General features: G+C 45.7%; 1 protein-coding gene across 3 annotated transcripts; it reads right to left on the reverse strand.

Annotated features, from left to right (window-relative positions):
* Nucleotides 1–23,520: 23,520 nt before the first annotated feature.
* On the reverse strand, nucleotides 23,521–227,638 carry ALPK3 (alpha kinase 3). Of its 3 annotated transcripts, XR_010179291.1 has the most exons (16): nucleotides 227,528–227,638; nucleotides 159,708–159,948; nucleotides 149,449–149,570; nucleotides 125,271–125,388; nucleotides 123,718–125,188; nucleotides 105,051–105,176; nucleotides 101,962–104,032; nucleotides 69,192–69,339; nucleotides 67,150–67,277; nucleotides 44,360–44,395; nucleotides 42,361–42,635; nucleotides 33,059–33,147; nucleotides 29,641–29,858; nucleotides 29,475–29,523; nucleotides 25,997–26,514; nucleotides 23,521–25,211 (listed from the first exon to the last, which is right to left on the reverse strand). XR_010179291.1 is itself a non-coding variant. In XM_063926567.1 (15 exons), the coding sequence occupies exons 2-15, from the start codon at nucleotides 159,875–159,877 to the stop codon at nucleotides 26,166–26,168; spliced, it is 5,370 nt and encodes a 1,789-aa protein (XP_063782637.1). In that variant the 5' UTR covers nucleotides 159,878–159,948; nucleotides 227,528–227,638; the 3' UTR covers nucleotides 23,521–26,165. The 3 variants fall into 3 exon arrangements, 2 of the variants coding, with proteins under 2 accessions (XP_063782637.1, XP_063782638.1); XM_063926567.1 differs by having other exon boundaries at nucleotides 23,521–26,514; XM_063926568.1 differs by lacking the exons at nucleotides 159,708–159,948; nucleotides 227,528–227,638 and adding an exon at nucleotides 150,994–151,027 and having other exon boundaries at nucleotides 23,521–26,514.
* Nucleotides 227,639–288,358: the final 60,720 nt, after the last annotated feature.

The raw sequence follows: 288,358 nt of genomic DNA on the forward strand, positions 1-288,358 counted from the left end.
CTTCTGCCAATAACTTCCTGTTCCCTTAGAGCTGTATGCGCTCACCAGTACTTGAGATGCTGCCTGGACTTAAACCTCTAGCAGTAGGGGCTCACACAATAGACTGGAGACTACAAGGTAATTAACCTGGAGAGTAGCAGCTGGCAAGGTAAAAGTTAATTACAGGCAGACTAGACAATGCAATGGTAGCTGCACACAGATTTGGCAAGGTATGTTGACTGAAGACTGCTGGACTAGACGTGCACGGGATTCGCATCAGGACAAAGTTTTCTGGAGTAATAAGGTGTTAGTTGCAGGTGAACACAGCCAGGCGATGGTTAACTGCTGGAAACAATCAAGAGCTAGGTGTGTACTGGAATCTGAGGGAGAGTGCTGACAGCGTGGACCTAGCCTTGCTGAAAGAACTGTGTGACTAGGCCGCAGTCTGCAATAACAGACAGGATGCAAACAAAATGACTCAGTTGCGACTGGAGTACAGGTTTAGGTGTACTGGAGATACTGTAGTTAGCTGCTGACTTGCGACTACAGGCACGGCTGGAGTAAATGTTCTTTGCTGTTGGCAACCACGGACACACAGGCTGGCTGTACACAGAACCAGAGCTGGCAGGGTATATTCAGAGATTTGACAGGAGCTTGGATATGGATCAGGGCCAGACAAAAGAGTAACTGGAGGGCTATGGCAAAACAAGGACATGGAGCAGGAACGGATACAGGATAACAGAGACTGAGCAGAATCCAGAAGGGCACGAGTGCAGGACCAGCAGGGACAGCACACTGAGGACTGAGGCAGGATACAAAGATATGGGAACACAATGGCAGGGCACCACAAGGAACAGACTGGGAGACAGGGAACTGTACAGAGTACAGCAACCGCGTGACAAGCTCACTAGAATCAGGAATTTGGGAATGTCACCTGCAGACAGGAACTGACCAGAATCCCTAATGAAAGAGAGCCAGACCAATCACAAGAGACATCAGGCTGAGGTAAGGTAACAAGGTATTCCAAACAGGGAGCTTCTGCATGTAGCAGCCAGCATCGTAGTTGCTAGGAGACAGCCGGAATACAGACAGGAAAGAGTCGCAGTGGCGACTCATAACACAGTGAAGGTATGTGGTATTAGCAGGGTTAAAACATATTTTTTACAATATCAAAACTATACAAAATCAATGCTACACCAAATGCTGAATGACAGGAACACTGATTGGCCACATGTAACAAACTGTCCATTTAATTTGCATTTGCTACCTCTGGGAATACAATAAATGAGTCCTTTATGAACCGGAAACAATGTAAAGGCGCACCGTTTCATTTTTGCAGTCATGCACCGCTCTGTCCACCTTGTAATAACAGAATGCACAAACCCAAGACACTTTTTTAATTTACATTTTTATTGAACAAAAGTCCGATTGAGTTAGTAAGAGATATGAAAGCAGATGAAAACAATCCAAAACATTTGAAACTTTAAAAATATATCAAATAGAATGTAACAGGTGGTGCATACATAAAAGGAAAACACGCTGTTATGAGGTGGGAAGGATGGTAAAGGGGTGACACTGGACATGGGGAGCTTTAAGACAATATGATATAGCTAGATGGGAATAAGGCATGATATAGCTAGATGGGAATAAGGCACATTAGAGTTCCTGGGGGAGTAAAATAAGCCATGGGGGGGGGGGGGGGTGTGTGCTGTGAGTGGTGTTTGGTCAGAACCTAAAGAAATTAACCATGAGGATCAAACCTGGTCAGAGATGGCATGTTTAATTTGGAGATTGTAAGTGATTTTGTTTCCATGCGGGCCAGGTGAAAAGTATGGGCTGGATCCGGACATTTCAAACTTTGGCAGTGAGACATTTGGTGGACGCAAAAATGTGTGAGGCCAGAGAGGATAAAATATCTTGAATTCCATTCTAGAAGGCAGAGTTCACTGGTAAAGGCCACAGTTTTCCAATAGTAGTAGAATCATGCATCTTTGCTAGCCTCTCAGGTTATAGTACTGCCTGAAATATACTTTATATCCCTAATTGTTTCCCAGTGATACTCTTCCGGAGGTGATAAAAAACAGTGACGTGCGGTGAGGTCAATGGCTGGGGAGGCACTGGCTAGTATCCACCGGATTTACTTCATATACAGTACCACAACTTACCTGTGATATTTTGGAATATGGCGCACTGTGCGGTGCCATCGTCCCAAAGTTGTAACTGGGAAGATGGCGCTGCGGAGGAGGAGAGACCTACTTTTCCATACCACGGTAAGTATACTCATACTGAGGTAGGGAACCGGCCAAATTATGCCCCTTGTCCATGCTTGTCATACTCTACCCAGGCTGTGCTCTGATGGAGCTCTCCAGCATATCATCCTCTGCCTCTAGGGACATGCAGCACAAACAGTCCTCAATGCAGCGCCACCCAGGGGCGTATTTAGACTTTTATTTATTTTTATTTTATTTTTTGGGGGGGAGGGGCAGAAATCCTTCACAACAGAAAATAATATAATGTATAATGTCTTATAGACATAAACTATATTTTAATAATCAATTCAGAATAAAAAAAATGCATACCCTTGCAAAGAATCAAACTTATGGCCACTGCATTGTAAGGCAGCACACCTAACCATTAGGCAACCAAACTACTTGCAGTAAGTATGTTTTGTTTGGAATATTAAAAGTTATCGAAAACAACATTCTGTTAAATAAATAGAAACATTTCACCCTAGTTGGGAATCAAAACCATGTCCTCCAGCATTCAACCTAACTGATGCCTATAGCAGATTGTTATTGTTAAAATAAAATAATAAAAATCAACATGTTAAATAAATACAGTTTCAGCCCATAGTGGGGATTGAACCTAGTACATCTGGATTAGTAGCCAGCATGCCTAACCACTACACTACTGGCTCAGCCACACAAATGCACTAACTAATCCATATATTACATCTAAATTGCATTTACCTGCCAGAGTTTCTGTGTGCAAGGTCCGCCCCCAACAGACTGAGTGCCGGACAGGAAAGGAGCTGTGATGAGAGGGGTAGGGGGTGTCACCAGCCCCTGCTCTGGCAGGTTGGGTGCCTCTGCCTCGGGCTGGGCTGATGTTATGTGGCCAGCTGATTGGAGCTCATCACACTGGCCGGAGGATAAGCTGCACTGCTGCAGCTTCAACACAAAACTGTATGTACTGTGGCTGTGTTAAAATTACAGGTGAGGGGAGCCTCGGGGAACATGCTAGTCACCCACATTCAAAGCCAGATCCTCACAGACCTCCTCTGCGTGTGTGGGAGAGGTGATTGGAGGAAAGGGGCATTGTCAGAAGGATAGACAGAGGGGAGAGCCAGAGAGGGGCAGGGGCGTGCTCTGTATATGGGCTGAGGGGACAGCCCTGTCATTGAGGCAGAGTTAGAGCTGCCTCTTCTCCTCATTTTTTTGAATGGGCTTTTTCTGCAGGTGGCTTGACCCCCCCCCCCCCCCTCCGCCACTTTATTATTGACAGCCAGAGGCACTGCTCCCGCTGCCTCCCATCCACAGCTGCCTGCATTTTCACAGCCTAAATGATCAGAATAATACAAAGAAGATTTATATGACACAGAATATGTGTTATAATATCTTCTTTGTATTATTTTAATCAGTATGACAGGGGAGGCATTGCCTCCCCTGCCTCCCCTGACTGCACGTCCCTGATAAAAAATCCCTCTCACCTTCTCATGCCTAAACTGAGATCCAGAACAACAAAAGAAACTACTTGTTCAGCGCCTCAAACAAATCAATCATTTAAATAAAACCAACAAATTAAGGTACAACAGGCTCCTGAGACACTGCGCTTGCCACACCACTATGTGAGATGGATTGGAAGACTATAGAGCAAGAAAAGTGGCTGCGCTGTGTGTCAGCAGCTATATAAAATAGAGAGCACAACGTATAAAATGTAAAGAATTTATTCTCTTAATCAATATAGTTATAAAACATGTAGGTTAATAATACACCTATATCTGTCTCAGGTGATATAAAGGTTCAGCCGTGTGATAAAAATGGCTATCCAATATATTAAATCCTAATTGTGCAATGGGGAGGGAACAGGAGAATTTGTAGATGTAGTTCCAGATAAATGTAAACATATACTACCTCTCCGGCAAGGGCTGGTATAAACTTGGCCGGGCGTCCCCGGCTAGTGAGTCCTGCGTTGTCCGATGTTCTGCACAGAGGAGAGGAGTATTGCGGTGCCCAGTGCCGAGCACCTCCCAATAGAAATAGATGTATAATCGTCTCCTGTATTCCTGATCGCCAGCCGGCGATGATGCAAGCTGCTGAAATGCACAATGTGATTGCACAGCGGAGCGGAAAGGTGGGTAACCCAATGCTGAGTACCTGCCGCCAGGAGGAAATGTGCGGTCGTCTCCTGTTCTCGTGATCGCTGGCCGGCGGTGATAGCAAGCTGCTGTCGGAGAGTCAAAGGCGGTTTCTTGCCGCGGTCAGCCGGTCAGCTGGATGGAAGAGAAGCTGTGTGGATTGCACAGGATTAATTCACCTGGACCAGGTGTATGGAAGGCGGGGTCCTGACGCGTTTCGTCACGATCTAACTTAGAAGTAAGTCTCTCACCTACTCACAGGGTGTTTTTGGATATAGCAAATCCATAGCAACAGAGGGTGAGACTTCATTCAAACACCTCTATTTGCAGGGTAGAACATTTGCCCACTTACCTCTCACACAGGTAGCAGGTTACACAGAATCCAAAGTCTGGTAGCAGGTATCCTATATAATAAAAGGCTAAAGCTGCTCCTCACCTCTAAAGGGGGAATTCATGTGTTTTGCGCACCGGCAGCCACTAGGTGGTACCCGACGGAACAATTGAATTGTTTATCCATTCAGGCTTGCACAGCTACCGGCGCTGGCATTATTGTTACGTTGTACTGTCATTTTAATGGGCTGGTAACTAGTCAAGTAATAAAGGACAAGACAGAGGCAGGTCAGGTTCATTACAGAGTCTGGTAATGGTTTTTCAAGTACAAATGGACAAAGACAGGTGCCCAGAGCCGGCCCTAACCAATATGATGCCCTAGGCAAGATTTTGTCTGGTGTCCCTTGGCACCGCCGCTAGTTCCACCTCTGACCCTGCACCCCTTTCCCAGCACCATCACCCCTCACCTCATTTTGGTGTTCCTGCCCGCTATATTTTAAATAGGAACAGTACGCACATTCAGCGCACAGCCCAAAAAGGGGTGTGTTAATGCTGGGTAGGGGCATGTCCACACAATAGTGCGCCCAATTCAAATAACGTCACACAGTAGTTCAACTTTATTCAAATTTTATCATGCGATAGTGTCCCTATTTCACGTTACATCACACAGTAGTACCACTTTACCTTATAAACGTTACTCCTCACAATAAGTGCCTCTTATTCACATTACATCACACTGAATTGCTCCTTATTCACATTACACCACACCATATTGCTCTTTATTCACATTAGACCACACAGTATTGCCCTTTTTATACAGTATGTTACACCACACTTATACACATAATGCCACACATTAGTAATGCATTTATACACATAATACCACACAGTAATGCCCCTTGCAATACTTTGTTAGTAACTATAGTAATAGTGCTGAACTGTGTGTAAGGGTGATCACTACCACTGATCCAGGTAAACTGTCAGTATATCCGGACAAAGAACAATATAACACACAGATTTCCGGTGAACTGAAACGGTTCTTTGTTTTTGTTGGATAATTCATTGTGAAAATTTCAATTGTGCATTTGTTTTAATTGTTAAATGCTTGCATCCATCCATTTCACACAAGTATTCTGAAGAAAAAGCCTCTTTGAATACACACATTCTCAACTGAGAAGTTACTAATAAAACTCTTTAGGGGGGATTCAAATCTTATCGCACCCCCAATGTCATGTCTAAAGTGCCGGGGCGATATTCAAATGCCCCCACTTATCACGCTGATCGCGCCCATTACAGTCGGGTTCAGGCACACAAAGCACCTAAACCCCACTGAGGTAATGGTCGCGATCGTGCAAAGACCCGTTTGGGGGCCCAAACGGGTCTGTTTACGCACATTTCAGCTCGCTACCCCCGGGGGTAGAAAGCTGAAATTAACTAGTCACGCCAGTCTGCAGCAACATTAGAATAGCTGCGGGCGAGTGTGAACGCGGTAGGGAGTGGGAGGAACATTTGAATTCAGCCCTTTGTTTCAAATCATCCTCCTTTGCCTCTCTGTGGAAGATCGAAGAGACCTGTACATTGAAAGCGAATCTAGCCACCTTAAATTAAAATCTTACCTGGGTATTACATACTCTCATAACCTGCTCCGTTATCAGACATTCCTGTAAACCTGCTCCAGTCATGAAACTCTGCATTCAGGTAACTCTTAAATACATTTGCATCTTGATGTTGGGCTCTCAAATCCTGCTGGACTGTATATCTCATTATCACCTGCTTCTACCTCTGATAATATTAGGGTCATAAGGAGGGGTCTGTGACCAGTGCGGTCGCACAGGGAAGTCTATTGCGCCAAGTGGAGCACTTATACACATTGCACCAGGTAAAGCCCCTTAGGAACTTTGCGCCAGGTAGAGCCCCTTAGACACTCTGTGTTAGGTAGAGGCCCTTAGACACACTGCGCCAGGTAGATCCCTTTAGACACACTGCGCCATGTAGATCCCTTTAGACACACTGCGCCAGGTAGAGAGAGAGGGAGCGGGGTGATGTCTGTGTGTGTCTAATTACCTTGAAGACTGAGTAAGTGAGATAGAGAGGCACCGAGGGAGCACACTGAAGAGGCTGCAGTCAGGCACCAGGGGAGCACACTGAAGAGGCTCAGGCACCAGGGGAGCCCATTGAAGAGGCAGCAGTGAGGCGCCGGTGGAGCATACTGAAAAGGCTGCAGTCAGGGGCCAGGGAAGGACACTGAATAGGCTGCACTCAGGCGCCGGGGGAGCAAACTGAAAAGGCTGCAGTCAGGGGCGGGGAAGGACACTGAATAGGCTGCACTCAGGCGCCGGGGGAGCACACTGAAGAGGCTGCACTCAGGCGCCGGGGGAGCACACTGAAGAGGCTACATCAGGAGCTGGGGGAGCACATTGAAGAGACAGCAGTCAGGCACTGGGGGAGCCCACTGAAGGAACAGCTGCCCAGCGCCTCTGCTGAGGGAACCAGCTAACACTGCACTTGCAGCCAACAAGGTTGCGGCGCTGCCCTATAGCACATGTGTGGGCCAGCAGATGCGCCCACAGTACAGGTGCGCTGTGTCTTCTCCCCTAGTGCCGTGGGAGCTGTGCTGCCACTTGGAGCATTTGTAAGATGCTCAGAGCAGCAAGCTAGTGAGCCAAACCAAAGTGACCCACCCTCTGGTGCGATTAGTTATGACAGCTTGAATGACAACAGCAGGTGGGTGCACCACAGGGCGCAGCAGCACCTTGTTAAGGGGCTGGCTAATATACATCACTTTGTGTGTCAACCTGAATAAATATTACCTTTCTTCAACTACAGCAGGTTTATAATAGCATTATTTACCAGAACATGCAGTAAACTTATTGGAAAACGTGACACATCAAGGAATCCTCTAACCCTACATCTAGAGGATTTTTTTTAAATAATAGTCTTATTTGGGACTGTGTCCAGGGAAGCACACTGTTTACTGAAATTTCTTTTCTAAGAGTCTCTGCAGATTGGAGAGTCACAGATGTTGCAACACACTTACGCACGGGCATACACATCACGGCAAGCTGCAGTGTACGCCATTTTGTCACAGGCAGCATTCGCTTCAAAGAAGTCTATGGCGTGCAGAAGTCTATACGCGGGTACACAAGTCGCTCCACCTGTACGCATCGTGGGATGGATGAGCGCAGCTACATCTGTAGTTTAGGAAGGGTTAGTTCATCCTAACATTTGTCAGTTAATAGTATTTGCCTGGTTGGCTAAATCAGCTTTAGGTTGAAGGGAGGTTATATAACGATAAAAACTGTAATTCAGACCTTTCCTTTTAAAATTAGAGATGAGCGGGTTCGGTTTCTCTGAATCCGAACCCGCACGAACTTCATGTTTTTTTTCACGGGTCCGAGCGACTCGGATCTTCCCGCCTTGCTCGGTTAACCCGAGCGCGCCCGAACGTCATCATGACGCTGTCGGATTCTCGCGAGGCTCGGATTCTATCGCGAGACTCGGATTCTATATAAGTAGCCGCGCGTCGCCGCCATTTTCACACGTGCATTGAGATTGATAGGGAGAGGACGTGGCTGGCGTCCTCTCCATTTAGATTAGAAGAGAGAGAGAGAGAGATTGACCTGATTTACTGGAGATTAGGAGTACTGTAGAACTGTGTAGAGAGTGCAGAGTTTACTAGTGACTGACCACAGTGACCACCAGACAGTGCAGTTTTATTTAATATATCCGTTCTCTGCCTGAAAAAAACGATACACAGTGACTCAGTCACATACCATATCTGTGTGCACTGCTCAGCCCAGTGTGCTGCATCATCTATGTATATATCTGACTGTGCTCAGCTCACACATCTTATAATTGTGGGGGAGACTGGGGAGCACTGCAGTGCCAGTTATAGGTTATAGCAGGAGCCAGGAGTACATATTATTATTAAAATTAAACAGTGCACACTTTTGCTGCAGGAGTGCCACTGCCAGTGTGACTGACCAGTGACCTGACCACACTGACCACCAGTATAGTTAGTAGTATAGTATACTATATTGTGATTGCCTGAAAAAGTTAAACACTCGTATCTGACTGTGCTCAGCTCACACATCTTATAATTGTGGGGGAGACTGGGGAGCACTGCAGTGCCAGTTATAGGTTATAGCAGGAGCCAGGAGTACATATTATTATTAAAATTAAACAGTGCACACTTTTGCTGCAGGAGTGCCACTGCCAGTGTGACTGACCAGTGACCTGACCACACTGACCACCAGTATAGTTAGTAGTATAGTATACTATATTGTGATTGCCTGAAAAAGTTAAACACTCGTCGTGTGACTTCACTTGTGTGGTGTTTTTTTTTTTATTCTATAAAAAACTCATTCTGCTGACAGACAGTGTCCAGCAGGTCCGTCATTATATAATATATACCTGTCCGGCTGCAGTAGTGATATATATATATTTTTTATATCATTATTTATCATCCAGTCGCAGCAGACACAGTACGGTAGTTCACGGCTGTAGCTACCTCTGTGTCGGCACTGGGCAGTCCGTCCATAATTGTATACCACCTACCCGTGGTTTTTTTTCTTTCTTCTTTATACATACATACTACTACTACTACATCTCTTTATCAACCAGTCTATATTAGCAGCAGACACAGTACAGTACGGTAGTCCACGGCTGTAGCTACCTCTGTGTCGGCACTGGGCAGTCCGTCCATAATTGTATACCACCTACCCGTGGTTTTTTTTTCTTTCTTCTTTATACATACATACTACTACTACTACATCTCTTTATCAACCAGTCTATATTAGCAGCAGACACAGTACAGTACGGTAGTCCACGGCTGTAGCTACCTCTGTGTCGGCACTGGGCAGTCCGTCCATAATTGTATACCACCTACCCGTGGTTTTTTTTTCTTTCTTCTTTATACATACATACTACTACTACTACATCTCTTTATCAACCAGTCTATATTAGCAGCAGACACCGTACAGTACGGTAGTCCACGGCTGTAGCTACCTCTGTGTCGGCACTGGGCAGTCCGTCCATAATTGTATACCACCTACCCGTGGTTTTTTTTTCTTTCTTCTTTATACATACATACTACTATTACTACATCTCTTTATCAACCAGTCTATATTAGCAGCAGACACAGTACAGTACGGTAGTCCACGGCTGTAGCTACCTCTGTGTCGGCACTGGGCAGTCCGTCCATAATTGTATACCACCTACCCGTGGTTTTTTTTTCTTTCTTCTTTATACATACATACTACTACTACTACATCTCTTTATCAACCAGTCTATATTAGCAGCAGACACAGTACAGTACGGTAGTCCACGGCTGTAGCTACCTCTGTGTCGGCACTCAGCAGTCCATCCATAATTGTATACTAGTATCCATCCATCTCCATTGTTTACCTGAGGTGCCTTTTAGTTGTGCCTATTAAAATATGGAGAACAAAAATGTTGAGGTTCCAAAATTAGGGAAAGATCAAGATCCACTTCCACCTCGTGCTGAAGCTGCTGCCACTAGTCATGGCCGAGACGATGAAATGCCAGCAACGTCGTCTGCCAAGGCCGATGCCCAATGTCATAGTACAGAGCATGTCAAATCCAAAACACCAAATATCAGTAAAAAAAGGACTCCAAAACCTAAAATAAAATTGTCGGAGGAGAAGCGTAAACTTGCCAATATGCCATTTACCACACGGAGTGGCAAGGAACGGCTGAGGCCCTGGCCTATGTTCATGGCTAGTGGTTCAGCTTCACATGAGGATGGAGGCACTCAGCCTCTCGCTAGAAAAATGAAAAGACTCAAGCTGGCAAAAGCAGTAGCACCGCAAAGAACTGTGCGTTCTTCGAAATCCCAAATCCACAAGGAGAGTCCAATTGTGTCGGTTGCGATGCCTGACCTTCCCAACACTGGGCGTGAAGAGCATGCGCCTTCCACCATTTGCACGCCCCCTGCAAGTGCTGGAAGGAGCACCCGCAGTCCAGTTCCTGATAGTCAGATTGAAGATGTCAGTGTTGAAGTACACCAGGATGAGGAGGATATGGGTGTTGCTGGCGCTGGGGAGGAAATTGACCAGGAGGATTCTGATGGTGAGGTGGTTTGTTTAAGTCAGGCACCCGGGGAGACACCTGTTGTCCGTGGGAGGAATAGGGCCGTTGACATGCCTGGTGAAAATACCAAAAAAATCAGCTCTTCTGTGTGGAAGTATTTCACCAGAAATGCGGACAACAGGTGTCAAGCCGTGTGTTCCCTTTGTCAAGCTGTAATAAGTAGGGGTAAGGACGTTAACCACCTCGGAACATCCTCCCTTATACGTCACCTGCAGCGCATTCATAATAAGTCAGTGACAAGTTCAAAAACTTGGGCCGACAGCGGAAGCAGTCCACTGACCAGTAAATCCCTTCCTCTTGTAACCAAGCTCACGCAAACCACCCCACCAACTCCCTCAGTGTCAATTTCCTCCTTCCCCAGGAATGCCAATAGTCCTGCAGGCCATGTCACTGGCAATTCTGACGAGTCCTCTCCTGCCTGGGATTCCTCCGATGCATCCTTGCGTGTAACGCCTACTGCTGCTGGCGCTGCTGTTGTTGCTGCTGGGAGTCGATGGTCATCCCAGAGGGGAAGTCGTAAGCCCACTTGTACTACTTCCAGTAAGCAATTGACTGTCCAACAGTCCTTTGCGAGGAAGATGAAATATCACAGCAGTCATCCTGTTGCAAAGCGGATAACTGAGTCCTTGACAACTATGTTGGTGTTAGACGTGCGTCCGGTATCCGCCGTTAGTTCACAGGGAACTAGACAATTTATTGAGGCAGTGTGCCCCCGTTACCAAATACCATCTAGGTTCCACTTCTGTAGGCAGGCGATACCGAGAATGTACACGGACGTCAGAAAAAGACTCACCAGTGTCCTAAAAAATGCAGTTGTACCCAATGTCCACTTAACCACGGACATGTGGACAAGTGGAGCAGGGCAGGGTCAGGACTATATGACTGGGACAGCCCACTGGGTAGATGTATGGACTCCCGCCGCAAGAACAGCAGCGGCGGCACCAGTAGCAGAATCTCGCAAACGCCAACTCTTTCCTAGGCAGGCTACGCTTTGTATCACCGCTTTCCAGAATACGCACACAGCTGAAAACCTCTTACGGCAACTGAGGAAGATCATCGCAGAATGGCTTACCCCAATTGGACTCTCCTGTGGATTTGTGGCATCGGACAACGCCAGCAATATTGTGTGTGCATTAAATATGGGCAAATTCCAGCACGTCCCATGTTTTGCACATACCTTGAATTTGGTGGTGCAGAATTTTTTAAAAAACGACAGGGGCGTGCAAGAGATGCTGTCGGTGGCCAGAAGAATTGCGGGACACTTTCGGCGTACAGGCACCACGTACAGAAGACTGGAGCACCACCAAAAACTACTGAACCTGCCCTGCCATCATCTGAAGCAAGAAGTGGTAACGAGGTGGAATTCAACCCTCTATATGCTTCAGAGGTTGGAGGAGCAGCAAAAGGCCATTCAAGCCTATACAATTGAGCACGATATAGGAGGTGGAATGCACCTGTCTCAAGTGCAGTGGAGAATGATTTCAACGTTGTGCAAGGTTCTGATGCCCTTTGAACTTGCCACACGTGAAGTCAGTTCAGACACTGCCAGCCTGAGTCAGGTCATTCCCCTCATCAGGCTTTTGCAGAAGAAGCTGGAGACATTGAAGGAGGAGCTAACACGGAGCGATTCCGCTAGGCATGTGGGACTTGTGGATGGAGCCCTTAATTCGCTTAACAAGGATTCACGGGTGGTCAATCTGTTGAAATCAGAGCACTACATTTTGGCCACCGTGCTCGATCCTAGATTTAAAACCTACCTTGGATCTCTCTTTCCGGCAGACACAAGTCTGCTGGGGTTGAAAGACCTGCTGGTGAGAAAATTGTCAAGTCAAGCGGAACGCGACCTGTCAACATCTCCTCCTTCACATTCTCCCGCAACTGGGGATGCGAGGAAAAGGCTCAGAATTCCGAGCCCACCCGCTGGCGGTGATGCAGGGCAGTCTGGAGCGACTGCTGATGCTGACATCTGGTCCGGACTGAAGGACCTGACAACGATTACGGACATGTCGTCTACTGTCACTGCATATGATTCTCTCAACATTGAAAGAATGGTGGAGGATTATATGAGTGACCGCATCCAAGTAGGCACGTCACACAGTCCGTACTTATACTGGCAGGAAAAAGAGGCAATTTGGAGGCCCTTGCACAAACTGGCTTTATTCTACCTAAGTTGCCCTCCCACAAGTGTGTACTCTGAAAGAGTGTTTAGTGCCGCCGCTCACCTTGTCAGCAATCGGCGTACGAGGTTACATCCAGAAAATGTGGAGAAGATGATGTTCATTAAAATGAATTATAATCAATTCCTCCGCGGAGACATTGACCAGCAGCAATTGCCTCCACAAAGTACACAGGGAGCTGAGATGGTGGATTCCAGTGGGGACGAATTGATAATCTGTGAGGAGGGGGATGTACACGGTGATATATCGGAGGATGATGATGAGGTGGACATCTTGCCTCTGTAGAGCCAGTTTGTGCAAGGAGAGATTAATTGCTTCTTTTTTGGGGGGGGTCCAAACCAACCCGTCATATCAGTCACAGTCGTGTGGCAGACCCTGTCACTGAAATGATGGGTTGGTTAAAGTGTGCATGTCCTGTTTTGTTTATACAACATAAGGGTGGGTGGGAGGGCCCAAGGACAATTCCATCTTGCACCTCTTTTTTCTTTTATTTTTCTTTGCGTCATGTGCTGTTTGGGGAGGGTTTTTTGGAAGGGACATCCTGCGTGACACTGCAGTGCCACTCCTAAATGGGCCCGGTGTTTGTGTCGGCCACTACGGTCGCTAATCTTACTCACACAGCTACCTCATTGCGCCTCTTTTTTTCTTTGCGTCATGTGCTGTTTGGGGAGGGTTTTTTGGAAGGGACATCCTGCGTGACACTGCAGTGCCACTCCTAAATGGGCCCGGTGTTTGTGTCGGCCACTAGGGTCGCTTATCTTACTCACACAGTCAGCTACCTCATTGCGCCTCTTTTTTTCTTTGCGTCATGTGCTGTTTGGGGAGTGTTTTTTGGAAGGGCCATCCTGCGTGACACTGCAGTGCCACTCCTAGATGGGCCCGGTGTTTGTGTCGGCCACTAGGGTCGCTAATCTTACTCACACAGCTACCTCATTGCGCCTCTTTTTTTCTTTGCGTCATGTGCTGTTTGGGGAGGGTTTTTTGGAAGGGACATCCTGCGTGACACTGCAGTGCCACTCGTAAATGGGCCCGGTGTTTGTGTCGGCCACTAGGGTCGCTAATCTTACTCACACAGCTACCTCATTGCGCCTCTTTTTTCTTTGCGTCATGTGCTGTTTGGGGAGGGTTTTTTGGAAGGGACATCCTGCGTGACACTGCAGTGCCACTCCTAAATGGGCCCGGTGTTTGTGTCGGCCACTAGGGTCGCTTATCTTACTCACACAGTCAGCTACCTCATTGCGCCTCTTTTTTTCTTTGCGTCATGTGCTGTTTGGGGAGTGTTTTTTGGAAGGGCCATCCTGCGTGACACTGCAGTGCCACTCCTAGATGGGCCCGGTGTTTGTGTCGGCCACTAGGGTCGCTAATCTTACTCACACAGCTACCTCATTGCGCCTCTTTTTTTCTTTGCGTCATGTGCTGTTTGGGGAGGGTTTTTTGGAAGGGACATCCTGCGTGACACTGCAGTGCCACTCCTAAATGGGCCCGGTGTTTGTGTCGGCCACTAGGGTCGCTAATCTTACTCACACAGCTACCTCATTGCGCCTCTTTTTTTCTTTGCGTCATGTGCTGTTTGGGGAGGGTTTTTTGGAAGAGCCATCCTGCGTGACACTGCAGTGCCACTCCTAGATGGGCCAGGTGTTTGTGTCGGCCACTAGGGTCGCTTAGCTTAGTCATCCAGCGACCTCGGTGCAAATTTTAGGACTAAAAATAATATTGTGAGGTGTGAGGTATTCAGAATAGACTGAAAATGAGTGGAAATTATGGTTTTTGAGGTTAATAATAATATGGGATCAAAATGACCCCCAAATTCTATGATTTAAGCTGTTTTTTAGGGTTTTTTGAAAAAAACACCCGAATCCAAAACACACCCGAATCCGACAAAAAAAATTCGGTGAGGTTTTGCCAAAACGCGGTCGAACCCAAAACACGGCCGCGGAACCGAACCCAAAACCAAAACACAAAACCCGAAAAATTTCAGGCGCTCATCTCTATTTAAAATGTGTATGGTTGAGAAATATTTTGGGCTTTTGAGGGGCAATCAGGTTCATAACATTATGAGAAATTATTTGAAAGGTCATGTTGGATAAGAAGCTATTATCGATAGAGCAGTATAACAGGAGGGCAACAATGCTAGGGGTTGTAAATAACTGAAGTGTTCAAAGCTCTTTGATGGCTGGACAGCACTGGTAAATTAGAAGCATAAGAGAGCAGGGCTTGTGTTATAGGTGACTGCATGGGAAAATGGGGGTGATAGAGGTAAGGTTTGTTTTGAGACAATGGGGTTCTGTGGAGAAAGTGAACCAATAGCATGCTAACGATATTTCAAAAGAGAAAAGAATGGAAGAATGATTGCGCTGTGATAAAAGAGGTCTCTGGACTTTATTTCAACTGGGTATCGGTGCCCATGTGACCTGGTCATGGGTTAATACAGCCCGGGGTGAGCGGTTACCTTTCTAGGAGCTTTTGAGGTCCAGGTGGTAGTGCATGGCTGGGTTGATTGTAGTTGATTACCTGGTTCTACAAATAAGCTTCTGAACAAGGTTTTGGGTAAGAATCACACTGAAAGTGTGCCATTACACACTGACCTGTGCACTCACCCAAACAAATATATCACGAGAAAGACATAGCATTTGTTAAATACTTCTCACTTCCATTTAAAGAGCAAATTATTATACTCAGAAAAACTCCCAATTGTAGATAACTCAATAATAAACCAGTGGGTAGTACATTATAATCTGTCTTATACGAAGCACACCACAAACCAGAATCTTGCTCTAACATCCATAGAATAAATAGGATTCACGTACAGGTGGCAACAATATGCACTTATGATTTAAAATGTAGTATCTGTAATACATCACTTGTTGTTTTACAGTCGATATAATGGAAGATATGTTATATTTCAGAGAATGTTTATGTTGTAAGTCATTGAGAGGGATATTCAATTAGCCGTGGTAATTTATCTTGGCTAATTGACTCACCTGGGCATATACAATTGTCCCCAATGCTGGCAGTCATTGGGGAGGCACGTGAAAAAAAATCCCTAATAACCAGGCCTATCAGCCCCATTTTTGGGGGCGAAAACATATAAAGCAGGTCCGGGAACTTAACCGAGATCCTATGTGTTTTTGCCTGAAAACAGAAAAAAATTTGGGCAAAAAAAAAAAAAAAGAGACACAATTGAATTGGAAAAATAAATAAAATTAATTAAATAATATAAAAACCCCTGTCTTTCACACCCGAAAAAACCTTGGGGTTAATTGAATATGCCCCTAAATGTTAATGTTAGTTTAAAAAGTATCAACAACACTATCAAATACAGGAGACTGGTGAATATGTACAGTATCAAGTACATTGACTTTATTGTAGTTGAATTGTAACAGATGAACATAAAGTGAGTGAATTCTGGTATATACATTTTATTTTTACAAAACAGAGCCACAGACAACATACATTATCAACGGTCAATGGCAGCACATTAGAACACTGCAGTTTAAAGACACTAGAGCGACACAATATGCATTTAAAAGGAACTGACACATTTAGCAAGTGTTGGGTGGTAATGTTTATTGTAATAGTATGCTGCTAAACTGCCTATTTGTGGCTACATGTGTATGAGTAGTAGGGACTTTCTATCATTACTAGGAGCTGATTCAATCACGTGCGGCTGCTGCTGCTTTATTGTCTTTTGCTGTAGTCTTGTCCGCGACTTTATGCTAATAGTATCAGCCCTTCCCGAGTGTGCAAGTGTACAAGTGTGTGTCCGAGCGTGCAAGGACTGTGATGCCCACTTTGAGCAACATCAGTTGCACCATGCTAGGTGCAGATTTTGTGTAAGAGTATGGCCTCCGCATTGGAATAACCACCTCCCAGTCACAATCTAGGAACAACTAGCACATTTCCAGTACATTCTGAGACCGTGTGTCTCAGTGGCAACTGTGCCTCTGTGCCTACACACTGTGGGATGCATACGCTACAGTATGTGATCTGTAAGTGACTTAGATGCATGCGCAGTTGTAACCATTGACGATTTGCGTGAATATCGGCATTTTGTGGGACTCAGAACAGTGTCACCATTTCCTACTTTTTGTAGCCATTTTTGGATAGGCAGGAATAAGGCAATTTCATACCATTTTCAAAGCATATTGATTATATATAATGTGATCCAATGAAAGTGTAATTTATTAAACCCCTCATATGTAGGAAAATAAAGAAAAAAAAAATTGTGATGTGTATTTCCCAACTTGCTGTGACTAAATGAGACCGTACCTTTCATTGGTTTTCAGGAACAAAAAAAAAACCCAACAACTTATTCTGAAATTACATGTTGACATAGTTTTATTTTTCATCAATCGCATAACTACTGTATGTAGAGTACTTTGCATTAGACGTGAAACACTGCAAGTATGTTTGAGATCACGTGAATGTGTCACCTCATTGTAAAAGGGAGTATGAAATGCTTGGTAGCAATTCCTTTTGTGGAAATTACTGGCATAAGGACACAGCACTTCTGTAAAGAGTTAATGACTTTATAGTTGTCTCTATGTTTAATAGATAGTATTACCGCCTCACAGCACTGAGGTCATGGGTTTGATTCTCATGGACCTAACTGTGTGGAGTTTGTATATTCTCCCCGTGCTTGAGTGGGTTTCCTACGGGCACTCTGGTTGCATCCGATAATCCAAAAATATACTGGTAGGTTAATTGGATCCCAGTAAATATGAACCCTAGTGTGTATGTGTGTGCGTGTACATGTGATAGGGAATATAGATTGTAAGCTCCACTGGGGCAGGGACTGATGTGAATGGCCAAATATTCTCTGTAAAGCGCTGTGGAATATGTGTGCGCTAAATAAATAACTGGTAATAAATAATAATAATAATAAACAGGAGCAAATGCATCTCATTGTGTCCACATCAAGATAAACTGCAATATCTAAACCCAGCTGAATTTAGATAACTGTGCTGCTGAGAACTGCAACTTCACTGTTCTTCTTGAGGTGGACACAGAATGATGCTAATTATTGTTATAATGCATTGCCCTGGCTTCTCCTCTTGTTGATGTTGGTGCTGGAACAGGTTGTAGAGACAAAGTTTAACGATTCAATAAATTGTTCTAATAATAAATGAGTTATGCTCATCTGAATATGCAAAATGTGGCAAACCATGCATCTCTTCTGCCATAATACTCGTCATGTACTCATGTGTTCATTGGATTTCTATCCCAATATCATTTTGCTGATATCTATCTATCTATCTATCTATCTATCTATCTATCTATCTATCTATCTATCTAGACCCTGGAACCTATATTGTTTCTGCAGTGCTCTCCTGTGCTTTCATGCTGAGCTGTTACTAATGCCCCTGGGGCCCTTTGTGTTAGTGCACGCACTATTGGGATATCCTCCACAGAAGCTGTGCCTGCTTCAGATGGGGTATAGTACCTACTGTATATGTCAGGGAATAGCATGTGACTGTTGAAACCTTCAAGGACCCAACATCACTTCTATGTAAAACACTTTGATTATAATAATTTAGTAAACTCTATAAAATTATAGGCCCTCATTCCGAGTTGTTCGCTCGCAAGCTGCTTTTAGCAGCTTTACACACGCTAAGCCGCCGCCTACTGGGAGTGAATCTTAGCATAGTAAAATTGCGAACGAAAGATTCTCAAAATTGCGATTACACACCTCTTAGCAGTTTCTGAGTAGCTTCAAACTTACTCGGCATCTGCGATCAGTTGAGTGCTTGTCGTTCCTGGTTTGACGTCACAAACACACCCAGCGTTCGCCCAGACAATCCTCCGTTTCTCCAGCCACTCCCGCGTTTTTCCCAGAAACGGTAGCGTTTTTCCGCACACACCCATAAAACGGCCAGTTTCCGCCCAGAAACACCCACTTCCTGTCAATCACATTACGATCACCAGAACGAAGAAAAAAACGTGAGTAAAATTCCTAACTGCATAGCAAATTTACTTGGCGCAGTCGCACTGCGGACATTGCGCATGCGCATTCGCGACTAATCGCTCCGTTGCGAGAAAAAAATAACGAGCGAACAACTCGGAATGACCCCCATAGTCTTGGTGGTACGTGAACAACTGGGTCTGTATGATTATAATTAATACCCTGAAACTTTATCACAAACCATTCAATGGTCCTGTATGTGGCAAACGTGCTATAATATGCAATAAAATTCACCTTAAAACCTGCACAATACCTAGAGATAGCTGCCAGTGAGATAGATAAAGGATTTTTTTACCACAATCCTAAAATTCCGATAGGTCAATAAATATACTGCTCCACACAGGCGCTAATCATGGCAATGACATATCACACAATCAATTATTACAGGTCACACCCTTAAGTGAAACACATACAGTATACTCATTACTCAAGTGGTAGAAAATCCCCAGTCCTTAGATTGAGAAAACAGTTTGTATTGGTTGGAAATCCTTACTGTTAAGTATGTAATCTTAATTAAAGGTAGTCCTTTATTTCAATTAACCCAGTAAGTCCTCCTACTGCAGACATCAATTTCTCAAAACTTGAATAGCCCACTGTTTGGAGGAGATTTCCACCATTCACTTTTTCCACTCAATCCTTTAACGGTTTTCTTGATCCACTTAATCACCTCTTTGGCACTAAATGACTCAAAAGAGTCAGGGAAACATGAGAACATAGAAGAGTAGCGCAATACCTTCCAGAAAAAATAATAAAATGTATTTCTTCATAGAACTCACATTTAAAAATACATAACTAGCATTTAATATGAGGTTAATATCAGTCATGGGTCAAGTCCTTCTGAGAAAGGACACAAATTTTCTTGAATCACGCCGCCCTAGAGTAGTAGAATTGTTTTTCACGACACCCATAGGATAAACATTTTTAAAATTAAGTAAATTGTGCCAATCTGTCTTGGTGGTGGTGGTGTACAGTTCAGTGGTGGTGTACAGTTGTGTTTCTGATTGTCCACATGTTTTATGATTGGCAGCCACTAGCACTGGGTTTGTTTATCACTTAGACCATAAATAAGTTGATTTGGATCATCAGCCTGAGGCACCCCTGCGGGAGCTTCATGGCACCCCAGGATGCCTAGGCACTCAGTTTGGGAACCACTGGCCTAAAGGATTAGAAAGTCGCTGACACGTGCTAGAGGCGGTGAAATGCATTATTTGGCATTATTAACCTGATAATTTGGCACCATTATCCAAGGAGGGCATTTACTGTGAGTTGTGACAACCTTGCTGTTTGCCTCAATTGTTGCTCTAGATTAACGTATGGGATTATCAAGTGACCCAAGCTGCAATATAGTGATTTACACAGCAGTGGATATCGAAGACCGCAATATCCTTAAATCCTGGATGGTGAGTATACCAGAGGACTCTAGGGATTTGGATTATACTAATTAAAACACTGGACTCGAATAACCATTGTGACTATAGTCTTGATTCAATTAAGCGCGGATTGAATAGCACCGGGAATCAGCCCCTGGCGCTATTCAATTCAGCGTGCTGTCATGTTGGGTTAGTCTGGTTCAACTTCTAACGGACTAAACATGGTGCTTTGTCGCAAGAACTGGCATTCTCCGATTAAAGTGCCCAACACGTTGCTGTTTCCTCTGCGCTAAGGACAGAAATCAGCATCACGCCAGCAATTTTATTGGATTTCTGCTCGCGCCCCCGGAGGGGGTGTAAGAAGAAATCCTCTCGTCAGGTGTCACATCGCACTGTATTGAATAGCACTGGCAGCTAATTCCCGCCGCTATTCTATCCGCACTGAATTGAATTGAGCCCCATGATGTCAAAATCCAAACAGCCAATATAATATGAGGACATTTGTTGATTGCAAATATGTACTTAGCATATGAATTATCTATATCACTTACAGTATTATTGTGTAATTTTTATTTTTGTGACTTTATATTCTTTATAAGCAGCTATTAATATTATTGAAGTATGTGTAATAAAAGTATATCATTTTAAATTGATCCGGCGCTTCCTTTTTTCCTGGTAGACTATTCTACACAGGTTTGTCCCTAACGGATTAAGCAGTGAGAAGTGAGTGGTGGAAATCTCATCCAAATAGTGCGCTATTCAAGTGATAAGAAATTGATGTTCGCAGTAGGAGGACTTACTGGGTTACCTGAAATAAAGGTCTACCTTTCATTAGGAGGACACACTTACCAGTAAGGATTTCCAACCAATACAAACTGTTTTCTCAATCTAAGGACTGGGGATTTTCTACCACTTGAGTATACTGTATGTGGTTCACTTAAGGGTGTGACCTGTAATAAGTGATGGTGTGATATGTCATTGCCTGTGGGGAGTAGTATATTGATGTAAACGTACTATAGAGCCCATGCAATAATGTTTAGGTGAACGATGGGCTGTAAAGTCTAGCATCCCGTATTACATGCATCATTTGCCTTCATTTATTCATGGAAATCCATTCTACATAAAAACAAATAGCACCCCTACTATACCACACTCCTGACATGAATGTTCCCCACAGTTCTCACATTTTTCATTGACCTAATGCACAGTCCCATTTCCCATTCTGCATGCTATATAGATTAACATTATTTAAGCATACATGAGCTGTTTTTTTCATAGAATAATCTTTTTACCAAAATCCTGTGTACTGTTCATGCTATGTGGAAATTGAATCCAGAGGTGGTGTCAAATTATCATGCTCACGTACTGTATGCTTGTGGTCAGGAGCATTTAACACGCCAAAGCATTGTGGAGGTTTTCTGCTTTTTTAATATTTGTTCACTGCAAGTGAGTGTATTGGGGTCAATAGAGGACACACCATTGCGCCCCCCCCCCCCCCTCCCCTTGCCTCTTCCCCCACCTTCCCTCTGACTGGAAGTGCCAACAGTCTTCTTTCATCACATGTGAAAGAAGACCACATATGTCATGCAGTGTCACCATGTTTTTCTAACAGCCTGATAGCAAACAATATTTTCTGAAGCCAGAAGTAACGGCTGATAGATCATTCCCTGCGGACATTACTGCTGTACCTACAGCTTGTCTGTATTGGTTTGTTTTCTACTTGACGGGCATATGTATTATTAATCGTGACACTGCCACGATTATTAATGGTCCGTGTCTTGATGGATATTTTAATTTTTCAATGAAAATATCCCCGCTATGTACTAAGTGTAACTTGTAGGGACAGAGGTGGCGCTAATCACTGTCTCAGCAAGTTCCTTCTCTGGCATATTAGAGGAGTCTTTTACATTTTTGAAAGACCCCTCCAAGGGAAACTGACCCTACGCATGCGTGCAGTTACAGCTTCCACCATCAGGTGGATGCTGCGGGTGGAGGATGCCTTAATAGGCATAAAGCGGTTTGAACCATTTGAGGATGGCATAAACCAAAGGGGCCAAACTCTAAAAAGTATTGCATTTTGGACTTTGGTACATAGGAGTCAGGTCTTAGCCCCATTGATAATAATGGGGACAGCGGTCTGCTGTAAGAGATTTTTGTGGGATCTCCTATATTAGGCTATTAGTTATTATTAGTTTTTAGGCTGAAACATAAAATTATGCTGAAACTGTAGTATCTGCATAATTTTATGCAAAGCTGCTTTGAGATATAGGCAACTAAGTTACTTATGTTTTTATGTACGGTTCCTGCGTACAATCCCTATAGAGGAGAAACCTTTTTATTCACTTTGCAAATAAAAATAGACAATGAAAAATCCACAAAACCAAATTGGTTAATGCAATAGTTTTGCTTATAACTTCTTGTTGACAGTGACATCAGAATGGATGAGTTACTCAGCATACCCTGCGGGTCATTGCGTGTTCTCTGTATCTGATAGTTACTGTAGATATAAAACCACTGGTGAATACACTCTCTTTTGCAATTAGTTGACAGTGAAGTACTCAGTGTGTATAAATGTATAATGCAAAATAAACACAAAGAAAATCATTATTCCACTTTCATATACGACCCTGCATAGTCATCCCTGGATCATTCACTATTATAGGTGAGATGTATCAAGCCTTTGAGAGCGAAAAAAGTTAAGACGTTTCCCATAGCAACCTATGATACCTACCAACGGGAATCGGTTAAAATATCATTAGTCAGGATCCTGGCAGTCACAATGCTGACGCTGGAATCCCGACTAGCAGTGAAATGGCGCCACCGGAATACCAACGACACAGGCTCTTCTCCCTCTGTGGGTGTCCACAACACCCATAGAGGGAGAATATAACCTGTGGCGAGCGCAGTGAGCCACCGTGTCTGCAGTGTGGCGAGTGCAGTGAGCCCGCAAGGGGCATTCTAGCGCTCGCCCTGCTGCCGGCATACTAGTGGCTGGGATGCCACTGTCGGTATACTGACGCCCGGCATCCTGGCCGCCGGAAATTCATACTGAACCCCTATCAACTTCTAATCGTCATTTCATAGACTGTGCTAGATAAATAACAGGTCAAAGCTTATTGATTGCTTTGGGCAACTTCTCCACTTTATCTCTCTCCAAGGCATGATACATCTCTCCTTATATCTGAATTTAAACAAGAGCAAATTCCTTGGAGTGATCAGCAACAGTTCACAATCATCACTAACTGCTACATTTTAATGAAGTGCTTCCAGGAATCTAATACACCAAACAAATGTGCAAAGAGAAACATTACATTTATCACGTCACACAAAGCAAAAACAAGAACAGTGATGAAAAGCACATAAAAACAAACTTGAGGCAAAGTGACTATTGTGGCACGCTGCAGGGAAGGTTTAAAGCAAAGCACCATAGTGCAAATGTTCACAGCCCTGACTATATATAAACAGAAGTTTGGTCACAGATTAAGTGCATGACCACCCTCTGCAAAACATGTAACTCCGCTGTGTGAGGGGTTCCCACCACATTGAGGATCACTTACTACTTGGATAATTATTGGATAACTACAGTATTCGCATCTAAACTGTTGAGAATGGTTCCAGGTGGACAGTGCAGTTAGAGTGCACTGTGTGCCTGGCTGTCAGCACATATGTTGGCAGTATTTCTCTAGTCACTTTGCCTACAGAGCACCATGCATTATTTTGCTGCAATATGTGCTCATTGTTTGAGTCTCAGAACTGCGTATATTTATGGCCAGGCACCAATAATTAGGAAGGCCAAAACCCTCAATAAAAATACATTTTTGTATTAATTTGTAATGTTTCTAACATTCCAGGATAGCTACCAAGCAAGAACACCATAATACTACATGTTGGACTCTACAGTGTGACATCCACAGTGCAGAACATGTCATTTATTCATGTCGTACTTTTAGCCATCAAATGTGCCCCCAACATCAGGCCTTTACTATAAGATGAGCAGGCAATAGATTTGCTTTGAACTTCACGATCCGAGCCGGAATCCGAGCCCGGCTCAGGGCTTCCCGCCAGACTCGGATCCCAGAACGAGGCAAAATGTCATCGTCAATGCTTATAACTGTCCATGAAGAACAAAGATGCTGTGATTTCTAAGAACCAATACTCTTTCTGAATAAAACAGTAATTTACTTGCTGGCTCATGACGTCTATATAATGGGGGCACAAATGCAACCTGCCCTTTTGCAGGGTAATAACTGACATTTCTTGCTTCATTTTCAGTGTCAAGTTCCATGAAACAGTTATCTTGTTACCTATACTCACTGACTGTCTCACTTGTAATGCTCCAGAATTTCACTTCCAGAAAGTTTATTGTCATAGGAAAAATGGGGTACATGGGAGCTCTCTAAGGAAGAACAAGTGAGGTTTGGCCAGCCTGATAAATGGCGTTCACGCTTTGGCTTTCAACTTGGAATGGGGTATACATTCATATCATGGAAGGCAAAAGCAGGATTCAGCCCCATATTTACAAGATGAAAAAGCCAAAATTTGTTGTACAGCTTTTTTCCTGATGACAGTAAGCATTATCATCCATTTATTTATAGGCTAAATATTTTATTCAAATGGATATTTTAAACTAATTCCAAATCGTGTAACTGCACCAAAAGTCCCTAAGCACTATAACTCCTCTGTTCTGTGGAAAACGAGTAACAGTTCTTTGATGTTGGTTGTTATGTGCTTACGTGTCACCAAATTACCCAGGCATTAGATGCTTCACTTTCTGTACCGTATAATATGGAAATAATGTGCTTTCTGGATTAGAGAAATCCTATCTTCCACTTACAATTTTATGACCTGCATCCAGTAACATGAAAGTGCTGTGATTATCTTGAATGACGAAGAAAGGTTGATGACTTAGGGTTTGGTTAGAGGACCTGAAAAACAAAATCAAATGCTGCAACCTGTCCTGTTTAAAGTCTTCTGAGAATGATTTGAGGCAATGGTTGACCATTGACTATAATCCCATGTTGTCCCCCAGATTCCTTAATAATCTACAGCTTTGTGGACATATTTTACATGACTGACACTGGGACAATCACCCTGAGATATAGGAAAAATTTTTTGCCAGTGCATAAAACACCACACTCTCTGCAAAGAACACGTACATGTATTGTGTCTGTGAATGCTGGATATAGTAGAGAGGTACTGAGAGTCATTGCTTTCATCACTAAGATGTACTGCAATTTCAGCTCACTCTTGCAGTTACTATGTGCTTTCCTGTTTGTGGTCATCATACTCTGTTTAGGTAAAACACTGTCTTTACGTTATTGTAGTCTTTTACCTGTAACTGTATTTGACCATTGAGTTGGAAAACAAAATGCAACAAGTGGTACAGTACACTCGCATCTAGCAGCGAAAAGAAAACATTCAGTGGTTTCCGTAATTGTGTGCTTTGTCCATCAGTCCTTTTATGTAGCTTATAAAACAAAATGGGTAATAGAGGTGCATTTATTCTTACATGTACTTAAAACAAACGCTCAAATAATTTGTAATTCACATAATTTCACATTTAGTTCTCATAAATCACTCAAGTGTCGTTAATATCACGCGCAAAGCTATGAATTACAGCATTCCTTTTATCAGACACATGAGCTTACTAGACACCTTCTTTATAGTACATCCTGTCCACGTCAAGAGTAAATGCACCTGTATTGCTCACCTTCCATTTCTCATAAACCACACGTGGAGCAGGCTGTCAACAGCCGTTCTGTTGGGTCGTGGAGGAGGAGACTGTCGCTGTATCGTTTATATCCCTTGTGTTTTGTAGTTTGTTCAACAAAATAGAAGTTTCCGTCAAGTCCAGGTTTGGAAAATATCAATGTTCTGTTTTATTGTGGTTTTTCAGTTGCTGACCCGTCATTTCCTTTGTGTTTGGCTCCTGACTGTGGGTCTCCTGTGTCTGTGGCTTTTCTTGTGGATTTTGGGCTGACACCACCTTTTCTAGCACTTTGTGGACTTGACAAAAGTTTCTTTTGTATCTGGGGGCTTGACTGAGCAGACCCAGTTTTCCTTCCCATCTGAGGACTCCTTGAGCCCTTTGGCTTGGGTGGAGGTAGGAGGCTTTCAGTTGCTTTAATAGACTTTAGACCAAGCATTTCACAATAATTATTGCACTGGTGAACTGATGGGAATTCCTCAAGGACTTCTGGGTAGCAGCTCTCTTTTAGTCCTTGGTATCTACAATATACACAAGAACTTGAGTTAACTTGGATGAAAGATCTTTTGTTCAGTCCACATTCACTACCATAAGAAACATGATGTTAACAATAGACACCTTGATTTGTGAAGTATAGACACTACAGTTGTTCTGTTATTAAGGATTATTGCATTCAGATCAAGGGGGCATTTTTGCAATAGTTCCTTGCCATGCTTAAGAGAACATGGTAATTTCACTAAGCAAATGGACTTGAATTATGTACCGGCTCGGTTCTTAGGGACCCATTTTCTATATTATTTTAGACCTTTACACCTTCCTTTCAGAAGCACATTTACAGACCCACACTGAGCCATGTAAAAAAACAATTCAGCACATAGACATTTACTACAGATAATAAAAATAGTTTCCATATCCCACATTCATCAGCGGAATTTTAAGAATGAAAGACCTTTATATGAATGAATGGGGTGATACTAAATAAATAGTAGGTAATACAGTGACAGTGACCTCTGAGCATAGGCATTTCTATAATGGGTGCAGTGTGTGCAGTGTACACGGGCCCCTGGGTCCCGGGGGGGCCCACACCGCACCCATAGAATATACTTACCCTCCGGAGTCCCGCAACAGAGACCCTGCTGTGCGGGCACAGATCACTCGGAAAATGGCCGCTGCGGCCATTTCTGAGTGATTTGTGCATGCGCACTGGAGGTGTCCCCGGAGACCTGCGCATGCATAGTAAGTAGACTGCCATTATGCCAGAGTCTACTGCTGCCGGAGAGAAGGGGGACCGCGACGGAGGCTGCAGTAGAGAGGAGTCCCCTCCTCTCTTAAAACGCCCCTGCCTCTGGACATTCATACCTCTCTTCATACTATGGAACATTTTTAGTTTGCAGAGGTGGCTCCTGAGAGCAGAGAATAGGAAACCTTAATGTGTGCTAAATAGACCCTTAAGGAGCAGAAATGCAATTTTGTGCACTTTGCAAATTACCTCCTGAGAATATTAATGAATGTGTGCATAGAATACTTTAAAATTCTGTTACAGTGAGCCTTAAGACAATAATGTTTTAGACTTTGCAGTTGTGTGTGTAGATGTTTTCTGTATGTGAATGGTGGAAGTTGCAGCATTTCCATCCTTTTGTTATACAAGAAGTGCCTGTTATACAGGAAGTGCCTCTGCACTTATTAAGCAAGTAGGGCCGTCTTTTCGTATGAGCTCAATGGGCTCTTGCCCAAGGGCCCCAGGAGTATTAGGGCCCTGGGCTGATAGCTGAGGGTCCCCTCGTTCCAGGAATACCAGATTTTTGAAAATCGGCCCTGGGGAAGCAGAGATATCCGACTTCAAAGCAGTGGTCCCCATCCAAGCCTGTTAGTTGCTCTTCCCAGCCAGATATCTCAGGTTCTCTCTGACATAGAGTTTTTCCGAGAGTATACTCCAAATACTGTGACTCTCCCCTTTCGGTGGACACTGGCATCTTGTCTCTACTATGCCCAGAACCAGAGATATCAGCCTTCAAGCAGCTGGTCCCTGCTCCAGCTCCACACGCCTGGTATGTAGTTTATATTTTCATTGGAGGATTGCTCTAGTTCCAGATCTAGCAGGTGGGTCTCTCTAGTTATTTATCCCATTAAAAGCTAAGAAATCTATTTCCAGGAACTTGAGATATCTGCAGTCAAGCAAGCTGCTCTCCCACCAGAAAATTATAAATATTAAGCCCACACAACCATCCACTCCTCCCCTACGTATTAAACACCCCCTTACCACCCCGGAAGTCATGTACCAGGGCTACTTCATCCAGCACAATGCCCCCTTCTACAGTTTAGTGTTCTCCCTCCCGCCCCATCTGTGCAGTAAAGGAGTAATTAGCAAAAATTACTGCTCCAGGTCCAACACGCTGAGCGGTAGATAGAACACCCCCTACCGCCCATGGGACATCAAAGCTGCCGCTGATAGCCCCCCCCCACCCCTACTGCTGGAGGATGGGTAGGGGCCCCAGTGCGTTGCTGTGCCCAGGGGCCTACACTGCTGTTAAGACGGCTCTGTCAGCAAGACTGCAGCAGCTAGTAAAACCACACTTCTGCAGCTCTCCAGAATCACTTTACAGCATGCCCTACCTGATAATTTAATGGACTTCCACTATACCATGATCCCCATGATATAGTGGGTTCGAGTCTCACCACGGCCCTAACTGTGTGGAGTTTGTATATTTCTTCTAGTGATTGCGTGGGTTCTATATATCGCTCCCTGCTCTTAACCCTGCATATGTAACCCTGTAGTCCCTTCTACCCATTCTTAAGTTATTCCTTCATTCCCCTCTTCCAAACACAGAAAACTGTATCCGCCTAGATGCTACACAGTGGCCAACCCAATTACATACCCCCATAGATCCAATACCATTCTGAAAGAGAAATGTGCACACACTCTCCCAGCCCTTACTCCAAATCACACTACACCTGATGACACAGAGGTCAGTTTTGGTGGAAGATGTGACCACTATTGCTGTACTGTTTATCTGCCGCTGCAAATGGCCTGGTAACCATCCCATTCTTTATAAACAATTACACTAATAGGCACACTTCACATACCCATGTGTTCACCCAAGAATACCCTACCCAGACATTACGTCATGTATTTATACACTTGGGGAGATACACAAACATACATAAAACTTTGTGTAGTGACAATAAACTATTATTTAGAGTAAACCCAGGTAGAAGGTTCAGGAGCCTTGCAAAACCATGTTGTACTAGAGGGATTGGGGGGGGGGGGGGGGGGGGCAAATTTAAAATGTTACGGTATGAAACTGAGGCTGCCCAGTATTGTATACTATAAATTTGCATCCTTTAGACCTGCAATGATAAAAACAACAGTCATATAAGATCAGAGAATACTCTATTGCATTCTGTTGCATTGTATGCTTCAAATTGTTGTTCTAAGAGCTTAATTTGTAAGTGTAACTATATATGATGGCACTCTACTTACCCCTTGGATTTTGTGGCAATTGCTATATTAGTTAATTTCCATCCAACACCTAAAAAACACAACCAAGTATTTTAGGCCTGTAATGGAGTAAGTCTTTTCTCTGACTAGACATTACATTCAATGAAGCATGCTAACAAAAACCTGTTCAAGTGTTTCACAATCTCACCTTCTAGGGTGGTGACCAGGAAATTGCCATTAGTCCACTGGTACACCCAGTGCTGAAACGTGCTGCATTTCTGCTCTATTTCTGTCCCATCCTTCATAAGTAACTTTCCTGCTAGATCTCTGATGCAGTACCTCTCAAATCTCCCTTCCAGGTCCACTTCTATAGTAGCATAGGGTATGTTGTTGGCAGGCCGATAAATCAAGTTTAGAGGCAAAATCCTACAGTAAACCCAGAAGAAATCATGTTACACCACAGCTGTAAATCAACAGAATATAAGCAAGCACTGTTGGTTCTTGTGTTGTCTAGATCTTCAATACATACATACATACAGTTTCACACATAAGGGAGGTTATATACAATAGATAAAGTGGAGTAGTTGTCCAAAGCATCAGCTACTGTCATTTCAAAGGCCATGCTAGACAAAATGCAGTTGGAAGGTGATTGGTGCTTTGGGCAACTTCTCCACTTTATTTCTCTCCAAGGCTTGATACACCTCCCCCAATAAGCAGACAATTTTTAAACTAGTTTTGAGAATATTGCATTGTACTAGGTGTTTGTAGCACCCACAGAAACTATATTAGGTACAGCATCCACTTAATATACCTCTCTTTATTACCGGACTTGCATGGATGTTAGACTCCAAGGTTTTGGTGGCCTGGCAGTGTTGTAGCTGCGTAGATTTGTGGCTGCATGGCTGCGGTCAGCTGAGCTCTAGTGCTTTATCATTTTTGTCTCAAGGTGACCTACCACATGCAGCACAAAACGTTTTATTTTCATTTACACTAAGCACTAATGAATTAGTGTAATACTAAGTAGTATTACATTATTGAAACCATTTGTGTGCAGCTCCTAAATATACATATAATGTACCCTAGCAGCATATACAGCTTTTAAAGATATACAGATAACACATGTGGAGAAGGAGTCTCTCATTAATTAATTATTTATTTATTTTTATATATATAGTACGGTACAAAAAATACATTGGTCTCTGTCCAATTGGAGTGGACAGTCTTCCTACTACACAAATGCACAGTAGGGTCCATTTTAGGTACAAGCCAATGAATCTACCAACGTTTGTTTATTGAATTGCGGGAGGGAACTCACACAAACATGGGAGAACATACAAACTCCACACAGGTAGAGAGTTGGTGGGAATTGAGCTAAAGATCTCAGTGCTGTGAACAGTGATGCTAACCACTCCGTCGACCATATCAAATATGATTTCCAGTATGGGAACTGGTTCTAATTAGTGGATACCGTATCCCAGGGGTTTCCAAACGTGGTTCTCAGGGCACCCCAGCAGTACAGGTTTTAAGGAGATCCATGCTTAGGCACAGGTGACTTAATTAGTACCTGAGTCAGTTTGATTATACCATCTGTACACAAGCAGGGATATATCTAAAATCTGGACTGTTGGGGTGCCTTGAGGACCACGTTTGGGAACCACTGCCCTATAAATATTTCACCATGGCTATTACATTAAATATTTTACTGTTAGCTGCCACTGTTTTATCCAGACACATGTTTTATCCATCCAGACTGAGATCGGCATGTAGTTGGGGTATATAAGATCACCATACTCTTATACTAAAGTGGAATGATACACAAAAATGCTGTTATATTGCACATAACTGACTCTCTGTTTAAAGAAGGATTATAGTTACTTTTAGACGCGTACATATACTTTCGACTCAAAAGAGAGGTGTATATTTGAGTGTATATCATCACAGCATCTTTTTTTTAAACTTTTATCATATGAGGTCATTTTTAACTCCTGACCGAATGTGCAGTTAAGCCACAATATTAATTAAAATCTGATGGTGCAACCATTTAGAAAGAGTACAGTTGGAGCTAGACAGAAAATAATCAGTTAGAAAGATACAGGGACAGGCATGAGAAGACAGTGTTACAAAGACCAATTTAGTGGAGAGTTTGAAGGAGGAGAGAATGGTCATCAGAGTCATAAGCAGATTGTGTAGTGAGAAGGTCAGAGTGACATTGGAAAGGGTTGTTTCGATGGAATGAAGGTAACAAAAGACAAATTTAAGCAAGTCGTGGAGGAAGTGTGAGGAAAGAAAGGGGAACAGGCATTGGAAGACAAGTAGCTCCATGAATCTGGAGCAAAATGGAAAAAGAGCGAGTCGGGATCCAAATATATGCCAGTGAAGTGTGTGAGATTAAAGGGTTGAAAGAGACGCGAGAATGAGGGAATTACAGAGAGTGAGGGGATGGAGGAAGTAGGAGGGACTGTAATGAAGGAGACAGGTGGAGGGGTAGCTGTCAAGAGCATTGAATGAACTTCATAACCAGTGAAGAGAAGAAGGAAATGGTAGCAAGCAATAACAGATGGGTGAGGAACAAGTGCCAATTTTTGGTGGAAAAGTAGCAACTAAGTAGCAAAATGAATGGCTGTGAGGGGAAAGCAAGAGTAGAGGAAGGTATTTAAGTTGGCAGAGAGATGTTGAGAGTTGAAGGTTTGAGTGTAACAGATGAATTTGGGGAAGCAAGAGAACTGCAAGTGGAGGCCGTGAATTTGAAATTAAGAAGTCAGAGAATAAGCTGGATTGTCTCCATGCTGTTCCACAGTGCAGGGACATTGTCCGGAGGTAGTGGATTAGTTTGGAATGCCAGGGTAGGGATGTGGAACATCTAAGATTGAGAGAAATTACTTGGACATTAAAGACCAGAGTGAAAGTTAAGGTGGTGTTATAGAGGGAAGCAGCCTGGTCAGGGCAGGAGAATGTGTGGAGGGCAATTTGATTGCACAAAATGAGGGCATTCTTGTGGGAAGAGGTGGAGGAATGAGGTGATAATCAGAGATATGGAAAGCAAAGCTGGTGAAATCATAGATGCCACAAAGGTGGGAAAAGAGGAGGCTTAGAATGAGGTCCACTGAGAAAGGTCAAGAGAGGAAGAGAAGTAGAGAAGTTTAGAAGTAGTAAAATAAGTGGTATTATCAATTGGGATATTGAAGTCACCCAAGATGAGGGATGGGAGATCAGAAGAGAGAAAGTGAGGAAACAAGATGGTGGAAATATGAAGGAAGGTAGAGGAGTAGCCTCTTACATCTATGTTACGGTAGAAGCCAGTATACTTTAGGATGTGATAATATTTAATGCATTATTTTATTTTATTTATTCCCAGTTTTAAATCTTCTGAGTGTTTGAGCTTTTTTGTTAGTAGAGTATTGTCATAATTATATTTTTAAGTACATTATATATGGACTAGTATTCTAAACTCAACACCAAGTTAGTAGCTATTATGCCCTGGATCCGCCGATAATCGTGTATGTCCAATATAAGGTAAGTGGTTTTAAATGGGTGGAGAATTGTACCAATAAGGAAGAACTACAGCAATGTCAATTCTTATTACTTTTACACTGTACAGATAACAGATCTAACACAACCAAACTTACTCTGGGAACTGTCCAAAGGTAGGGACCCCTCTGCATTCAGCTGCAAATATCTTGCAGTATTCTCTGGTTGTGTTCTGAATTTTACAATCCTAGAGAATAAAGATAAACAATTGGAGCTAATATTAAGTTAATATCCTCATTGTAATATAGATCTCAATGTATTATAGTTACTGTTCCACATTTTTATGACCATAATTAAAATGAAGTAAGCAAAATTAATAAAAATAACCCCTAAAATAGGATTTTAATACCTACCGGTAAATCCTTTTCTCTTAGTCCATAGAGGATGCTGGGGATGCTTCAAGAACCATGGGGTATAGACGGGATCCGCAGGAGACATGGACACACTATAAGACTTTGAATGGGTGTTAACTGGCTCCTCCCTCTATGCCCCTCCTCCTCCAGTTATAGGAACTGTGCCAGGGAGACGGACATTTCGAGGAAAGGATTTATTTAACTATTTTAAACTAAGGTGAGATACATACCAGCTCACATCACTAACACGCCGTCCAACATGGCATTCAACAAAAAACACATGCAACGGCATGACCAACAACAGTCACAGAGTGACTAAACTCAACGCAACATGAGCGTAACTATAGCAAACTGCAGATACAGCCCGCACTGGGACGGGCGCCCAGCATCCTCTACGGACTAAGAGAAAAGGATTTACCGGTAGGTATTAAAATCCTATTTTCTCATACGTCCTAGAGGATGCTGGGAATGCTTCAAGAACCATGGGGTTTATACCAAAGCTCTATAACGGGCGGGAGAGTGCGGATGACTCTGCAGCACTGATTGACCAAACAAGAGGTCTTCATCAGCCAGGGTATCAAACTTGTAAAAACTTCGCAAAGGTGTTTGAACCCGACCAAGTAGCAGCTCGGCAAAGTTGTAATGCCGAGACTCCCCGGGCAGGAGCCCCAATCTTGTTGGGAGCCCACAGGACAAACAGAGCCTCTGTTTTCCTAATCTGCGCCGTTCTGGCGACATAGATCTTCAAAGCTCTGACTACATCGAGAGACTTTGACTCCGCCAAGGCGTCAGTAGCCACTGGCACCACAATTGGCTGGTTAACATGAAATGATGAAACCAACCTGGCAGAAATTGCTGACGAGTTCTTAACTCCGCTCTATCAGCATGGAAAATCAAATAGGGGCTTTTGTGAGATAAAGCCGCCAACTCAGATACTCACCTTGCAGACGCCAAGGCCAACAACATGACCACTTTCCAAGTAAGGAATTTTAACTCAACCTTGCGCAAAGGTTCAAACCAATGTGATTGCAAGAATTGCAACACCACATTAAGGTCCCATGGTGCCACTGGGGGCACAAAGGGAGGTTGGATGTGCAGCACGCCTCTTACGAAGGTCTGAACTTCGGGAAGGGATGCCAATTCTTTTTGAAAAAAGATCGATAAGGCCGAAATCTGTACCTTAATAGTGCCTAACTTTAAGCCCGCATCCACACCTGCTTGTAGGAAATGGAGCAACCGCCCCAGGTGAAATTCTTCCATAGGAGCCTTCTTGGATTCACACCAAGACACATATTTTCTCCAAATACGGTGGTAATGCTTTACCGTTACTTCTTTTCTAGCCTGAAGAAGTGTAGGAATGACTTCACTGGGAATACCCTTTCGGGCTAGGATTTGGTGTTCAACCGCCACGCCGTCAAACGCAGCCGCGGTAAGTCCTGATACACGCACGGCCCCTGTTGTAACAGGTCCTCCCGAAGAGGAAGAGGCCAGGGATCTTCTATGAGCAACTCCTGAAGATCTGGATACCAGGCCCTTTTTGGCCAATCTGGAACAATGAGGATCGCCGGAACCCTTGTTCTTCTTATAATTTTTATCACCCTTGGAATGAGTGGAAGTGGAGGGAACACATAGACTGACTGAAACACCCACGGTTTCACTAGGGCGTCCACCGCTATCGCCTGAGGGTCCCTTGACCTGGAACAATATTTCTGAAGTTTCTTGTTGAGGCGGGATGCCATCATGTCCACTTGAGGAACTCCCCAACGATTTGTCACTTCTGCAAAGACCTCTTGATGAAGACCCCACTCTCCTGGATGGAGATCGTGTCTGCTGAGGAAATCTGCTTCCCAGTCGTCCACTCCTGGAATGAAGACCGCTGCCAGAGCGCTGGCATGTCTTTCCGCCCAGCAAAGAATCTTCGTGGACTCGGATATCGCCGCTCTGCTCTTTGTTTCGCCCTGGCGGTTTATGTACGCCACTGCTATCACGTTGTCTGACTGAATCAAGACCGGCAGACCTCGAAGAAGATGTTCTGCTTGCAGTATGCCGTTGTGGATGGCTCTTAATTCCAGAATGTTTATGTGTAGACAAGCTTCCTTACTTGACCACTTTCCCTGAAAGTTTCTTTCCTGTGTGACTGCTCCCCAGCCTCGGAGGCTTGCATCCGTGGTCACCAGGATCCAATCTTGAATCCCGAACCTGCGTCCCTCCAGAAGGTGAGAAGTGTGCAGCCACCACAGAAGGGAAATTCTTGTCCTGGGAGATAGAATAATTTTCTGGTGCATGTCCAGGTGAGACCCGGACCACTGGTCCAGCAGGTTCCACTGAAACACCCTGGCAATGGCAACGGAATGGCCTCGTAGGCCGCCACCATCTTCCCCAGCAACCGAGTGCAGTGAAGAACTGATACCTTTGCTGGTTTCAGAATCATTTTTACACTTTTCTGTAGTTCCAAAGCTTTTTTCCACTGGAAGAAAAACTCTCTGTAATTCTGTATCCAGAATCATACCCAGGAACAACAGCCGTGTCGTTGGATCCAACTGTGATTTTGGCAAATTTAGGAGCCAACCGTATTGTTGCAGAATCGTCAGTGAAAGAGCAACATTTTTCAACAATTTCTCCTTGGACCTCGCCTTTATGAGGAGATCGTCCAAGTACGGGATAATTGTGATCCCCTGCTTGCACAGGAGAACCATCATTTCCGCCATTACTTTGGTGAAAATCCTCGGAGCCGTGGACAGACCAAACGGCAACGTCTGAAATTGGTAATGACAATCCTGCACAGCAAATCTCAGGTAAGCTTGATGTGGAGGATATATGGGGACATGTAAGTAGGCATCTTTTATGTCGACCGACACCATAAAATCCCCCTCCTCCAGACTGGAGATCACTGCTCGTAGAGACTCCATCTTGAACTTTAATCTTTTTAGAAAGAAATTGAGGGATTTCAGGTTTAGAATCGGTCTGACTGAGCCATCCGGCTTCGGGACCACGAACAGGCTTGAATAAAAACCTTCCCCCTGTTGAGACGGGGGTACCGTGACAATCACTTGATTTTGACACAACTTTAGTATCGCAGCGCTTACTATCTCCCTTTCGGCAAGGCCGATTTTAAAAATCGGTGAGGGGGCACGTCTTGAAACTCTAGCTTGTACCCTTGAGTTACTATTTCTACTATCCAAGGATCCAGGTCCGAGTGCATCCAGACCTGACTGAAGAGTTTGAGACGTGCCCCCACCGGAGCGGACTCCCGCAGAGGAGCCCCAGCATCATGCGGTGGATTTGGTAGAAACCGGAGAGGACTTCTGCTCCTGAGAACTTGCCACAGTCTGTGACCTTTTTCCCTTCCTCTCCCCCTCGCAGCAAGGAAGGAGGACCCACGTCCTTTTTTGAATTTGTTGGGCCGAAAGGACTGCATCTGATAGTGAGGCGATTTCTTCTGCTGTGCAGGAACATAAGGTAAAAAAGATGACTTACCCGCGTTAGCCGTAGAGACCAGGTCAGTGAGGCCGTCACCAAACAAGACCTTACCGTTAAATGGTAAAGACTCCATCGCCTTCTTAGAATCAGCATCAGCATTCCATTGATGAATCCACAATGCTCTCCTAGCAGAGACTGCCATGGCATTGGCCCTTGATCCCAAAAGGCCAATATCCCTTACCGCTTCTTTTAAATACGCTGCAGCGTCCTTGATATGACCCAAGGTCAAAAGCACACTATCCCTGTCTAGGGAATCTACCTCAGATGACAAGTTTTCCGCCCACTTTTCAATAGCGCTACTCACCCATGCCGCAGCAACAGCGGGCCAGAGTAGAGACCCTGTAGTGACATAAATGGATTTCAGGGTATTTTCTTGCTTACGATCCGCAGGATCCTTCAGGACTGCCGTGTCAGGGGACGGAAGCACTACCTTTTTGGATAGACGCTACAAAGCTTTGTCTACCGTGGGGATGGACTCCCAGCTGTCCCTGTCCCCAGAGGGAAACAGATATGCCATTGGAATTCTTTTGGGAACATGTATCTTTCTGTCTGGATTTTCCCAAGCTTTTTCAAAAAGTGCATTCAGTTCATAAGAGGGAGGAAACGTTACCTCAGGTTTCTTGCCTTTAAACATACAGACCCTCGTATCAGGAACAGCAGGGTCCTCAGTGATATGTAAAACGTCTTTTATCGCCACAATCATGTACTGAATACTCTTAGCCAGTTTTGGGTGTAATCTGGCATCACTATAGTCGACACTGGAATCAGAGTCCGTGTCGGTATCTGTATCTGCTATTTGGGCAAATGCACATTTCTGCGACCCCAAAGGGGTCTGGACCTGTGGCAAAGCATCTTCCATGGATTTCCTCCATGTCTGGTTCTTAAGACTCAGATTTATCAAACCTCTTAGCCAACTTAGTCACATTTGTATTTAAAACACTCGGCATATTGACCCAATCATCCGTCGGCGGTGCCGACACTGTCACTCTCACAGAACTGTCAGTCCCCACGCCAGCCTCCTCCTGGGAAGAGCATTCAGCCTCAGACATGTCGACAGACTCACGTACCGACAGCCACAAACACACTGGGCTATAGGGGACAGACCCACAGCAGAGCCTGTTAGAAAGACACAGAGAGAGTTCAGCCAGCTCACACACAGCACCTATCCCGGTTCTGAAGTCAGTAACAATACTGTCCAGACCTGCTATCGCTTTTATCAAACAATCCAATTCATCAATTACTAGTGCTCCCCCCCCTGTTTTGCACCCTGTTACTTGCACAGCAGTGTCGAGGATCAGGGCCAGCGTCTCTGCAGCCGTCTGTGAAGAGAAAAATTGTGCTGGTGAGCACTATGCGGCTAAGCCCCGCCCCCGACATGGCGCGTTTCAGTCCCGCTCAAAATTCTTTATACTGGTAGGGATCCCTTAACAAGTGCCTGGGCACTGTTATACTGCATGCCAGTGGTATTTGCGCCCCCCCCCCCATGCTGCCCAGGGCGCCCCCCCTGCACTCTGCAGTGCCGTGATCAGTGTGGGAGCATGGCGCGCAGCGCAACTGCAGCACGGTACCTCAAGCCGTCTTCTGCCGTCACTGAAGTCTTCTGATCTTCTCATACTCACCCGGCTTCTATCTTCTGGCTTTGTGAGGGTGACGGCGCGGCTCCGGGAACAAGCAGCTAGGCGTACCGTAGTGATCGAACCCTCTGGAGCTAATGGTGTCCAGTAGCCTAAGAAGCAGGGCCCTTGAACTCTTAAGAAGTAGGTCTGCTTCTCTCCCCTCAGTCCCACGATGCAGGGAGCCTGTAACCAGCAGGTCTCCCTGAAAATAAAAAACCTAAATAAAGTCTTTTTATGAGAAACTCAGGAGAGCTCCTCAGTGTGCATCCAGTCTCGCTGGGCACAGACTCTAACTGGAGTCTGGAGGAAGGGCATAGAGGGAGGAGCCAGTTCACACCCATTCAAAGTCTTATAGTGTGCCCTGCGGATCCCATCTATACCCCATGGTTCTTGAAGCATCCCCAGCATCCTCTAGGACGTATGAGAAAAGTGTATAATAAGTACAGGGCCACAACTAGGGGGAGGCTGGGGATGTGTCCAGGGTGCCAGATTTCAAAGGGTGCAGATACATCCATCCAGCTACCTCAGCCAGGTGCTCCCCCTTCCCTTGCCCAGCGCTGGACTAGGAGTTAATGACGGATCCATGCAAGCACTTTGTCCTCACGGTACTGCACTCCGTTCATCCAGACTGTGGCAGACTTTACAATCAATCTAAAATCATCACAGCAAAGCACTGCTTGACAATCAGGATTTTAGTTTGATTGTATAGTCTGCCACTGTCTCAATGATTCAAGTGCTGAACAAAGCACATAATCCTGTAGGGACAGTGGATTGTTGTGTGCAGAGCCCTTCTCCTGGATCCTGGTTCCTGCCTGCTACTGTTGGCGTCAGCAGGGTGCTGTGTGCTTTGACTGGTGGCAGCCTGCATCTTCATCAGTGATGCAGTGGGTGGTAACTGGTAAGTATATGTTTAGTTTAATTGTCATTCAAAGCCTAGGCTTGCGTGCTTTCTTTCCCTCCCCTATCTCACCACTCTCCTATTTCTCTCCTTCTCCTCTCTCTCTCCCCCCCACCCTCTCCCATCTCTCCCTCCTCCCCATTCGCTCTTTCTCCCTCACCCTCTCTCTTTCTGTTTCCCCTCTCTCCCCCACGCCTCTCTCTTCCTCTCCTCTCTCCCTCACCCCTCTCTCTTCCTCTCCTCTCTCTCCCTTACCCCCCCCCCCCCCTCCTCTCTCTCACCCCTCTCTCCTCTCTCCCACCTCTTCTCTCCCTCTCCCCTCTCCCTGGTCTCTCCCACTTATTTACCCCAATCCCCCCCCCTCCCCTCCTCTTCCCCCCATGGTGCCATATTCTGCACTGGAGTCAAAGGGCAGTGCTACTATGTGACATTATGTATATAAGGTGCATAAGGTGTATAAGGGATACTAATGTGAGGAATAGTATGCTATATAGGGCATATTGTGTGACATAAAGTGTGTTGTAATCTGATTTTTTTCTGTGTGCTTGTGGGGGTGCCAACTTACTGCCTTGCCCCGAGTGCTGAACATCCTAGTTTCAGCCCTGATAAGTATTAAAACCACTAATATTGTCCACTGTTAAATATCTTGTGGATTAAATCCCCATGAATATCTGATCACACTGATCACACTGACATACTAGTCCTATCACAAAAGTGTTTACAGAAACCCATTTCTAAGGATCAAACTAATATGAATACAAACATCTTCAAGCAAACACATTTATGAGGGTTAACTTATTATGCACATAGCTTTAACAGAAACCAATGACCAAATTAAACAAGCTATACAACAAGAACTATGCAAACTGTAGTGGTGCACACAGTGTGTGTGTGTGTGTGTGTGTGTGTGTGTGTGTGTGTGTGTGTGTGTGTGTGTCGGGGGGGGGGGTGTCTGAGTAACCAGAACCACCCTCCCAAATATTTTAAAAATGCTACGATTCGTGGGTCAACGTGGAGGGGGCGAGGCCAATAAGCCATGATTCTTATAGATTGCTTCTTATTGGCTCTGCCCCCTACCGGAAGACCCGGGACTAATCAATAGTGCCTGTTGCTGCCTGCAGCTGCTGCTTGGTGACTGAGCTGGGAATGGGGAATGTATGTGTTACTTATTCATGTGTGCTATGTGTGATGAATGCGTGACATATACATCTGTGCCATGTGTGTGTGCTCCCCAATTCTGAGTTTGCCCCTGTACTGATCAGACTAATCAACAATTGAGAGTAATTATTTGAAGAAATCCAACTCTAACAAATTTTGACATAAAAACCATGAGGGATATACAGCAGTGTCTCTACAGAGGAGGGGACACGTGTGCAGTCTCCGTGTGTGGACCCCCTCCTCTCCCGTAGTCGGCAGTGCCGCTGTTAGCGCTCTGAGCACTAGAGACTGGCACAGTGCCAGAGTCTACAGCGTATGCACAGGTCTCTGGAAAAATGGCGTGGCGGACATTTTTTCAGAGACCTGTGCATGCGCTGTAGACTCTGGCCCTGTGCCAGAGTCTCTAGTGCTCAGAACGCTAGCAGCGGCACTGCCGACTACGGGAGAGGAGAAGGCTCACACACAGACTCTGATGGACACCAGAAAGGTAATATAGAAGAAATGGGTGCAGTGTGTGCGGTGTGGGCCCCCTCTGCACACTGCACCCATTATAGATACGCCATTGGGGATATACAAACTATGCTGGAAAAGACTGTTATACCACCGGTGTCACACACAGGAGAGAGACTAACTACACAGAGTTATCTAAATTCTTTACAGACCACTTACTGTACAAACATCAGCACTGCAAGTAAGTACTTCTGTAGCAGAAATTCATTTTTACTGTGGTGGCACTGTTAGCAGTGTGTTCTTGCTGCATAGCACCAGAAAGGCAAATCTTTTCCTGATTTTCACAACTTGAAATACATTTGGAATTCTTTTACCAGCGAAGAGCGCTGATCCATCGGGAAAATTGGAAATGAAACATGTTAAAAATGTCCAATATCCAATCCTGACTGTGTTTGATCGGAATTGGGGAATCAGGATTTTTAACCATCTAGGGGTATATTCAATTAGGGTCAGATCCATTCCGACATGCATTTGTCGGAATGGATCCGACAACCCCTATTCAATCTCATCTCAATTCGACTTTTAAAAGGTTGAATTGAGATGAGGGACCCAGAGGAGGAGAGGGGGTGGGGGGGAGCTGCAGGGAGACCAGCGGGGACAGCTGCGGGCACACGGAGGAGATCAGCGCTACAGTAGCGCTGCAGAAGGATGTCTCACAGCCGCCCAACCTCACGGCAGTGTCCACCCGGCTCCAGCAAGCGTGACCTCACTTGCTGGAGCCGGGTGGACGCTGCCGTGAGCGGCGCGGCTGTGAGACATCCGTCTGCAGCGCTGTGCTGTAGCGCTTCTCTCCCCTATATGCCTGCGGCTGTCCCCCGTCTCCCTGCAGCTCCCCACCCTCTCCTCCTCTGGATCTCACATCTCAGTCCGACATTTTTTTATGTCGGACTGAGATGGTCGGAAATGGGCAAATCCTGTCGAATTTGGCCCTGTTTCACTCAAAAGTACGTGAATCGGCAGCTATACCGCCAATTCACGTACTATTCGACAAGTCGAATTCCACAACTTGTCGGATAAAAACTTATGGGACTGAATAGGTCGAATCACCATTCGACCTTAAAAAGTCGAAAACTGACGTCTTTTCGACAGACGGCAGTTTTCGACCCTAATTGAATATACCCCTTAATATCCCCAATTTCCCGACCCAGCCATCGGGGGGATTGTGGCATTGCCCCAATATAGCTTTAATGTATGGGGGCCATAACTTCTATTTGCTAGGGGTAGGGATACCCTTTTCTCTTTCCTGACGAGCAACAGCTTCACCTTAGAAACAAGGACAAAGTAGATAACTGTATCTTTCTGACTGAAACCTAATGCTCATTTATATATTTAAGTTCTTTCACCACTTGTAGACAGTTATGTGTGCCTTGATTTCTGGCACTTACCTGAATGGTGATATCATAATTTTTTTCCACTAAAGTGCTTTCATTCTTGGTCCCAAAAGTGATGAGGTTTCGGATTTTGATAATACAGGTTTTTCCTGACTCGAACATTGGATCTAACCCATAAATCACTTTTACTCTGCAAGACTTTCTCAGAAATCCCAATCCAACATGTGGCTCTTCCATAACTATCCTTCCAAAATACTTGTCTCCCCAGTAGCCAGAGTCCGCTAATCCTTTCGCAAATACCATTGGTGTCATCTCTATTTCTTCTCCAACTAAAAGGGAAGCAGAAAAATTAATGGACACTAAAGATGAGAACAGCTTAGTTATTATCATTTTAGGCATTGTCCTTCCCAGGAGAAGATAAACTGAATAATTCATATGACCTTTTCTGTAAAACCAAATTAGTAGAACCTCAAAGTACATACAGTTGTATGTGGCACATTCACAAGCTGATTGAGTAACAAGCAGCAGCAGATTTAGGGGTCAGGCCGCTTTTTGCATATTATTGGCCTCCGCTCCCTCTCCCCCCCCCCCCCCAATTACGTCACTGCCCCCATAATTTCAGGGCCAGTCCGTATACCTAGAGGCCACCCAAGCAGCCCCAACCTCACCCCATTTCCAGCACCTGGACCACAATTTATTGCCCATTATCCCACTCCATTCAGTTGCAAAATACAATATAAAAAAATAAGTCGTAATGACAAAATAAAAGAATCACCGGGCCTCATCAGCCTTGTGTGCTGCCCCCCCCCCCCCCCAGCAAGAGCCACCTCTAGGCATGTGCCTCACATGTCTAGTGGGAAATCCACCAATGATTACCTGCAGCTACTTACATATATAGCATCTGCCCATAGCCAGATTAAGGGGGGATGAAGGGCATACTGTACCCTGAGCACCCCTTTGTCAGGGGGCCCCTGACCAGAGCACACTGACATCACTAGCTTTCCCTCTTAAGCAGCAGCAGAACCAGCAACCAGAATGCAAGCAGGACAGTATGCGGTGCAGGCAGAGACACAGGAATATCATGTTTCATGAACTACCAACGGAGCTTTCTGATCAGAGGATGAGATAGAAGGGTGGAGAGAGCTGTAAGTGACACAGGGATCCCAGCTTCTCCTCTTCCCCGCCTTGGTGTCTGAGTCCTGTGTAAACCATTATGCAACTAAACCATTTGGGTCTAGAGATAGAGATACACACACAGAATCCTACTGAGTCATGTCCCAGTATGTAAGTAGTACAGAGGCTGCTACTATTCTTCCATGTGACAAGATCAATTATTTTATTTTTCTATGTATATTTTAAGGTTAAGTTGTTTTTGTTCCACTACAAGAAAAGTTTATAAAATAGTTGTCTTTCAATTAGGTGGCACTATAAACAGTACCTAGCCATTATTAAATTATTAGTTTAAAACTAATATACGCCATTGGTTTAAATTTTATATACACAATCCATACCTCCCAACATGACCCATTCCAGGAGGGACAACATGTTGGGAGGTATGCACAATTTAATATACATCCCCCCACATTCCATCGGGACCCCCCTGTCTTAAGTGCCCCGGGCACCCCCAAGGCTTAATCCGGCCCTGCATCTGCCCAGTAATGTTATTATATCACCAGTTTTGTGTGCCATTTAAACTTATGTAAAATTATTGAATTATATTCAAAATACATTTCTAAGACAGAGTAGTTCCTTTATCATTTAAAGGCATGGAAATACTGTATAGGGAGATATACGTGCTTGTTTACTATAGAGGCTGTATTATTCCTTATAATTCTCCTAAAACCCCTTCCACTACATATTTATGTCCCCAGTACTCACTGATTAGAGCCAATTACACTGGATTCCATATATATTCTATATTTTAGCAACTCTTGTATAATATAGTACAAATTATTACATATTTTCTCCCAATATACATGTATGTTCAATATATATGTATGTTCAAGGACAATCGGACATTTTTCAGAGACACACAGCGGCTCATATACTGTACCTTCAGCTTCCTCTTTGGTGATAAATCCAGATAAAACTAAAACGTAAACAAAATATTGCAAAAGTGAATATTTCATGTCATTGAAACACTGTAAATATTACCAAATAATAAATGAAATAAGACTAACCTTTTCAAATCACTTTTAAAATAAGGATTCAAAAAAATTACCTCTAGTTAAACCAATATATATTAATGGTAATTTAAATGTTGTAAATGTTTATATGTGCTTAGCTCAGCATTAGGCTCCCCTCTCCTAAGCCCACCCCCAGACTCCTGTGGAAGTAGCCAATGAGAGTCAGGAAGTGGGCTTAAGAGAGAGAAGCCTAATGCCAAGTCCCGGGTTCACCACAGCTGCTAAGGTACACATCGCTGCTGCCAATCCGGAAACACTGGTGTGGCTTTTTCTTTTTCATACTGGAAACGAAGGAACTATACTAGAACCTACCTTGTGGTAAACCTGCGGGACCCTTTGGAATACAGTGTCCGATGAGTATATGTGTGCCACCATTACCAGTGACCTATTACATGCTTTTTCTTTATGAATGTTTGTGAGTGCATTTTTTACAATTACATTTTTCCCTGTATGTGGGAGTTTGCACTATTGTTTTAATTCATATATTCTAGTACATTTGGGAAAACATCAAGAAACCTACCCGATTTGATGTATCTGCATCTACCAGCAATATACTACATGCCTTTTCAATCCTAATGTTTGTGAGTGCAAAATAGATATTAGAATTTTTATTCCCATTGCAATTGGGTATCTGCACTAGTGCGTCCCTTCTTTTCTTTTTTAGTCCACTTGTTTTACTGTTGGATTTTCCTTGTGGGATTCATTCTGCCTTGAAAAAGGAGAGTTGTCTCATTCTTTATGGACTTTTGGATGGAAGAAGTGTGATCATTTCATCATTCAGGTGGCTTATGTTATATATGTAACCATGGTAACAGTGTAAGTGCAAATACAGTATATACTCGAGTATAAGTCGACCCGAATATAAGCCGAGGCACCTAATTTTACCACAAAAACCTGGGAAAACTTATTGACTCGAGTATAAGCCTAGGGTGGGAAATGCAGCTCTACCCGTACACAGACCTCATAGTGCCAGATATGCCCCACAGTGCCAGATATACCCCACAGTGCCAGATGTGCCCCACAATGCCAGATATGCCCCACAGTGCCAGATATGCCCCACAGTGCCAGGTGTGCCAGATATGCCCTACAGTGCCAGGTGTGCCAGATATGCCCCACAGTGCTAGATACTTACCCTCCGTCGCTCCCGCGCTGTCTTCTGAAGGAGGGACACGGAGAGCGCAGCGAGCGGCTCTCCTGTGTCCCTCCTGCATCTCCGGCGGCAGCGGCGTGTGTTAAAGGACGTGCCGGTTGGTGCACTTCCTTTAACACACAGCAGCCGCTGCGCTCTCCGTGTCCCTCCTAAAGCTGACTCGAGTATAAGCCGAGGTGGCTTTTTCAGCACAAAAAAAAGGGTTGAAAAAGTCGGCTTATACTCGAGTATATACGGTATACATTTAATTTTTTCTTGTGTTTTGTATTGGAAGGGAAGTCAGTGAATCTTCCCAAAGTGGATATGCTGCTTTATTTCACTGTTCAATCAGCGCAGAAAGCACAGTATTTAACCTTTTCAAATACGGAAACACCGCCAGCACATATACAGTATTACATACATCTACACATGTATGTTTTATGTGCTTAGCAGCAGTGCCGTAACTAGGCATTTTTGCGCTGTGTGCAAGAAACGACAGTGGCGCCCCCCCCCCCCATACAAGACAGGGGCAGTGCGCGCCGCAGGCGCGCGAAAAATTTATAGGGGCATGGCTTCACGGGAAGGGGTGTGGCCACAAAATAATAGCAATTCATACTACGGTGCACAGTAGTCTACATTATTCAAATTACGCTGCACAGTAGCACTACTGTTGAAATATGGACAACAGACTATGGTTTTGTTTACATGCATGTAGTTACCGTACAGGGGCAGCAGATGGCGCTGTATACTTACAGAGATGTAGTGTTTGTCTGTTGCATATGTTATGTACTTGTTTGTTTTTACCTCACATGTGTCTTTTCTAGAAGAGTCTCTGAGGGAGAAGGAGATAAGCTGATGATACTGAAACCTGTTGTATTGATCCTGCTATTTCAGTACTATATAAACAAGATATACATCTCAAGTCTCGTTCTGTCTGTATACAAGGTAACTCCTGAGGTAATACTTTATCTAAGGCTCCCCACTGCACACCTATGGTATCGATCCATCGCACTATACCAACAGGTTATGGGCCCAGACTGGAGTCTGTACAAGATAAAGTTTTCAGGAGTGCATCCCAAGCAGCATCCAGATCACGAGTCGCACTGCAAGTCCCAGCAGGCGCAGACAGCAGACTGTGTAACGCGCACAAGAAACAACCCAGGAGAACCTTGGAAAGAAAACTGTGAGTAAAACAAGTTTAATACCACAGAAGAATAGAGAGATCTATACAAGGAAGGGTTATGGCAAATTACACAGATCTCAGACTAGCTGCAAGCAAGCTTTCTAATGAGAACTATCAAACATGGAAGTTTAAAGTAGAAATGCTATTAACCAGAGATGATTTATGGGATGTTATAAATGCAGACAGACCTGAAGGAGAGGATCAGCAGTGGATTAAGAAGGACAGACAGGCAAGAGCCACTATAAGTTTACTAGTGGAAGATGAACAGCTTATACACATCAGACAAGAGAGTACAGCTAAAGGCATGTGGTGTGCTTTGCAGAGAGTGCATGAAGGAGCAAGTTTGAACAGCAAACTATTCCTATTAAGAAAATTATATCAAATGAGATTTAATAAAGGCAAGACAATGCAAGAACACATCAGTGCACTACTAGAGATAACCATACAGCTCAGGTCAATGGGAGAAGAAATCAAAAGCAACCACATAGTAGCCATCCTCCTTTGCAGTTTACCAGATACATACAGTGCACTAATAAACGCACTAGAAATGAGACCTGAAGCAGAAATCACACCAGACTTTGTGAAGAACAGGCTCATAGAGGAGTATCAACGCAGAAAGGAGCTTACAGAGTGCAATACTGAAAGTGACACAGAGAAAGCACTTAAAATGGCGGACACTAAGCCACACACCAGGGAAACAAGAGCATGTTTCAGATGCAAGAAAGTGGGTCACCTGAAAAGAGATTGCACCATATGGAAGACAGAGCAGCATAAACCACCAGAAAGATTACACAAACAAAGAGCCAAAGCCACACTTACAGATACAGGAGCACACAATTGGAATGGAACATTTAAAGCGACAGTAACCCAATTATCAGAAAAGTGGTATGTAGACTCAGGAGCGACTAGTCATATGACAAATAACAAGGACTTCTTTACTGAACTTGATTTGAACCATAAAGAAACAATCTACCTAGCAGATGGAACAAATATCATTGCAGAAGGGAAAGGGAATGGTCAATTCCTATGCTCCAAGGGTAATGGCAGCTATACAGAAATACCCGTAACAGATGTGCTATATGTTCCCAAGCTTGAGGGAGCACTGCTATCAGTAAAGAATCTAGTAGAAAAAGGACTTACTGTAAAGTTTCAGAATAATAAGTGTTTTATCCAAAACGGAAGAGAAACACTAGCTACAGCCAGAATAAAAGAACATTTATACTGTCTGGATATTGCAGCACAGCAGGCAAAGCTGAGTACACAGAAACACGCTGACTGTATTCACAAATGGCATAGAAGATTAGGACACAGACACCCAGATTGCATAAAGGAAATGCAGAAGAGAGACCTAGCCAGGGATCTCAAAGTGTCAGACTGTTCAGAAATGATGAAGTGTCAATGTTGCATAAAAGCAAAAGCAACGAGGATAACAATTCCTAAGAAAAGTGAAAACAGAGCTTCCAGACCACTAGACCTGGTACATAGTGATGTATGCGGACCTATGAAAACGCGAACCGTAGGAGATAAAAGGTATATGCTGACATTCATTGACGACTACTCCAGGTTCACAGTCACTTATCTAATAAAAAGTAAAGATGAAGTCTTTGAAAAGCTGCAAGACTATGTGAACATGACCAGAAACAGGTTCAAGAGGAATATGCTAACTCTTCGCAGCGACAATGGAGGCGAGTTCACAGGACAGAAAATAGAACGGTACTTAAGAGGACTCGGTATTGAGCATCAGAAGACAGTACCATATACACCAGAGCAAAATGGCGTATCTGAGAGGAAAAACAGATCACTAACAGAAATGATAAGGTGCATGCTTACAGATTCAGGACTACCTGATAAATATTGGGGTGAAGCAGCAGCAACAGCCACCTATCTTCAAAACAGACTACTTTCCAAAGCAGTAAGGAAGACACCATATGAGCTGTGGCACGGTAAGAAACCCAGCTTAAAGCACATTAGAGTTTTTGGATGCAGAGCCTTCGTTTACATTCCTGCTGAAAGACGAAGCAAGTTGCAGAACCGAGCAGAAGAGGGAGTTCTAGTCGGCTATAGTGAACACTCAAAAGGCTACAGAATCTTAAATCCAAGAACTGGAAAAGTAGTTATAAGCAACAGTGTGACATTCATAGAAGAAACACGAGATGATGTCATAACTCCAGTAGACTCTACTGAAGAAGAAGAAAGCACCGAATTCAAAGAAACAGATGAAGTAGAGATCATTCAAGAAGTTGAAGTACAACACAAGACAAATACCAGCGACACTCATGAGAGTGCATCCGAGGGGGTGAGACGCTCTTCAAGAGAAAATAAGGGAAAAGCACCTACACGTTTATCTTACAAAGCAAAAGCCATTAACATACAAGAACCGGCATCATGGGAAGAAATTGCAAATTTTTCTGAAAGAGAAGCACAGAAATGGCTAGGAGCCGCAAAAGAAGAAATGGAATCAATGGAAGACAATCAGACATGGACATTGACCAGACTACCATTAGACAAAAAGGCCATAGGATGTAAATGGACTTTTAAGGTCAAGTATGATTCTGAAGGAAAAATAGAAAGATACAAGGCAAGACTTGTTGCTAAAGGATATTCACAGAAATTTGGAGAAGATTATGATGAAACGTTTGCTCCAGTTGTGAAGCACACTACCATTAGAACCTTACTCCTAACAGCAGCCATAAAGGGTATGAAAGTGAAACATTTCGATGTAAAGACGGCTTTCCTACATGGTGAACTAAAGGAAGATATATACATGGAACAACCACCAGGCTTCGTGAATTCTCAGAACCCAGATCACGTATGTAAACTGAACAAGAGTATATATGGTCTTAAACAAGCAGCAAGAGCATGGAATACAAAGATAAATGGAGTTCTGACAGAAAAGGGATTCATCAGAAGCAAAGCAGACCCATGTCTCTATACAAAGTTGATAGATGAAAGATGGTTCTATGTATTAATTTACGTGGACGATTTGCTAGTTTGTTTCGAACAAGAAGGGGACGAAGTTGAATTGTTACAAGAACTAAACCGTCAGTTTGAAACAAAAGACCTCGGCCACATAACGCATTACTTGGGAATGCAAATCTCAAGAGAAGGTGATGGAACATTCACACTAAGTCAAGAAGTGGTATGGTTAATGCAACTACTATCAGACCTAGGAATGCCTCAAGAAGAACCTATCAAGATATATGAGGATAATCAAGGATGCATTGCATTAGCGCAAACAGAAAGAGTGAACCCAAGAACCAAGCACATTGATGTCAAGCATCACTTCCTGAGGGATCTACAGGAACAAGGTCTTATAGAGTTGAACTATTGCCCAACAGAAGATATGACAGCTGATATCATGACTAAGCCTCTTACCAGAGAGAGACATTGGAGACTTACGTCAAAGATGGGTCTAACTGAAGAAACCCAGTCTGTTGAGAAGGGGTGTTGAAATATGGACAACAGACTATGGTTTTGTTTACATGCATGTAGTTACCGTACAGGGGCAGCAGATGGCGCTGTATACTTACAGAGATGTAGTGTTTGTCTGTTGCATATGTTATGTACTTGTTTGTTTTTACCTCACATGTGTCTTTTCTAGAAGAGTCTCTGAGGGAGAAGGAGATAAGCTGATGATACTGAAACCTGTTGTATTGATCCTGCTATTTCAGTACTATATAAACAAGATATACATCTCAAGTCTCGTTCTGTCTGTATACAAGGTAACTCCTGAGGTAATACTTTATCTAAGGCTCCCCACTGCACACCTATGGTATCGATCCATCGCACTATACCAACAACTACTACACCAGGTAGAGCCCCTTTTATACATTACAGCAGACAGCGTCCCCCTTTTTACACATTACAGCAGACAGTCCCCCTTTTTACACATTGCGGCAGCCAGGCCCCCTTTTTACACATTGCGGCAGCCAGTCCCCCTTTTTACTCATTGCGGCAGCCAGGCCCCCTTTTTACACATTGCGGCAGCCAGTCCCCCTTTTTACACATTGCGGCAGCCAGTCCCCCTTTTTACACATTGTGGCAGCCAGTCCCCCTTTTTACAGCCAGTCCCCCTTTTTACACATTGCGGCAGCCAGGCCCCCTTTTTACACATTGCGGCAGCCAGTCCTCCTTTTTACACATTGCGGCAGCCAGGCCCCCTTTTTACACATTGCGGCAGCCAGTCCCCCTTTTTACACATTGCGGCAGCCAGTCCCCCTTTTTACAGCCAGGCCCCCTTTTTACACATTATGGCAGACGGTGTCCCCCAGAGAGAGAGAGAGAGAGAGAGAAAGAGAGAGAGAGATACTTACCATCTCCCTGCTGGCAGTCAGGCTCCTCGTGCAGCTCCCTCGGTGCAGGCAGTGAGGTGAGAAGGAGGAGGAGGGAGGCGGAGCAGGGAGCCGCAGCAGCGCTATTTCATTGGTAGCCAGCGCCGCTGCAGCATCCCCCTCTCCTTCCGTATAGGCTGCCTGGCGCTGCTGTGGATGCTGGGATGGAGGAACCGCATCCCAGCATCCACAGCAGCGCCGAGCAGCCAATACGGAAGGAGAGGGGGATGCTGCAGCGGCGCTACTACCAATAAAATAGCGCTGCTGCGGCTCCCTTCTCCCCCTCCCTCCTCCTCCTTCTCCGCTGCCCGGCGCTGGTCTCTTCTCCCTCCACAGTGCGGCGCACGGCGCACACAGCAGAGGCGGCATGTAATGAGTCAATTTGACTCATTACATGCCGCTGGCCGTGCGCCCTCAGGGCAACTGCGCTGTGTGCCAAGCCCACTTGGCACACACGTAGTTACGGCCCTGCTTAGCAGTCTTCCCCCCTGCACTGCCTCTGGTCCCCTCCTGGAGCCAAACCCTACCCATCCCCTCTGTAGTATCTATGAAGATAGTTTATGTGCATTAGCTAGATGAGGTAGTGTACCTTTAAGAATCTTGCTGCACAGATGAACATGTGATCAGGAAGTAGAAGGAGAGAGAAGGAGAAGGAGAGCAGCCATGTGGATTTTGATGTATATCTGTAACCATGCAAGTATTACTTACCAATAAAAAATAAAATACATAATCTTCATACTGCATGATTCATTGAAGTAAAGAGATGTACATCAGGATATAACACCCTCCCGCTACCTAACCCTAACAATCCCTCTAGTGCCACTGCCTAACTCTAACTTTCGGGTGTAGTACGGTATGCCGGGATCCCGACGGCCAGCATACCAGTACCGGAATCCCATTCACCGGCATACCGACAGCTGGGTGAGCTCAAATGAGCCCCTTGCCGGCTTGCTGCGCTCGCCACGCTGCTTATTCTCCCTCCAGGGGGGTCGTAGACCAACAAGAGGGAGAATAGGTGGACCCCCAAGAGGGAGAATAGGTGTCGGTATGCTGGGTGTCGGGATTCCGGCGCCGGTATACTGAGCGCCGGGATCCCAACAGCTGGCACCACCCCTAACTTTCCCCTCCTGCAGCCTAACCCTAACAGTCTCCTCCCACAGCCTAACCCTAACCGTCCCCCTAGTGCCTAACCCTAACTGTCCCCTCCCACAGCCTAACCCTAACAGTCTCCTTTCGCAGCCTAACCCTCCCCTAGTCCCTAACCGACCCCTCCAGCAGCCTAACCCTAACAGTCTCATCCCACAGCCTAACCCTAACCGTCCCCTCCAGCAGCCTATCCCTAACCCTCTCCCTAACTCTAGTACTCACCTTCAAGATTTGTCAGCATTGTGACCACCTGGATCCTGCTTGCTCATATAGCAATTCAAAGAACATGTAAAAGTTATCTTTCTAGGTCTGTTGATACTCACTAAATTTGGTAGGTCCTCAAATATGCAGTCTCCATCACTTAAAGTTTAGTATATGTCATGCCACAATATGAAATCCTATTTTTGCACTTGGAGTCAGTAATAGGCGCATTAATGCACATAGTATACATTCTGCATGGGGCACCCAAACTCCCCTACCACCAAAGGAGCAACATTTGCAGCTGCAGGCATTTTTATTTTTATCCTTTAGTGAAGTCATGAGCCTAATTTTGTCGGTGACTTCACTAAAGAATAAGAATTGCATTAGTACTATTTGTAACTTTTTTCTTGTCATTTTTCTTTAGTTTGTCTCTTGGCCTCTTAGCTATGGAAAGCCTTGCTGACTTAGGGGGTGATTCAGACCTGATCGCTGGACTACTAATTTTGCTGTCCTGTGATCAGATAGTCACCGACTCCAGGGGCAGTGTAAATTTGCCATACAAGGGCGTGGCCACGGCAGCACAGGAGTAGGCAGCAGGCCCCGGGAGCTTCCTGGTTGATTCATCCTGCAACACAATCCTGACCCCCTCTGGTGTGCCTGACTAGCCTGCTTCCTCTCCCCACACTGCGGGGCACCGGCAAGCGTCCTTTTCCGCTCTCCCCGAGGTCCGTACGGCTGCGGCGGCACACTTCCGGCTCTGCGGCCTGTGCCTCCTCCGGATCCCCGGCCTCAATTTTGGTGGCTCCCGGGCGCGTTGCGCCCGGAGCTCGAGCGGTGGGCCGCTGTCATCGCTGGACGCCGCGGAGCGGCGGGGGGAGGGCGGCTGGTCCTCCTCCTCCTGACAGGCTGCGATTCAGGGCCCTGACTCCCGGAGGGAACGCAGGTACTCCTGGAGAAGGGGTGAGGGCACTGTGAGACCGGCGGCCATTTTAATTACAGCTGCACAGACGACCCCACTGCTCTGGACTGTCATCCTAGCCTGGAAGGGATATCTGCATCCAAGGGCTGCCTGGCCTGCTTTTCTGTGTCCGGTGAGTGGATTCTGCCTTCTGGGACCATACTGCAGGCTGACTTCACCTGCTCTCATTTTACATACTAACTATTACATTGCTCCTGCTCTCACCTATATTCTGGGACGCTGCCTGTACCTTCCTTTATATTTGCCTACTACTTTGACGGCCAGCTGCAGCTACATTTCTGCACACTGAAAGCTTAAGACTCCACTGCTGTTGACTCCTTTTACGCTTCTGACCTGTGAATTTGCTGGAGTGTTTGTCACTACCTATTGTCCGTCATGGTTTGGGACGGCCAGCGCACGGCTGCGGCTAAGCTGGAGAGGTTTGTCAGACAACCTAACCCCCGGGCCTTGCAGGCCCCTTCTCAGGGGGCCTCTCCGTCTCACTCCTATTCCCCGTCTGCTACAGCTGCTGACTCCCCTACCACACCCTCAGCTCCATCCCTTCAACAAGTGCTGGAGGCCATTGCAGGGACAGAACAGCGTCTTTCAGATAAGATGGAGAAAGTGCAGTGTGATCTTTCCTTGCTTCAACAGGATGTCCAGCGCATACGAGAGAGAGTGGGTGAGGCGGAAACCCGTGTCTCAGTCTGGAGGATATGTGCGGCCCTATGAAACAATCCGTATCCACGGTGACCCAGCAAGTTTCCTCCCTTCAATCCAAGCTATTAGACATGGAGGGTCGGCTACGTAGACATAATGTGCGATTTGTGGGCCTGCCGGAGAGGGAGGAGGGCTCTCAGCCTGAGGACTTCCTTGAATCGTGGCTAAAGGAAATGTACGGCGCTGAATCCTTCACGGCACAGTTTACGGTGGAGCGGGCACACCGGATACCATCCCGTCCTCTACCTCCTGGCGCTCCTCCGCGCACCTTCATTGCCAAATTTCTGCATTATAAAGATCGTGACTTGGTCCTCTGTCTGGGACGCACGAAAGGCCCTCTTGTCAGGAATGGGGTAACCGTGTCAACTTTCCCTGATTTTGCCGCGGACGTCCAGAAAGACAGAGCCCAGTTTATGCCTATTAAGAGGCGCCTCAGGGACCTGAGCCTCTCCTACTCTATGCTGTTCCCTTCTCGGCTCCGGGTGGTGGCGGACGGGGAAACTAAGTTCTTTAATTCCCCTAGAGAGGCGGCCCAATGGCTGGACAGATATGCACCGGGTGTTCGTCAGCTGGCCCCGGACTGATGTCCTGCATTGCTTATGATTCGTTTGGGCTCACCAGAGGTCTCCACCCATTGTCCAGGGAGCCCCCCCTTGGCTTTGGTGGCTCAGGACTTTTCTTTCCCTTGCTCACTTGATTTTGGATAAGGGTTTTGTTGAGAATTTAGCCCTTGGGAGTTAGGAACGGTTGTTTGGGATATAAGTATGCCGAAGTTAGGGGTGGTATACGGGGAGGGGGGGGGGATGTCAGCAAACAGTTCGTTGCTGTTCCTTCTGCATGTTTTTTTCTTTCTATAGTTTGTTATTTTTCTCGTGTTTGAATTTGTTTTTGTGTTTATTTTCTTTGATGTGGGAAGTATATTTGATGCATTGGATACTGTGGATTGCGATTCAGGGATTAAGTAAAATAAGCACTGTTCTTGCCTCTATTGACGATTTCCAGGAATATTTGCTGAGACGTTTATCTACTGTGCTACATAGAACCCTACCTGGATTATGGCTAATTTGAAGTTTCTGACATGGAATGTTCGAGGTTTGAATAAGATAAAACGCTCCTTAGTTTTGACTACACTTCGGAAATATGGCCCGGATGTTGCGTGTCTCTGCGAGACTCACTTGGAGGGGAATAGGTTGTTGTCACTTAGAAGACCCTGGGTGGGATGGGCCTATCATGCTTCTCATTCCTCCTCTTCCAGGGGTGTGTCGATTCTGATAAGAAAGTCGGTACACTTTGAGTTGATGTCGGTCAAGACTGAACAGTAAGGTCGTTTTGTGTTCCTTGACTGTAAGCTGAGTTCCCAACCCTACTACATTCTGGCGGTTTATGTCCCCCCCTTCTTTCTAGTATGATGTGTTACAACAGGCCGCTTCATTCATAGCCTCCTCTCCATGTACCCCGGTGATCTGCTTGGGTGACTTTAATAATGTTATGAATTTGGCATTAGACAGGTGGCGCTCTCCGCAGGCTGCTGGGGTGAGTTCTGGTCCTACTAAATTTGCTGATTTTCTGAATAATTTGCAGTGGGTGGATGTGTGGAGGTCTCGGCACCCTACAACTAGTCAGTTTTCATGCTTCTCCGGCACGCATGGCTCATTTTCCAGAATCGACCTGATCCTACTGTCTCCCGTTCTTCTCCCCAGGGTAGTTGACGTCCAGTACGAGGCCCGGGGTATCTCTGATCACTCCCCTATGATGTTGACTCTTGCTATGGTGAGCCAGAGGGGACAATCTTATTGGAAACTGCATCCTTCCTGGCTGATACAAATGGGCGACTGCTCTGACCAGGTGACTCAGTGGGAGGGTTATTTTAATGACAACGTAGGGTCGGCCCCGGGAACAGTGGTCTGGGATTCATTTAAGGCCTTTTTAAGGGGTACGTATATTAGACGAATATCTGCTCATAAGATATCCTGCAGGGAGAGGGAGCAAGCCCTTGAGAGTGACGCCAGAGATCTGGAGTCCCGCTACTTGGTGGATGGTACCCCTACACTGAAAGCACGCTGGTTGGCGGCTTAGTCAGCATGGGTGGCTCATTTGTCTGATAAAAACTCGCGCTCGCTTCTATTTCAGGCTACTAATATTTATATGCAGGGTGACAGGCCTGGTAGCCTGCTGGCTCGACTGGTACACTGCGACCGCCCTGGCTCTACGATTACCCAGATGTCCGGTAGCGATGGCTCCCTTGTAGACACCATGCCGGACATTGCGCAGTTATTTCATTCTTACTATGCTGAGGTCTATAGTTCACAGTTAGTATGTTCGGCATTAGATCTCTCCACTTATTTGAGAAATATTCCCTTACCCACACTCTCCTCTGAGGCCTCTGAAGTGTTGGAGGCACCTTTGACACTGGAGGAGGTGATGGCGGCTATTGGTCCGTCTCCCAATGGCAAGGCACCGGGGTGTGACGGCATCCCCTCTGAAGTATATAAGACCCATATTGATTGTTTTGGTCCCAGGCTTCACGCCCTGTATTCTGATATATTTGTTAATAATGAACTTCCCCCCTCTATGTCGGAGGTGATTATTATAGTGATCCCGAAGCCGGGAAAGGACCCTAGGTCCCCGGAATCCTATAGACCGATCTCTTTGATTCCCACCGATGCTAAGATCCTGGCAAAAATTTTAGCAGTTCGGCTTAACACTGTAATTACCTACATTATCCACCCTGACCAGACCGGCTTTATGCCAGGGATGTCCACTTCTATTAACTTGCGTAAATTATATACCATCTTACAAGTCCCACATGATTTTCCCTCCGACTCGGTAGTGGTCTCGCTGGATGCCGCCAAGGCATTTGACAGTATTGAATGGGCTTATCTATGGGAAGTCATGACTTGTATGGGCTTCGGGCCTAATTTTATAAAATGGACTAAACTACTCTACCAGCACCCGACTGCCAGGATCTCAGTAAACGGCTATATCTCTCCCTCATTCCGCCTGTCTCGCGGAACCAGACAGGGCTGCCCTCTATCCCCCACTTTGTTTGCCCTGGCCATCGAGCCCTTGGCCTGTCTGATTCGGTCGCACCCAGGTGTCATGGGAATCCATACCGGCCCTCGGGAGGATAAGATTGCTCTTTACGCTGACGACATGCTGTTGTTTTTGCAAGATTACACCAGGTCTATGCCTACTTTGTTGCAATTGATCGAGGAGTTCGGTGCGTATTCAGGCCTTCATATCAACTGGTCTAAATCCTCCATTATGCCTGTGATAGCGCCCCCCCCCCCTCCTGTTGTTCCTAAAATCTCCCTGCCACTATGTTGGACGGTGAAATTTAAATATCTCGGGATTCAGGTAACCAACGACCCCTCTGACTTTACACCTTTGAATCTCGATCCGATCATGCAACAGGTTGCTCGTAAATCTAGGACTTGGTGTAAGCTTCCATTGACTGTATCTGGCAGGGTCAGCCTTGTTAAAATGATAATATTACCTAAGATTCTGTATATTATTCTTCAATCCCCTATGTACATTCGTCCATCCTTCTTTAGGAAATTGAATAGTGTCTTATCTTCTTTAATATGGGCTAACAAACGTCCTAGAATACAGCTGAATACTCTCATCAGGCTGCGCTGCGACGGTGGTCTGGCCTTGCCAAATTTTCAAATGTACTTTTCTGCCACCCAGCTGACTCATATTAGTGCATGGGTGCAGGATACTGGCGTCACTTCTCTACAATGGGTGTTTATTCAATGTTACTTCCCTGATCTATCTCCCCTGCAGGTGTTGTTGATTGGGAGCATGGCCCGGTTTCTTCCCCCACTTATATTTCAGGTCGTGAAGGTTTGGCAGGCCCTAAGGGAACCTTTTGAAATTTGACAGATTGGACCCAGACACCCCCCTCTGGTATTCTAAATGGCTCCCTGAACTGCATGCGCTCGAGGGGAGGGAGGTTTGGGCCCCTAAATCAGTGGTTTCCATAACTCACCTCTATATGGATACTACACTTAAATCCTTCCAACACTTAAAGGATGAGTTTGACTTACCTAACTCCTACTTTTTTAGATACCTTCAACTCAGACATACTCTACAGTCCCAATTCGCTAGTTCTTCCCCTAAGATCCTTCCATTTCCTATTAAGACCTTTGTAAGTATGTTGGGATCTTCTCGCTAAACTCCATATAGACCCTTTGACACGTCTCCGTAGCAAATGGGAGGAGGATCTCGGCCCCATAACTGAAGAGAACTGGACCCTTGCTTTGGAAAATCCGAGCACGGTTACCAAATCCATTAGGTATCAACAAATACAATACTTCCTTTTGCATAGAACATATATGACCCCGGTTAGACTGGCTAGATTCGGAGGGGGTCGATCGGGGGACTGCCCTAAATGTGGGGTGGCTGTGGGTACTTTTTGGCACCTTATTTGGACTGTCCGCTGCTGCGGGCCTTCTGGTCGGGGGTCAGGTCGGTTCTGGGGAACACGGGAGTGACGGACGCCATGCTTACCCCACAATTTTGTATCCTGGGGATGAGATGCTCTGATTTCGTATCCAGTCCAGAAGGCCTATATGCTCGCAATATATGTGCCTTGGCGAAGGTGTGCATCGCGAGGCTATGGATGGCCCCCAATGGCCCTTCGTTGCCAGCTCTTAAAGTACTAGTAAACGACACTGTTTTTAAGGAACGATACATTTATATAAAACATAATGCCTCTGCTAAATTTGAAAGAATTTGGTCTCCATGGATGGAATCCATATACTCCCTCCCAGACCCTGCAACTTAATGGCTGTAGGGATACTATCAGGCCCTTGATTCGCTAATTTGCAATTTTGTGCTATATGCTTCCTTCTCACCCGATGTGTTATGAGTGGGAGGGTAGCTCTGTGCTCTGTTAGACAGGGTAAGGCTTAGAGTGTTAGTTTTTCCTTTGTGTCTCTTCTTCCCTTTTTTCTTTGAGGGTTTTTCTTTTCGGTTGGTTGTTTGTAAATGTTTTAATCGAAAAAAGTCTAATGAGGTTTTTTGTTTACATAAATGTACGGATTATGCAAGTTTATTTGATATAAATAACTGTGTGTACATACACGCTCCTGTGCCATTGGCATGGTAAGATGTTATGCCGAAAGTGAATGTTGTTTTTCCAGAGATGCCATGTCATGCTGTACATCAGGCTTTTTCAACCAGTGTGCCGTGGCACACTAGTGTGCCGTGACCAGTTGCAAGCTGTGCCGCGGAGCCAAAGCAGATTCCCGCACCTTCAGAGTGAACTGTTGGCCCGGGCTCTTCTTAGAAGATCAGTTGTGCTCCGGCCGTGACCTATGCCTTGAAAACGCGGCGGTGTGATATCATAGGTCACGGCCGCCGCATCTCACCACCCAGCCAGCCCACCCGCCTGCATACACATCTTACCAGTAGGGGCTAATATTTATTTTATTTCTCCTGTGGGGAACAACAGGATTTTAATAGGATTTATGTGGGGAGAATAAGAATTTATGGATTTATGGGGTGAACAATGTGAATAATTCATGTGGGGAGCAATAGGATTTATGTGGGGAGAAATGTGATTGATTTACGTGTGAGAAACATGATTTATGTGGGGAGCAATGTGATTGTTTTTTCTGTGTAGGCCAATGCATGTGTGGATTTTTTTTTACTGTGAGGGCCAATGTGTGTGTTTAGTTTTTTTTCTGTGGGGAACTGATGGTGTGCCTTGGCAATTTTTAATTATTGTTCAGTGTGCCGCGAGTAAAAAAAGGTTGAAAATCACTGCTGTACATGGTATGTTCCTGCTATGCATTTTCTGTGTACAAACTGTTCTCCTTCGAAATAAAAAATACTCTATTTAAAAAAAAAAAAAAAAAACAATCTGTGCGCAACCCAGAACTTACTCCTCCAGTGCGATGAGTACAAGCTGAACAGTTCCAGAGCTGACGTCAGACACCCTCCCTGAAAATGCTTGGTAACACCAGCGTTTTTCCAGACACTCCCTGTAAACCCTCAGTTGCCGCCCACAAACGGCCTCTTCCTGTCAATCACCTTGCGAACGCCCATGTGATTCGATTTTTTGCGCCATCCCATCGCTGACCGGCAATGCCCATTGTTGTCGTCAGACGCTCGTGCACATTGCGGTGAATACGCATTCGCAGTTAGGATCTGATCGCAGTTAGGATCTGAACGCCTGCTGTGCGAAAACACACAGCAGCGATCAGATCTGAATTACCCCTTAATTTATTAACATTTATTTATGTAGCGCCAGCATATTCCAACACAAATACAATTGTGAACAAATAGGTAATAAAATAAGACTGGAATGACAAACACAGAGGTGAGAGGGCCCTGCTTGCAAGCTTACAATATTTAGGGAGTTTGATATATGAGAATAAGTGCTGCATATTACAAATTAGTCCTGCTGAATTTGCAAAGGTTCTGGTGGGCTAAACGATCTAGTCACACAGCAGTGTTGGCCTTGGGTCAGTGGGTTGTGTGAGTGAAGTAAGAGAACATATGTAACGTTATGTGTGGACTGTATAAAGGTGAGGTAATTAGTAGAATCATTAGTGTCACTAAGGGGGTGCAGGCCACAGGAGGTGACACTATCCAAGGGGATGACAAAAATAGCAGAGCTGCTCTGTTATTTCTGTGCCACCTCCTCAGATGATGTCACCCAGCAGCTGTGATGGATGATGCACATATCATGCACACTGCATATGTGCTGTGGGGGATGGGAGGGGGATGCTCAGCAACTCCCGGAGCGCTGGGCAAGCCACGAATGTGACAAGATGGTCACGGTCCCAAAATGGCATGAATAGGAGGACATACTGTAGCTCAACAAACATAAGGCCATGCCCTGAACAAGCGCCATGGATCCAGTGATGGGGGAAGTATGGCACACTGGGTGACACCCACCCAAGTGACACCACTGAGTAGAATAGTTCATGTAGATTATTTGGGTGGTTCTGGAATTTGATAAGAAGTCTTATTGTGTGAGGGAGGTCAGCCCGAATGTTCTGTATACGTGAATGGAAGAAGGCAATGAGTGTGGATGATTGCACTGTAGGTGCTAGTTAAAATGCATATGGTAGAAAGAGTAATAAGTTCTGCTTACACATTAGGATGAACACATTTATTAAATTAGACTTAGACATTTTTCTCCTGAAATCTCCATAAAGTACTGCTCATCTGAGACTCATTTAAATCTTAATTTAGTCACAAGAGAATGAGAACATTGGACTGTCTTTAGTAAGTATGTGTTTTTTGTTAGCTATTATATATTTGCAATTGGCGCAATGGAAAGTATAGACTTGGATGCCCCATAGTGACCACAGCAGGATTCTCACAAGAACCTGAGTGAGGAAGGAACTATGGAGGATTGAGAACAGGAGCAGCACAGGTAATTGCAGTGAAGTGTGTTCCTATTTTGCCTTTCCCTCTTATCTCATAGTGCATGATGGTCTGGCAACAGCATAATTCAGCAGGACAGTGAGAGCTCACTATTCAAAGAAGAGCCAATTAAGTAAGCACACAGGGAGAGACAGCCAGAGCCTTCTGTGCACAAGATGCTTACACAGGAGATCCATTCCTGCGATCTACTCTGTGACAGTCTTACATTAGCCCTTTGTACCCATGAGACCTGAGCTCTAAACCTTTGCTTATGTTGTCATATTAAGAGCGGATTTATTGTTTGCACAGCTCATTTGTTTGTACATGCACGAGACAGATTCCAGAAAACTAAGAGCTCACCCTGCTGGTAGTAGTTGGATGGAATCAAGCCTCTTTTTCTTATTTTGTCACCTTAGCATTGGCTTTCTTACTGCCACTTGACCTGTCAAACCTGCAGTTTGAAGTCTTCTCTTCACAGATGAAACTGAGACTTGCTTACTTCGACCAGTGTTAAGCTGTGCTTGAAGCGTCTATCACCAAGCGGGTGTCTTCCGAAACGTGTCTTCCGTTTCTATTGTGGCTTTGAGTCTGACAGACCTTTTCCTGTTTAAGTTTCCTCAAGCTTCCAAGTGCATTTTGATGGTGTAGGAAACTGTACTCATTGACTTGGTTTCCTTTGCTATTTGTCCAAAGGAAGACCTACACTTTCAAGGGTAATAATGGCCTGTCTGTCTTCTCCTGCTAATTGCTTTTTTCTTGCCATTTTCATAGGAACATACAGTATCATTACTATTATGCGTTATTTATATGGTGCTAAAAGGGGCCCGCATTGTCTTACAAAGTACAAAAACAGACACAGAATGAAGAAAACAAGAAAGAAAGTGAAATACAGTGCAGACCATTGCAAGACATGGACAGATATTATAAACATTGCTGCATCAGCAGTCATAGTACTTGAGTAAGCAGTTGGGCGACAAAAGCCAAAGGTAAGGTGCAGTTGTAGGCAGTGGGAAGGATATAATGGTATAAGTGAGGGAAGGAAAAGCACATGAGGGAAGAGGGCCCTGCTAAAGTTGAGGGGCAGACAGACAAAAATTACACAGAGGCGAGAGACAGTGGGTTAGGATGAGCGCTACAAGGCTCTGATAAAGAAGTGGATCTTGACATTGTGTTTTTTGTAGAGTCTGATAGAGAGATGGAGAGAGTTCCAGAGGTAAGGAGCAGCATGGGCAAAATGTTGGAGGAAGGAGTTGGAAGTAAAGTCGGCATTCATAGGTAGAGTGATGTGGGTGGACGGGAGTGTGAAGGGGATCAGTACGAGATACCGCCGGACAGGATACCGGCAGTCGGAATACCGACACCGGGATACCGACCGGCACAATCCCGACAGGGGGCGAGTGCAACGCAGCCCCTTGCGGGCTCGCTGCGCTCGCCATGTTCGGCACACTAATTTATTCTCCTTCTATGGGTGTTGTGGACACCCACAGAGGGAGAATATGTCAGGATTGTGCAGGTTGGGATCCCGGTGTCGGTATTCTGACCGCCGGGATCCCGTCCGGCGGGATCTTGACCGCATCCCGTATGAAGCTGTGATGACCTGGCAGATGCTGGTTTTTTTTTACTGTAATATATTACTCATTGTTAGTAACCAAATATATACATTTTATACTTTCAACAATACAGTGCACATGACTGAAAATTGGTGAATTTAACTTTAATGAGCCTTTCTCTTCCACTACTGCATCACAAAAGATATCACAGATGCTATTATACAAATGGATGGTATTATACAAATGGACATATTTATATTGACATCACAATCATTTGCATAGTTTTTATCATTGAATGATTAGATACCAGAGGAGAAATAAACTTACTGCAAATGTTGAGGTTAATTACTTGTTATTCACATTTATGAACACGTAGTCAGCAGTGTCATAAATAGAAACATGACAAGTTGAATTGACCATGGTTGGCCTGGGAGACAGACGGTGTCTATTGCTGGCATGGTCTTCCAACATTTGTGCATCTGACAAAAAAGGACTTCAACATATCAACCAGACACACCGTTTATAATATTCTCTTCCTGCTGCATCCAAAAATCATTCACCACTAGCTCTGGCAGTCTGAGTGTACAGCTAGCTGCAAGTTAAATATAATTTTATTTTGATCATGTCCAGAATCTGTTTTGGTGTATTACTCCATTGCACATGACAACATGTTCCCAGCATCCACATGCACCTTGATATCATATCCTCATATTGGCAAACAGGAAGCACTAAAGGTACATAGAACAATTTCAGTGGTTGTTGAACATAGCCATGAAGGGAAAGCAGTTACTCTCCAACTAGTTGTCACCTATATTCCACACCTAACTTTGTGAAACGTTCCGGAGCCCCAGCACTTTAAGGGAGCTTGACCTTCCCCACACTCAACCCCCCTCTTGGCATCAATGACTACCTTTAATGACCATTTGGCTTAGGGCATTTAGAGGGTCCATAATTCATTTTTTGAAATTATATGGGATTGTTGCTTGTGCATCAATACATCTTGATTATTGTCAAGTTGAAATTGATAATATGTGCATAAGTACTAGAGGACTTCTTCATCCATAGAATGCAGCAGAACACTTCTCTGATAGAAGTAAAGCTATATTCAATCCAGCAAATACTGTAGATCACACTGCCTGCAGTAATCGAAATCGGACCCATAGGATCCAGATATATATCGATATTCAATATCTATTCCTAGCTAATTCACTACACTCATATCCTTCCAGAACTGCTGGTATTACCAAATCCTTTTAGTAGTAATATTTTCTGGAGCTCTATATTTACAGAAGTCTAATAAGATATGAAATTGTCAGTAATGATGAGGTGAATACTGTTGTCTATTTGATGTAAACCTTATTGCATGTTGTACTCGTATTCACCTTTTGACCTTTGCTCTGATGCATTTGTTTCAATAAAAAAATATTGGAAAAGATGAACTTGCCCTAGGTTTGTTTTTATGTAATTTTGTTTATAAAAGGCAGACTGGCAGACTGGATGGGCAATATGGTTCTTATCTGCCATCAAATTCTATGTTTCCATGTCACCAAAGTTTATTGTACAGGCCCCCATATGCAAGAAGATTTAGGATTCCTTTTGTAGTCGTAGGAACAGGTTTGGATTTTATTGTCTATCCATATGCTACTGTATGTCTATAGACTACAATGTGACCATCCAAAGTCTTTAAATATCATACATCATTATACTGTATATGAAACCTAATACATAAAAATGCTACCTTTTTATAAATCTATGGGCCTAATTCAGCATGGGTTGTAGTCTTGCGAAAAATCGCATAACTACAACTCCGTTCTCTAGCATGTGGGGTGGGGGTGGGGGGTTGCCCAGCACAGGGCGAAGTCCATGCCCTTTTCTCCTGTCCTCCAAACGCCACCTGCCCCCTTGGTCACATCCCTTCCCATCTACCATCGCCCAGACTGTCAGTCAAACATTTCCCAATAGATTTAATTGGTGGTAAAACTCTGTTGTAGTCAATGTTGGAAACCGCTACATGGCATCCAATGATGGGAACAGCAAGGTTGACTTCTAGTAACCTTACGTTTCCCATCATTGGATACAGGGTAGTGGTTCCCCTCATTGACTTCAATGGAGGTGTCCAGCCATTGAAGTCTAAGGGGGAAAGTTTGATTGACAGCATGGCTACACACAGCCAATCAGCGTGCTGCCACTGATTGGCTGTCGGTTCTTACAGTGACAGGATTCACATGTGTCCACGTAACACATACATTTCCTCAGTCTGTCTTTGATCGGGTGTTCAGTTTGTTATTTTCTAATCCTTTGGATGCCTACTTGGAATGAAGAGGAGTGAGTATGGATTTTTCTTTTACAGATATTGTAGATGCTACTGGACAAGAAGACCAAATGGCTACAGGGAGTGAAGGTAAGTACTGTATGTGTGAGGGTGGGATGTACTAAAGTAGAAATGCAGTAAAAAATATGCTTTTGCAGAATTTCCAAATGTGCTAAAGCCCAGACGATGGGGCTCCAATGTGTGGGTAAGCCTCTGGGCATCTGACCACATCGCGCTGTGTGACGGATCTTATCAGATCCCTACCAGAATGCCCCGCGGCCACCACATCCTCCTGTGCATGTGCAGACGGACTCCCAGGTCATAAACCTGTATGTCTGGGGACCGGAGTCCATCACAAAGGACAGCTCTTATCGGGAGAGCTATCCTTTGCAATACTAATTTTATATGCGATTAGTATCAATGCAATATGTGTCGGGATGTACACCACAAGGTTAGTACATCCCACCATGAGTGTGGGTTTGAGTGTGAGTGCGAAAGGGTGTTTAATAAAGTTCTACTTTCATGGTGTGTCTTGTGGTTTCTTCATATTTCTTTTACAGGGGGACTATAGGTACAAGTACTTAATGACCCACATGCTGGTACTTGTGGTTTAGTATTAGTACTGGTAATATCATTAATAGGAAATACGTATTGGTATCATTGGACTCATTTGGTCAGATCATAAGTATATGAAGTGTGGATTCAAGGATCCTCTATGTGCATTTTATCAGTTCCTACAGGTGTCTGATAGTTTACAAACATTCTCAGTGCTGTTGGCTAACACAGAATAATAGTCCCATTGCAGCCCAATGGAGAAATTGATAAATAATACATCAATAAATTATATTGTTGCTTTTGATATTTTACAACCAGAAAATTTACTTTACCTCTACAATGTTTAGAATGTAATGCAAAGGGATTGACAGTATGGCTACACACAGCCAATCAGCGTGCTACCACCAGTGTGTGTGAACATATTTTACTAAACTGAAAGACTCAATTTAGTAAAATATGTTATACTGAATATATAGTAGCTTGTAAAAAGTATTCAACCCACTGATAAATCAACAGATTTGAATTACATTTACAGTATACAAGTTATTTCAGTTTTTGTGTTCCAAACCAGTAAACTCTTAGAGTACATTTTCAAACTCATAACTCATTATTTTATTTGTAATGTTTTTTTGTTTTTTTAAACAGTAAAAATTCGGCTTGCATACGTTTTCAACCCCTGTGCTGTGGAAGCTCCAAGTTTCCACAGATGAAAGATATTACCCAAAACAATTGGCTTTCATCAGGGGTGTCACAGGAATCAGTTACACCTGGTGCACCAACAAGCCCCCACACTGCACACACCCCTGAAAATGGGCCGTGGCCTCATGGGAAGGGGTGTAACCTCATTGCCTGACCCTGTTTTTATCACCCCGAGGGGTGTGCCCAGTATTTCTGGAGTTGTATGGCTGCACTCCTGGCTCCTACACTGTGACAGGAGTCAAGTGCTGCACAGAATGACAGGAGCACAGTGCAACACTCGGATCCTGTCACCGAGGAGGAGGCAGCATTTTGGTGTCTTAGTGATGCCACTGGCTTTCATATAGCCTCTTCTTGTATATCATTAAAAGGGTTAGCTTCATGGATAAAAGATCCCCTAATTCAAATAAAGTTGATCATACTGTGAAAGAAAGCTGTGGAAATGCAAGCCACTGTATATAAAGTATTTAATATACTCAACAAAATGAACTTACCCTCTGAGCTCAGCAGGCAGTCTGTTGAATCGGATCCATAGTCATTCTGGATGGTGCACTGATACACACCACAGTCTTTCACTGAAGCCTGCACAATTGCAAGAGCCGCCTGTCCTTCATCTCCAGAGCTAAAATATAGAAAAAAATGATAGCTGTAACATTTATATAGCACCTTTCTACCATGGGACCTAACGTATGAAATACCGATGGCCGGGAGACTGGCTGTGCCTGTGACATCAGTATACTGACAGCGGCATCCCAGCCACCAGTATGCTGGCAACGGGGCAAGCACTAGTAAGCCCCTTGCGGGCTTACTGTGGACATAGTTGCTCGCGGTGCATGCCACAGGTAATATATTCTCCCTCTATGGGTGTCGTGGACACCCACAGAGGGAGAATAGCCTTTCTTGCCGGTTTTCCGACGCTGGCATTGTACCGAGGTGTGGGATTCTGGCGTTGGCATTATGATCGTTGGGATCCCTTGCGACAGTATCTTAACTGCTTCCCCATTATAATTACTGAACCCACTACAGTGATAGATTGAACCGGTTTTGCACAGTATACCCCATCTCTCCTGTTTATTATCCAAATGCTTCAAAGGTTTGCCCAGAAGTGGCCCCACCTTATTAATACTGTATGTAAACTGTTAGTAGAATATGTAGTGCAGAAAGAGACAAATCCCCTTAGTCAGGTAGCCATTGATTTTCTAATAACTTGGAATAATAATATGTAGGAAGTGTATTTCTAAGTAACATAGTTGATGAGGTTGAAAAAATACAAAATGTCCATCGAGTTTAACCAATATTGCAATCCTAATCTGATTAACTATAGTTTACTAAATTATCACGATGAAGTTATGTTTATTAGACTAATAGCAACCATAATTCATTCTTTATCTAATATATTAACGATCTTTAAATGCTATACCCTTGAATATTTCTTTGTTCGGAATTTATCTAATCCATTTTTAAATTTATTGATTGAGTCCACCATTACTACCTTCTCTGGCAGAGAATTCCAAAACCTTACTGTCCTTACTGTGAACAACCCTTTCCTTCGTATGGTATTAAATTTCCTTTCCTCTAGTCTGAGAGGGTGTCCGCGTGCGGTGCATTTTTCAACTACCGTTTCCCCTAAAACTTCCTCATTTAATTTGTAGGTTGCCTGATTGTTTTTAATCCCAAGGTGCGTGACTTTTAATTTTTCTACATTGAACTTCATTCTCCATTTGTTTACCCAAATTTCGGAGCCGCTGCCAGGGATCATCCACAGTTCCGATGCATCCGGGACAGGGCTGGTGCAAGGGCACACTGATAAAGATGATGATAACATACCAAGGATATGGATAGTGCCCAATTTTATTGATGTGTGACTTATGTTTACCGCTGCATCAGGCCTATAGGCCCTCATTCCGAGTTGTTTGCTCGGTAAAAATCTTCGCATCGCAGCGATTTTCCGCTTAATGCGCAATGTCCGCACTGCGACTGCGCCAAGTAAATTTGCTATGCAGTTAGGATTTTTACTCACGGCTTTTTCATCGTTCTGGCGATCGTAATGTGATTGACAGGAAATGGGTGTTACTGGGCGGAAACAGGCCGTTTTATGGGCGTGTGGGAAAAAACGCTACCGTTTCCGGAAAAAACGCAGGAGTGGCTGGAGAAACGGGGGAGTGTCTGGGCGAACGCTGGGTGTGTTTGTGACGTCAAACCAGGAACGACAAGCACTGAAATGATCGCAGATGCCGAGTAAGTCTGAAGCTACTCAGAAACTGCTACGAGGTGTGTAATCGCAATATTGCGAATACATCGTTCGCAATTTTAAGATGCTAAGATTCACTCCCAGTAGGCGGCGGCTTAGCATGAGCAAATCTGCTAAAATTCACTTGCGAGCGAACAACTCGGAATGAGGGCCATAGTTGGGAAAATGCCAGAAAGTATAGTACTCAACCAAAGTGTATTGCATTATTATTGTTCATGCTAATGTTCAGCACATTCAGTATTTACTGCCAGAAAACACAAACTATTTGCAAACAGTAAGAATTACCATCGTTTTACTTTTGCCACTTGAACTTCATCTTTATACCAGGTTATGACTGAGTCACTTAAAATATTGAAGAACTGGCACCAGAGTTTTAAATTGCCAGATGCATCAGAAAATTGTTCTGCCCGTATCTTCCGGATAACCTGTGGAGCTTAAAGAGCAAAAGAACAGATTTTTGTGTTATTAAAAAACAATAATAAAACAAGACATGTGTTAACAGGCATGCAAATAGGTAAGATGGTCCTACTCGCCAGTTTGTAATCAAAATCAAAATAGGTTTCCGTTTGATAGATAAGTATCACATACTGCATATTAGTCCAACCAGATTTTGACACAAAAGTGCTTCGTAGGACTACATGATCCAATCATACAACAATGTTGGTTTGGGGATAAGAGGGCTTTTGGAGGAGATATAGCAAGCCTTAGAGAGAGATATAGTGGAGTAGTTGCCCAAGGCAACCAAACAGATTTTAACTATAATTTTAAAGACTGTGCTAGATACATATACGTTATGGTAAGAACTTACCATTGATAACAGGTCCTAAGTCCACAGGTTCCACAGGATACATCGGATATGGTGGAGCGACATCGGATTTGCACCAAACGGTCAAAGCTTTTCGGCCTCCCAGCATGCAATCAGCCCATCCATATATCCTGCCTCCTGGCTCAGGCAAATCAGTTGTTTTCCAAAGCTCAATGCAGGAGCATCATGTAGAGCCCTAATCAGGCAAGAAGAACACACATGCACAGGCTTCCGTACAAGATGGAAAAAAGGGATCCCTGTGGACTGTGGAGAAATACTGTTATCAACCACAACGTACATTTCTCCTGCAGGGTCCACAGGTTATCCACAGGATACATTGGGATGTCCCAAAGTAAATTAGTGGTGGGGATGCTCCTGATTATACAGGAGAATCCTTCGCCCGAATTCAGCGTCCTGAGAGGCAAAGGTATCAAGGCATATTAAATGAATGTATAAATGGAGAACGTGTCTACCTAACATATCTATTCTGCTGAAACACCACATTGTGCTGCTCATAATGGCCTACCTTACAAGTAGAATGAGCAGTGACATTAGCCAGAAACAGGGAGGTCAGCTTCAAACATGTCCACCAAGGACTCCCTGACGAAGACCCACAGGGGTCGATACGCGTAGGAGCATTACAGACTCAACAGTGTGTGATTTCATTGCTGCACAATCACACAGAAACACCCGACATTCAATACAGCCCAGCCGTTTGACGTGCAGTGACCCCGGGGGTTTACAGAGAAGAAAGCGGAGACCGGAGTCACGTGACCGCAAACTCCGTAACCAGGAAGAAGATCTGAGACCAAGAGATGAAGGACGAACAGTGAAACCGAGTGGAGACGGACGCCGGGAAGTAACCTCAGGAGACGCAGGTAACAGCTCTGTATAGGGGGAAGGACACGGCTGACAGTCCTGATCGGGTCTCGAAGCCAGTGTCACTTTCCCCACAGAGACAGGCCCGCTTCCCTTAGATCTGGCTGACGGACGGCGTCTGTATTAACGAACGCTTTTCCGGCAGTTCAGTCAGAGGTAGACAGCGGCCAGTCCAGAGCGATCAGTATACCGATCCATTTGAGTTCTCCCCCCGTACATCCACCAGGGGTACCCCGCACACTGAAAAACATTACTGCAATTAAGGATCCCTTCAAGGACAACATCTTTATCATTTATTCCTGAGCAGACTTTTACCACAAACAAACTTATATACTCAAATTGGAATAATACCAGGCTGGGATTGTGTTGTAAATTATAAAGTCAGAGACATTGCAGACATTCATAGTGCAAAGCGAGGAGGTGGGACGCCACGCTCCATCGTAGCACAGTGTTTTGGACTCACAAGCATTATTGTGTTCTCGTTACAGAATTCTTTCTAATCTTTTCTTTACTCACGTATTTCCTTTTTTCAATATTTAGAGATTCTGTACCATTGTACCTTAATAAACAAATTTTTTCCTCTTTTGGCAATATAGACACATTATTTATAGTTATAGCTTATTATAACATACATTTATATTTTTTATCGATATCTACAACTCCGCTATGCTTGTCAAGTTCAATTTGCAAACGCTCCCCTGATGCTCCGGGACACACCAGTTAGGGAACTATTTGTTAATCTTCAAAACTGTACTATTTCCATATTTTACTCTGCTTTACTACGTGCATATCATGGTGAGACCCTACTTTCTCTTAAATCTAAATGGGAATGTGATCTGGGGCCCATATCTAATGACACTTGGGAGGATGCGCTGGGTGCCTCTAGGGTGGCGACCACAGCGGTCCGGTACCAGTAGGTGCATCTTTTTGTTTTACATAGAGTCTATATTACTCCTGAAAGATTGATGAAATTCGGAGGAAGGGTGGATTCTAGATGTCCCAAGTGTGCTCTGGATGGAGGTACCTTTTGGCACATGATATGGTCCTGTAGGATAGTTAATGCATTTTGGCAGGAAGTACTCAGGATTATGGTCTCCACCGGGGTTCCTGCTGATGTGCTGTCCCCTCTTGTGTGTGTGCTGGCGGTGGTGGATGAGGAGTTGCTGGATGCCCCCTTCAGGCGTTATGTTATCAACCTGTGTGCTCTTGCACAGGTTTCTATAGCCCGAGGCGTGGATGGCACCTGATGGCCCAGATTTTGACTCATGGATTGCCTTAGTGAATACTACAGTGGCACATGAAAGATTTGTCTATATGTCCAGGAAAGCCATTATTAAATATTATGCGATGTGGGATAGGTGGCTATCATCGCCATATGCTAAGAGTGCCCCCATTGCTCTGCCTGCGGATGCGAGATTAACTTCACCATAATCATCCCGGGGTTATATGAGGAGGCTAGGAGTTGGTACTGCTTGCACAATCCTGTTATTTACTATATATCACACTCAAGACACTACCCCCTATGTTATTGTTTGATGACGATGATTGTTTACTTATATATATGTGTGTGCGATATTATATATGTTGCTTGATTTTGTTGTTGACAGCAATGCTTTAGACTTAGGATATAAGTATGAATTGTGTTATGTACAAAAAAGGAAAACTGTTTCAATAAAAAGTGTTGAATTTAAAAAAAATAACATACATTTATATATTGACAGATATAGGTTTATTAAACCATACATTGCGAATTGGTACACCTTCAGGCGCATTTGCAAAACCCCTTTTTCTTCTGTTGATTACCACTTGTGAGGTTGTGGGTTTAACCTCATTTGCAAATTTGCTGCCAATATCTATACCCATAACAGTAGAGCGCAGGGTACAAAACCAAGGCCCTCATTCCGAGTTGTTCGCTCGCAAGCTGCTTTTAGCAGCTTTACACACGCTAAGCCGCCGCCTACTGGGAGTGAATCTTAGCTTCTTAAAATTGCGAATGAAAGATTCTCAAAATTGCGACCACACACCTCTTAGCAGTTTCTGAGTAGCTCCAGACTTACTCGGCATCTGCGATCAGTTCAGTGCTTGTCGTTCCTGGTTTGACGTCACAAACACACCCAGCGTTCGCCCAGACACTCCTCCGTTTCTCCAGCCACTCCCGCATTTTTCCCAGAAACTGTAGTGTTTTTTCGCACACACCCATAAAACGGCCTGTTTCCGCCCAGAAACACCCACTTCCTGTCAATCACATTACGAACACCAGAACGAAGAAAAAACCTCGTAATGCCGTGAGTAAAATTCCTAACTGCATAGCAAATTTACTTGGCGCAGTCGCACTGCGGACATTGCGCATGCGCAGTAGCGACTAATCGCGTTTCGTTGCGGAAAAAAAATAACGAGCGAACAACTCGGAATGACCCCCCAAATTGTAGCTTCAGAATATGCTTCTGAAATTTTCATCCGAAGCCACTTCACCAGTGTCGGCTTATCCGCAGGCCATCCTCTCTTGGGAAATTCATAGAGAATGAAGATAGTATCTGTCTTTCCGATAGCACTGGTTTGATAATCATAAATCCTTAAGCACGGACTACGTCCAACAATGCATCTCCCGCAGCAAAGTTCGGCCCCAAGAAAACCGAGACTACAATTTCTTCATTAAGATGGAATTTAGATACCACCTCAGCAGGATACCCAGATTTTGTTCGAAGAGCTGCTCTATGTGGATAAAAAATTCAGAAATGGAGGATGACATAATAATGCCCCTAATTCTAAAATTCTTCTAACTGAAGCAAAATTCAGTAGAAAGAGAACTTTATCTGTCAACCATTTAAGATCCAGTCTTTCAAGTAGTTAAAATGGGACAACCTGATGGGCCTTTAGGACTAACTTAAATCCCAAGGCACTGTAGGAAGAACAAAAGGTTGAATGTGTTGCATTCCTTGGAAAAAAGTAAAGTTGAAGGAGTAGGAATGGAGCATCCATCTACATCGTCTGCAGATCTGTGTATCAATGTCTTCTGGACCAAGCTGGAGCTCTTAGTATCACAGCACCCTTACCTTGTCTTACCTTTCGTATCACCCTGTATCACAAGGCGACTGGAGAAAACACATGAACCAGACAAAAGTTGACAAGTCATCCACAAGATCGCTCTGGGATTTGTTCTTCACCCCGTATGCGAAACCTTTGTTGTTCTGATAGGTCGGCATGAGATATATCTCTGGTAACCCCCATTATCTACCAGAGTTTTTAAGACCTAGGGGTGTAAGTCCATACGTTTACCTGAATGGCGAGTTGACTGAGAAAATCTGCACAGTTTAGGACTGCCGGAATGAGTACTGTGGACAAGGCTGGATAACGAAGTTCTGTCCAACTTAAAGTGTGACTTACCTTCTTCATTATGTTTTGGCTGTGAGATCCTCCCTGATGGTTGAGGTACGCCACTAACATTGCATGTCTGAGCAGATTCGATCAGGATTCATTAGAAGGATATTCTTTGCCTGAATAAATGCCATGTATGTGGCACGAGGTTCCAATATATTTATTGGCAGGCAACATTTCTTCCTTGGTCCACTGCCCCTGGAAGCAACTCCTTCCTGACACTTCACCCCAGCCCCACAGGCTGGCACCCATTGTCAGAGTTGCCATCTGATATCCAAAAGAGCCTTCCTTTGTCCAGGATAGGATGTGCAATAACCATCAAGCTATTGACCTCCTAACTTCCAGAAGAAGACCATAATCTGCACTTTTATTGTCTGATGAAAAACTACTGTATTCTGCTAGGAAATGATCAGACATTGCAGATGTATCTAATGGAACTAAGTATACTCCTTCATGTCCAATGTCTACACCATCAAACCCATCACACGCATTACGGCGTAAATGGATACAGTTTGACTGTGTAGCAACTCCTGAATCCTTAAGTGAATTTTGGATATTTTGTTCAGAGGTAAATTACTCTCTGAATACCCAATTCCCACACAGCTCCCAAATGAGTCATCCGATGGAACCAGAAATGACTTTGCCCAATTTATGAGCCAACGATATATCTGTAACAATAAGATTTTAAACCTACCGGTAAATATTTTTCTCCTAGTCCGTAGAGGATGCTGGGCACTCCGTAAGGACCCTGGGGACTCCGTAAGGACCATGGGAATAGACGGGCTCCGCAGGAGACATGGGCACTAAAAAGAAATTTAGATATGGGTGTGCACTGGCTCCTCCCTCTATGCCCCTCCTCCAGACCTCAGTTAGAGAAACTGTGCCCAGAGGAGACGGACAGTACGAGGAAATGATTTTTGTTAATCTAAGGGCAAGATTCATACCAGCCCACACCATCCACACCGTATAACATGGAATATACGAACCAGTTAACAGCATGAAACCAACCAGCATCAGCCCTAGACTGATCAAAACTGTAACATAACCCTTAAGTAAGCAAAAACTATATACAAGTCTTGCGGATGTAGTCCGCACTGGGACGGGCGCCCAGCATCCTCTACGGACTAGGAGAAAAAGATTTACCGGTAGGTTTAAAATCTTATTTTCTCTTACGTCCTAGAGGATGCTGGGGACTCCGTAAGGACCATGGGGATTATACCAAAGCTCCAAAACGGGCGGGAGAGTGCGGATGACTCTGCAGCACCGATTGAGCAAACATGAGGTCCTCATCAGCCAGGGTATCAAACTTGTAAAACTTCGCAAAGGTGTTTGAACCCGACCAAGTAGCAGCTCGGCACAGCTGTAAAGCCGAGACACCTCGGGCAGCCGCCCAAGACAAGCCCACCTTTCTAGTGGAATGAGCCTTTACATAATTTGGTAACGGCAATCCAGCCGTAGAATGAGCCTGCTGAATCGTGTTACAGATCCAGCGAGCAATAGTCTGCTTTGAAGCAGAAGCGCCAACCTTGTCGGCTGCATACAGGATGAACAGTGCCTCTATTTTCCTAACCCGGGCCGTTCTGGCCACATACATTTTCAATGCCCTGACCACATCAAGGGACTCGGAATCCTCCAAGTCCCGTGTAGCCACAGGTACCACAATAGGTTGGTTCATATGAAAAGAAGAAACCACCTTGGGCAAAAATTGAGGACGAGTCCGCAACTCTGCTCTATCCACATGGAAAATCAGATAGGGGCTTTTGTGAGATAAAGCCGCCAACTCCGACACTCACCTAGCCGATGCCAAGGCTAACAACATTTAAGTGGTTCAAACCAGTGAGACTTAAGGAACCGCAACACCACGTTAAGGTCCCAGGGTGCCACTGGAGCAGGGCCGGTGCTAGGGTGTTTGGCGCCTCCCTGCAAAATATAAATTTGCGCCCTCTCTCCAATACTTAATAATGGGACAGCAAGCACTGAAGGTACGTGCCACAAAAAGGGGTGTGGTCTCACAAGGAAGGGGTGTGCCCAGACAATTGTACCCCCAATTTACATTACGCCACACAGTAGCACAATCTTATTCACATTACACCGCACGCAGTACTCCTGATTCATATTATACCACATAGCAGTGTCACTTAATCACTTTATGACACACAGTAGTGCCCCTTATTAAGGGCTTAAAGTGGACCTGGAGAGTTGGTGGAACTACATATTTGTGTCCTAACCCCCATACCATCTAAAGGAACAGTGCGCTCTAAAAAAGGGATCAAAAGAAAGGGACGTGGCCACACATTAGTACCCCCAATTCGAATGACACCACACAGTAGCACAATATTATTGTCATTACACCGCACGTAGTGCCCCTATTTCATATTACGTCACACAGTACTGCCCCATATTCACGTTATGCTACACAGTTCCCATGATAGCAGTGCCGCTTATACACACAATAATGCCCACAGTATCAGTGCCGCTTATACACACAATAATGCCCACAGTATCAGTGCCGCTTATACACACAATAATGCCCACAGTATCAGTGCCGCTTATACACACAATAATGCCCACAGTATCAGTGCCGCTTATACACACAATAATGCCCACAGTATCAGTGCCGCTTATACACCTAATAATGTCCATGGTAGCAATGCCGCTTACACACATGCCCGCCGTCTCTGTGCTGCTTATACATATAATAAATGCCCCCCCCCCCTGTGTATATATATACATGCACATATATATATATATATATATATATATATATATATATACTGTATATACAAACATACACACATATATATATATATATATATATATATATATATATACATAGCTAGTGATGGGTCCGGCACTCCAATAACTGTACACAATATGTCCCTGGTGCCTTCACTGTCCACAAGGGTAAATACAATAAAGCGCTGTGCGGCACTCAGGATTTGAAGAAATAGTCACCACACTCTGCCTCTCTTCAACGTTTCAATTTTTACTCAAAAAATTGTCATCAGGAAGTAAACAATACAAGAATACACTCACCTTATATCCCCCACCATTGTGCTCGTGTGTCTCCGTTCGTCTCGCACACTGATGCCGCGTATCATTATTATTATTACTAATACATTTCCTCCCCCTCACATTTTTTTTCAGCCTCTAATTATGTTGTTTTGGTTATGCCCTTTGAGTGTTTTTAACTGTAATTGGTATACTGGTATTAGCATCTTGTTCTGTCTATGCGTATCCAGGAGAGTGTCACCGGGTTGTCATGGTGATGGGTTCACTCGGACGTGTATCACGCAATACGCGATGACGTCATTATACAGCGCCGCAGGCTCCGGACGGACCTCGCCGGGCGGGGCGTGACACACGAGTACAATGGTGGGGGATATAAGGTGAGTGTATTCTTGTATTGTTTACTTCCTGATGACAATTTTTTGAGTAAAAATTGAAACGTTGAAGAGAGGCAGTGCGGTGACTATTTCTTCAAATTCTGAGTGCCGCACAGCGCTTTATTGTATATATATATATATATATATATATATACACATACACACACACACACACACACACACACACACACACACACACACACACACACATATATAGAGAGAGATAAATAGATACATACACACACACATATACACACATGCAATATATAGCTCTCGTAAACAATAAAGCTTGGAAGCACACACTTGCTGCTGGAGAATCCATTACAGTGGAAAAGTTTTCAAAGAGTTAAACTCACTTGGAGAGACTGAACACAACTCAAGCTCCTGCATCAGCATGTAGAGGCCAGGGGGAGGGCTCAGAAAACGGAGTGCAGGAACGGAGAAGGCTTCATGACACGTCATAAATAATTTCCCAGCAGGAATAGAAAGTGAAAGTGGCCAGCCTGTGCGGACGGACGCAGTGAAACCCTTTCTGCGTTCTCTGCTAGGAGGGAGAGGGGCAGGGGAGGGCAGGAGATCAGCGCCACGGGTGGACTGGACTCTGGAGCCTCATGCTGCCGGCACCACTGCCTACTATACAGTCTGATAGATGCTGTGGCAGCTGGCAGCAGCAGAGTCTCAGAGCAGGGAGAGCGCCCCTCTGAAGCCGGCGCCTCCCTGCTTTGCAGGCTCTGCTGAGTGGGTTGCGCCTGCTCTGCACTGGAGGTACAAAAAGGAGGCTGGATATGCAGCACTCCCTTCACAAAAGTCTGGACTTCTGGGAGAGAAGCTAATTCCTTCTGAAAGAAAATGGATAGGGCCGAAATCTGAACCTTAATGGAGCCTAATTTTAGGCCCAAATTCACTCCTGTTTGTAGGAAGTGAAGGAAACGGCCCAAATGGAATTCTTCCGGAGGAGCATTCCTGGACTCACACCAAGATACGTACTTTCTCCATATACGGTGATAATGTTTCGCTGTCACGTCTTTCCTAGCCTTTATCAGAGTAGGAATGACCTCATCCGGAATGCCCTTTTCCGCTAGGATCCGGCGTTCAACCGCCATGCCGTCAAATGCAGCCGCGGTAAGTCTTGGAACAGACAGGGCCCCTGTTGTAACAGGTCCTCTCTGAGAGGAAGAGGCCACGGATCTTCTGTGAGCATTTCCTGCAGATCCGGATACCAGGCCCTTCGTGGCCAATCTGGAACAATGAGAATTGTCTGTACTCCTCTTCGTCTTATGATTCTCAATATCTTTGAGATGAGTGGAAGAGGAGGGAACACATAGACCGACTGAAACACCCATGGTGTCACCAGGGCGTCCACCGCCACTGCCTGAGGATCCCTCGACCTGGCGCAATACTTCGGTAGTTTCTTGTTGAGGCGTGACGCCATCATGTCTATCTGAGGCAGTCCCCACCGACTTGCAATCCTTGCGAAGACTTCCCGATGAAGTCCCCACTCTCCTGGATGTAGATCGTGTCTGCTGAGGAAGTCTGCTTCCCAGTTGTCCACTCCCGGAAAGAAGACTGCTGTCAGGGCGCTTACATGATTTTCCGCCCAGCGAAAAATCCTGGTGGCTTCCGCCATTGCCACTCTGCTCTTTGTTCTGCCTTGGCGGTTTACATGCGCCACTGCAGTGGATCAGAACCGGGAGGTCGCGAAGCAAATTTTCCGCTTGTCGAAGGGCATTGTATATGGCCCTCAACTCCAGTACGTTGATGTGAAGACAAGCCTCCTGGCTTGACCAGAGACCCTGGAAGTTTCTTCCCTGTGTGATTGCCCCCCAACCTCGGAGGATCGCGTCCATGGTTACCAAAACCCAGTCCTGAATGCCGAACCTGCGACCCTCCAGAAGGTGAGCACTCTGCAGCCACCACAGGAGAGATACCCTGGCCCTGGGGGACTGGGTGATCATCTGATGAATCTGTAGATGTGACCCGGACCACTTGTCCAGAAGGTCCCATTGAAAAGTTCTCGCATGGAACCTGCCGAATGGAATGGCCTCGTAAGTCGCCACCATCTTTCCCAGAACTCGAGTGCAGTGATGCACTGACACCCGTGTTGGCTTCAATAGGTCCCTGACCAAAGACATTAGTTCTTGGGCCTTTTCCATCGGAAGATGGAGGCCATGAAGGACCTTGGTAATCTGAATGCACGGACATCTTCCATGGCTGTCTCGGCACGCAGGGGACTCTGGCTGCGCCAATGGTCTGCGGATGCAGAATCCAAGAAGAGTGTGGAGAACCTACCCTTCACAGGTCAGGCTCTATTTGGGGAGGCTTTGGATGCGTGGATCTCCACGGCAACTGCGGGTAAGTCAACCTTACTTCCCTCAGCCAGTCCGACGGCAAAGAAGTCCTTTTCTACATCTACAATGCAGTCCTTTCAGACCGCAAAGGTTAAGAAGTCCAAAGCCTCTTCCACCTTCTTCAGAAGTGGTCGGGGAAAATCCAGAAAACCTGCACCGACAGGTTCCCAGGAACAAAAGCCGGCTTTTGTTTCCTCAAAATCCTCAGCATGATGGTGGACCTCCAAGCCTAGAGATCGGACAGGTGGGAGCTCGTCTGCGAAATTTCAGTCAGGTCTGGGTGTCCTCAGGCCTGGACCCCTGGGTACAAGATATTGTATCCCAGGGGTACAGATTGGAGTTTCAAGAACTCACAGATTCTTCAAATCGGGCTTACCAGCTTTGCTGACAGAAAGGGCTATCCTGCAGGAAGCCATTAAAAAATTGGAAAAGGCAAATGTCATTATTCCAGTTCCACCTCATCTGGTAAACAAGGGTTTTTACTCCAACCTATTCGTAGTACCAAAACCGGACGGTTCAGTCAGACCAATATTGAACCTCAAATTGTTAAATCCTTATTTGAGGGAATTCAAGTTCAAGATGGAATCTCTGAGGATGGTGATCTCCGGTCTGGAGGAGGGGGAATTCCTGGTATCACTGGATATCAAGGATGTGTACCTTCACATTCTAATTTGGCCGCCACACCAGGCATATCTCAGATTTGCTCTGTTGGACTGTCACTATCAGTTCCAGGCGCTGCCATTCGGCCTATCCACAGCACCGAGGGTGTTCATCAAGGTAATGGCAGAGATGATGCTACTCCTCCGCAAGTAGGGAGTGAACATATTTCCATATCTGGATGATCTGCTGAAAAAAGCATTGTCCAGGGAGAAATTGTTACAGTCCATTGTTCTCACAACTCAACTATTTGGGGATCATGGGTGGATCCTGAATCTTCCAAAGTCACATTTGGAGCCAACAAGGAGGTTGTCTTTCCTAGGGATGATCCACGACACGGAAGTGCAGAGGGTATTTCTGCCGGTGGAGAAAGCGTTGGTGATACAGAAAATGGTCTGGGATGTCTTGAAGCCTGCCCGGGTATCGGTTCATCAGTGCATTTGTCTTCTGGGGAAGATGGTGGCCTCATACGAGGCTCTACAGTACAGAAGATTTCATGCACGGTCCTTCCAACTGGATCTCCTGGACAGAGAATTCGTCTGTCGCTGAAAAACCAGGATTTCACTCCTCTGGTGGCTGCATATGCCTCACCTTCTCGAGGGCCGCAGGTTCGGGATTCAGAGCTGGATCCTTCTGACCACGGATGCAAGTCTCAGAGGCTGAGGCGCGGTCACCCAAGGGGAAAACTTCCAAGGAAGGTGGTCAAGCCTGGAATCCAGCTTTCCAATAAACATTCTGGAACTAAGGGCCGTGTACAACGGCCTTCTACAAGCGGCACATCTTCTGCAAGATCAGGCCATTCAGGTGCAGTCGGACAATGTAACGACGGTGTCCTACATAAACCGACAAGGCGAAACGTAGAGCAGAGCTGCAATGGAAGAGGTTTCAAAGATCCTCCTCTGGGCAGAAAAGCACGCAATGGCGCTGTCAGCAATCTTCATTACTGGAGTGGACTTCCTCAGCAGGCCTGATCTCCATCCAGGAGAGTGGGGACCCCACGCCGAGGTGTTCGCAGAGGTGACAAGACTTTGGGGCGTCCTTCAAATAGGCATGATGGCCTCCCGCCTCAACAAGAAGCTTCGCAGGTACTGTTCCAGGTCAAGAGACCCACAGGCAGTGGCGGTGGACGCACTGGTAACTCCGTGAATCTTCCACTCAGTGTATGTGTTTCCTCCACTTCAACTCATCCCAAAGATTCTAAAACTAATAAAAAGAACAAGAGTTCAGGTGATTCTCATTGCTCCAGACTGGCCAAGACGAGCTTGGTACGTGGATCTTCTGGAGTTACTGCGGGAAGATCCGAGGCCCCTTCCTCTACGAGAGGACCTTCTACAACAGCGGCCGTTCGCTTATCAAGACTTACCGTGGCTACGTTTGAAGGCATGGAGGTTGAACGCCTGATCTTAGCTCGGAAAGGCATTCCGAACAATGTTATTCCTACCCTGATCCAGGCTAGGAAAGGAGTAACGTCAAAACATTACCATCGCATTTGGAAAAAGTATGTGTCTTGGTGTGAATCCAAGAAGTTTCCTAAGGTGGAGTTTCAACTTGGGTGGTTTCTCCTCTTCCTGCAAGCAGGTGTGGATGTGGGCCTGCGTTTGGGCTCTATAAAGGTCCAGATTTCGGCCTTGTCCATTTTCTTCCAGAAACAATTGGCTTCCCTCCCTGAGGTTCAGACTTTCTTGAAAGGGGTCCTGCACATCCAGCCTTCCTTTGTGCCTCCTACGGCACCTTGTGATCTTAACGTGGTGTTGCAGTTCCTGCAATCAGATTGGTTCGAGCCTCTGTAAATAAATCACACACCTTTACAGTGTTATTACACAATTTGTGACTGTAATCACTTTAAAATTTGTTAAAAGTGGCATACAATCCGACCCTACCCTGCTTACCTGCATTGAGGATCGGAATAAACAGAAAAACTGACGGTTATAATTATAGTAAAGTCAGCAATCACACTAGCAGTCAGTCACAGGTTATACATTAGTACAATAGACAATATGAGCACATAATCAACTACAAATACATTTCAAGTATGTAGGAGAAACATATTACTGCATTACCTTATATAGGAGTTTTAAACGTGTTCAGTTGCACAGCAAAAGAAAACCACAGCAATAGTTAGATTCGTACTCAAAGGTAGATAGAGACTTAGCAGTCTATTTACTAAGCTTTGGATGGAGATAAAGTCACTGGAGATAAAGTACCAGCCAATCGGCTCCTAAGTGTCATTTTTCAAACACAGCCTGTGACATAGCCTTTAGGAGCCGGTACTTTATCTCCAGTGACTTTATCTCCATCCAAGGCTTAGTAAATAGACCCCTATGTGCTGTATTACCCGGCTCAGTAGAGTGGGATACAGGGAGACTCACCCCGCTTCCAGGAGTGATCAATACATTTGCGAACGCTGAGTGGACACCATCGCTCCGTGAACGTATAGTGAACACAGACGCCCAAGTGAACACTGACACACCGGTCACACAGCCGCCTATGTTGCGAGTGGGACCCCTGAGTACACAGCGTCTCAGACGGAAGCGGGAAAAACAGTTTATGGCGGGAGACTAAGAGAAAACTGGTCATGAACCGGGGGGAGGGGCGACCAGGGGAGCGTCTGACTCCCCACTGCTGACATCAACCATAGGGATCGCGGCCTTATACTACCCCTGGAGCCTATGATCCCTAAGGCCTAGCGCTGGTGCACTCTCGGTGGCAGCCGCGTCAACAACTTTTGGTAGTCTCCTCCCAACACAGTGCGGCTGTGTCTGCCTTCCCCCTCTAAGCGGAACCGATACCTTACCTTCTCCCTGTGCTCCAGCCACAGCCTGGTAACGTCTGCTGGACCTGCTAGTATATCCGTCACGGACGCCCGCCGAAACAGCACTGTACTCGTGGTAAGCACGGTTGCGAACCGGCTCCTGCCACACCAAACAACTGATTTGCCTGAGCCAGGAGGCGGGATACATGGACGGGGCCCGTCCATGTATCCTGCTGCATGCTGGGAGGCCGAAAAGCTTTGACCGTTTGGTGCAAATCCACTGTCGCTCCACCATATCCCAATGTATCCTGTGGAAACCCTGTGGACCCTTGCAAGAGAAATGACAGCTAGAAGCAAATTGATTGATTTGGGCAACTCCTCCACTTTATTTCTATCCAAGGTTTTATTCATCTCCCCCAATAAAAATGGAATAAACATTTTGAGTAAACTGTGTAATACGGTGGTATACAGCCTACAAAGGCTAAGAAGACTGTTCTGAAATATGATAAGTTTACATAAGGGTGTGATTTTCAGGGAATGCTTGAAGGTTTGTAAGTTAGGGCAAAGTGTTCTTGTACAAGGGAGGTAATGCCACAGTGGGTGCAGCCCAAGTAAAGTCCTTTAAACGGGAATGAGTGTAGATGAATGACAGATATTGGACAGAGCAGAGGGTGGACTTGGAGGATATTTTGGGACAAGTGAAGCAATTTATTTTGGTGCAGGTTTGTTAATGGCTTTGCATATTAATAGAAGTATTTCATATTGTGTTTAGTAAAATACAAGCAACCGATGTAGGGACTGATGAGTAGACCAGCAATACAAGAGTGTATAACAGAATTAGTGGCTGCATTCTAATTGGATTGTAATGAAAGGCTGGTAAGGAGAAGACCAGTAAGACAGGAACTGAAATCATCAGTGTAGGAAATTCTGAATACACAATTCCTGTGTGAGAGACATTAATATTCTGAAAAAGTTTTGTACATGTATGCAACATGATTTAGATAGAGGTTGGATATGTGGGGAAAAAGTACGGTTCAGAGTCAAGGATTGCACATGGGCCCTCATTACGAGTTGTTCGCTCGCTAGCTACTTTTAGCAGAAATGCAAACACAAAGCCGCCGCCCTCTGGGAGTGTATCTTAGCATAGCAGAATTGCTAACGAAAGATTAGCAATTGCTAACGAAAGATTAGCAATTCTGCTATAAGTATTTCCTTGCAGTTTCTGAGTAGCTTCAGACCTACTCCTAGATTGCGATCACCTCAGTCCGTTTAGTTCCTGGTTTGACGTCACAAACACGCCCGTGAGTAAAATAGCATAGTTTTGTGTAAAATTGCTTAGCGCGTGCGCCCTGCTGTGCATACGCATGCGCAGAACTGCCGGATTTTAGCCTATTAGCAATTCTGCTAAAAATAGCAGCGAGCGAACAACTCGGAATGACCACCATAGGCACTGAGCTTGAGAAGTAGACTTTATTGAGTAGTAGTCTTTATTGTCTGTTGTCAACAGAAATAGATATATCAGTTAGCTAGCTTTTATTGACTGCAGGGGAATATTATTAGCTCAGTTGTTGAAAGGCTGAGTTTGAACTGCAAGAGTTATCCAAGGTGAAATGTCAGAAAGACATTCAGTAACGGGGACCAGCACAGATGGTGAGAGATTGGGAGAGGATACATTTGTATGTTCTATGCACAGGATATTTGCTAAAATCTATAGTAGCTTACTAATTTAAAGAGAAGTGTATAGATAGAAAAGAACAGGGGTCTAGGAGTACCAAAGCTTTTGGTACTACTATTGACAGAGGAAGTAGAGAGGAGCTAAGTCCAGATACAAATGAGCAGGAGTTCTTTGATAAGTATGATGAGAACCAGGAAATTACAGTGCCCAGAAGACCTAGGGAATGTAGCACTTATATGAGAAGTGAGTTCCGAGCAGTGTCAAATGCAAACAAGAAGTCCAGGAGAACCAGTAGTGAGTAATGACCTTTAAGTTTAGACTAGAGATGAGCGCCTGAAATTTTTCGGGTTTTGTGTTTTGGTTTTGGGTTCGGTTCCGCGGCCGTGTTTTGGGTTCGACCGCGTTTTGGCAAAACCTCACCGAATTTTTTTTGTCGGATTCGGGTGTGTTTTGGATTCGGGTGTTTTTTTAAAAAAACACTAAAAAACAGCTTAAATCATAGAATTTGGGGGTCATTTTGATCCCATATTATTATTAACCTCAAAAACCATAATTTCCACTCATTTTCAGTCTATTCTGAATACCTCACACCTCACAATATTATTTTTAGTCCTAAAATTTGCACCAAGGTCGCTGGATGACTAAGCTAAGCGACACTAGTGGCCGACACAAACACCTGGCCCATCTAGGAGTGGCACTGCAGTGTCACGCAGGATGTCCCTTCCAAAAAAACCTCCCCAATCAGCACATGACGCAAAGAAAAAAAGAGGCGCAATGAGGTAGCTGACTGTGTGAGTAAGATAAGCGACCCTAGTGGCCGACACAAACACCGGGCCCATTTAGGAGTGGCACTGCAGTGTCACGCAGGATGTCCCTTCCAAAAAACCCTCCCCAATCAGCACATGACGCAAAGAAAAAAAGAGGCGCAATGAGGTAGCTGACTGTGTGAGTAAGATTAGCGACCCTAGTGGCCGACACAAACACCGGGCCCATTTAGGAGTGGCACTGCAGTGTCACGCAGGATGTCCCTTCCAAAAAACCCTCCCCAATCAGCACATGACGCAAAGAAAAAAAGAGGCGCAATGAGGTAGCTGACTGTGTGAGTAAGATTAGCGACCCTAGTGGCCGACACAAACACCGGGCCCATTTAGGAGTGGCACTGCAGTGTCACGCAGGATGTCCCTTCCAAAAAACCCTCCCCAATCAGCACATGACGCAAAGAAAAAAAGAGGCGCAATGAGGTAGCTGACTGTGTGAGTAAGATTAGCGACCCTAGTGGCCGACACAAACACCGGGCCCATTTAGGAGTGGCACTGCAGTGTCACGCAGGATGTCCCTTCCAAAAAACCCTCCCCAATCAGCACATGACGCAAAGAAAAAAAGAGGCGCAATGAGGTAGCTGACTGTGTGAGTAAGATTAGCGACCCTAGTGGCCGACACAAACACCGGGCCCATTTAGGAGTGGCACTGCAGTGTCACGCAGGATGTCCCTTCCAAAAAACCCTCCCCAATCAGCACATGACGCAAAGAAAAAAAGAGGCGCAATGAGGTAGCTGACTGTGTGAGTAAGATTAGCGACCCTAGTGGCCGACACAAACACCGGGCCCATTTAGGAGTGGCACTGCAGTGTCACGCAGGATGTCCCTTCCAAAAAACCCTCCCCAAACAGCACATGACGCAAAGAAAAAGAAAAGAAAAAAGAGGTGCAAGATGGAATTGTCCTTGGGCCCTCCCACCCACCCTTATGTTGTATAAACAAAACAGGACATGCACACTTTAACCAACCCATCATTTCAGTGACAGGGTCTGCCACACGACTGTGACTGATATGACGGGTTGGTTTGGACCCCCCCAAAAAAAGAAGCAATTAATCTCTCCTTGCACAAACTGGCTCTACAGAGGCAAGATGTCCACCTCATCATCACCCTCCGATATATCACCGTGTACATCCCCCTCCTCACAGATTATCAATTCGTCCCCACTGGAATCCACCATCTCAGCTCCCTGTGTACTTTGTGGAGGCAATTGCTGCTGGTCAATGTCTCCGCGGAGGAATTGATTATAATTCATTTTAATGAACATCATCTTCTCCACATTTTCTGGATGTAACCTCGTACGCCGATTGCTGACAAGGTGAGCGGCGGCACTAAACACTCTTTCGGAGTACACACTTGTGGGAGGGCAACTTAGGTAGAATAAAGCCAGTTTGTGCAATGGCCTCCAAATTGCCTCTTTTTCCTGCCAGTATAAGTATGGACTGTGTGACGTGCCTACTTGGATGCGGTCACTCATATAATCCTCCACCATTCTTTCAATGGTGAGAGAATCATATGCAGTGACAGTAGACGACATGTCCGTAATCGTTGTCAGGTCCTTCAGTCCGGACCAGATGTCAGCATCAGCAGTCGCTCCAGACTGCCCTGCATCACCGCCAGCGGGTGGGCTCGGAATTCTGAGCCTTTTCCTCGCACCCCCAGTTGCGGGAGAATGTGAAGGAGGAGATGTTGACAGGTCGCGTTCCGCTTGACTTGACAATTTTCTCACCAGCAGGTCTTTCAACCCCAGCAGACTTGTGTCTGCCGGAAAGAGAGATCCAAGGTAGGCTTTAAATCTAGGATCGAGCACGGTGGCCAAAATGTAGTGCTCTGATTTCAACAGATTGACCACCCGTGAATCCTTGTTAAGCGAATTAAGGGCTCCATCCACAAGTCCCACATGCCTAGCGGAATCGCTCCGTGTTAGCTCCCCCTTCAATGTCTCCAGCTTCTTCTGCAAAAGCCTGATGAGGGGAATGACCTGACTCAGGCTGGCAGTGTCTGAACTGACTTCACGTGTGGCAAGTTCAAAGGGCATCAGAACCTTGCACAACGTTGAAATCATTCTCCACTGCGCTTGAGACAGGTGCATTCCACCTCCTATATCGTGCTCAATTGTATAGGCTTGAATGGCCTTTTGCTGCTCCTCCAACCTCTGAAGCATATAGAGGGTTGAATTCCACCTCGTTACCACTTCTTGCTTCAGATGATGGCAGGGCAGGTTCAGTAGTTTTTGGTGGTGCTCCAGTCTTCTGTACGTGGTGCCTGTACGCCGAAAGTGTCCCGCAATTTTTCTGGCCACCGACAGCATCTCTTGCACGCCCCTGTCGTTTTTTAAATAATTCTGCACCACCAAATTCAAGGTATGTGCAAAACATGGGACGTGCTGGAATTTGCCCATATTTAATGCACACACAATATTGCTGGCGTTGTCCGATGCCACAAATCCACAGGAGAGTCCAATTGGGGTAAGCCATTCCGCGATGATCTTCCTCAGTTGCCGTAAGAGGTTTTCAGCTGTGTGCGTATTCTGGAAACCGGTGATACAAAGCGTAGCCTGCCTAGGAAAGAGTTGGCGTTTGCGAGATGCTGCTACTGGTGCCGCCGCTGCTGTTCTTGCGGCGGGAGTCCATACATCTACCCAGTGGGCTGTCACAGTCATATAGTCCTGACCCTGCCCTGCTCCACTTGTCCACATGTCCGTGGTTAAGTGGACATTGGGTACAACTGCATTTTTTAGGACACTGGTGAGTCTTTTTCTGACGTCCGTGTACATTCTCGGTATCGCCTGCCTAGAGAAGTGGAACCTAGATGGTATTTGGTAACGGGGGCACACTGCCTCAATAAATTGTCTAGTTCCCTGTGAACTAACGGCGGATACCGGACGCACGTCTAACACCAACATAGTTGTCAAGGCCTCAGTTATCCGCTTTGCAGCAGGATGACTGCTGTGATATTTCATCTTCCTCGCAAAGGACTGTTGAACAGTCAATTGCTTACTGGAAGTAGTACAAGTGGGCTTACGACTTCCCCTCTGGGATGACCATCGACTCCCAGCAGCAACAACAGCAGCGCCAGCAGCAGTAGGCGTTACACGCAAGGATGCATCAGAGGAATCCCAGGCAGGAGAGGACTCGTCAGAATTGCCAGTGACATTGCCTGCAGGACTATTGGCATTCCTGGGGAAGGAGGAAATTGACACTGAGGGAGTTGGTGGGGTGGTTTGCGTGAGCTTGGTTACAAGAGGAAGGGATTTACTGGTCAGTGGACTGCTTCCGCTGTCACCCAAAGTTTTTGAACTTGTCACTGACTTATTATGAATGCGCTGCAGGTGACGTATAAGGGAGGATGTTCCGAGGTGGTTAACGTCCTTACCCCTACTTATTACAGCTTGACAAAGGGAACACACGGCTTGACACCTGTTGTCCGCATTTCTGTTGAAATAGTTCCACACCGAAGAGCTGATTTTTTTGGTATTTTCACCAGGCATGTCAACGGCCATATTCCTCCCACGGACAACAGGTGTCTCCCCGGGTGCCTGACTTAAACAAACCACCTCACCATCAGAATCCTCCTGGTCAATTTCCTCCCCAGCGCCAGCAACACCCATATCCTCCTCATCCTGGTGTACTTCAACACTGACATCTTCAATCTGACTATCAGGAACTGGACTGCGGGTGCTCCTTCCAGCACTTGCAGGGGGCGTGCAAATGGTGGAAGGCGCATGCTCTTCACGTCCAGTGTTGGGAAGGTCAGGCATCGCAACCGACACAATTGGACTCTCCTTGTGGATTTGGGATTTCGAAGAACGCACAGTTCTTTGCGGTGCTACTGCTTTTGCCAGCTTGAGTCTTTTCATTTTTCTAGCGAGAGGCTGAGTGCCTCCATCCTCATGTGAAGCTGAACCACTAGCCATGAACATAGGCCAGGGCCTCAGCCGTTCCTTGCCACTCCGTGTGGTAAATGGCATATTGGCAAGTTTACGCTTCTCCTCCGACAATTTTATTTTAGGTTTTGGAGTCCTTTTTTTACTGATATTTGGTGTTTTGGATTTGACATGCTCTGTACTATGACATTGGGCATCGGCCTTGGCAGACGACGTTGCTGGCATTTCATCGTCTCGGCCATGACTAGTGGCAGCAGCTTCAGCACAAGGTGGAAGTGGATCTTGATCTTTCCCTAATTTTGGAACCTCAACATTTTTGTTCTCCATATTTTAATAGGCACAACTAAAAGGCACCTCAGGTAAACAATGGAGATGGATGGATACTAGTATACAATTATGGACGGACTGCCGAGTGCCGACACAGAGGTAGCTACAGCCGTGAACTACCGTACTGTGTCTGCTGCTAATATAGACTGGTTGATAAAGAGATGTCGTAGTATGTATGTATGAAGAAGAAAGAAAAAAAAAACCACGGTTAGGTGGTATACAATTATGGACGGACTGCCGAGTGCCGACACAGAGGTAGCCACAGCCGTGAACTACCGTACTGTACTGTGTCTGCTGCTAATATAGACTGGTTGATAAAGAGATGTCGTAGTATGTATGTATGAAGAAGAAAGAAAAAAAAACCACGGGTAGGTGGTATACAATTATGGACGGACTGCCGAGTGCCGACACAGAGGTAGCTACAGCCGTGAACTACCGTACTGTGTCTGCTGCTAATATAGACTGGTTGATAAAGAGATGTAGTAGTATGTATGTATAAAGAAGAAAGAAAAAAAAACCACGGGTAGGTGGTATACAATTATGGACGGACTGCCGAGTGCCGACACAGAGGTAGCCACAGCCGTGAACTACCGTACTGTACTGTGTCTGCTGCTAATATAGACTGGTTGATAAAGAGATGTCGTAGTATGTATGTATGAAGAAGAAAGAAAAAAAAACCACGGTTAGGTGGTATACAATTATGGACGGACTGCCGAGTGCCGACACAGAGGTAGCCACAGCCGTGAACTACCGTACTGTACTGTGTCTGCTGCTAATATAGACTGGTTGATAAAGAGATGTCGTAGTATGTATGTATAAAGAAGAAAGAAAAAAAAACCACGGTTAGGTGGTATACAATTATGGACGGACTGCCGAGTGCCGACACAGAGGTAGCCACAGCCGTGAACTACCGTACTGTACTGTGTCTGCTGCTAATATAGACTGGTTGATAAAGAGATGTCGTAGTATGTATGTATGAAGAAGAAAGAAAAAAAAACCACGGTTAGGTGGTATACAATTATGGACGGACTGCCGAGTGCCGACACAGAGGTAGCCACAGCCGTGAACTACCGTACTGTACTGTGTCTGCTGCTAATATAGACTGGTTGATAAAGAGATGTCGTAGTATGTATGTATAAAGAAGAAAGAAAAAAAAACCACGGTTAGGTGGTATACAATTATGGACGGACTGCCGAGTGCCGACACAGAGGTAGCCACAGCCGTGAACTACCGTACTGTACTGTGTCTGCTGCTAATATAGACTGGTTGATAAAGAGATGTAGTAGTATGTATGTATAAAGAAGAAAGGAAAAAAAACCACGGGTAGGTGGTATACAATTATGGATGGACTGCCGAGTGCCGACACAGAGGTAGCTACAGCCGTGAACTACCGTACTGTGTCTGCTGCGACTGGATGATAAATAATGATATAAAAAATATATATATATCACTACTGCAGCCGGACAGGTATATATATTATATAATGACGGACCTGCTGGACACTGTCTGTCAGCAGAATGAGTTTTTTATAGAATAAAAAAAAAAACACCACACAAGTGAAGTCACACGACGAGTGTTTAACTTTTTCAGGCAATCACAATATAGTATACTACTAACTATACTGGTGGTCAGTGTGGTCAGGTCACTGGTCAGTCACACTGGCAGTGGCACTCCTGCAGCAAAAGTGTGCACTGTTTAATTTTAATATAATATGTACTCCTGGCTCCTGCTATAACCTATAACTGGCACTGCAGTGCTCCCCAGTCTCCCCCACAATTATAAGCTGTGTGAGCTGAGCACAGTCAGATATATAATATATACATAGATGATGCAGCACACTGGGCTGAGCAGTGCACACAGATATGGTATGTGACTGTCTTGTACTCCTGGCTCCTGCTATAACCTATAACTGGCACTGCAGTGCTCCCCAGTCTCCCCCACAATTATAAGCTGTGTGAGCTGAGCACAGTCAGATATATAATATATACATAGATGATGCAGGCATGCAGCACACTGGGCTGAGCAGTGCACACAGATATGGTATGTGACTGAGTCACTGTGTGTACCGTTTTTTTCAGGCAGAGAACGGATATATTAAATAAAACAACTGCACTGCTGGTGGTCACTGTGGTCAGTCACTAAACTCTGCACTCTCTTCTACAGTATCAGCCTCAGGTCAATCTCTCTCTCTCTCTCCTAATCTAAATGGAGAGGACGCCAGCCACGTCCTCTCCCTATCAATCTCAATGCACGTGTGAAAATGGCGGCGACGCGCGGCTCCTTATATAGAATCCGAGTCTCGCGAGAATCCGACAGCGTCATGATGACGTTCGGGCGCGCTCGGGTTAACCGAGCAAGGCGGGAAGATCCGAGTCGCTCGGACCCGTGAAAAAAAACATGAAGTTCGTGCGGGTTCGGATTCAGAGAAACCGAACCCGCTCATCTCTAGTTTAGACATGATAAAATCATTGACTACCATAGTCATTGCAGTCTCCATGGAGTGTTGGCAAGATTGTGGGGAATATTCATTAACAGATCTTTTAAATGTCACAATTTCAGCACTCCCCAGGGGATGTAGACATTTTGACATTCATCAAACTCCGAAAATGCTTTATTTTCGACAAAATTTAGCATTTTTTTTAATTTAACGTCTAAGTGCCGCTGCTTCTCGGATTTGTTTAAAGTTTGTTTACTACTTCCAGAAGGCGGCTTGGAGCATGTTGTAATCTGTACAAGGTGAGTGCTAATCCAAGCTTTGTGTATCTTTGTGTGTATATATATATATATATATATATATATATATGTATGTATAACAATATCTCCCTTGTGCAGCATGAAAAAAACAGAGGAGACAAGTGTGCTGCAGGGGTGAAAATGACCACTTTCTGAAAGGCTGTCTTCTCCAAAAGACCAGTTTTTTGGAAGTGATACTTTTCTGATGGGAGCATAATGAATACTGAAAAATTGTGTGAGAATACAGTGAGAATTGAAAAGTAAACATTCTCATTGCACAATGTTTCATGATAAATATGCCCATGTGAGGGAAGGAAGCATGTGAAACAACGTAAGCAAATTGGATGGTAATCAGAAAGGCTATCAGGTCTCTAGGTCGACAATGTCTAGGTCGACCACTATTGGTCGACAGTAACTAGGATGACAGGGTCTCTAGGTCAACAGGTCAAAAGGTCGACATGAGTTTTTCACAATTTTTTTATTTTTTTGAACTTTTTCATACTTAACGATCCACGTGGACTATGATTCGCTCGCCATGCAAGGGGACACGGTGCACTAATTGGGGTTCCTGGTCACTGTACGGAGAAAATTAAACATTTTTTTTTTAACTCATGTCAACCATTTGACCGGTCGATCTAGAACATGTCGACCGTGAAACCCTGTCGACCGTGAAACCCTGTCGACCTAGAATCCCTGTTGACCTAGTTACTGTCGACCAATAGTGGTCAACCTAGACACTGTCGACCTAAGTGTCATCGACCCTCAATGCCACACCCATCTGAAAGAGAGAGTTTGATTCATGCAGTAGTTTTTTTTTTCAGCATAGGATACTATCTGCAGGTGGTCATAATAGATAATTACATTTGCAACAAGACTTCCTGTTTGCAAAGACACAACTATGCTTTGTACCTAAAAAGTTTCACTCTAATAATTAACAGCACAGTAAAACATCTTGGTAAGTCATTTACGATGGGTTTACAGTTTTCTTGTGGTCCAGTGCTGGCAATATCATAAAGCACACAATACGCAGTAAAAGGTAGGTTTATATACAACAATGCAAGGCCATAATGAGGGGTGTGCAAATAATGTCGCGCCCCGGGCACAAAGCCAAGGGAGCATCACATGTTGGTACCCTTTTGTAACTTGCAGGGTCGTCAGAACATTTATAAACTGGGGGGGCAAGATATACCCTTATTTGACATCCCTGGGGGCGGAGCCACTGGGAGGAGGAGGCGGTACTACGGGGACGAAATGGAGGCGGCAATGGCACCACGGTGGGGAGAAGGTGGAAAGAGAGAGGGAGAGTGTCAGGGAAAGAAGGGGGGGAGAGACAGGTGTCAGGGAGAGAGAGGGAGAGCGAAGGACAGTATCAGGTAGAGAGAGACAGTGTCAAGGAGAGAAAGGAGCAAGAGGAGAGAGAGTGTTAGGGAGAGAGATAGAGAGGGGAGTGAGAGTGTTAGGGAGGGAGAGGAGAGCGTTAGGGAGAGAAAGAAAGAGAGAAGAGTGAGAGTGTTAGAGAGAGAGAGAGAGTTGCGAGTGTTGGAGAGAGAGAGGAGAGAGTGTTAGGGAGAGAGAGAGAGAGAAGAGTGAGAGTGTTAGAGAGGAGAGTGTGTTGGAGAGAGAAAGGAGAGAGTGTTAGGGAGAGAGAGAGCGAGGGTGTTAGGGAGGGAAAGAGAGGAGAGAGAGTGTTAGGGAAAGAGAGGAGAGAGAGTGTTAGGGAGAGAAAGAGAGAGGAGCAAGATTGTTAAGTAGAGAGAGTGGATGGAGAGAGTGTTAGGGAGAGAGAGAAGAGAGAAAGGAGCAAGAGTGTTAAGGGGATAGAGACAGAGGAGCGAGAGTGTCAGGGAGAGAGAGGGGAGCGAGAGTGTTAGGGAGAGAGAGAAAGAGGAAAGAGAGAGTGTTACGGAGAGAAAGAGAGAGATAGGAGCGCGGGTGTTAGGGAGAGAGAGGAGCGAGTGTTAGGAAGAAACAGAGAGAGAGAGGAGCAAGAGTGTTAGGGAGAGAGAGATAGGAGAGAGTGCTAGGGAGAGAGGAGAGAGAGAGTGTGTTAGGAGGAGATAAAGAGAGCGAGAGTGTTGGAGAGAGAGAGAAAGGAGCGAGAGTGTTAACGGGATAGAGAGAGAGGAGCGAGAGTGTTAGGGAGAGAGAGATGCGAAAGTGCTAGGGAGAGAAAGAGAGAGAGAGGAGCAAGAGTGTTTGGGAGAGAGATGGAATGGGAGAGACACTCATAGGTGTGCGCAGGGGGGGTGCCTGGTGCGCACAGGCACCCCCTAATGTCTGGCACCCCGATCTCACATGCCTGATGCAGTGATTGCCGAGCAGGCTGATTACTGTCCCCTCTGCGCTGCACCCTGTCAGGACTGCATTACTGACTGGACGCCTGGGTTAATCAAGGATGCCACTGCCACCGGCTTTCAAATTCCCAGCTCCACCTCCATGTACAAAAACAGTGTGATGTGATGTGATTACGTCATGCTGCTCGCACGCCCATCCGTCACACGCCCACCTCTCTCCTTCTATGCTATGCCAACGCCAGCCACTGATGAGGAGCAGCATGCAGCCAGCGTTCCTCTTAGGAAGACAAATTCAATACTGGCAGACGGTCGGCAGCAGCATTGACAAGTCACTTGTTTTTCCAGCAGCAGCAGTAACTAGTCTGTGACTGTCAGTGTCAGTGAGTGACTGACTTGTAAGTAAGCTGCTGCAGCTTGCAGGGTAAAGAGAGGGGGAGCCAGACCAGGCTAAGGAGGAGCAGTGTAATTGCAGTGAGTGCCATCAGGGGTGTTTGGTGCACACCACAAAATCTGACAATGGCCCTCATTCCGAGTTGTTCGCTCGTTATTTTCCTTTGCATCGGTGCGATTTTCCGCTAACTGCGCATGCGCAATGTTCGCACTGCGGCTGCGCCAAGTAAATTTGCTAAGAAGTTTGGTATTTTACTCACGGCATTACGAGGTTTTTTCTTCGTTCTGGTGATCGGAGTGTGATTGACAGGAAGTGGGTGTTTCTGGGCGGAAACTGGCCGTTTTATGGGTGTGTGTGAAAAAACGCTGCCGTTTCTGGGAAAAACGCGGGAGTGGCTGGAGAAACGGGGGAGTGTCTGGGCGAACGCTGGGTGTGTTTGTGACGTCAAACCAGGAACGAAACTGACTGAACTGATCGCAGTGGCAGAGTAAGTGTGGAGCTACTCAGAAACTGCTAAGAAATTTCTATTCGCAATTTTGCGAATCTTTCGTTCGCAATTCTGCTATGCTAAGATACACTCCCAGAGGGCGGCGGCTTAGCGTGTGCACTGCTGCGAAAAGCGGCTAGCGAGCGAACAACTCGGAATGAGGGCCAATGTATCTGCTTTATTAGGATTGGTACAAAGGTGGATATTTTATATGCGTTGACCATCAATAGATGGTGCTAGACACGCCCAAAAGGCGGTGCTAGACACACCCCTCCGACGGTGCACCCCCTAATAAAATGTGCTGCGCACGCCAGTGGAGACACTACTGTACTGGTCCTGATTACACAGCAGCACAGCTACAGGTCTCTCATGGAGACGGGCACGCCTCTGCATTAGGCCACAAACACCCACAAATTGCGGCACTGCTCTGCTGGGAGTTGGGGCCGGGTGGGAGAGCGCCGTTGCCTGGTCCCAGTGTTGCATGGAGGTTATGATGTGCGGTCTTTGAAATGACCGCATATCGCTCCTCCTGTGTACATTGGGGGTAATTCAGAGCTGATGGCAGCAGCAAATTTGTTAGCAGTTGGGCAAAACCATGTGCACTGCAGGGGGGCCGATATAACATGTGCAGAGAGAGAGTTAGATTTCGGAGGGTTATTTTGTTTCTGTGCAGGGTAAATACTGGCTGCTTTATTTTTACACTGCAATTTAAATTTCAGTTTGAACACACCCCACCCAAATCTAACTCTCTCTGAACATGTTATATCTGCCCCCCCTGCAGTGCACATGGTTTTGCCTAACTGCTAACAAATTTGCTGCTGCGATCAACTCTGAATTAGGCCCATTGGCGGTGCCTCTCATGTTTGGGGGGGAAAGGGACAAGTTGCCCCCTTGCCCCACCCATTCCGACGCCTCTGGTAACTTGCATGGTAACAAGTAAGGAAAATCTTGTGGGAAAATAAATATGACCTTCAGTGCCGGATTACCAAATAGGCAGAGTAGACACCAGCCTATAGGCCCCTAGCCCTTTTAGCCCAGCGACAACGGATCAAAATAATATTGATTTTGCTCTTGAAAGAAAATTACAAATCAAGCTTTCTTAACTTGTTTCCATCAGTTTGAAAAAATGAATCAACTCCAAAAAATGTAAACTTTACATCAAAGACTATATTGAGACAATACTATATTAATGTAATGTACCCATTAACAATTTAAATTACATGAACTGTACACATCAGATTCACCTTACAGTTTCCAGATCAGCACTGGACCTTCTGCAGTCACACTCAATTGAAACAAATGGACGTTCCTGATCTAGTAGAATTATTTAATTTTATCCTATACACATACAGAAATTACTGTATTCAGACTCCACTACTGATGCTAGATTTTTTAAAACCATAAAATTTAGTTCCATCATACATAATGTTTGTAATGGGTACTGCTGCTGAGCAAACAACAAAGAATGATACACCATTAATGCTTAGATTCCTATGTGTGTGTAGACAGGTCATTGAAGTAAATAACTTTCAATGAGTGTGCTACGTTATCAAGAATCATATAAATGCCAATTTCCCTGTAAATTCCGTGTTATAAAATAATGTAAAACTGTAAATAGCTGTGCCACATGTATAAACATTTGGAATTGCTCATGGGGCCTAATTCAGATCTGATCGCAGCAGCAAATTTGTTAGCTAATGGGCAAAACCATGTGCACTGCAGGTGGGGCAGATAAACCACGTGCAGAGAGAGTTAAGGGGGGTACTCACAGAGCGATGTTCACTTAATTTCTAAACAATCTGACCAGATTGCTTAGAAATTAAGAACAGCACTCCATGTGTAGGGGTGCCGGCGACAGCGATGCAAGGCACAGCACGTCGCTGTTGCCGGCTCTAAATTGGGCATGCATGCATGCCCAATCTAGTGAGATCACTCATTTCACTGCTGGGCCTCGCTCAGCACACATTGCGCTGTGCTGAGTGGGGGAGAGATGTGTGCTGAGCGGTCTGTGATAGATCGCTCAGCACACATCTCCGGGATAAATCTCCTGTGTGTACCCGCCTTTAGATTTGGGTGTGGTGTGTTCTAACTGAAATCTACATTGCAGTGTAAAAATAAAGCAGCCAGTATTTACCCTGCACAGAAACAATATAACCCACCCAAATCTAACTCTCTCTGCAAATGTTATCCACCTGCACTCACTGCACGTGGTTTTGCCCAATTGCTAACAAACTTGCTGCTGCGATCAACCAGTGGCGTAACTACTGCCCCAGCAGCCCTCGCGGTGGCTTGGGAGCGCAGGGCTGCGGGGGCGCTGCCACTGATTTAGCGCAGATTGACATGCGTCCGCATGTCAATCTGCTGTCTCCTCTCCCTTCTTCCCTCCGCTGCTGTGATGGAGGGACACGGAGGGCACCGATCTCTGATTGGCTCACGAACCGCCACTTCCTTTAACAGACCCGCCGGAGACCCAGGAGGTACACAGGAGAGGCGCGCGCTGTGCCCTCCATGTCCCTCCATCACAAAACAGCGGGGGGGGGGGGGGGGAATTTAACTGGCACTGGGGGAGCATATTCAGCACAGGGGGAGGGGGAGCATATTTTGCACTTCGGGGGGCATATGTGGCACTGAGGGGGCATATGTGGCACTGGGGGGGTATATGTGTACCTGGCACATGGGGGGGGGTATATTTGGCACTGGGGGCATGTGAGTACCTGGCACTGTGGGGGAATATCTGGCACTGGGGGCATATGTGGCACTGGGGGGGTATATGTGTACCTGGCACATGCGGGGGCTATATTTGGCACTGGGGGCATGTGAGTACCTGGCACTGTGGGGGAATATCTGGCACTGGGGGCATATGTGGCACTGGGAGCACAGCCCTAGCAACAAGCACTACCCCCTAGCAACGAGCATGACACCCAGTGTATGAAACCCCTGACAACGAGCATGACACCCAGTGCATGAAACCCCTGGCAACGAGCATGACACCCTGAGCATGAAAACCCCTGGCACCGTGCATGGAACCAAGAGCATGAAACCCCTGGCAACAAACAGGTAATTTAAAAGTAATTAGAAGCCTTACTGTAGGACTTAATGTGTAATGGGCATTGCGGTGTGTGGCATAATGTATCATGGACATTGCGGTGTGTGTCATAATGTGTCACAGGCATTACGGTGTGTGGCATACTATATCACCGGCATTGTGGTATGTGGTATAATGTCTCAGGGGCATTGCAGTGTGGCATAATGTATAACGGGCATTGCGGTGTGTGGCATAGGGTATAACGGGCATTGCGGTATGTGTCACAGGCATTACGGTGTATGGTATACTATATCACGGGCACTGTGATATGTGGTATAATGTCTCAGGGTCATTGCAGTGTGTGGCATAATGTATCACGGACATTGCGGTGTGTGTCATAATGTGTCAGGCATTACGGTGTGTTGTATACTATATCACGGGCATTGTGGTATGTGGTATAATGTCTCAGGGTCATTGTGGTGTGTGTCATAATGTGTCACAGACATTGTATGTGCTATAATGTATCAGGGGCATTGCAGTGTGTAGCATAATGTATAACGGGCATTGCGATTCCTGGGGGTCATTCCGAGTTATTCGCTCTGTAAAAATCTTCGCATCGCAGCGATTTTCCGCTTAATGCGCATGCGCAATGTCCGCACTGCGACTGCGCCAAGTAAATTTGCTATGCAGTTAGGAATTTTACTCACGGCTTTTTCATCGTTCTGGCGATCGTAATGTGATTGACAGGAAATGGGTGTTACTGGGCGGAAACAGGCCGTTTTATGGGCGTGTGGGAAAAAACGCTACCGTTTCCGTAAAAAACGCAGGAGTGGCCGGAGAAACGGAGGAGTGTCTGGGTGTGTTTGTGACGTCAAACCAGGAACGACAAGCACTGAAATGATCGCAGATGCCGAGTAAGTCTGGAGCTACTCAGAAACTGCTACGAGGTGTGTAATCGCAATATTGCGAAAACATCGTTTGCAATTTTAAGATGCTAAGATTCACTCCCAGTAGGCGGCGGCTTAGCATGAGCAAATCTGCTAAAATCCGCTTGCGAGCGAACAACTCGGAATGACCCCCCGTCATAATGTGTCACAGGCATTACGGTGTGTGGCATAATATGTCGGGGGCATTACGGTGTGTGCATATTGTGTCATGTGCATTATTGTGTGTGGCATAATGTCTAAGGGCCATTGCAGTATGTGGCATAATGTATACTGGGCATTACTATAAGTAGGAAAAATTACAAATAATGTAAGGGGCATGAATCAGGATTATTTTTCTTTCCTGTGGTGGCTAACGTCTGGGTGTGCAGGTTGCAAAACTGTAGTATAAGGTAGTCTTTTTCTGCAATGCCACGCCCCTTTATGCGAAGCCACACCCATTTCAATGAAGCCAAGCCCCCTTTTTGCGGCGCGCGCATATTTGTCCCTTTACTAGTGCCAATTATGGGGGGGGGGGGGGGGGGGGCACCGAAGAATTTTTTGGCTTGGGGGAGAAAAATTTCTAGTTACGCCACTGCGATCAACTCTGAATTACCCCCACTGTGCGATCATGAGTGTATCCCATTTTGTAGTTGTGAGCAAAGAGGAACATGTGTATGGTGTTTGCTCAGGGCCGTGTTAACAGCAGTATAGGCCCCTGGCAAAGCAATGCACTGGGTCCCTACCCATCCTCCAGCGTTAGGGGTGGGTGGTGATATAAGTAGCATCTTTGATGTCCCGCAGGTGATAGGGGGTGTTCTATCTTCTGCTCAGCGTGTAGGAGCTGGAGCGGTAATTTCTGCTAATTACTCCTTTACTACACAGATGGTGGGAGATGGGGCAGGAGACCACTAAACCTTAGAAGAGGGCATTAGGGTGAATGAAGGGGCCACGGTACATGACTTTCAGGGTGGTAGGAGGTGTTTAATACGCAAGGGAGGGGCGCATAGTGGAGTGCACGTAATATTCATAATTTTCTGCCGGGAGGGCAGCTTGCTTGACTGCAGAAATCTCCAGTTCCTGGTAATAGATTTCTTAGCTTTCATGGGGATAAAAAAAACTAGAGAGTCCCACCTTTCAGGAGATACTGGGGACTTGGGGATCAGAGTTCAGGAGACAGAGCAATCCACTGACGAAAATATAAAACTGCATATCAGGCATGTGGAGCTGTAGCAGGGACCAGCTGCTGGAAGGCTGATATCTCTGGTTCTAGGGTTAGTAGAGACAATGCCAGTGTCCACCAAAAAGGGAGAGTGCCAGCTTTTGGAGTATACCCTCAGAAAAACTGTAACTCAGACAGAACCTTAGATCTGGCTGGGAATAGTAATTAGATTGGGACCACTGCTTTGGAGTTGTATATCTCCGGTTCCCCAAAGTGGTGTGCGCTGCCCGGGAATGGAGAGGCATCACCTAGCAACCCCTACAACTCACCGAGCTGAGGAGCCTACCAGTGAGTCATATGCTGTGGGTAACGTCTCGGTGAGAGGAGTGCTGGTCTGAGTGGGAGCACTGAATGAGCGGCAGAGTGAGAGAGCAGCTTCAGGAGCAGAGCACAGGAGCCGGGTGTGGTTGCCAGTAGCCAGGGGGTTATGCCCCTGATACCATATTATTTTCCACACAGTAATGCCCCTTACAAATTATGCCAAACAGTGAGGCTATCTACTATTAAACTTCCTGCTCATTGTCAGGGGTTTCTTCATGCCACGGACCACCTCCTATTTGGCGCCCGTGGTCACTTGGATCACTGCAGCATCAAAACTGTAATGCCTCTACCAATTAAAGTATTGTAAGTTAGGGATCACAAGGACAGCTGCTTTTCGGAGCAGAAGTCCCTGCACAGGAGTAATGCTGAAATGCTTTGGTAGTTAAGTAGCCACTGCTGCAGCTCTCAACCAGTTAAACTTAATTGTTGGAGGCCAATAGTATAATTAATAGGCCCCATATTCACGAAATGTCAACATTTCTAAAGCTGTGTTCAAAATCAATTATTAGCAATGAATGAAAAACTAGTACAACTACAACTACTCATAAATCTTGATTCTTATGAATGTACTGTAGATTTCTGACTGTAACTATACAAATAGCAGAAATTTACTAACTTATCCGCAACTGGCTTATTAGAATCTAGCAATTGAATTATTGTGTTTTAGTTTTTCTATACTGATTGCTCTACAGTAATATTATTGATGATACAGAAACTAGCAGACCACTGTTCTGTAACTCATTTAGTGCCTCACCTTTATAAGGATCATTTACTTTTTTAGTTTCTGTAGACTGTGCATCTTCTTTAGACAAAGTACTTTTTGTTTCCTGTGCACCAGATTCTGCATCCTTCCCTTTATCTACTTCTTCTTCATGTATCTTTGGAACTTCCAGGACTCCCAACCTTCGTATTGTGCCAGGGGAACGTTTCTCAATGGGTGGAGATTGGGAAGTCAAGAAGGACTTATTCCTTCTAGATTGTCCTGGAGACACATTGGGGCTCTCTTTTCTGGAGGGAGGTGAAAGTGAGTCTGTGCTTCCAATATTTTCATCATCCAGTTGTTTAGACTTAGGGAGAAATATTTTACGGCGTGCACCAGAAGCCAGCTCTTCTGGAGTTGCTGAAGGAATTGGAACTAGATTTTCAGTAGATTTCCATTTGCGGCTGCTGTCGCTTTCAGAATCAAAATGCATACTTTCAAGGGTTTGTTCAGCAGGTAGGCTACCAACGACTATGGAAGGTACAGATAGGGCAGCAGTAAAATCTGTGCCCGATGCTATTTTAGCTGCTATTTTTCTTGAAGTTGATGGACTAAAACTTAGATCTTCCTTGCTCAAGACAGTTCCCTCCTGTGTGGCTTTTGAACTCCTCCTAGGTGTTACTGGACTCAGTGGGGCACTTGACACTTGAGATATTATATCATCTTTCTTTGAGGAATCAGTCAAAGGAATGGCTGGACTTGTTGGCAAAGAATCCCCATTCTGAACCATGTCTTCCTCAGAAGCTGGGGTCAGTTTACCTGATGTGGAACTGGAATGCATACTCTCTGTGCTCTGTGGGGAGTCACTATCTTTGCCAGATTCATACATTTTCCTGGGACTTGGCGGACTTAAGTTTCTTTCAGGTAAATAACTATCTACAGGTGACTGTAGATGGGCACCATCAATTTTTGTTTTACCTTTTTCATCTGGCTTATGATCTACAACATCTGCTGTTTTTATGTGTAACAACATCAACAAGGAATTTTTCAGCGTTGTTACCAAACTGTGATCCTGCTTTTCTTGTTTTGCCTTATTGTCCTGAACATTTTGTTGACTATCTGTATGTGAAGTTGTGGATAGTTCAACTGTCTTGGGCTGCGTCTCTGTTGCATTTGTGCTCTTAGTTACTGATGTCACAAGCTCTTGCCTGTGTGTCTCTTCTTTGGGTGCCAAAGGTGGAATTAGTTCTACTTCATAATGTTCTGCTTCATAATGATCTTCCCCCAATGGTAAAGCCGTTGGAGAGTTTAAAGAACTAGAATCTATGGAACTTTCCCCATTACTGGTCACTCCTGACTCCAGAGCTTTTTTAACATCACGAAGAAGAGTTGCCACAGACTGATTTTGTTCACTTGATAATAACTTTGATGAACTGTCACATGCAAAATCGATATCCAGGACATTTTCAGACATATCTAAACAATGTATTTGAGTCTCCACATTGGGAATTTCTTCACTAACTAAATTTTCATCTGTTACTATTGCTTTCACTTCCTGTGATGTGCTTGCTGGTCTAGTCAAGGATCCAACAGATATGTCTCCTAAACGTGGTTGTTCCTTCACATCCTCCATCATTTCAACTTCACTGGATAAAATGCCTGCAATGCTGACATTTTCTGTCAGACTGTCATCGGAAATCTCCCTGACCTTAAGTGTAACTTCATCTCTTTCCACGTCCTTCATCCCGCTTGAAACTGCAGTAGGTTCAGATGCATCTTTATTCATCACATTCATTCGTTGGTTGTCACTTATATCAATCACATATGCTTCCTCTGAACTGGTCTCCAGGAAGGACAATGGTGAATGCATAGGTATAACCAACGGAATAACCTCATTTATCTGAAGAGTTTCTAGTTGTTCACCTTGACTTACAGTGTCCACAACAGGTATTGACCCTACTTGTGTAGAATCCTCGATTTCCATATATATTGGAATTGGTGAGCTTGGACATTTAATAAGATTAACATTGTCCTCTGTGTTTTCTTGTGTTTCCATACCCTTTATTTCAGTTGTGTCAGTTTGTTCCTGTACAGTTGATTCTGCACCTCCTGAGACTTCACTTATCTAAAAAAATATATATATATGAGTACTCAGGTCCTTTACATAATTTTACAGCATAACATCTGTCCTATTCCAGGAACAACACACAGTCAATGGGGATGTAGTCTTGTTGCTGACAATCACAATGTTGACAGTAATAATGTCAACATGGTTAAAATGTGGACACCAACATGTTGACACGTGAAATGTTAACACAGTTATAAGGTCGACATGGCTAAAATGTTGAGAATAGAAATTTTAGGGTTGGTTTTGGGGTTAAGATTACGATTAGGGTTGGTGTTAGGCTTAAAATTTGGTGTCAACAATATGTACCAGTCGATATTTTGTCTTTCAACATTTTGAGCATGTTGGCATTTTGTCAGTGTCGGCAGATTGCAAGTCAACATTATGGTTGTCAACATTCTGAAATTGTTGACATTTTGTCGTCATAATGTACAGGTCAACATTATGGTGTCTAAATAATGACTGTCAACACTGATTGTTAGCAAGCATACAGAACCCCCAATCAATGATTTAGGAAAGTTATTTAGTCGGTGTGTTATACATACAGAACCCCAATCAATGATTTAGAAAAGTTATTTAGTCGGTGTGTTATATCGCCTTTGTTCAAACATTTTCAAAACTGCTCCAAAACCATTTATTCAAGACATACTGTACAAATAACAGATATATACTGTACAAATAACATATATCTATTTAAAAACAACATATGATGTTGTTCTAATTAAGAATGCTTTTCAAGAGAAACCTAAAATAAATATGCCCCTCTCTCTGCAGATACTCATAACAATTTTTGTATTTAAATTTAAAAAAAAATTCTAATGATTAAGTTAAGAGCTCAGTACCATTATTCATAATTCCCCCTAATTTCATAATTCATAATTTCTAGATTATCTAAGATAATAAAATTATTACATAAATAATGTATTCAGCAAAAAAGGTTCAAGAGTAGCTGTAAAACAAAATAAAAATAGTTTCCTTTATTATGACCATATGCCATTTTTTTCCCCTATAAGCGTACCTTCTCTGCCTCTGCCTTCTGACTGATTTCTAGCTGCTTCTGCAATAGTGCATACGCTTTCTGCAACGCCATATATTCCATTTCCAAATTCTGCAGCTTCTGGAGTGTCTCTTTTCGGGTCTTCTCCTGATAAATAAAACATAAGAACAAAAGTATAATCATTTATTTACAAAATTTCAAAACAAATTTATCAGTAGAAATTAAACTTTCAACAGTGCATATACCAGCATGTTGGGGCTTCACTGCACATGCGCTGACCCACATGCATGCTCAGAAGAGCAAAGAGGTTCCTTGAGTCCATACTGAATGGCTTCCCAATCAGGAGGCATCAGGCGGGTGGACAGTCATTGCAATGGACCATCGATGACATGCTTCGCCACTGGCTGCACTCTTTTCTTACAACACAAATGCTGTATACTGTATATAATTTTGAAAGAAAAAAATGGTTCTGGTGTGAACTAATGGGACTCTAACCCCATGTTCTTCACTTCTTTTCACTTACCTGTACACCCAGAGAAAGTCCTAATGTACAAAGTGCATTGTGGCTCTCACTTCTGGAGACACTGTTCTACTGATACTTTACATGGAGTAATTGATTAGTGTGAGACCCTTTGTATCCAGATGCTCTTTGATTTGTTTGGTTCATCTTAAAGATCTCAGATCACTTTCTGAATATTTTACACATGTAAAGGCATCTTATATTGTTTGTAAAAAACAAAACAATTTTGAGGTATATTGGGACGCATTAGCCATCAGAAGTGTAATCCTTGGAGCTGGTTTGTAATAATGTGAAGTTCATTATTAAAGCACCCTAATATTGGGCCTAATTTAGACCTGATCGCAGCAGCAAATTTGTTAGCAGTTGGGCAAAACCATGTGGGGTCATTCTGAGTTGATCGCTCGCTGACGTTTTTTGCAGCGCAGCGAACATGATACTACTGCGCATGCAGTGGCGTAACCCCCCCCCGATCACTTTGAGGCGTGCAGGGCTGCGGGGCGCCCTAGCTTCCGCCACTGATTCTGTTTTGGGAAGGAGGGACATGGAGGGCACAGTGCGTGCCTCTCCTGTGTGTCCTTCCTGGGGCTCCGGCAGCAGCTGCGTGCCTGTTAAATGAAGTGCCCGTTCATGAGCTCGGATTGGCTCACGAACCGGCACTTCATTTGATAGACACGCCGCTGCCGCCGGAGACGCAGGAAGGACACACAGGGGAGGCGCGCGCTGTGCCCTTCATGTCCCTCCTTCCCAAAACAGCACAGCACAGCAGCAGGGGAGCCCGGGGGAAGGGGGGGGGGTATACCTGGCACTGGGGGAGCATATTTGGCACTGGGGAAGGGGGGGGAGCATATTTGGCACTGGGGGGCATGTTTGGCACTGGGGGAGCATATTTGGCACTTGGGGGGGCATGTTTGGCACTGGGGAGGAGCATATTTGGCACTGGGGAGGAGCATATTTGGCACTTGGGGGGGCATATTTGGCACTGGGGGAGCATATTTGGCACTGGAGGGACATATTTGGCCCTGGGGGCATATGTGTACCTGGCACTGTGGGGGAATATCTGGCACTGGGGGCATATGTGGCACTGGGAGCACAACCCTAGCAACAAGCATTACAAACACAACACCCAGCTCATGAAATCCCTGGCAACAAGCATTACCCCCTAGCAACGAGCATGACACCCAGTGCATGAAACCCCTGGCAATGAATATTACCCCCTGGCAACAAGCCTGAAACCCAGCACATGATACCTCTGGCAACAAGCATAACACCTACCGCATGAAACACCGGGCAATGAGCATGACACCCTGAGTATGAAAACCCCTGGCACCGTGCATGGAACCAAGAGCATGAAACCCCTGGCAATGAGCAGGTAATTTAAAAGTAATTAGAAGCCTTACTGTAGGGCTTAATGTGTAATGGGCATTGCGGAGTGTGGCACAATGTATCACGGACATTGTGGTATGTGGTATAATGTCTCAGGGGCATTGCAGTGTGTGACATAATGTATAACGGGCATCGCAGTGTGTGGCATAATGTATCACGGACATTGCAGTGTGTGGCATAATGTATCACGGACATTGCGGTGTATGTCATAATGTGTCACAGGCATTGTATGTGCTATAATGTATCAGGGGCATTGCAGTGTGTAGCATAATGTATAACGGGCATTGCGATGCATGGCATAATGTGTCACATGCATTACGGTGCGTGGCATAATGTGTCAGGGGCATTACGGTGTGTAGCATATTGTGTCATGGGCATTATTGTGTGTGGCATAATGTCCAAGGGTCATTGCAGTATGTGGCATAATGTATACTGGGCATTACTATAAGGAAGAAAAATGACAAATAATGTAAGGGGCATGAATCAGGATTATTATTTTTTTTTCATGTGGTGGCCAACGTCTGGGCGTGCAGGTTGCAAAACTGGGGTATAAGGTAGTCTTTTCCTGCAATGCCATGGCCCTTTATGCAAAGCCACGCCCATTTCAGCAAGGCCACGCCCCCTTTTGCAGAGTCATCCCTTTGCTAGTGCCAATTATGGGGGGAGGGGGGGCGCCAGAGAATGCTTTGGCTTGGGTGAGAAAAAATTCTAGTTACGCCACTGGGTCTAGGTATTGCACTTTTTGTCATTGAGCTTCACCTTTCATAATTCATGACATGCTCTGATGCTATTGAACATTGTTGTCTACTCTGATGATGTGAATGTGTTATTATGCCTGACTCTCATTTCTCACTCGTTGTGTACCATTTTTGTGTTCTTCAAAAAACCCTAGTAAAGATATTTTCCCAAAAATGTAGCCACAACTTCCTCTGCACCAACCTAACAGGCTGTATCCTGCACACTGGGAGAAGAATGCTGTAAGTAAAGCATGTAAAAATGATCACCGTGAACCTTTTCACATTTTCTGAATGAACAATCAGCCTTTATTACGTATGTCCTCTATGTCATTGCCACTAGGTTATTTTTCATTCAGTGAGTCACTGACCTCTAATCCCAAGAACATGTCAGTCACTGCAGAATTTATGACTAACATGCTCCCGCTATACTGGATATGTTTCCACTCATACAGATGTGTTTATTTTCTTCAGTAAGGATGATGAAATCACCTGCTTCTTTTAGTGTGCGTGCATTTAGTTGGGCAAGATTTGCAAATCCAAAAATGGGAATAGCAAATCAGTGTCAACATTCTGTGCAGCTGAGAATGAGGTCATCTCCTCTTTATAGAGCCAACAAACCAGCTAGACTTTTTCATTTTCATGTTGCACTTTGCAAAGATATATTACAATTCCTCCTAATGAAAATGGAATAGAACGTTCGTTTAGGCATAGACTTTAGTCAATGTTAGTCCTTAAAGACATTTTTTTAATAACATTTTGATTTGTAACACAAAGGGGGGGTATTCAATTGAAGTCGGAAACTGCTGTCTTGCTGGAAAGATGGCAGTTTCCGATTGTTTTAGGTCGGAAGGGGTTCCGACCTATTCAATGCTGCCCCCTTTTTTCCGAAAAGTCTGGAAATCCGACTTGTTGGAAACCTGTTGAGAAGCATGGGCCGCCGATCCACGTGTATTGTCGGAAGCGTGGCCAAACCCGACAGGTTTTAGCCCCGTTTCTGACAATGTCAATCCGACTTGACATTGGCATTGTCGGGAATGGCCCAAACCTTGTCATTGGCACTTGGTATTGGCATTGTCAGGAACGGGCCAAACCTGTTGGGTTTGGCGCGGCATTGAATACGCACATGTCAAATCCTTTCCGTCGGAAAGGAACCGACATGAATTGAATATACCTGTTGATATGGATTATATATGCTGACAACAATACATAAGAGAAGACTGATGTCAAGGAAACAAAATGCAGTGTACGATCTTTGCTATTCTGATATCATTGCACGAGTCTATGTTACTTTCTGCAAAGCCAGAGATGGCTATGACGTTGGCAGGCAGCTGACACACATGTGAGACAACAACAACAACTGAATTTGAGTCAGTGGAAAAAATATATATATATATATATATATATATATAATTGATTTCCATATTGTGACAGGAGTGGGGTAATAAAATCCAAAGTGATTTATTATTATAGTGAGATTAAACTGACATATGTAACACAATGCAAAGGGGAATACAAGAAGAAAATGGTAATAGACTTTCCTATATAGGGGCACTCATATGTGTAGCCAAATTGTACACATACTATATTGGACAGGGTTCTATAAAATTTAACTTTTATTCTGAGTAACAATAAATTTGGAGTTGAGTTAATCCAATTTTATGGTTACTCCGAATAAAAGTTACATTTTATAGAACCCTGTGAAATATAGTATGGGTACAATTTGGCTACACATATGAGTGCCACTATATAGGAGAGTCTATTACCATTTTCTTCTGGTATTCCCCTTTGCATTATTATTTTTACTCTCAGGGAGCACCACCAACCTTTCCAGCAGGTCAGCATTTTAGCTACCTGTATGGGTCGGATTTGGGTTGTAGAGTATTTGGATTTGCTTAGAAATCTGTGTGGACAGTACAAAACCCCAACCTTGTCACACATATGTAACACAATAACAGAAATATTAAGATTATGAGCCAAATTCAATTAGCCTAGAAAAGCTGTTTTCGCCGTAAAAAAAACACAAATTTACCATGAATTGCGAAAAGTGCCTACTCAATTGTCCATGAAAACAGATTTACAGTACTGTAATTTAACCACATATTTCAATTCACCTCCTCTGAGCAGGTGATAAACTTGGGGAATCCCTAATTTAAGTTAAAAATGTCGGGATTTGGTTCAAAACCCCCATGAATGACTAATTAGAAGTTTGTAATTCTTTTTAATTGGCCAATAACGACGTAATTTTTCTGGTGAAAAAGTGCAAAATTATGGAAATTGGGGTACAAGGTATGGGACAGTTATATTTGGGTGATTTATGAGTGGGACGAGTCTTTTTAGGCTTGCAGGTGGGAGTAATCATTTATTTTTGAACTTTTTGGCATAAAATGACCCCTATATATACTTATACCCATTTTTATGTACCCCCAATTTAATTGTAGCACTTATTTTAATAAACAAAAACTTGCTTTCTATAATTTTTTTCACTTAAAATAAATGCATATAACAGCCATTTGACCCAATTTAAGTACCCAAAATACTTTTATTATAACCAATAATAATCTTCTGTAATGTTATCTGATGTTAGTTTAGTTTTTTTGTGGGTTACAGGTAGATTTACCCATTTTTCACTTTTCAACAATTGTTTGCGAAATTGTAATTAAATCACTGAATCGTGGGAGCGCTCATATCAGCAAAATGCCTGTTTTTATGGCAATAAAGCCACGAAAGCGGCAACCGCGGTAAAGTACTGTGATTTCACACCTGACTGAATTCGGCTCTATATTGACAACACAAGTTATATTCTGTTCTTACTAAATATTGTATGTATGCATTACAGCATTGTGACTATACAGTATATCAATCCACAGACTAGTAACATGCTACAGTCAGGCATTACATATTCTAAAATAATACCCTTTTCACACAGTGAAAAACCCAGGATATTGCCGGGCAAGCCGGGGTGACCCGTGTCCCGGATCAGTGTGAAATGGTCTACAGAGGTCAAAATTGCCGAGCATTGACCCTGGTCGCTACCAAGGTTACTCCCAGGTATGACCCGGGCAGTCTCAGGTGGGAAAGGCATGGGGCAGGATGCACTAAGACTTAAGAAAGCAGAACTCATCCTGCCAAACATTTAGTTGTCATCGCATTGGTACTAATTGCATATACACGAACATAAGCGATTAGTACCGCAAAGGACAGCTGTTGCTACTATAAGAGCTGTCCTTTGCTATGCGCTCCCATCACTGGCCTTCTGGTTATCTGCCCCAGGCGTCCATCTGCGCATGCGCAAAGTGATGCGGCAGCCGCAGGGCATGCTTGGAGGGATCTGTTGGGATACCTCTCACAACGCACAGCCTGTAGCCTTCTATTGGGTAACGCCAATTATTTTAATGGTTTTAAAGTGAATTCAGTAAGAAATGTAAGTAAAAGTTTACTCTTTTCAGCATGTGAACTTCAATGCAGACCACAAACCTGGTAACATGGGTAGTGTGGTAACAGGGCTCAAATGCACTCTGTGCCAGCCCTGCCCCCTGAGCACATGATGTCATGAGGTTGTGTGCATTATGTCGCACAGATCAGTAGCGGATCTTGCCACGGGCAAGCAGTACTTTTGCCCGGGGCGCCGCCTTCCGGAGGGCGCTGGGGCCATCCGGAGGGCGCCGCACCATGGCAAGATCCGCCACTGCTGTGCCCTCCGCTGCCCGCTGTGTCCCCCCGGCTCCTGCGGCTCTGGTCCCGTGAAGGGAACTAGACGCGTAGCGTCTAGTTTCCCTTCGCAAAGAGGACCATTACTGAGCGGTGCGCGATGACGTCATCACGCACCGCACAGCAAAGGTCCTCTCCGCGAAGGGAACTAGACACTACGCGTCTAGTTTCCCTTCGCGGAGAGGACCTTTTGCTGTGCGGTGCGCGATGACGTCATCGCGCACCGCTCAGCATTTAAGCGGCGCTTCTGCTGTACAGGGGGCGTGACTGACCACGCCCCCTGTAGGAAGCCACGCCCCCATTCCCTGCCCGGGGCGCCGAGGGCATTCGAACCGGCCCTGGCACAGATGAGGTGGGGCCGCCAGCACCGGTAGGTGCAGCCCTGTCTGGAGTGTCCTGAGCACAGTCTGACTGGCTGTACAGACTTCAGTGTGGCGCTTCAGCAGAGAACCTGGCTGCAAGGTGCCAATCCCACAGAGCCCTGTGCGACTTCACTGGTCGCACACCCCTAATTATGGCCCTGAAAATAGGCATGGCCCTAAACCTGGAATGTGGGCATGCACCTATAAATGTGTGAGATAGACAAAGACATAAATGCATCACACATTTGTTTTTCTTGCCATTTCTTACCTACTAGACCACTACAACTTACAACATTCCTTTATTCTCTGTCTAGACTATTATATATGTATCCTTATTAGCCTCTTACTTAATAAATGATATATTGAGTAAAAAAAATAAGATTTTACTTACCGGTAAATCTATTTCTCGTAGTCCGTAGTGGATGCTGGGGACTCCGTAAGGACCATGGGGAATAGACGGGCTCCGCAGGAGACAGGGCACTTTAAGAAAGAATTTGGATACTGGTGTGCTCTGGCTCCTCCCTCTATGTCCCTCCTCCAGACCTCAGTTAGAGAAACTGTGCCCGGAAGAGCTGACAGTACAAGGAAAGGATTTTGGAATTCTGGGCAAGACTCATACCAGTCACACCAATCACACCGTATAACTTGTGATAAACTTACCCAGTTAACAGTATGAACAACAACGGAGCATCAGATCAACCTTGATGCAACCATAACATAACCCTTATTTAAGCAATAACTATATACAAGTATTGCAGAAGAAGTATGCACTTGGGACGGGCGCCCAGCATCCACTACGGACTACGAGAAATAGATTTACCGGTAAGTAAAATCTTATTTTCTCTAACGTCCTAGTGGATGCTGGGGACTCCGTAAGGACCATGGGGATTATACCAAAGCTCCCAAACGGGCGGGAGAGTGCGGATGACTCTGCAGCACCGAATGAGCAAACACAAGGTCCTTCTCAGCCAGGGTATCAAACTTGTAGAACTTTGCAAAAGTGTTTGAACCTGACCAAGTAGCCGCTCGGCAAAGCTGTAATGCCGAGACCCCTCGGGCAGCCGCCCAAGAAGAGCCCACCTTCCTAGTGGAATGGGCCTTAACTGATATTGGCAGCGGCAATCCAGCCGCAGAATGAGCCTGCTGAATCGTGTTACAGATCCAGCGAGCAATAGTTTGCTTTGAAGCAGGAGCACCAAGCTTGTTGGAAGCATACAGGATAAACAAAGATTCTGTTTTCCTGACCCTAGCCGTTCTGGCTACATAAACTTTTAAAGCCCTAACCACATCAAGTAACTCAGAATCCTCCAAGTCACGAGTAGCCACAGGCACCACAATAGGTTGGTTCATATGAAAAGATGACACCACCTTTGGCAGAAATTGCGGACGGGTCCGCAATTCTGCCCTGTCCATATGGAAAACCAGATAGGGGCTTTTATGTGACAAAGCCGCTAATTCTGACACACGCCTAGCTGAAGCCAAGGCTAATAACATGACCACCTTCCACGTGAGAAATTTTAACTCCACGGTCTTAAGTGGCTCAAACCAGTGTGACTTTAGGAAACTCAACACCACGTTAAGATCCCAAGGTGCCACTGGAGGCACAAAAGGGAGCTGAATATGCAGCACTCCCTTTACAAACGTCTGAACTTCAGGTAGAGAAGCCAGTTCTTTTTGAAAGCAAATGGATAGGGCCGAAACCTGGACCTTAATGGAACCCAATTTCAGGCCCAAAGACACTCCCGACTGTAGGAAGTGAAGGAAACGGCCCAGCTGGAATTCCTCCGTAGGGGCATTCCTGGCCTCACACCAAGCAACATATTTTCGCCATATACGGTGATAATGTTTAGCCATCACGTCCTTCCTAGCCTTTATCAGCGTAGGAATAACCTCATCCGGAATGCCTTTTTCTGCTAGGATCCGGCGTTCAACCGCGATGCCGTCAAACGCAGCCGCGGTAAGTCTTGGAACAGACAGGGCCCCTGTTGCAACAAGTCCTGTCTTAGAGGCAGAGGCCAAGGGTCCTCTGTGAGCATTTCTTGCAGCTCTGGATACCAAGTCCTTCTTGGCCAATCCGGAACAATGAGTATTGTTCTCACTCCTCTTCTTCTTATGATTCTCAGCACCTTGGGTATGAGAGGAAGAGGAGGAAATACATATACCGACTGGAACACCCACGGTGTCACTAGTGCGTCTACAGCTATCGCCTGAGGGTCTCTTGACCTGGCGCAATACCTCTGTAGCTTTTTGTTGAGGCGGGATGCCATCATGTCTACTTGTGGCAGTTCCCACTGACCTGCAATCTGTGCGAAGACTTCTTGATGAAGTCCCCACTCTCCCGGGTGGAGGTCGTGCCTGCTGAGGAAGTCTGCTTCCCAGTTGTCCACTCCCGGAATGAACACTGCTGACAGTGCTCTTACGTGATTCTCCGCCCAGCGAAGAATTCTGGTGGCTTCCGCCATCGCCACCCTGCTCCTTGTGCCACCTTGGCGGTTTACATGAGCCACTGCGGTGATGTTGTCTGACTAAATCAGCACCGATTGGTCGCGAAGCAGGGTCTCCGCTTGACGTAGGGCGTTGTATATGGCCCTCAGCTCCAGGATATTGATGTGAAGGCAAGTCTCCTGACTTGACCACAGCCCTTGGAAATTTCTTCCCTGTGTGACTGCCCCCCACCCTCGGAGGCTTGCGTCCGTGGTCACCAGGACCCAGTCCTGAATGCCGAATCTGCGGCCCTCGAGAAGGTGAGCACCCTGCAGCCACCACAGGAGAGACACCCTGGCCCTGGGGGATAGGGTGATCAGCCGATGCATTTTTAGATGTGATCTGGACCACTTGTCCAACAGATCCCATTGAAAGGTCCTCGCATGGAACCTGCCGAAAGGAATGGCCTCGTATGATGCCACTATCTTTCCCAGGACTCGCGTGCATTGATGCACCGACACCTGTTTTGGTTTGAATAGGTCTCTGACCAGTGTCATGAGCTCCTGAGCCTTCTCCATTGGGAGATAAACCCTCTTCTGGCATGTGTCCAGAATCATGCCCAGGAAGGGCAGACGAGTCGTAGGAATCAACTGCGACTTTGGAATATTTAGAATCCAGCCGTGCTGTTGTAACACTTCCCGAGAGCGCGCTACGCTGATCAGCAACTGCTCTCTGGACCTCGCCTTTATGAGGAGATCGTCCAAGTACGGGATAATTGTGACTCCTTGCCGTCGCAGGAGCACCATCATTTCCGCCATTACCTTGGTAAATATTCTCGGTGCCGCAGAGAGACCAAACGGCAACGTCTGGAATTGGTAATGACAATCCTGTACCACAAATCTGAGGTACTCCTGATGAGGTGGATAAATGGGGACATGAAGGTAAGCATCCTTTATGTCCAGAGACACCATAAAATCCCCCCCTTCCAGGCTTGCGATGACCGCTCTGAGCGATTCCATCTTGAACTTGAACCTTTTCAGGTATATGTTCAGGGATTTTAAATTCAATATGGGTCTGACCGAACCGTCCGGTTTCGGTACCACAAACATGGTCGAATAGTAACCCTTTCCTTGTTGAAGGAGGGGAATCTTGACCACCACCTGCTGAAGATACAATTTGTGAATTGCAGCTAACACTATTTCCCTCTCTAAGGGGGAAGCTGGCAGGGCCGATTTGAGGTAACGGTGGGGGGGCATCTCTTTGAATTCCAGCTTGTATCCCTGAGACACAATCTCTATAGCCCAGGGATCCACCTGGGAGTGAACCCACTCGTGGCTGAAATTTCTGAGACGCGGCCCCACCGGGCTTAGCTCCGCCTGTGGAGCCCCAGCGTCATGCGGTGGATTTAGTGGAAGCCGGGGAGGACTTCTGTTCCTGGGAACTAGCTGTATTGTGCAGCTTCTTTCCTCTACCCCTGCCTCTGGCAAGAAAGGACGCACCTCGGACTTTCTTGCCTTTTTGTGATCGAAAGGACTGCATTTGGTAAAACAGTGCTTTCTTAGGTTGTGAGGGAACATATGGCAAAAAATTTGACTTTCCAGCCGTAGCTGTGGAGACCAGGTCTGAGAGACCCTCCCCAAACAACTCCTCACCCTTGTAAGGTAAAACCTCCATGTGCCTTTTTGAGTCGGCATCTCCTGTCCATTGCAGAGTCCACAGGACCCTTCTGGCAGAAATCGACATTGCATTTATTCTAGAGCCCAGTAGGCTAATGTCTCTTTGAGCATCTCTCATATATAGGACAGCGTCTTTTATATGCCCCAGGGTCAGTAATATAGTATCCTTGTCCAAGGTATCAAGTTCCTCAGATAAGGTATCCATCCATGCTGCTACAGCACTACACATCCAGGCCGACGCAATCGCCGGCCTTAGTAAGCTACCTGAATGTGTATAAATGGACTTCAGGGTACCCTCCTGCTTTCTATCCGCAGCATCTTTTAGGGTGGCCGTATCCTGTGACAGCAGGGCTACCCTCTTGGATAAGCGTGTTAAAGCTTTGTCTACCCTAGTGGAGGATTCCCAGCGTAACCTGTCCGTTGGCGGGAAAGGATACGCCATAAGCATCCGTTTGGAAATCTGCAGTTTTCTATCTGGAGATTCCCAAGCCTTTTCACATAACTCATTTAACTCATGTGAAGGGGGAAAGGCCACCTCTTGCCTTTTTTCCCCATACATATAAACCCTCTTGTCAGGGACTGGAGTTTCCTCTGTGATGTGCAACACATCCTTCATTGCTATAATCATGTAACGGATGCCTTTAGCCATTTTAGGCTGTAACTTTGCATCATCGCCATCGACACTGGAGTCCGAATCCGTGTCGATATCTGTGTCAACAATTTGGGATAGTGGGCGCTTCTGAGACCCTGATGGCCTCTGCGACATAGGATCAGGCATGGGCTGAGACCCCGGCTGTCCTAAGGCTTCAGCTTTATCCAACCTTTTATGCAAGGAAGTAACATTATCATTTAAAACCTTCCACATATCTATCCAATCGGGTGTCGGCGCCGTCGGCGGCGACCCCACATTCATTTGTTCCCGCTCTGCTTCCACATAGCCTTCCTCGTCAAACATGCCGACACAAGCGTACATACACACCACACACACAGGGGATGCTCTTTTTGAAGACAGTTCCCCCACAAGGCCTTTTGGAGAGACAGAGAGAGAGTATGCCAGCACACACCCCAGCGCTATATGACCCAGGAATCACACAGTAACTTAGTGTTAACCCAGTAGCTGCTGTATATACTGTTTTTGCGCCAAATTTATGTGCCCCCCCCCTCTCTTTTTACCCTCTTCTACCGTGATTCTGCAGGGGAGAGCCTGGGGAGCTTCCTCTCAGCGGAGCTGTGGAGAGAAAATGGCGCTGGTGAGTGCTGAGGAAGAAGGCCCGCCCCCTCAGCGGCGGGCTTCTGTCCCGCGTTTCTGTGTAAAAATATGGCGGGGGCCCATGCATATATACAGTGCCCAACTTTTGCCAAGAGGTCTCTAATTGCTGCCCAGGGCGCCCCCCCCTGCGCCCTGCACCCTACAGTGACCGGAGTATGTGGGTTTAGCGTGGGAGCAATGGCGCACAGCTGCAGTGCTGTGCGCTACCTCATATGAAGACTGGAGTCTTTTGCCGCCGATTTCGAAGCCTTCTTGCTTCTGTCACCGGCTTCTGTCTTCCGGCTCTGCGAGGGGGGCGGCGGCGCGGCTCCGGGATCGGACGACAAAGGGTGCGATCCTGTGTACGATCCCTCTGGAGCTAATGGTGTCCAGTAGCCTAAGAAGCAAGACCTATCTTCAGTGAGTAGGGCTGCTTCTCTCCCCTCAGTCCCACGTAGCAGAGAGTCTGTTGCCAGCAGATCTCTCTGAAAATAAAAAAAACCTAACAAAATACTTTCTTTTAACAAGCTCAGGAGAGCTCACTAAGTAGCACCCAGCTCGTCCGGGCACAGATTCAAACTGAGGTCTGGAGGAGGGACATAGAGGGAGGAGCCAGAGCACACCAGTATCCAAATTCTTTCTTAAAGTGCCCTGTCTCCTGCAGAGCCCGTCTATTCCCCATGGTCCTTACGGAGTCCCCAGCATCCACTAGGACGTTAGAGAAAAGCTTTTGTCAGACTTACAGTATCTCCCACACACACAAATTGTCCTCTGCTTTCCCTCTCCCAGCACTTGCATGCTCCCTATTGCTCCCTATTCCTCCTAGAAAGGTACACCTAGGAGCAGATTTAGCAATGAGTGATATTCTTTTTATTCAAACACATGACAGGAGCTGATTGGGTGGATCATCATTTATCATACGTAACGAGTGATGACAAGAATATCACTCATTGTTAAATCTGCCCATAAATGCTTTGTTTCAACTGATATTTCGTCATAATTCTGGAGAAGCTATCATGTCAGTACAAAATATTCATATGGACAAGTTTGGCCATAATACGTTCCTCCATAACCAGCCTCCCTGCAGTTTGGAAGGATGTAAAATAAATGGACGTCCAGTAAATGCACTGCATTCTGAATGAGCACATACACTAATCTAGACACAAAAAATATTCCAAAAACATAACTCTTTTCTAGTCTAAGTTGTGCAGGCAATTTTACCTATGGAACATCACTCGTGTCCTCTTTCTTACATGAAACATTCTAGCCCTGTGCTACCATTGTACCATTGTCTAGCACTGACCACTGAAAACTCCTGTTAACTGACCTTTACAATTTTCTTGCTGATCTATTCTTGCATGTAGCTGAGTGATTCATTAACACTTCTCATCACTCAGCTGCTCCCGCACTTTATTTCTCAACCAAATATCATGTCGCTTAACTGTAAATGCAGTATCCTCATATCTCATCTTCACAAATTCAGCTTCATACCACCATCTGCACATTTGATTATTAATTTACCATCTATATTATGTATTTGCTTTATGGATTACTCACTCATTTTTATTAGCATAATGTCAGAGGGGTTTTTATGCAAAACGATAATGTGGAGAGAGATAAAGCACTAACCAATCAGCTCCTATCATTTTTCAAACACATCCTGTAAAATGAGAATAAGATGTTGATTGGTTAGTGCTTTATCCACTATATCTCTCTCCATGCCTTGATAAATACCCACCTAAGAGCCATATTTAAACCATGCCAGGATGTAGCAAAATACCTAAAATAAATGTTTTACAGGGGCTCAAGGGCTATGGAAAATAAATCCATGACGTAATGGAAGGAAATTGAGCTATTACCTAAGATACCAAACTGTGTTTAGCTTGACACTTTAAATTCCTTCCATCGAGTATGCTGCACTAAAAGTAGCCTAACAAATAATTTATAGGTGTCTTATACAAATTTGAGATAGAGTATCTTCTTGACCTTGGACATGTTTATGGAAAGTGTTACAGGACACAAGAAAAATCATTGCAGCAAAACGATGAAGCACAGTACCACCTCCTCCGTTTCGACATGGAGTTATGTTTGATCTGCTACAAGCCCAGCAAACGCTCCAAGAGATGATAGCATTCACTAACATGACTTTAGTCACTTGGTATGATGGATTATTTTGGGGATGTAATTCCCAAGCAACAACACATTAACATCAACAGGTTAATGATTAACCTTTCCCATAGAATGTAGCCTCTTAAAGATAATTTTGAAATATATATATACAACATACGTTCAGCATTGCACAGAGGGAACATCATTTGCAAATTACTGTAACCAGCTAAAACACATGATGCATCATCTGCATAATTATAGCATAATATAAAACATTGCACAATAAATAAAGATGAAAATACATAATAGATTTCAATGAAATTATACATATCTATATTTATATTATTCTGGTGGCTATATGTATTTCACAGACATACCACACATCTGTTTTTAAACATATCCATTAGTTTGGAGATAAAAATTACTCTGCAGTGATCGAGGAATGGCACTTGAAGGTTATGAAGTCACACTTTAATAAACGACTTCTACCGACTCTTTGAAGCTGTATCTGTGACCAGTAATGAGACCGTACAGATATTTCTAACTGAGAAGCATTGCTTTGCCTTGGCTGGTTACATGGAGAGTGGTAAACAAACATGTTCCATTGCTGCTGTAGAAGACAGCCAAACCCACTATGAAGCACAACAGCTTATGCACAAAACTTGAAAGTGTCACGGATTAAACTACAACTTTAGCATTTAATCATTGTATTTATTGGTATTGTTATTTATTCAGCAAGTTATTTAAAAAAGTAAAATAATAATTTTCACAGCACCTTATGGGCTTTAAATATACACTGAAAGAATCCCTGCGCAACTATGGGTTGTGCCCAATCACACTACCGAAACCTGCCCAACACAGGTGAAATATGCAGGAAATATTAAAAAAGAAGACAATTAGATCTAAGGCAACCCAGATCAAAAGCAGAGGAGGCCTCGTGGTTATCCAATGTGATTTTTCTTCCTAGAGGTGTCTCTTCCACGAATCGTACATGTGAATAAAAGATAGAAAAACAAAAATGTGTAATACTTTCTTAAAACCAAGGTTTTGCACAATTTATAGAACAGGAGGGGGTGAGAGTCAAGTAGAATCAATTGACATCTGGCGTACCAAAACTCACTTCTCGAGTGTGGTCACCAAATATATAAAGGTTTTTCAAGGCAAAAAGGAACCAATAAATCACATGTGGTCAATCATAATGGTACATGTACCAAGAAAACTCACAGGGTCAAAGGTGGTAATATTCTCATAAAGGTATCTTTGGACTTCTGTGTCGCTCTTCCTTTCAAGGTAAGTTTTCCTCCTAGTGGGTACATACAATAAAAAACAATCACACAATGTGTAGTAGTGTCAGGAAACACTCATACACCCTTGTGAGAAAGGTGCCACATATATAAGTGAGCAACCCCTATGATTGACCACATGTGATTTATTGGTTCCTGTTTGCCTTGAAAGAAACCTTTATATATTTGGCGACCACACTAGAGAAGTGAGTTTTGGTATGCCAGATGTCAATTAATGCTACTTGACTCTCACTCCCTCCTGTTATATGAATTGTGCAAAGCCTTGGTTTTAAGAAAGTACTACACATTTTTTTTTCTATCTTTTATACACATGTACGGATCGTGGAAGAGACACCTCTAGGAAGACAAATCACATTGGATAACCATGAGGCCTCCTGCACTTTTGATCTGGGTTACCTTAGATCTAATTGTCTTCTATTTTTGTATTACCTTATGGGCTTTATTTATGAACGAGCCATAACCTCGTTAACGGTACGACCCCCATTGCTAGCAATGGTGACTCAGTAAAGCCCTTCCTGCTTTGCTATCAAAAGCGTTTACTAAGGCACTTTTTATTTCTTCTGCACACAGATTCTTTCGTAATGGAATTCAAAATCGTTGGAGGTGCGGGATGCCAGCCTATCTCAGATGTGTTTTTAAAGGGCAATCACTTACAAGGAAAAACCATGCCTTGTAAGTGATTTCCCCTTTAAAAAAACATCAGAGATCGGCTGGCATCCTGCACCTCCAGCGATCTCAGACTCCATTATATCCTGCAATTTATTTTTATGGCTTTCCTGGTGTGGTGATCACTATGAAACAGCATGTTGCAATTCACAGAGCTTTTATCTCCTCAAACATATCAAATCATCTGCAACGTTTTGTAAATCCACAATTTCCATCTAAGATTACAGCTTACTTACATTTCTGTATACATAAATCTTAATAAAAAAATATGTGTAGTGGTGTCACCCCACATACGTGTGTGCTAGGCCACCATTGTAACACTACCTCCCACCTCCCAGTGGCAACAGATCTAATGGTTGCATAAAATTAATAGCAGCCTTACCCCCACCAATTTAGTCTTAATAGATCCCTAGTGACATGACTACTCCTAACCACTGGTATCCACAGTCCTCATTGAGGCACAAGCACCACCCCCAGAGCCCTGCCATAGGCGTGCGCAGGGGGGGTGCCTGGTGCGCATAGGCACCCCCTAGTGTCCGACAATCCGATCTTACATGCCTGATGCAGCGATCGCCGAGCAGGCTGATTACTGCCCCTCTGCGTTGCACCCTGTCAGGACTGCATTACTGACTGGACGCCTGGGTTAATCAAGGGTGCCACTGCCACCGGCTTTCAAACTGCCGGCTCCACCTCAATGTACAAAAACAGCATGATGTGACATGATGACATCATGCTGCTCGCACGCCCACCCATCACATGCCCACTTCTCTCCTTCTATTCTATGCCAACGCCAGACAACGATGAAGAGCAGCATGCAGCCAGCGTTCCTCTTAGGGAGACAAATTCAACACTGGCAGGCGGTGACACGTAACGCATTTTTCCAGCAGCAGCAGTAACTAGTCTACGACTGTCAGTGAGTGACTGCAGCTTGCAGGGGAAAGAAAGGGGTAGCCAGACCAGGCTGAGGAGGAGCAGTTTAATTGCAGTGAGTGCCATCAGGGGTGTTTATATGGTGCACACCACATCATCTGACAATGCATCTGCATTATTAGGATTGGTACAAGGGTGGATATTTTATATTACGCTGACCGTCAATAGATGGTGCTAGACACGCCCAAAAGGCGGTGCTTGACACACCCCTCCAACAGTGCACCCCCTAATAAAATGTGCTACGCACGCCTATGAGCCCTGCATTGCAGTATAAATATTTTACCCATACCCAATCCTTGGGGAAGTACTCCTAAGAGGAATACTCAGCCTTCAGGGCCAACAGATCCCTCCAGCGGTACCTGCCTCCCCCCTCCCCCCATGTAGAGCACAGCAGTAAGTGTGTCAGGGGGTGCTATTAATCAGTCCTCCTTGCTGCAGCTGCAATTACAGGGGTCAATGTATTAGTGTTCAGGGGAAACTGAAGTTTCCCTCTTCTCGTTTTGGTAGAGACGCGTGCTCCGGAATACCATTTGCACACCATTCTGGGGAGCAAATTCGCCAATGATGTTGGCAATCACAGACCACAACATCACTATTAGGAGATCTGAGCAGCAGGAAGAAATCCTTTGTACACATGTGCAGAATGCATTTGCTTTTTAAATCCCGTGGATCATAGGCAGACAGCACATTCGCACTGGAATGTGACTATGTCGGCAAAAGCCCAGTTGGCTGCAGTCGCATCCTATGCAACAGCGATAGTTAAGTGGTTAAGCAATTGAGCATTGCAGATAGTGGCAATGTTGAGAAATTATGAGGAATGCTCCTTTTCATCCTACTCTGCCGATCATAAACAGCCACATGATGTTACAACACAGGACAAATGGCATTTATACTATACCACACTTATTTAATTTGTCATTTTTACAAATGACTATGAAACGCGGGGTAATTCTGAGTTGATCGCAGCAGGATTTTTGTTAGCAGTTGGGCAAAACCATGTGCACTGCAGGGGAGGCAGATATAACATGTGCAGAGAGAGTTAGAGTTGGGTGGGTTATTTTGTTTCTGTGCAGGGTAAATACTGGCTGCTTTATTTTTACACTGCAATTTAGATTGCAGATTGAACACACCACACCCAAATCTAACTCTCTCTGCACATGTTATATCTGCCTCCCCTGCAGTGCACATGGTTTTGCCCAACTGCTAACAAAAATCCTGCTGCAATCAAATCAGAATTACCCCCACTATGCAGCCTTACATCAGAATCCTATCAATATATATTTTTTCCATTCAACAGATTTTAATGTTTACAAATAGTCAAAAAACAAATTAGCTGTTTCCAAAAAATTTCATGTATGGAGTAATATCTCTTACTACAGCCATGTAAATACACAATGGAATAGGACCACATGATAATTGTGACATGAGTTATTTTACACAGAAGAAGCACACGGGTGTAATGGTACTGTTGAACAATCTGTAAAGATGTCATGATGGGTAACAGACACTGTCCAAACATATGAGTGCCTTCACTATAATTAGGTGTCTTCAATGCAATACACATGATCTTAGTTAAGATGGAAACATTTCTGTATAAGTAAACAAGAAAATAAAACTTACTTCATCAGGGTCTACTGAGGATAACATGTTCGTCTCCGAGGCTTGTGGTACATGTGACTCCAGAAATGTAGACTTGTCCTTATTCACAATTGTAGGTTTGTCCTTGATACCATTTTGTAATGCGGTATTAGTGGATGTATTTGCAGGTGGAACCAGCACTGCTGATTCAGCTTTCTTAAAATGATGGTCAATAGTATCACATACTGGGACTGAAACAAAGGTAGAAGAATCTGGGGGGTTCTCCATACATGGTTTTGGCTGCTCACATTTTGTCTTAACCACTGGTATCATTTCACTAATGTTTGAGACTGGTGCAGTTACAGGAGCTTCAGTTTTCACAATTGTTGTTGGAGGAGGTTTGCGCCCAACTGACAATTCTCTTTGCTCTTTAGAGCGCCTTGGGGCTACTTTTGGTACCTCCTTAATTTGCCCTTGAGTTAATGGTTTTGAAGGTTTTGAACTGTGCACATTACCTTCTGATTTTACCTTCTTGTCTCTCTCAAGTGCTTGTGTGCCCATTTCTCCTTCTGGCAGTGCCAAAGAGTCACCAAAATACATCTCTTTTATAGAAAAATTTACATCACTTTTAGTCTGCAAATGATCTGGTTTTGGAATGGGAGAATCAACTGCCTTATTGCTTTGCACAATACTATCTTTCAGTTTTTTTGTATCTTTTGCTGCTATACTTTTTCCTGTTTTATTTGGAGCAGTGGAAGGTGCAAACCTTTTATTTGTTGTCAGCGGTGATCTCTGAACCTCCATTTTTTCTCCCACTGCAGTGTTGGTAACATCTTTGCCAAATCGAGACCTTCTTGGAACAGGACTTATGCTTTCTGGTTTCTTGGTGCTTCCTTGTGTTGTTTCCTCTTTCAAAGAGGCTGCTACAGGTAAGGGAGGTCCTTCATCTTTTTTCTTCTTTTTTGCATAGGACTCCTCTAATGCTGTTTTCTTTGTTATAACTTCGACTGTTTCATAGATATATGCAAGAAATTCTTTACCATTTTCCTCTATATTGTCAGGTACAGCATAACCATTGGTGGTTGCCTCTTTCTGTTGCGTTTCCAAGACATTGAAGCCATTAGTCAGATTATGTGGTTGCTCATTTGTGTTCATAATTTCCTCTTGCATCCTGGAGTTTGGATCTGGACTATGAACATTAATTAAATCATCTTTGGCCACTGACAATGATGTATCCTCTTTATTTTCTGATGAAAACCTTCTCTTTCTTTGAATCCTTTCAGGACTCAAAGCCCTCAGTCTTTCCCCTTCCTCAAAGTTCTCTTTAACTCGTTTCCTACTCTGTTCAATCTCACGCATTTTGGCTTCTGCTTTTCGCTTCAGTTTTGCAAACCACCTTTGGTGTATTTTGTATTCCGTCATTGTTCCAACTTCTAGTACTCCAGAACAGGTAACAATGCCTTTGTTATTTCTGGCCGATGCTTGATAAATTGCAGCGTCTTCTTCAGTGCACCTGTTGAAAAGAGATTACATGAAGTTACCATGGTCAATGCTAAGTATTGTATTCCAGCTAGTATTGAGCTACCAAAACATACTTGTAAATTTGTAAGGTGTGCCGCTTTCCATTATGGAGAACTTCATATTTTGGCAAACCACAATATCGATCCAACTCTTGATCATCTTTGTACCAAGTAACCTCAGGTTCTGGGTATCCTGGAAACACATTAACAAATAACAATTGACATGCTCTTCATTGTGAAGCTCAGTGGAAACAGGCACTTTTGAAATTCAAAATAACAACCACATTTAAATGTATGCCCAGGGACGGATTAAGTCTTTAGTGGGCCAGGGGCCCTGCCATTATCATTATACTGCCAGCACCAATTTATACTCTGCCTTACCCCATTCATTATCCAGGCTGCCCCCACTCATCATCTGGCCCGTCATAACGCCTCATCCAGCACACCCCCAATTGTCTGGCCTCTAGAAATGCACCAGACTGCGTAGTGCAGGAGTGTGCATAGGCACAGGCATGGAGTGGGCCAACTTTTGCAAAAGCATGCTTGTGGGTGGTCTCGCTGAGAGAGGGAGGGCCCCCATGCTCCACTCTTAATTCAGCTTTGTATATGTCTATAGACCCAAGCCACAACAAACATAGAAAATACATAAGAGTTTAAAGCTTTTTCAACAAGTATCTGTAGCAATAAGTCTATGCTGGTCAACAAATTGCTGGATTTATTTAGTATACTGAAAGGCAATTATGATACATTTAATTTGGTAAAGTTTAAGCTTCTATACAATGACTGATATTCCAAAGCCAGAAAAACTATTTGTGAACATGGAAATAAACCAAAGATTTTGATGACAGAATTAAGCAATTCAGCCAATCAAGCCCCCAATAAGTCTTAACAATAAGACTTAGAACTTTTTAATTCTTCAACTGTTCTAATGTCTGTTTTGATAATGTGCCCAGGATATGTAACTGTTTCTGTAAAGAGGGTGGAATGCAGTTGTCTTTTACTATTATTATTATTATTATTATTATCATCCTTTATTTATATGCCGCCACAAGGGTTCCACAGTGCCCAAATACAGAGTACATATGCACATAATCAAAACAGGAAAACAGTGACTTACAGTTGAAGACAATATAGGACAAGTACAGGGTAACTAAGCATAACTACAGCAGTAGACGACATAGAGATAAGTTTCAAGGTGGCCAAAAATATAAGAATTTACTTACCGATAATTCTATTTCTCGTAGTCCGTAGTGGATGCTGGGGACTCCGTAAGGACCATGGGGAATAGCGGCTCCGCAGGAGACAGGGCACAAAAGTAAAAGCTTTAGGATCAGGTGGTGTGCACTGGCTCCTCCCCCTATGACCCTCCTCCAAGCCTCAGTTAGGATACTGTGCCCGGACGAGCGTACACAATAAGGAAGGATTTTGAATCCCGGGTAAGACTCATACCAGCCACACCAATCACACTGTACAACCTGTGATCTGAACCCAGTTAACAGCATGATAACAGCGGAGCCTCTGAAAAGATGGCTCACAACAATAATAACCCGATTTTTGTAACAATAACTATGTACAAGTATTGCAGACAATCCGCACTTGGGATGGGCGCCCAGCATCCACTACGGACTACGAGAAATAGAATTATCGGTAAGTAAATTCTTATTTTCTCTGACGTCCTAAGTGGATGCTGGGGACTCCGTAAGGACCATGGGGATTATACCAAAGCTCCCAAACGGGCGGGAGAGTGCGGATGACTCTGCAGCACCGAATGAGAGAACTCCAGGTCCTCCTCAGCCAGGGTATCAAATTTGTAGAATTTTTCAAACGTGTTTGCCCCTGACCAAGTAGCAGCTCGGCAAAGTTGTAAAGCCGAGACCCCTCGGGCAGCCGCCCAAGATGAGCCCACCTTCCTTGTGGAATGGGCATTTACATATTTTGGCTGTGGCAGGCCTGCCACAGAATGTGCAAGCTGAATTGTACTACACATCCAACTAGCAATCGTCTGCTTAGAAGCAAGAGCACCCAGTTTGTTGGGTGCATACAGGATAACAGCAAGTCAGTTTTCCTGACTCCAGCCGTCCTGGAAATCTATATTTTCAGGGCCCTGACAACATCTAGCAACCTGGAGTCCTCCAAGTCCCTAGTAGCCGCAGGTACCACAATAAGCTGGTTCAGGTGAAACGCTGACACCACCTTAGGGAGAAACTGGGGACGAGTCCGCAGCTCTGCCCTGTCCCAAGGGACAATCAGATATGGGCTTTTGTGAGACAAAGCCGCCAATTCTGACACTCGCCTGGCCGAGGCCAGGGCCAACAGCATGGTCACTTTCCATGTGAGATATTTCAAATCCACAGATTTGAGCGGTTTAAACCAATGTGATTTGAGGAATCCCAGAACTACGATCCCACAGTGCCACTGGAGGCACAAAAGGGGGTTGTATATGCAGTACTCCCTTGACAAACTTCTGGACTTCAGGAACTGAAGCCAATTCTTTCTGGAAGAAAATCGACAGGGCCGAAATTTGAACCTTAATGGACCCCAATTTGAGGCCCATAGACACTCCTGTTTGTAGGAAATGCAGGAATCGACCAAGTTGAAATTCCTCCGTGGGGGCCTTCCTGGCCTCACACCATGCAACATATTTTCGCCAAATACGGTGATAATGTTGTGCGGTCACCTCCTTCCTGGCTCTGACCAGGGTAGGGATGACCTCTTCCGGAATGCCTTTTTCCCTTAGGATCCGGCGTTCAACCGCCATGCCGTCAAACGCAGCCGCGGTAAGTCTTGGAACAGACATGATCCTTGCTGATGCAAGTCCCTTCTTAGTATCTCTTGAAGTTCCGGGTACCAAGTCCTTCTTGGCCAATCCGGAGCCACGAGTATAGTTCTTACTCCTCTCCGTCTTATGATTCTCAGTACCTTGGGTATGAGAGGCAGAGGAGGGAACACATACACCGACTGGTACACCCACGGTGTTACCAGAGCGTCCCAGCTATTGCCTGAGGGTCTCTTGACCTGGCGCAATACCTGTCCAGTTTTTTGTTCATACGGGACGCCATCATGTCCACCTTTGGTCTTTCCCAACGGTTCACAATCATGTGGAAGACTTCCAGATGAAGTCCCCACTCTCCCGGGTGGAGGTCGTTCCAACTGAGGAAGTCTGCTTCCCAGTTGTCCACTCCCGAAATGAACACCGCTGACAGTGTTATCACATGATTTTTCTCCCAGCGAAGAATCCTTGCTGCCATTGCCCTCCTGCTTCTTGTGCCGCCCTGTCTGTTTACGTGGGCGACTGCCGTGATGTTGTCCGACTGGATCAGCACCGGTTGACTTTGAAGCAGAGGTCTTCCTAGGCTCAGAGCATTGTAAATTGCCCTTAGCTCCAGTATATTTATGTGGAGAGAAGTCTCCAGACTTGACCACACTCCTTGGAAATTTCTTCCCTGTGTGACTGCTCCCCAGCCTCTCAGGCTGGCATCCGTGGTCACCAGAACCCAGTCCTGAATGCCGAATGTGCTGCCCTCTAGTAGATGAGCACTCTGCAGCCACCACAGAAGAGACACCCTTGTCCTTGGAGACAGGATTATCCGCTGATGCATCTGAAGATGCGATCCGGACCATTCGTCCAGCAGATCCCACTGAAAAATTCTTGCGTGAAATCTGCCGAATGGAATCGCTTCGTAAGAAGCCACCATTTTTCCCAGGACTCTTGTGCATTGATGCACTGACACTTGGCCTGGTTTTAGGAGGTTTCTGACTAGCTTGGATAACTCCCTGGCTTTCTCCTCCGGGAGAAACACCTTTTTCTGGACTGTGTCCAGAATCATCCCTAGGAACAGCAGACGTGTCGTCGGAATCAGCTGCGATTTTGGAATATTTAGAATCCACCCGTGCTGTCGTAGAACTACTTGAGATAGTGCTACTCCGACCTCCAACTGTTCTCTGGACCTTGCCCTTATCAGGAGATCGTCCAAGTAAGGGATAATTAAGACGCCTTTTCTTTGAAGAAGAATCATCATTTCGGCCATTACCTTGGTAAAGACCCGGTGTGCCGTGGACAATCCAAACGGCAGCGTCTGAAACTGATAGTGACAGTTCTGTACCACGAACCTGAGGTACCTTTGGTGAGAAGGGCAAATTGGGACATGGAGGTAAGCATCCTTGATGTCCAGGGACACCATATAGTCCCCTTCTTCCTGGTTCGCTATCACTGCTCTGAGTGACTCCATCTTGATTTGAACCTTTGTATGTAAGTGTTCAAAGATTTCAGATTTAGAATAGGTCTCACCGAGCCGTCTGGCTTCAGTACCACAAATAGTGTGGAATAATACCCCTTTCCTTGTTGTAGGAGGGGTACTTTGATTATCACCTGCTGGGAATACAGCTTGTGAATTGTTTCCAATACTGCCTCCCTGTCGGAGGGAGACGTTGGTAAAGCAGACTTCAGGAACCTGCGAGGGGGAGACGTCTCGAATTTCCAATCTGTACCCCTGGGATACTACTTGTAGGATCCAGGGGTCCACTTGCGAGTGAGCCCACTGCGCGCTGAAACTCTTGAGACGACCCCCCACCGCACCTGAGTCCGCTTGTACGGCCCCAGCGTCATGCTGAGGACTTGGCAGAAGCGGTGGAGGGCTTCTGTTCCTGGGAAGGGGCTGCCTGCTGCAGTCTTCTTCCCTTTCCTCTACCCCTGGGCAGATATGACTGGCCTTTTGCCCGCTTGCCCTTATGGGGACGAAAGGACTGAGGCTGAAAAGACGGTGTCTTTTTCTGCTGAGATGTGACTTGGGGTAAAAAAGGTGGATTTTCCAGCTGTTGCCGTGGCCACCAGGTCCGATGGACCGACCCCAAATAACTCCTCCCCTTTATACGGCAATACTTCCATGTGCCGTTTGGAATCTGCATCACCTGACCACTGTCGTGTCCATAAACATCTTCTGGCAGATATGGACATCGCACTTACTCTTGATGCCAGAGTGCAAATATCCCTCTGTGCATCTCGCATATATAGAAATGCATCCTTTAAATGCTCTATAGTCAATAAAATACTGTCCCTGTCAAGGGTATCAATATTTTCAGTCAGGGAATCCGACCAAGCCACCCCAGCGCTGCACATCCAGGCTGAGGCGATCGCTGGTCGCAGTATAACACCAGTATGTGTGTATATACTTTTTAGGATATTTTCCAGCCTCCTATCAGCTGGCTCCTTGAGGGCGGCCGTATCTGGAGACGGTAACGCCACTTGTTTTGATAAGCGTGTGAGCGCCTTATCCACCCTAAGGGGTGTTTCCCAACGCGCCCTAACTTCTGGTGGGAAAGGGTATAACGCCAATAATTTTCTATCGGGGGAAACCCACGCATCATCACACACTTTATTTAATTTATCTGATTCAGGAAAAACTACAGGTAGTTTTTTCACACCCCACATAATACCCTTTTTTGTGGTACTTGTAGTATCAGAAATATGTAACACCTCCTTCATTGCCCTTAACATGTAACGTGTGGCCCTAATGGAAAATACGTTTGTTTCTTCACCGTCGACACTGGAGTCAGTGTCCGTGTCTGTGTCTGTGTCGACCGACTGAGGTAAATGGGCGTTTTAAAGCCCCTGACGGTGTTTGAGACGCCTGGACAGGTACTAATTGGTTTGCCGGCCGTCTCATGTCGTCAACCGACCTTGCAGCGTGTTGACATTATCACGTAATTCCCTAAATAAACCATCCATTCCGGTGTCGACTCCCTAGAGAGTGACATCACCATTACAGGCAATTGCTCCGCCTCCTCACCAACATCGTCCTCATACATGTCGACACACACGTACCGACACACAGCACACACACAGGGAATGCTCTGATAGAGGACAGGACCCCACTAGCCCTTTGGGGAGACAGAGGGAGAGTTTGCCAGCACACACCAAAACGCTATAATTATACAGGGACAACCTTATATAAGTGTTTTCCCTTATAGCATCTTAATATATAATAATATCGCCAAAAAAGTGCCCCCCCCCTCTCTGTTTTAACCCTGTTTCTGTAGTGCAGTGCAGGGGAGAGCCTGGGAGCCTTCCTAGCAGCGGAGCTGTGTAGGAAAATGGCGTTGTGTGCTGAGGAGAATAGGCCCCGCCCCCTTTTCGGCGGGCTTCTTCTCCCGTTTTTCTGACAACCTGGCAGGGGTTAAATACATCCATATAGCCCCAGAGGCTATATGTGATGTATTTTTAGCCAGCATAGGTACTTTCATTGCTGCCCAGGGCGCCCCCCCCAGCGCCCTGCACCCTCAGTGACCGTTGGTGTGAAGTGTGCTGAGAGCAATGGCGCACAGCTGCCGTGCTGTGCGCTACCTTAAGAAGACTGGGAAGTCTTCAGCCGCCGATTTCTGGACCTCTTCTCTCTTCAGCATCTGCAAGGGGGTCGGCGGCGCGGCTCCGGTGACCCATCCAGGCTGTACCTGTGATCGTCCCTCTGGAGCTAGTGTCCAGTAGCCTAAGAAGCCAATCCATCCTGCACGCAGGTGAGTTCACTTCTTCTCCCCTAAGTCCCTCGTTGCAGTGAGCCTGTTGCCAGCAGGACTCACTGAAAATAAAAAACCTAACAAAACTTTTACTCTAAGCAGCTCTTTAGGAGAGCCACCTAGATTGCACCCTTCTCGGCCGGGCACAAAAACCTAACTGAGGCTTGGAGGAGGGTCATAGGGGGAGGAGCCAGTGCACACCACCTGATCCTAAAGCTTTTACTTTTGTGCCCTGTCTCCTGCGGAGCCGCTATTCCCCATTGTCCTTACGGAGTCCCCAGCATCCACTTAGGACGTCAGAGAAACTAGAATTTCTATTTTTGTTATCCTATATGTCCTGGCCTCTTGTGGTATTATACCCTTTATACGTTCTCTGCTCACTCGGGGACTGGTCTCATTCTGACCTTCACTCACCACAGGTTCTATTCTCCCCCTATGGGTGTCATGGACACCCACAGAGGGGGAATCACCTACGTCGCCGGCATTCTAGCGGCGGTATGATGCCCCTGGCAGGATCCCGGCGCCAGTATTGTGACAGCCGGGATCCTGTCCATCGGTATGCTGCTGACCGTATACCTACACATCACTGATCAAACCTCCACTGTTTCTTACAATAGGCCCTTGCATATTTTCAGCTCCAGGCCCATGTGGCCCTTAATCCGGCCCTGCCCACAGTTAATATGTCTGGTTGAGATGGGGGTCCAGTTATTAGATAAATTAGGGGTGTTGGAGGGGGTGTGACACAGACATTAGCAGCGTTGTACTAACTACTGTAGCTGTGCTGGGGGCGGCAGTGTTAAAAAACCATTTGGAAAATTTGAGAATGATGAAAGGAAGATTACATGGGTCAGTGAGATGGGGTGCTAAAGCAGTGACAGATTAGCTGGGTTGCGGGCAGGAAGTGTATACAAGAACAGGGAAGGCTGTATAGTTCTTGTGTATCATCTTCTATTTCTCACTGCTTTAGAAACTGACTACTTTTATTAGCAGAGTTTACCCCACTTTAATGGTCATGGCAGAGTATATTTTTACTTCTGTAATATTGAAGCCTCTGTGTTTGTCAGAGCAGACAGCAGGTGCCAAGTTGCTCCTGTGGATAGTTTATCTTTGGACCTCAGTGTTTGAAAGCTGATCTGCCACTTCACACTAGTTTCACCCCTTGTGCCCAGAAGCTCAATAATTGCATCACTGCATTCTCCACAGATTCATTTCATTGTCTCTATCAATATAATCTTTGCAAAGCAGCTGTTATTTTACTTGGAATTATCATAATTTTATATAATCAACATCTGATATATGATTACTGTGATCATCTGTGTGTAAATACATTGCCATTTGTTGTAATTAACTTTTTTAATAACACATAGCTAAAATCAGCTTCAGTTCAAGAATGGATCATAGTTTAGATGGAGAGGTGCAAGAAAAAGAGCTTTATGCAGGGGGGTATCAGGCATAATGCTAGTAATTACTGTAGTTAAAGGGGTGTAGACAGTGGTAGAAAAATATGTGGTTATATAATAATCCACATCCACCCCAGATTAAGGTGGTGGTATTTGCAGATGTGCAAGGGCATTAATTCCTTAGTGCAGTATAGGTGCCAGATTTGCATACGTTTGCAATGATATGTAATAAGTACATGATATTTTTGCGGCACTGGGTTATTTAAATGAGATAAAATGATGGCAATATATTTGGAAGTTTTCCCTGCTTTGGGAGAGGACACACAACCATATTTTATAGATCACTTGGCCTATTTATTATTTATCTGGGTGTTTCTACAATAAATAACAATGCATTTCACATTGCCTGGCTCAGATTTATCAGAGCTACTGTATCTAAGAATATCTGCCTGCTGTGACACTGCGTCCAGTGATGCCCTTTCCCACTGAAAAGTCTTTCACCAAAAGAGCACTTCCTAGATGCCTACAGCTACCGGAAAGGGATCTAAAGATCTTACGCGAGCAAAACTGTAGCCCATAGATGACAATGGTATTAGCTAATGCAGCCAAGTTCCACAAATATAGGATTTCTGGATATTAATAAATTTGAGGAAAAAAAAACCTGAGTCCATATTTACTAAAATGGGGACTGCGATCTGAATATCTACAGTGGCATATTAATCCTGGGTGGAGGATGGGCAGCGAACACGGGCCCATAGGTCTAGAGGGAGCATGCTCCACACACCCTGCACCCAGGACCATCCATTTTGCCACTGTGGTTGCCTGTGTGGTGGTCCCCACCTCCTATACTTGTCCAGCGGTGCCAGATTTCCAGTGATACATTCAGAAAGATGGCTCCACTCTGAAGTTTGCAAATACTCTGGCACTGTGCCATAGTTTTTGCCCTCTTCTGTGCATGTGCCATCTCTCGGAATATATTGGCGGAAAGACGGTGACACCAGTAACAGGTATGGGGTGATCTGGCAACCATTAAAATGCAGTTGTTTTTTTATAAACTGCTTACGTAAATCTTTGGGGAAATTAGGTTAGTAAATAGACTCCAAGGTCTCATCTCTATGCATGTCTATGTATTTATTGTTTAGCTAGAAACTATGGGTCATGCAGTTAGAATAATAAGGATGGTGGTAGTTAACGAAATGGGGGAGGAGTAGGGGGGAGGGAAAGAGTAGCCGGTAAGGGTATTAACATGGGTACTAAAAAAGGTTTTATCAAAACACTAATACATGCTTACCGACATTCTGGCTGCTCTCTGCGGGAGATAGCAGCCAGGTCGGCTCAGAGGGCGGGCAGGGGAGGCTGTCACGCAGAGGAGGGCCGGAGGCGGAGCAAGGATGGGCAGGGGCGGAGCAAGGGCGGGGTCACGGTGACACCTGCTTTAAGCCACCACCCCGCTCTGTAATGCCGCTATCACCGGCATTACACTGCAGGGGGCATGGCTATGATGACGCGATTCAGCAAGAATCGCGTCATCAACTGCCCGGACCGCCCACTTTACACACCAAGTGGACGGATGGGCAGGGGGGACCCCGCGAATCGGGAGACTTGCCTGCTCTTCCGGGGTGCAGTGAGGGTCACCCGATTTTCGGGAGCCTCCCGGCCATTCCGGGAGAGTAGGCAAGTATGCACTAATAACGATTACGGGTCATCATTGCTGCATAAAGTGAATGATGTCCCTAGCACAAGGGGAAATACTTATCTTAATTGTATGTCTGTAAATGCTAGAAGCCTTACAGGTAAAAAGCTCGAACTAGAAATACTTGCAGCAAGCAAACAGTATGATATTATAGGCATTACTGAAACTTGGTGGGACGAATCTCATGAATGGACAGTCAATCTGGAGCAGTGATTTTCAACCTCTCTCGACTCGCGGCACGCCTAACAAGACTTTAAATTCCCAAGGCACGCTATCAATTACCCACGGGGCAAAAAAACACATTGGCCCCCACAGATATCAAATACATTGGCCTCGACATTTATCAAGCACATTGGCCCCCAAAGTAATTAAACACATTGGCCCCCACAGGTATAAATCAAACACACTGCCACCCCATACATTACCCAGACATACCCCTCACTCACCATCACTGCCTGACCCCATACCTCACCCACAGACATACCCCTGGCTCACCATCACTATCTGAACCCATACCCATATATGTGAATGTTCTGCTTAATGTCTGCATGTTCTGTATTTGTTTTCACCCACTCATATCTGTAGGTTTTGCACTATAGTTGTCTGTATGTTCTGCATTATAATCTGTATCATGTTTCCACCCCCATCTATACAGCATGTCCAGTATTATGTGCCTGAAACCCCCCTCCCCCCATATGTTCTTTATTTTGCACCACCAACAATAATGTACATCCCCTTTTCCCTGTGTATCACCATCATAGTGCTGTTTTTCCCCCAATCATCTGTTTTGCCATTAAGGTACTTCCTACTCACTCTTCTTTTGCCAGTAATGTGCTCCAACCACTGTTCTGTCAGTACTGTGTCCTCCCTCTGTATTGCTAGTGATGTGCCCCTTAATATGGTGCAGTGATGTGCCAGCTCCCCACTGTACTTTCAATAGTGTGGTCCCCCTTTTGTATTTACAGTAGTGAACGCTCCTTCTCCCCCTCCGTTTTCCCAATACTGTGTCTCCCCCCCTCCCCATGTATGGTCATTAATGCGTTGCTCCGGCCCTTCAAACTCCCTGCCTACCCCAGGTAACTTACCTTGTTCTGCTCAGTCTTGACAGCCTGTAGCCTCCTTCACACTTAAACTCACCAGACGCGCAGGTCTCTTCTCTTCTGTGACAGCACGGCGGCAAACATTAGGCATCAGCGTCGTGCCATGACGTCTGCGCGACACTGCTCAGGGGACAGAATTGACTACGGAGTGGGCTCCCCCTCCCCTTACATTCCAGAACTGCTTCCTTTATGGCCCGGAGGTCGCCGGCAGCGTCTCTTTACTAATGAAGCTAGTAGTTCCGCCACTGGGTGGAGCACTGTGCAGGGCATCTCTGGTGGCCAGTGAGCAGCAGGCTGCGGCACACCTGACAACCGCTGGCGGCACACTAGTGTGCCTCGGCACAGCAGTTGAAAAACGCTGATCTAGGGGGGCGTGGCTAGAGGCCTAACTGAGAAGAGGTGTCCCGAGGGAGCTCCTTCCGAAATAAACCCTGTTAACCCCTCATTCCAACTTTTACCCCACCTATCTCTCCCCCATTTCACCCCACAGTTGCCCCTGTAAGACAGGGCACCAAGGGAGTGAGCTGCGGAGCCGGAGCGCAGGCTAGCCCTGTGCTTGCGGGTTGCGGCCTTCCCTGTAAAGTGAAGCCGGGGCCTAAATTTATTGCTGCCCCCGCCCGTGATCGCCCGCTGCCCGGCCGTTAAAATACTGCCCCCAGACTTACCCCACCATCGCATCCTGTGCCCCTTGCCTGGGGAGACCTGACAGGGCAGCAGTGAAGAGTCTGAGAGCACCGGAGGGTGCAGGGCCGGAGCTGATCTGAATTGCGGAGCTCCGGTGGCGGCGGCCATATTGGGTGTGGCGTCTGAAGGAATACAGGCGCTACACCGTTGTGTGGAGACCGCCGGACACGGTAACTGGCGGGGGGGGGGCGGGCGGACGAAGAGTGCTGAGGGACCTGGGGGCATCAGAAGTAATATAAACCCCTGGGGGCGCCGCTGTGAAAGCCCAGAAGAAGTCCCTCCACACATTTTTGACGGCGGCCATCTTGGAGGTGGCAGGACAGACACATTTTATCTTACCTGCACTCTGCTGCCCCTGCTGGAGCAGTGAAAATTCAGTCACTCTATTAACACAAGGAATCCAGCTAAAATCTATACCCTGCAGCTGCTATTTTTTTTTTTTTTCTTCTTTTCTTTATCTTCTGCACGATATCTTATACAACCACGGTAAGGTGTGTGGTACATTAGAACGCTCTCCCGTGGACCCTTCTCACCGTCTTCACAGATTAATGGGACCTTGGTCCTATAAATAATGTAATTTCACGGATGCCTGACTTCCCCCTCACCCGGACCAACTGTTAAGCACGTAACGTACAGGTGGACCAATCTTGTTATCACTCCTTCAACGGACGTTCTACTTTCAATAGATATTATGAGTAGAGCGAACACCAGAGCAAAAAAATCAGGAGCTTCACAAGATATCTCACAACACTTTTCACGCTGAGAGAAACCATCAGAAGCTTCGTCTCCGTCCTCACCGATGCCCACCCCCATCATGGACCAGACGGATGCACCCTCAACCAAGGCGGACATCCAGTCCCTCCAAAACATGATACTAGACCTCAAGAGCTCATTTACAACAGCTCTCCAGACAGCGATCGGGGAATTAAAATCCGACATGGCGGCATTGGACTCCCGCACAACCGCGCTAGAGTCACGGGTGGACCACCAACAGAATCTCCACAAACAGGTGGGGGAGGACATGAGTTACCTATCCAGCGAACTGGAACTCCTTAAGGATAAAGTTGAGGACAGCGAAAATCGCGAAAGGCGGAACAATTTACGCATCCGCAATGTTCCTGAATCTATCACAGCCTCTGAATTGGAACCATACCTCCAACGCCTGTTTCTACACCTGGTCCCGTCACTTTCAAATTCTGCCATCTTGATAGAGAGAGCCCATCGCGCCCTGAGACCTAAACCAAAGGACTCAGAACCTCCCCGTGATGTTATCCTCCGATTTCTGTCCTTCAAGATAAAAAATAACATAACTTTGGCGTGCAGAAACTCAACCTCAATTTTATTTGAAGATTCCCGGCTCCAGATTTATCAAGATCTGTCACCAGTGACCATTGCTAAACGACGCGATTTACGCTCTGTCACCTCCACACTGCGCGACAATGGTTATAAATATCGCTGGGGATTCCCTTTCCGCCTCATTGTGGAGATTGATGGCAAAATTCACACCATTCGCTCTCCTGATGATGGGGACAAATTGCTTCGAAAATTGCAGCTGACTCCGGCTGCTACCTCATAGACGTGAAACTCCTTTCGTTTAATTTTAATGTTTTTATAACGTTTAACCTAACTAATCTTGTCCTCAATCTTGCTCAACTGATATGTAAACCCTGTTTTAGGTACCGCTCCATACACAAATGCTCATTAATTTCCTTCTTAGAAGGCTCTTGTTGGCGGACCTTTAAGCCTCACGTAGCACTAAGTTGTTATCTCGCAGTGCTGGTTGGCGGCTTGGAACCATTGCCGAATAGATAAATTAACGGATTGGATTTTTTTTTTTTTTTTTTCCCAAAGCCATGAGAGCTGTCTCTGGCCGCCAACCTGTCCAGAGATCATACCATTGGTTTTATTGTTGTTACTAAAATGTTATTATTTGTTATGTGATCACTTAAATTATCGAGTTTTACATTTAGGAATATTTCGCCCCTAAAACAGGTTTTAGTGGGCTACACAATGGTCCACCCGTTCTGTTTGTTAGTGGTTTCGGGTGGGGGGCGTCAGTGCTTTATCTTGATACCTCCTCCCCCGACTCTTAGGGATTAAAGTTATTATCAAGCATAGAGGGGTGATACCCTCGTCTGTTATATTGCATTTGTGTCCCGCCAGTGAGCTCTCTCATTTTTCTTTTCTTTGAGAGCTCAACCTTGGCAGCCGAGTATCCTGCTTACTGGATACTACGTCTGCTTTATTCTCTTTTGTTCCTCTTTCTTCTATTCCCCTCCTCTCTTAGACCCCGGTTACAGTACAACTGTGTATTAACACCCTTGTAATCACAGAAAGATTGATTTATTTAACTAACATTGTTCGTATACAAAATCATACACTCCTATTTTATTCTTTAGTTATTCTTCTTTTTTTTTTTTTCCCTTCTTTCTCTGTCTCTCTTGTTCGTGTTAGCAGAGTCCGGGACCCTAGTGATCTCCAGTGAATTACCCCCTCCTCAGTTTCAACCATGCCGCTAAAATGCCTGTCCATTAATGTCAAAGGGCTGAACACTCCTCAGAAACGCTCACATCTCCACAGATCTCTCAGGACATTGAAAGGTGACGTGATTTTCTTACAGGAGACACACTTGAAATCAGATTCCCATCCCTCTCTGACATCTAAACAATTTCCTATGGCCTGGTATTCCAATCATACATCAAAAAAACATGGGGTGGCTATCCTAATAAGGGGGTCTGTTCCTTTCCAATTCCTAGACAGTAAGCACGACAATGAAGGCCGTTATGTGATGGTGAGAGGAAAAATTGGACACGAGGAGGTTACCTTGGCTAACCTGTACTCTCCAAACACTGCCCAATCCAAATTCTTTCGTAAATTTTTCCACGACCTTTACTCATATAGACGAGGTAAAATACTCGTGGGTGGCGACTTCAATATGGCTCTCACGGGCATGGACAGGTCCGGCCCCTTGCGTAGTAGTCAAACCCCGAATTCCTCCGTATTACACAAGGGGATGGCCGAGGCTGGTTTGTTCGATGTCTGGCGATTCCTTAACCCGACCACCAGGGACTATACCTTCTATTCCAATCCGCACGATGTGTACTCTCGTATTGATATGTTCCTGAGTTGTGCACCTCTCTCCCGCACCGCTCGCTCTTCCTCTATAGTCCCACTCACCTGGACTGACCACGCAGCTTTAATTGCGACATTTGATATTTTTGATATCCCTGACGGTAGACCGACATGGAGACTAAACGAGACACTATTGAAGATCCCTAAGTTCCAAGACTTAATTAAAACAGAGCTTCGGGATTATTTTGCGGTTAACGTAGAAGGAGACTGCAATATAGCCACTATATGGGAAGCCCATAGGGCGGTTATCAGGGGATCCATTATCCAATTTGCATCCCGCCGCAAGAGAACACGAGAAAACCAAATTGCCCTGTTAACGGATAATGGCCCTCATTCCGAGTTGTTCGCTCGGTATTTTTCATCGCATCGCAATGAAAATCCGCTTAGTACGCATGCGCAATGTTCGCACTGCGACTGCGCCAAGTAACTTTGCTATGTTGAAAGTAATTTTACTCACGGCTTTTTCATCGCTCCGGCGATCGTAATGTGATTGACAGGAAATGGGTGTTACTGGGCGGAAACACAGCGTTTCAGGGGCGTGTGGCTGAAAACGCTACCGTTTCTGGAAAAAACGCAGGAGTGGCCGGAGAAACGGTGGGAGTGCCTGGGCGAACGCTGGGTGTGTTTGTGACGTCAACCAGGAACGACAAGCACTGAACTGATCGCACAGGCAGAGTAAGTCTGAAGCTACTCTGAAACTGCTAAGTAGTTAGTAATCGCAATATTGCGAATACATCGGTCGCAATTTTAAGAAGCTAAGATTCACTCCCAGTAGGCGGCGGCTTAGCGTGTGTAACTCTGCTAAATTCGCCTTGCGACCGATCAACTCGGAATGAGGGCCAATATTGCAACATTGGATCAGGAACATAAACGCACACGCTCTAAAAAAACCCTAGCCGAACTTTCTAAAGCACGAGATGAACTACAAACCCTCTTGGCAGAGAATATTGAGCGCTCGCTTCGATGGGCCAATCAATCATTTTATGATAAAAGTAACAAGGCACATACCTTATTAGCTAACCAATTACGAGCCAAAAAAGCTAACCAATCCATCCATACTATTAGACAACCCTCAGGTAACATTACCTACGACCCCAAAAAAATTAATAATATCTTCTTTGACTACTATAGGACGCTCTACAACCTTGATCCCCCGTCCAACCCCTTAGCACAAGCCGACCAGGCACAACAATACCTAGATTTATGCGCTCTTCCTCATATAGACGAGGAAACTAACTCTACTCTCAATGCTGATATTTCTGCTGAGGAGATTGAGGCGGCTCTGAAAACCCAGAAACCCTCAAAAGCACCTGGTCCGGATGGCTATCCGATGGTGTACTACAAAACCTTCACCCCTCAACTCATCCCTCATATGACCTCCCTGTTTAATAAAATATTACGGGGCACGCCCTTCCATACTGACTCCACGACGTCCCGCATTATTGTAATCCCGAAGCCAGGAAAAGACCCCTCGCATTGCACAAATTACAGACCCATATCTCTGATAAATACTGATCTTAAACTTTTTGCCAAAATACTAGCAACTCGTCTGAACGTTGTGTTGCCATCATTAATAGATCCTGATCAAGTGGGATTTATCCCTGGCCGTCAGGCCTCGGACAACACCAGACGCACTATTGATTTGATTCACCAAATAAACTCGTCGAAAACACCAGCGATTGCCTTGGCGCTGGACGCCGAAAAGGCATTTGACCGCATTTCCTGGCCCTTTTTGTTTTCCACTTTATCTTTATTTGGCCTCCATGGTCATTTCATCACTGCAATAGAGGCCCTCTACTCCAACCCCTCATCTATGGTCCTGACCAATGGATTGAGCTCACCTCGATTTAGTTTGAAGAATGGCACTCGCCAGGGCTGCCCTCTTTCGCCCCTACTTTTTGCTCTATGCATCGAACCTCTTGCAGCCCGTATTAGGCTTAATACGGACATAGGGGGGATTACAGTAGGGCAGAGCTCATACAAAATATCTTTATTTGCGGACGACGTGCTCTTGACTTTATCTAACCCTTTGATCTCTCTTCCTAATCTACAAAAAGAATTACTACTATACGGTTCCCTCTCGGGTTATAAAATAAACCACACCAAATCTGAGGCCCTTGCATTTAATATCCAACCCCAGACCCACTTGATTCTAACCTCCTCCTTCCCTTTTCTTTGGAGACCCTCGGCTATCAAATACCTCGGCATATTCATTACTAAATCCTACACCAGCCTTTACCAGACTAATTTTGTTCCTATGATTAAAACTCTCACCCAAGACTTGGACAAATGGGACAGATTATTCATTTCATGGATTGGACGGATTAACGCCCTAAAAATGAATTTCCTTCCCCGTATTCTTTACCTATTTCAGACCATTCCGATAATGGTGCCCCGAATGACTTTGACCTCATTGCAATCATTGTGCAACAAATTTATTTGGGCTCATCGTAAGTCACGATTAAGACGAACACTGTTGACTAAGAGTGCCACCTCGGGCGGACTGGGATATCCTAACCTTCAAGCTTATTTTAATGCCTGCCACCTTAATCACATGGTGTCCTGGCATTCCCCTCCAGGGAACAGAAAATGGGTCGATATTGAGAATTCAATATATCAGGGCGTCCCCCTCGACTCTCTTCTATGGCTTCCCAGGTCCTGCAGGCCAGCCTCGGCTTATTCAATCCCCACGATTAAATTTACCCTTGGATTGTGGGACAAACTCCGTAGCACCTATAATTTATCCTCACACCCCTCACCTCTGACACCTATCTGGGGACACCCTGCCTTTCCCTCAGGCTGCGAGCGAAAAATAGCAGCCCCATGGCAATCTCAGGGTGTCACGAGATTTATTCATGTTAAGGGCCACTCAGCACCGACCTCCTTTGGGGATTTTCAGGAACGCCTTGGTTTGCCATCCTCGTGTCATTACCATTACATCCAAATTCTTAGCTTTCTCAAATCTCAGCTTAAAACTACCCCTTTGAAACCACCCACTTCCTTTGAACATATGTGTATACTTTCAATTGGCAAAAAGGGTAATATCTCAACAATATACAACTCGATTCTGACCCCAGATCCGCCTGCCCGTGAACCCCATGAACTAGCCTGGGAATCAGATCTCTCCCATCCGTTGGAAGATGATCAATGGGAAGAAATCAGAATGCGCATCGCTAAAGCCTCCATTAGTGTGGCACTCAGAGAATCATGCTATAAGATCTACACCAGGTGGTACTTAGTCCCCTCCAGACTTCATTCCATTTACCCCACGACATCAAATCTGTGTTGGAGACTCTGTGGAGAGGAGGGCACCTTTTTCCACATATGGTGGACGTGCCCGTCTATTCGCCCTTTTTGGAAAATGGTAGGAGCACTTATTGCTCAAACATGCGGACATAATCTAGACCTTTCCCCTGAAACTGCCCTATTGCATGCTCCCATACCGTTACTACCTAAAACCCAAGACAAGCTTACCATGCTACTTTGCATGGCGGCTAAATCTCTGATCGCTAAATGCTGGAAAGACCACAAACCTCCCTCCAAGGCATTGCTGATATCCAAAATTAACTATATAGCCAACATGGAATATATTACAAGCCTGAGGAATAACACTGTGGCACAGTTCCACAACATCTGGTCTCCTTGGTACCTCGCTCGATCTTTATTGATGCCCGGACTATGTTGATACTGCTAATTCTGCTGACTCAGCTGATACCCCCATCACCTCTGTTATCTCCCTCTCAGTCACTAATACAGAGAACTGTTCCTATTTTCTTATCTCCTTATTTGTAACATCCCCAATATTTCCCTTTTATTAAGATACACTCTCTAGCTTCTTCTCCTCCTTCCTTTTCTTTTTCTTTCCTACTTTTACTCCTCACAAGATTACACCAAGATTTGGTATAAATTTTATTATACTATATCGGTAAAATAAAACGAGACTGGTCAGATACACGGCTAGAGTTTTGCAGGGTGCATGTTACTAATGCCTGTTGGCCTATAATTTCATGGAAATGTCGCTATTGTTCTGATCAGGTGTGTAAAATGTTTGTTTTCTTGTTCGATATCCTTACCCTGCACAAGTTTGTTCTTGTTATGTTATGACTTCTGATCAACCTCAATAAAAATTCTAACTTTAAAAAAAAAAAGAAAAACGCTGATCTAGAGGGTTATACGCTGTTCAGGAGAGACAGATTAAACTAACGGGGTGGAGGGGTATGTCTTTACGTAAAGCCGTTTTTAAAATCTGATATACGGGAAGATATTCAGGAGGGGACTGTAAACACTGTTGAGACCTTATGGGTAGAAACTGCATGCAGGGGTAAAGGAATAAAAAAGTTAGTATTGGGTTTATGCTACAGGCCGCCTGGTATCAATGTGTCTGATGAGGAATTGTTACTGAAGCAAATTGAAAGAGCAGCAGGAGTAGGAGACATAGTAGTGATGGGAGATTTTAACTATCCAGAGATAAATTGGAAAAACGATTCATGTGATACTGCTAGGGGCAATATGTTTTTAAACACACTAAATGATAACTACTTAGTTCAACTAATTGAGGAACCTAGCAGGTACAATGCAATCTTAGACCTAGTATTAACAAACAATGGGGAATTGGTATCAAATATTATAGTAGGGGAGCCCATAGGAAACAGCGACCACAATATGGTCACATTATTATTATTATTTTTATTATTATTATTATTATCCTTTATTTATATGGCGCCACAAGGGATCCGCAGTGCCCTCTACACAGTACATAATCAAATGAGCAAACAAGAAAACAGCACTTACAGTACAAGACAATATAGGACAGATATAGAAAACCCGGGGTTAGGTGCCAACAAAGGGAGTATGGAGTATAAGATAGTGTAAGTAAGAAAAGGCACATGAGGAAAGAAGTCCCTGCTCTTGCGAGCTTACAAACTAAAAGGTGAGGGGCTAACAGACCGGAGTGACACAGAAGGGGTAGACAGTGAGCATAGGCAAGAGGGTTAGAAAGAGAGTTGGCTGGGTTTGGTGAAGAAGTGGGTCTTGAGAGCCCGTTTGAAGGTTTGTAGAGAGGTGGAGAGACGGATGGGGAGAGGTAGAGCATTCCAGAGATAGGGAGCAGCACGTTGTAGGTAGGAGTGGGAGGAGGTAATCAGTTGGCAGGAGAGATGGCGTGCATTAGCAGAGCGAAGAGGACGGGTGGGAATGTAAAGAGAGATAAGGTCACAGATGTAAGAGGGAGAAGAGTGGGTGAGGGCTTTGTAGGTGAGTGTGAGAAGCTTGAATTGGATTCTGAATGGGAAGGGTAGCCATTGAAGGTCCTGCAAGAGAGGGGATGTGGATTTAGTACGTTTGGTGAGGAAGATGAGACGGGCAGCAGCAATGAGGATAGATTGAAATGGAGAGAGGCATTTTTGAGGGAGGCCAGATAGGAGGAGATTGCAGTAGTCCAATTTGGAGATGACCAGTGAGTAGATGATGGGCTTAGTAGCATCCTGGGTGAGAAAGGGTCTAATCCTGGAGATGTTTTTGAGATGGAAATGACAAGTTTTTGATAGGTACTGAATGTGTGGTTTGAAGGAGAGGAAGGAGTCAAGGATTACTCCAAGACATCACACTTGGAGGTTAGAGGAGATAGTTGTGCCATCAATGGATAACGAAATTGTGGGAGGTGAGGTTGTGCGGGAGGGAGGGAAGATGATCAGCTCAGTCTTAGACATGTTAAGTTTAAGAAAGCACTAGGACATCCAGGAGGAGATAGCAGAGAGACAGTTGGAGATACGAGTGAGGAGAGCAGGGGAGAGGTCAGGGGAGGAAATGTAGATTTGAGTATCATCAGCGTAGAGATTATATTTTAAGTCAAAAGAGCTAATGAGCTCACCTAATGAGGATGTGTAGAGAGAGAGAGAAAAGGAGAGGCCCAAGAACAGAACCTTGGGGGACACCTACTGGTAGAGGAAGTGGAGTCATGAGAGGAGACAGAGAAGGAACGGTCAGAAAGGTAGGAGGACAGCCAGGAGAGAGTAGTATCACGCAAACCAAGGGAGTAAAGGGTTTGCAGGAGGAGAGGGTGGTCTACAGTGTCAAAAGCAGCATAGAGGTCAAGGAAAATAAGCAGGGAGTAGTGGCCACTGGATTTAGCAGCAAGGAGGTAATTGCAGACTTTCGTGAGGGCAGTTTCAGTGGAGTGCTGAGGACGGAAACCAGACTAGAAAGGTTCAAGCAGTGAGTGGGAAGAAAGAAAGACAGTGAGGCGTTGTAGACAATACGCTCAAGGAGTTTGGAGGCAAAAAGGAGAAGAGAGATGGATACTGATGGAGACATTCAATATCAGTTTTCATAAGAAGTCCTATACTGGCTCAAGTAGGACTCTAAACTTTAACTACCTATGCTTCTCCTATACTTTATTACGCCTCACAATTTTCCACTACTGTGATGCCTTGGGGGGGTTCATGGCTGGGCTGATTTGGGGGTGCCCTGCATCCCAATGTGAACCCCAAAGTGTTAGGGACTTGCTCGATAGAGGTGACCTCGACGCGGAGAGCAAGCCCATATCATTGGCCAATTATATGCTACCAACCTCTTATTATATTATATAGTGTAATTTTACAGTAATGATTGTATAGTGCATCTGCACCCATTTCTTCCCCTGGACTCTAAACTTTAGTAAAGCCAACTTTGACATGATGAGGGAAGCTTTAAGGGATATTGAATGGAAAATTTTGTTTTAAGGAAAAAATACTACGGAGAAATGGGATGTATTCAAATCACTGCTAGATGAAAATACTCTCAAATTTATTCCCACGAGCAGCAAAAAAAGGAATAAAAATCCCAAACCAATGTGGCTTAACAAAAAGATAAAGGAACTTATGGGCAAGAAAAGGCAAGCATTCAAAAAATACAAATCTGACGGGAATGCAAAGTCATTTCAGCACTATAAGGATTGTAACAAAATATGCAAAAAAGAAATAGCAGCGGCTAAAGTAGAAACTGAAAATCTAGTAGCAAAGGAAAGCAAAGCGAATCCCAAAAAATTATTTAAGTACATCAACAGCAAGAGATTAAAGAAGGAGAGTATAGGCCCTTTAAACGACAAGTTGGGAGTCTTAATCAAACATTATAATGACATAGCGGACAAACTAAATGAGTTTTTTTCAACGGTATTTACAAGAGAGGACCAAATTCAGGGACTAACACACAATCTCAATAATGATAATGTCCCACTGATAAGTGCTTATTTAAGTGAAACTGGAGGGAGGCAGGTTCAGGGGAAATTTAAGAAAAAATTACTTCACAGAAAGGGTAGTGGATAAGTGGAATAGCCTCCCATCAGAGGTGGTAGGGGCTAAGACTGTAGAGCAATTTAAACATGCTTGGGACAGGCATATGAATATCCTTACAAAGAATTAAGGTTCAAAAAGGGTTGAGATTACCTAAAGGATAAAAAAAAAGGGTCAGACTAGATGGGCCAAGTGGTTCTTATCTGCCGTCAAATTCTATGTTTCTATGTTTAAGTGAGGAGGTAGTCTGTGACTGATTAAAAAATGTAAAGATTAATAAGTCACCGGGTCCCGATGAAATTCACCCAAGGGTTCTAATGGAGCTTCACTCTGAACTTGCAAGACCGCTATTTTTGATCTTTAAAGATTCAGTTATATCAGGTATGGTTCCCAAAGACTGACGTATAGTGGAAGTAGTGCCAATATTCAAAAAGGGAAGTAAAGCTGAACCGGGTAATTATACACCAATTAGTCTTACATCTATAGTGGGCAAAGTATTGAAAGGTATTCTAAGGGATAGTATTCAGACGTTCCTTGAAGCCAATAAGGTCATTAAAAGGAATCAACATGGATTTGTGAAGGACAGATCATGTCAAACCAACTTACTTGGCTTTTATGAAACAGTAAGTGCAAACCTTGATCAGGGTAAGGAGGTGGATGTAATCTTTTTAGACTTTGCCAAAGCTTTCGACACAGTACCACCCATGCGACTTATCTATAAACTACAAGAAATAGAGCTAGGGAGCACAATATACACTTGGGTCAAAAATTGTTTAGATAATAGGGAGCAGCACATTGTGGTTAATGGATCATTTTCAAATTGGACTGAAGTGCTAAGTGGTGTGCCACAAGGGACTGTACTAGGACCACTATTGTTCAACTTTTTCATTAACGTCCTAACAGAGAGCTAGAGAGCATGGTGTCAATTTTTACAGACGATACCAAATTGTGTAAGGTTATAAATATGGAGGGGATGCTGAATCTCTTCAGAACGACTTAGTCAAACTAGAAGCATGGGCAGCCAAATGGAGAATGCGCTTCAATACAGACAAGTGTTAGGTAATGCAATGTGGTAGCAAGAACAAAAATAACACCTACATACTAAATGGGGTAATATTACAGGATTCTGTACTGGAAAAGGACTTAGGTGTTCACATAGATAGCAAACTAAGCAGCAGTACCCAAAGTATGATTGCAGCAAAGAAGGCTAATAAGATATTAGCATGCATAAAACGGGGAATTGATGCAAGGGACGAGAGTGTTATACTCCCATTATATAAATCACTAGTGAGGCCACATCTTGAATACTGTGTACAATTTTGGGCACCATACTACAAAAAGGATATCCTGGAGCTAGAAAATCTTCAGAGGCAGGCGACCAAACTAATTACGGGCATTAAGATGCTGGAATACAAGGAAAGGCTTGCAAGGCAAGGCATGTTTACACTGGAAAAGAGGAGACTAAGAGGGGACAGGATCAACGTCCACAAATATAGGGGACAATACACAGAGCTTGCGCGGGACCTGTTTTGGGTACACAGAGCTTGCGCGGGACCTGTTTTGGGTAAGATCAGCACAGAGAACACGTGAACACTCACTTAGGTTAGAGAGGAGATTCCGCACAATGCGGCGTAAAGGTTTTTTCACAGTAAGGACAATACATGTTTGGAATTCCCTGCCTGAGGGAGTTGTAACAGCGGACTCAGTCAACGCTTTTAAGAATGGGTTAGATAAATTCCTAATGGATAAGGCTATCCAGGGTTATGGTGCGTAGTCACGCACTATAGTTACTATAAAAAGAGGAATAAAACACAACGACTGACATCAGCGTCAGACAAAATTTAGACCAAAAATAATCCTGCATGGGAGACCACAAATAGGTTGAACTCGATGGACAAATTGTCTTTTTTCAACCTTAGATACTATGTTACTATGTTACTTTGCACTTTCTATTAACACTTTTCCGAGACACCACATCTGTAAGGTTATTTTGACAAATGTAATACAAATTAGCCACTTATAATAAAGGTAAATATACTGTCATCTCACATTTGATTAATATGAGGTAAAATCAAGTAGTATTTTAGAAAGAAAACACAACAGTTTAAATGACTAACCATTGTCAGTTATACTGTATAAGGTTTCATTTTAATGTGACAATATTATTGCACCCACGTTGTGTCATTTGTTGTCCTGCCAAACCGCAAACAATGGGCACAGATTCATTTTACAAGAGCCTTTAAACAGGCTAAAGTGGGAACACCATGAACTACACGTCTACAGTACACTTCTGTACATAAAGAAACATTGTAGGTCTGCAAATTCAAGAATTACACTTACTGGCATTTTAACACAACTTAATAGAGTGGTTTTGGAGGACCTTTGGAAAAACTACTGCCATAATTCTTTATATTTAATTTTGTCTTGGTATATGTATAAAGGGCTACTTTGAATATCTTCTCTTACCTGTCACCATGCAGATAAATTTAGCATCACATCCCTCAGACACAGCCCTGGCTTTCAACGTTGTCTCAAAACATGGCTGTGTCTCCTCAGTCAGTTGGGATATAATGTTGCAAAATGTGGTCCTGGCGAAAAAGGGACATGTATCAAGTACACTGAATATATGACAAGTGGTTTGTTAAAGTTCTATGAATACTAGTTATTACAACCAAAAAAGAATATGCAGTGCACAGTGTAGCAGGCAGCATTTACATGTAATGACCAAGGGTGGATGTGTTGAATAACATCAGTTTTTATTAATGACCATTAAAATCATTTATCATTAACTATGCATGAGTTAAGTCTTTCATATAACAACTGAGCTAACATTGTTGCTCATTCAGTTATTTATATGTAGACAAATTGCGGCTCCTAGTTTTGTGCTCTTATCTCACCATGTAACGAGACTATCTACCATTTATAGATGATTATGTACACTTCGGCCAGTATTCAACTAGCTCTGATAACTTACCACAGCTAATTGATTCGCCAGGGGCTAGTCGGCTAGCACCGATACCCTGCGCTTATTGGGGATTATTAGGCACCCAAAGCATAATCCCGGATAAGCAGCCCCCAGATCTGCGACAACACATGGGTTCAGATACTTATCCCAGATCCCATGTGTCATGGCATGAAAACGGGACATTTTTCTCCTGAAAAATTAAAATGGCTATTACTTTACTAGCCTGATAATGACCATCGATCAGAGATATCTGTATTCTCAGATCTTGAGGCATCGGAATTCCTTGCAAAATGCAAACTGACAAATATAAGCAAGGCCGGCAACAGAAATCTTGGGGCCCGGTACAGTGATATCTCTGGGGCCCCCTCAGATTATATTAAAGTGGAACGGAATTTGCTGCACTATATAAGAAACTGTTAATAAATAAATCTATATTAATACACATATATAAATATGTATATCTCTCCTTCCTCCCCCCCCCCCCCCAGTCTGTCTCTACACAACGACTTAATGCTGCATTCTCAGTTTCCCCAACCCATCCCAAAGCCATGTATGCCCTCACCAATCTACTCTTACCCTGGGGAGAGTCTCACCTGCACTGCGCTCCCCAGTACTCAGACCCAAACACTGTACAGCAGGTACCATGCGGCCCTCACACCCCACCAGAAGAGGTCGGCGCGGGACATGAGAATCCTGGCCAGCGGAGCATCTGCCATGTCCTGTAACTGCCTGCAACCGAGCTAAAGAGTGGTGCACACTCACGCTGCACAGTCACTGTGTGTGAGAGGCTTCTGTCGCTCTGAGGCTGCGGCCACACCACCTACAGCTTGCTGCCCTATTTGGACAAATGGCTTACATACCTACCAGGCACTAAGTGCCGTATCCTTGGGGCCCTTCTGACCCTTGGGCCCAAATGTCCCCATTGACCCCCTCTGTCGCCGTCCTTGAACATAAGTAACAGTGTGAACATTTCACAAATGAAAAACATACATTTGGTGCACTACCTATGGCAGTGCACAAACCAATACACAAACCGGTAGTTTTACCTTCCAGACATGTAATGGCGAACGACACTGGAGCGGCTGTAGCAAGCAAAAGAAACAGCAAATATTAGGAGACATGTAAGCAGATAAGCATTAGTGGATGAACACTGAGCAAATGTAACAATGCACTTTGGTACTGTAGACATCTCTGCTAGATCTCAGTCACTAATGATAGAACCATTACAACTGGGTAATAGTGATAGAATTAGAAAAGGCAACATTCTCACTTTCGGAATGATGCGTGATTGTATGATTTCACACTGCACAAGCTCTGGAAGCAAGTGAACACAAGTACAAGTGATGCAGAGTCGCACACAATTCAGTTTGATATCCACTTTCAACTGAAGGGGCGTAATTGAGTACTGGTACTGTATGAAGTCAGTACCAGCTTGGTGAAAAGAAAGCCAGGCAGAGTCTGCTAAGGGTGTCCTACTGTACATCAGACTCCTTTCCAACTGCAATTCTGGAGGGTTCCAAGCTAAATTACATAAATATAATGTGTGATCTGTGCAAACAATGGCTTGTGCAATGGGAGATATACAATGCAGCAAATGTTTGGGTATGTGAATGTGGCCAGCAACTGGGCTATGGGGGTCATTCCGACCCGTTCACACGCAGAGGTTCAACGCTGCGGTGCAAATGGGTCAGAAATGCGCATGCACGGCGGACGCATTGCGCACGCGTGTCGTTGGCCGTCGCCAGGCAGCGGTGCTGCCAGCGGAAAAAGTCTTCACAGCAGCGATCGCAAGAAGACTGACAGGCGGGAGGCGCTCCGGGGCGTCAACTCACCATTTTCCGGGCACGGTGAGGCGAATGCAGGCGTGTCCAGGCGTTTGGAGGGCGGATGTCTGACATCAAATTCCGGGACCTTCGTCGCTGGATCCGTCGCACAGGGTAAGTAAGTCTGACCCTGGTTTTGTTTTGCAGGAACCTTTTTTAGCATAGCAGGGCTGCACAAGCGAACGCAGCCCTGCTATGCTAAAATACACTCCCCCAAAGGCGGCGCCTAGTTGATCGCACGAGCAGCAAAAAGTTGCTACGTGCAATCAACTTGGAATGACCCCCTATGTCATACAGTTGTAAATCAGGGAATGGGAAAGTGCATTAAGTCACTAGTAAATAATTCACTGCGTAGGCACCAAACCAATATGTATAAACTGGGCCCCATTTTCTCTGGACATTCCCTAACCAAGCATGACTGTGTTTCATACATGAATTCAAAAATCTGACAGTGACAGTGCGCTGACAGGTTGCTACAGCAGAAGTGACCCTTGGACTTTACTGTCATTGGATTGATTTGTGGCTTTGCTCCTAGTGTGGTACAAATGACTAAAGATATAAAAATAAAATAAAAACAGGAAGGAATCAAGACCATCATAAAATGAGAATTTCCCTTGGATAAGTGCTCGATAAATTATGGAAATCACAAAGTACTGAATAAAGTTCAATTATCAATAATATTATATTTATGTTTTGGGGTCAAGAGGTAATGCATGACCCAGATAATGCAAATTTGTTATTGAAGCTCATACCGGCAATATAAAATTAAGGATTGTGAGAATGTATTAATGATCACCCGCAGTAACAGAAGATGGCATTAGCAATCAGGATTGGGTAAAAATCAGAACAGTCCAGACAATATGAGGCTGTAATCTCTCCCTCCCCATCTCCCCGGTGACTGCTGACACAGACACCCCTGCACCTTACAAGCTCCACAGTGGCAGATGTCTCTGCAGGGAGCCGGTGTGGATTTTACCCAATCTCTTAGCAATCACAGCCAAGCTCCGGAATGCTTCATATACCGGAGCCTCTTCGATTCTGCAATAAATCAGCCACAATAGAAAGTTACTGCGGTCGAAAATGGGAGACTGCAGTAGATATATCTAATACAGACCCCTGTAAATACATTCAAGGGAAACATAATATTTGCAGGTACCTCCCAAAAATGAGTGTTTTAGGAGGATATCCCGCACTTATTAATTGATAAATAGGCCCCTAAATACTCAATTATACATATTTATTCAGATCCTTGCACAAAGTTACACAGTCTTCTCAGAGCTGGATTAACAACAATGTAGCCGGTATGGTTGTCCAAAGGACAACATAACCAGTGTGGGGGCACTTTGGCATAATGTGAATTGGGGTTCTGTCTGGCATAATGCACACTGCAACACATCTGCTCTGCTGGGAGTATTTACACATTATACTTTTTTAATAACATTGCTAGTATGTCATATTGACAATTTTGTTGGTAGGTGCCCCAAAAATATGTTTCCCTGGAGCCCCCACAAACCTTAATCCAGCCTTTCCCTCTGGGCACATTTGTGGTTTAGCTCAAGGATGAGTCTCAAACATATATGACTTGGAACACGTCACCGCAAACAGTGCCAGATTGCAACTTTTACATTCCAATCACGGGGGGTATAAATACAATTTCCCACATAACGCAGGTGTGATGGACAGTTAAAGTCTTATTACTATTTCATGCAATGTCCAGTATAATGTAATTACAGGACATAGTGGTCACAAATAATAGAAGAATAATAAATATGTTGTGGGGAGTATGCCTGCTTATTAAATGTGAATGCTAGTAGTTTCAGCTCTGAACTGATTATGGAGAAATGACAGTAGTTACCAGCCCATCAGAAAATGACAGGACAACTTATCAGTAATGTCAGTGCCGGCGACTGAGCACGTCCGAATGGAGCAACACTTGAATTGCTTAGTCGGACGCCATCTAGTGGCCACCAGCGTGCAAAACACTTAAATTTCCTCCCATAGTGGTGAGGAGCAGCATTTGCCTTTTAATATATAGGATAAGGCTATTTATTAAATGTTACTGATTTTAATTTAATACTATGTATGGCTGGGATGGAATTGAATAAAAATTGCATTAAATTACTATTGGTATTCATCAAGGGCATGGAGGTATAATTATTAAATCTAGATACTTTTTATTTAATGTCAGGGCTGGTTGCGTAGAGGTAAGAAAAAAAAGAGAGACATTGTTTCCCCCAGCACCCTGAATGATAACAGTAACCAGATATAAATCCCACATGATATTAGAATTCAGAGATCTTGGTTACACATATTTGCGCAAATGTGTGTAACCAAGATCTCTGAATTCTAATAGTATGTGGGATTTATATCTGGTTACTGTTATCATTCAGGGTGCTGGGGGAAAAATTTCTCTCTTTTTTTCTTGCTTAGAAATACCCCTCCCTTTCGAGCACCTGAATATCATTAAGCTGATTGAGCATCTACCATTATATATGTTGGGTAGAGGTGTCAGGATAGGTAAATCCAGATGTACACTACCACAATCCTTTGTAATTTCTGTAGCTGCTGGGTTAGAAAGGCAATTATACATTGCAGCATGGAAAGTGACACTATAATAGCACTTACAGCTGACAATATACAGTAAAGTTACATAATAAAGAAAGGAGGGTGTTTTTTTAGATGCGTGAAATAGGGACACCTGAAGAAAGATTGCTCAATATGCAAAGCAGAGAATCAGAAAAACATTCCAAGAGTCTAAGAGGAAAGTAAATCACACTCATTAAAGCAGTAACTTGCAGATGGGAGTAGTAAAAGCACTTAATGAATTAGGCATGTCTATTCATGAATTACAATAATCTGATGTGCTGTTCATAGAATCTTGTCTGTAAGTCTCACCATAAAAAGACTCACCACTAAATTTCAAAATGACAAATGTATTCCTAAAGGAAGAAAGGCATTAACTGGAGATAAAGTGGTTGAATACCCGGATCATCTCAAAACTGTGAAGAAATAGGTAAGACTAAGCGCACAGAGGGAAGGAATGTAGCTCTAAAAGAGTCCTGCCATTCTAGTGGCTGCACACGACAAGGAGGCATGGTCACAACTCATGGGGCCATTACCTCTCAGCATGCCCTCGTGTCTCTATATGCTGGGGGCCGAGCAGAGTGCCGGAGGCAGAGCTGCTCGGCCAGCCCCCGTCTCATTATGCCAGGCAGCTGAGTTTAGTGACGGGAGGCGGAGTTGCTCAGCCAGCACCTAGCTCTCTGTGTGCTGTGAGGCTGAGCAGAGCTGTTGGCATGTAGCCATAAGGATCATTTATGTGTATTTATATGTATACACTGCTCCTGTATGCTGTCCTACTTAGCAATCCGTAAAATAAGTAAGAGTGGAGATCCATGACTACTCATTCCAATACACAGTAATGTGAGTGGTCATATGAGTTATTCACACCAGGAAGCAATAGGTACATAGTGACTCTTACAGATGACTATTTAAAATATACAGTCAATTATCTAATGAAGAAATGAAGAACAAAGATTGAATATTGAATACATTACAGGAGTTATGTAACAATGACAAGTAACAACAGCATGGATTTACTGGTGGGAGATCATGCCAAACAAATCTTATTGACTTTTTTGACTCTGTGACGAAAATAATAGATCAAGGGGGAGCTGTAGATGTAGCATATCTAGACTTTAGTAAGGCATTTGACACTGTCCCACATCGCAGACTGCTAAATAAACTTGAAAGCGAGGGGGTGGATTATAAAACAATTAAATGGATAAGAACCTGGTAGCAGGATAGGAAACAGACAGTTGTAGTAAATGGAGTGCAATCTATGGAGGGAAATTTTACCAGTTGAGTACCCCAGGGATCTGTACTCGGACCAGTTCTCTTTAATATCTTTGTTGGTGACATTGCAAATGGTATTGAAGGGAAAGTATGCCTTTTTGCAGATGATACAAAGATATGCAACAGGGTAGACACACCAGGAGGGGTAAAACAAATGATTGATGACCTAGCTAGGCTTGAAAAATGGTCAAGAACATAGAAACTACAGTTTAATGCTAAAAAATGCAAAATCATGCACTTGGGTCTCAAAAACCCAAAGGCTAAATATAGTATCAAGGGTACTATAATAGAAACTACTGAGGAGGAAAAGAATTTAGGAGTCACTATTTCAAGTGACTTAAAGGCAGGAAAGCAATGCAACAAAGCAATGAGAAAGGCAAGTCAGATGCTTGGTTGCATAGGGAGAGGAATCAGTAGCAGGAAAAAAGAAGTAATAATGCCACTGTATAGGTCATTGGTACAGCCTCATCTGGAATACTGTGTCCAGTTCTGGAGACCATATCTCCAGAAGGATATAAATACATTAGAGAGTGTACAAAGAAGGGCAACTAAAATGGTGCATGGCCTACATTACAAAACTTACCCGGAAAGGCTAAAAGATCTTAACATGTATAGTTTGGAGGAGAGAAGGGAAAGGGGGGACATGATAGAAACTTTCAAATATACCAAAGGTTTTAACAAAGTTCAGGAGGGAAACATTCTTCAAAGGAAGAGAAGTATTAGAACTCGAGGACATACACTGAAACTGGAGGGAGGCAGGTTCAGGGGACATTTAAGGAAAAATTAGTTCACAGAAAGGGTAGTGGATAAGTGGAAAAGCCTCCAATCAGAGGTGGTAGAGGCTAAGACTGTAGAGCAATTTAAACATGCTTGGGATAGGCATATGAATATCCTTACAAAGAATTAACAAAGAATTAGGGTACAAAAAGGGTTGAGATTACCTAAAGGATAAAAAAAGGGCAGACTAGATGGGCCAAGTGGTTCTTATCTGACGTCAAATTCTATGTTTCTATGTAACAAGCTTCAGTGAAATCCACTCACTTTTGAAGTGAAAATTGTGATGAATTTACAGGACATACATCAGACAACACAGCATAGATCACCGTATACACCAGCACAAAATGGAGTAGTTGAAAGGAAAAAACTGAACTGTAAATAAATGATCAAAAACATGCTAACACTCCAGATTATATGAAATGTACTGGGGTGAACCAGCAAGGACGGCTACTTATTTGCGACACAGTTTGTTCTCCAGAATACTGGTGAAAACTCCATATGAACTTTGGGGTGGTGAGAAATGTTGTCTACAACACATCACAGATCTTAGGCGCAAAGTGTTTTTCATTATATTTGTCATAAACCTGAGACTTAGTAGCTTATATCCTGTCCGGGGTTATTTCTATAAGGTGGGCCATCCTGTTCCAGGGTGATGTCTACACTTTCATAAGATGCATGGGAGTAGCCATGATGGATTTGATCAGTTGATTGCTAACATCCAGTCACTGCCTGTCTGCCGCCCTCACATGACTGCTCTCTCCTATTTTCTGTACCGTATATAAAGCTGCACTTGTCACTAGCACACTGTTGGAACAATGTGGAACATATCTCCTCTGTATACTCACTCTTAAGTGTGTGTGCCTTCTGTCTCCAATGCGCTGCCTGAACCTGTGCTTCTGCTTCTTGGAACTGTGCAAGCTACTTCTACCCTGATGCATGGGAGTCTATCTTATCCACTCTTCAGTGTTAATGCTATTGCCAGTATCCAGCCTGCATACCCCATCCTGTCTTCAGTGCTGCAGTGTCCTGCGGTTCGAGTCCAGTTTAAGCCTGCTGTTTCCTCTAGTGCTAGTCAGGTTTAAGCCTTCTGTTTTCTCCAGTTGTAGTCTGGTTAAGTTTGCCGTCCCCTCCAGCTCCAGTAAGGTACAAGCTTGCCATCTCCTATGACCCTAGTCTGGTTCCAGCTTGCTGAGTCCACTGATCCCAGTCAGGCTCCAGCTTTCTGTCCCCTCCGGTTCCAATCCATTTCAAGCCTGCTGTTTCCATTCTGATTCAAGCCTGCTGTCTACTCCAATCCCAGTTCGGTTTAATTTTTCTGTTTCCCCTGGTTCCAGTCCTGTGCTCTCTCCTCTGATTCCAGTCTGGTTTAAGCTTGCTGTACTCAAACGGTTCCAGTCCGGTTCAGCCTGATATAATCCTTCAGTTCCAGTCTGGCTCAAGCCTGCTATTCGTCATTTTGGATCCAGTCCACTTCAGCCTGCATATCTTCGAGTCTGTTCCAGTCCAGTTCCAGAGTTATTCCTGCAGTAGTCTGAAGAATTCTGATAATACCATTGACTATAATAGTGCTTTTAAGTGCCAAGTCTTCAGTCTACTATACCTTGTGACTTCAAGCAAGGCTTCTGTTTACAACTCTCTACTCACTGTACTATTGGTGTGGCCATCGATAGTTGTGTCCTGAAGGTCCTTTTGTTTAGAGTGTCGGGGTTCGTGCTGAGTCTGCAGTGGAGTGGTCGACTTTGGCTGTTGGAGCCTGGATTTATGTCCCTCTCTGAGGGTTTAGGCTCTAGGCACCTAGCTCTGGTTGTGCTACTACTAGTGGATTCCAGATGAGCTATTGATTATCTGTTCTGCTCCTGAATTCTCAAGTACTATTTCCAACTTCACAGTCCTGAGGTTCAGACCTGGGGCTGAGTTTCCCTCAATTGGTTCCAGGAGCAGGCTTTTGGTTTCCAGTGGTTGCCCTCCTCTCTGATGACACTAGGTTACTTCTCATGCTATTGGCTAATTGAGCAAACCCCTGATACATTCAGCCATTTTCATATATTCTTTGTCAGCCCAGTCCACGGGTCCTCACTTAGCTCACCCTCAAGTCCATGAAAATATCTCTGAATAAAAAGTGTCAAGCTACACAGCTTGAAAGTGGAAGAATTTCTTGTTGGATATACTAGTGAGAGGTTAAAAGATTACATTCCTATTCTCAAGGACAGACAAGGCATCCATATGCAACACTGTGACTTTGTTGAAGACATACAGTAAGGGATGATGCACTGCCCTCGCTGGATAGCTACATAGGAGGAACACAGCACTAAAACTACCACCATCTAATGATCAGATGACTGAGATGGAAGTTGTGTCTGGAAACATGGGTGAGAACACATTGTCAAGAAACGAGAACAAAGCAAAGGGTGCAACACATGAAAACAAGGGTAAAACACGTCTCATACAAGGAAGAATTTCAACAGCTGTAGGCTGAGTATTGCTTGGGAAGCTAAACTAGGGCTGGAGATGGCGCTGTTTCTTAAACTATCACTGCGCAGTCCTTCTGTAGTGAAGGTGCGCTCTCTCCTACCATCTGCCTATTAAACCTCCATGCTACAGTAGGTATGTCACTTTTTCAGGTACTTATCACTGTAAGGTTTATCCCACAATCTTCCTTGCATGATAATGCTTGATACAGAAGCATATTCTGCAACAGAGCTCTCATATACACACTATTAGTTTGTAAAACAGTGATATATCTGTATCTGCATGTATGCCAAAAAATACGTTGACCAGTGGTTACAGCTATACAGTATTAAATGTGGTGATGGCAGTGCATGCATAGCAACCATATCCTGTGCACCCTTGTTCCCTAATATGATACCTAATCATGTCTATAATTGAAGCGAGCAAAATGGAAAACCTGAGTATTGTGTACTATACATTAGAAGTGGTAACCATATTATTTGACTACCTGTCTGTTGGTTCTGATAACAGAAGCTTTCTATGGAAATACAAAAGAGACACCAAAATGCAAATGTGCAATCAATCCATACAGCAAAACACACATTTGTTATGATTAAGCAGCTGAGGGGTGTGGAGTGAGACGCTGGAAATGACCTTGTTTACCAAAGCACAATATGGAGCCCACTCACTTGAACAACACGATAAAGTGCTCCATGTGAGCAAGGAGGAAAGTTGTATATGCTTGGGCTGGGTTTGGTAGATGTCAAAATAATTATTCAGAATTTTTCTTGGTTTTTTTTGTGTACAGAATTTAATTTGGTGCAAAATGAACACAACAGAGAATGAATGTCTCCCACCTGTTCTCAGGCCTCACATTTAGCAGGTAACTTCGACTGTCTGCTCTGGGAGAATAGACTGAGCCATTGCTGTCTTCACTGTCACTTGTGCTCCCATTGCTACTCCCATGGGAGTCATAGTACCTCCCATTGCCAGAGTTTATACGATTCATAGGTCTCCGCGTGCCCATCCTTTAAATTTTCTTCTTATTAAATCAGCCGCCTGCGACTTCCAAGAAAATGCTCCTGTGGAGACTGTAACCTGGGGAGAAAAAGATTTATAACTGTAACATGTTATTCACTTTTATGTGTTCCATATCAAACTTGTTGGGCCAGGTGGTTCTTATCTGCCGTCAATTTCTATATTTTTTAATTTTAGAAAGCTCAACACTGCTTGTGTCATGGCAATTGAAGTGGAAATCACTAGAAGAACCATTATGAATTTGGCTGAACTATTGCTATCTTTTCTATTTTAGGTATTGAATAAGATAAAACCGACAACGGGAATAATGTAAAGATGTAAATTAGATTCAATGTACAATTTTCTATCAATAGAAAAGCTAATTGAAACTATTTTTTTTCTTTGTCTCACAAATTTGAAATTATCTTCAGATCTCACATATTGATCCCCTACTTCCCTGGATATCATGAGACTGGGATACAGAGAGGTACATTTACTACAAGTCGATTTTGGTTGATGTTTGATTGATGTTTAGTTGATTTATGGTCGATTGATTTTGTGCTTAAGGGGGTCTAAATCACACATCTACCAACAGATGATTTTTGACATTGTTTACAAAAAAATGCCAAAAATAATCTGTTAGTAAATGTGTGATTTAGACCTTGAAACATAAAAACGATCAAAAATGTACCCAATATCGACAAAAAAATTGATCAACATTGACTTTTAGTAAATATACCACAGAACGTCAAATTTAGCAACATGCCGATTCGTTGGACACCAATACCCAGAAGATGGCTGTGAAAATCTTTGTAATCACTGGCAATATTGGCAATGATAAGAGGCAGGGCCGGACTGCCCATCTGGCAAATCCAGGAAGCGCAGATGGCCTGATGGGCTGGCCCAGACATGCAGAGAGACTGTGGTTGGTTGGATGAACAGCTCAGCATTCCAGCACTGTGCTTGGCTGCCTGGCTCACAAAAGACATGGGCGGGCCCAGCAACTCTGCAACCCGGCCCTCTGCTCGGCCGCCCGGCATACAGAGACGGTGGTGTGCCGCGAGGCCAGGCCACTGTGACTCATGGCACACCCCCATGAGCCTTGACCACTCACACTTTTCATTCACGTGCTCCTGCGGTACATGCGCACAACAATATGCCAGGGCTGTATACAGCCAGTTCGTCCGTGGTAAAAGGAGTCTAACCATTTCACCAGCCAGTCCTGAATACAGTACATCTGCAGATGTATAAAACAACTTTGCCAGGTCCAACGAAGTCTAATGGAAAAAAATATGTATCAACTTGTAATCTGTTTAAAAAAACAAAAACAAAACAAAACATGATTGTAGTAAAAGGATTGAGGCGGTACATGAAATGCAGTAATCCCCCTTAAATAGGCTTCCCAATGGGAAAGCTCTCACCAGTGGAACCAACCCAAATTTTCTTGGACAGGGACTACTGCTGGCAATAGCTGGTGGTAAAGTTTTAGGAGATACTGTAGGGAGTTTCTTTTATAAATTACCCACTATGCATTAATCAGGGCAGATGAACCCTTTAGTGGGAATGATAATTTACCAACACATCTGCTACAGAGCATTATGCAGATCAGCATCTGCCAAACATCCCCTTATACTGTAATATTACTTTCAGGGAAATCCACACATACAGCTTCAGTACACTGGTGACATAAAGGACACTGCGACAAGGTCTCCAGTCAGATACTGTGAATTCTGCTAATATACTGTAGTAAAATGAGAGCCAGTGTTAAAACAAAAGTTTATCTTCATAATCTACAGTTATTATTTTAGCATTCCAGCACTGGTGATTGACAGCCAAATGCAGGCATCATGGCTATAATGTATCAAGATGCAGCTACTGTATCTATTTGAATTAGAAATTGTCAGTTACATTTGGATTACTGCATAAAATTAGTTTCCCACTGAATTTTAAAAGAGATATGCAATGTATGTGGGTGTGGTGTATTTTACTACATTTTATACTACAATTTTGCATCCATTTATAGGTCTAATCCCGGGGATTGCGGGATCAAGCGGCCCTTTGTGTTTTCTTACTGCCGGGCAGCATTGAGCGTCCTCAGGGCTGTAACACACTAGCCGGTTTTCCCCGGATGGCAAAAAGCCGGACAAAGTTTGTCCGGCTTTTTGCCATCCGGGAGAAACCGGCAGTGTCTGTCACACAGGACGGCTTTGAGCCGTGTGTGATGCTGTGCGCATGCGCAGCATCAGACACGGCTGCAGAAGAAATCGTTGTGTGTGAAAGCTCCCCTTCACACACACGGTTCACTGGCTCCAAGGACGGCCCGGCGGCCGCCTGGCCGCCGGACCTTCCAGTGGTGAGACCCGGCTGCAACCCGGCAGCCGGGCCGGGGCCGTGCAGTGTGAAGGGACCCTACCCCTCACACTGTTAACTACAATGCCGGCACGGGAAAAAGCCGTCCGGCTTTTTCCCGGCCGGCAACAACCGTGTAGTGTGTTTTAGCCCTCAGGGCGCTCAACACTGCTCGGCTCCTTCCTCCCGGCTCCCCCTGCGCAGCGTGACATGACGTCAGAGGTCACGCGTTGCAGTCAGACGCCCGTGACCCACTGCCGAACCCAAAGGAGAGTCGCTCGTCACTCTCCGCCAAGTCCGAAGGAAGTTTCCCACCCTTCCGCTCCCCACAGTATGGTGAGTTATGTGTGCGCGGGGGGGCGGACACACAGCAGAAAAGCCAATCTTGGATATCCCGGGATTGAGCATTTTTTCAATCCCAATATCCGGGATTGAAAAAATGGCCCGGGATTGGCCTCCCTAACAGTAAGCATACCAGCACCTGATTTTCGGGGGGTCATTTTGGTTTTTTTGTTTGAACTGGATATTTCTTGAGAGATATGTAACTTAACAAATATGTATGCCTTTTTGTGACAGAATATTTACACATAGGTAATGGGACTGTGTCCAATTCTACATGGAACCCTAAGGTGTCCAGCTTAAAATGTACAAATTGCAGTCTAAAGCAGGGTACACCCTGTACAATCACCCTGCTGATCGGGTTAACATTCCCGATCAGCAGAGCAATGTGTCCCCGGCTTGACCTGGTGCTGACACCGGTATACACATATACAATACAGACGTGAATTGTATACGTGTACAGGCTTCTATGGGATTGGGAGGCGGCCTGACAAGTATTAAACAGTGCAAAAGATGTGACCTGGGAGCATTGTGTGGCATACTGTGAAATGGTGCACCGTGTGGCATACTGTATGAACGTAGAGCACTGTTTCATAATGTGAATCAGCGACACTACAATGTGGTATAATGTTAACTGGGAGCACTGTGTGGATTCATGTAAACTGGATGAATTGTGTGGCATAATATGAACTGGTGGCACTGTATTGCATAATTTGAACTAGGGCACTACTATGGAGCATAAAATGAACTTGAGCAAGAGAGAGTTATCTTTCTAAAATAATTGCAGTCCCTTTTGTTATGGGCCCACAAAGTTCTCATTATGCTCCTGGTACAAGTACGGTAGAGCAATATAGAAATACCACAGGATGTCTTTGCATTGTTGCTAAACCTACTGTATATCTTCGGGATGCGGTCAAGATCCTGCCGGACGGAATCCCGGCGGTCGAAATACCGACGCCGGAATCCCGACCGGCACAATCCCGACATATTCTCCCTCCGTGGGTGTCCACGACACCCAGAGAGGGAGAATAAATTAGTGTATCGAGCATAGCGAGGCACCGTGCCCGCAGCGTGGCGAGCTAAGCGAGCCCGCAAGGGGCTGCGTTCCGCTCGCCACCCCTGTCGGAATTGTGTAGTCGGGATTCCGGCGTCGTTATTTCGACCGCCGGGATCCTGTCCAGCGGGATTTAGTACTGATCCCCAATCTTCATGTCAGCAGTACACTCATCTACAAATGTCTTTTTTTTAATTCCACAGTGCTAGGAAACTCTTTAAACTGTCTCAGTGGAACAGTTCTCCCAAAGCAGTACCATAATTATAATGTCTATGGAGAACTTTGAATATGAAGAAATAAGATTCCCCATGTAGTTAGTTGTATAACGAAAAGGTAAACAAGAATGCATGAGCAGTAGCGAGGTCGGCCACCAATACTGAAAGTAGTGATCCTTGCATGTCATTTTTATTACATCCCCACAGGCCATAATTTGTTATTGCTGCAATAATCTGCAATAATACATTTTGTTTACAAGGTGTAAAACCTTATAATTAACAAATGGTCCCATAGTGTGGCCAGCCAAGCATGGCATAACCTGGAGCTGGTTACCTGTGCTGTAGGAAGCCCATGCTTGTTTTCCACCTGCTTTAACTGTAAACAGCTCAGGCTACAGCATTGGTGCTATTTACTTACGTGGAGGAGCACACAGGTTTTTTTAATTGCACTTTCTAAACAGCAAAGATACTGCAATCACCACGGCACTGTCATGTACTTATTCTAGCCACATCTACTGTATATGGGGGCTCATTCTGAGTTGATCTCTAGCTGCCGCTGTTCGCTGTGTAGCGATCAGTTAAAAAAACGACTAATCTGCGCATGCATATGCACCACAATGCACATGCGCATCGTTTGGGCACAAAGTCCTTTGTGGTTTTGCACTGGTTCTAGCGACTATTCCAATCGCACTGCCGAACGCAAGGAGATTGACAGGAAGTGGGAGTTTCTGCGTGTCAACTGACCGTTTTCTGGAAGTGTTTGGAAAACACAGGCGTGGACGGGTGGGTATCTGACGTCATTACCATGTCACTCGTCGCAGCAATCATTGCACAGGATAAGTACCTACAGGGCTGGTCTTGTTTTGCACAAAATGTATTTGCAGGCGCTCTGCTGCACAGGCGTTCGCACTCCTGCAAAGTGAAAATACACTCCCCCGTGGGTGGCGACTATGCGTTTGCACGGCTGCTAAAAACTGCTAGCGAGCGAACAACTCGGAATGGTCCCCATGATCTGAGCATTTCTTCACACAGTCCTATATATACACTGTTTAAGCTTTACATATCTTATAATAATTTGATGCATGAAATATATGCTTATGTTTGGACTTCACTTCAGTCTACTCTAAATGAGGCCAATATTTTCTATTGCATATGAAATGCAACTTTGTGGTTCCATAGATGATAATATTTTAGAAGCCTCTCCAATGAGGTCAACTATGTAGTAATAATGGGGGTAATTCCAAGTTGATCGCAGCAGGAATTTTTTTAGCAGTTGGGCAAAACCATGTGCAGGGGAGGCAGCTTTAACATGTGCAGAGAGAGTTAGATTTGGGTGTGGTGAGTTCAATCTGCAATCTAATTTGCAGTGTAAAAATAAAGCAGCCAGTATTTACCCTGCACAGAAACAAAATAACCCACCCAAATCTAACTCTTTCTGCACATGTTATATCTGCCTCCCCTGCAGTGCACATGGTTTTGCCCAACTGCTAACAAAATTCCTGCTGCGATCAACTTGGAATTACCCCCAATGTCCTCATTACAGACAGACATTACCTTGTACAAGATATCTCTCATTGCATGGGTTCTGTGCTACCGCCAGAGCCGGCCCTAGCCAATTTGATGCCCTAGGCAAAATTTTGTCTGGTGCCCCCTAGCTCCGCCGCTAGTTCTGCATCTGTACCTGCAACGCTCAGGTAGTGGCGCCCACCGGGAGGTTACCCTGTGGGCCAGTTCAACTCTGCACAATGCCACACAGTAATGACCATAATACATATAATTCCACACAGTAATGCACCTTACACATATGCCCCACATTAGTAATGCCCATAATACACATAATGCCACACAGTAATGCACCTTACACATATGCCCCACATTAGTAATGCCCATAATACACATATACTGCCACAGATACTGACACACTTGCTGGTTATACAAAAAGACCAGTATCAAACATGTAGAAAGTAGAAACTGTCCATTCTCTTCACTATTCAGTGTGTTTGCTGGTGTCTGTTACTGCATGCCCTTTACTTTATACTGTGGGAGTGATATGCTCTGCCCTCCAGTCTGATGTGTCTGAAAGTCATGCTGCACTGATGTTTCATATAGAAAAGCACAACACAACTTACTGACCACGTTACAGTGCTGGGTGGCAGGGGAATTTTACGGCATGGACTGACTAGGAAATAAAGTGTGGGGAGAACATTGCCCATGTTATGTCCCTGCAGACACCTGGGAATTGCACAGGGATAAGGGACACAGGATAACAGGGTCCCCCTCCCCTATGTGCACAAGCAGTATAGGTGATGTCAGGTTTCTGTGAAGCAGTCTTCCAAAATACACATGTGTTATAGAAGCCATCCAGTAATAACCTTATATAGTCAGTGAAAATGTCACAGGTCCAGGAATTGCATTTACTTGGCTTCTGCTGTCTGTCTGAGGTCTCGCAAGTCAGGGGCATTCAAGCATGTCAGAGGAAGTTTAAGGCACAGTGTGCATTTTTTTTTTTACAAATGTAAACAGCAGTGTATACAAGTACTGATTGAATACATTTGGAAAGTAACAGTTAGTTTGCGGACTGTCCCTCCCAGCATGAGATACTGCAGGGACATGCTTGGATGCCTCTAGACATGCTTGGATGCCCTAGGCAAATGCCTAGCCTGCCTATAGCTAAGGCCGGCTCTGGCTACCGCAGATCTAATCTCCGAGCCACAGTCCCACTGAAGTTGCCATGCACTCCTGTAGATGCTGTCGGACCTGCTCCTTCCAAGAACTGTACCAAATTTGAACTATGGAAATCTATTCCTCACTCTGCACCTGCCGCTGCTCTTCATCCATTTCTGCTTTACTGAACACTGATAATGTGAAAATGTTCTTGGAACATTTATAGTGTGCAAAATCTGTACACTAATCCCCAGTACCTCTTGTGTTGCAGAGCTCACTGGCTAATATCCCACAACTGCTGGCACTAGCACATACCAATACTGAACAACTGGGGAGGGGGGCTGCTGCACTGGATAACTTTTATGATTATTGGTGCTCATATAAAAGATGTGGATAAGAATAAGATATTTTTGTTTTTTCCTAAGCTTTGCTAGAACAATACAGTACAAACCACATAAAAAAAAAAAAGAAAGAAAAACATTTATGTCAATTTTAAATGGTTCATATTTGGTATATCTGCAGTTAATAATATGCACTGGGCATGTTCATGTGCATTTGCAAACGCATGTAGTGAACTGGATGTGACGCTTACAGCTCTGACTGTCACCAATGACATTCAGCATGCCCAGCAAGTGCCCCACCCTGGGACAGTCCACTCACCTTTTCCACTAATTTATGCAAACACCATGCTCTGTTTGCCTACTTTGGCACAGTACTTGAAGCACATGCGTGCATGTCCACAATGATCTGCATTGTATGGGACCACTACTGTTAGGACATACACTCAAATAAAAAAAAAAGAGAAAAGAAAGGTAGAGCATAGAGAGAAAAGAAAGGTGGAAAAAAAAGGGTAACAGAGTGAAAAAGAAGGAAGAGAGAGCAAGTGGGGGGGTGGGGGGTGGTGGAGAGTTAGACAGAGAAGAGGATAAAACCCAAAAATTGGGGGATGGGACGAGGAGGTGGAGAGGAAAAAAGAGGGAGAGAGAACACGGGGGAGGGAGGAAGATGGTGTGATTTCCTCTAAAGACACTCGTTTACGGGGGTAAGTGCATATATTAAGGATCCCCTGGATGTAGCTTGCCAGAAATGGAGGGACTCAAACAGACCTAACAGGACCTATCTCCAATATCTGTCAGAGTCCCTCATTTTCTGGCAGCCCAAGTATCTCCCAAAGGCTTGCTCTGCTCATTATGTTGAGAGAGCATCACTCTGCGCTTACACTCCAGGCACTAGGACCCAGAGTCTGCATGGAAGTGTGACCTCTAACCTGATGTGCTACTGCACATGTGCAGACTGTTGGCTATCTTTACTGTGTAGAGCTGGGTACACATTGAGCGCAGTGGCGGAACTTCCACCAGTGCAGACGGTGCAATGCACTGGGGCCCACCGATATAAAGGGGCCCAGAGCCGGCAGTACCATGTCAGAATTGTACGCACTGCGCAGCGGCAGCCACGGACCGTAACTATGGAGCCTGGACTAGGTCGCCTGGCCAGAGGAGAGAAGGGGGACCCTCCCGTTCTTTCCGTCCCCTTCCCTCAAAGTTTCAATTGCACGGAGCAACGGATCCTCCCCGCCTCTTCCTTCCTCCCGAGTCTCAGTTGCTCCACCCCCTCCCACAGGGTACAGCTTTGAGCCGAGGCGGACATTGATTGCACAGATGCCCTGCGGCTAGTACTTTAGCAATGTGCCTTGCTAACTCTAGCTGCGCTGCTGGGGACAGTCACTCTTCCCTGTCAACGGGCCAGCACCGTGCTGCAAGCCGAGGAGCCACTCATCACACAGCTGTAGGTGACTACATTCGTCCCCATTATGCTCTATTACTGTACTTTATAGTAACATTTCTGCTCACACCTGTGCTGACTCCTCACATGGCACCCTGATAAATGCACAGAAACGGGTCTCTACTTATTATGTATATATGTTACATACAACATGCTTGTTACAAAGGTGTGTGTGTGTATATATTTTAAATATATTCTGCTAGTGACTATGACCCTCCAAATTACGAGTCAAAGCATAGCCTCAGCACAGCATTGTTATGCTTATGTGTAACCATTTCTCCAATTCATAATAATGGCCCTATTGCCCTCTGTATGGTTTTGGGGGGTATAATCAGGGGTGCAAGTGGGTGGGTACGGGTGGGTACAGCGTACCCTTCACAATTTAGCCGTGGGTACGCCATACCCACGCCAATGGGCCACTGCTCGCTCCCTCCCTGCTGCTCACTGCCGCTGCATGAGGGGAGAAGAGCACAGCGTGCGCCTCTCCTACCCTCAATGTCTTCAATTCAGCGCCGGCCCGTGAGCCAATCAGAGCTCACGGACTGGCAGCCAATTCTCCTGATTGGCTGCCGGACCGCGAGCTTTGATTGGCTCACGGATCGGAGCTGAATTAAAGGTAGAGACCCGCACCGCAGCCGGAGACTGAGAGGTAGGAGAGGCGTACGCTGTGCTCTCCTCCCCTCACACACAGGACAGCACAGCAGCAGCGGTGAGCAGCAGGGAAAGGGGGTCATGTGTACCTGGCACTGGGGGCATATCTGGCACTGCGGGGACATGTGTATCTGGCACTGTGTGCATATCTGGCACTGTGTGCATATCTGGCACTGTGGGCATATCTGGCACTGTGGGCATATCTGGCACTGGGAGCATATCTGGCACTGGGAGCATATCTGGCACTGTGGGGGCATTTCTGTATCCGGCACTGGGGGCATAGCTGCCACTGAGGGCATATCTGGCACTGGGGGGACATGTGTATCTGGCACTGGGGACATTTCTGTATCTGGCATTGGGGGCATATCTGTATCTGGCACTGGGGGTATATCTGGCACTGGGAGCATATCTGGCACTGGGGGGACATGTGTATCTGGCACTGGGGACATTTCTGTATCTGGCACTGGGGGCATATCTGTATCTGGCACTGGGGGCATATCTGTATCTGGCACTGGGGGTATATCTGGCACTAGGAGCATATCTGGCACTGGGGGGCAATGTATATCTGACACAGTGGGGGCATTTGTGTATCTGGCACAGTGAGGCAATGTGTATCTGGCACTGTGGGGCAACGTGTATCTGACACTATTGGGGTCATATGTGTATCTGCCCCTCCCCCCATATGTGTATCACGCCCCCATTTTAATTGGCCACACCCCATGTGGCATTTGGCCATACCCATTTTTTGGCGCGCACTATAAGACATTTTTTCTACTTTACACATTAGGAGATTGAGGGATGATGAGGAGGAGGGGAGCTTCACTGTTGCACAAATATGTATATGGAGCTCTGCTGACACTGGTGAAAGGGTGCTGCTTGCATTTAGTGCCTAGAGAGGCTGGGGGCAGACCAGCGGTTGCCAGAGTGATGGGCTTACCCCTAGAATGAGAAACTGGGGTGTGACATGCGGTCATGCCCCCAAAGCATCATACTACAGGCGGCGTGGCTTAGTGATCAAAAGGCCATGCCCTCTTTGGTACTCGCAAAAAGTCCAGCTGCAGAATATGAGAACGTTGGGAGGTATGCTATATGTGTCACATGTATAGGGAGTCAAATAGCAGGATGGGAGTCCAAAGCATATTTCTCTGACGTCCTAAGTGGATGCTGGGGACTCCGTCAGGACCATGGGGAATAGCGGCTCCGCAGGAGACAGGGCACAAAAGTAAAAGCTTTAGGATCAGGTGGTGTGCACTGGCTCCTCCCCCTATGACCCTCCTCCAAGCCTCAGTTAGATTTTTGTGCCCGGCCGAGAAGGGTGCAATCTAGGTGGCTCTCCTAAAGAGCTGCTTAGAGTAAAAGTTTTGTTAGGTTTTTTTATTTTCAGTGAGTCCTGCTGGCAACAGGCTCACTGCATCGAGGGACTTAGGGGAGAGAAGTGAACTCACCTGCGTGCAGGATGGATTGGCTTCTTAGGCTACTGGACACCATTAGCTCCAGAGGGAGTCGGAACACAGGTCTCACCCTGGGGTTCGTCCCGGAGCCGCGCCGCCGACCCCCTTGCAGATGCCGAAAAGTGAAGAGGTCCAGAAACCGGCGGCAGAAGACTTTTCAGTCTTCATAAGGTAGCGCACAGCACTGCAGCTGTGCGCCATTGTTGTCAGCACACTTCATAGCAGCGGTCACTGAGGGTGCAGGGCGCTGGGGGGGGCGCCCTGGGCAGCAATGATAGTACCTTATTCTGGCTAAAAATACATCACATATAGCCCCTGGGGGCTATATGGATGTATTTAACCCCTGCCAGGTCTCAGAAAAACGGGAGAAGAAGCCCACCGAAAAGGGGGCGGGGCCTATTCTCCTCAGCACACAGCGCCATTTTCCCTCACAGAAATGCTGGTGGGAAGGCTCCCAGGCTCTCCCCTGCACTGCACTACAGAAACAGGGTTAAAACAGAGAGGGGGGGCACTTATTTGGCGATATGACTATATATATTAAAATGCTATAAGGGAAAAACACTTATATAAAGGTTGTCCCTGTATAATTATAGCGTTTTTGGTGTGTGCTGGCAAACTCTCCCTCTGTCTCCCCAAAGGGCTAGTGGGGTCCTGTCCTCTATCAGAGCATTCCCTGTGTGTGTGCTGTGTGTCGGTACGTGTGTGTCGACATGTATGAGGACGATGTTGGTGAGGAGGCGGAGCAAATTGTCTGTAATGGTGATGTCACTCTCTAGGGAGTCGACACCGGAATGGATGGCTTATTTAAGGAATTACGTGATAATGTCAACACGCTGCAAGGTCGGTTGACGACATGAGACGGCCGGCAAACCAATTAGTACCTGTCCAGGCGTCTCAAACACCGTCAGGGGCGTTAAAACGTCCTTTTACCTCAGTCGGTCGACACAGACACGGACACTGACTCCAGTGTCGACGGTGAAGAAACAAACGTATTTTCCTTTAGGGCCACACGTTACTTGTTAAGGGCAATGAAGGAGATGTTACATATTTCTGATACTACAAGTACCACAAAAAAGGGTATTATGTGGAGTGTGAAAAAACTACATGTGGTTTTTCCTGAATCAGATAAATTAAATGAAGTGTGTGATGATGCGTGGGTTTCCCCCGATAGAAAATTATTGGCGGTATACCCTTTCCCGCCAGAAGTTATGGCGCGTTGGGAAACACCCCTTAGGGTGGATAAGGCGCTCACACGCTTATCAAAACAAGTGGCGTTACCGTCTCCAGATACGGCCGCCCTCAAGGAGCCAACTGATAGGAGGCTGGAAAATATCCTAAAAAGTATATACACACATACTGGTGTTATACTGCGACCAGCGATCGCCTCAGCCTGGATGGGCAGCGCTGGGGTGGCTTGGTCGGATTCCCTGACTGGAAATATTGATACCCTTGACAGGGACAGTATTTTATTGACTATAGAGCATTTAAAGGATGCATTTCTATATATGCGAGATGCACAGAGGGATATTTGCACTCTGGCATCAAGAGTAAGTGCGATGTCCATATCTGCCAGAAGATGTTTATGGACACGACAGTGGTCAGGTGATGCAGATTCCAAACGGCACATGGAAGTATTGCCGTATAAAGGGGAGGAGTTATTTGGGGTCGGTCCATCGGACCTGGTGGCCACGGCAACAGCTGGAAAATCCACCTTTTTTACCCAAAGTCACATCTCAGCAGAAAAAGACATCGTCTTTTCAGCCTCAGTCCTTTCGTCCCCATAAGGGCAAGCGGGCAAAAGGCCAGTCATATCTGCCCAGGGATAGAGGTAAGGGAAGAAGACTGCAGCAGGCAGCCCATTCTCAGGAACAGAAGCCTTCCACCGCTTCTGCCAAGTCCTCAGCATGACGCTGGGGCCGTACAAACAGGTGCGGTGGGGGGTCGTCTCAAGAGTTTCAGCACGCAGTGGGCTCACTCGCAAGTGGACCCCTGGATCCTACAAGTAGTATCCCAGGGGTACAGATTGGAAATTCGAGACGTCTCCCCCTCGCAGGTTCCTGAAGTTTGCTTTACCAACGTCTCCCTCCGACAGGGAGGCAGTATTGGAAACAATTCACAAGCTGTATTCCCAGCAGGTGATAATCAAAGTACCCCTCCTACAACAAGGAAAGGGGTATTATTCCACACTATATTGTGGTACTGAAGCCAGACGGCTCGGTGAGACCTATTCTAAATCTGAAATATTTGAACACTTACATACAAAGGTTCAAATCAAGATGGAGTCACTCAGAGCAGTGATAGCGAACCAGGAAGAAGGGGACTATATGGTGTCCCTGGACATCAAGGATGCTTACCTCCATGTCCCAATTTGCCCTTCTCACCAAGGGTACCTCAGGTTCGTGGTACAAAACTGTCACTAACAGTTTCAGACGCTGCCGTTTGGATTGTCCACGGCACCCCGGGTCTTTACCAAGGTAATGGCCGAAATGATGATTCTTCTTCAAAGAAAAGGCGTCTTAATTATCCCTTACTTGGACGATCTCCTGATAAGGGCAAGGTCCAGAGAACAGTTGGAGGTCGGAGTAGCACTATCTCAAGTAGTTCTACGACAGCACGGGTGGATTCTAAATATTCCAAAATCGCAGCTGTCTCCGACGACACGTCTGCTGTTCCTAGGGATGATTCTGGACACAGTCCAGAAAAAGGTGTTTCTCCCGGAGGAGAAAGCCAGGGAGTTATCCGAGCTAGTCAGGAACCTCCTAAAACCAGGAAAAGTGTCAGTGCATCATTGCACAAGGGTCCTGGGAAAAATGGTGGCTTCTTACGAAGCGATTCCATTCGGCAGATTTCACGCAAGAACTTTTCAGTGGGATCTGCTGGAAAAATGGTCCGGATCGCATCTTCAGATGCATCAGCGGATAACCCTGTCTCCAAGGACAAGGGTGTCTCTTCTGTGGTGGCTGCAGAGTGCTCATCTACTAAAGGGCCACAGATTCGGCATTCAGGACTGGGTCCTGGTGACCACGGATGCCAGCCTGAAAGGCTGGGGAGCAGTCACACAAGGAAAAAATTTCCAGGGAGTGTGATCAAGTCTGGAGACTTCTCTCCACATAAATATACTGGAGCTAAGAGCAATTTACAATGCTCTAAGCTTAGCAAGACCTCTGCTTCAAGGTCAGCCGGTATTGATCCAGTGGGACAACATCACGGCAGTCGCCCACGTAAACAGACAGGGCGGCACAAGAAGCAGGAGGACAATGGCAGAAACTGCAAGGATTCTTCGCTGGGCGGAAAATCATGTGATAGCACTGTCAGCAGTGTTCATTCCGGGAGTGGACAACTGGGAAGCAGACTTCTTCAGCACGACCTCCACCCGGGAGAGTGGGGACTTCATCGGGAAGTCTTCCACATGATTGTGAACCGTTGGGAAAGACCAAAGGTGGACATGATGGCGTCCCGCCTGAACAAAAAACTGGACAGGTATTGCGCCAGGTCAAGAGACCCTCAGGCAATAGCTGTGGACGTTCTGGTAACACCGTGGGTGTACCAGTCGGTGTATGTGTTCCCTCCTCTGCTTCTCATACCTAAGGTACTGAGAATTATAAGACGTAGAGGAGTAAGAACTATACTCGTGGCTCCGGATTGGCCAAGAAGGACTTGGTACCCGGAACTTCAAGAGATGCTCACAGAGGACTCATGGCCTCTGCCGCTAAGAAGGGACTTGCTTCAGCAAGTACCATGTCTGTTCCAAGACTTACCGCGGCTGCGTTTGACGGCATGGCGGTTGAACGCCGGATCCTAAGGGAAAAAGGCATTCCGGAAGAGGTCATTCCTACCCTGGTCAAAGCCAGGAAGGAGGTGACCGCACAACATTATCACCACATGTGGCGAAAATATGTTGCGTGGTGTGAGGCCAGGAAGGCCCCACGAAGAAATTTCAACTCGGTCGATTCCTGCATTTCCTGCAAACAGGAGTGTCTATGGGCCTCAAATTGGGGTCCATTAAGGTTCAAATTTCGGCCCTGTCGATTTTCTTCCAGAAAGAATTGGCTTCAGTTCCTGAAGTCCAGAAGTTTGTCAAGGGAGTACTGCATATACAACCCCCTTTTGTGCCTCCAGTGGCACTGTGGGATCTCAACGTAGTTCTGGGATTCCTCAAATCACATTGGTTTAAACCGCTCAAATCTGTGGATTTGAAATATCTCACATGGAAAGTGACCATGATGTTGGCCCTGGCCTCGGCCAGGCGAGTGTCAGAATTGGCGGCTTTGTCTCACAAAAGCCCACATCTGATTGTCCATTCGGACAGGGCAGAGCTGCGGACTCGTCCCCAGTTTCTCCCTAAGGTGGTGTCGGCGTTTCACCTGAACCAGCTTATTGTGGTACCTGCGGCTACTAGGGACTTGGAGGACTCCAAGTTGCTAGATGTTGTCAGGGCCCTGAAAATATAGGTTTCCAGGACGGCTGGAGTCAGGAAAACTGACTTGCTGTTATCCTGTATGCACCCAACAAACTGGGTGCTCTTGCTTCTAAGCAGACGATTGCTAGTTGGATGTGTAGTACAATTCAGCTTGCACATTCTGTGGCAGGCCTGCCACAGCCAAAATATGTAAATGCCCATTCCACAAGGAAGGTGGGCTCATCTTGGGCGGCTGCCCGAGGGGTCTCGGCTTTACAACTTTGCCGAGCTGCTACTTGGTCAGGGGCACACCCTGGCTGAGGAGGACCTGGAGTTCTCTCACTCGGTGCTGCAGAGTCATCCGCACTCTCCCGCCCGTTTGGGAGCTTTGGTATAATCCCCATGGTCCTGACGGAGTCCCCAGCATCCACTTAGGACGTCAGAGAAAATAAGAATTTACTTACCGATAATTCTATTTCTCGTAGTCCGTAGTGGATGCTGGGCGCCCATCCCAAGTGCGGATTGTCTGCAATACTTGTACACAGTTATTGTTACAAAAATCGGGTTATTATTGTTGTGAGCCATCTTTTCAGAGGCTCCGCTGTTATCATGCTGTTAACTGGGTTCAGATCACAGGTTGTACAGTGTGATTGGTGTGGCTGGTATGAGTCTTACCCGGGATTCAAAATCCTTCCTTATTGTGTACGCTCGTCCGGGCACAGTATCCTAACTGAGGCTTGGAGGAGGGTCATAGGGGGAGGAGCCAGTGCACACCACCTGATCCTAAAGCTTTTACTTTTGTGCCCTGTCTCCTGCGGAGCCGCTATTCCCCATGGTCCTGACGGAGTCCCCAGCATCCACTACGGACTACGAGAAATAGAATTATCGGTAAGTAAATTCTTATTTTTTGCACCTGGGCCCACCACTCGCTAGTTCCCCCACTGATTGAGCGATGTGTTCCCAGCCATTATCGGATCCTGGGTACACAACAGAATGATGTATGAAGCACGAAGAAACACTGGCTTCACTGTGACTGGCAGTGACTTCCTATACTCAGTAGAGAATTTCCCATGAGGCACGTGCCTAGGGGCGGCACTTGTTTGGAGGCGGCACTTGATGCTTGTGTTGGTACTGTCAGCCCAAAAAGTACCAGTAACTGATAAATATTTCCACTGTACTGTACCATATGACAACTTGAATGGAATGTAAATGGGCTGGACATGCACATACTGCCCCTGTAAGCTGCCCTATTTAGAAAATATGTATATATAATAAAAGAAAAAAAGAAAGAAAATCATAGTTAGTGGCTTTTTTTAAATTATTGTATTAACTTGGCAATCAATAAAAATAATAAAATTATGCAGGTGTGGGGGCAGCTGTTACTGTTGTGCCTAGGGGCGCCCTCGCCCCTAAATCCGCCTCTACCTATACTTCCTGCAGGAAACCAGCTCCCTACCTCATCAGCCCTAGCCGGCTTCTATGGGCTGCAGCAGATGCAGTCCATAGAAGCCGTGGGTTTGCGAGTACACAGTACCGTTGACGTTACTGCGCGTGTGCCAGGTTCCGGCATCTGTGAACTGTAAATAGCACAGGTGCCTGGATCCAGGCGGCGGCCGCGGCGGGTACAAGGAGGGGGAGACCCAGCAGCAGAGGCAGCCCTCCTCCTCTAACAAGGTAGGAGCCGCTGCTGATCACCACTGTGTCCTACTCAAAACAAAGCCCTCCATTTTTAGTAAAATATAGTATTATGGCAATAAGTAATTATTGTTATTGCCTGTTTATCAGAATTCTCTTGCCGGAACATATTACTGCCAGGGTCGGGTTGCCTATTGTGCATACTTGGCCAATGGATAGCACATGCATACTGTAAGTATAGGCAATTCGAAGATCATGTTCCAACTAAAAAAAAATGTGAAAATGAAGCCTGTACGCTGAAATGGCTAATGCATTAACTATGAGGGCCAAACTCCGTAGGCTGTAAGGACTGCTTATGCAGCTGAAAATAGAGGGACTACCACCAATATCTCTGATATCTGCAGTGATATCTTCATATTCAATAGCTCTGATACATAAGTAATGCTCAATCCTCCGAAACGGCTATTAATAAGTATGCCCCTATGGCACAAGAATAATTGTGTTCAGCTCCATTTATTCAATGTTACAAGGAAAATACTTTTTTTTATACAAATTATAAGGAATTTTCAAGACACAGGGCCAAATGTAATAGAGTGAGAGTTTCCGAAAGTGAGAGATTTGGTAAGGTTTTGCAGTTTTGTTTAAAGTGGCAATCATTTACACAGCAAGATCAACCTGGTTTTGCAGTGATGCAGTGTAAATGATTGCCACTTTAAAAAACAAAAAAAGAAAAACATTACCAAATCTCTCACTCTATTACATTTGGCCCACAGTTGTGTAATGTCACTAAATTTGTATGGTAGGTCATATTTACCTACAAGCCCTCTAAACCTGGATGCTCATGTATTACACAGGTTCTGTTGCTGATTGAAACCAGGTGAAATACAGGCTTGACGTCAGCCAGCCACAGAACCTGTGTAATTCATTAGTGTCTCGGTTAAAGCTATAGTATGGAAGCCTAGTTATATTATATGCTGTTCCATTAAATATTTACAGATCCTCTGTAGTGTTAATCACCAAAGAAGTAATGACATTAAAAGCGTTGCACCCACATTTTTCTTGTTTCTCCTTCAGCTGTTGCTCCTTACTTCTCATATGGCCACACTGGCTGAGTCAGAGAAGGATCTGATTACCCTTTACAGCTCATATTGTGAGATTACAGGACGACTGTGAAGGCATCACAGACTCTCCATGCAGTATAGGCCTGCTGTCTGCACACCTGTGATTATGTAACTGCATACCTCCCAACAGTGTTGGACTGGGGCATAAAGGGCCCACCATGGGAATGCTGTTGTAGGGCCCCATGCTTAAGGGTGTGGCCAGGATCCAGTGGTGGTGTGGCCAGCCACCACCGAGGTTTGGCTAACCATTACAGAGTACATGTTCTGTGCCATACTTGCCTACCTGACCCTCTTCATGAGGGAGAAAATGCTCTGTTGCTGGACTCTCCTGGTAATGTATGATTGCCATCACCTGTGGTGAGCTAGTTAATTGATAAGAAAGGTGTTTCACCACAGGTGATGGCAATCATACATTACCAGGAAAGTCCAGCAACAGAGCATTTTCTCCCTCATGGAGAGGGTCAGGTAGGCAAGTATGTTCTGTGCCCCTTGGTAAATGTATAATAAACCATATTCTTGTGAAGTATAATGTAACATATGTATAATGCACAATTAAAGTGCACTAGGATAGAGTTTGGAACTGATCCCTAGAGGAGGAGGAGGGCCCACACGTAGTGGGGCCTACCGATGGTTTCCCCTGTTCCCCTGTGGGCCAGTCCGACCCTGCCTCCCAACATGACCCATTCCAGGAGGGACACAATGCTCTGTTCCCAGACTTACGCCTTAATTTCTGATTACCATCACCTGTGTCAGTAGAAACACCTTTCTTACCAATTAACTAGTTAATCACAGGTGATGGCAACCATTAATTTAGAGGAAAGTCCAGGAACAGAGCATTTTGTCCCTCCTGGAATGAGTAATGGTGGGAGGAATGAACATGTATAGTGCCATATACTGAACCCACCTAAAAATCGATTGATAGGCCGGGTACACACTAAAGTGGTGGGCAATCTTATCGATGGTCAGGACGAATTCCCTTTCCCACTGGACCATACAAGGGTGCCCGTACACACTATACGATTTAATAAATGACGTAATGATACCTCGTTTCATCCTTCATTGCACTGCACACAAGGGTGTAGCTACCATAGGTGCAGGGAGTGCAGCTGCGAGGGACCCAACTTCCCTGTCACAGTTACATGTGCTATATACATTTTTCACCATAGGTTGGTACAATGGGGCCCTTACAAACTTTTTCCGTCGGGCCTGCAATATATCTAGGTATGCCGTGGACCTGTTAACTGTAAAATGGTATAAAATTAACTGGAGGGTATCATAATGTTACACAATATGAAAAGTGGGCATTGTAATGTGGCACAATATGACGTGGTGCACTATAATGTTAAATAATATGAACTGTGGAAGCACTGTAATGTGACATATTATGAAGCAGAGACAATAAACTGCTGCATAATATGAACTGGGGGCAACACGGTAAAGTGGCATAATATTAACTGGGTACACTATGTCATAAGATGAATTTGGGGTACTGTGCTGCATAATGTGCAGGGCCGTAACTAGGTGTATGCAGAAGGTGCATTGCCCACAGTGCATTTGCCTTGTGGGCGCATCCTTTACATACACCCCGACTCCCCAAATGGCCGCATACTATCTCCCCCCCCCACCCCCGCGCTGACTAATGCTCCTTCCGCTTCTGCTTGCCTGGCGCCCGCAGCCCCAAGCTACTGGTCTCCGCCTCCGTTACAGACAGGCACCGGGTGAGGCCAGTCACTGCACTCTAAGGACCGCCTCTCAGCGTGGGCTGCGACTGTCATCACAGACCTTCTCCGCCACGGCTGCCACTTCCCTGCTGGATCGGCCTCCGTCAGGAACAGGTAAATACTGGGGAGACAAAAGTTACTGGAGCCCGTCAGCGCTGCAGTAACTCGCAGCGAGCCCGGCTCCTTCTTTCAACGAATCACCTCAGTGCTGGCTTTTCTCACACTGCCACCAATGTCTCGCAGCCTAGGGCAGCAGTATAAGCTGCATATTATGAATAAACGAAGGTCTCTTTCTGTTTAACCCCCACTACCCTACAGGGGACATAATGTGGACTACTGTGCAGCGTAATATGAATTGGTATTATTTTGTGGCCACACCCCTTCCCCATGAAGCCACGCCCCATATTTTTTGGGCATGCCTGCAGCGCACATTGGCCCTTTTTTAAATAAGGGGGGGGGGGGGGGGGGGGCGCCGATGCTGTTTCTTGCACACAGTGCTAAAATGTCTACACACGGCACTGATAATGTGTACTGGCAGCCCTACAATGTGAACTATGACACTACTATGGTTCATAAAATAAACCATAGAGCACTACTATGGGGTATAACATGAGCTAGGGCACTATTATGGCGTATAACATGAATCTACTATAGGAAACTGCTATGGTTCAGAAAAGTAATTAGGGCCCGATTGTGGGGCATAAAATGAACAACTGCTGCAGAGACAATTCTTTCTAGAAGCAGTGGGACGGGGGCCCCTTCAAAATGTTGCTACGGCCAACAAAGTTATGCCTACGCCCCTGCCTGCGCAGCGCTGTGAAATGTTGTCAGTTTGAGGATGCCAATGGCTAGGTTTAGGCTGCAGGGGGAAGTTAGGGTTAGGCACCAGGAGGAGGGTTAGGGGAAGAAATACGCACCAGAACCCCGCAGCATCACAGGTCCGCGCTGGAAGGGACTCTCACATGAGCGCTGGGACCCAAAAAGAAAATGCAGGAGCAGACACAGCCTCCGGGAGAAGGTAAGGCACAGCTGGACCACCTGTGGGCTGGTGGGCACAGCTGGGCCACCTGTAGTTTGTCAACAGTTCATCATCTCAACATATCATCCCAGTAGACATGATGAACGTCAGCATGTTTACGGTCAATATGCTGCACGACGACAGCTTGACTCTGTTGACACTCTTATGTCAACCTGATTACTGTCGACATGATGACTGTCAACAAGTCATACCACAGCCAGCACCATGCATGTGTCCTGAATTTGTAAGTACAAAGACACATATGGAATTTAAATGAATGGTAGCAGAAAGGGGCATTCCTGGATACTGACTGGGATGTAACGGAGGGGTGGGGTAGGGATTGCAAAAAATTCTCAGAGATATGTTGCGGATGTGACCCATAATGCTCACGTAGGAGACTATACCTTGGTGGGGAAACTGCACCTGCTATAGGGCTGGAGCAAGTTTTGATGTAGTGCCTAAAGAAACACAAAGCAATATTTCAGAATCTACGAATGCAGACATGCTACACACGTGTCAGTTGTTCCCATATATGCTAGAGATGAGCGCCTGAAATTTTTCGGGTTTTGTGTTTTGGTTTTGGGTTCGGTTCCGCGGCCGTGTTTTGGGTTCGAACGCGTTTTGGCAAAACCTCACCGAATTTTTTTTGTCGGATTCGGGTGTGTTTTGGATTCGGGTGTTTTTTTCAAAAAACACTAAAAAACAGCTTAAATCATAGAATTTGGGGGTCATTTTGATCCCAAAGTATTATTAACCTCAAAAACCATAATTTACACTCATTTTCAGTCTATTCTGAATACCTCACACCTCACAATATTATTTTTAGTCCTAAAATTTGCACCGAGGTCGCTGTGTGAGTAAGATAAGCGACCCTAGTGGCCGACACAAACACCGGGCCCATCTAGGAGTGGCACTGCAGTGTCACGCAGGATGTCCCTTCCAAAAAACCCTCCCCAAACAGCACATGACGCAAAGAAAAAAAGAGGCGCAATGAGGTAGCTGTGTGAGTAAGATTAGCGACCCTAGTGGCCGACACAAACACCGGGCCCATCTAGGAGTGGCACTGCAGTGTCACGCAGGATGGCCCTTCCAAAAAACCCTCCCCAAACAGCACATGACGCAAAGAAAAAAAGAGGCGCAATGAGGTAGCTGTGTGAGTAAGATTAGCGACCCTAGTGGCCGACACAAACACCGGGCCCATCTAGGAGTGGCACTGCAGTGTCACGCAGGATGTCCCTTCCAAAAAACCCTCCCCAAACAGCACATGACGCAAAGAAAAAAAGAGGCGCAATGAGGTAGCTGTGTGAGTAAGATTAGCGACCCTAGTGGCCGACACAAACACCGGGCCCATCTAGGAGTGGCACTGCAGTGTCACGCAGGATGGCCCTTCCAAAAAACCCTCCCCAAACAGCACATGACGCAAAGAAAAAAAGAGGCGCAATGAGGTAGCTGTGTGAGTAAGATTAGCGACCCTAGTGGCCGACACAAACACCGGGCCCATCTAGGAGTGGCACTGCAGTGTCACGCAGGATGTCCCTTCCAAAAAACCCTCCCCAAACAGCACATGACGCAAAGAAAAAAAGAGGCGCAATGAGGTAGCTGTGTGAGTAAGATTAGCGACCCTAGTGGCCGACACAAACACCGGGCCCATCTAGGAGTGGCACTGCAGTGTCACGCAGGATGTCCCTTCCAAAAAACCCTCCCCAAACAGCACATGACGCAAAGAAAAAAAGAGGCGCAATGAGGTAGCTGACTGTGTGAGTAAGATTAGCGACCCTAGTGGCCGACACAAACACCGGGCCCATCTAGGAGTGGCACTGCAGTGTCACGCAGGATGTCCCTTCCAAAAAACCCTCCCCAATCAGCACATGATGCAAAGAAAAAGAAAAGAAAAAAGAGGTGCAAGATGGAATTGTCCTTGGGCCCTCCCACCCACCCTTATGTTGTATAAACAAAACAGGACATGCACACTTTAACCAACCCATCATTTCAGTGACAGGGTCTGCCACACGACTGTGACTGATATGACGGGTTGGTTTGGACCCCCCCCAAAAAAAGAAGCAATTAATCTCTCCTTGCACAAACTGGCTCTACAGAGGCAAGATGTCCACCTCATCTTCACCCTCCGATATATCACCGTGTACATCCCCCTCCTCACAGATTATCAATTCGTCCCCACTGGAATCCACCATCTCAGCTCCCTGTGTACTTTGTGGAGGCAATTGCTGCTGGTCAATGTCTCCGCGGAGGAATTGATTATAATTCATTTTAATGAACATCATCTTCTCCACATTTTCTGGATGTAACCTCGTACGCCGATTGCTGACAAGGTGAGCGGCGGCACTAAACACTCTTTCTGAGTACACACTTGTGGGAGGGCAACTTAGGTAGAATAAAGCCAGTTTGTGCAAGGGCCTCCAAATTGCCTCTTTTTCCTGCCAGTATAAGTACGGACTGTGTGACGTGCCTACTTGGATGCGGTCACTCATATAATCCTCCACCATTCTATCAATGTTGAGAGAATCATATGCAGTGACAGTAGACGACATGTCCGTAATCGTTGTCAGGTCCTTCAGTCCGGACCAGATGTCAGCATCAGCAGTCGCTCCAGACTGCCCTGCATCACCGCCAGCGGGTGGGCTCGGAATTCTGAGCCTTTTCCTCGCACCCCCAGTTGCGGGAGAATGTGAAGGAGGAGATGTTGACAGGTCGCGTTCCGCTTGACTTGACAATTTTGTCACCAGCAGGTCTTTCAACCCCAGCAGACCTGTGTCTGCCGGAAAGAGAGATCCAAGGTAGGCTTTAAATCTAGGATCGAGCACGGTGGCCAAAATGTAGTGCTCTGATTTCAACAGATTGACCACCCGTGAATCCTTGTTAAGCGAATTAAGGGCTGCATCCACAAGTCCCACATGCCTAGCGGAATCGCTCCCTTTTAGCTCCTTCTTCAATGCCTCCAGCTTCTTCTGCAAAAGCCTGATGAGGGGAATGACCTGACTCAGGCTGGCAGTGTCTGAACTGACTTCACGTGTGGCAAGTTCAAAGGGCATCAGAACCTTGCACAACGTTGAAATCATTCTCCACTGCACTTGAGACAGGTGCATTCCACCTCCTATATCGTGCTCAATTGTATAGGCTTGAATGGCCTTTTGCTGCTCCTCCAACCTCTGAAGCATATAGAGGGTTGAATTCCACCTCGTTACCACTTCTTGCTTCAGATGATGGCAGGGCAGGTTCAGTAGTTTTTGGTGGTGCTCCAGTCTTCTGTACGTGGTGCCTGTACGCCGAAAGTGTCCCGCAATTTTTCTGGCCACCGACAGCATCTCTTGCACGCCCCTGTCGTTTTTTAAAAAATTCTGCACCACCAAATTCAAGGTATGTGCAAAACATGGGACGTGCTGGAATTTGCCCAGATTTAATGCACACACAATATTGCTGGCGTTGTCCGATGCCACAAATCCACAGGAGAGTCCAATTGGGGTAAGCCATTCCGCGATGATCTTCCTCAGTTGCCGTAAGAGGTTTTCAGCTGTGTGCGTATTCTGGAAAGCGGTGATACAAAGCGTAGCCTGCCTAGGAAAGAGTTGGCGTTTGCGAGATGCTGCTACTGGTGCCGCCGCTGCTGTTCTTGCGGCGGGAGTCCATACATCTACCCAGTGGGCTGTCACAGTCATATAGTCCTGACCCTGCCCTGCTCCACTTGTCCACATGTCCGTGGTTAAGTGGACATTGGGTACAACTGCATTTTTTAGGACACTGGTGAGTCTTTTTCTGACGTCCGTGTACATTCTCGGTATCGCCTGCCTAGAGAAGTGGAACCTAGATGGTATTTGGTAACGGGGGCACACTGCCTCAATAAATTGTCTAGTTCCCTGTGAACTAACGGCGGATACCGGACGCACGTCTAACACCAACATAGTTGTCAAGGCCTCAGTTATCCGCTTTGCAGTAGGATGACTGCTGTGATATTTCATCTTCCTCGCAAAGGACTGTTGAACAGTCAATTGCTTACTGGAAGTAGTACAAGTGGGCTTACGACTTCCCCTCTGGGATGACCATCGACTCCCAGCGGCAACAACAGCAGCGCCAGCAGCAGTAGGCGTTACACGCAAGGATGCATCGGAGGAATCCCAGGCAGGAGAGGACTCGTCAGAATTGCCAGTGACATGGCCTGCAGGACTATTGGCATTCCTGGGGAAGGAGGAAATTGACACTGAGGGAGTTGGTGGGGTGGTTTGCGTGAGCTTGGTTACAAGAGGAAGGGATTTACTGGTCAGTGGACTGCTTCCGCTGTCACCCAAAGTTTTTGAACTTGTCACTGACTTATTATGAATGCGCTGCAGGTGACGTATAAGGGAGGATGTTCCGAGGTGGTTAACGTCCTTACCCCTACTTATTACAGCTTGACAAAGGGAACACACGGCTTGACACCTGTTGTCCGCATTTCTGGTGAAATACCTCCACACCGAAGAGCTGATTTTTTGGGTATTTTCACCTGGCATGTCAACGGCCATATTCCTCCCACGGACAACAGGTGTCTCCCCGGGTGCCTGACTTAAACAAACCACCTCACCATCAGAATCCTCCTGGTCAATTTCCTCCCCAGCGCCAGCAACACCCATATCCTCCTCATCCTGGTGTACTTCAACACTGACATCTTCAATCTGACTATCAGGAACTGGACTGCGGGTGCTCCTTCCAGCACTTGCAGGGGGCGTGCAAATGGTGGAAGGCGCATGCTCTTCACGTCCAGTGTTGGGAAGGTCAGGCATCGCAACCGACACAATTGGACTCTCCTTGTGGATTTGGGATTTCGAAGAATGCACAGTTCTTTGCTGTGCTGCTTTTGCCAGCTTGAGTCTTTTCATTTTTCTAGCGAGAGGCTGAGTGCTTCCATCCTCATGTGAAGCTGAACCACTAGCCATGAACATAGGCCAGGGCCTCAGCCGTTCCTTGCCACTCCGTGTGGTAAATGGCATATTGGCAAGTTTACGCTTCTCCTCCGACAATTTTATTTTAGGTTTTGGAGTCCTTTTTTTTCTGATATTTGGTGTTTTGGATTTGACATGCTCTGTACTATGACATTGGGCATCGGCCTTGGCAGACGACGTTGCTGGCATTTCATCGTCTCGGCCATGACTAGTGGCAGCAGCTTCAGCACGAGGTGGAAGTGGATCTTGATCTTTCCCTAATTTTGGAACCTCAACATTTTTGTTCTCCATATTTTAATAGGCACAACTAAAAGGCACCTCAGGTAAACAATGGAGATGGATACTAGTATACAATTATGGACTGCCTGCCGACTGCAGACACAGAGGTAGCCACAGCCGTGAACTACCGTACTGTACTGTGTCTGCAGCTAATATAGACTGGTTGATAAAGAGAAGATGTCTATGTAACTATGTATGTATAAAGAAGACTGAAAAAAATCCACGGTTAGGTGGTATACAATTATGGACGGACTGCCTGCCGAGTGCAGACACAGAGGTAGCCACAGCCGTGAACTACCGTACTGTACTGTGTCTGCAGCTAATATAGACTGGTTGATAAAGAGAAGATGTCTATGTAACTATGTATGTATAAAGAAGAATGAAAAAAATCCACGGTTAGGTGGTATTACAATTATGGACGGACTGCCTGCCGAGTGCAGAGACACAGAGGTAGCCACAGCCGTGAACTACCGTACTGTGTCTGCTGCGACTGGATGATAAATGATATAAAAAATATATATATATCACTACTGCAGCCGGACAGGTATATATTATATATTATATAATGACGGACCTGCTGGACACTGTCTGTCAGCAGAATGAGTTTTATTTTTATAGAATAAAAAAAAAAAAACACACAAGTGAAGTCACACGACGAGTGTTTAACTTTTTCAGGCAATCACAATATAAGTATACTACTAACTATACTGGTGGTCAGTGTGGTCAGGTCACTGGTCAGTCACACTGGCAGTGGCACTCCTGCAGCAAAAGTGTGCACTGTTTAATTTTAATATAATATGTACTCCTGGCTCCTGCTATAACCTATAACTGGCACTGCAGTAGTGCTCCCCAGTCTCCCCCACAATTATAAGCTGTGTGAGCTGAGCAGTCAGACAGATATATAATATATATAGATGATGCAGCACACTGGCCTGAGCCTGAGCAGTGCACACAGATATGGTATGTGACTGACTGAGTCACTGTGTGTATCGCTTTTTTCAGGCAGAGAACGGATATATTAAATAAACTGCACTGTGTGTCTGGTGGTCACTCACTATATAATATATTATGTACTCCTGGCTCCTGCTATAACCTATAACTGGCACTGCAGTAGTGCTCCCCAGTCTCCCCCACAATTATAAGCTGTGTGAGCTGAGCAGTCAGACAGATATATATAATATTATATATAGATAATAGATGATGCAGCACACTGGCCTGAGCCTGAGCAGTGCACACAGATATGGTATGTGACTGACTGAGTCACTGTGTGTATCGCTTTTTTCAGGCAGAGAACGGATATATTAAATAAACTGCACTGTGTGTCTGGTGGTCACTCACTATATAATATATTATGTACTCCTGGCTCCTGCTATAACCTATAACTGGCACTGCAGTAGTGCTCCCCAGTCTCCCCCACAATTATAAGCTGTGTGAGCTGAGCAGTCAGACAGATATATATAATATTATTATTATATATAGATAATAGATGATGCAGCACACTGGCCTGAGCCTGAGCAGTGCACACAGATATGGTATGTGACTGACTGAGTCACTGTGTGTATCGCTTTTTTCAGGCAGAGAACGGATATATTAAATAAACTGCACTGTGTGTCTGGTGGTCACTCACTATATAATATATTATGTACTCCTGGCTCCTGCTATAACCTATAACTGGCACTGCAGTAGTGCTCCCCAGTCTCCCCCACAATTATAAGCTGTGTGAGCTGAGCAGTCAGACAGATATATATAATATTATATATAGATAATAGATGATGCAGCACACTGGCCTGAGCCTGAGCATTGCACACAGATATGGTATGTGACTGACTGAGTCACTGTGTGTATCGCTTTTTTCAGGCAGAGAATGGATATATTAAATAAACTGCACTGTGTGTCTGGTGGTCACTCACTATATAATATATTATGTACTCCTGGCTCCTGCTATAACCTATAACTGGCACTGCAGTAGTGCTCCCCAGTCTCCCCCACAATTATAAGCTGTGTGCGCTGAGCAGTCAGACAGATATATATAATATTATATATAGATAATAGATGATGCAGCACACTGGCCTGAGCCTGAGCAGTGCACACAGATATGGTATGTGACTGACTGAGTCACTGTGTGTATCGCTTTTTTCAGGCAGAGAACGGATATATTAAATAAACTGCACTGTGTGTCTGGTGGTCACTCACTATATAATATATTATGTACTCCTGGCTCCTGCTATAACCTATAACTGGCACTGCAGTAGTGCTCCCCAGTCTCCCCCACAATTATAAGCTGTGTGAGCTGAGCAGTCAGACAGATATATATAATATTATATATAGATAATAGATGATGCAGCACACTGGCCTGAGCCTGAGCAGTGCACACAGATATGGTATGTGACTGAGTCACTGTGTGCTGTGTATCGCTTTTTTCAGGCAGAGAACGGATTATAAAGTAAACTGCACTGTCCTCACTAGTAAACTCTCTCCACTCAGTCTCTACACTTCTACAGTAACAGTACTCCTCCTAGTCAGCTCCAGTAAATCTCTCTCAGTCTCTTATAATCTAAATGGAGAGGACGCCAGCCACGTCCTCTCCCTATCAATCTCAATGCACGTGTGAAAATGGCGGCGACGCGCGGCTCCTTATATAGAATCCGAGTCTCGCGATAGAATCCGAGCCTCGCGAGAATCCGACAGCGTCATGATGACGTTCGGGCGCGCTCGGGTTAACCGAGCAAGGCGGGAAGATCCGAGTCGCTCGGACCCGTGAAAAAAAACATGAAGTTCTGGCGGGTTCGGATTCAGAGAAACCGAACCCGCTCATCTCTAATATATGCCTGAGGTTCTTGTATGACTTATCTCACACAGCCTAACCTTCATAGTGCACCCAACATGGCCGCCTCACTTGGTGCGCTTGTGGATGAGATGAAAAGTACCTGTTGGTTATGTCAGGATCCTACTCCTAGCTTTAGGCTACTGCAATCACCCCATTTTGTGTAATCTCTTCTAGGCATGACCTATTCCATCCAAGTTAATCCTATGTAGTGCGCCCAACATGGCCGCCTCACCTGGTACCTTTCATGATGGGGGGAATATATAACCCGTGGAATTTATTACACAAAATGGCAGCTCCAACCCTGCATTATGCCTATTGGACTCTCCAGGTTTTCTTTTTCTTACTATTGTTTCAGTGTGGTTTTTCTCCTTGCTGTAATACTTAATCACTTGTAACATGTCTGTAAAGCACCTTGAGTCCTATGGGAGAAAAAGCGCTATATATATAAGGTTGTTGTTATTATTATTATTATTATTATTTTCTCTAACGTCCTAAGTGGATGCTGGGGACTCCGTCAGGACCATGGGGTTTAGCGGCTCCGCAGGAGACAGGGCACAATAATAAAAGCTTTAGGATCAGGTGGTGTGCACTGGCTCCTCCCCCCATGACCCTCCTCCAAGCCTCAGTTAAGATTTTTGTGCCCGGCCGAGAAGGGTGCAATCTAGGTGGCTCTCCTGAGCTGCTTAGAATAAAAGTTTAAGTTAGGTTTTTTATTTTCAGTGAGTCCTGCTGGCAACAGGCTCACTGCTACGAGGGACTTAGGGGAGAGAAGTAAACTCACCTGCGTGCAGGATGGATTTGCTTCTTAGGCTACTGGACACCATTAGCTCCAGAGGGAGTCGGAACACAGGTCTCACCCTGGGGTTCGTCCCGGAGCCGTGCCGCCGACCCCCCTTGCAGATGCCGAAGTTGAAGAGGTCCAGAGGTCCAGAAACAGGCGGCAGAAGACTTTCAGTCTTCATAAGGTAGCGCACAGCACTGCAGCTGTGCGCCATTGTTGTCAGCACACTTCATACCAGCGGTCACTGAGGGTGCAGGGTGCTGGGGGGGGCGCCCTGGGCAGCAATGTATTATACCTTTTTTATGGCTAAAATACATCACATATAGCCCTTGAGGCTATATGGATGTATTTAACCCCTGCCAGATCTCACAAACTCCGGGAGAAGAGCCCGCCGTTTTAGGGGGCGGGGCCTATTCTCCTCAGCACACGGCGCCATTTTCCTGCTCAGCTCTGCTGTGAGGAAGGCTCCCAGACTCTCCCCTGCACTGCACTACAGAAACAGGGTTAAAACAGAGAGGGGGGGCACTTATTTGGCGATATGATTACATATGTGAAAATGCTATAAGGGAAAACACTTGTATAAGGGGTTGTCCCTGTATAATTATAGCGTTTTTGGTGTGTGCTGGCAAACTCTCCCTCTGTCTCCCCAAAGGGCTAGTGGGGTCCTGTCCTCTATCAGAGCATTCCCTGTGTGTGTGCTGTGTGTCGGTACGTGTGTGTCGACATGTAGGAGGACGATGTTGGTGAGGAGGCGGAGCAAATTGCCTGTATTGGTGATGTCACTCTCTAGGGAGTCGACACCGGAATGGATGGCTTATTTAGGAATTACGTGATAATGTCAACACGATGCAAGGTCGGTTGACGACATGAGACGGCCGGCAAACAAATTAGTACCTGTCCAGGCGTCTCAGACACCGTCAGGGGCTTGTAAAAACGCCCATTTACCTCAGTTGGTCGACACAGACACAGACACGGACACTGACTTCAGTGTCGACGGTGAAGAAACAAACGTATTTTCCTTTAGGGCCACACGTTACATGTTAAGGGCAATAAAGGAGGTGTTACATATTTCTGATACTACAAGTACCACAAATAAGGGTATTATGTAGGGTGGGAATAATCTACTTGTAGTTTTTCCTGAATCAGATAAATTAAAGTGTGTGATGATACGTGGGTTTCCTCCGATAGAAAATTATTTGAGGTATACCTTTTCCCGCCAGAAGTGAGGGCGAGTTGGGAAACACACCTTAGGGTGGATAAGGCGCTCACACGCTTATAAAAACAAGTGGCGTTACCGTCTCCAGATACGGCCGCCCTCAAGGAGCCAGCTGATAGGAAGCTGAAAAATATCCTAAAAAGTATATACACACATACTGGTGTTATACTACGACCAGCAATCGCCTCAGCCTGGATGTGCAGCGCTGGGGGGGCTTGGTCGGATTTCCTGACTGAAAATATTGATACCCTTGACAGGAACAATATTTTATTGACTATAGAGCATTTTAAGGATGCATTTCTATATATGCGAGATGCGCAGAGGGATATTTGCATTCTGGCATCAAGAGTAGATGTGATGTCCATATCTGCCAGACGATGTTTATAGACACGACAGTGGTCAGGTGATGCAGATTCCAGACGGCACATGGAAGTATTGCCGTATAAAGGGGCGGTCCATCGGACCTGGTGGCCATGGCAACAGCTGGAAAATCCACTTTTGTTACCCCAAGTCACATCTCAACAGAAAAGGACACAGTCTTTTCAGTCTCAGTCCTTTCGTACCCATAAAGGCAGGCGGGCAAAAGGCCAGTCATATCTGCCCAGGGTTAGAGGAAAGGGAAGAAGACTGCAGCAGGCAGCCCATTCCCAGGAACAGAAGTCCTCCACAGCTTCTGCCAAGTCCGCAGCATGACGCTGGGGCCATACAAGCGGACTCAGGTGCGGTGGGGGGGTCATCTCAAGAGTTTCAGCACGCAGTGGGCTCACTCGCAAGTGGACTCCTGGATCCTACACGTAGTATCCCAGGTGTACATTGGAAATTCGAGACGTCTTCCCCTCACAAGTTCCTGAAGTCTGCTTTACCAACGTCTCCCTCCGACAGGGAGGCAGTATTGGGAAAAAATTCACAGGCTGTATTCCCAGCAGGTGATAATCAAAGTACCCCTCCTACAACAAGGGAAGGGGTATTATTCCACACTATATTGTGGTACTGAAGCCAAACGGCTCGGTGAGATCTAAAAGATTTGAACAATTACATACAAGGGTTCAAATCAAGATGGAGTCACTCAGAGCAGTGATAGCGAACCAGGACGATATGGTGTCACTGGATATCAGGGACGCTTACCTACATGTCCAAATTTTGCCCTTCTCACCAAGGGTATCTCAGGTTCGTGGTACAGAACTGTCACTATCAGTTCAGACGCTGCCGTTTGGATTGTCCACGGCACCCCGGGTCTTTACCATGGTAATGGCCGAAATGATGATTCTTCCTAAAAGAAATATGGACGCTTTCCTGATAAGGGCAAGGTCCAGAGAACAGTTGGCGGTCGGAGTAGCACTATCTCATGTAGTTCTACGACAGCACGAGTGGATTCTACATATTCCAAAATCGCAGCTTTTTCCGACGACACGTCTAATGTTCCTAGGAATGATTCTGAACACAGTCCAGAAAAGGATGTTTTCTCCCGGAGAAGAAGGCCAGGGAGTTATCCGAGCTAGTCAGGAACCTCCTAAAACCAGGAAAAGTATCAGTGCATCATTGCACAAGGGTCCTGTGAAAAATGGTGGTTTCTTACAAAGCGATCCCATTCGGTAGATTTCACGCAAGAACTTTTCAGTGGAATCTGCTGGGAAAATAGTCCGGATCGCATCTTCAGATGCATCAGCGGATAACCCTGTCTCCAAGGACAAGGGTGTTTTCTTCTGCGGTGGCTGCAGAGTGCTCATCTATGAAAGGGCCGCAGATTCGACATTCAGGACTGGGTCCTGGTGACCACGGATGCCAGCCTGAGTGGCTGGGGAGCAGTCACACAAGGAAAAAATTTCCAGGGAGTGTGATCAAGTCTGGAGACTTCTCTCCACATAAATATACTGGAGCTAAGGGCAATTCACAAGGCTCTAAGCTTAGCAAGACCTCTGCTTCAAGGTCAGCCGGTATTGATCCAGTGGGACAACATCACGGCAGTCGCCCACGTAAACAGACAGGGCGGCACATGAAGCAGGAGGGAAATGGCAGAAACTGCAAGGATTCTTCGCTGGGCGAAAAATCATGTGATAACACTCTCAGCAGTGTTAATTCCGGGAGTGGAAAACTGGGAAGCAGACTTCCTCAACAGGCATAACCTCCACCCGGGAGAGTGGGGACTTCAGCGGGAAGTCTTCCACATGATTGTAAACCGTTGGGAAAAACCAAAGGTGGACATGATGGCGTCCCGCCTGAACAAAAAACTAGACAGATATTGCGCCAGGTCAGGGGACCCTCAGGCAATAGCGGTGGACGCTCTGGTAACACTGTGGGTGTACCAGTCAGGGTATGTGTTCCCTCCTATGCATCTCATACCAAAAGTACTGAGAATCATAAGAAGGAGATGAGTAAGAACGATACTCGTGGTTCCGGATGGGTCAAGAAGGACTTGGTACCCGGAACTTCAAGAGATGCTCACGGAAGAACCGTGGCCTCTACCTTTAAGAGAGGACCTGCTCCAGCAGGGGCCTTGTCTGTTCCAAGACTTACCGCGGCTGCGTTTGACGGCATGGCAGTTGAACGCCGGATCCTGAAAGGGCATTCCAGATGAAGTCATCCCTACCCTGGTCGAAGCCAGGAAGGATGTAACCGCAAAACATTTTCACCGCATTTGGCGAAAATATGTTGCGTGGTGTGAGGCCAAGAAGGTCCCTACAGAGGAATTCCAACTGGGTCGTTTCCTACATTTCCTGAAAACAGGACTGTCTATGGGCCTAAAATTAGGGTCCATTAAGGTTCAAATTTCGACCCTGTCGAATTTCTTCCAGAAAGAACTGGCTTCAGTGCCTGAAGTTCAGACGTTTGTAAAAGGGGTACTGCATATACAGCCTCCTTTTGTGCCCCAGTGGCACCTTGGGATCTCAATGTTGTTTTGAGTTTCCTAAAATCACATTGGTTTGATCCACTCACCACTGTGGAATTAAAATATTTCACATGGAAGGTGAAGTTTCTATTAGCCCTGGCTTCAGCCAGGCGTGTGTCAGAATGGGCGGCTTTATCATATAAAAGCCCTTACTTAATTTTTCATTCTGACAGGGCAGAATGGAGGACTCGTCCTCAATTTCTCCTTAAAGTGTTTTCTGTTTTTCACATGAACCAACCTATTGTGGTACCTGCGGCTACTAGGGACTTGGAGGACTCCAAGTTACTTGACGTTGTCAGGGCCCTGAAAATATATGTTTCCAGGACAACTGGAGTCAGAAAATCTGACTCGCTGTTTAGCCTGTATGCACCCAACAAGATGGGTGTTCCTGCTTCTAAGCAGACGATTGCTCGCTGAATTTGTAGTACAATTCAGCTTGCACATTCTGTGGCAGGCTTGCCACAGCCAAAATCAGTAAAAGCCCATTCCACAAGGAAGTGGGCTCATCTTGGGCGGCTGCCCGAGGGGTCTCGGCTTTACAACTTTGCCGAGCTGCTACTTGGTCAGGGGCACACCCTGACTGAGGAGGACCTGGAGTTCTCTCATTCGGTGCTGCAGAGTCATCCGCACTCTCCCGCCCGTTTGGGAGCTTTGGTATAATCCCCATGGTCCTGACGGAGTCCCCAGCATCCACTTAGGACGTTAGAGAAAATAAGAATTTACTTACCGATAATTCTATTTCTCGTAGTCCGTAGTGGATGCTGGGCGCCCATCCCAAGTGCGGATTGTCTGCAATACTTGTACATAGTTATTGTTACAAAAATCGGGTTATTCTTGTTGTGAGCCATCTTTTCAGAGGCTCCTTCGTTGTTATCATACTGTTAACTGGGTTCAGATCACAGGTTGTACGGTGTGATTGGTGTGGCTGGTATGAGTCTTACCCGGGATTCAATATCCTTCCTTATTATGCACGCTCGTCCGGGCACAGTATCCTAACTGAGGCTTGGAGGAGGGTCATGGGGGGAGGAGCCAGTGCACACCACCTGATCCTAAAGCTTTTATTATTGTGCCCTGTCTCCTGCGGAGCCGCTAAACCCCATGGTCCTGACGGAGTCCCCAGCATCCACTACGGACTACGAGAAATAGAATTATCGGTAAGTAAATTCTTATTATTATTATATTCTTACATTTAAATATTATTATTTGAATTTCACAACCTACATTGCACCTAAACCTAAGAAAAAGGCAGACACTTGTACTTGAGAACAGGTGAGTGAGTGTGTAAGATGAGTAAACTAGAATGACTTCACTACCGACTGACTGATTATTGCTTCACTTGTGCCAGAGCAGGGGTATATTTCAGTCCAGGCATGATCTTTGAGAACTTCTACTTTAAAACATGCTGTGCCTCAGTATGAGTAATCTATGTGATGGGACATTCCTAGAGTTAATCATATCAAGGGTCTTGAAGGGTCAGATCAATTAAGCGGGTTACATTTTTGGATTTCATTTTCTAAAATCGACTGTATATATAACTTCAGCCATAAATAATATTAGACACTGAGGGCTTTTGTGGTCATATCAATACAATGATCTACTTGCCGTGTAGTATCTGGTAGCAGGAGTATTGATATATGAAACTTTAACTTTTACTGTGTGTGTACTTGTAATTGTTATAAAATGAAAATGGATATACAGCACACAAACAAATAAAATAAAGTTTTGTTGAATTGAATGAAAAATTTGCACAATATGAAAGGGTGCAAGTTAAAGATTACTAGGATACAATTGGATTGCATATCATTGTATGGTCAGTATAGGCAAACTATAGTTCTCCAGCTGTTTGGAACTCCAAATCTCTCTAAGCATGTGTACACACGGTGAGATACATCCTTTTGACTTTGACAATATAGAAAGTTAGTGGAAATCGCAAGGTGTTAGGCAGCTTGTTAGGCACAGTCTAGATAGAATGTGCAGGCAAGTAAATCTTGACTATCTAGTGTACTATCTAGTACAAAGTATAGTCAAAATTGGCACTTAATCAAAATCGTACATAGATAAAATCGAAAGTACAGATAGTCAGAATCGGTGCTATCTGGGCTCTGGGGGAGTTCAAGGGAAATCGCATAGTCGAAATCGGGCATTGACAATACCTCACCGTGTGTATGCACCTTTACAAAAGACCACAAAGCCTCTAAATGGCAGTGCATGCTAGAAGTTGTGGTTCTAACAATACCTGGAGAGCTGGCTGCTTCTTGCATTGGGCAACATGTACCTGTATATAAAACATACATAAAAACAACCCCCTGTGACAGTAGGCGGAGTGATACAGGGCTCTATTCAGGTAAAAAAACAAAAACTAAAATGCTACTTATGCTTTGGCAACTCATGTATACTCACCTTTCCGGCAATGCAGTATCCAGGGCTCCAGCAGCGCCGACTTCTCCATCTGTCCCCCTCTGCAGTGTTGGAGTCAGCCAGCAGGTGCCTCTGTGCATGCACCGGTGCTTGAGGTCCCAGGAGACTGCAGTGACTGCTGGGAGGTCAGGGGGTGGAACTACCTACCACAGGGTGACGGGCAGAGAGCAGGGAAGCATTGTGCTTCCCAGCAGTTCCACACAGATGTTCAGGTTGCGCAATCCTGAGATGGTGAACCTGAACTCCATGGAGAAGTGGAAAGCTTAGCCTTCCGTTCCTTCATGAATCGCACTCACCATACTAAAGGATCATGATGCAATACAGGCACAGGGGTGCTGCTGGAGAAGTCAGGAACTTCTCCCCGGTAACCCATTCTGTGAATAGCACAAAGCAGAGAAAAGCCCTGTTTTCCACAAAACAGGACTTTTCTCTGCTTTATGAATATACCCAACAGCGTGATGTGTGTGATTAGTTAGTGAAGAAAGAGGTGGACTGATACAGCTCGCTGTGATTTGTCCTGTCAGAGAAAGAGATGTGAGTGAGATACAGAGCTGTGGTGACTCCTGTCAGTGAGAACAGAGGGCGAACAGAGCCGGGGATGGGGCCGCAGACAGAAGTGAAGGAGTTCCAGCAGTCACCCAGCACCCAAATTTGTTGAGAGTGGGTCAACTCCACTTATGTGGTGAAGGGAAAATACTGCCCAAAGCAGGGGCATGAGCCCAATTATGTAGAGAAGGAGTAAGAGCTCCACATTATGAAGACGAGAATCGCCGCATACAAAAATCCCCTGTAGCCAGTAAATGGAGGGGTCACCGCCGAAGCAATATTTATAAATTAAATAGGAAGTTGGAAGCCCCATAATGGAGGAAAACCTTAGCGACTGATAAAGTGGAAAGTTGCACATACCAACCAATCAATCAATCAATCAATCAGCTTCTAGCTATCATTTATCTATCACAGTCTATACATTTAGGCACAAGCTATGAGCAACGTATCCACTTTCTCTCTCAAAGGTTTAATACTTTTCTCCAAAACTAAACCCCCTTTTTGACCCCTAATTGGGTGAGTGCTAGGGCAGCACATGAGCTGTAAGGAGATGTGCTGCAGAGCTGTGAAGATTGAGTGAGAACATAGATAAATAAAGAGAAGAAGGGAGTGATAAAAAGATGCAGAGCTGTGATAAAGAGGAGCAGAGCTGTGGTAAATAAAGAGCAGTGATACAGAAATGCAGAGTAGTGATAAAGAGATGCAGAGCTGTGGTAAAGAGATGCAGAGCTGTGGTAAATAAAGAGCAGTGATACAGAAATGCAGAGTAGTGATAAAGAGGAGCAGAGCTGTGGTAAATAAAGAGCAGTGATACAGAAATGCAGAGTAGTGATAAAGAGATGCAGAGCTGTGATAAAGAGATGCAGAGCTGTGATAAAGAGATGCAGAGCTGTGATAAATAAAGAGCAGTGATACAGAAATGCAGAGTAGTGATAAAGAGATGCAGAGCTGTGATAAAGAGATGCAGAGCTGTGATAAAGAGGAGCACAGCTGTGGTAAATAAAGAGCAGTGATAAAGAGATGCAGAGCGGTGATAAATAAAGAGATGCAGAGCAGTGATAAAGAAGTGTAGAGCTGTGATAAAGAGATACAGAGCTGTGATAAATAGACGCAGAGCTGTGATCAAGAGACAAAGAGCTGTAATAAAGATGCAGAACAATAAAGAGACGCAGAGCTGTAATAAAGATGGAGAACAATAATAAAGAGACACAATACTGTAAAGATATACAGAGCTGTGATAAACAGATACAGAACTGTGATAAAAAAAAGATACTCAGAGTTGTGATAAAGATATAGAACAGTAATAACTAAAGAGAAGCAGAACAGTGATAACTTAAGAGATACAGAGCCCTGATAAAGAATGCAGAGCTGTGATAAATGGAAAGATTCAGCGCAGTGATAAACAGATGTAGAGCTGTGTTAAAGAGATACAGAGCTGTGATAAATAGATGCAGAGCTGTGATCAAGAGAGACAGCTGTAATAAAGATGCAGAACAATAATAAAGAGATGTAGTGCTGTAATAAATAAAGATATACAGAGCTGTGATAAACAGATACAGAACTGTGATAAAATAGGATTTTAATACCTACCGGTAAATCCTTTTCTCTGACGTCCTAGTGGATGCTGGGAACTCCGTAAGGACCATGGGGAATAGCAGCTCCGCAGGAGACTGGGCACAAAAGTAAAGCTTTAGGACTACCTGGTGTGCACTGGCTCCTCCCCCTATGACCCTCCTCCAAGCCTCAGTTAGATTTTTGTGCCCGGCCGAGAAGGGTGCACACTAGGGGCTCTCCTGAGCTTCTTAGTGAAAGTTTAGTTTTAGGTTTTTTATTTTCAGTGAGACCTGCTGGCAACAGGCTCACTGCATCGAGGGACTAAGGGGAGAAGAAGCGAACTCACCTGCGTGCAGAGTGGATTGGGCTTCTTAGGCTACTGGACACCATTAGCTCCAGAGGGACCGAACACAGGCCCAGCCTCGGAGTCCGGTCCCAGAGCCGCGCCGCCGGCCCCCTTACAGAGCCAGAAGCAAGAAGAGGTCCGGAAAATCGGCGGCAGAAGACATCCTGTCTTCACCAAGGTAGCGCACAGCACTGCAGCTGTGCGCCATTGCTCCTCAGCACACTTCACACTTCGGTCACTGAGGGTGCAGGGCGCTAGGGGGGGGCGCCCTGAGCAGCAATATAAACACTTTGGCTGGCGAAAATACATCACATATAGCCCCCAGGGCTATATGGATGAATTTTAACCCCTGCCAGATTCCACAGAAAAACGGGAGAAAAGGCCGCCGAGAAGGGGGCGGAGCCTATCTCCTCAGCACACTGGCGCCATTTTCTCTCACAGCTCCGTTGGAGGGAAGCTCCCTGGCTCTCCCCTGCAGTTAATACACTACAGAAAGGGGTTAAAAAAGAGAGGGGGGCACTAATTAGGCGCAGTATAACAATACAGCAGCTATAAGGGGAAAAACACTTATATAAGGTTATCCCTGTATATATATATAGCGCTCTGGTGTGTGCTGGCATACTCTCCCTCTGTCTCCCCAAAGGGCTAGTGGGGTCCTGTCCTCTATCAGAGCATTCCCTGTGTGTGTGCTGTGTGTCGGTACGTTGTGTCGACATGTATGAGGAGGAAAATGTGGTGGAGGCGGAGCAATTGCCTGTAACAGAAATGTCACCCCCTAGGGAGTCGACACCTGAGTGGATGAGCTTATGGAAGGAATTATGTGACAGTGTCAGCTCTTTACAAAAGATTGATGACATGAGACAGCCGGCGACTCAGCCTGTGCCTGTCCAGGTGTCTCAAAAGCCATCAGGGGCTCTAAAACGCCCGTTACCGCAGATGGCAGATACAGACGCCGACACGGATACTGACTCCAGTGTCGACGATTAAGAGACGAATGTGACTTCCAGTAGGGCCACACGTTACATGATTGAGGCTATGGAAAATGTTTTTACACATTTCTGATAATACCAGTACCACTAAAAAGGGTATTATGTTGGGTGAGAAAAAACTGCCTGTAGTTTTTCCTGCATCTGAGGAATTAAATGAAGTGTGTGATGATGCGTGGGTTTCCCCCGATAAAAACTGTTAATTCCTAAAAAGTTATTAGCATCATACCCCTTCCCGCAGAGGATAGGGCACGTTGGGAAACACCCCCTAGGGTGAATAAAGCGCTCACACGCTTGTCTAAACAGGTGGCACTACCGTCCCCGGATACGGCCGCCCTTACGGAACCTGCTGACCGAAAGCAGTAAAATATCCTAAAATGTATATACACTCACACGGGTGTGATACTGCGACCAGCAATCGCCTCAGCCTGGATGTGCAGTGCTGGGGTGGCTTGGTCGGATTCCCTGACTGACAATATTGATACCCTAGATAGGGACAGTATATTACTGACTATAGAGCATTTAAAAGATGCATTTCTATATATGCGTGATGCACAGAGGGATATTTGCCGACTGGCATCAAGAGTAAGTGCGCTGTCCATTTCTGCCAGAAGAGGGTTATGGACAAGACAGTGGTCAGGTGATGCTGATTCCAAAGGCATATGGAAGTATCACCTTATAAAAGGGAGGAGTTATTTGGGGTAGGTCTAACAGACCTGGTGGCCACGGCAACGGCTGGGAAATCCACATTTTTACCCCAGGTAGCCTCTCAACATAAGAAGACGCCGTATTATCAGGCGCAGTCCTTTGGGCCCCACAAGGGCAAGCGGGCAAAAGGCTCCTCATTTCTGCCCCGTGGCAGAGGGAGAGGAAAAAGGGCTGCAGCAAACAGCCAGTTCCCAGGAACAGAAGCCCTCTCCCGTTTTCTGCCAAGTCCTCAGCATGACGCTGGGGCTTTACAAGCGGACTCAGGCACGGTGGGGGCCCGTCTCAAACATTTCAGCGTGCAGTGGGCTCACTCACAGGTGGACCCCTGGATCCTTCAGGGAAAGGGGTATTATTCCACGCTGTTTGTGGTACCGAAGCCGGACGGCTCGGTGAGACCTAATTTAAATCTGAAATCCTTGAACACTTCCATACAAAGGTTCAAATTCAAGATGGAGTCACTCAGAGCGGTGATGGCAAACCTGGAAGAAGGGGATTATATGGTGGCTCTGGACATCAAGGATGCTTATCTCCATGTCCCAATTTACCCTTCTCACCAAGGGTACCTCAGGTTTGTGGTACAGAACTGTCACTATCAGTTTCAGACGCTGCCGTTTGGTTTGTCCACGGCACCCCGGGTCTTTACCAAAGTAATGGCCGAAATGATGATACTCCTTCGAAGGAAGGGAGTTTTAATTATCCCTTACTTGGACGATCTCCGGATAAGGGCAAGATCCAGGGAACAGTTGGTAGTCGGGGTAGCACTATCTCAAGTAGTGTTGCGGCAGCACGGTTGGATTCTTAATATTCCAAAATCGCAGCTGATCCCGACGACACGTCTTCTATTCCTAAGGATGATCCTGGACACAGTCCAGAAAAAGGTGTTTCTCCAGGAGGAGAAAGCCAGGGAGTTATCCGAACTAGTCAGAAACCTCCTAAAACCAGGCCAAGTGTCAGTGCATCAGTGCACAAGGGTCCTGGGAAAAATGGTGGCTTCCTACGAAGCAATTCCATTCGGCAGATTCCACGCAAGAACTTTCCAGTGGGACCTGCTGGAAAAATGGTCCGGATCGCATCTTCAGATGCATCAGCGGATAACCCTGTCACCAAAGACAAGGGTGTCTCTCCTGTGGTGGTTGCAGAGTGCTCATCTTCTAGAGGGCGCAGATTCGGCATTCAGGACTGGGTCCTGGTGACCACGGATGCCAGCCTGCGAGGCTGGGGAGCAGTCACACAGGGAAGAAATTTCCAGGGCTTGTGGTCAAGCCTGGAGACATCACTTCACATAAATATCTTGGAGCTAAGGGCCATTTACAATGCCCTAAGCCAAGCAAGACCTCTGCTTCAAGGTCAGCCGGTGCTGATCCAGTCGGACAACATCACGGCAGTCGCCCACGTAAACAGACAGGGCGGCACAAGAAGCAGGAGGGCAATGGCAGAAGCTGCAAGGATTTTTCGCTGGGCGGAAAATCATGTGATAGCATTGTCAGCAGTGTTCATTCCGGGAGTGGACAACTGGGAAACAGACTTCCTCAGCAGAAGTTTTCCACATGATTGTAAACCGTTGGGAAAAATCAAAGGTGGACATGATGGCGTCCCGCCTAAACAAAAAATTGGACAGGTATTGCGCCAGGTCAAGGGACCCTCAGGCAATAGCTGTAGACGCTCTGGTAACACCGTGGGTGTACCAGTCAGTGTATGTGTTCCCTCCTCTTCCTCTCTTACCAAAAGTACTGAGAATTATGAGACGGAGGGGAGTAAGAACTATACTCGTGGCTCCGGATTGGCCAAGAAGGACTTGGTACCCGGAACTTCAAGAGATGCTCACGGAGGACCCGTGGCCTCTACCTCTAAGAAGGGACCTGCTCCATCAAGGACCCTATCTATTCCAAGACTTACCGCGGCTGCGTTTGACGGCAGGGCGGTTGAACGCCGGATCCTGAAGGAAAAAGGCATTCCGGATGAAGTCATCCCTACCCTGATCAAAGCCAGGAAGGATGTAACCGCAAAGCATTATCACCGCATTAGGCGAAAATATGTTGCGTGGTGCGAGGCCAGTAAGGCTCCGATGGAGGAATTTCAACTAGGTCGATTCCTGCATTTCCTGCAAACAGGAGTGTCTATGGGCCTAAAATTGGGGTCCATTGAGGTTCAAATTTCGGCCCTGTCAATTTTCTTCCAGAAAGAACTAGCTTCAGTTCCTGCAGTTCAGACGTTTGTAAAAGGGGTACTGCATATACAGCCTCCTTTTGTGCCTCCAGTGGCACCTTGGGATCTCAATGTAATTTTGGGGTTCCTAAAGTCACAATGGTTTGAACCACTTGAATCTGTGGAGTTAAAATATCTCACATGGAAAGTGGTCATGCTGTTAGCCCTGGCCTCGGCCAGGCGCGTGTCAGAATTGGCGGCTTTATCCTGTAAATGCCCTTATCTGATCTTCCATTCAGTCAGGGCGGAATTGAGGACTCGTCCTCATTTTCTCCCTAAGGTGGTTTCAGCGTTTCATCTGAACCAACCTATTGTGGTACCTGCGGCTACTAGTGACTTGGAGGACTCCAAGTTGTTGGACATAGTCAGGGCCCTGAAAATATATGTTTCCAGGACGGCTGGAGTCAGAAAATCTGACTCGCTGTTTATCCTGTATGCACCCAACAAGCTGGGTGCTCCTGCTTCTAAGCAGACTATTGCTCGTTGGATTTGTAATACAATTCAGCTTGCACATTCTGTGGCAGGCCTGCCACAGCCAAAATCTGTAAAAGCCCATTCCACAAGGAAGGTGGGCTCATCTTGGGCGGCTGCCCGAGGGGTCTCGGCTTTACAACTTTGCCGAGCAGCTATTTGGTCAGGGGCAAACACGTTTGCTAAATTCTACAAATTTGATACCCTGGCTGAGGAGGACCTGGAGCTCTCTCATTCGGTGCTGCAGAGTCATCCGCACTCTCCGCCCGTTTGGGAGCTTTGGTATAATCCCCATGGTCCTTACGGAGTTCCCAGCATCCACTAGGACGTCAGAGAAAATAAGAATTTACTTACCGATAATTCTATTTCTCGTAGTCCGTAGTGGATGCTGGGCGCCCATCCCAAGTGCGGATTGTCTGCAATACTTGTACATAGTTATTGTTAACTAAATCGGGTTATTGTTGTTGTGAGCCATCTATCTAGAGGCTCCTCTGTTATCATGCTGTTAACTGGGTTCAGATCACAGGTTGTACGGTGTGATTGGTGTGGCTGGTATGAGTCTTACCCGGGATTCATAAATCCTTCCTTATTGTGTACGCTCGTCCGGGCACAGTATCCTAACTGAGGCTTGGAGGAGGGTCATAGGGGGAGGAGCCAGTGCACACCGGGTAGTCCTAAAGCTTTACTTTTGTGCCCAGTCTCCTGCGGAGCCGCTATTCCTCATGGTCCTTACGGAGTTCCCAGCATCCACTACGGACTACGAGAAATAGAATTATCGGTAAGTAAATTCTTATTTTCTCCTAGTCCGTAGAGGATGCTGGGGACTCCAAAAGGACCATGGGGGTATAGACGGGATCCGCAGGAGACATGGGCACACTAAAAGACTTTGACTGGGTGTGAACTGGCTCCTCCCTCTATGCCCCTCCTCCAGACCTCAGTTATAGGAACTGTGCCCAGGGGAGATGGACATTTCGAGAAAAGGATTTTTGTTAAACTAAGGGCGAGAGATATACCAGTTCACACCACAAACACACCATACAACTGGATTAGCAGGAATACCAGATAACAGTATGAACTAACAACAGCAACAAGCTGAATATAACTGATACACAACCTCTGTGCAACTGAAAACAACAAGTATCAATTAGAGATGAGCGGGTTCGGTTTCTTTGAATCCGAACCCGCACGAACTTCACTTTTTTTTCCACGGGTCCGAGCGACTCGGATCTTCCCGCCTTGCTCGGTTAACCCGAGCGCGCCCGAACGTCATCATGACGCTGTCGGATTCTCGCGAGGCTCGGATTCTATCGCGAGACTCGGATTCTATATAAGGAGCCGCGCGTCGCCGCCATTTTCACTCGTGCATTGAGATTGATAGGGAGAGGACGTGTCTGGCGTCCTCTCCATTAGAATAGAGATAGATAGATTAGATAGAGAGAGATTGTGCAGAGTCGCAGACAGAGTTAGTTTACCACAGTCAGTGACCAGTGCAGTTGCTAGTTAACTTTTATTTAATATAATATATCCGTTCACTTCTCTCTGCTATATCCGTTCTCTGCCTGAAAAAAAAAACGATACACAGCACAGTCAGTCACACAGTGTGACTCAGTCTGTGTGCACTCAGCTCAGCCCAGTGTGCTGCACAGTCATCAATGTATAAATTAAAAGCTTATAATTAATTGTGGGGGAGACTGGGGAGCACTGCAGGTTGTTAGCAGGAGCCAGGAGTACAATTATATTAATTAACAGTGCACACTTTTGCTGCAGGAGTGGTGACCAGTGCCTGACCACCAGTATAGTATTGTTGTATACTACTAATATCTCTTTAAATATCAACCAGTCTATATTAGCAGCAGACACAGTACAGTGCGGTAGTTCACGGCTGTGGCTACCTCTGTGTCGGCACACGGCAGGCAGTCCGTCCGACCAGAATTGTATTATTTATTATTATATACCTACCACCTAACCGTGGTTTTTTTTTCATTCTTTATACCGTCATAGTGTCATCCTAATTGTTACGAGTATACTACTATCTCTTTATCAACCAGTGTACAGTGCGGTAGTTCACGGCTGTGGCTACCTCTGTGTCGGCACACGGCAGGCAGTCCGTCCGACCAGAATTGTATTATTTATTATTATATACCTACCACCTAACCGTGGTTTTTTTTTCATTCTTTATACCGTCATAGTGTCATCCTAATTGTTACGAGTATACTACTATCTCTTTATCAACCAGTGTACAGTGCGGTAGTTCACGGCTGTGGCTACCTCTGTGTCGGCAGTCGGCAGGCAGTCCGTCCATCCATAATTGTATTATTATTATAATATATACCACCTAACCGTGGTTTTTTTTTCATTCTTTATACCGTCATAGTGTCATACTAGTTGTTACGAGTATACTACTATCTCTTTATCAACCAGTGTACAGTGCGGTAGTTCACGGCTGTGGCTACCTCTGTGTCGGCAGTCGGCAGGCAGTCCGTCCATCCATAATTGTATTATTATTATAATATATACCACCTAACTGTGGTTTTTTTTGCATTCTTTATACCGTCGTCATAGTGTCATACTAGTTGTTACGAGTATACTACTATCTCTTTATCAACCAGTGTACAGTGCGGTAGTTCACGGCTGTGGCTACCTCTGTGTCGGCAGTCGGCAGGCAGTCCGTCCATCCATAATTGTATTATTATTATAATATATACCACCTAACCGTGGTTTTTTTTTCATTCTTTATACCGTCGTCATAGTGTCATACTAGTTGTTACGAGTATACTACTATCTCTTTATCAACCAGTGTACAGTGCGGTAGTTCACGGCTGTGGCTACCTCTGTGTCGGCAGTCGGCAGGCAGTCCGTCCATCCATAATTGTATTATTATTATAATATATACCACCTAACCGTGGTTTTTTTTTCATTCTTTATACCGTCGTCATAGTGTCATACTAGTTGTTACGAGTATACTACTATCTCTTTATCAACCAGTGTACAGTGCGGTAGTTCACGGCTGTGGCTACCTCTGTGTCGGCAGTCGGCAGGCAGTCCGTCCATCCATAATTGTATTATTATTATAATATATACCACCTAACCGTGGTTTTTTTTTCATTCTTTATACCGTCGTCATAGTGTCATACTAGTTGTTACGAGTATACTACTATCTCTTTATCAACCAGTGTACAGTGCGGTAGTTCACGGCTGTGGCTACCTCTGTGTCGGCAGTCGGCAGGCAGTCCGTCCATCCATAATTGTATTATTATTATAATATATACCACCTAACCGTGGTTTTTTTATACCACCTAACCGTGGCAGTCCGTCCATAATTGTATACTAGTATCCAATCCATCCATCTCCATTGTTTACCTGAGGTGCCTTTTAGTTCTGCCTATAAAATATGGAGAACAAAAAAGTTGAGGTTCCAAAATTAGGGAAAGATCAAGATCCACTTCCACCTCGTGCTGAAGCTGCTGCCACTAGTCATGGCCGAGACGATGAAATGCCAGCAACGTCGTCTGCCAAGGCCGATGCCCAATGTCATAGTACAGAGCATGTCAAATCCAAAACACCAAATATCAGAAAAAAAAGGACTCCAAAACCTAAAATAAAATTGTCGGAGGAGAAGCGTAAACTTGCCAATATGCCATTTACCACACGGAGTGGCAAGGAACGGCTGAGGCCCTGGCCTATGTTCATGGCTAGTGGTTCAGCTTCACATGAGGATGGAAGCACTCAGCCTCTCGCTAGAAAACTGAAAAGACTCAAGCTGGCAAAAGCACCGCAAAGAACTGTGCGTTCTTTGAAATCCCAAATCCACAAGGAGAGTCCAATTGTGTCGTTTGCGATGCCTGACCTTCCCAACACTGGACGTGAAGAGCATGCGCCTTCCACTATTTGCATGCCCCCTGCAAGTGCTGGAAGGAGCACCCGCAGTCCAGTTCCTGATAGTCAGATTGAAGATGTCAGTGTTGAAGTACACCAGGATGAGGAGGATATGGGTGTTGCTGGCGCTGGGGAGGAAATTGACCAGGAGGATTCTGATGGTGAGGTGGTTTGTTTAAGTCAGGCACCCGGGGAGACACCTGTTGTCCGTGGGAGGAATATGGCCGTTGACATGCCAGGTGAAAATACCAAAAAAATCAGCTCTTCGGTGTGGAGGTATTTCACCAGAAATGCGGACAACAGGTGTCAAGCCGTGTGTTCCCTTTGTCAAGCTGTAATAAGTAGGGGTAAGGACGTTAACCACCTCGGAACATCCTCCCTTATACGTCACCTGCAGCGCATTCATAATAAGTCAGTGACAAGTTCAAAAACTTTGGGTGACAGCGGAAGCAGTCCACTGACCAGTAAATCCCTTCCTCTTGTAACCAAGCTCACGCAAACCACCCCACCAACTCCCTCAGTGTCAATTTCCTCCTTCCCCAGGAATGCCAATAGTCCTGCAGGCCATGTCACTGGCAAGTCTGACGAGTCCTCTCCTGCCTGGGATTCCTCCGATGCATCCTTGCGTGTAACGCCTACTGCTGCTGGCGCTGCTGTTGTTGCCGCTGGGAGTCGATGGTCATCCCAGAGGGGAAGTCGTAAGCCCACTTGTACTACTTCCAGTAAGCAATTGACTGTTCAACAGTCCTTTGCGAGGAAGATGAAATATCACAGCAGTCATCCTACTGCAAAGCGGATAACTGAGTCCTTGACAACTATGTTGGTGTTAGACGTGCGTCCGGTATCCGCCGTTAGTTCACAGGGAACTAGACAATTTATTGAGGCAGTGTGCCCCCGTTACCAAATACCATCTAGGTTCCACTTCTCTAGGCAGGCGATACCGAGAATGTACACGGACGTCAGAAAAAGACTCACCAGTGTCCTAAAAAATGCAGTTGTACCCAATGTCCACTTAACCACGGACATGTGGACAAGTGGAGCAGGGCAGGACTATATGACTGTGACAGCCCACTGGGTAGATGTATGGACTCCCGCCGCAAGAACAGCAGCGGCGGCACCAGTAGCAGCATCTCGCAAACGCCAACTCTTTCCTAGGCAGGCTACGCTTTGTATCACCGCTTTCCAGAATACGCACACAGCTGAAAACCTCTTACGGCAACTGAGGAAGATCATCGCGGAATGGCTTACCCCAATTGGACTCTCCTGTGGATTTGTGGCATCGGACAACGCCAGCAATATTGTGTGTGCATTAAATATGGGCAAATTCCAGCACGTCCCATGTTTTGCACATACCTTGAATTTGGTGGTGCAGAATTTTTTAAAAAACGACAGGGGCGTGCAAGAGATGCTGTCGGTGGCCAGAAAAATTGCGGGACACTTTCGGCGTACAGGCACCACGTACAGAAGACTGGAGCACCACCAAAAACTACTGAACCTGCCCTGCCATCATCTGAAGCAAGAAGTGGTAACGAGGTGGAATTCAACCCTCTATATGCTTCAGAGGTTGGAGGAGCAGCAAAAGGCCATTCAAGCCTATACAATTGAGCACGATATAGGAGATGGAATGCACCTGTCTCAAGTGCAGTGGAGAATGATTTCAACGTTGTGCAAGGTTCTGATGCCCTTTGAACTTGCCACACGTGAAGTCAGTTCAGACACTGCCAGCCTGAGTCAGGTCATTCCCCTCATCAGGCTTTTGCAGAAGAAGCTGGAGGCATTGAAGAAGGAGCTAACACGGAGCGATTCCGCTAGGCATGTGGGACTTGTGGATGCAGCCCTTAATTCGCTTAACAAGGATTCACGGGTGGTCAATCTGTTGAAATCAGAGCACTACATTTTGGCCACCGTGCTCGATCCTAGATTTAAAGCCTACCTTGGATCTCTCTTTCCGGCAGACACAGGTCTGCTGGGGTTGAAAGACCTGCTGGTGACAAAATTGTCAAGTCAAGCGGAACGCGACCTGTCAACATCTCCTCCTTCACATTCTCCCGCAACTGGGGGTGCGAGGAAAAGGCTCAGAATTCCGAGCCCACCCGCTGGCGGTGATGCAGGGCAGTCTGGAGCGACTGCTGATGCTGACATCTGGTCCGGACTGAAGGACCTGACAACGATTACGGACATGTCGTCTACTGTCACTGCATATGATTCTCTCAACATTGATAGAATGGTGGAGGATTATATGAGTGACCGCATCCAAGTAGGCACGTCACACAGTCCGTACTTATACTGGCAGGAAAAAGAGGCAATTTGGAGGCCCTTGCACAAACTGGCTTTATTCTACCTAAGTTGCCCTCCCACAAGTGTGTACTCCGAAAGAGTGTTTAGTGCCGCCGCTCACCTTGTCAGCAATCGGCGTACGAGGTTACATCCAGAAAATGTGGAGAAGATGATGTTCATTAAAATGAATTATAATCAATTCCTCCGCGGAGACATTGACCAGCAGCAATTGCCTCCACAAAGTACACAGGGAGCTGAGATGGTGGATTCCAGTGGGGACGAATTGATAATCTGTGAGGAGGGGGATGTACACGGTGATATATCGGAGGGTGAAGATGAGGTGGACATCTTGCCTCTGTAGAGCCAGTTTGTGCAAGGAGAGATTAATTGCTTCTTTTTTGGGGGGGGTCCAAACCAACCCGTCATATCAGTCACAGTCGTGTGGCAGACCCTGTCACTGAAATGATGGGTTGGTTAAAGTGTGCATGTCCTGTTTTGTTTATACAACATAAGGGTGGGTGGGAGGGCCCAAGGATAATTCCATCTTGCACCTCTTTTTTCTTTTCTTTTTCTTTGCATCATGTGCTGATTGGGGAGGGTTTTTTGGAAGGGACATCCTGCGTGACACTGCAGTGCCACTCCTAGATGGGCCCGGTGTTTGTGTCGGCCACTAGGGTCGCTAATCTTACTCACACAGCTACCTCATTGCGCCTCTTTTTTTCTTTGCGTCATGTGCTGTTTGGGGAGGGTTTTTTGGAAGGGACATCCTGCGTGACACTGCAGTGCCACTCCTAGATGTGCCCGGTGTTTGTGTCGGCCACTAGGGTCGCTAATCTTACTCACACAGTCAGCTACCTCATTGCGCCTCTTTTTTTCTTTGCGTCATGTGCTGTTTGGGGAGGGTTTTTTGGAAGGGCCATCCTGCGTGACACTGCAGTGCCACTCCTAGATGGGCCCGGTGTTTGTGTCGGCCACTAGAGTCGCTTATCTTACTCACACAGCGACCTCGGTGCAAATTTTAGGACTAAAAATAATATTGTGAGGTGTGATGTGTTCAGAATAGGCTGAAAATGAGTGTAAATTATGTTTTTTGAGGTTAATAATACTTTGGGATCAAAATTACCCCCAAATTCTATGATTTAAGCTGTTTTTTAGGGTTTTTTTAAAAAAACACCCGAATCCAAAACACACCCGAATCCGACAAAAAAAATTCGGTGAGGTTTTGCCAAAACGCGGTCGAACCCAAAACACGGCCGCGGAACCGAACCCAAAACCAAAACACAAAACCCGAAAAATTTCCGGCGCTCATCTCTAGTATCAATACAACTGCAAGGAACAGTCCGCACTGGGATGGGCGCCCAGCATCCTCTACGGACTAGGAGAAAAGGATTTACCGGTAGGTATTAAAATCCTATTTTCTCTTACGTCCTAGAGGATGCTGGGGACTCCAAAAGGACCATGGGGATTATACCAAAGCTCCAAACCGGGCGGGAGAGTGCGGACGACTCTGCAGCACCGATTGAGCAAACATGAGGTCCTCCTCAGCCAGGGTATCAAACTTATAGAACTTAGCAAAAGTGTTTGACCTCGACCACGTAGCTGCTCGGCAAAGTTGAAGAGCCGAGACCCCTCGGGCAGCCGCCCAAGAAGAGCCCACCTTCCTGGTAGAATGGGCCTTTTACTGACTTCGGCAACGGCAACCCAGCCGAAGAATGAGCGTGCTGAATCGTATTGCAAATCCAGCGTGCAATAGTCTGCTTGGAAGCAGGATTTCCAATCTTGTTGGAAGCATACAGGACAAACAGAGCTTCCGTTTTCCTAACCAGAGCCGTTCTGGCGACATCAATTTTCAAAGCTCTTACAACATCAAGAGATTTTGGAACTGCCACAGCATCAGTAGCCACAGGTACCACAAATAGGTTGATTTATGTGAAACGAAGAAACCACCTTCGGCAGAAATTGTTGACGAGTCCTCAATTCCGCTCTATCCACATGAAAAATCAAATATGGGCTCTTGTGAGACAAAGCCGCCAATTCTGACACTCGTCTGGCAGACGCCAAGGCCAAAAGCATGACCACTTTCCAAGTGAGAAACTTTAACTCAACCTTACGCAAAGGTTCAAACCAGTGAGACATAAGAAACTGTAACACCACTTCAAATCCCATGGTGCCACGGGTGGCACAAACGGAGGATGGATATGCAGCACTCTCTTCACGAAAGTCTGAACCTCAGGAAGGGCGACCATTTCTTTTTGAAAGAAAATAGATAAAGCCGAAATCTGCACTTTGATGGAACCCAACCTTCAGGCCTGCATCCACACCTGCCTGCAAAAAGTGGAGTAAACGACCCAAGTGAAACTCCTCAGCAGGAGCTGCTTTGGTTTCACACCACGACACATATTTTCTCCAAATACGGTGATAATGTTTTGCCGTGACCTCCTTCCTAGCCTTAAGGAGAGTGGGGATGACCTCCCCGGGAATACCTTTCCGAGCTAGGATTTGGCGTTCAACCTCCACACCGTCAAACGCAGCCGCGGTAAGTCCGGAAACACGCAGGGCCCCTGTAGTAACAGGTCCTCTCTTAGAGGAAGCGGCCAAGGATCTTCTACTAGTAATTCCAGAAGATCCGGATACCAGGCCCTCCGTGGCCAATCTGGAACGACGAGTATTGCCTGAACCTTTGTTCGTCTTATGATCCTCAACACCTTTGGAATGAGAGGAAGTGGAGGGCACACATACACCGACTGAAACACCCACGAAGCTACCAGGGCGTCCACTGCACTGGTTTGGGGGTCCCTCGACCTGGAACAATACTTCGGAAGCTTCTTGTTGAGGCGAGACGCCATCATGTCTATTTCAGGAATTCCCCAACTCCTTGTCAATTCTGCAAATACCTCTTGATGAAGAGCCCACTCTCCTGGAGGTAGATCGTGTCTGCTGAGGAAGTCTGCTTACCAGTTGTCCACGCCCGGAAGGAAGACTGCTGACAGAGCGCTCACGTGCTGTTCCGCCCAGCGGAGAATTCTTGTGGCCTCTGCCATTGCCGCCCTGCTCCTTGTTCCGCCTTGGCGGTTTACGTACGCCACCGCTGTTATGTTGTCCGACTGAATCAGGGCAGGGAGACCCTGAAGAAGGTTCTTCGCTTGCAGGAGGCCGTTGTAAATGGTTCTTAACTCGAGAACATTTATGTGGAGACAAGATTCCTGACTTGACCATTTTCCCTGGAAACTTCTTCCTTGTGTGACTGTACCCCAGCCTCGAAGATTTGCATCTGTAGTCAGCAGGACCCAGTCCTGGATTCCGAATCGGCGTCCCTCTAGAAGGTGAGAACCTTGCAGCCACCACAGGAGAGAAATCCTGGTCCTGGAAGATAGACTTATTTTCCGGTGCATGTGCAGGTGAGACCCGGACCATTTGTTCAGCAGATCCCACTGAAACACTCGGGCATGAAACCTGCCAAACGGAATGGCTTCGTAAGCCGCAACCATCTTCCCTAGCACTTGAGTGCATTGATGAATCGACACTCTTGCCGGTCTCAGAAGCTCCCTGACCATGGTCTGTATTTCCAGAGCTTTGTCCGCCGGAAGAAACACTCTCTGTAGTTCCATGTCTAGGATCATGCCCAAGAAGGGCAGCCGAGTTGTCGGGATCAACTGAGACTTTGGCAAATTTAGAATCCAACCATGATGTCGCAGAACCGACAGGGAGAGTTCCACATTTCTTAGCAACTGTTCCTTTGATCTCGCCTTTATCAGGAGATCGTCCAAGTACGGGATAATTGTGACCCCCTGCTTGTGAAGGAGTACCATCATTTCCGCCATTACCTTGGTGAACACAATGACCCTCTGTTGACACTACTTTTGTATCGCAGCATTTACTACTTCCCTTTCTGGAAGAGAAACTGGCAAGGCCGAATTGAAAAAGCGGCGGCGGGGGGGGGGGGGGGGTGTATTTCCTGAAACTCCAGTTTGTACCCTTGGGACACTATGTCTAAGACCCAAGGGTCCAGGGCCGATTTAAACCAGACCTGACTGAAGAATCGGAGACGGCCCCCCACCGGCACGGACTCCCGCAGGGGAGCCCCAGCGTCATGCGGTGGACTTGGTAGAGGCGGGGGAGGACTTTTGGTCCTGGGCGCCAGACACGGCAGGAGACCTCTTTCCCCTTCCTCTACTCTTTGAAGCGAGGAAGGACGAGCCCTTTCCTTTTTTGTATTTATTAGGCCGAAAGGACTGCATCTGATAATGGGGCACCTTTTTCTGTTGTGTGGGAACATAAGGAAGAAAAGATGACTTACCCGCAGTAGCAGTAGACACCAGGTCCGCAAGGCCATCACCAAACAAGACACTACCTTTAAAAGGAAGAGCTTCCATAGCTTTCTTGGAGTCGGCATCAGCATTCCATTGATGAATCCACAGCGCCCTCCTGGCCAAGAGCGCCATGGCATTGGCTCTTGATCCCGAGAGGCCAATATACCTCGCCGCATCCTTTAGGTAATCTGCAGCGTCCTTGATATAACCAAGAGTCAAAAGAATGTTATCCTTATCAAGGGTATCCATATCAGAAGCCAAATTATCAGCCCACTTAGCAATAGCACTACTTACCCACGCCGATGCCACAGCAGGTCTGAGTAACGCACCAGTAGTAACGAAAATGGCCTTCAATGTCGTCTCCTGCTTGCGATCCGCCGGATCCTTGTGGGCAGCCGTGTCAGGAGACGGAAGCGCCACCTTCTTGGACAATCGGGATAGAGCCTTGTCCACATTGGGAGATGACTCCCATTTCTCCCTGTCGTCAGAGGGGAAAGGATATGCCATAAAAATTCTCTTGGGAATCTGCCACCTTTTGTTAGGCGACTCCCAAGCCTTTTCACAAAGAGCGTTCAGTTCATGAGAGGGGGGAAACTTCACCTCAGGCTTTTTCCCTTTAAATAAACAAACCCGTGTATCTGGAATAGGGGGCTCTTCAGAAATATGCAAAACATCTTTAATAGCCACCATCATGTATTGAATACTCTTAACTACCTTTGGATGTAAAGTAGCCTCATTGAAATCGACACTGGAATCAGAGTCTGTGTCGGTATCTGTATCTGTCATCTGGGTAAATGAACATTTTTGTGACCCTAAGGTGGTCTGTACCTGAGACAAAGAGTCCTCTATGGATTTCCTCCATGTCTGTGTCTGAGAATCAGATTTATCCAACCTCTTAGACAATAATGCCACATTTGCATTCAGTGTACTCAGGGCCGGCCCGCCCGTTACGCGGGTTATGCGTAAGAGTAAGGCGCCACACTGTGGAGGGCGCCGGCAGCGTAGACCACGCTCACAGAGAAACTAGACGCTACCATGCTGCCTGCTGTATACCGCCAGCTCCTATGCGGTGTGTGGGCTCGCGGATGGAGTTTAGTAGAGGTGCCCCCGGATGCTGAGGCGGCCAGGGTGAGAAGGAGAGGGAGCTGCGCTGTGACAGCGCCACAGATCGGAGCTCTTACCGATCTGCGGCAATGAGCTGCGCTTCCGGCTTCCCTTGGTTGCCCTGGCAACCTTACACCCGCAGCGCCGACCGCCAGAGCAGCCTAACAGTACAGGACAGCTGAGCGACGGCTCAGCTGTCCAATAGCCTGTAAAACAGCAGCCTGTGGCTCGGTAATTGGCTGAGCGCGCAGGCTGCAGGGTAAAGAAATGTCCCCTGGCAGTGGCAGGCAGCATGTATGCGCCTTGGAGGAGACAGAGAAGAGTGAGTTCTCACTCTCCTGCCTCCTGTATTACAACAAAAGTAAGCCTGGCTGTTTTATTATTGCTCTGGGTACTGTTTGTATATATATATATATATATATATATATATATAAAAATAGAGAATGTGCAAGCGCCACAGATGTTGTAAATACACCCAACTAATAAACACTCCCAAAGATTTTGGGCGTCTGCCGTCCCTTAAGTATGCAGTAGTGGTAACTTACTGTAGTAATGGTTTATAAGCAAATGGTGTAAGGTTTCTGGCGACCACCGGTGTATTAAAAATATATATCAGTCCATGTATATAATAAAATAAAATATACAAATTTATTTGGTACAGTTAAAATACAAATAGATCAAAAATGTGTAATACTATACTAAATATATATCTTTAAAAAATATATATATATTTTTTTTTAAATATTTTTTTAGAGGGGAGGGATGGATTGTGTACTAAAAAACATATACAAGTTTCTAAGACCAAAAAAGTTTGCAGCAATAAATATATAAATATATAGGTAAAAATGTTCGCTAACTAAAATAAATAATAGAGAGTCTTAACTTTGAGGTAGAGGGTCACAGAGGGAGAGTCCAACGCGTTTCGTCCTGATGACTTGTTCACCTTGACAAAGGGGCGCTTAGACCCCGAAGCGTCGGATCACTTTCTGTGAAATACACTTGACTTTTAGACAGACTTAGAGTGCCGCTTGCTTTTGTTGTCCACTATCCATCCTCACCTGAGATGGCACCTAAGCACTAAGTCTTGGAGGGGGAGTGCCGGTCCTCACAGCCTTCCTATATATATATATATATATATATATATAGCACAGATTGGTGGGCGGCACTCCAAGGATTTGTAAAGAAAAGCAGCTACACAAGCTGAATAACTTCAACGTTTCAGACGCCTTTTATTTGCGCCTTTCGTCAGGCGAAAGGCGAAAGGCGCAAATAAAAGGCGTCTGAAACGTTGAAGTTATTCAGCTTGTGTAGCTGCTTTTCTTTACAAATCCTTGGAGTGCCGCCCACCAATCTGTGCTGTCTGCTGGGCCTTGTAGTGCCACGGGAGGGCACCCAGGTATCTATATACATTTTAGTTGGAGTGCCGGTCATACGCATATATATATATATATATATATATATGTGTGTGTGCATATACTGTATGTAAATATACACTGTTTATAAATATGTATGTATATATATATGTGTATATATATATATATGTATGTGTATATATATATATATATATATATATATATATATAAAAGACAAGAACGGGTAGTACTCACGGGACTGTCAATGGCGGAAATCAATGGACACGGGAGTCACACCTGTATTGTGCCCATTGATTTCCGCCATTGACAGTCCCGTGAGTGCCGCCCGTTCTTGTGCTATGTATCTGGTGGGAAATCACCTTGGAGGGCACCATGCTCTACCTGTCGCAATGTGTATAACGTGCTCTGCCTGGCGCAATGTGTATAACGTGCTCTACCTGTTGCAATGTGTATAATGTGCTCTGCCTGGCACAATGTGTATAACGTGCTCTGCCTGGCGCAATGTGTATAACGTGCTCTGCCTGCTGCAATGTGTGTAATGTGCTCTACCTGGTGCAATGTGTGTAACGTGCTCTGCCTGGCGCAATGTATATAACGTGCTCTGCCTGGCGCAATGTGTGTAACGTGCTCTGCCTGGTGCAATGTGTGTAACGTGCTCTGCCTGGTGCAATGTGTGTAACGTGCTCTACCTGGTGCAATGTGTGTAACGTGCTCTACCTGGCGCAATGTGTGTAACGTGCTCTACCTGGTGCAATGTGTGTAACGTGCTCTACCTGTCGCAATGTGTATAACGTGCTCTGCCTGGCGTAATGTGTGTAACGTGCTCTGCCTGGTGCAATGTGTATAAATTGCTCTACCTGTCGCAATGTGTGTAACGTGCTCTGCCTGGCGCAATGTGTGTAACGTGCTCTGCCTGGTGCAATGTGTATAACGTGCTCTACCTGGTGCAATGTGTGTAACGTGCTCTACCTGTCGCAATGTGTATAACGTGCTCTGCCTGGTGCAATGTGTGTAACGTGCTCTGCCTGGCGCAATGTGTAAAACGTGCTCTACCTGTCGCAATGTGTGTAACGTGCTCTGCATGGCGCAATGTGTGTAACGTGCTCTGCCTGGCGCAATGTGTATAACGTGCTGAGAAGTTCGATAGACTTCTTGGAAAGCAGCCACTAACCCCTATTGCACACTGTAACTGAAGCCGCTGCGGCCGCTGTAATAAATCCTTTACCTTTGTACTCTGTCCCCAGTTAGCGTACACAGTCCCGTACTGTGCACGCACTTTGCGTACACACGCCGGAATAGCCATGCAGCTTACACTCAGTGCATACACACAGACCGACACGCTGAGAGCACGAGGCAGCTCTAGGTGTGGCAATTACACTATACAAACGCTCAACAGAAACTGAATGCGACACCAGTATTTGATTGTAAGTTGTGGTCCAAAGCAGCAACAAGTAATAATATATTTGAAAAAGGGGATTACAATAAGTTACAGTATAAATGGTACAACACCATACAATTCAATCACAGAGAGAGAGTCACACCCAATGATACGTATGCTTTGCTTGCGCCACCCGGATCTGGTCCCCAGTCGTCTGGCGAGATGACCTATTAGTCTTTAAAAAGCAGAGAGAGAGAGAGTGACCGGCCCAGGTGCAAGATTTATATACCCTTGCCCAAAATACAATACAATTGGGTTGTATGCTCTCCACTGATTGGTTGGAGGGATGGTCGTTTACAGTACAGGAGAGGTCATTGGTCGGTTTGAAGAGATGGGCGATGCCTTGATCCAGGGGTGTGTACAGCTGGTCAGCTCTGGATTCCCACCGCATACCAAGTACATAATAAACACAAATATACCTTTAATCTGCCTTTGCGAATAACTATTCACAACGAAATGCGATCTTCTCCAAACCAACACCGGATTATTACTCAGAATTATCCGAACACGTAGATACCATGCATGATGCTCTGATCAGTTACTGTCCCCTCTCATACTGTAAAGGTGTATAATTCCCTTGTTGTGCCTTGTAAATAAGTAAAAGTTGCATGAGGGGAAAGGGGAGACTATGTATAATGTGTGTACTAAGTTTGGGAAATATGTAATGTGTGACAGATATTTCCATGTTCATTAGGTTACTTTGTTATGTTATCTCCAGGCAACGTGATCCTACACATGAAATGGCCAACCATTCTCAAGATACACACACACACACACACACACACACACACACACACACACACACACACATATATATAAAAGGAATGGATATTTGGCACTCCTATAATATGTAGTTAATCAACCCGCCGGGTGCCTTCCAAATGCAAACTGACATGGACAGAGGAGAGTAGGCGGCACTCACTGACTTTTTCAGGAACAAAACTCGAGATGACTCAAGAGTTGAGACTTAACGTTTCGGTTTATTAAACCGTCTTCAGAAGTAAACAATACATGTTAACAAGATCTTACCTTTATACAAACTACAAACACCGCATGTGTCACGTCCTCGGCGCACCCGCCGGGACCACCTTCCGGTTGCATCATCATTCCTGGACAACGTTGCCCTGACGACGGCGCATTGCCGGTAACGTGCACTACCCATCACCATGACAACATTAAAAACAATCCAGATAAGAGGAGCTCAGGGACTGAAATATCCATACAGCTGTATAAAAATCAAATGCAATCTGTTAACTTGATGAAATATGCTCACAGATCCGCTAGGTAGTAATATAACTAAGAAGAACTTTAAATCAAATATAGAGAAGTTAAAGCATGCAGACACCCTTTACAGAAAACATGTTAATGATAAGGTCTCATTAAGGCCATTGGGGGACACCGTGTTCAAACGGTGTATCCACCGTGCCTCTTTCTGTAATAATTTCCTATGCCGATCGCCCCCCCGTTTGGAGAATGGCACTTGCTCCAACATTTTATATCTCAGGGTTGCTAACCCATGTTAATGTAATTTAAAGTGTTTAGCCACAGGTTGGTCAACACTTTTACCTTCCAGGATTTGTTTGATGGCACTCCTATGCTGTGACATACGCTCTTTAAATTGGCAGCTTGTCTTACCTATATAAAATAGGCCACAGGGGCACCTGATGCAGTATACAACAAACTTACTGGTGCACGTCAGGATTTGTTTGATTTTAATTCTTTTACCCATGTGCGGATGTACCACATAGTCACCAGTTTCAAGATATAGACAAGTAGTGCAACCAGTGCACTTGTAATTGCCAGGTCTCCTGGATAAGAAAGTACCAGTATCTGCTGCTGCTTGTGGGGAGATATCATTATGCACTACCATATCCCTGATGTTACTCCCTCTCCTATAACACGGCATAAATCTACTGGATTTCAGACTAGTTAGATAAGGATCTGACTGAATAACTGGCCATATTCTTTTAGCTGTTCTGGTTAAGTTATGACTGACAGTGGTAAAATTGGTAACACAGGTAACTACATTGGAAAGACTGTCATTGTCACAATCCTTGGATACCGGAATCCTGGGCTGTAACATGGCTTTGGCCCTGGCTGACTGAAGCAATCCGCTCTTGTACCCTCTTTCCAAGAACTTCTTGGTCATGAGGTCCATCTGCGTTTTTTCATCTTCCAAGTCACTGCAAATACGGTGAACGCGCAGAAATTGGGAGTATGGTAAACCATAACGTGCTCTATCTGTGTGGTGTAATGTGAATTGGTACCAGGGAGTCTGTTCAAACATTGGAGTGAACAAGACATTGTGTTGGAAGGATGTGCATGTTTGGTTAGATTAGTGTGTGTGTGAACAGTGACTCGACACAGGCTGGGCACTGTGGCATGTGTCTGTAATAATTTCCATTGCAAGTAAGAATCTTTCTGTAATTGCTCATACCACGCCTGTACGCGCACTCCCGTGGGAGGCGATTGTACGCAATTTGCGAGTATGCGCACGCACGCCAGACTGAGTACATGCATGGGTGCCATCTGTGTGGTGTTTGCATGTGGTGTGTGTATTGCAATATTTTTCGACTTCGACAGTGCTCTACCTGGCGCAATGTGTGTAACGTGCTCTACCTGGCACAATGTGTGTAACGTGCTCTGCCTGGTGCAATGTGTATAACGTGCTCTGCCTGGCGCAATGTGTGTAACGTGTTCTACCTGGCGCAATGTGTGTAACGTGTTCTACCTGGCGCAATGTGTGTAACGTGCTCTACCTGGCGCAATGTGTGTAACGTGCTCTACCTGGTGCAATGTGTATAACGTGCTCTGCCTGGTGCAATGTGTGTAACGTGCTCTGCCTGGCGCAATGTGTGTAACGTGCTCTACCTGGCGCAATGTGTGTAACGTGCTCTACCTGGCGCAATGTGTATAACGTACTCTACCTGGTGCAATGTGTGTAACGTGCTCTGCCTGGTGCAATGTGTGTAACGTGCTCTGCCTGGTGCAATGTGTGTAACGTGCTCTACCTGGTGCAATGTGTGTAACGTGCTCTACCTGGCGCAATGTGTGTAACGTGCTCTACCTGGCGCAATGTGTGTAACGTGCTCTACCTGGTGCAATGTGTATAACGTACTCTACCTGGTGCAATGTGTGTAACGTGCTCTGCCTGGTGCAATGTGTGTAACGTGCTCTGCCTGGTGCAATGTGTGTAACGTGCTCTACCTGGTGCAATGTGTGTAACGTGCTCTGCCTGGTGCAATGTGTGTAACGTGCTCTACCTGGTACAATGTGTGTAACGTGCTCTATCTGTGTGGTGTAATGTGAATTGGTACTATTATGTGGCCATGCTCGTTCCCCATGAAGCCACGCCCCTAAATTTTGGGTGCGCGCCTTTGGCACGCACTGTCCCTGTACTCAGATATGGGAGGGGGAGCACCAATTTACTTTCTGCAAAAGGGCACCAAAATGTCTAGTTACAGGTCTGGTGCAGCGTCCTGTATGCTACACAGCCCAGCAGCACCTCCCCCCCCCCCCCCCCTCACCCCTCTTTCAACACTTTGTAGTGTCCAAATCAAGTCTCTGTCTTTATATTTGAATAATTAATGAGATTAATAAAAACCTTCATTCCAATGGGACCCAGAAAAGGACAGGTAGGACCCCCATTTTTAAAATTTTGATTAGTTAAAATACACTTACTTAACGGTTTTGCCCTTTAAGTTTTAACTTTATGGTAGGCAGTTGATTTCACCCATATTTCGCTTAATGCACTTCAAGCTATTTTCCATAAACCATTTGGGGGTGGGGGGGTGGGGGTTTGGGGGGCGCCAAAATGTATATTCGCTTACCAAAAAATTTAGGCTTGGGCCGGCCCTGAGTGTACTCAACATATTCACCCAATCAGCAGTCGGCTGTGCCGACAGAGTCATTCCCAAATCTTTTTCTGCGCCCCCTGTAACTTCCTCCGGGGAGGAACACTGAGCCACAGACATGTCGACACGCAGCACCGACACACCCACACTCACACCGGCCAAAGAAAGGGGACAGACCCACAGGGAAGCCTGTAGAGAGAACACAGAGGGAGTATGCCAGCTCACACCCCAGCGCCCATATACTACAAACAAATAATATATGTTGTTGGCGCTGTAAAAATATAACATATAAAGCACCAAATTGCCTGTGCCTCCCCCCCCCGTTTTGCTCCCTTGTTACTTGTAAGGAGACTGGAGGTCTGGGCCAGCGTCTCTGCAGCCGCTGTGGAGAGAGAAAATTGTGCTGGTGAGCTGTGAGGCTAAGCCCCGCCCCTTCCCGTTGCGCTGTAGTCCCGCTCAAATGTGAAAATATTTATACTGGCGGGGGTATCGTATACGGTGCCCAGGCACCGAATATGCCTCTGGCCAGTTGAAAAAGACCCTCAGTAACTGCTGCCCAGGGAGCTACCCCCCCAGCACCCTGCACCCTGTGAGTGCTGTTGGTGTGTGTGGGAGCATGGAGCGCAGAGCGACCGCTGCACTGTACCTCCGTTACTGAAGTCTTCTGCCGTCACTGAAGTCTTCTGTTCTTCCAATACTCACCCGGCTTCTTTCTTCTGGCTTATGTGAGGGGGGTGACGGCGCGGCTCCGGGAACAAGCAGCTAGGCACACCAAGTGATCGAACCCTCTGGAGCTAATGGTGTCCAGTAGCCTAAGAAGCAGAGCCTTTGAACTAAGAAGAAGTAGGTCTGACTTCTCTCCCCTCAGTCCCACGATGCAGGGAGCCTGTAGCCAGCAGGTCTCCCTGAAAATAAAAAACCTAACAATAAAGTCTTTAGAGAAACTCTGTAGAGCTCCCCTAGTGTGTGTCCAGTCACTCCTGGACACAAAGTCTAACTGAGGTCTGGAGGAGGGGCATAGAGGGAGGAGCCAGTTCACACCCAGTAAAAGTCTTTTAGTGTGCCCATGTCTCCTGAGGATACCGTCTATACCCCCATGGTCCTTTTGGAGTCCCCAGCATCCTCTAGGACGTAAGAGAAATACAGATACTCAGAGTTGTGATAAAGATAAAGAACAGTAATAACTAAAGAGATGCAGAACTGTTATAAATAAAGAGATGCAGACTTGATAAAGTATGCAGAGTTGTGATAAAGAGACACAGAGCTGTAATAAATGGAGAGATAAAGAGTTGTGATAAAGAGATGCAGAGCTTTAATACATAAAGAGATGCAGAGCTGTGATAAACAAAGATACTCAGAGCTGTGATAAAGATGCAGAACAGTAATAACTAAAGAGATGCTGAGCTGTTATAAATAAAGAGATACAGAGCTGTGATCAAAAGACACAGAGCTGTAACAATGATGCAGAACAGTAAAAGATAAAAAGACACAGAGCTGTCATATATACTGAGATACAGAGCTGTGATACATACAGATATATAGAGCTGTGTTTAAAGAGATGCAGACCTGGAATAAACACATGCAGAGTTTTAATAAATAAGAGATGCAGACAGTATAGTAAACCTGAATTGTGAAAAATAAGAAAGGCAGACTTAATATAAAGCCCTATCGTGAGAGCTGCCAAGTGACAGTGATTGTCCACACCCATAAGCTTGTCAGGGTAGAGGAATGTACTGTATCAGCGACAAGGTGATCTACGAACTCATATCAGCTACACAGTAACAAAGGGTTACATACACAAAATAAAATTCTAAGCACCATGTGATCACTACAAAACACAATTTGCCCTAACACTTTCTTAGTCAAGACACTCCTAAAATTCTAAACCAGTCCCTTGCCATCACTCATCTTAACTACTGCAGCCTCATTCTAGCTTACATTCCCCTCACACTTTTGTCTATTCTTCAATGTATCCCAAATGCAGGGCCAATGGAAAGTTTTCTCGCTGCTCTATGCAAAGCTACAGGCGCAGAACTGCACAGAGCAAAGAGCCACACAAAAATGCACAGAGCCACACAGAAATGCACAGAGCATAGAGCCACACAGAAATGCAGAGCCACACAGAAATGCACAGAGCATAGAGCCACACAGAAATGCATAGAGCCACACAGAAATGCAGAGCCACACAGAAATGCACAGAGCATAGAGCCACACAGAAATGCAGAGCCACACAGAAATGCACAAAGCATAGAGCCACACAGACATGCACAGAGCACAGTCACACAGAAATGCATAGAGCCACACAGAAATGCAGAGCCACACAGAAATTCACAGAGCATAGAGCCACACAGAAATGCAGAGCCACACAGAAATGCACAGAGCATAGAGCCACACAGAAATGCATAGAGCCACACAGAAATGCAGAGCCACACAGAAATGCACAGAGCATAGAGCCACACAGAAATGCAGAGCCACACAGAAATGCACAAAGCATAGAGCCACACAGACATGCACAGAGCACAGTCACACAGAAATGCATAGAGCCACACAGAAATGCACAGAGACACACAGAAATGCACAGAGCCACACAGAACTACACAGAAATGCACAGTCACACAGAAATGCATAGAGCCACACAGAAATGCACAGAGCCACACAGAAATGCAGAGCCACACAGAACTACACAGAGCCATACAGAAATGCATATAGCCACACAGAAATGCACAGAGCAGAGAGCCACATAGAAATGCACAAAGCCACACCTACACGTACAGTCAGATACATGCACAGTGTCAAACAGACATGCACAGAGTCACACAGGCATGCAGCGTCACAGACGTGCAGAGTCACACAGACAGGCATAGGGTGACACATAAACAGGAGGGTCTGAGACACATAAAGGGTCACACAGACAGAGATACAGACTAGGCCAAAAAATATAGTGTACACCCATTCACTTGCTTTTACCTTACAGGCTAAGAAGTTGTCACCATTGGCATGCGCAGTGGTGGCACATCAGATTTAGGTGTTCACCAGGGAAATCCAGGGAGATATACTATGCAATGAGACACGTATCAGCACCTCCCAGGGGTGTGCCTTGTACTATTTTCATGTCAGCAATCCCTCCTCTAATCATTATGTTCAACCCAATCTCTCCCCCCCATCATGTCCCCCCTCAACACCCCTAACACCATTACCTCACTTACCTATGACAATAATAAGGCATGAGAAAGGTAGAGCTGCTATCATCTCATTTGAATGGCAGTGGCACAGAGATTGCATCTGACATAAGGGTGTACCTGGGCACACTCAGGGCCTGTGTATGCACACCTATGATTGTCACAGCACTCCCTCCTACATTATCTCCCATGGCTCCTACAGGAGCAGGACTGCACCGTACTATATAGCCCTGCAACCCTACTCAGATTTCTCCCCTAACCTCTCTGGCCTGCTTTCAGCTCCACAACTGTAACTTTATGGTTTGAGGGACCATAAAGTGCCCAACCACCCCATTCTGGCTCTGCAGTCTCCTCAAGATCTTACATTGGCCATTAGGTGGCACAAATGTTGTGATGGATTGCAATTGTGTTGTCTAATAGATTAATGAGGAGATTTAGGAATAATAAATAAATTCGAGGAATACTGTACATTTCCATTTTCTTTTATCAAGGATCTTATTGCAGGATGACATGTATATGTTATGTTCCATATCATTACAGGAAGAGACAAGGCACCATCCACACAATGTATTTTATGCTGGTGTCTTAATTATGCAAACCCATTACTACACCATATATTCACGTTATGTACCATACCAACTATTCATATTTAGATATCACACACTGGAGTCCTATATCAGAAGTACACATAGTTACATGTACAGCTGAGACTTTGTACTCAGTGGACTTGCAAAAATATACTACTGATTCAGGCACTGTTTTGTGTATAGAGACATCCACTACCAGCGTCTCACATCTGCCTCTTATGGGCCTGATTCAGAGATGGACGGCTTCACAACGGCTGATATCCGCAAATTAAGCTGTCACCCAGAAATTAAAAGAGCCGCTCAACGGAGTCATCGCAACTCATTAGCACAGTTACAGTCTACATGCAAATACAAGAAACATTGGGCTTAAGGGCAGATCTATGGATATGCAGACTGGACACAGCAGTAGCATCGCAAGCGCCATGTTTCTGTACATAAGGGATCGCAGCTGACATCAGATACACGCCCCAAAAACAGTCATGACCAGCCTGTGTTTTTCCAACCACTCCCTGTTACCTCACTTCCTGTCAATCATTTTGCAAATAAATCCTCAGTGCTAATGGTTGACAGATTGCGGCACATGTGCAGTCTGCCAATAATCGCTCAGTAGCATGGAACATCGGCTTTGCATTCATCTCTGAATCAGGCCCTATGTACAAAAGCTGAAACATCGGTAACATTGTGCACACAAAGGTCAGACCATCGGACCTCTGACCTGGTAAAGGAGGAGTGGGACAAGTAAGATCAGCATCAGCTGCCAGCATTATGTGGACTAAGGATATCTCTTTTAGAAATCCTTCATTTTAGTGCTAGACAACCTCAGCGGTGCTACCTAATAGTAGCTCCAGCCCTACCTAAATGGTGCTGTTTTCCTTGTAGTCTTTCACATCTGTCCCTTCCCTATTGGAGCTGGTAAGTCTGTATTTCCTATCACACACATATTAGGGCCCATTTTTTGTCAAAGGCTTAATCAACAAGTCTTTCGACTGTGGGAAGAAACCGGAGTAGCCCAAGCAATCATGATGAGAACATGGAAAATATACAGAGATAGGGACCCTAGTTAGAATGGAAGCCATGACCTATGTGTTGTGAGAGAGTAAAGCTGCCCATCCTGGGTGCCTGACCTAAGCCTCTCCTCTTCTATCATAATCAATTCTCACTATTGCGTGGAGGATTACTCTCATTCCGCATACACTTGGACTTCCATATCACATCTTAGTAGACTTTCTACTAGCTCTAATGCTTTAGAACTATGTGAAAACCCATTTATTCTGTAAAACCTGAACAACAACAACCACTAACTACCACACCCCAACCCCCTACACAATACTGGTCACAAAGGCCCTGCTGTGCCAAAGGATGTGATCCAACATGTCTACAGCTGGTTTTACATTGGCAAAGGGATTATCCATAACCCCAATCTCACCCTAACCTTAAAATCATGAAAAAATGTCTGTCAACAGTCTATTGTTGACATTCACATTGCCGGTATTCTGCCATTTTGTCACTGTTGACATTCAGACCATGTTGACATGCTGGTGTCAATATTCTGAATGTCAACATTATGGACGTATACCACCCTAAACACTTGTTACTCAACTATACCCCTTCTCCACTAGGTTGTAAGCATTCAGAAGACATATCCATCTTTATCTCACATATGTAATCATATTGTTGCATGCCAGTCTATTATTTATGCTGTTCCCCACTGTCCACATCTGTCCATCACCATTGTGGTTTACAAATAAAGAATATACATATAACAAAATAAAAAATAATACTAAAAAAACATTGGCTAACCTGAATGGATTTGTTACCTTTGCTGTATCATGCTTTCAATAAGTCCTAAATAAAGCACTTTATAAAATATCTTTGTGGATATATTTCTGCTTTTTTTTTACCATTTCCAACAATCCTTCAACGGAACAAGATAAATATAAACGTATTTATTATGCTATATATTCAATTCAGAAACATAGAAGGTTAGCTTAATGTTTCTGTAACATTTATATAGGGATAGGCTTGATAAGTAAATGCCACAGTCAATACTGTACAATGCTGGGCCCAATTTAGACTTTTCTTTATTCACGTAATTAATCTTTATGTACCACCAAAATGTAACAGAGAGAAACCAAATCATTTTAGTTGTCAGTGGAAAAAGTTCAGAATCTTAAAATTCGCAATATGGATTTGCAATCACATATCTGCACATGTTTATTTAATGTAAAATATGAAATGTTAAATATGCACCATAAGGGAAACCTTTTTCTATAAAACCTAACCTTATTGTTCATGGTTTTTTTTGCAAAGCACATCATTCAACAGAGTTACTTCTATGATGTTCCTGCCATACATGCATATATTTCTCTATTTTTATATTTATTGTATAACAAATTAGGAATATATGGTTCCATTTGCATACAAATCTGAAAAACCTATTTTAGCATTTCATGCTCTGACCTCTCTTTCTATGACATTCTTCATCAGTAAAGATATCAGGAGACCTTAAAGGGATAGGGACAAAAGTAACCCACTAGTGTGTTTTACCATCTATAAATAGGTATCTCACATTTTAAATACCAGTATGATAATTGATCTCCAACAGTCACACAGTATTTTCAATTGAGTTCAGAATGTATCTGACAAGTTTTGTAGTTGAAAGAAATCATTATATAATAATACTGCATTATTATTTGTCTTTGATAGCAGTCAGAACTGAACATAAATTTAGAGGATCACAACAAGCATTGGAATGTAACAACAGGGTAATCCTGGATGGCACCAGTCTTTGTTGTTATTTAACATACCACGTTAAATTCAACAAATAATATTACTTAAAGAACAGTAAGACAAATATGAAGACTGAACTCCCTGAAGTAATACAAAAGAAAGATAAAAAAATATTTAAAGTTTACTCTTACATATATCCACAAGCAAAAAGAACAACGTTTTACCAATCCAAATAAGATAACAATCTAATATTTTATATACAGCCAACAAATAAAAAGTGAATCTTCTTAAGACTAGTAGCACTTGCAAAGTTAATAATTGAATACAGTAAATTTATTGTATTCTATAGTCAGTCAGCAAATACATATTAGACTTTACCGTGCACAGATTAAAGCATCAGCTCCTCAGGCAAGACGAGCAGAGTAATTCCAGAGGAAGCAAGTAAATATTGTGTGTTTGCTAAATTTCAGTCCCGAACTGATTACTAAGTTCTTACCCCTGGCCAAGTCCCCAGCAGCAGCTGTCACTCACAACGTGCGCTGCCCACCTTCTATTTATAGACATCCAAGCATAGGGACGGTCACATTTTCCAGGAGGTAGTGGTGGCTTGGGAAGTGACTGGATGTTACTGGGGGAGGGTGAATGCATAGAAGATAGCCATACGTAACATGTTTTGGTAGCAGACTTTTGTTTACTCTATTTATATAGCGCTCACCTCATATTACATGATATATAATAAAACATAATTTGTTTTGCAAAATAACTGATTACAATTTACTCTCTATATATAGAAACGGCAAAATAGCAACTATTTAGTTCTTGAAAGTGCTGTCTATGAGTTTCAAAGTCCCACTTCAAAATGTCCTTTATTACCCCTTCAATGCTGAGGTTTTTTTAACCTTGTGCTGAGGCAATTTTCTGACATTAACACTTGTCCCATTCCAACATCAGTATCAGTGATTTTTTTATGGGATCCCCACATAAACAGTGGCGTACCTTATCTATAGAGGGTGCCGGGGATGCAGCTGCTAAGGTGCACGGCCGCTTGAGGGGCCCGACGGCCCAGCAAGCAGTCCCACTACACCCTTTTGAATAATTTTTTTTAATTTTTGTTTTTAATTAGTACTGCCGCACACCGGGTTCGGCACCCGGCAGTTTACTTCATGGAAGGGATGGAGGTGCAGAGCCGCCCTCAATGTGTGACCAGATCTGGCAGTGCTGCGCGATTGATTGACGAATCACGTGTGGACAGTGCCACACAGTCCCGCTGACGGTGTGCCATCCTCTCCAATACAATCCGTTCGTCTGTCTATCTGTCCATTTATTCCCCCCCCCCCCCAGTCTTTGCCCAGCCTCCATACATCTATCCATCTGCAGTATGCCCCTGTATGGTGTTTTATCTGTCTATCCCACCCCACGTCTGCCTGCTCATCTATCCATCTATGCCCCCCCACCTCCTCGTTTGTCTATGCCCAGACCCCATCTATACATCCATCTGTGCCCCCATATGGTGCTCTGTCTGTCTATGCTCCTCATCCATCTATTCCCACCATCTGTGTCCGTCTGTCCATCTATGACCCCATAAGGTGCTCTGCCTGTCTTTCTATGTCTCCCCCATCTGTATGTTCACCTGTCTATGCCCCCATACGGTGCTCTCCATCCATCTGTCTATCTATGCCCCACACATCCGTCTATCTGTCAATGCACCAGTGTGGTGCTCTGTCTGTCTGTATGTATGCCCGTCTATGCCCCCATACCCTCATGTGTCCGTCTATGCCCCCATATGGTGCTCTGTCTGTTTGTCTGCCCATCTATGCCCCCATATGGTGTTCTGTCTGTCCATCTATCTGTGTGTTGGTCTATACTGCCATATGGTGCTGTTTGTCTGTCCCCTCGTCCATCCTGTAGTCAGGTAGCATCTCTCCTGCTCCCTCCGGCTCCCTCTCCACCCCTCTCTCCCTAACACTCTCTCTCTCTCTCTTGCTCCTCTCTTTCTCTCCCCCTGACACAGACACACTCACTCTCCCTTACTCACCGATTCTCTTCCTGACTGTCTCTCTGACACTCTCTCCCGCTCGCTTTATCTCCCTGACACTGTCTTTCTCTCTCCCTTACACTGTCTCTTTCCCTCTCTCTCTCCTTATCTCTCCCCCGATACAGTCTCTCTCTCCCTCTCCTTCTCTCTCTGACATTGTCTATCTCTCTCCCCCACTCACTCTCTTCCTGACACTCTCTCTCTCCCTGACACTCTTTCTCTCTCTCCCTGACACGGTCTCTCCCTCTCTCTCGCTGACACTAGGTCCTTATTCAGTATGAATTGCATAGGCGATGCAATCGTATTTCCCCTATTACCGCGCCACTGCACATGCGCAGGTCCCGTTTTGCGTGTCCACAGCCCAGTAGATGCAAATGCCTCTGCCTGATTGACAGACAGAGGGGTTCACGGGGTGGCAACGAGGTGGTGCGGGGGAATGTCTATGGGAACGTAGGCAGATTTGGGATGTTTTGGGGATGGCCACGTGATGTCACAGACAGTCGCTGCGGAAAAAAACATGGCCACGGTGCAGGGAGCTACCCTTGTTTTGCAGGGTCTGCGATACGATCACAATAGAATTGCGATAGCATAGCTGGCGGCCATTAGACTGCTTGGCAGCCCCCTGCATGCCAGTGCTAGCAGTTGCAGTTTTGCTAAAAAAACCTGCAACTAATACCGAATAAGGTCCTCTGTCTCTCCATCTCTCTCTGACACTGTCTTTCTCTCTCCCTAATACTGTCTCTGTCTCCCTGACACTCTCCCTCCCTTTCTCTCTCTCCCTCTGACATGGTCTCTTTCTCCGTCCCTCTCTCTCCCTCCCCCTGACATGTCCCCCCCCCCTGACACTGCCTCACTATTTCTCTCTATCTCACTGGCACTGTCTCTCTTCTGACTCTCTCTCTCCCTCTCTCCCCCCTCTCTCCCTGACACTGTCTCTCTCTCTTCCTGACACTATCTCTCTCCCTCCCTAACACTCTCTCTCTCACTTGCACCCTCCCTCTCTTTTTCACTTGCTTTTTCCCTCTCTCTCTCCTGCACAATCTGTCTCCCTGATACCCTCTCTCTCTCCCCTCATTCCTTTCTTTCTCTTTCTCCCTTACACCATCCCTCTCTCGCTCCTCTCTCTCCTTCTCTCATTAATTGTTTTTCTATTAAACCCTCTTTCTAATCTATCTCTTTTTCTCTATCTCCCTAATGACAACCTTTTCATAGTCTCTCACTACCCTCTCTCTCCTGCCCCCTGTTAAAGCCTGATATTTATCTTACTTAAAACCCTCTAAAAGGTGAAAGAACACAGTACGCTATTGGCGTATGGTATACCGTAAGGGTACGCACGTTGTGTAACAATCGCTTAGCCGTAGTCGAGACGCTCGAGCGTCACGTTCGCTTATGGCCAAGAGATCACAGGCAGGCACGCTATAGGCTGCCGACTAACGTAATGGTATGCTACTAGCGTAGCGGATGCTTGGGACCACGAGGAGATCACAAGCGGCGCTGATGCTCACGATGTTAAACCTTTATAACTATACCATAAACAATGTATTTATGCAATAAACCTTGGTGCAGTGATAGGGTGTAAATGTAACACAGTGTAACCTTGTTAACTGTACGAGCGTCTCCGACGCTCTGAGAATACTTAGAAATATAATAAATACACAGATACCGGTATTAGGTTCTAACACCTTATATGAACGTTCTATTTGCAAAAGAATAATACATTACAAGTCATACACTACCAAAATAACATTGACCACCTAACCAGAAAACTACACATGAAATACAATAGCAGTACAATAATACTTAAGAGAAAGAGAGAGAAAGAGGAGAAGAGAGAGAGAGAGAGATATGGCTCACAATAACAATAAAGGTAATATGGTTGCGGAGAAACTTACGCTCAAGGGAAACAATCGCATGCGCCTCTGGATATCCAGCTCCCGATTATCAGCAATGAGAACCGTTGAAGAGAATAGCGAGCTGGCCCAGAGTGGCTTGTCCTTTTATACCCTACACATAATACAGTACAATGGTCCCTATATTCTTATTGTTCATTGGACACAGGAATTCCTCTTCGCATTATAACAAAAGGTCATAGGTTGATTCATACAGGTGGGCTGTGACTATTTCCAACTGCTCAGGTGGGTGGGAAACTAGGTTTCCCGCCGCATGGATAATAAAGTGCAAATATAGTAAAAGTCCATAAACTTCTTATGTCCATAACTATTCGCACGAGCGAGTTATCCGCTTCAAACCAACACCGGAATATTGCTAATTAAATATTCTTCCGATGGATACTAAACACCACTGTATAACCCTTGTCTGACCCTTCGTATCAAACAAAGAGGGATCTCTCTGTCCACGAACATGCTACATTAACTAAACTTTCAGATTCTATCAAAGGGACCATGATCTACAAAATACATTATATGGTTAAAATATGTAACGATTGAGTCGCCCGCTAGACGCATACAAACTCTACCGTAAATGCGCATACCGTGCGCCTGCGGGTGCACGCAACAGCAAGTATGCGCACGCACGGGAGAGCTCATGCACACGCAGCGGGGACATGCATGAGGTGCAAATATGGCAGTGTGTAGCGTGATATTTTTCTGACTTTGACAGTCCACCCTTTGGCAGTCACCAATTACTGCCACTTTCTAAAACATTTCAAAAAGAGAAAAATATATGTCATGTATAATACATTTCTATGACTGGGTAGGGGAGGAGAGGAGAAGGTAGGAAAGGGTATGACCTAGTGAGATAGCAGAAGCATGTGTGTCTGAATCCATGTTTGGGGGGTCATGTATCATCGTGCCGTATGTGTTTTAAATCAAGCTTCGAGGTATTGCAAAGTATACATTTGAATTCCTTCTTATCCCGTGGTACGGGTCTGTGGATGGGCTATCAAACTTTACCGAGCTCTCTTCGGCTTTTGGTTGCAACAAAATGGGGAAGCACATTTTAGTTGATGATATATGAATGGGGGAATATGTGAGTGCTGATATCTGTGCCTGTATTCCCTATCGACTATGTGTGTCATTACCTGAAGGTTGTAGAGATGAAGATAAAGAACACTTATGGTAAATGCATTGATATTCTATGTGAGGTTAATATACATTTGCCGATTGAGGTCTTGTCTGAAGTACATGTTGGCTGTAGTCTCTTTGTGCTTTTGCTAATAAACGTAAGCAAAGCTTTATCAATGTCCATAGACTTACAAAAAGTGTTGGGCTAGCGTAAAATTAAAAATACTAGGGATATGGGGGTCTATGGCATAGTCCATCAGTTGTCTGTGAAAAAGGTTGTCAAACTTCTTCTTTAGTCCATCTGTTGTCTGTATACAAGGCTGTCAAAATCTTCTTCCAAGCGGGTCTTTTTACCTTGGAGAAAAAACGAGAAACAGGTGAAAGAAACGGACCGTGGAATCACATTTTCATCACAACATTGTCTCTATCGTTGGGTCATAAATCACATCAGTCGTTGTTATTACAGTATCTTCACTCCTTAGACTCATCACTCGGGCGCTACGTTTACACTTTGTTAAAACCCGAATGCATCTAAATATCAGACCGACTAGTATGATGACACCCAGGACACACAAAAGGAATTTCCCTACATCCATGATAATACCTTGGGTCCATTCTCCTAAACCAGAGAACCAATTTCGCGGGTTCAACCATGACACCCAACTGGTCAGCTCATTACCCACAGCGGCAAGGGCGAGATTGTGTTTCCTTCGGAACTCCCATTTTAATTGGAGAACGTCGTCCATCTTTTGGTCTATGACCTCGACCGGGTCCTGGCTATATGTATGTGCTTTACACTTGATAACAGCCACTCTGTCAGGTTCCTGTATCGCTGTTAGAAGTCTTTTGATGTGAGCTGCATGCGCTATCGGTGTACCAGCTGCCGTCATGAAATTTCTGAGGCGCCATAGGGCTCCGAAATCATGGACTACCCCGAAGGCGTATCTAGAATCGGTGTAGATATTGGCTGACTTGCCCTTAGCCAATTCACATGCTCTGGTTAGGGCAACCAGTTCAGCAACCTGGGCTGAGTGAGGTGGGCCTAGCGGTTCTGCTTCTATGGTGCCTTGGTCATCTACGACTGCGTATCCAGTACACAAGTCTCCCGAGTCTGTCTGTCTGTGACAACTACCGTCAGTGTAGAAAGTAAAATCTACATCTTCCAGTGGGTTGTCACTGATATCAGGCCTTGCCGTGAAATTTTGGGTCAAATATTCCATACAATCATGTGTGTCATCCCTTGTATTAAATCCTCCTTCCCCACCACTCTCATCCTCCACCCTTTGTGCCTGTCCAGGCACACCTGGGAGATATGTTGCAGGATTTAATGCACTGCATCTCCTTATGGTGATGTTTACGGGGGCCATTAATGCCAATTCCCATCTTGTAAACCGCGCTGATGAGACGTGCCTGGTTTGGGCAGAATTCAACAAGGCTGACACTGCATGTGGCGTATGAATTGTGAGGTTGTGTCCTAGCACTACATCTTCGCTTTTTGTAACTAGCAATGCTATTGCAGCGACACTTCGCAAGCATGTGGGGAGGGATCGCGCTACCGTATCTAGCTGAGCGCTGTAGTATGCTACCGGCCTGCTGGCATCACCGTGCTTTTGGGTTAGGACGCCTGCTGCGCAACCAGCACTTTCTGTTCCGTACAGTTCAAAGGGTTTCCCATAGTCTGGCATACCTAATGCTGGTGCCTGCGTTAGGCACTGTTTGAGTCTCTCAAATGCCATCTCGGATTCGTCTGTATGCGAAATCCGATCAGGTTTGTTTGATGAAACCATCTCCTGCAAAGGTAATGCTAGAATGGAAAACCCTGGGATCCAGTTACGGCAATACCCACACATTCCTAAAAACGTTCTGATCTGTTGCTGGGTTTGTGGCAGAGTCATGTCTCTAATTGCTTGAATTCTATCAGCGGTCAGGTGTCTCAGTCCTTGTGTTAGACAGTGTCCCAGATATTTTACTTTAGGCTGGCATAATTGTAGTTTGTCTTTGGAAACCTTGTGTCCTGTGTCTGAAAGATGAAACAGGAGCTGTTTCGTATCCTTCAGGGACGCTTCCAGTGAATCTGAACACAGTAGTAAATCATCCACATACTGTATCAATATTGATCCACTCTCTGGTTGGAAAGACTGTAAACAATCATGCAAAGCCTGTGAAAATATACTTGGACTGTCTATGAAACCTTGCGGTAATCGAGTCCATGTATATTGGACTCCTCTGTATGTAAATGCAAACAAATATTGGCTGTCAGGATGCAGGGGTACCGAAAAGAAGGCGGAGCAGAGGTCAATAACAGTGAAAAATTTCGCAGTGGGAGGGATCTGCATAAGGATGACAGCTGGATTTGGCACTACGGGGAATTGACTCTCAACTATTTTGTTAATCCCCCTTAGATCCTGCACTAGCCTGTAACCCCTCCCCCCACTCTTTTTCACAGGGAAGATGGGACTATTGGCAGTGCTGGATGTTCTTACCAGAATGCCCTGCTGTAGCAAGCGCTCTATTACTGGGTAAACTCCTAACTCCACCTCTGGCTTCAGAGGGTATTGTGGGATTTTTGGAGCTATCCTACCATCTTTTACTTGCACAACTACTGGAGCTACGTTTGCCATTAATCCAGTGTCTTGTCCATCTTTAGTCCACAGTGACTCTGGTATTTGGGATGTCATTTCTTCTACCTGGGATGGATTCCTATTTAATATAACTGTGTGGGACATTAATTTTGATGGGGAGTCTAACATGTCTCGCACTTCCTGAGCGTGATTCTCAGGTATGTCTAAGAATACACCTTCAGGAGTACAATAAATGACGCACCCCATTTTACACAATAAATCTCTTCCCAAAAGATTAGTCGGTGCCGATGCCGCCAGCAAAAAGGAATGCTTGGTATGCAAAGGCCCTATTGTAATCTCTGCTGATTTGCTAACAGGGTAGTGCTGGACTACTCCCGTTACTCCCATGGCTGGAATTGTCTTACCAGTGGTTCTCATGCCCACTGTCGAATTTATCACTGATTTGGCCGCCCCCGTATCTACAAGGAAATTTAATGATTTACCAGCTACATCAATTGTGACCTCGGGTTCACTTCCAAGGCTTGCAATCAATTTCACTGGCTGCAGATTACAGGCATGGCCACACCCCTATTGGGTATGGTGACCTCCCTGAATCGCGCTGGCAGCAACTACTTGAGAAGGGGGTAAATGGGAACTACCCGAGACCTGCCAGTCTCTTTTTGGGGGATACCTTTTTGTTTCCCCTGCATGTGGCTCATGACTCCGTCTCTGCGGTCCCTGATCCCAATTTCGTGTGTCATGTCGTTGTCTAGGGGGTTGATATGATTTTTGTATGTTTTTCACTTTACAGTCTCGTGCAAAATGTCCCTCTCTATGACAGGAATAACAAGTTACCACATTTGACTTACCCACAGGGTTTGGAGATTTATACAAAGGTTGCCTTGTGGTCAGGGCCTGTATACTTACGGCCATTAACTTATCACTTTGTGACTCCCTGTGTCTGGTGATATTGCGATCATGATCAACAGCGGCCTCTCTCAAAGTAGCCACCGACAGACCTCGCCAACATGGTTGCGTGGTCTGTACTCTTGTCTTTAATGCTTCTTTTAAACCATCCATTAACACAGATACTGCTACTTCTCTATGATTTACATTTGTTTTGATGTCTTCAATGCCTGTGTATTTAGCCATTTCTAGTAATGCCCTGTGAAAATAGTCAGCAGCTGTTTCTGACTCCTTTTGTTTAATGGAGAAAATCTTGTTCCATTTGACAACAGCTGGGAAATACTCTTTTAACTGTAAATTTATTCTCTTTACAATGTCTTGGTTGTACACATCCGTAAGGGGTACATCCTCATCTAATTTACAGTCAGCTAAGAATTGTGCTGAGTCAACATTGGAGGGTAAACATGCCCTCAGCAATATCTGCCAGTCTTTGTTATTGGGCTCTACTGTATTCCCTAGGTCTCTAATGTATTTCTGGCTAGCAACTAGATCTTTTCTAGGGTCAGGGAATTCAGACACTATTGCTCTTAATTCCATTCGGGAAAATGGGCAGTGCATGGCAATGTTTCTGACAGGAGTGATTCCTGAAGTGTCAGTTTTCCCATTTGGCACTGCTATTACCCTAACGGGATTAAGTCTACTTACATCGTTCTGAATAGATTCTACAGCTTGTGGTGAAATGGTTGCAGCATAGTGTATGGTGCCGTACTTACCCGTTGATACGACCTCACCTGTCCCTCCGCTAGGGGCTTTTGATACTAATCTCGGGGGTTGGGACGTGCCTACTGCTGTTTCTGATATGGTGGCTGCTAGAGAGAGCGCCGATATTGTTGCCGATTCGTCCTCTTGATCACGCTCCTGGGGAAAGTTTAAAACAGGGTACAACTTGCACGGGTTAATACTTGCATTACTCATCTTATTCATATTATCCTTAACATTTATGCAGTTACTAAGTGCCTGTTTATTACAAATTAGTGCGTCATTCTCCGCAACCAACTTCTCTCCCGTTATGTAAGGTGGCGGTGGTGCCGTAGCTATCAGTTTCCTGATAGGGTTAGATCCCGCCGCCTGAGCCAATCCTCTCTGTATTTCACCCTCCTGTTGCCATAACTGTAAATAATCATAATGTTTGATCCGTCTCTTTGTTGATTTAATGAGACATATCCTTCTCCTTAGATTTAGTAACACATCTGGGCTAAAGCTGCCTACTCTTGGGAACTTCTCTCCGTCATGTACAGTCATTCTTTCCCATTCATCACATAAAACCTCTGTGTGTGAACCGTATTTTTCACACATTACATACCTTGCCGACCCGATTGGCCGGTTTACTGAATCAACCCGAACCGAGGTTGATCGTCCCCTACCTGAACAACTGGCCCCCATAACTTGCAGGTGTTGCTTTCACTACCTCTGACCTTCAATCAGGGTCTTCAGCGAACCCTTACAAAAACCAAGATGTTCAAGATAGGCCGACGGTGGCGGTTTACCGAGTACCCCACTCACTCGCCCACGCCGACCAATACGCCCACACACTCGACCTAGGGCCCCTGCGACCTGAACCGCTATTTACTGGAACATGCGAGGGTGATCCGAAGAGCACTTACTCTTTCCAGTAACTATTGGTTGCTGGATAGTTCCTGAGTGACCAGCGAACCTCCCTTAAAATAAAAAAAATTACACAAATCACGTTAGAATGTACAAATAGCGTTTATGACCCCTTTCGTACGCAAATGGCACTGGGTCAGATTACTAACTAATGCACACAATTACGTGCAGTACAATCGTTCGGCACATAAGCAACTAATCTTATGTGCGGAGCGACCAGTGGAATCGAAAATTGCGGCTGCGAATTCCTTCAGCCAGAGCTTTAATGGCCTATATGGGTTCTGCACCAACCCCCTGGGTTGTGCTCTTTTCTCTATAGCGGACTTCTTAGTCTGCTGTACCTGGACCTCCTGGTCTGTGCTACAGTAGACCTCCTGGTCTGCTATACTCTAATGCTCAAATTTATGTTTAACAAGGGATGCCTCCCTAGCCACCATGCACGTCACTTACATGTATGTACCTCACGAGAACTCGACTTCTTGTGGTTCAACCCAAAAATTGTAAAAACATATATATGCAAACACTCACTCACCACATGTACACTTTACTTTTGTTTCTATTTCTGCGCAGAAATTTCTTTCCTTTAGACCAGATGAGTCGTAAATTTAGAGAAGGATCTATTAGTTTAAATTTCGGACACTAAAATTGACTTGCGCTATTTATCGCGTTGCCACTTTTTCGCCTGTTTAAAATAACACTATCGTGTGATTTGTTACGTGGGCGTACCCGGACACTCCGTTGCGTAATATACACTGCGTGCGTCGGCCTTTGGGTTGCGTACGCGAGTCTCAGCCTTTTGTTAGAGACACGTGTACGCAAGGCAGATATCCACCGTAACACAATTAACACGTTTATCAATGTAGGTGATCCTCGATCATCTACCGAGCACCACACAGATCTCTCCTTGTATCTTTAGGTAAAGCTGTGTGCGTGCTTTACAAATTACCCCTTAAATGTATTACCTTTACTCTTTAACTACTGATAGCAACAAATCTTTCTTAGCCCGTTAACAATTGTGAAATGGCAAACAGGAGAGTGATATGAAAATACACGAATGAAAAAAGAAATGCAGATATATGCGTGCGTGCGTACGCAAGACAGAAATAAACAGTTTTAAAAGACACTAGCGTATTGTTCTTACCTCCGGTTCCGGATTCCTTCAGCACCCTTTACTAAGCGAAGCAGACGCTTATCCGGTCAGCACGACGAGGAATATGACCTCCCGCCCTTTGCTGATGGATAATGTCTGCTGAAATTACCTAGTGCAGATATGTGAAGGACAGACGAGCCGCCAATTGTTAAAGCCTGATATTTATCTTACTTAAAACCCTCTAAAAGGTGAAAGAACACAGTACGCTATTGGCGTATGGTATACCGTAAGGGTACGCACGTTGTGTAACAATCGCTTAGCCGTAGTCGAGACGCTCGAGCGTCACGTTCGCTTACGGCCAAGAGATCATAGGCAGGCACGCTATAGGCTGCCGACTAACGTAATGGTATGCTACTAGCGTAGCGGACGCTTGGGACCACGAGGAGATCACAAGCGGCGCTGATGCTCACGATGTTAAACCTTTATAACTATACCATAAACAATGTATTTATGCAATAAACCTTGGTGCAGTGATAGGGTGTAAATGTAACACAGTGTAACCTTATTAACTGTACGAGCGTCTCCGACGCTCTGAGAATACTTAGAAATATAATAAATACACAGATACCGGTATTAGGTTCTAACACCTTATATGAACGTTCTATTTGCAAAAGAATAATACATTACAAGTCATACACTACCAAAATAACATTGACCACCTAACCAGAAAACTACACATGAAATACAATAGCAGTACAATAATACTTAAGAGAAAGAGAGAGAAAGAGGAGAAGAGAGAGAGAGAGAGAGAGAGAGAGATCTGGCTCACAATAACAATAAAGGTAATATGGTTGCGGAGAAACTTACGCTCAAGGGAAACAATCGCATGCGCCTCTGGATATCCAGCTCCCGATTATCAGCAATGAGAACCGTTGAAGAGAATAGCGAGCTGGCCCAGAGTGGCTTGTCCTTTTATACCCTACACATAATACAGTACAATGGTCCCTATATTCTTATTGTTCATTGGACACAGGAATTCCTCTTCGCATTATAACAAAAGGTCATAGGTTGATTCATACAGGTGGGCTGTGACTATTTCCAACTGCTCAGGTGGGTGGGAAACTAGGTTTCCCGCCGCATGGATAATAAAGTGCAAATATAGTAAAAGTCCATAAACTTCTTATGTCCATAACTATTCGCACGAGCGAGTTATCCGCTTCAAACCAACACCGGAATATTGCTAATTAAATATTCTTCCGATGGATACTAAACACCACTGTATAACCCTTGTCTGACCCTTCGTATCAAACAAAGAGGGATCTCTCTGTCCACGAACATGCTACATTAACTAAACTTTCAGATTCTATCAAAGGGACCATGATCTACAAAATACATTATATGGTTAAAATATGTAACGATTGAGTCGCCCGCTAGACGCATACAAACTCTACCGTAAATGCGCATACCGTGCGCCTGCGGGTGCACGCAACAGCAAGTATGCGCACGCACGGGAGAGCTCATGCACACGCAGCGGGGGACATGCATGAGGTGCAAATATGGCAGTGTGTAGCGTGATATTTTTCTGACTTTGACACCCCCTAAGGGGCATTGTAGTGAAAACAGCGTGTGGGGGGGCCTTTTTAAGATTTTGCTATGAGACCTACAAAGTTCTAGTTAGGCCGCTGCACATAAATTATACCTTGTTATTCTCAAAAGACTTTAGAAGACCATATGGCCCAAAAAGTGTACTTTATTGATTATAAAGGGAACCAAAAGCAGATTTTTTTTGTTGTGTGTGTGTTATAGGCACACACCGCAAAGAAGTACTTTGTGGTTCTTGTTTCACAAATAATCCTCCTTTTCAAAATAGTTAAAAGCAGGATTCTATGTGTAGGTTTTGGCAAAAAAGAATCTGCACTTCAATTGAATAAAAGCCTCCTATGTGTATGAAGAAAATGGTAGCCCAACAAGACCTACCATTTTATAAACTGGACAACCAACAGAAGATAAGGACTTTAGATCTCCTGGCTGTGGAAATCTTTTATTTTTTATACAGTTTGATCACGCTAATCACCAGGCATAATTTCAAACAAAGGTGCACCCATATTTCTAGTTGCCAGAGTTGGGGAAATCAAGGTAATTAATGCCCCTCGCCCATCTCTGGCAATATTTTCAAAGTTTTTTAAAAAAAGTGATGTTGCGATATCACTACTCCAGGACCAGCCCAAGTGATCCTGGAGTAGTGATCCTGGGTACTTTGCTGCAAATGACGAGAGGGACTCATCATCCACAGTTTTATTTATTTATTAAGGTATTTATGATGCACAGCATATTCTGCTGCACTTTAGATTAGAAGGCCAACTTTCAGGCTTTAAGGTATATATGGATGATGAGCCCCAGTCATCCTACACATCAAAAGGGCTACCTCCCAACAGCGTCTATCTGGTTTAACACTGCAGAATTATAGAATGCCCACATGTACTATTGTCAGTTTTAATATATTTGTTTTTTAACTGTATGTGGAAAATGTATTTATTAATTTATTTATGTATTAACAGTTTCTTATATAGCGCAGCATATTCCGTTGCGCTTTACAATTAGAGCATCAGTAATAGAACAAAACTGGGTAAAAACAGACAGACATAGAGGTAGGAAGGCCCTGCTCACAAGCTTACAATCTATAGGGAAATAGGCATTGATATACAAGGATAGATGCTACCTATTGCATAATGGTCCACCAGATTGCTAGGTTCTTAATGGGTTGTATGATATGATCACCCAGCAATGTTGGCCAAGTGTCAGGAGGGTGTTACAGTAAAGAAAGACAAAATATGTGATGTTATGTGTACTGTACAGAGAGCATGTAATTAGATAGGGAAGACTGCAGGTTATGTGGGTGGGTCTGGAATTTGATAGGCTCATCTGAAGAGGTGAGTTTTCAGGGAACGTTAAAAGGTTTGGAGACTAGAGGCGAGTCTTATTGTGCGTGGGAGGGCATTCCACAGAGTGGGTGAAGCCCGGATAAAGTCCTGTCATTTTGAGTGTGAACAAGTAATGCGTGTGGATGAGAGACGTAGATCTTGGGGGTCATTCCGAGTTGTTCGCTCGTTGCCGATTTTCGCTATACTGTGATTAGTCGCTTACTGCGCATGCGCAAGGTTCGCAGAGCGCATGCGCTTAGTTATTTTACACAAAAGTTAGGTATTTTACTCACGGCATAAAAAAGCTTTTTCATCGCTGTGCTGATCGTAGTGTGATTGACAGGAGGTCGGTGTTTCTGGGCAGAAACTGGCTGTTTTATGGGAGTGTGCGGAAAAACGCAGGCGTTCGAGTTGCAAAACGCAGGAGTGGCTGGAGAAACGGGGGAGTGGTTGGGCAAACGCTGGGTGTGTTTGTGACGGTAAACCAGGAACGAAAAGGACTGAGCTGGTCGCAATGGCTAAGTAAGTCTGGAGCTACTCAGAAACTGCTAAGAAATTTCTATTCGCAATTCTGCTAATCTTTCGTTCGCAATTCTGCTAAGCTAAGATACACTCCCAGAGGGCGGCGGCTTAGTGTGTGCAATGCTGCTAAAAGCAGCTAGCGAGCGAACAACTCGGAATCACCCCCCTTGTGCAGAGCAGAGAGGTCGGGTAGGGAGATATTTTGAGATGAGTGAAGAGATGTATGTTGGTGCAGTTTGGTTAATAGCCTTGTATGTCAGTAAAAGTATTTTATATTTAATATGGTAGAATACCGGTAACCAATGGAGGGACTGACAGAGCGGATCTGCAGACGATGAACGTCTAGCGAGGAAGATTAGCCTCGCAGCTGCATTCAAAATGGATTGTACTGGTGAGAGCCTATGTTTGGGAAGACCGGTCAGGAGACTATTACAATAATCAGTGCGGGAGATAATGAGAGCATGGATTTGAGTTTTTGCTGTGTCTTGTGTAAGATATGGTCGTATTTTGGATATGTTTCTTAGATGTATGTAACATGATCTTGAGACAGATTGAATGTGGGGAACAAAGGACAGTTCAGAGTCAAGAATGACACCTAGGCAGCGAGCTTGTGGGGTAGGGATGATTGCCGAGTTCTCAACAGCGATAAAGATATCAGGTTGGAAACTACTATTGGCTGGTGGAAATATAATTAATTCTGTTTTGGAAATATTAAGTTTGAGGTGGCGAGATGTCATCCAAGATGAAATGGCAGAAAAGCATTCAGTGACACGGCCCAATACAGATGGTGACAAATCAGGGGAGGATAGGTAGATTTGAGTATCATCCGCATACAGATGGTACTGAAATCCGAAAGAGTTGATTAGTTTGCCAAGATGGAGCTCAATGTGGTATAGATAGAGAAAAGCAGAGAACCTAAGACTGAGCCTTGCGGTACTCCAACTGAGAGAGGTAGCGAAGAGGAGGTGGAATCAGAGAAACGAACACTAAAGGAGCGATGATTAGATAGGTAGGATGAGAACCAAGAAAGAGCTGTGTCCTGAATACCTAAGGATTATAGTGTTTGTATGAGAGGAGAGTGGTCAACAGTGTCAAAAGCAGGAGAGAGATCAAGGAGAATAAGTAGAGAGTAATGTCCTTTAGATTTAGCAGTGACCAAATCATTCACTACCATAGTCAGTGTTGTCTCTGTGGAGTGTTGGGCACGAAATCCTGACTGAAGTGGGTCCAGTACGCTGTGTGAGTTAAGAAAGTGTGTGAGGCGAGTGTAGGCAAGTCTCTCCAGTAGCTTGGAGGGGCATGGGAGCTGAGAGATGGAACGATAGTGTGAGAGAGAGTTAGGGTCAGAGTTTTGTTTTTTCAGAATGGGAGTAATCACTGCATGCTTGTATAGAGAAGGAAAGATACCAATAGACAGAGAGAGATTACAGATTTTCGTTAAGGTTGGGATGAGCACAGGAAACAGAGCTTTACTGATTTGTGAGGATATAGAGTCAAGGAGAGAGGTAGTAGAGTAGGCAGATGAAAGAGTGCAGATACTTCATCTTCATTGAAAACGATGCAATCCATTAATATACACTTAAAAGTCTGTTCTGGTTTGTTCACATTTTTTTTGTAGTGTTTATTTATAATATTTAAAGGTTACATACACAGTAGACAGTATATCAGGTAGACAAAACCAAGGTATAATAACTGATATATTGGCACATTGCTTATTAAAACAAAAAAACAGTAAATGGAGCACACATGGATGATCCAGCCGTGGTCATTGATATCAACAGATCAGAAAGAAGATGAAGGGAAAAATAGACAGAGGGAATAACATCACAGACAATGTAAAACAGACAAGCAGTAACACATCCAATAGAGAAAATGTCCACATTGTAAAACCCCCAACCAAAGTAACTGTAATGAAGCAGGTACCTGAAGGCGCCATTAAAGCTCATGCTCCATAAAATCAGGAGAATAGTGAGGAATACTGAAAAAAATATAGACCCTGCCCTAAAGAGAGTAATAAGACAACACATATATCTCCTAACATCTAACAGCAAACCAGGCTGGCCCAATAAAAATCAGTCTACGGAAAACCAACGAGAAATAAGCAAGTGTCAAAGCTACAGTACTGTATATGGAATAATTAACCTTATAAACTAGCCAATATGTCCACAGAATATACAGTATAACAAACACCCACCCACCATTACCCCACACCCTGTATGACCATACCTCCAACCAGGCTCACTCAGCAAAGGGATGCAGTGCAGGTAGGCGCCAAGGTGGAGAGGCGCTCGCCCTGCCCTGCATCCCTGTGCTGCGCTGACTGTCTCCCCTGCTGCTGCTGCTGCCGGCTGCTGTGCCAGTCACACTGTGACAGGCAGCAGTGCCGACAGCTTTAAGTGTCCTCTCCCCTCCCTGGCTGTATGACAGCACGGCCACGCAATGTGCACTGTGCAGGAACTGAAGACCCGAAAAAGGGGTAGAGCTACACGGAACTGAGGGGCGGAGCTACACGGGACCAGCCAGCCACACTTCCTTTGGTAAAGAGAGTGAGTGAGCTTGAGAAAGTGTGTGTGTGTATGTATGTATGTATGTATGTATGTATGTATGTGCGTATATATCTATGTGTATGTATATGTGTGTATCTGTTTGTGTATGTGTGTATGTATGTATGTGTGTGTGTATCTGTGTGCGTATGTGTGTGTGTATCTATGTGTGTGTATGTGTGACTGGGTGGGCAAAATGTGTGTAAGCGGCACTACCACAGGTGGAATTTTGTGTCAGCGGCACTACTACGGGGGACATTTTGTGTAAGCTCACTACTACAGGGGGATTTTGTGTAAGCGGCTCTATTACAGGGGGAATTATGAGTATAAGCAGCACTACTACAGGGGGAATTTTGTGTATAAGAAGCACTACTAGGTGCGGTGTTATGTGAATAAGATTGTGCTACTGTGGCGTAATTTGAAATAGGGGTACTATTGTCTGGCCAAGCCCCTTCTGTGTAAGACCACACCCCTTTTTCGGTGTGCACCAAAGACGTGCGCTGTCACTTTGTAAAGTATGGGAGGGCGCAAATTTATAGTTTGCAGGGGGGCGCAGAACAACCTAGCACCGGCCCTGCCCCCAAGTTATGGCATGCATGGATCCCTGAGCCCCCAACTACTGTACACTACAAAAAACAAAAAAGGAGGGCAACTAAACCTGTGAACCCTAAGGCAATGGAACCCAGGATTAAAGGGACCAACAGAGAGAATCTCAAAAGCAATAGGCAAAACATCCTAAACAACTATAAAATTACAAGCCCTGGGGGCAGATATACACAAATGGGTAATAAAACTGTATATATTAGCTATAATTATAATGATAATAATAATAATAATAATAATACTACATCATTTAAAGAAAATTCAAAAATACGTGTAGACAGCAGAACAACGAAGAAACAGAATGAGAGACAAATATAGGAGATAATGCAAATACAATAAAAATCAATACACTAAAGGAGGATCATCCAGCCTCAGAATCTGCAAATTAAGTCACCGTCATGGACAACACCCATGAACCCTAAGACAATGGAACCCCAGCCCAGGATTAAAGAGCTAAAATAAAAACTATCAAAAGCAATAGACAAAACATCCTAAGCAAGTATAAAATTATAAGTCCTGAGGGCAAATACATACCAACAGGCAATAAAAGTGTATTCAGAGAAAATAATAATAATAATAATAATAATAATAATAATAATAATGATAATATAACATGCAAAGAAAATTCAAAAACACGTGTACACATAATAATAATAATAATAATAATAATAATAAAACAGAATGAACAACAAATAAAGAAGATAATACAAATACAATTAAAACATTCAAGGAGGATCATCCCACCTCAACATCTGTAAATTAAGTCACAGTGCAGACACAAACATTCCCAAGATGCCTTTAAAGAAATTCACCCCCAACCGCCAAGCTTCATCTTGCCACCAATCCTGGTAAGGCAAGTAGCAGCATTAGATTACAGATAATGGAAAGGTGTTGTAGGAAATGGTTTCAGGGGGCCGCTGGACAAATAAAGTTGCAGAGATACACAGCGGATCCGTGCAACATTAAGTCAAAAAGAAAGGACAAGAGTGCTACAGTCCTCAGGGGTGAAAAGAGAACTCCCAGCCACAGTAGTCTCAACCCACTTTAGTGGTAGAACTTGGGGGGTCATTCCGAGTTGATTGCTAGCTGAAAATGTTTGCTGCGCTGCGATTAAGTAAAAATCTGGCACTTCTGCGCATGTGTATGCGGCGCAGTGCGCACGCACGACGTACTTTCACAACGGCCGATATATTTTTACACAAGGTCTAGCAAAGCTTTTCAGTCGCAATGGCAGCCGCAGAGTGATTGACGTGAAGGGGATGTTTCTGGGTGTCAACTGCCCGTTTTCAGGGAGTGCTCGAAAAAACGCAGGCGTGCCAGGAAAAACGCAGGCGTGGCTGGCCGAACGCAGGGCGTGTTTGTGATGTCAAATCCGGAAATGAATAGTCTGAAGTGATCGCAAGTGCTGAGTAGGTCTGGAGCTATTCTAAAACTGCACAATTTTTTTTGTAGCCGCTCTGCGATCCTTTCGTTCGCACTTCTGCTATGCTAATATACACTCCCAGAGGGTGGCGGCATAGCGTTTGCACGGCTGCTAAAAACTGCTAGCGAGCGAACAACTCGGAATGACCCCCTTGGTGTAGAAGAGAAAATTCAACATGCAACTTTGCTACCTGAGCCTCCATGATTGTCTCCATGGTGCATATGGAGACAATCAGCAGTAGGTAAGTACTGTGTCAGCAACCAAATAACAGTCCAGATAATAGCACTGTACAGGAGAGTAACGCCAATAGGAGCTGAAGCGACAGCTGAGACAGGATCTTAAATAGCAGCAACAGAGCAACAACTGGTGAGGGAGCATTAAAACTGGAACTGGTATAACTCATGTAAATCCTTCCAGCTTAGCTGCCGCCAATCCCCATGACTTCCGAACCATTAGGTAATTACTAGCTGTGCTACCCGTTCTTCGCACAGGAGTTTCTGACTTTCACGGTTGTAAATATAAATAAGTGTTAAAAATTTGATAAATCTATAGGGATGTAAATCTGAGATGTCTTAATGCAGGGGTGGGGAACCTTTTTTCTACCGAGGGCCATTTGGATATTTATAAAATCCTTCGGGGGCCATACAAAAATTCTCAACTTAAAAAATTACCCTGCCCCCCAGTAGGTCTGCCCCTTAGAGGTACTGTGTGTGCGCGCACGTGCCAAAAAAATGGGTGTGGCCAGTTAAAATGGGACGTGATACACATATGCCCCCAATAGTGCGGTGCCAGATCCACAATTTCCCCCACAGTGCCAGGTATACAAATTACCCCACAGTGCCAGGTATACAAATGCCCCTCACAGTACCAGGTATACAGATGTCCCCACAGTGCCAGGTATACAGACGCCCCCACAGTGCCAGGTATACAGATGTCCCCACAGTGCCAGGTATACAAATGCCCCTCACAGTGCCAGTTATACAGATGCCCCCACAGTGCCAGGTATACAAATGCCCCTCACAGTGCCAGGTATACAAATGCCCCCCACAGTGCCAGGTATACAAATGCCCCCCACAGTGCCAGGTATACAGATGCCCCCACAGTGCCAGGTATACAAATGCCCCTCACAGTGCCAGGTATACAGATGTCCCCATAGTGCCAGGTATACAGATGCCCCCACAGTTCCAGGTATACAGATGCCCCCACAGTGCCAGGTATACAAATGCCCCTCACAGTGCCAGTTGTACAGATGCCCCCACAGTGCCAGGTATACAAATGCCCCCACAGTGCCAGGTATACAGATGCCCTCCCCCCTCCCCTCCGTGCTGCTTACCGTGCTCCTTTCGGCGGGACACGGAGGAGAGCGCGGCTGTCGGGTGGGAGCGGCGGCGTGTAGTACTTCAAACCAGCCGCCGGTTCGAGAGCCAATCAGAGCTCGCGGACCGGCAGCCGCGGCTCCTGATTGGCTGCCGGTCCGCGAGCTCTGATTGGCTCATGGACCGGCGGCTGGTTTGAAGTACTACACACCGCCGCTCCCACCCGACAGCCGCGCTCTCCTCCCTGTTTTGACAGCTGAGACACGCTGCCGCCGGACTAAGCGGCAGCGTGTCTCACTGACACAAGCTGGTGGGCCGGACCAAACGGCTTCGCGGGCCGTATACGGCCCGCGGGCCGGAGGTTCCCCACCCCTGTCTTAATGTAAGTAAATATTAATCCATGGTTCTTGGTGTTATCCGTGGAGCACCCGTAGCAGAAACGTTAAAAAGTGACAGGACCATTTTTGTAGTTTATTAAATTCTACACACTGGAGGCGCAATCCAAATTTTGATCCGATTGTCTGTTTGGGTGTTATCATTCATGCAGCGCAGGCCACGCATTGGTAATAATGTCATTATGTAAACCCCCTTTTCATCCCCTTAGAGGAGGTTTATTAAAATTCGAACTATGCAGCTTTCCTATTTTCCACCTGAAGAATACCTATGTTAAATTTCAGCTTCCTAACATATCGGGAAGTAAGAGAATTAGTGATGATTGAGTGAGTGAGGGCTTTCACAATTATATATATAGATAATAGTGAAATCAGGTACAGAGGTAAGCATCAGGAATCAAAGCCACAAGCAGCAGAGCAGCAGAGGACATGTATCCTCAATAGCAAGTAGTAGTGGTCGGAGGGTTGCACTAAACCACAGCTAAGTGGCGGTGGAAACCAGGGAGTAAACTCTGCAGCTTATTATATCTCAAAGCAGAACATAAGAGATTCCAGGTAAGTATAAGGATTAGGGTACCTGTAGTGTGCAGCAGGGACAGGAGTCAGCAGCATAGGAGTCAGGAGAAATCCCAGGCAGAGACCGCATCTAAAAAAGCAGCCCGCAGTACACAGAGTTAGAGAGAAAAATCAAAGATGGCTGCCGGATATCAGGGCTCTGTGTGACTGAGCAGGAGTTCAGGGGCTCACAGGACCACAGCAGCAGGTTATGAGCTATACAACTACAAAGGGCTAAGAATAGCCACAAGAAAAACTCAGGGGGCAGCAGAGAAGCTAGACTACAAAATTCAAGATGGCTGCCAAATGTTTTCAGCACACAGGGGATCAGAGCTAACAGGACTGCAAATGCAGGCACACAGCCCCAAGATCCTCCACAGCTCCCCAAAGGTAGCAGGTGACTTACTGGATCGGGGGGAGGTGATTAGAGTCCCTTAGATTAATAGAATAAGCACAGAAGACATATAGACTGTGCCTTACTCCATGCCTGTCCAGGACATGACCCCTTGTTTGTTCACATATTTACAAACTACAGCACAACAATCCCCCAAAAAATAAATAAATTAAATATATAATATATATATTGGGAAGATGGTACACTAATTAAACATTGATTTCCTTCTGTTGTAAACTGTAACAAATTGTGAGAAGCTTGCATTCTAAAGTGAAGCTTGGCTTTTTAAGTGAATTGTGAGTTTTAAACATCAGCAGCTGAGTTAGAACACAGAAAAAGGTGGGTTTTAGAATTAGTGATGAGCGGGTTCGGATCCTCGGAATCCGACCCGCCCGAACTTCACCTTTTTTTTACACGGGTCCGAGCGACTCGGATCCTCCCGCCTTGCTCGGTTAACCCGAGCGCGCCCGAACGTCATCATCCCGCTGTCGGATTCTCGCGAGACTCGGATTCTATATAAGGAGCCGCGCGTCGCCGCCATTTTCACACGTGCATTGAGATTGATAGGGAGAGGACGTGGCTGGCGTCCTCTCCGTTATAGTAGAAAACAGAGTGACTTAGTTAGTTATAATTGTGGGGAGGATTGGGGACGGGGAGCAGCTGTTAGGGAGTACAGTGCAGGGTTTTGATTATACCACCAGTGAGTTTAATCCTTTGTTTCTCTGCCTGAAAAAAACGCTCCGACCACCATATCTGTGCTTACTCAGTGTGCTGCACTGCTGCATGATATATCTGTGCTGAGTGCACTGCTCTGCTCACACTGCCTAATTGTGGGGACTGGGGAGCAGTTATAGCAGAAGTACAGTGCACAGTTTTGCTGACAGTGACCACCAGTCCAGTATACGTTTGTCTGCCTGAAAAACACTCCTGTGTTTTTTTTCTCTGACGTCCTAGTGGATGCTGGGGACTCCGTAAGGACCATGGGGAATAGCGGCTCCGCAGGAGACTGGGCACAAAAGTAAAGCTTTAGAACTACCTGGTGTGCACTGGCTCCTCCCCCTATGACCCTCCTCCAAGCCTCAGTTAGATTTTTGTGCCCGAACGAGAAGGGTGCACACTAGGTGGCTCTCCTGAGCTGCTTAGTGAAAAGTTTAGTTTTAGGTTTTTTATTTTCAGTGAGACCTGCTGGCAACAGGCTCACTGCATCGAGGGACTAAGGGGAGAAGAAGCGAACTCACCTGCGTGCAGAGTGGATTGGGCTTCTTAGGCTACTGGACATTAGCTCCAGAGGGACCGATCACAGGCCCAGCCATGGATAGGTCCCAGAGCCGCGCCGCCGGCCCCCTTACAGAGCCAGAAGACAGAAGAGGTCCGGAAAATCGGCGGCAGAAGACGTCCTGTCTTCAACAAGGTAGCGCACAGCACTGCAGCTGTGCGCCATTGCTCTCAGCACACTTCACACTCCGGTCACTGAGGGTGCAGGGCGCTGGGGGGGGGCGCCCTGAGACGCAATAAAAACACCTTGGATGGCAAAAAATGCATCACATATAGCTCCTGGGCTATATGGATGAATTTAACCCCTGCCAGAATACACATAAAAACGGGAGATAAGGCCGCCGAGAAGGGGGCGGAGCCTATCTCCTCAGCACACTGGCGCCATTTTCCCTCACAGCTCCGTTGGAGGGAAGCTCCCTGGCTCTCCCCTGCAGTCACTACACTACAGAAAGGGTTAAAAAAGAGAGGGGGGCACTAATTGGGCGCAGTATTAACAATACAGCAGCTATAAGGGGAAAAACACTTTTATATAAGGTTATCCCTGTATATATATAGCGCTCTGGTGTGTGCTGGCAAACTCTCCCTCTGTCTCCCCAAAGGGCTAGTGGGGTCCTGTCCTCTATCAGAGCATTCCCTGTGTGTGTGCTGTGTGTCGGTACGTTTGTGTCGACATGTATTAGGAGAAAAATGATGTGGAGACGGAGCAGATTGCCTGTAATAGTGATGTCACCTCCTAGGGGGTCGACACCTGAGTGGATGAACTGTTGGAAGGAATTACGTGACAGTGTCAGCTCTGTATAAAAGACAGTGGTTGACATGAGACAGCCGGCTACTCAGCTTGTGCCTGTCCAGACGTCTCATAGGCCGTCAGGGGCTCTAAAGCGCCCGTTACCTCAGATGGCAGATATAGACGCCGACACGGATACTGACTCCAGTGTCGACGGTGAAGAGACAAATGTGACTTCCAGTAGGGCCACACGTTACATGATTGAGGCAATGAAAAATGTTTTACACATTTCTGATAATACGAGTACCACCAAAAAGGGGTATTATGTTCGGTGAGGAAAAACTACCTGTAGTTTTCCTGAATCTGAGAAATTAAATGAGGTGTGTGATGATGCGTGGGTTTCCCCCGATAACAACTGATAATTTCTAAAATGTTATTGGCATTATATCCTTTCCCGCCAGAGGTTAGGGTGCGTTGGGAAACACCCCCTGGGGTGGATAAAGCGCTCACACGCTTGTAAGAACAAGGGCTCTACCCTCTCCTGAGATGGCCGCCTTAAGGATCCTGCTGACAGAAAGCAGGAGGGTATCCTAAAATGTATTTACACACATACTGGTGTTATACTGCGACCAGCAATCGCCTCAGCCTGGATGTGCAGTGCTGGGTTGGCGTGGTCGGATTCCCTGACTGAAAATATTGATACCCTAGATAGGGACAGTATATTATTGCCTATAGAGCATTTAAAAGATGCATTTCTATATATGCGTGATGCACAGCGGAATATTTGCCGACTGGCATCAAGTCTAAGTGCGTTGTCCATTTCTGCCAGTAGAGGGTTATGGACACGACAGTGGTCAGGTGATGCGGATTCCAAACGGCATTTGGAAGTATTGCCTTATTAAGGGGAGGAGTTATTTGGGGTCGGTCTTTCAGACCTGGTGGCCACGGCAACAGCTGGGAAATCCACGTTTGTACCCCAGGTCGCCTCTCAACATAAGAAGACGCCGTATTATCAGGCGCAGTCTTTTCGTGGGCAAGCGGGCAAAAGGTTCCTCATTTCTGCCCCGTGACAGAGGGAGAGGAAAAAGGCTGCAGAAATCAGCCAGTTCCCAGGAACAGAAGCCCTCTCCCACCTCTGCCAAGCCCTCAGTATGACGCTGGGGCTTTACAAGCAGAACCAGGCACGGTGGGGGCCCGTCTCAATGAATTTCAGCGCGCAGTGGGCTCACTCGCAAGTAGACCCCTGGATCCTTCAGGTGATATCTCAGGGGTACAAATTGGAATTCGAGACGTCTCCCCCTCGCCGTTTCCTAAAGTCGGCTTTACCGATGTCTCCTTCTGACAGGGAGGCAGTTTTGGAAGCCATTCACAAGCTGTATTCCCAGCAGGTGATAATCAAGGTACCCCTCCTGCAACAGGGAACGGGGTATTATTCCACACTGTTGTGGTACCGAAGCCGGAGGGCTCGGTGAGACCGATTCTAAATCTAAAATCTTGAACACTTACATACGGAGGTTCAAATTCAAGATTGAGTCACTCAGAGCAGTGATTGCGAACCTGGAAGAAGGGGACTACATGATGTCTCGGGACATCAAGGATGCTTACCTTCATGTCCCAATTTACCCTTCTCACCAAGGGTACCTCAGGTTTATGGTACAGAACTGTCACTATCAGTTTCAGACGCTGCCGTATGGATGGTCCACGGCACCCCGGGTCTTTACCAAGGTAATGGCCGAAATGATGATACTCCTTCGAAGGAAGGGAATTTTAGTTATCCCTTACTTGGACGATTCCCTGATAAGGGTAAGATCCAGGGAACAGTTGGAGGTCGGTGTAGCACTATCTCAGGTAGTGTTGCGGCAGCACGATTGGATTCTCAATATTCCAAAATCGCAGCTGATTCCGACGACTCGTCTTCTGTTCCTAGGGATGATCCTGGACACAGTCCAGAAAAAGGTGTTTCTCCCGGAGGAGAAAGTCAGGGAGTTATCCGAGCTAGTCGGGAACCTCCTATAACCGAGCCAAGTCTCAGTACATCAATGAAATGGTTCTGGGAAAAATGGTGGCTTCCTACGAAGCAATCCCATTCGGCAGATTCCACGCAAGAACTTTCCAGTGGGACCTGCTGGACAAATGGTCCGGGTCGCATCTTCAGATGCATCAGCGGATAACCCTGTCACCAAGCACAAGGGTGTCTCTCCTGTGGTGGTTGCAGAGTGCTCATCTTCTAGAGGGCCGCACATTCAGGACTGGGTCCTGGTGACCACGGATGCCAGCCTGCGAGGCTGGGGAGCAGTCACACAGGGAAGGAATTTCCAGAGCTTATGGTCAAGCCTGGAGACATCACTTCACATAAATATCCTGAAGCTAAGGGCCATTTACAATGCTCTAAGCTCAGCAAGACCTCTGCTTCAAGGTCACCCGGAGTTGATCCATTCGGACAACATCACGGCAGTCACCCACGTAAACAGACAGGGTGACACAAGAAGCAGGAGGGCAATGGCAGAAGCTGCAAGGATTCTTCGCTGGGCGGAAAATCATGTGATAGCACTGTCAGCAGTATTCATTCCGGGAGTGGACAACTGGGAAGCAGACTTCCTCAGCAGACACGACCTCCACCCGGGAGAGTGGGGACTTCACCCAGAAGTCTTCCACATGTTTATAAAACTCGACAAGTATTGCGCCAGGTCAAGGGACCCTCAGGCAATAGCTGTAGACGCTCTGGTAACACAGTGGGTGTACCAGTCAGTGTATGTGTTCCCTCCTCTGCCTCTCATACCCAAGGTACTGAGAATTATAAGATGGAGAGGAGTAAGCACTATATTCGTGGCTCCGGATTGGCCAAGAAGGACTTGGTAACCGGAACTTCAAGAGATGCTCACGGAGGATCCGTGGCCTCTACCTCTAAGAAGGGACCTGCTCCAGCAAGGACCCTGTCTGTTCCAAGACTTACCGCGGCTGCGTTTGACGGCATGGCGGTTGAACGCCGGATCCTGAAGGAGAAAGGCATTCCGGATGAAGTCATTCCTATCCAGATCAAAGCCAGGAAAGATATAACCGCAAAACATTATCACCACATTTGGCGAAAATATGTTGCGTGGTGCGAGGCCAGTAAGGCCCCGACGGAGGAATTTTCGACTAGGTCGATTCCTACATTTCCTGCAAACAGGAGTGTCTATGGGCCTGAAATGGGGGTCCATTAAGGTTCAAATTTCGGCCCTGTCAATTTTCTTCCAAAAAGAACTAGCTTCAGTCCCTGAAGTTCAGACGTTTGTGAAAGGGGTACTGTATATACAGCCTCCTTTTGTGCCTCCAGTGGCACCTTGGGATCTAAATGTAGTTTTTGGGTTCCAAAAGTCACATTGGTTTGAACCACTTAAATATGTGGAGTTAAAATATCTCACATGGAAAGTGGTCATGCTGTTGACCCTGGCCTGGGCCAGGTGCGTGTCAGAATTGGCGGCCTTATCCTGTAAAAGCCCTCATCTGATTTTCCATTCGGACAGGGCAGAATTGAGGACTTGTCCTCAGTGTCTCCCTAAGGTGGTTTTCAGCGTTTCACCTGAATCAACCTATTGTGGTGCCTGCGGCTGCTAGGGACTTGGAGGACTCCAAGTTGCTAGACGTTGTCAGAGCCCTGGAAATATAGGTTTCCAGGACGGCTGGAGTCAGAAAATCTGACTCGTTGTTTATTCTGTATGCACCCAACAAGCTGGGTGCTCCTGCTTCTAAGCAGACTATTGCTCGTTGGATTTGTAGTACAATTCAGCTTGCACATTCTGTGGCAGGCCTGCCACAGCCAAAATCTGTAAAAGCCCATTCCACAAGGAAGGTGGGCTCATCTTGGGCGGCTGCCCGAGGGGTCTCGGCTTTACAACTTTGCCGAGCAGCTACTTGGTCAGGAGCAAATACGTTTGTAAAATTCTACAAATTTGATACCCTGGCTGAGGAGGACCTGGAGTTCTCTCATTTGGTGCTGCAGAGTCATCCGCACTCTCCCGCCCGTTTGGGAGCTTTGGTATAATCCCCATGGTCCTTACGGAGTCCCCAGCATCCACTAGGACGTCAGAGAAAATAAGAATTTACTTACCGATAATTCTATTTCTCATAGTCCGTAGTGGATGCTGGGCGCCCATCCCAAGTGCGGATTGTCTGCAATACTGGTACATAGTTATTGTTACCAAAAAATCGGGTTATTGCTGTAGTGAGCCATCTTTTCTAGAGGCTCCTCTGTTATCATGCTGTTAACTGGGTTTAGATCACAAGTTATATGGTGTGATTGGTGTGGCTGGTATGAGTCTTACCCGGGATTCAAAAATCCTTCCTTATTGTGTACACTCGTCCGGGCACAGTATCCTAACTGAGGCTTGGAGGAGGGTCATAGGGGGAGGAGCCAGTGCACACCAGGTAGTTCTAAAGCTTTACTTTTGTGCCCAGTCTCCTGCGGAGCCGCTATTCCCCATGGTCCTTACGGAGTCCCCAGCATCCACTACGGACTATGAGAAATAGAATTATCGGTAAGTAAATTCTTATTTTTTCTCTTCATACTAGTTTAGCAGTCTGCTGACAGTGTCCACCAGGTCCGTTATACAGTATATTATATATATAAGCAGCAGTACGGTAGGCCACGGCTGTACCTACCTCTGTGTCGTCAGTGCACTCGTCGTCCATAAGTAATATAATACTATACTATCCATCCATCTACATTGTATACCTGTGGTGTTTTTTTTTTCTTCATACTAGTTTAGCAGTCTGCTGACAGTGTCCACCAGGTCCGTTATACAGTATATTATATATATAAGCAGCAGTACGGTAGGCCACGGCTGTTCCTACCTCTGTGTCGTCAGTGCACTCGTCGTCCATAAGTAATATAATACTATACTATCCATCCATCTACATTGTATACCTGTGTTGTTGTTTTTTTCTTCATACTAGTTTAGCAGTCTGCTGACAGTGTCCACCAGGTCCGTTATACAGTATATTATATATATAAGCAGCAGTACGGTAGGCCACGGCTGTACCTACCTCTGTGTCGTCACTCGTCGTCCATAAGTAATATAATACTATACTATCCATCCATCTACATTGTATACCTGTGGTGTTTTTTTTTTCTTCATCCTAGTTTAGCAGTCTGCTGACAGTGTCCACCAGGTCCGTTATACAGTATATTATATATATAAGCAGCAGTACGGTAGGCCACGGCTGTACCTACCTCTGTGTCGTCACTCGTCGTCCATAAGTAATATAATACTATACTATCCATCCATCTACATTGTATACCTGTGGTGTTTTTTTTTTTCTTCATACTAGTTTAGCAGTCTGCTGACAGTGTCCACCAGGTCCGTTATACAGTATATTATATATATAAGCAGCAGTACGGTAGGCCACGGCTGTACCTACCTCTGTGTCGTCAGTGCACTCGTCGTCCATAAGTAATATAATACTATACTATCCATCCATCTACATTGTATACCTGTGTTGTTTTTTTCCCCTTCATACTAGTTTAGCAGTCTGCTGACAGTGTCCACCAGGTCCGTTATACAGTATATTATATATATAAGCAGCAGTACGGTAGGCCACGGCTGTACCTACCTCTGTGTCGTCAGTGCACTCGTCGTCCATAAGTAATATAATACTATACTATCCATCCATCTACATTGTATACCTGTGTTGTTGTTTTTTTCTTCATACTAGTTTAGCAGTCTGCTGACAGTGTCCACCAGGTCCGTTATACAGTATATTATATATATAAGCAGCAGTACGGTAGGCCACGGCTGTACCTACCTCTGTGTCATCACTCGTCGTCCATAAGTAATATAATACTATACTATCCATCTACATTGTATACCTGTGTTTTTTTTTTCTTCATCCTAGTTTAGCAGTCTGCTGACAGTGTCCACCAGGTCCGTTATACAGTATATTATATATATATAAGCAGCAGTACGGTAGGCCACGGCTGTACCTACCTCTGTGTCATCACTCGTCGTCCATAAGTAATATAATACTATACTATCCACCCATCTACATTGTATACCTGTGGTGGCTTTTAGTTGTGCGCAAAATATGGAGAACAAAAAATGTGGAGGTTAAAAAAATAGGGAAAGATCAAGATCCACTTCCACCTCGTGCTGAAGCTGCTGCCACTAGTCATGGCCGAGACGATGAAATGCCATCAACGTCGTCTGCCAAGGCCGATGCCCAATGTCATAGTACAGAGCATGTAAAATCCAAAACACAAAAGATCAGTAAAAATGACCCAAAAATCAAAATTAAAAGCGTCTGAGAAGAAGCGTAAACTTGCCAATATGCCATTTACGACACGGAGTGGCAAGGAACGGCTGAGGCCCTGGCCTATGTTCATGGCTAGTGGTTCAGCTTCACATGAGGATGGAAGCACTCATCCTCTCGCTAGAAAAAAGAAAAGACTTGCGGCAAAAGCACAGCAAAGAACTGTGCGTTCTTCGAAATCCCAAATCCCAAAGGAGAGTCCAATTGTGTCGGTTGCGATGCCTGACCTTCCCAACACTGGACGGGAAGAGCTTGCGCCTCTTTTTTTCTTTGCGTCATGTGCTGTTTGGGGAGTATTTTTTGGAAGGGCCATCCTGCGTGAGATAGGCCAGGTGTTTGTGCCGGCCACTAGGGTCGCTTAGCTTACTCACACAGCTACCTCATTGCGCCTCTTTTTTTCTTTGCGTCATGTGCTGTTTGGGGAGTATTTTTTGGAAGGGCCATCCTGCCTGACACTGCAGTGCCACTCCTAGATGGGTCAGGTGTTTGTGTCGGCCACTAGGGTCGCTTAGCTTACTCACACAGCTACCTCATTGCGCCTCTTTTTTTCTTTGCGTCATGTGCTGTTTTTTTGGGAGTATTGTTTGGAAGGGCCATCCTGCGTGACACTGCAGTGCCACTCCTAGATGGGCCAGGTGTTTGTGCCGGCCACTAGGGTCGCTTAGCTTACTCACACAGCTACCTCATTGCGCCTCTTTTTTTCTTTGCGTCATGTGCTGTTTGGGGAGTATTTTTTGGAAGGGCCATCCTGCGTGACACTGCAGTGCCACTCCTAGATGGGCCAGGTGTTTGTGTCTGCCACTAGGGTCACTTAGCTTACTCACACAGCTACCTCATTGCGCCTCATTTTTTCTTTGCATCATGTGCTGTTTGGGGAGTATTTTTTTGGAAGGGCCATCCTGCCTGACACTGCAGTGCCACTCCTAGATGGGCCAGGTGTTTGTGTCGGCCACTAGGGTTGCTTAGCTTACTCACACAGCTACCTCATTGCGCCTCTTTTTTTCTTTGCGTCATGTGCTGTTTGGGGAGTATTTTTTGGAAGGGCCATCCTGCCTGACACTGCAGTGCCACTCCTAGATGGGCCAGGTGTTTGTGTCGGCCACTTGTGTCGCTTAGCTTAGCCATCCAGCGACCTCGGTGCAAATTTTAGGACTAAAAATAATATTGTCAGGTGTGAGGTGTTCAGAATAGACTGGAAATGAGTGTAAATTATGGTTAATAATACTATGGGATCAAAATGACCCCCAAATTCAATGATTTAACCTGTTTTTTAGGGTTTTTTGAAAAAAAACACCCAAATCCAAAACACACCCGAATCCGACAAAAAAAATTTGGTGAGGTTTTGCCAAAACACTGCCGCGGAACCGAACCCAAAACCAAAACACAAAACCCGAAAAATTTCCGGTGCACATCACTATTTAGAATACACAAACAGGAACACAAATATTTGCAATTCCATTAACATCTGATACAATGTTTGGGCTAGTGCAGTGCAATGGATGTATTGCATTTGTTTGGAAAGAGGCATTGTAGAGACTCAGCTGCTGTCCAATCTGTGAGCAATTTACTCTGCTGAAGGAGGAGATACTGTAGCTAAACTGCATGCTGAGATTTGTAGGATGTCTGTGTCTTTGAGGTCTCCACTGCCTCAGAGAGCCACCAGAAGACATTCTGCCTGGACTACTGTGGGCTCTCAAGGGCAGAGATTTCCAGAGGGACACAGACACCTCCTGCAAGCTGTGACACTGCAAAAAACTAATATGCTACTCTTGCAGGGCTGGAAGATACAACTAATAGAGGCACTACAGAACAGGAGGATATGGGGACTTCTACTAACTATAGGAACAGGAGAAGGAACAGGAAAATTGCATCTCCAAAGAGGACTGCACTTCTCTTGGGAGATTCCATTATTAGAGGAATACATCTGGGAAATACAAATGAAGTAGAGAAACAAGTAAGGTGCCTACCTGGAGCCACAGCTCCAAGAGATAAAGAGTGCATGTTAAGAATTGTGAAGGCAGCAAGAAAAGATGGGGAGGTGGATGTCATTGTCCACCTAGGGACAAATGACCTGGCAAATGCTAAACTCATGACCATAAAAGGCAATAAAGGGAAATATACGTTATGGTAAGAACTTACCGTTGATAACGGTATTTATTCTAAGTCCACAGGATAACAATGGGATATGATGAAGCGACAGTGGATTTGCACAAATCGGTCAAAGCTTTCTGGCCTCCCAGCATGCAAAGGGCTCATCCATATATCCATATCAGGCAAATCAGTTGTATTCAAAAGCTCATGTCAGGAGCATCATAGATAGCCCTAATCAGGTGATAAGAACACACATGCACACCCTTGCATACAAGAAGGAAGAGGTTAGTGAGTAAAAGGATCCTCAAATCAGGTGCTTAAGGGTGGGATCCCTGTGGATCCTGTGGACTTAGGAGAAATACCGTTATCAACGGTAAGTTCTTACCATAACGTATATTTCTCCGGCAGGGTCCACAGGTTATCCACAGGATAACAATGGGATTTCCCAAAGCAATTTAGTGGTGGGGACGCTCCTGATTGGACAGGAGAATGCTTCGCCCGAATTCAGCGTCATGATGAGAGGCAAAGGTATCCATGGCATAATGTCTAATGAATGTGTTAATGGAAGACCATGTGGCTGCCTTACATATCTGCTCTGCTGAAACACCACGTTGTGCTGCCCATGATGGACCTACCTTACGAGTAGAGTGAGCAGAGACATTAGCCGGAACAGGGAGATCAGCTTGAGAATATGTTTCAGAAATAGTCATCCGAATCCATCTTGCCAGTGTCTGCTTATTAGCAGGCCATCCTCTCTTGTGAAATCCGTAGAGAATGAAGAGAGAATCTGTCTTTCTGATGGCACTGGTACAATCCACGTAGATCCTTAATGCACAGACCACGTCCAGCGATGCATCTCCCGCAGAAAGGCCCAGTACCTGGAAAACCAGGACTACAATTTCTTCATTAAGGTGGAATTTAGACACCACCTTCGGAAGATACCCAGATCTAGTTCTTAGAACTGCTTTATCTGGATAAAATATCAGAAATAGGGAACGACATGATAAAGCCCCTAAAACTGATACTCTTCTAGCTGACGCCATAGCCAGTAGAAAAAGAACTTTAGCTGTCAACCATTTAATATCCACTTTATTAAGTGGTTCAAATGGGGCAACTTGAAGGGCTTTCAGAACTAGACTTAAGTCCCAAGGCACTGTAGGAGGAACAAAAGGAGGTTAAATGCGCAGCATTCCCTGGAAAAAAAAGTACGCACATCCTGTAATTTGGCAATTTTCTTTTGGAACCATACAGTCAATGCCGACACTTGCACTCTCAAGGAAGCCACCTTCATACCTTTATCCATTCCTGCCTGAAGGAATGCTAAGACCCTGGAAACTCTGAAAGACTTAGGGTCCTTTTTCCGTTCACTGCACCAATGAATATAGGTTTGCCATATTCAGAGATAAATACGAGCTGCGGAAGGTTTCCTTGCTCTAAGCATAGTTTGAATTACCTGTTGTGAGAATCCTCTTGATTTCAGGATAGAGGTTTCAAGAGACACGCTGTCAAAGACAGTCAATCCAGATGTCTGTCATAACAAGGACCCTGCATCAGTAGATCTGGACGTTGGAGGAGAAGAAATGGAGCATCCATCGACATTCTCTGCAGATCTGTGTACCAATGCCTTCTGGGCCAGGCCGGAGCTATTAGTATCATGGCAACTTTCCCTTGCTTTATCTTTTCTCACCACCCTTGGTAATAGGGTGATTGGAGGAAACACATAAGCCAGATGAAAGTCCCATCTCATTGACAGGGCATCAACAAAGACCGCTCTGGGATCCTTTATTCTTGACCCATATGCAAGCACTTTGTTGTTCAGATGGGATGCCATGAGATCTATCTCTGGCAAAAATCTTATTACAAACTGTAGATTGTTGATAGTATAATGTAACACCTCTATAATTCATTCATTCATTCCTTTTTTTTTTTCTTCCTTTTTTTCTGTATATTGTGACATGGAAGTATCTGTATATATAGTGGTAGTGGAAATATAAATAATAATTGAAACAAAGAATAATAATAAATAAAAAACACAAATTAATTATAATAGTGAGAACTATGCTGCCCAGAGGGGTTTTGAATCCATGACCCTGTGTATCGTAGACCTACGTCCTACCGATCAAGCCACCACAGCTTGTCTGTGTTAAACAGAACCAAATAATTAATGATATGTGTTTCAGCTCCCATGGTTAAAAATAAAGTCTGCAATCCTTCTCTGTGCTGTCTTATTTATTATTTTTTATTTAGTTACTATAATGAATTATAGAGGTGTTACATTATACTATCAACAATCTACAGTGTGTAATAAGATTTTTAATGTTTGGCAGTTAACTAGAATAATAAACTACTACTGGTGTAATCCCGGGAAAATACCCCGATTTGATTGGATACTGCTTAGAATAAATATCCACCTGTTTAGGTAGTGAACATTCACATCTCCTTAGGAAACCGCCGGTTGTTTTGGCGGAGAAACGCATTGAGAACTGACAGGGAACGAGTTTCCGCTTCTGGAATCCAAGTGACCAACTTCACAACTTGTTACGATCTTCCCCTGCTGCCCGCCGCACCAGGATCATTGCATCGGATCCTACTGCCGCCGTGGTATAGCACCATTAGCAGACCACACACCGTGGACTCCCCGCAGCACGCTGTCCCGCTATTGGGGGTCATTCCGAGTTGTTCGCTCTGTAAATTTCTTCGCATCGCAGCGATTTTCCGCTTAGTGCGCATGCGCAATGTTCGCACTGCGACTGCGCCAAGTAAATTTGCTATGCAGTTAGGAATTTTACTCACGGTTTTTTCTTCGTTCTGGTGATCGTACTGTGATTGACAGGAAGTGGGTGTTTCTGGGTGGAAACTGGCCGTTTTATGGGTGTGTGTGAAAAAACGCTACCGTTTCTGGGAAAAACGCGGGAGTGGCTGGAGAAACGGAGGAGTGTCTGGGCGAACGCTGGGTGTGTTTGTGACGTCAAACCAGGAACGACAAGCACTGAACTGATCGCAGATGCCGAGTAAGTTTCGAGTTACTCAGAAACTGCACAGAGATGTCTTATCGCAACATTGCGAATCTTTCGTTCGCAATTTTAAGAAGCTAAGATTCACTCCCAGTAGGCGGCGGCTTAGCGTGTGCAAAGCTGCTAAAAGCAGCTTGCGAGCGAACAACTCGGAATGAGGGCCATTGAAGGGACTACAATCAGCTAAGTGAGTCTTATGTCTGCATCATAAATCGACGGATGCCTACTACATAACAAACAGTGGGTGAGATCTAACCTTTCCATATAGGGTTACACAGCTTATGTGTCACAATCATTCAGTTCCGGAACAATACCTGGCTGCTACAGCCCTTGCATATAGGGTCAGCATTGCACACTTGTTATATTGATTCAAGTCTGGAACGTATTCTGTTGCTACATAATAACTTTTATCCTGGATGATTACCAGCATAACTAACTGAGCTGACCTCAACCCTGTCATAATCTAATAACTTCTATAGCATATTGCTTTTAAGTCCGCAGTAAACTGCTTTTAAACTGCCTTATAATTGCGTAATTTTATTCGTTATCATGAGTTGAAAATAAATGTATGATTTATTTATTTTCTAAGCGCTCCTTGTTGAATTAGTTCTTTACTAAACAGCATCTTAGTTTTAGATTGAGAATGGTCTGAAATGACCCATTTGGCTTCTGAACTAAAAACAGGTTGGAGTAAAAACCCTGTCCTCGTTGTGCAGGAGGAACTGGAATGACTACTCCTGACTGAAGCAATTTCTGAACTGCCTCTTGCAAAGCCCTGACTTTCATCTCTACCCAAGATGGGCTGGTACAAAAAAACCTTTGAGGAAAAAACCTTTGAGGAGGGTACTTCTTGAAGGCAAAAGCATAACCTAGAGATACCGTTTCCTGCACCCAGGCATCTGTTGTAGACTGTTACCATATCTGTGCAAACTGAAGAAGTCGGCCCCCCACCCTGGGGTCCCCCAGGTGGAGGCCCGCACCATCAGGCTGATGGCTTATTATCTGTTTTACCAAACGGTCCTCTGGTAGCCCAATGCTTTTTAGTCTTACCAGACTTGTTGTATTAGGACTGCCTGCTATCACTTTTGCCTTTAGCTTTTCCTTGAGACCGAAAGGGCAGAAAAGCCGGAACTTTAGGTTTGAAATTGTATGTGGAAGGAAACTTGACCTTCTTGGAGTCTGCTTCTGACTCCAAAATATCTGTCAATTCTTTACCAAAAAGAATATCTCCAGAAAAGGGCAAAGATTCCAAAACCTTCTTAGATTCTGAATCAGCTTTCCACGTACGTAGCCAAACTGCTCTGCGAGCAGCTATTGTTGCAGCTGATGCCCTGGAGGCAATAGTACCCATATCCAATGCTGCTTCTTCCAAGAACATTGCAACCTGTTTTATATGTGCTATATGGCAATTGTGCTCTCTACATAGGCGTGCGCAGCTAATTTTATTAGGGGGTGCACCCGGAGGGGCATGTCTTGCTCCGCCTTTTGGGCGTATCAAGCACCGCCTTTTGGGCGTGTCTAGCACCAGCCATAGACATGTCTAGAACTATTTTACATTCTCTCAGTAAAATCACATGGCTTAATCTAATTTCTCCCTAATAATAAAGTAGATATAATACACCCCAGAGAAAAGAAATTAAATATAATGGTGCAACCACCAGGCAATACTGACGGTCTGCTACGGCATAACCCTTAGCCCTAGCTGCCGCTGTACCCTATTCACTGCTTACACTTCCCCAATCTAACCCTGACCCAGTGGCGGAACCAGAGAGTGATGGGCCTAGGTGCATATGCATTCCCCTCCCCACCCCACACACGTCCCTTGCACCCCCCAGCACTACACCCTAATTTTGAGTGGGCCACTCTGAAAAGTACGGGAGATTTATTAAGCCAAATGGGAGGCGATCACGATACCGCCTGTCGGAAAACCGGCACCATGTCCACAGCGTAGCGAGCACGGCGAGCCTGCAAGGGGCTTTCTAGCGCTCATCCCGCTGCAGGCACACTGGTGGTCGGTATCCCGCTGTCGGGATCATGACAGCCGGGATCCTGGCCGCCAGGACGAACATTTCCATTTTATTCTAAGACAAGTACGTTTATAATTTACACATGTGCCATCAGAGCCTCATTTGCCTCTTTCTATGCCAACAGACCCCTCCTCTGCAATACACCAGCATTTGTCACACATGTCCCCATGCTCACCAGCTACTGACAGTAGTGCCCCTTATTCACATTAGTAGTCAAAATTCACATGACCCCACACAGTATGAGTCGAGTTCACATTACGCCACACAGTATGAGCCGAATTCACATGACCCCACACAGTATGAGCTGAAATTCACATTACGCCACACAGTATGAGCCGAAATTCACATGACCCCACACAGTATGAGCCGAAATTCACATTACGCCACACAGTATGAGCTGAAATTCACATTACGCCACACAGTTATGAGCCGAAATTCACATTACGCCACACAGTATAAGCCGAAATTCACATTACCCCACACAGTTATGAGCCGAAATTCATATTACGCCACACAGTATGAGCCGAAATTCACATTACGCCACACAGTATGATCCAAAACTCAGGTTATGTCACACAGTATGAGCCCGAATTCACATTATGGCAAACAGTATGCCACCAGCAGTGCCAGATACAATAATACCCCCGTAGTGCTCACCGTTATTACAATAGTATAACACATTATTAATAAATAAATATTTTGGGGGATACAAATAATCCATAGTAATAAAAAAAATCCAAATTTAACATATTAAACAGAGCTGTCTCAGTGACACACTGACAGATAGCGTGTGTCTTAAGGCCCATACACACTGGGCGATTTTGAGCTGAAAGCAGATCACTTTTGGTGTTTTGTGCTGCTTTCAGCTCAAAACCGCCCAGTGTGTATGCCTGGCGATGAGCGCTGATGCACGCCTACGCTTCATCGCCGGCGACCGCTGCTCATCTGCTGGTATTACCAGCAGATGAACGGCAGGGTGGACGGCTTTTCATAGAAAGCCGTTCACCCCCGCTGACATTGCTGGCCGATTTTCAGCCCAGCGATCATCGCTGTGCATATACGCTGGGCAAAAACGCCCGGTGTGTATGCACCTTTATACTCTCTGATGAGTGCTGAACTGTCTCAAGCTCGCTCAGCTGTGTCCTCCGCTCCGGTGGCGGATCCGATTCCTCCTGAGAGGAACGCTACCTGGGCTGGGCCTGTGATGTTGGCATGGCTGGTGGTGGCAGTTACAGGACAGTGAGGACATGGCGTAGAGACAAACGCAGGATTTTTATGGGGGGGGTTCCATATATATATATATATATATATACATATATATATATTCAGCAAAAACAATGGCTGGCACTCCTAGAAGATGTTAATAATTAACCACATCACAACATGTCACCAATCACGTAGTACACATACACACACACACACCATACATTGACACAGTAAAAACTCAATTAATAGTGTACATACACATAAATGACATACATACTTACATACATCAAACATAGCAGTAGTACACAACATGCATACATACAGTAGACACACACAGTAGCATAGATATACACAGCAGACACCAAAGTATACATACTGTAGTGTACACACACATCTCTTTCACAAAAAAATAAAACACAGCCACCATAATTGCATATAGGCGCTGCCAGCCCCTGCCGGATCAGCGAGAGCCCGCCCGGCCAGCATCGTTAATCAAACACGCCCGCGTACCCATCCCCCACCGGACCCGCCACTACCGCCGTCACCCCCTGACATACGTCTCATACCTACGGACATGAGACGCTGCATCCGACATCGGCCAGTCCACCCCCATGAGAAGGAAAATGGCTGAGGAGCAGCTCTCACTTACCCCCTGCGTGCGCGTAGCTGCTGGAGGAGACTGGAGAGCGCGGGTGGGAGGCGGAGCTTGACATCAGTACACACTGATGTCAAGCCTGTGCGGCTGCTGCGCTGGGCAGCCGTTCGTGACACCAGCTTGAGCCTCTATAAATATATTGTCCGCGGTGGCGCAGCAACACAGTTAGTCAGTGACAGACTGCAATGAGCAGCGCTGGCACTGTGGCGGCTTATCGCGATCATCACAGGCGTGGAGTGCGGGGGGTGCCGGACATTAGGGGGTGCCTGTGCGCACCAGGCACCCCCCGTGTGCACGCCTATGGCTCTCTAGATGCTGTTGAAAAATCCCCCTCCAATGCATCAGCCCAGGCAGCCACTGCCTTTGCTTTCCAAGCTGAAGCCATGGCTGGCCTTATGACTGCCCCAGACAGTGAAAAAATGTTTTTTAGAAAACCATCCACTCTCCTATCCGTGACATCATTTAATGATGTTGAAGGCAAAGGTAATGTAGATTTTCGCACTAATCGAATCACATGCGTATCTACTTTAGGAGCAACCTCCCTTTTTAAACAATCCCAGCTGGAAAAGGATAATTGGAATTCCATTTCTTAGAAATTCTAAACTTATTAGGCATAGCCCAAGCCTCTTCCATGATTTCCGTCAGCTGATATGACCCTGGAAACTCAGTCTTAACTATTTTGGGACATTTAAACACAGGTGCCTTGGTTTTTAACACAGGCTCTGCTGAATCCTCTAAGGATAGAATGGCTTTCATTGCTTTAATTAACTCAGCTATATACACTGAGCTGAGACCTTCCTCCTCCTATTCGTATGCCGAAGTAGAATTAATTGAGCTTTCATCCTCCGATGAATCCTCATCTGAACCATGTGTAGCCTGTGAGGATGAAGATTTACTTACCACTGGCTTATCAGCCTGTTTCTTTTGAGAGGCTGCTGTTGGAAGTGATACACCACAAGTGGGAAGCTGCATGTAAGGGTTAATCGTGTAACCTATCCCCGGTACAGGATTTGAAGGACTTATCCATTCAGCTATACTGGATAAAGTCTGTGCAAACATAGCTCAAGGCGAATCAACCTGCACCTGAAACTGCCTTGTATTTTTCAAGAACCCCTTGTGAAAGCTAAAACAATTTGCACACAAACCACCTTGAACCAGATCCTGAGAGGATAATACAGCTTTGCAAGACAAACATGGTATGAGTGTTGGTGTTGCTGTGAGTGTATCTCCTTCACCTTTGCCACTCTTAGACACGATAAATAATCAACACTTCCACAGTGTACTACACAATTTGTGACTGTAATCACTTTAATTTTTTTAAAGTGTCATACAATCCGACCCTACCCATGCACCAGCATTGAGGATCGTAATAAAACAAACTGACAGAATATAGTAAAGTCAGCAATCACACTAGCAGTCAGTCACATGTTATGCATTAGTATAATAAGCAATATGAGCACATCATCAACTACAAATACATTTCAAGTATGTAGGAGAACATATTACTGAATCATGTTTAAACAGATCTACTGTATTCAGACGCACTGCAAAAGAAACAACAGTATATGTATACAGACTCATATGCAATAGGCACTTATCCAACTATTCATATTCAAAAAACGAGATTTATGGTAAGAACTTACCTTTGTTAAATCTCTTTCTGCGAGGTACACTGGACTCCACAAGGATAGACATTGGGGGTGTAGAGTAGGATCTTGATCCGAAGCACCAACAGGCTCAAAAGCTTTGACCTTCTTCCCAAGATGCATAGCGCCACCTCCTATATCACCCCGCCTCCGTGCACAGGAGCTCAGTTATGTTAACCAGCCCAATGCAGTAGCAAGGAAAAGAGACGACAACTGCAAGTTGGCACAAACACCACACTCTCCCGACAGGAGAAAGTGTCAGCGGCTATAGCCACACCAACCCAAAGAAGCTAAGTGCGTCAGGGTGGGCGCCTTGTGGAGCCCAGTGTACCTCGCAGAAAGAGATTTAACAAAGGTAAGTTCTTACCATAAATCTCGTTTTCTGCTGCGCTACAGTGCGTCCCCTCCCATAAGGAACTGCTTTAGGACATCCCCAAGGATAGACATTGGGGATGTCCTAAAGCAGTTCCTTATGGGAGAGGACGCACTGTAGCGGGCACAAGAACCCCGCGTCCAAAGGAATGCATCCTGGGAAGCGGCAATATCGAAGGCACAGAACCTTATAAACGTGGTCCTCGGACCACGTTACCGCCTTGCACAATTGTTCAAGGGTCGCACCACGGCGGGCCACCCAAGAAGGTCCTACAGACCGAGTAGAATGGGCCGTAATGTGAGCAGGAGCTGATAGACCAGCCTTCACATAAGCATGTGCAATCACCATTCTAATCCACCTGGCCAAAGTTTGCTTGTGAGCAGGCCAGCCACGTTTGTGAAAACCAAACAGAACAAGGAGAGAATCAGATTTCCTAATAGAAGCAATTCTCTGCACATAGATACGGAGAGCCCGTACCACATCCAAAGACCGCTCTTTGGAAGACAAGTCAGGAGAGACCAGGGACGGAACCACAATCTCCTGGTTAAGGTGGAACGAAAATACCACCTTAGGCAAATATCCGGGACGAGTTCGAAGAACCGCCCGGTCACGGTGAAAAATCAGATATGGGGAACTACAGGACAAGGCACCCAAGTCCGACACTCTTCTAGCGGAGGCAATAGCTAGCAAAAACACCACCTTAAGGGAAAGCCACTTAAGGTCAGCTGAGCCAAGAGGTTCAAATGGGGACTCTTGCAACGCCTCCAACACCACCGACAAGTCCCAAGGAGCCACAGGCGGGATATAAGGAGGTTGGATACGCAACACACCCTGAGTAAAGGTATGAACATCAGGCAAGGTCGCAATTTTTCTCTGAAACCACACTGACAAGGCAGAAATATGAACCTTGAGGGAAGCCAGACGCAGGCCTACATCTCGGCCCTGCTGCAGAAAAGCCAAAAGTTTGGCCGTACTAAACTTGGAAGCGTCATAATTGTTAGATGCGCACCAAACAAAGTAAGAATGCCAGACCCTATGGTAAATCCGAGCAGAAGCCGGTTTCCGGGCCCGCAACATAGTTTGAATGACCGCCTCAGAAAACCATTTAGCCCTCAAGACGGAAGCTTCAAGAACCACGCCGTCAAAGACAGCCGGGCTAGGTCCTTGTAGACACAGGGGCCCTGAACGAGGAGGTCTGGAGATTGTGGAAGTAGAATTGGACGCTCTGATGAGAGGCCCCGAAGGTCTGAGAACCAGTGCCGTCTGGGCCACGCTGGAGCTATGAGAAGCAGGATTCCTCCTTCCTGCTTGAACTTCCGAATTACCCTGGGCAGGAGTGACACCGGAGGGAACACGTACGGCAGCCGAAACTCTCACGGCACCGCCAGTGCATCCACGAATGCTGCTTGAGGATCCCTTGTCCTTGCTCCGAAGACAGGAACCTTGTGATTGTGTCGAGACGCCATCAGATCCACGTCTGGAAGGCTCCACCTTTCCTCTAGGAGTTGAAACACCTCTGGATGGAGGCCCGACTCTCCGGCGTGTACGTCCTGACGACTGAGAGAGTCCGCTTCCCAATTCAGGACTCCTGGAATGAATATCGCCGATATAGCCGGTAGATGGCGTTCCGCCCATTGAAGAATCCGTGAGACTTCCTTCATTGCCAAGCGGCTTCGAGTGCCGCCTTGATGATTTATGTAAGCTACTGTGGTGGCGTTGTCCGACTGTACTTGAACAGGACGTTTCTGAATTAAATGCTGGGCCAGGTTCAATGAGTTGAAGACCGCCCGCAATTCCAGAATGTTGATCGGGAGGAGAAACTCCTCCTTGGTCCACCGACCCTGAAGGGAGTGTTGCTCCAACACCGTGCCCCAACCTCTTAGACTGGCATCTGTCATCAACAGGACCCAGTCGGATATCCAGAAGGGACGGCCCCTGCACAATCGTTGGTCCTGGAGCCACCAGTACAGCGACAGATGGACCTCCGGAGTCAATGAGATCATGTGAGACCTGATCCGGTGAGGCATATCGTCCCACTTGGCCAGAATCAGCCTCTGGAGGGGGCGAGAATGGAATTGAGCATACTCCACCATGTCGAATGCTGACACCATGAGGCCCAGCACCTGCATCGCCGAATGGATCGACACTTGCGGACGAGAGAGGAAGCAACGAATCCTGTCCTGAAGCTTCAGGACTTTCTCCTGAGACAAGAACAACCACTGGTTGTGAGTGCCCAATAATGCTCCCAGGAGCACCATGCTCTGAGCAGGAACCAGGGAGGATTTCTTCCAGTTGAGGAGCCACCCGTGGGCTTGCAGAAACCGGACAGTCAGATCTATGTGACGTAGGAGAATTTCTGGGGAATTTGCCAGGATCAACAAGTCGTCCAGATATGGTAGGATCCTGACCCCTTGATGGCGGAGTACCACCGTCATCACCGCCATAACTTTGCGGTAACGCCCGAAACTGGTAATGGAGGTTGCCAACCGCAAACCTCAGGTATTGCTGATGCGACACTGCTATAGGAATATGCAGATATGCATCTTGTATATCCAGGGAGACCATATAATCCCCAGGTTCCAATGCCAGAACGATAGAGCGAAGAGTTTCCATACGGAACTTGGAGACTCTCACAAACTTGTTCAATGCCTTGAGGTTGAGAATGGGCCGTGAGGACCCACTCGGTTTCGGGACTAGAAACAGCGGAGAATAGTACCCCCGGCCCCTCTGAACAAGAGGCACCTGTACTACCACTCCTGTGTCCAGGAGGGTCTGTACCACCAAGTCTTTGCCTTCACCTGATCCGAAGGGACGTCTGTCAGGCAAAATCGACGAGGGGGACGGTTTTTGAAGGCTATGGCGTAACCTCGAGTGACGACTTGCCGTATCCAGGCATCTGAAGTGGTCTTCAACCATTCCTGGGTATACCCTAGAAGCCGGCCCCCCACCCTGGGGTCCCCCAGGGGGAGGCCCGCCCCATCATGCGGCAGGTTTATCGGTCTTGGAAGCTCGCTGACGGGCAGCCCAGGCTCTTTTGGGCTTCGGCTTACCAGGTTTGGAAGTGCGGGCCTGTTTGTGGTACGCCTGACCTTTTGCTTTACCTGAAGGACGAAAGGGACGAAAGGAAGTACTTTTAGCCTTTGGCACAGAAGGAGCGGTACTTGGCAGACAGTCAGTTTTGAACAAAGAGAACTCCAGAGAACAGTGCACAATGAAACTAAAAAGCTGCTAAAAAATGTACATATATGTGCATCCAATTACACATTGACAAGACCATGTGACAAAGAAATGTGCATCAATAATAGCGCTAATCAGAAACCATGTGTCAAAATTTATACACCACTAAGTGGAAGGTAGGCTGAATACACTGATTCACCATAAACGGAGGGAGATATCCTCAAAAATTATTCTCCTTGTATGTAATGAATTTTTCTCCCTCTGTAAACTCGTCAGGAGGCAGCTGTATGTACTCTTGAGCCTGCAAAAGAGGTGTCACCTCTCCCTATTTGTGTAAGGGAATTGCTCAAGGAACACTTTAAACAGAGTTGATCATGGTGCAGTATCTCTTAAAAACGACACATTTATTTTTAACAGAATGCACTTACAAGAACAGAGATTAAAAACAGCATATAACAGTATACGCCTTAGGCATATCACCAAAAGCTGCGGTCCTTAATCGGGGAATCCTGAGGTGCCAGATGGTGATGGTAAGTGGAAAATATGAGCTCCGGATGCCCAAAAACACGTCACCGCAGATAAACCCCTCAAGGTAGCAGATGGAGTCCAAATACAATAGCCACGCTTAACGCGTTTCGGACGATGTACGTCCTTCGTCAGAAGCATGGCTAACAGAAACAAGTCCTCGGTATTTATCCCCTCTTAATGAGGGGCATACAGCTGTAAACAGTCACCGTTGTTCGGCGCCGTCGTGACCTCACGTTCCCAAAGCGGAACTTGGTGTACAAGCGTGATCCACATTTCTTTGAGACAGGCAGTTTTGGCAGTAGCCAAATCAGCCACTATCCTATTTAAGTCCCCCCCCAAACAATATCTCCCTTAAAAGGGAGTACCTCCAGGGTTTTTCTAGAATCCAGATCCACAGACCAGGATCTCAGCCACCATATCCGGTGAGCCAGGACTGACATAGTAGAAGCCTTGGCTGCCAGAACACCGGCATCAGAAGCCGCCTCTTTAATATAGTGAGAAGCTGTGACAATATATGACAAGCATTGTCTAGCATGGTCAGAAGAGATTTCAGCTTCCAACTCTTGGGCCCACGCTTCAATAGCTTCTGCAGCCCATGTCGCTGCCATAGTGGGCCCTGCACAGCACTGGTGAGGGTGTAAATCGCTTTCAGACAACCCTCCACACGTTTATCCGTAGGCTCTTTTAGAGACATGACGGTAGTGACAGGTAGAGCTAAGAAAAAAACACCATCCTTGCCACATGCGAGTCCACAGAAGGAGGTGTCTCTCTGGCGCGAGGGGATAGTGAGCAAGCAGCTTCTTGTGAGGCACGAACTTCTTACCTGGATTTTTCCCAGGATTCCTGACGTATATAAACCAGGTAATCAGAGTGAGGTAAAACTTGTTTAACCACCTTCTGACGCTTGAATCTATCTGGTTTCTTAGGAGGAACGGATGGCTCGGGATCATCCGTAATCTGTAGAATCAACTTAATAGCCTCCAATAGATCAGGAACATCCACTTGTGAACTACTATCCCCATCAGTATTATCAGTGTCAGAATCTGTGGGGTCAGTGTAAACGCCATCTTCATCAGACGAAGTGTCAGTGACAGCAGTGGATTGTGAGGAAGTAATGGCCCGCTTAGAGGACTCCTTGGTCTTAGGCGGGCGAGGGTTAGACTTTTTAGTAGTCAGGGACTGGTTCAATTATTGTAACTGAGTGAACAATCTGCCACGGGGACCATATACGGTTGGACCGGCATAGGAGGTCCCATAGGGGGCGTTAGTTTAGTAACTAGCGTATTCAGTAGCGTAGAGACGGTAGCCCCACTTGGGGGCCAGCTGCTGTAATTTCCTCAAAAGTATCTGTGGCCTCAGCACCACTACCAGTGTGTTCAGCCCCAGAACCGTTAACCTCATAAGCAGACATGTTATAACTTGCAGTATAAGGTAACACAGTACAATTTGTCAGCAGCACAATACCTGACCCAAACCCCTGCACAGTGCTGTCAGCACAAACAGGGATTCAGGAGAGATATAGTGACTAAACTCACAGAGAAAAATACAATTTAAGTATATCTTGTGAATATCCTATATCATGTATTACAAACCTGACGCACCTAGCCCCCTCAGGTTATAGAATATAGGGATAGCAAGCTGAGTGAGAGACACGAAATGGAGGTCACACAGCAAGCCAATGCACACACATATAGTCACCGTTTGTACAATGCAGAAGTTATGACAAGCAATAATACTGCACTGGACTAGCTTATATATAGCTATGTAATCAATAGATATAACACTGCAGTGCACAGTAAAGACTGGATGTATATCACAGGGTACTTGTACCAGATAGCCCTGACTAAATTTCTTTTTTCTTAACTAACACTGTCTAAACGACATGTAGAATGCTTAAGTGTCTTGTAAAGGCACAGCGCTGACTATCAGGCGGCTTTACAAAGGAGGATTTGCCCAAGCAGTCTCAGGAACAGTGTAGCTGGGGAAATGGCGCCCAAACACTGACTGGGAGTGAGGAAGAGATAGAGATATGCAGCTCCAGGGCGGGAACATTTACTGTAAATGGCGCCCTGGGGCCGGGGGAGGGGCTACAGGTCTAAGCCTTATCCCCTCTGCTGGCTTAACCACCAGGTACTGCGGCCCATATAACTAGGTTTATGAGAGAAAACCTGACCTGTACCCTTGCCCTGGTGGCCTAGTGGGATCGCCTGTATGCCACAGTGTCCACCGCCAGCGCGCGTGGCCCGCCCCCCACCGGCCGCACAGGATCGCGAGCGGGACTCACTTACCTCCTCCCGAAGTGCGGCCACGCGATCCTGGAGAGCCCCAGCCGTGTGTGATTGACTTGGAAGAAAACCGGAGCCTCCTGCTGTAGGTACCCGGCAACCAGGGTGCGGGAGTGTATAGCGCCGCTGGGGGAGAGATGGAGCTGCAGCAGGTGTTGTCTACTGACATCTAACACAATCTGTGCCTCTGCTGCAGCCCTTGTAGTCTTCTTTTTTCCTCAGAAAAAGCTTTTTCTAGAGCTGCTGAGAAGCCCTTCCTTTTACATGCTTGCACTGCAAGCACCAACTACAAAACTGAGCTCCTATGCACAGAGGCGGGGTGATATAGGAGGCAGTGCTATGCATCTTGGGAAGAAGGTCAAAACTTTTGAGCCTGTTGGTGCTTCGGATCAAGATCCTACTCTACACCCCCAATGTCTATCCTTGTGGAGCCCAGTGTACCCCGCAGCAGAAAGGTAGATAGAGACTTAGTGCTGTATTACCTGTACTCAGTAGAGTGGGATACAGGGAGACTCATCTCGCTTCCAGGACCAATCAATATGTTAGCGAACGCTGAGTGGATCCAGGCGCTACTAGTGTACACTGTCGATCCATGAACCTATAGTAAACACAGACGCTCAGTGAACACAGACGCGACTGGGTCCTTTCGTGAACAGCATCTGAGACGGAAGCGGGAAACAGTTCATGGCGGGAGACTCGGAGGAAACTGGTCATGAACCGGGCGGAGGGGCGACCAGGAGAGCATCTGACTCCCCACTGCTGACATCAACCCTAGGGATCGCGGCCTCATACTACTCCTACTCATACTACTCCTACTCATACTACTCCTACTCATACTACTCCTGGAGCCTATGATCCCTAAGGCCTAGCGCTGGTGCACCCGAGGTGGCAGCCGTGTCAGCGACTGTTTGGTAGTCTCCTCCCAAAACAGTGCGGCTGTGTCCGTATTCCCCTTCTAAGCGGAACGGATGCCTTACCTTCTCCCCGTACTCCGGCCACAGCTTGGTAACGTCTGCTGGACCTGCTAGTATATCCGACACAGACGCTCGCCGAAACAGCACTGTACTCGTGGGTAAGCGTTGTCGTGACCCGGCAGAGAGTTGTTGGAGTGACTCTTTCTAAGGTACGTATAAGACGCTGTTTAGAAAGACTGCTCAGAAAAAATAGTAAGACTATAAAAATAAAATAAGAAAGCTTAGGGCTGCTAAAACCAGCAGCCCTCTGACCATGGTACAGCTCCTGCCGCAGCAAACAAAAAACTGATTTGCCTGAGCCAGGAGGCGGGGATATATGGATGAGCCCTTTGCATGCTGGGAGGCCAGAAAGCTTTGACCGATTGGAGCAAATCCGCTGTCGCTTCATCATATCCCATTGTTATCCTGTGGATAACCTGTGGACCCTGCCAGAGAAAGTATGCCTTTTTGCAGATGACACAAAAAGTATGCAACAGGCTAGACACACCAGGTGGGGTAAAACAAATGATTGAGGATCTAGGTAGACTAGAGGAATGGTCAAGAGTGTGGCAATTACAGTTTAATGCCAAAAAATGTAAAATCATGCACTTGGGTATCAAAAATCCAAAGGCTAAATATAGTATTAATGGCACTTTACTGGAAACTACTGAGGAGGAAAGGGATCTAGGAGTCACTATTTCAGGTGACTTAGAGGCAGGTAAGCAATGTAACAAAGCAATGAGGAAGGCTAGTGAGATGCTTGGCTGCATTGGGAGAGGAATCAGCAGCAGAAAGAAAGAAGTAATAATGCCACTGTATAGGTCACTGGTACGGCCTCATCTAGAATACTGTGTTCAATTCAGGAGGCCATATCTTCAAAAGGATATTAGTACATTAGAGACTGTACAAAGGGTATCCGGACTCTGGGTCAACACCACTTAGGTCGACACCCATTAGGTCGACACCCATTGGTCGACAGTGAATAGGTCGATACTAGAAATAATAGAGATACTAGAAATAGGTCGACGTGAACAAGGTCGACATGAGTTTTTTTTATTAAAAAAAACCTTTTTTTGAACTTTTCCATACTTTACAATCCACGTGGACTACGATTGGGACATGGTGCACTAATTGGGGTTTCTGGTCACTTTACGAGGAAAAAACGACACAAAAAAACATGAAAAACCCATGTCGACCTTTTTCCATGTCGACCTCATGGCCATGTCGACCTATTTATAGAGTCGACCTAGCCACTGTCGACCAATATGTGTCAACATAGACACTGTTGACCCTGAGTCCCAGACCCGTACAAAGAAAGGCAACTAAAATGGTGCATGGCCTACATCACAAAACATACCCAGAAAGACTAAGAAATCTCAATATTTATAGTTTGGTACAGAGAAGGGAAAGGGGGGACATGATAGAAACTTTCAAATATATCAAGGATTTTAACAAAGTCCAGGAGGGAAACATTCTCCAAATGAAGAGAAGCAATAGGACACGAGGACATGCACTGAGACTGGAGGGGGAAGGGAAGGGAGGTTCAGTGGCAATTTGAGGAAAAATTACTTCACAGAAGGGTAGTGGACAAGCGGAATAGCTTCCCATCAGAGGTGGTAGAGGCTAAGACAGTAGAGCAATTTAGACATGCATGGGATAGACATAAGGATAAGGAGACAAAGAAATAAGGCTCAAAATAAGGTTTGAGATAAAAATTTGGTAAAAAAAAAAAAAAGGGGCAGACTAGATGGGCCAAGTGGTTCTTATCTGCCATCAAATTCAAATTCTAGAACACAGTTGACATCTATTTATATATCACTGGCATATTCCGTTGCGCTTTACAATTGGGGACACAGTAAAAAAACAGACTTGATATGAACAGACAGATAGGTAATAGGGCCATGCTTGTAATATTACAATCTATAAGAACTATTTTCATTAAGGGTTGCATTTAATTTGCCGGCTGTCGGGATCCTGGCCATTAGGATACCATCGCTGGAATCCCGACAGCTGACAATGCCGCCAGTCAGAATCCCTACGCAACAAGACTATTCCCACCTGTGGGTGTCCTTGATTGACTGATGTGTTTGTCTTGCAGTTGCTGATATGTTCCTTGAGACTGCATATCTAGCAGCATCGGCTGACTGACATCTTTGTCTTGCAGCTAGGGACTCCATAGCCCTGGATGCTGCATGTCTAGCAACATCAGCATATTGGTGAGAAGCCTTGTATTGAGTGATTCTCTCTCTCGAGTGGCTGCTTGTCTCTCTTGTTGAGTGGCCAAGAGTGCTTGTACTTCTTTTGAAGTCTCCTCACGTCTTGCCTTTCTTTTACTTCTAGCAGCTGAGGATCTGTGACTCAGACTGGACAGTTTGCTTGGTGGCCACAAGGACACGCCCCCTCCGCTAAGCTACACCCCTTCCACAAGGTCATACCCTCATTTTGTGGCAGCCTGCACCAGGTGTAAGAAGGGGCATTGACGCCCCCTGGAGGGGATCATCCACAGTGGCACGGTGTGGCTGCAATCGATCTACCTTGCTGTTTGTTATCTTCATATGCTAAGCATTGCCACAGTCTGAATCTATCGAGAGCTGAGCTGCTCATTAGCCTGCCAGGCACTCTTCAAAGACCCCTGCCAGGGAGGCTGCTGTATGTATCACTGCCTGCAAAATGACCTGTAAGATCAGACAGAGTTAAATGCTAATAATACACACTGTTTAATCACAAAGTTTAACATGCAAGCACAGAGGGCTGTCTGATATATATGGTCACTTGAAAAATTACTATGGGCCTAATTTAGACCTGATCGCAGCAGCAAATTTGTTAGCAGTTAGACAAAACCATGTGCACTGCAGGGGGGGGGGGGGGTGCAGATATAACATGTGCAGAGAGAGTTATAGGCCCTACACACTGGCCGATCCGCCGCCGAGCTGCCCGACGACGGATATGGCTGACGGGCGACCCGGCGGCGGAGGGGCAGTGACGGGGGGAGTTAAGTTTCTTCACTCCCCCCGTCACCCGGCTGCATTGAAGTGCAGGCAAATATGGATGAGATCGTCCATATTGGCCTGCATGTACAGCCGACGGGGGACCAGCGATGAACGAGCGCGGGGCCGCGCATCGTTCATCGCTGGAGCCTCCACACTGCACGATATGAACGTTATCTCGTGCAGTCATGTCAGCCGGTGATTTGGTGTGTTCAAACTGAAATCTAAATTGCAGTGTAAAAATAATGCAGCCAGTATTTACCCTGCACAGAAACAAAATAACCCACCCAAATCTAACTCTCTCTGCAAATGTTATATCTGCCCCTCCCTGCAGTGCACATGGTTTTGCCCAATTGCTAACAAACTTGCCGCTGCATCAGAATTACCCCCCATGTGCACTGCAGGAAGGGGGGGGGGGGGGGGGCAGATAAAACATTTGCAAAGAGAGTTAAATTTGGGTGTGGTGTGTTCAAACTGAAATCTCTCTGCAACTGTTATATATGCCACACCTGCAGTGCACATGCAGTAGCGAATCTTGCCACGGGCAAGCAGTACTTTTGCCCGGGGCGCCGCCTTCCGGAGGACGCCGCTCCATGGCAAGATCCGCTACTGCTGTGTCCTCCGCTGCCCGCTGTGTCCCCCGGCTGTGTCCCCCTGTGAAGGGAACTAGACACGTAGCGTCTAGTCTCCCTTCGTGGAGAGGACCTTTGCTGTGCGGTGCGCGATGACGTCATCGCGCACTGCACAGCAAAAGGTCCTCTCCACGAAGGGAAACTAGACAAGTACGCAATGACGTCATCGCACACCGCTCAGCATTTCAGCGGCGCTACTACAGTACAGGGGGCGTAACTGACCACGCCCCCTGTATTAAGCCACGCCCCAATTTCCTGCCCGGGGCGCAGAGAGGGCTCGAACCGGCCCTGTGCACATGGGGGGTAATTCCAAGTTGATCGCAGCAGGAATTTTGTTAGCAGTTGGGCAAAACCATGTGCACTGCAGGGAAGGCAGATTTAACATGTGCAGAGAGAGTTAGATTTGGGTGTGGTGTGTTCAATCTGCAATCTAGTTTGCAGTGTAAAAATAAAGCAGCCAGTATTTACCCTGCACAGAAATAAAATAACCCACCCAAATCTAACTCTTTCTGCACATGTTATATCTGCCACCCCTGCAGTGCACATGGTTTTGCCCAACTGCTAACAAATTTGGTGGTCATTCCGAATTGTTCGCTTGTTGCCGATTTTCGCTATGCTGCGATTTATTGCTAAATGCGCATGCGTATGGTACGCAGGGCGCATGCGCTTAGTTATTTAACTAAAAACTTAGCAGTTTTGCTGTTGTTCGTGCAGCGCTTTTCAGTCGCACTGCTGATCGTGAGTGATTGACAGGAAAGGGGCGTTTCTGGGTGGTAACTGACCGTTTTACGGGAGTGTGCTAAAAAACACAGGCGTGTCAGGTAAAAACGCGGGAGTGTCTGGAGAAACAGGGGAGTGGCTGGCCGAACACAGGGTGTGTTTGTGACGTCAAACCAGGAACTAAACGGACCGAGCTGATCGCAATCTAGGAGTAGGTCTGGAGCTACTCAGAAACTGCAAGAAAATATTTAGTAGCAATTCTGCTACTCTTTCGTTCACTATTCTGCTAAGCTAAGATACACTCCCAGAGGGCGGTGGCCTAGCGTTTGCAATGCTGCTAAAAGCAGCTAGCGAGCGAACAACTCGGAATGACCACCTATGTCTGGATTACCGCACTTTGGAAGAGATAGCTAATTACAGAGTTTTTAAAGTTTTGCATAAACTATTGCTGCAGAGTTAAGGGCCCTACACACTTTGCTAATGCCAGGCGAGGTGCCCGACGGCTGATACGACCGACAGGCAACCTGCGGCGGAGGGGGTGGTAGTGACAGGGGGAGTGAAGTTTCTTCACTCCCCCCCCCCCCCCCGTCACCCGGCTCCATAGCACTGTATGCTAATATGGATGAGATTGTCCATATTGGCATGTATGTTTAAACGAGCCGGCACCAGCGATGAACGAGCGCGGGGCCGCGCATCGTTCATCGTTGGTGCCTACACACTGAAAGATATGAACGGTATCTCGTACATTAATGAACGAGATCGTTCATATCTTTCACCGGTATTGTCCAGTGTGTAGGGCCCATTAAGATCAAAATAGGGCTGTTGGAATTGGGTCACAGGTTTGGTCTGCTTACAGACAGCTGACTGCATCATTTATTTATGAACATTTGCTCTAGCTTGTGTGATTATACCCCAAAATCCATCAGTGAGATTCTAGAAGTTGTCCCTGGCATTGCCTATTGGTGTGACAGTATTTCTATATTATGGGGGGGAATTCAAATGTTTGAAAAGTCAGTTTGGTGTCTGGTTTTTCCTGTCTATTAGAGAGGGGAAAAAAAGACACCCAACTGACTTTTCAAACAATTAAATATCCCCCTATGTATGAGCAGGGCTGCCAAGAGAAATTCTGGGCCCCGGTACAACAACTCCCCCCCCCCCCCCCCCACGGAGTGGGTGTGGCCACAGTATGTATAGTTATCTATTTCTCTTACTAGAGGATGCTGGGGTTCACATTAGTACCATGGGGTATAGACGGGTCCACTAGGAGCCATTGGCACTTTAAGAGTTTGAGACTCAGTTTATAAAATGTGCCCGGAGGAGCCGGTCACAGCTAGGGGATCTCCATAGGAGTTTCTCTGGTTTTCTTAATTTTCTTAGAGTTTAGGCACAGGGAGGCTGCTGGCAACAGCCTCCCTGCTTTGTGGGACTTAGGGGGGGGACTAGTGTCCGCCCTGCGGGGTTCGAGCCACCATCTCCGCTGACAGGACACTGAGCTCCTGAGGGTGATGATCGTTAGCCGCCCCAGGCGACCGCTCACTCCCGCAGCACTGCCGCCACCCCCTAACAGAGCCAGAAGATTCCGGTGACGAGTGAGTCACCGGCCCCAATAGCAAGCGGGGAGCCGGTGTGAAGATGGCGGCAACAGGGTGGGAGCGCAGTATTAACTGCGCTCCGAAGGCTCAGCGGTACATGGTGCAGCGCTGTGAGGGGTGCCCAGAGCCAGCGCCTATACCCTACACTGGCACCAAGGCTGTCAGGGACCTCGGTAACGCTGCCAGCACAATTCCTCAGGCCAGTATAAAGAAGTGGAGAGCAGGAAGCAGCGCCATTTTCAGGGGCTTAGCTTCTCCTCAGAGCGGACCCAGCAGCGTTCAGTGCCATTTTCCTGCCTGCAGATCCTGTACAGAGACGCTGACAGGGAGAGCTGTCCCTCCAAGCAACTCCTGCTATCCTGTGCGGTACCAGGGGGTTGTGGAAGGGGGGGTAGGCTGTGTAAATACTGTGTAGTCTATTAAGGTACACAATAAGCGCCAGGTAGTTCTATTATATCTACTTTGGGAAGCGCTGTGTGTGGGTTGGCTCCAATCTCTGTGTTTCTCTGTGGCAGTCTTGGGGGGAAACTGTGTCTAACATTTCCCTGTGTGTGTGTGGGTGTTGTTGTCTCACATAGCCATGTCTAGGGGCTCTGTGTCTTATGCTGCAGAGGACATTTCCTCTGAGGAGGAATCCATTCCATGTACACAGGAATGTAATGTCTTGTCTCAGATACCTATTAATCAGCCAGAGTGGTTATTCTCTATTAAGGGTATGATCTCTTAAATCTCTACTAGGGTATCTAATACTGAGACTGAAACTCAGGTTTTAAAGACATCTATGGCAGTTTGGTCAGGATCTGTTCCTATCCCTTCAAAACTCCCTAGCATATACCCACAGAAACGTGCACTTGCCCAGATTATGCAAGATGACACGGATACCGACTCTGACATGGCAGACGGGGATGTGCTGAGGGGGGCAGCTACCCTTGTAAAACGGGTAGAGCTGATGATTGAGGCCATTAGAGATGTGTTAAATATTACTGACACAACACCTGAGCAGGTTGAGGAGGCTTACTTCACAGACAATAAGAAAGCCTCGCTAACCTTCCCTGCGTCTAAAGAATTAAACGCTTTATTTGAAAAATCCTGGGAAAACCCGGAGAAAAAATTCCAGATTCCAAAAAGGGTTCTGGTTGCTTTTCCCTTCCATGAGGAAGATAGGAAAACAATGGGAAAACCCACCCATAGTTGCCGCATACTGTATGTTTTCAGACTGTCGAAAAAGGTGTTTTACCTGTCCCTGGATCTACCGCGTTAAAAGAGCCAGCTGATCGTAAGATTGACACTACGCTCAAATCCATATACACTGCTTCAGGGGTGGCGCTTAGGCCTACTATTGCCTGCACATGGATCTCTAAAGCTATAGTAAAGTGGTCAGGCACGTTACTTGAGGATTTAGATTCAATGGATAGAAGTGACATAGGATTCTGCGGGGTTCATGGTGGAATCCATGAAGTACCTGGGTACGCTGACTGCAAGGATATCTTTCATGTCTGTCTCAGCTCACAGGGAACTCTGGCTACGCCAATGGTCTGCAGACGCGGAATCAGAGGCAGAACTCTGGGAGGCAACGGAGTCATCTGCCGCCGGGCTCCTGCTCTGAAGGGGGCACCTCTACTCCCATTCTGTGACACCATTGAATTAAGTTAATTGATTTGATAGCTGCCGCTGTCTTTTCAGTGTCCGACTTCCTCACTGGTCCCTGCACCTTACAAATCACACCCTCTTTATTATACTGAACATACACATTTTACAAGTGTCATACCCAGGATTAGAAACCACAACCTATTACACTGGAATCAGTCACTTTACTGATGAAGCTGTTTGCTCCTGTATAGGAAATATGAGAATTTAACTATATGAAGATACTTCTCTGACAATTACACGTAACTTTTACTTCATATAGTTAGAATTCTCATAACTCCATCAGTAAAGTGTCTGATGTTAGTGTAACAGGTCATGGGTTCTAATCCTGGGTATGACTGCTAAGAAATGTGTGATTTAAAATAAAAGACAATTAAAGGTATAAACAGAGTACATACATTTTTTTCAGAACACACGCACACATACATACATATATTTATCTTAATATAGGAAATAGGGGAGTACCTATTTGTCTCTTGCCTCCGGGCAACTGGGACGAACTTACGCCACTGTGCGGAATCCAGAAGTGTGGAGAACCTACCCTACACAGGTCAGGCTCTATTTGGGGAAGCATTGGATGCGTGGATTTCCACGGCAACCGCGGGTAAGTCACCCTTTCTTCACTCAGCTACGCCTTCTATGAAGAAACCCTTTTCTTCATCTGCATCGCAGTCCTTTCGGTCCGCTCAGACAAACAGTCCAAGCCTCCTACCACCTTCTTTAGAGGTTGGCAGGCAAAATACAAAAAGCCTGCACCCGCAGGCTCCCGGGCTTCTGGTACCTCAAAATCCTAAGCATAACGGTGGACCACATAGCCTGGAGGACGGGCTGGCGGGGGCAAGACTCAGACGTTTCAGCCACGTCTGGGTGTCGTCCAGCCTGGATCCCTGGGTACAGGATATTGTGTCCCGGGGTACAGACTGCAGTTTCAAGAAACCCCCCCTCGCCGATTCTTCAAATCAGGCTTCCCAGCTTTACTGACAGACAGAACTGTCCTACAGGAAGCTATCCAGAAATTGGAAAAGTCAGAGGTCGTTGTTCCAGTTCCGCCTCATATGCACAACGTGGGTTACTATTCAAACCTTTTTGTGGTATCGAAACCGGATGATTCGGTCAGACCAATTTTGAACTTGAAATCGTTAAACCCTTATCTAAGGGAGTTCAAATTCAAAATGGAGTCTCTTAGAGCGGTGATCTCAAGTCTGGAGGAGGGGGAGTTTCTGGTATCCCTGGATATCAAGGATGCGTATCTCCACATTCCGATTTGGCCTCCGCAGCAGGCTTATCTCAGATTTGCACTGTTAGACAGTCATTATCAGTTTCAGGCGCTGCCATTCGGTCTCTCCACGGCACCGAGGGTCTTCACCAAGGTGATGGCAGAGATGATGGTTCTCCTCCGCAGACAGGGAGTGAACATAGGGGGTAATTCTGAGTTGATCGCAGCAGCAAGTTTGTTAGCAATTGGACAAAACCATGTGCACTGCAGGGGGGGGGGGGGCAGATATAACATTTGCAGAGAGAGTTAGAGTTGTGTGGGTTATTTTGTTTCTGTGCAGGGTAAATACTGGCTGCTTTATTTTTACACTGCAATTTAGATTTCAGTTTGAATACAACCCACCCAAATCTAACTCTCTCTGCACGTTATATCTGCCCCTCCTGCAGTGCACATGGTTTTGCCCAACTGCTAACAAAATTGCTGCTGCGATAAACTCAGAATTAGGACCATAATTCCATACCTGGATGATCCGCTGATAAAGGTGTCGTCCAGGGAGAAGCTGTTGCAGTCCATTGCTCTCACGACTCATCTGCTCAGGGTCCATGGTTGGATCCTGAACCTTCCAAAGTCACATTTGGAGCCGACAAGGAGATTGTCTTTCCTGGGGATGATCCTCGACACGGAAGTGCAGACGGTGTTTCTACCGGTGGAGAAGGCGTTGGTGATACAATCAATAGTCCGGTATGTCCTGAAGCCAGCCCAGGTATCGATTCATCAGTGCATTCGTCTTCTGGGGAAGATGGTTGCCTCTTACGAGGCTCTGCAGTTCGGAAGGTTTCATGCTCGATCCTTCCAAGTGGATCTCCTAGACAAGTGGTCGGGTTCTCATCTACATATGCACCTGAGGAAGGATACATCTGTTGCCGAAAGCAAGGATTTCACTCATCTGGTGGCTACAAATGCCTCACATTCTGGTGAGCTGCAGGTTCGGGATTCAGGACTGGATCCTTCTAACCACAGATGCAAGTCTCCAGGGCTGGGGCGTAGTCACTCTAGGGGAAACCTTCCAAGGAAGGTGGTCAAGCCTGGAATCCAGTCTTCCAATAAACATTCTGGAATTAAGAGCCGTATACAACAGTCTTCTCCATGCGGCTCATCTTCTGCGAGATCGACCCATTCAAGTGCAGTCGCACAATGTAACGACAGTGGCTTACATAAACCGACAAGGCGGAACAAAGAGCAGAGCTGCAATGTCAGAGGTATCAAGAATCATCCTCTGGGCGGAAAAGCACTCGTTGGCACTGTCAGCAATTTTCAGTCCAGGAGTGGACAACTGGGAAGTGGACTTCCTCAGCAGACACGATCTCCATCCAGGAGAGTGGGGCCTCCATCCGGAGGTGTTCACGGCGGTGGCAAATCTTTGGGGGGTTCCTCAAATAGACATGATAGCCTCCCGCCTCAACAAAAAACTTCAGAGGTATTGCTCTTTGGGAGGACCTGCTGCAGCAGGGGCAGTTCGCTTATCAAGACTTACTGCGGCTACGTTTGACGGCATGGAGGTTGAATGCTAGATACTCGGAGGGGCATTCCGAACAAAGTTATTCCAACCCTGATACAGGCTAGGAAAGGAGTAACGTCTAAACATTACCATCGCATTTGGATAAAGTTTGTATCTTGGTGTGAGTCCAAGACGTTTCCTACCGTGGAGTTTCAACTGGGACGGTTTCTCCTCTTCCTGCAAGCAGGTGTGGATATGGGCCTGAGGTTGGGATCCGTAAAGGTCCAGATTTTGGCCCTTTCCATTTTCTTCCAGAAACAATTGGCTTCCCTTCCAGAGGTTCAGACTTTCTTGAAAGGGGTTCTGCACATCCAGCCTCCCTTTGTGCCGCCTACGGCGCCCTGGGATCTTAACGTGGTGTTACAGTTCCTCTAATCGGATTGGTTCGAACCTCTACCGGAGGTTGAGGTTAAGTTTCTCACGTGGAAGGCGTTCACTTTGTTGGCCTTAACTTCTGCTAGACGTGTGTCGGAGTTGGGGGCTTTGTCTTGTAAGAGCCCCTACTTGATCTTCCATGAAGATAGGACTGAGCTCCGGACACGTCAGCAGTTCCTTCTGAAGGTTGTGTCGGCATTTCATATCAACCAACCTATTGTGGTGCCAGTTGCTACTGACTCCTCAATTTCATCAAAGTCCTTGGATGTTGTAAGGGCTCTGAAAATCTATGTGAAGAGGACTGCTCGTCACAGAAAATCGAACTCTCTGTTTGTCCTGTATGATCCCAAGAAACTTGGGTGTCCTGCTCCTAAGCAGACGATCTCTCGCTGGATCAGGTTTACTATCCAGCATGCGTATTCTACGGCAGGATTGCCATATCCTACATCTGTTAAGGCCCACTCTACTCGTAAGGTGGGTTCTTCCTGGGCGGCTGCCCGGGGTGTCTCGGCTTTACAGCTTTGCCGAGCGGCTACTTGGTCTGGGTCGAACACGTTTGCAAAGTTTTACTAGTTCGATACTTTTGCCTCTGAGGACCTGAAGTTTGGTCAATCAGTTCTGCAGGAGCCTTCACGCTCTCCCTCCCGTTCTGGGAGCTTTGGTGCTAATGTGGACCCCAGCATCCTCTAGGACGTTAGAGAAAATAGGATTTTAATTACCTACTAGTAAATCCTTTTCTCGTAGTCCATAGAGGATACTGGGCGCCCGGCCAGCGCTTCGTGATCCTGCAGTGGTTACTTAGTTCAGTACTGATTTGTTCTTGGTTAAGTACTGTTTCTCTAACGTCCTAAGTGGATGCTGGGGACTCCGTAAGGACCATGGGGAATAGCGGCTCCGCAGGAGACTGGGCACATCTAAAGAAAGCTTTAGGACTATCTGGTGTGCACTGGCTCCTCCCCCTATGACCCTCCTCCAAGCCTCAGTTAGATCTCTGTGCCCGAACGAGAAGGGTGCACACTAGGGGCTCTCCTGAGCTTCTTAGTGAAAGTTTTAGTTTAGGTTTTTTATTTTCAGTGAGACCTGCTGGCAACAGGCTCACTGCATCGAGGGACTAAGGGGAGAAGAAGCGAACTCACCTGCGTGCAGAGTGGATTGGGCTTCTTAGGCTACTGGACATTAGCTCCAGAGGGACGATCACAGGCCCAGCTTGGATGGGTCCCAGAGCCGCGCCGCCGGCCCCCTTACAGAGCCAGAAGGCAGAAGAGGTCCGGAAAATCGGCGGCAGAAGACGTCCTGTCTTCAACAAGGTAGCGCACAGCACTGCAGCTGTGCGCCATTGCTCTCAGCACACTTCACACTCCGGTCACTGAGGGTGCAGGGCGCTGGGGGGGGGGGCGCCCTGAGACGCAATAATAAACACCTTGGATGGCAAAAAATGCATCACATATAGCTCCTGGGCTATATGGATGCATTTAACCCCTGCCAAAATACATAAAAAAACCGGAAGATAATGCCGCCGATAAGGGGGCGGAGCCTATCTCCTCAGCACACTGGCGCCATTTTCCCTCACAGCTCCGTTGGAGGGAAGCTCCCTGGCTCTCCCCTGCAGTCACTACACTACAGAAAGGGTTAAAAAAGAGAGGGGGGCACAAATTAGGCGCAGTATTTACTATACAGCAGCTATAAGGGGAAAAACACTTATATAAGGTTATCCCTGTATATATATAGCGCTCTGGTGTGTGCTGGCAAACTCTCCCTCTGTCTCCCCAAAGGGCTAGTGGGGTCCTGTCCTCTATCAGAGCATTCCCTGTGTGTGTGCTGTATGTCGGTACTTTTGTGTCGACATGTATGAGGAGAAAAATGATGTGGAGACGGAGCAGATTGCCTGTAATAGTGATGTCACCCCCTAGGGGGTCGACACCTGAGTGGATGAACTGTTGGAAGAAATTACGTGACAGTGTCAGCTCTGTATAAAAGACAGTGGTTGACATGAGACAGCCGGCTACTCAGCTTGTGCCTGTCCAGACGTCTCATAGGCCGTCAGGGGCTCTAAAGCGCCCGTTACCTCAGATGGCAGATATAGACGCCGACACGGATACTGACTCCAGTGTCGACGGTGAAGAGACAAATGTGACTTCCAGTAGGGCCACACGTTACATGATTGAGGCAATAAAAAATGTTTTACACATTTCTGATAATACAAGTACCACCAAAAAGGGGTATTATGTTCGGTGAGGAAAAACTACCGGTAGTTTTCCTGAATCTGAGAAATTAAATGAGGTGTGTGA

This window comes from Pseudophryne corroboree, chromosome 6, assembly GCF_028390025.1.
Source record: "Pseudophryne corroboree isolate aPseCor3 chromosome 6, aPseCor3.hap2, whole genome shotgun sequence".
Classification (NCBI taxonomy): domain Eukaryota; kingdom Metazoa; phylum Chordata; class Amphibia; order Anura; family Myobatrachidae; genus Pseudophryne; species Pseudophryne corroboree.

Excerpts from the sequence above, each read along its gene's own strand:
- ALPK3 (XM_063926567.1), bottom strand. The coding sequence starts at position 159,877 with ATGGGCACGCGGAGACCTATGAATCGTATAAACTCTGGCAATGGGAGG. Across the intron at positions 42,636-44,359 it reads CACCAAAGAGGAAGCTGAAG|TTGGAGAAGAAATAGAGATG; the intron begins GTACAGTATATG and ends CTTCCCTTTTAG. Across the intron at positions 29,859-33,058 it reads ACCTTTGGACAGTTCCCAGA|GATTTTGCCTCTAAACTTGA; the intron begins GTAAGTTTGGTT and ends GGTTTACTGTAG.